At 42.4% G+C, this 243,793-nt stretch overlaps 1 protein-coding gene across 2 annotated transcripts; it reads right to left on the reverse strand.

The window, feature by feature from the left end:
- Positions 1 to 103,296: 103,296 nt before the first annotated feature.
- On the reverse strand, positions 103,297 to 242,291 carry wdr11 (WD repeat domain 11). Of its 2 annotated transcripts, none has more exons than XM_055901674.1 (29): positions 242,067 to 242,291; positions 231,907 to 232,018; positions 220,132 to 220,285; positions 217,661 to 217,834; positions 204,346 to 204,547; positions 198,432 to 198,600; positions 193,453 to 193,552; positions 192,853 to 193,060; positions 192,638 to 192,738; positions 184,400 to 184,576; positions 168,752 to 168,836; positions 151,867 to 151,973; positions 149,176 to 149,251; positions 148,615 to 148,723; positions 146,686 to 146,810; positions 145,124 to 145,274; positions 135,903 to 136,009; positions 135,704 to 135,818; positions 134,475 to 134,646; positions 133,970 to 134,078; positions 132,063 to 132,125; positions 131,532 to 131,597; positions 127,130 to 127,319; positions 118,700 to 118,795; positions 110,026 to 110,191; positions 109,333 to 109,430; positions 108,946 to 109,091; positions 108,286 to 108,368; positions 103,297 to 107,572 (listed from the first exon to the last, which is right to left on the reverse strand). In XM_055901674.1, the coding sequence occupies exons 1-29, from the start codon at positions 242,150 to 242,152 to the stop codon at positions 107,394 to 107,396; spliced, it is 3,726 nt and encodes a 1,241-aa protein (XP_055757649.1). In that variant the 5' UTR covers positions 242,153 to 242,291; the 3' UTR covers positions 103,297 to 107,393. The 2 variants fall into 2 exon arrangements, with proteins under 2 accessions (XP_055757649.1, XP_055757648.1); XM_055901673.1 differs by having other exon boundaries at positions 192,853 to 193,063.
- Between the last annotated feature and the right edge of the window lie 1,502 nt (positions 242,292 to 243,793).

Consider the following 243,793-nt stretch of genomic DNA (forward strand, 5'->3'; position numbering starts at 1 on the left):
AGAACAATTAACCCTAATTAATTAAGCAATTAACAATACAAACCTACATTTTCCATTAACTAAACATACTAAAGGATATACATTGCAACACGGTTTTAAACAATATCACAACATAACATTTACAACATTACATCACTACTGACAGTATCTTTCAATATGCCCATATGCATTAATGAGCCATTTGGGACAGGCACTATAAAGTCAGCCCAATTCCCTTAGCTCGGGTCCTTTTCCAGCATACCCGGAAGCTACAGAGATGGAGAGAAAGAGGAACAGAACAAACAAACAAAGCGCTCATCCACAACATTGATAAGTATAATTTATATTGTATATCTCAAATATGAACATTGACATAAGTGTGAAATGTATGCACTAAGACAGAAGTTAATTTGTGTGTCGACCCACATTGTTAACTTATCTTATAATGGCGCAGGGAGGAGTGATGAATGCGTGTGTGCGTTGAAGAACCAAATGCTGCCCGCGGCCAGTGACGGACTTCTACGTCACACTGATCTTCGTCAGAATGTACTCCCAGGACTCCCACAAGAAATGTTTGTTTTGTTCGGTAATTACCATCATTTATGTCCAAGTAGCTACTTTTGTTAGCGCGTTTGGTACACAAACGCTCATGTAGGTCCAGCCGAACGTCGGACGATAACTTCAAAAAGTTAAATTACAGGTCGAAGAAACTTGTCAAACTAAGTATAGAATCAATCTTTAGGATGTTGTTATCATAAATATTCAATAACGTTCCAACCGGAGAATTCCTTTGTGTCTATAGAAGTAATGGAACGCAAGTCGATATCATGTGGAATGCGCATGACCAGGACCTGGCTCTCTGCCAGACCACTGACTCATTCCCCTCTCATTCAGCGCCACATCACAGTAGAAGCTTCATTCAAGGTTCTACAGACTGTTGACATCTAGTTGAGGCCGTAGGAAGTGCAAACAGATCCATATCCTACTGTGTTTTCAATAGGCGATGAGTTGAAAATCGACCAACCTCAGATTTCTCACTTCCTGGTTGGATTTCTTCTCAGGTTTTTGCCTGCCATATGAGTTCTGTTATACTCACAGACATAATTCAAACAGTTTTAGAAACGTCAGAGTGTTTTCCATCCAATACTAATAATAATATGCATATATTAGCAACTATGACTGAGGAGCAGGCCGTTTACTCTGGGCACCTCTGTGCACCTTTCATCCAAGCTACTCCATACCGCCCCTGCAGCCATAAGAAGTTAAATGTTCTACACCAGCTTGGTAGAGTAGGCAGTTGAGGACTTACCTTTAGGAAAAAAGGTTGTGTCCCAAATGACATCATTTTGCCCAGTGGTATTCAAACTTTTTCAGTGGGGACACCATCTTTTTCGCCAGAATTTCTGGGGACCCCATTTTTTCCCCAAGAATTTCACATAACCCCACCCCAAATCTAATGACACAACCTTAAAAACTGTAAATTGGTATATTTACATCAACAAATAAACTTCAAATCATTGCACTTTCATATAAATTTAAGAAAACAAGAAATACATTTACTCAATTTTTTTTTTTTTTCAAATGATCTTTCTCAAAAACGTTTTTTAAAATGTAATATTTAAAAACGTTTTTTGGGGCGTTCCCCTAGTTCCACTTGAATACCACTGCCCTATACAGTGCACTACTTTTGACCAGGGCCTTGTTTCCCAAAAGCATCTGGCTAAGTTCATCATTAGACTATGGTTCTAACGATGAAAGGAGCGTTAAGATGCGTTTGGGAAATCGGGACCAGAGCTCTATGGGCCCTTGTCAAAAGTAGTGCATTATATTGTGAATAGGTTGCCATTTGGGACACACAAAAAGGGTTGTTTTTGTCCTGTTCCTGTCTCTTCTCAGTCTTTATTTAGCAACTGTTTAATTGCTCTCTCACTCTCTGGCTTGCAAACCTGATGACCTGTAGCAGTACTTGGCTGGCCTAGTTCACTCAGCAATGGTTCTGATTCAACCACTGTTGACGGTTTACAATCAAGAAAGAGAAGGGAACAGGAGAGAAAAAAAGGGAACAACAGAGAGAAAGAGAGCGAATGATTGCCTAAAGGTGTGAGGGCTTCCAAAAAAAACAACTGTCACTCCTTCTCACGGTGTCACACTGTGGGAAAATAACATAGGGGGGGGACAGACAGACAGACAGACAGACACTCTCTCAGCCCTCATCACCAGACCAATCCTGGATTCAGAGCAATTATGTGTCCATGATTCAGACCAGTCAAGAAGGCTGCGAGGGACGACAAGAGAAAAAGAGGGGGTGAGAAGAGACAGACCCCCCCCCACTCCCCGCACCTGCACCTGCACCCAGCACACCTCCACTTTAAGACGTTCCTGTTGAGAAACGTTCTGTCCCATCCTGCCCCTGATCTCTACTAACAGGGTGGGTGTTGTTCTCCCCCTTTACCCCCTCTACCTGTATAGAGTGCATGTCACTCATATCCAACACACCAAGATGGAGGGGGAGCGAGAGAGAGAATGATGGCGGGAGAGAAGAATAAGGGAGAGCATTGAAACCGAGAAAGAGAGAGGGAGAAAGAGAAAAGTAAATAGAGTGAGATGGAGATTCCCCACCAGTTGTAATAACTGTTGTCAATCTCCCCACTGACCTCTCTCTCACATTACTCGTATCTTTGCTTACTAGCTTTTTTTTCTGTTTAGCACTGCCTGGCTGGGGCTGCATGTCGAGCTGTGTGTTGTTGTACAGGCTATAAGCTGCTCAGAAGACCACATGCAACCGTTTGACTGGCGGAGGGGGAACAGAGGTAGCTCTGTACGTGGACAGTATGTGTTACTACATTACACAACCTTACATTTTGACCACATTGATTTGAGGTTAATTACACATCCTTTTTTTCCTTAGATTAGTGATATTAGCATAAACATTTATAGTAATCACAATGACACAAAATCAATTGCTTAAACAGATCAATATCATTGGTTTTGTCATATGCGCCTGTCACATTCTGCCGAAGTCGGTTCCTCTCCTTGTTCGGGCGGTGTTCGGCGGTCGACGTCACCGGTCTTCTAGCCATCACCGATCCATTTTTCATTTTCCATTTGTTTTGTCTTTTTTCCCCACACACCTGGCTTTCATTCCCTCATTACATATTGTGTATTTAACCCTCTGTTCCCCCCCATGTCGTTGTGCAGAATTGTTTGTTGGAAGTGCACATTGTTGTCTGGTGCGCGACTAGTTTTGTACCCATACGTTGTTATTCTGTATGCCGGTGGTTTTGTATATTTAAACTTCTTATGGCTGAGATCCCGCTAACGGGCCATTGAAAGTGCAGGGCGCCAAATTCAAACAACAGAAATCTCATTAAAATTCCTCAAATATACAAGTATTTTAACCTGTCTAGGATCAGCGTGCCGCTAGCGGCACACCCCCCCCCCCCCCCCACTGAAAAACCAGTGCCGCGAAATTCAAAAAAAATATTTTTTTTAAATATTTAACTTTCACACATTAAAGTCCAATACAGCTAATGAAAGACACAGATCTTGTGAATCCAGTCAACATGTCCGATTTTTAAAATGTTTTACAGGGAAGACACAATATGTAAAGATGTACATCTATTACCTAAAAACACATTAGCATAATCCACCATCTTTTATTTGTCCACCAACACCAGTAGCCATCACCAATTCGGCTAAACTAAGATATTTATAGCCCCTAACCAACAAAAAAACTCATTAGATGACAGTCTGATAACATATTTATGGTATGGGATAGGTTTTGTTAGAAAAAAGTGCATATTTCAGGTAGATGGCATAGGTTACAATTGCACCCACCGTCACAAATGGACTAGAAAAACTACATTGAGCAACGTGTTTACCTACTTACTAATCATCAAACATTTCGTAAAACTACACAGCATACACGAATCGAAAGACACAGATCCTGTGAATACAGACAATATTTCAGATTTTCTAAGTGTCTTACAGCGAAAACACAATAAATCGTTATATTAGCATAGCACATAGCACATAGCAACCCAGCATTGATTCTAGCCAAAGTGGGCGATAACGTCAACATCGCCAAAAATATATTAATTTTTTCACTAACCTTCTCAGAATTCTTCAGATGACACTCCTGTAACATCATATTACACAATCCATATAGAGTTTGATCGAAAATGTTTATATTTAGCCACCAAAATCATGGTTAGACAATGTGAAATGTAGCTCAGCTGGTCAGAAAATGTCCTTGCGCCACTTAGACAGTGATCTACTCTTATACATAAATACTCATAAACGTGACTAAAAAATATAGGGTGGACAGGGATTGATAGACAATTTAATTCTTAATACAATTGCGGAATTACATTTTTTAATTTATCCTTACTTTTCAATACAGTTTGCGCCAAGCGAAGCTACGTCAAAAAACATGGCGTCCTAAGCCACTAAAATGTTTCGACAGAAACACGATTTATCATAATAAAAATGTCCTACTTTGAGCTGTTCTTCCATCAGTATCTTGGGCAAAGGATCCTTTCTTGGGAGTAATCGTCTTTTGGTGGAAAGCTGTCCTCTTGCCATGTGGAAATGCCAACTGCGTTCGGGATGAACTGAAAGCGTGCCCAGCTATTCACAGCGTTAAAGAAATAAATGTCCCAAAATCGCACTAAACGGATATAAATTGCTATAAAACGCTTTAAATTAACTACCTTATGATGTTTTTAACTCCCATAACGAGTAGAAACATGACCCGAGTAATATTACTCCCTCCACTAACGCTTGGAACAGGTGCGGGCCGGTGTCCTCTAGGCGCATGACGCAGCTCCAAAAGAATGACTAGCCTCAGGGTTTTTTCATTTGTAGTGCCTGTGAACGCGCAATCGACCCCATTGAAATCGTCATCACGTAAAGGCATCCAGGGGAAGACGTAAGCAGTGTCCGTATAGTCATAGCAATAACAGTGCCCTTTTAACTGACTTCAGAACAGTGGCCAACATTTCTGAAATCTGACTCCATGTCAGGGAAATTGCTGTAGAATGGGCTCTGTTCCACTTAGAGACAAAATTTCAACTCCTATAGAAACTATAGACTGTTTTCTATCCAATAATAATAATAATATGCATATTGTACGATCAAGGATTTTGTGGGAAGCCGTTTCAAAAATTACCCGATTAGCATAAATAGTCTAAACAGCGCCCCCATCCTCAACAGGTTTAAACCATTTTAAAGATACACTTCTTGTTAATCCCACCACATCCCACCAATCCCACTTTCAAATAGGCTTTACGACGAAAGCACCACAAACGATTATGTTAGGTCAGCGCCAAGCCAAAGAGAGGAGTCACAAAAAGCAGAAATAGAGATCAAATTAATCACTAACCTTTGATGCTCTTCATCAGATGACACTCATAGGACTTCATGTTACACAATACATGTATGTTTTGTTCGATAGAGTTCATTTTTATATCAAAAAATCGCAGTATACATTGGCGCATTATGTTCAGTAGTTCCAAAAACATCCGGTGATTTTGCAGAGCCACATCAATTTACAGAAATACTCATCATAAATGTTGATGAAAATACAAGTGGTATACATGGAACTTTAGATAAACTTCTCCTTAATGCAACCACTGTGTCAGATTTCAAAAAAGCTTTACCGAAAAAGCACACCATGCAATAATCTGAGTACAGCGCTCAGAGACCAAAACAAGCCAAACAGATATCCGCCATGCTGTGTAGTCAACAGAAGTCAGAAATATCATTATAAATATTCACTTACCTTTGATGATCTTCATCAGAATGCACTCCCAGGAATCCCAGTTCCACAAAAAATGTTTGATTTGTTCGATAAAGTCCATAATTTATGTCCAAATACCTCCTTTTTGTTTGCGCGTTTAGTACACAATCCAAATTCACGAGGCGCGGGCAAGTCCAGGCGAAGGTTCAGACGAAAAGTCATATTACAGTTCGTAGAAACATGTCAAACGAAGTATAGAATCAATCTTTAGGATGTTTTTATCATAAATCTTCAGTAATGTTCCAACCAGAGAATTCCTTTGTCTGTAGAAATGCAATGGAACGCAGGCTAACTCTCACGTGAGCACGTGTAATCAGCTCATGCCACTCTGGCAGACCTCTGACTCATTCAGCTCCCATTCCCTCCTCCTTCACAGTAGAAGCATCAAACAAGGTTCAAAATACTGTTGACATCTAGTGGAAGCCTTAGGAAGTGCAATATGACCCCATAGACACTGTATCTTCGATAGGCAATGAGTTGAAAACCTACAAACCTCAGATTTCCCACTTCCTGGTAGGATCTTTCTCACGTTTTTGCCTGGCATGAGTTCTGTTATGCTCATAGACCTCATTCAAGCAGTTTTCAGAGTGTTTTCTATCCAAATCTACTAATTATATGCATATTCTAGCTTTTATGGCTGAGTAGCAGGCAGTTTAATTTGGGCATGCTTTTCATCCAAAATTCCGAATGCTGCCCCCACCCTAGTGAAGTGAAACACATTCAAACATCTCATATTCAACATTGCATCACATTGTATTAATAAAACATTCCATAATTCTTTCAAACATTTAAGTCACCATCCACCACTAGAGATTACACTGTGTCTCTGCCAGGGATTGAGGTGTATAGTTGGCTAACTACAACGCAATAAAGTAAAAAGAAAAGGAATGCTATGGCGGTAGCACAGTATAAGGATTATAATGGTTTTGACTGATTGACTCATACTATCAAACATCTTGGCCGGGTCCTAGCCATCCTACACACCACAGGAAAGTACACTTTTGTGGACGCCCAGAACAAAGCTATATTTTCTTTTTCTTTTTCCTTGCAGTGGAAGCTCAGGATTTAGAGCACAGAGAGAGAGAAAGTTCACGACACGCTTCCGAACTCTGTGGACAGATTGACTGATGCCTGCCCTTCAATAAAAGCCTGGCAGAAGTTTGATTTCAGTGCATGAAAGTGTTTCTGGTGTGGTGGGATAGGGAGGGAGGAAGTGGTGGCGAGGAGAAAGAGGATACTGTAAAGGAGAGTGGGTAGAGGAGAGTTAAGGTGTTATAAACCAGGGCCCTACACAAAGGGGCCCACTGTGCTGGGGAGGAGAGATTATGTCCTAACCTCTACAATCCTTTGCTGAAGTTGTATTCAGACAAGAGCGCAAAAGATAAAAGCTGGAGGGAGATATCACGAAGGTTGAACACCGATACCGATATCAAAGGAAAATGGAGAACCATTTGGGACTGGTGTGTTCGCAATCTGAAAAAGGTGAATGAGACGAGGAGTGGGGCTGCTGCCGCCGGTGTGTGTGTCGGACCTATTGTCCGAGAACTGGGTTGGCTTCGTGTTTATGTGAAACATCGTCAGACAGACACCAACATGCTAGATACAGTATATACTCTGGCAAACAGCTGAGTCCTTTTGTACAGTGTGTGTGTGTTTGTGATCTTATGTTTAGCAGACCTGGATGGGAGAAATTGTGAGAAATATGATGTTATGATAATGATTAGCAGTCCAAGTTCAAACATCTGAAAACAGACCCTGTGTGTGTGTGTGTGTGTGTGTGTGTGTGTGTGTGTGTGTGTGTGTGTGTGTACTAGTTATATTGAGATGCATTTTAACTCAAATGGAGCCCATGGAGATGCTTTAAGATTACTTGCAATGTATTCTAAAGTATTCGCCATTTGCTTGTTGGAGGGGGATGGCATTGTGGACAGCCCTGCGACAGAGCTGGGACCCGAGGGCCCACCAACAGGGGATTTCAAAACAACTGGGAACTCTGAAAAAAAGGTCAAATCATGACGTCAGTCATCTTCAGGTCGGAGCTCTAGAAGAATCCCGAGCTTCCTACTTGGAATTCCGAGTTGGATAACCGTTGGATAATCGTGTCCACTCCATCCGCTTTTGAGTGAGATAGACCCTTCCATCTACCCAAAAAACTGCGGATGTGTGCTAAATACATTTGTACAGATATTGGTTAACATGTTTTCTTTAACTTTTGTCTTTATTTTTTATTCACACATTAGGGCGGTGGGTAATGTATCGGGGGATGTCAAGGTAACTGGGTAGTTTACTGTTTTTGCTTTTGTGGTTCCCCCTTTAATCACACCTTTGAGAGTACAGCCTTCTTAATGCACCTTTTGTTTGGCATTGCACAATGGTCTTCTTATTGGCACGCTGTGTTTTACGTTGCACAGTTTTCCTCTTGTGATATTTCCTTCTCATCGTCACCTGGGAAGAACAAAAATGTATATTTAGCAAAAGGTCTGCAAATTTCTTTGTCTGGTTATTAAGGCTTGTGGCAGAACATGTCACTGTTCTGAATCAGTCACTCAATACACTTGTAATGCTTTGAGCCATGTAGAGGAGGTTCATTTATTGTGGGTCTATCCTTAAAAACTACAGCTAGACAGCCCTTCTCACCTATGTACCTTAGCAGGAAAGTCCTCATTGAAATGTTGAAAGGTGCAGCAGGTAGCCCAGTGATTAGAGTGTTGGGCCAGTAACCGAAAGGTTGCTAGATTGAATACCCGAGCTGACAAGGTAAAAATCTGTCGTTCTGCCCCTGAACAAGGCGGCTGTTCCCCGGTAGGCCGTCATTGTAAATAAGAATTTGTTCTTAACTGACTTGCCTAGTTAAATAAAGGTACAAAAAACAATCATTGTGCGCTGCCCTACGTCTTGTGGATCTAGCCAAACTAAAACGACACAAGGATGAAATGACTGTCTTTATTGTGATTTGTAAAGCAGTTAAATTGTAAAAAAGCTAAGCTTAAACGGCGCAGAACATGACATATAAACAATCATCACCCAGAGGAAGAGAACAGAGAACATACACTATATGGCCAAAAGTATGTGTTCACGCCTTCAAATGAGTGGATACGGCTATTTCAGCCGCACCCTTTGCTGACAGGTGTATAAAATCGAGCACACAGCCATGTAAACTTTACTGGCCTACACAGAACCCTGACCTCAACCCCATCAAACGCCTTCGGGATGAATTGGAATTGCGACTACGAGCCAGGCCTAATCGCCCAACATCAGTGCCTGTTCTCACTGATGCTCTTGTGGCTGAATGGAAGCAAGTCCTCGCAGCAATGTTCCAACATCTAGTGGAAAGCCCTCCCGGAAGAGTGGAGGCTGTTACAGATGCAAAGGGGGGACCAACTCCATATTAATGCCCATGATTTTGGAATGTGATGTTCGATGAGCAGGTGTCAACCACACTAGTTGTGCACTCATTCTCCGAGAGTCATTTTTTGTTTGTTTGGGAGATGTATGCAGACACGGCAGGAGTCGCGGGACGGTTTTAAAATCAAGTTTTGTCCGGCATCTGTTAAGCACACTGTCAGCAATTTCTCTTGTTGCCTAATTGAACCAACTGCGAGTTGGGGTAGTTCGGTTCACGTCTCAGACCATCGGCCTGTGCAGTGAAAGGGCGGAGTAAGCCGTTTGAGATTGGTGAATGTGCTGCTAAAAAGGCAAATCCGGGAGGCAAATCCAGGGGATGCAGGCAAACATATTGAACAAATTACTGTTGATGATTCCACTTGTTCGCAAAGACGCTGGTGTGATTAGAACTCAGTCAGTTCAAGAATAAAAGCGTTATGAGATTTGTTCAATGTGTACAAAATGTATATTATTATTTAAAATTAGAAAAAAATTATAGAGGTTCGGACCTCGGTGTCCTCATACAGCTGAAGTCGGAAGTTTACATACACCTTAGCCAAATACATTTAAACTCAGTTTTTGACATTTCCTGACATTTAATCCACGTAAAAATTCCATGTCTTACGTCAGTTAACCTGTCTAGGATGAGAGTGCCGCTAGCGGCACTCCCCCCCCCCCCCCCACTGAAAAACCAGTGCCGCGAAATTCAAAAAAAATATTTTTTTTAAATATTTAACTTTCACACATTAAAGTCCAATACAGCTAATGAAAGACACAGATCTTGTGAATCCAGCCAACATGTCCGATTTTTAAAATGTTTTACAGGGAAGACACAATATGTAAAGATGTACATCTATTACCTAAAAACACATTAGCATAATCCACCATCTTTTATTTGTCCACCAACACCAGTAGCTATCACCAATTCGGCTAAACTAAGATATTTATAGCCCCTAACCAAGAAAAAAACTCATCAGATGACAGTCTGATAACATATTTATGGTATGGTATAGGTTTTGTTAGAAAAAAGTGCATATTTCAGGTAGATGGCATAGGTTACAATTGCACCCACCGTCACAAATGGACTAGAATAATTACTATGAGCAACGTGTTTACCTACTTACTAATCATCAAACATTTCGTAAAAATACACAGCATACACTAATCGGAAGACACAGATCCTGTGAATACAGACAATATTTCAGATTTTCTAAGTGTCTTACAGCGAAAACACAATAAATCGTTATATTAGCATAGCACATAGCACATAGCAGCCCAGCATTGATTCTAGCCAAAGTGGGCGATAACGTCAACATCGCCAAAAATATATTAATTTTTTCACTAACCTTCTCAGAATTCTTCAGATGACACTCCTGTAACATCATATTACACAATCCATATAGAGTTTGATCGAAAATGTTTATATTTAGCCACCAAAATCATGGTTAGACAATGTGAAATGTAGCCAAGCTGGTGAGAAAATGTCCTTGCGCCACTTAGACAGTGATCTACTCTTATACATAAATACTCATAAACGTGACTAAAAAATATAGGGTGGACAGGGATTGATAGACAATTTAATTCTTAATACAATCGCGGAATTACATTTTTTAATTTATCCTTACTTTTCAATACAGTTTGCGCCAAGCGAAGCTACGTCAAAAAACATGGCGTCCTAAGCCACTAACATTTTTCGACAGAAACACGATTTATCATAATAAAAATGTCCTACTTTGAGCTGTTCTTCCATCAGTATCTTGGGCAAAGGATCCTTTCTTGGGAGTAATCGTCTTTTGGTGGAAAGCTGTCCTCTTGCCATGTGGAAATGCCAACTGCGTTCGGGATGAACTGGAAGCGTGCCCAGCAATTCACAGCGTTTCAGCAATAAATGTCCCAAAATCGCACTAAACGGATATAAATTGCTATAAAACGCTTTAAATTAACTACCTTATGATGTTTTTAACTCCCATAACGAGTAGAAACATGACCCGAGTAATATTACTCCCTCCACTAATGCTTGGAACAGGTGCGGCTCGGTGTCCTCTAGGCGCATGACGCAGCTCCAAAAGAGTGACTAGCCTCAGGGTTTTTTCATTTGTAGTGCCTGTGAACGCGCAATAGACCCCATTCAAATCGTCATCACGTAAAGGCATCCAGGGGAAGACGTAAGCAGTGTCCGTATACTCATAGCAATAACAGTGCCCTTTTAACTGACTCCAGATCAGGGGCCAAAATTTCTGAAATCTGACTCCATGTCAGGGAAATTGCTGTAGAATGGGCTCTGTTCCACTTAGAGACAAAATTTCAACTCCTATAGAAACTATAGACTGTTTTCTATCCAATAATAATAATAATATGCATATTGTACGATCAAGGATTTTGTGGAAAGCCGTTTCAAAAATTACACGATTAGCATAAATAGTCACAACAGCGCCCCCATTCTCAACAGGTTTTAAGATCACCGCTTTATTTTAAGAATGTGAAATGTCAGAATAATAGTAGAGAGAATTATTTATTTTAGCTTTTATTTCTTTCATCACATTCCCAGTGGGTCAGAAGTTTACATACACTCAAGTAGAATTTGGTAGCATTGCCTTTCAATTGTTTAACTTGGGTCAAACGTATCGGGTAGCCTTCCACAAGCTTCCCACAATAAATTTGGTGCATTTTGGCACATTCCTTCTGACAGAGCTGGTGTAACTGAGTCAGGTTTATAGGCCTCCTTGCTCACACACGTTTTTTCAGTTCTGCCCACAAATCTTCTACAGGATTGAGTTCAGGGCTTTGTGATGGCCACTCCAATACCTTGACTTTGTTGTCCTTAAGCCAATTTGCCACAACTTGGAAGTATGCTTGGGGTCATTGTCCATTTGGAAGACCCATTTGTGACCAAGCTTTGACTTCCTGACATGTTGCTTCAATATATCCACATCATTTTCCATCCTCATGATGCCATCTATTTTGTGAAGTGCACCAGTCCTTCCTGCAGCAAAGCACCCCCACAACAAGATGCTGCCACCTCCGTGCATCACGGTTGGGATGGTGTTCTTCGGCTTGCAAGCCTCCCCCTCTTTCCTCCAAACATAACAATGGTCATTTTGGCCAAACAGTTCTATTTTTGTTTCATCAGACCAGAGGACATTTCTCCAAAAGTACGATATTTGTCCCCATGTGCAGTTGCAAACCGTAGTCTGGCTTCTATTATGGCAGTTTTGGAGCAGTGGCTTCTTCCTTGCTGAGCGGCATTTCAGGTTATGTTGATATAGGTCTCGTTTTACTGTGCATATAGTTACTTTAGTACCTGTTTCTTCCAGCATCTTCACAAGGTACTTTGCTGTCGTTCTGAGATTGATTTGCACTTTTCGCACCAAAGTACGTTCATCTCTAGGAGACCGAACTCGTCTCCTTCCTGAGCGGTATGACGGCTGTGTTGTCCCATGGTGTTCATACTTGCGTACTATTGTTTGTACAGTTGAATGTGGTACCTTCAGGCGTTTGGAAATTGCTCCCAAGGATGAACCAGACTTGTGGAGGTCTACAATTTTTTTTCTGAGGTCTTGGCTGATTTCTTTTGATTTTCCCATGATGTCAAGCAAAGAGGCACTGAGTTTGAAGGTAGGACTTGAAATATATCCACAGGTACACATCCAAATGACTCAAATGATGTCAATTAGCCTATCAGAAGCTTCTAAAGCCATGTCATCATTTTCTGGAATTTTCCAAGTTGTTTAACTTCTCTGGCGCAGGCAATCCGCTAGCGAACCACCTCAACAACATCCGGTGAAATTGCAGAGCTCCAAATTCAAAATACAAAAATAGTCATAATAAACATTCATAAGAAATAAAAATGTTATACATCAGTTTAAAGATTAAGTTATTGATAAATCCAGACACTTTGTCAGATTTTAAAAAGGCTTTACAGCAAAAGCATACTATGCGATTATCTGAGGACAGCGCCCCGCTTACAAAGCATACAAACATTTTACAACCATGTAAAGGAATTACAAAAGTCATAAATAGCAATAAAATTAATCACTTACCTTTGAAGATCTTCATTTGGTTGCAGTCACAAGAGTCCCAGCTACACAATAAATGTTTGTTTTGTTCGATAAAGTCCCTCTTTATATCCCCAAAACGTTTTTTGTTGGCGTGTTTTGTTCAGTAATCCACTGGCTCAAAGGCGGTCAAAACATGCAGATGAATACATCCTAATAGTATCGGTAAAGTTCGTCGAAACTTGTCAAACGATGTTTATAATTAATTCTCAGGTTGTCAATTGTCTAAATAATCGATAATATTTAAACCGGACAATAGCGTATTCAATAGAAAGGAAAAACAACGAAGGTGCTCACTCGGTCACGCACGTAAACCAGCTCTGCATTCTTTCTCAGTCCACTGACAAAAAGGTCTCATTCTACTTCATTTTTCGGAAAACAAGCCTGAAACAATGTCTAAAGACTGTTGACATCTTGCGGAAGCCATAGGAACTGCATTCTGGGCCCAAAACCATTAGATACTCTATAGGCATTCAATTGAAAAGTACCCACATCAACAAAATCCCACTTCCTGGATGGATTTTCCTTCTGTTGCACTCACAGCCATTATCTTAACAGTTATGGAAACATTAGAGTGTTTCCTATCCAAATCTACCAATTATATGCATATCCTAGCTTCTGGGGCTCAGTAACAGGCAGTTTACTTTGGGCACGCTACTCATCCAGATGTCAAAATACTGCCCCCAAGCCATAAGAAGTTTTAAAGGCACATACAACTTAGTGTTTGTAAACTTCTGACCCACTGGAATTGTGGTACAGTGAATTATAAGATAAATAATCTGTCTGTAAATAATTGTTGGGAAAATGATTTGCGTCATGCACAAAGTAGATGTCCTAACCGACTTGCCAAAACTATAGCTATGTTAACAAGAAATTTGTGGAGTGGTTGAAAAACTAGTTTAATGACTCCAACCTAAGTGTATGTAAACTTCCGACTTAAACTGTATGTATAGTCACAATCATTTAACCTGTGGTACCTGGATATGCTTTCATCAGGTTTGCTCTCAGAGGGAATGCCTCATCTCCCACAAAGACATATGGGCTCTGTGTTTGTGTCCCCTACAAGCAATCTGGCCTTGGTAGTGGCAGCTGGGCTATAATGAGTTGATTCGCGAGAAGATTCCTGCATCTCCCTCCCGGTCACATGCGACCCCGTCGATCATGGTGAAGCGACACCTTGCACCGTGTATTGCAGACTTACATCAGGGCCAATGAGAAAAAACCTTTCTAGTTTTAATACTCGCTGCCCGAGTTAGCCGGAGCTCGGATCGGAATATGTTTTCTGTCGACAGCTCGGATAATTCCAAAGATCCCAAAACTCTGGCGATTTCGGCCCATTTTGCCACAAAGGGATAAGCTAGAAAATCCTCCTTCAGGACATGCCAGATAGCCTGGCACAATTCCGTGATGATGGCACAAACTGTCGAGATTTCTAGCTTGTAACTCGCTGCGATACTTTACTGTGTGCTGCCACTCACCAAAAACCGAGAGGTCACAGCCAGCCTTTCTGCAGCAATAATGGGCAAGCTGTGAGTTCTCTCATGAGAGATGTGAGGGGCAAACCGCTAAAGAAAGTCGTCAAATCTGGCAGCCGACATCTGAATGTATTGAAAATGTCTTTCCTCTTCAATGCTTTGCAAAGTATTCTCCATCGTCCCCTCTTGTAGTGTTCAGTGGATGAACATGCCATTTTCTCCCTTGTTATTTTTATTTATCCTCCTGAGAAGTAAGAGCAATCCAAGCTCTTCCTATGCGTAGTGAGACATGTTTGCTTCTGCAGCTAATTAAATCCTTAAAAAGTAGCGTTGAAAAGCCTACAACACCATATTTACAAGCTTTAACCATAGATTTTTTCTGGCCACTCTTCCGTAAAGGCCAGCTCTGTGGAGTGTACGACTTAATGTGGTCCCACGGACAGATACTCCTATCTCTGCTGTGGAGCTTTGCAGCTCCTTCAGGGTTATCTTTAGTCTCTTTGTTGCATCTCTGATTAATGCCCTCCATACCTGTTCCGTGAGTTTTGGTGGGCGGTCCTCTCTTGACAGGTTTGTTGTGGTGCCATATTCTTTCCATTTTTTTAATAATTGATTTAATGGTGCTCTGTGGGATGTTCAAAGTTTCAGATATTTTTTTATAACTCAACCCTGATCTGTACTTCTCCAAAACTTTGTCCCTGACCTGTTTGGAGATCTCATTGGTCTTCATGGTGCCGCTTGCTTGGTGGTGCCCCTTGCATAGTGGTGTTGCAGACTCTGGGGCCTTTCAGATCAGGTGTATATATACTGAGATCATGTGACACTTAGATAAAGTCCACCTGTGTGCAATGTAACTAATTATGTGACTTCTGAAGGTAATTGGTTGCACCACATCTTTTTTAGGGGCTTCATAGCAAAGGGGGTGAATCCATATGCCCGCATCACTTTTCCGTATTTTGAAACAAGTTCTTTTTTTATTCCACTTCACCAATTTGGACTATTTTGTTTATGTCCATTACATGAAATCCAAATAAAAATCAATTTAAATGACAGGTTGTAATGCAACAAAATAGGAAAAACACCAAGGGGGATGAATACTTTTGCAAGGCACTGTATGTAGAGACCTTTAGTCTTACATACACTACTGGCTAGTAGCTCATGGGCTCCAGACACAGTCTTGTACAGTACACGGACGGACATGCACGCAAACAGATACACAGCCATGCACACACACTCATGCTCACACATACAGACATCCTCCAGGGGCCCCTCCATTCTAAAATAGCCCTGCATGAATATGTGTTCATTTAAGAACACAAGGATTTTCTCTTTTCTGGTGACAATGACCTATTGTTCAGAGTCAAAGCAAGCAGGGGAAAAACAGTGGATTCGTGGAATGTAAGAGTCTTATTCATTACTCTCTATTTCCCCTACTTTTAACAACATACATACATAGTGGGGTCTGAAATGATTTAGACCCTTACCAACATACATACATAGTGGGGTCTGAAATGATTTAGACCCTTAACAAAGATGAGCAATAATGACTGTATAAAATAAATAATTCAAATATTGAGATATATTGTATGCAATGTTTTTGGTTATTATATCTTGTTTGGGATGGGGGCAGTATTTTGACCTCCGGATGAAAAGCGTGCCCAAAGTAAACTGCCTGTTACTCAGGCCCAGAAGCTAGGATATGCATATACTTGGTATATTTGGATAGAAAACACTCTAAAGTTTCTAAAACTGTTAATATAATGTCTGTGAGTATAACTTTTATAACAAAAAAACGCCATTTGGGTTGCGCGTTATGTTCAGAAAACCAAAGCCTCGTTCCGTTCGACGAAAATTCCAAAAAGTATCCGTAATGGTCGTAGAAACATGTCAAATGTTTTTTTATAATCAATCCTCAGGTTGTTTTTAACAAACATAATCAATAATATTTCAACCGGACCGTAACCTACTCAATTAGAGAGAAAAAGAAAATGGGGAGCTACCCTCTCGCGCTCAGGAACTAATCTGAGGACACCTGACTACTTTTGAAAAATCTCGCTCATATTTCAAAATAAAAGCCTGAAACTATGTCTAAAGCCTGGTCACAGCCTGAGGAAGCCATTGGAAAAGGAATCTGGTTGATACCCCTTTAAATAGAAGAAAGACGGGCCAGGAAACACAGATAAAAAAAAAAAATCACTTCCGGGTTAGATTTTCTCAGGTTTTCGCCTGCAGAATCAGTTTTGTTATACTCACAGACAATATTTTGACAGTTTTGGAAACTGTGGAGTGTTTTCTATCCTAATCTGTAAATTATATGCATATTCTACGATCTGGACCTGAGAAATAGTCTGTTTACCTTGGGAACGTTATTTTAAGAAAATAAAAAAAATCTGACCCCTAGCGTCAAGAGGTTAAAACTTCTTCAGGATCGGTGGGTCCCCTGCGGGTCATTGAGCTTGTCACACCCTGGCCTTAGTATTCTTTGTTTTCTTTATTATTTTAGTTAGGTCAGGGTGTGACATGGGGAATGTTTGTGTTTTGTTGGTTTTGGGTGATTATATGGTAAAGGGGGTGTTGGGTGTATTGTATGGGTTTGTGTGTAGTGCATGTGTCTAGTGTTGTCTATGTATGTTTAGTTGTCTAGGAGAGTCTATGGTTACCTGAATGAGTTCCCAATTAGAGACAGCTGATTTCGGTTGTCTCTGATTGGGAGCCTTATTTAGGGTAGCCATAGGCTCTCATTGGTTGTGAGTAATTGTCTATGTAGAACGTTTGTAGCCTGTATGTATGTGCACAACGTTTGTAGCTTCACGGTCGTTTTGTTGTTTTGTTAGTTTGTATAGAGTTTTGTGTCGTGTTCATCTTCGTGGTGTTAATAAAAGAAGATGGCTTATTTTCCAACTGCTGCGTTTTGGTCCGTCAATCCAATTCGTCCTCCCAACTCCAGAAATCCTGTGTAGGTAGGTCCTGTTGCCGCCTTCCATGCCGCTTGGTCCTATGGTGAGTAATTCTGTCACGATTGTGTGGCGGATTGACGGACCAAAACGCAGCAGTTGGAAAATAAGCCATCTTCTTTTATTAACACCACGAAGATGAACACGACACAAAACTCTATACAAACTAACAAAACAACAAAACGACCGTGAAGCTACAAACGTTGTGCACATACATACAGGCTACAAACGTTCTACATAGACAATTACTCACAACCAATGAGAGCCTATGGCTACCCTAAATAAGGCTCCCAATCAGAGACAACCGAAATCAGCTGTCTCTAATTGGGAACTCATTCAGGTAACCATAGACTCTCCTAGACAACTAAACATACATAGACAACACTAGACACATGCACTACACACAAACCCATACAATACACCCAACACCCCCTTTACCATATAATCACCCAAAACCAACAAAACACAAACATTCCCCATGTCACACCCTGACCTAACTAAAATAATAAAGAAAACAAAGAATACTAAGGCCAGGGTGTGACAGAGCTAATGTAGGCTAATACAATTAGCATGAAGTTGTAAGTAACAAGAACATTTCCCGGGACATAGACATATCTGAAAATGGTAGAAAGCTTAAATTCTTGTTAGTCTAACTGCTCTGTCCAATTTACAGTAGCTATTACAGTGAAAGAATACCATGCTATTGTTTGAGGAGAGTGCTCATTTTTGAAAATGAAAAGTTATTAACAAACCAATTAGGCACATTTGGGCAGTCTTGATTACATTTACATTACATTTAAGTCATTTAGCAGACGCTCTTATCCAGAGCGACTTACAAATTGGTGCATTCACCTTATGATATCCAGTGGAACAACCACTTAACAATAGTGCATCTAACTCTTTTAAGGGGGGGGGGGGGGGGTTAGAAGGATTACTTTATCCTATCCTAGGTATTCCTTAAAGAGGTGGGGTTTCAGGTGTCTCCGGAAGGTGGTGATTGACTCCGCTGACCTGGCGTCGTGAGGGAGTTTGTTCCACCATTGGGGTGCCAGAGCAGCGAACAGTTTTGACTGGGCTGAACGGGAACTGTACTTCCTCAGAGGTAGGGAGGCGAGCAGGCCAGAGGTGGATGAACGCAGTGCCCTTGTTTGGGTGTAGGGCCTGATCAGAGCCTGAAGGTACGGAGGTGCCGTTCCCCTCACAGCTCCGTAGGCAAGCACCATGGTCTTGTAGCGGATGCGAGCTTCAACTGGAAGCCAGTGGAGAGAGCGGAGGAGCGGGGTGACGTGAGAGAACTTGGGAAAGTTGAACACCAGACGGGCTGCGGCGTTCTGGATGAGTTGTAGGGGTTTAATGGCACAGGCAGGGAACCCAGCCAACAGCGAGTTGCAGTAATCCAGACGGGAGATGACAAGTGCTTAGATTAGGACCTGCGCCGCTTCCTGCGTGAGGCAGGGTCGTACTCTGCGAATGTTGTAGAGCATGAACCTACAGGAACGGGTCACCGCCTTGATGTTAGTTGAGAACGACAGGGTGTTGTCCAGGATCACGCCAAGGTTCTTAGCACTCTGGGAGGAGGACACAATGGAGTTGTCAACCGTGATGGCGAGATCATGGAACGGGCAGTCCTTCCCCGGGAGGAAAAGCAGCTCCGTCTTGCCGAGGTTCAGTTTGAGGTGGTGATCCGTCATCCACACTGATATGTCTGCCAGACATGCAGAGATGCGATTCACCACCTGGTTATCAGAGGGGGGAAAGGAGAAGATTAATTGTGTGTCGTCTGCATAGCAATGATAGGAGAGACCATGTGAGGATATGACAGAACCAAGTGACTTGGTGTATAGCGAGAATAGGAGAGGGCCTAGAACAGAGCCCTGGGGGACACCAGTGGTGAGAGCACGTGGTGCGGAGACAGATTCTCGCCACGCCACCTGGTAGGAGCGACCTGTCAGGTAGGACACAATCCAAGCATGGGCCGCGCCGGAGATGCCCAGCTCGGAGAGGGTGGAGAGGAGGATCTGATGGTTCACAGTATCAAAGGCAGCCGATAGGTCTAGAAGGATGAGAGCAGAGGAGAGAGAGTTAGCTTTAGCAGTGCGGAGCGCCTCCGTGACACAGAGAAGAGCAGTCTCAGTTGAATGACTAGTCTTGAAACCTGACTGATTTGGATCAAGAAGGTCATTCTGAGAGAGATAGCAGGAGAGCTGGCCAAGGACGGCACGTTCAAGAGTTTTAGAGAGAAAAGAAAGAAGGGATACTGGTCTGTAGTTGTTGACATCGGAGGGATCGAGTGTAGGTTTTTTCAGAAGGGGTGCAACTCTCGCTCTCTTGAAGACGGAAGGGACGTAGCCAGCGGTCAAGGATGAGTTGATGAGCGAGGTGAGGTAAGGGAGAAGGTCTCCGGAAATGGTCTGGAGAAGAGAGGAGGGGATAGGGTCAAGCGGGCAGGTTGTTGGGCGGCCGGCCGTCACAAGACGCGAGATTTCATCTGGAGAGAGAGGGGAGAAAGAGGTCAAAGCACAGGGTAGGGCAGTGTGAGCAGAACCAGCGGAGTCGTTTGACTTAGCAAACGAGGATCGGATGTCGTCGACCTTCTTTTCAAAATGGTTGACGAAGTCATCAGCAGAGAGGGAGGAGGGGGGAGGAGGGGGAGGAGGATTCAGGAGGGAGGAGAAGGTGGCAAAGAGCTTCCTAGGGTTAGAGGCAGATGCTTGGAATTTAGAGTGGTAGAAATTGGCTTTAGCAGCAGAGACAGAAGAGGAGAATGTAGAGAGGAGGGAGTGAAAGGATGCCAGGTCCGCAGGGAGGCGAGTTTTCCTCCATTTCCGCTCGGCTGCCCGGAGCCCTGTTCTGTGAGCTCGCAATGAGTCTTCGAGCCACGGAGCAGGAGGGGAGGACCGAGCCGGCCTGGAGGATAGAGAGAGTCAAAGGATGCAGAAAGGGAGGAGAGGAGGGTTGAGGAGGCAGAATCAGGAGATAGGTTGGAGAAGGTTTGAGCAGAGGGAAGAGATGATAGGATGGAAGAGGAGAGAGTAGCGGGGGAGAGAGAGCGAAGGTTGGGACGGCGCGATACCATCCGAGTAGGGGCAGTGTGGGAAGTGTTGGATGAGAGCGAGAGGGAAAAGGATACAAGGTAGTGGTCGGAGACTTGGAGGGGAGTTGCAATGAGATTAGTGGAAGAACAGCATCTAGTAAAGATGAGGTCAAGCGTATTGCCTGCCTTGTGAGTAGGGGGGGAAGGTGAGAGGGTGAGGTCAAAAGAGGAGAGGAGTGGAAAGAAGGAGGCAGAGAGGAATGAGTCAAAGGTAGACGTGGGGAGGTTAAAGTCACCCAGAACTGTGAGAGGTGAGCCATCCTCAGGAAAGGAACTTATCAGGGCGTCAAGCTCATTGATGAACTCTCCAAGGGAACCTGGAGGGCGATAAATGATAAGGATGTTAAGCTTGAAAGGGCTGGTAACTGTGACAGCATGGAATTCAAAGGAGGCGATAGACAGATGGGTCAGGGGAGAAAGAGAGAATGTCCACTTGGGAGAGATGAGGATCCCAGTGCCACCACCCCGCTGACCAGAAGCTCTCGGGGTGTGCGAGAACACGTGGGCAGACGAGGAGAGAGCAGTAGGAGTAGCAGTGTTATCAGTGGTAATCCATGTTTCCGTCAGTGCCAAGAAGTCGAGGGACTGGAGGGAAGCATAGGCTGAGATGAACTCTGCCTTGTTGGCCGCAGATCGGCAGTTCCAGAGGCTGCCTGAGACCTGGAACTCCACGTGGGTCGTGCGCGCTGGGACCACCAGGTTAGAGTAGCAGCGGCCACGCGGTGTGAAGCGTTTGTATGATCTGTGCAGAGAGGAGAGAACAGGGATAGACAGACACATAGTTGACAGGCTACAGAAGAGACTACGCTAATGCAAAGGAGATTGGAATGACAAGTGGACTACACGTCTCGAATGTTCAGAAAGTTAAGCTTACGTTGCAAAAAATCTTATTGACTAAAATGTTAAAATGAATTTTATTGACTAAAATTGACTAAAATGATATAGTACTGCTGGCTGGTGAAATAGGCTAGCCAGCAGTGGCTGCGTTGTTGACTTTGTTTGAAAGTGTAGCTGGCTAGGTAACCTCTAACTGGCTAGGTAACCTCGACAATTACTCTAGACTACACAATTATCTTGGATACAAAGACGGCTATGTAGCCAGCTAAGATCAAACAAATCAAACTGTTGTACTGTAATGAAATGAAATGTAATACCACCTGTGGAGCAAAGCGGAATGCAACTACTCGCTCCAACCCGGAAGTGCGTATCGTAGAGGGAGAGGCAATAGAAGTGTTGTTTCTTGTATTATTGTCTTTTGTGTCTTTAGAGGACTGCTTCACCTTAATGTCCCCTTTCCCCCCTTTCCCTTTTTCTTCTGTCCTTATTTTGTCCCACTTTGTCCCTTCTTTGTCCCTTCTTCTCTTCTGCCAACTAGACACTCCTTGTTAGCTAGCTAGCTTCTTCCAGGAATGTCCCTAGCAACTGCCTAGCAACAGGTAAACAACTTAGCTAGCTAAGAAAACGGTATAATTTTATGAAAAAATTGTTACGTTTTCAAAAGCCTTTCTTCTTTGTTTGCTGCTTGTTTGGTCTCCTATTCAGTTTGCAGTTTTCTTTTGATTTTTTTTCGATGTACTTTACTCTAAAAAAAACATTTAAATTTCAATATTTGTAGGAGCTCATCTTTTCAGCTGCTGCTGCTTAATTTGGAACTCCGGAACAATAGGCATTGATACAATTGATACAACATTTGGAACAGAAATGCAATGGTTAATTAGATCAGTCTAAAACTTTGCACATACACTGCTTCCATCTAGTGGCCAAATTTCAAAGTGTTTCCTTTCAAATGGTATGAATATGCATATCCTTGCTTTAGGGCCTGAGTTACAGGCAGTTAGATTTGGGTATGTCATTTTAGGCAAACATTTAAAAAAAGGTCTGATCCTTTTAGGAATTAACAATGTATATAAATATAATTATCTGCAACCACCACAGCTTTTCAAAACTGCAAAGTAAGTCAGTTGGTTGGATGGTTGGTTTGGCTCGCTAGATAACTAGCTGGATGTTTTGATTTGAATGTGAGGTTGAGGTTGAGGAGAGAAGCCTGAAGCAAGAGACGGCAACTGAGATGACAGAGGACGTGTGCAGATGCTCGGGAGTACTACAAGGCTACTTTGGACTATTGCCAATGTAATGATTTAGACCCTTAACAAAGATGAGCAATAATGACTGTATAAAATAAATAATTCAAATATTGAGATATATTGTATGCAATGTTTTTGGTTATTATATCTTGTTTGGGATGGGGGCAGTATTTTGACCTCCGGATGAAAAGCGTGCCCAAAGTAAACTGCCTGTTACTCAGGCCCAGAAGCTAGGATATGCATATACTTGGTATATTTGGATAGAAAACACTCTAAAGTTTCTAAAACTGTTAATATAATGTCTGTGAGTATAACTTTTATAACAAAAAAACGCCATTTGGGTTGCGCGTTATGTTCAGAAAACCAAAGCCTCGTTCCGTTCGACGAAAATTCCAAAAAGTATCCGTAATGGTCGTAGAAACATGTCAAATGTTTTTTTATAATCAATCCTCAGGTTGTTTTTAACAAACATAATCAATAATATTTCAACCGGACCGTAACCTACTCAATTAGAGAGAAAAAGAAAATGGGGAGCTACCCTCTCGCGCTCAGGAACTAATCTGAGGACACCTGACTACTTTTGAAAAATCTCGCTCATATTTCAAAATAAAAGCATGAAAATATGTCTAAAGCCTGGTCACAGCCTGAGGAAGCCATTGGAAAAGGAATCTGGTTGATACCCCTTTAAATAGAAGAAAGACGGGCCAGGAAACACAGATAAAAAAAAAAAAATCACTTCCGGGTTAGATTTTCTCAGGTTTTCGCCTGCAGAATCAGTTTTGTTATACTCACAGACAATATTTTGACAGTTTTGGAAACTGTGGAGTGTTTTCTATCCTAATCTGTAAATTATATGCATATTCTACGATCTGGACCTGAGAAATAGTCTGTTTACCTTGGGAACGTTATTTTAAGAAAAGAAAAAAAATCTGACCCCTAGCGTCAAGAGGTTAAAACTTCTTCAGGATCGGTGGGTCCCCTGCGGGTCATTGAGCTAATGTAGGCTAATACAATTAGCATGAAGTTGTAAGTAACAAGAACATTTCCCAGGACATAGACATATCTGAAAATGGTAAAAAGCTTAAATTCTTGTTAGTCTAACTGCTCTGTCCAATTTACAGTAGCTATTACAGTGAAAGAATACCATGCTATTGTTTGAGGAGAGTGCTCATTTTTGAAAATGAAAAGTTATTAACAAACCAATTAGGCACATTTGGGCAGTCTTGATTACATTTACATTACATTTAAGTCATTTAGCAGACGCTCTTATCCAGAGCGACTTACAAATTGGTGCATTCACCTTATGATATCCAGTGGAACAACCACTTAACAATAGTGCATCTAACTCTTTTAAGGGGGGGGGGGGGGGGGTTAGAAGGATTACTTTATCCTATCCTAGGTATTCCTTAAAGAGGTGGGGTTTCAGGTGTCTCCGGAAGGTGGTGATTGACTCCGCTGACCTGGCGTCGTGAGGGAGTTTGTTCCACCATTGGGGTGCCAGAGCAGCGAAGAGTTTTGACTGGGCTGAACGGGAACTGTACTTCCTCAGAGGTAGGGAGGCGAGCAGGCCAGAGGTGGATGAACGCAGTGCCCTTGTTTGGGTGTAGGGCCTGATCAGAGCCTGAAGGTACGGAGGTGCCGTTCCCCTCACAGCTCCGTAGGCAAGCACCATGGTCTTGTAGCGGATGCGAGCTTCAACTGGAAGCCAGTGGAGAGAGCGGAGGAGCGGGGTGACGTGAGAGAACTTGGGAAAGTTGAACACCAGACGGGCTGCGGCGTTCTGGATGAGTTGTAGGGGTTTAATGGCACAGGCAGGGAACCCAGCCAACAGCGAGTTGCAGTAATCCAGACGGGAGATGACAAGTGCTTGGATTAGGACCTGCGCCGCTTCCTGCGTGAGGCAGGGTCGTACTCTGCGAATGTTGTAGAGCATGAACCTACAGGAACGGGTCACCGCCTTGATGTTAGTTGAGAACGACAGGGTGTTGTCCAGGATCACGCCAAGGTTCTTAGCACTCTGGGAGGAGGACACAATGGAGTTGTCAACCGTGATGGCGAGATCATGGAACGGGCAGTCCTTCCCCGGGAGGAAGAGCAGCTCCGTCTTGCCGAGGTTCAGTTTGAGGTGGTGATCCGTCATCCACACTGATATGTCTGCCAGACATGCAGAGATGCGATTCACCACCTGGTTATCAGAGGGGGGAAAGGAGAAGATTAATTGTGTGTCGTCTGCATAGCAATGATAGGAGAGACCATGTGAGGATATGACAGAACCAAGTGACTTGGTGTATAGCGAGAATAGGAGAGGGCCTAGAACAGAGCCCTGGGGGACACCAGTGGTGAGAGCACGTGGTGCGGAGACAGATTCTCGCCACGCCACCTGGTAGGAGCGACCTGTCAGGTAGGACACAATCCAAGCATGGGCCGCGCCGGAGATGCCCAGCTCGGAGAGGGTGGAGAGGAGGATCTGATGGTTCACAGTATCAAAGGCAGCCGATAGGTCTAGAAGGATGAGAGCAGAGGAGAGAGAGTTAGCTTTAGCAGTGCGGAGCGCCTCCGTGACACAGAGAAGAGCAGTCTCAGTTGAATGACTAGTCTTGAAACCTGACTGATTTGGATCAAGAAGGTCATTCTGAGAGAGATAGCAGGAGAGCTGGCCAAGGACGGCACGTTCAAGAGTTTTAGAGAGAAAAGAAAGAAGGGATACTGGTCTGTAGTTGTTGACATCGGAGGGATCGAGTGTAGGTTTTTTCAGAATGGGTGCAACTCTCGCTCTCTTGAAGACGGAAGGGACGTAGCCAGCGGTCAAGGATGAGTTGATGAGCGAGGTGAGGTAAGGGAGAAGGTCTCCGGAAATGGTCTGGAGAAGAGAGGAGGGGATAGGGTCAAGCGGGCAGGTTGTTGGGCGGCCGGCCGTCACAAGACGCAAGATTTCATCTGGAGAGAGAGGGGAGAAAGAGGTCAAAGCACAGGGTAGGGCAGTGTGAGCAGAACCAGCGGAGTCGTTTGACTTAGCAAACGAGGATCGGATGTCGTCGACCTTATTTTCAAAATGGTTGACGAAGTCATCAGCAGAGAGGGAGGAGGGGGGAGGAGGGGGAGGAGGATTCAGGAGGGAGGAGAAGGTGGCAAAGAGCTTCCTAGGGTTAGAGGCAGATGCTTGGAATTTAGAGTGGTAGAAATTGGCTTTAGCAGCAGAGACAGAAGAGGAGAATGTAGAGAGGAGGGAGTGAAAGGATGCCAGGTCCGCAGGGAGGCGAGTTTTCCTCCATTTCCGCTCGGCTGCCCGGAGCCCTGTTCTGTGAGCTCGCAATGAGTCTTCGAGCCACGGAGCAGGAGGGGAGGACCGAGCCGGCCTGGAGGATAGAGAGAGTCAAAGGATGCAGAAAGGGAGGAGAGGAGGGTTGAGGAGGCAGAATCAGGAGATAGGTTGGAGAAGGTTTGAGCAGAGGGAAGAGATGATAGGATGGAAGAGGAGAGAGTAGCGGGGGAGAGAGAGCGAAGGTTGGGACGGCGCGATACCATCCGAGTAGGGGCAGTGTGGGAAGTGTTGGATGAGAGCGAGAGGGAAAAGGATACAAGGTAGTGGTCGGAGACTTGGAGGGGAGTTGCAATGAGATTAGTGGAAGAACAGCATCTAGTAAAGATGAGGTCAAGCGTATTGCCTGCCTTGTGAGTAGGGGGGGAAGGTGAGAGGGTGAGGTCAAAAGAGGAGAGGAGTGGAAAGAAGGAGGCAGAGAGGAATGAGTCAAAGGTAGACGTGGGGAGGTTAAAGTCACCCAGAACTGTGAGAGGTGAGCCATCCTCAGGAAAGGAACTTATCAGGGCGTCAAGCTCATTGATGAACTCTCCAAGGGAACCTGGAGGGCGATAAATGATAAGGATGTTAAGCTTGAAAGGGCTGGTAACTGTGACAGCATGGAATTCAAAGGAGGCGATAGACAGATGGGTCAGGGGAGAAAGAGAGAATGTCCACTTGGGAGAGATGAGGATCCCAGTGCCACCACCCCGCTGACCAGAAGCTCTCGGGGTGTGCGAGAACACGTGGGCAGACGAGGAGAGAGCAGTAGGAGTAGCAGTGTTATCAGTGGTAATCCATGTTTCCGTCAGTGCCAAGAAGTCGAGGGACTGGAGGGAAGCATAGGCTGAGATGAACTCTGCCTTGTTGGCCGCAGATCGGCAGTTCCAGAGGCTGCCTGAGACCTGGAACTCCACGTGGGTCGTGCGCGCTGGGACCACCAGGTTAGAGTAGCAGCGGCCACGCGGTGTGAAGCGTTTGTATGGTCTGTGCAAAGAGGAGAGAACAGGGATAGACAGACACATAGTTGACAGGCTACAGAAGAGACTACGCTAATGCAAAGGAGATTGGAATGACAAGTGGACTACACGTCTCGAATGTTCAGAAAGTTAAGCTTACGTTGCAAAAAATCTTATTGACTAAAATGTTAAAATGAATTTTATTGACTAAAATTGACTAAAATGATATAGTACTGCTGGCTGGTGAAATAGGCTAGCCAGCAGTGGCTGCGTTGTTGACTTTGTTTGAAAGTGTAGCTGGCTAGGTAACCTCTAACTGGCTAGGTAACCTCGACAATTACTCTAGACTACACAATTATCTTGGATACAAAGACGGCTATGTAGCCAGCTAAGATCAAACAAATCAAACTGTTGTACTGTAATGAAATGAAATGTAATACCACCTGTGGAGCAAAGCGGAATGCAACTACTCGCTCCAACCCGGAAGTGCGTATCGTAGAGGGAGAGGCAATAGAAGTGTTGTTTCTTGTATTATTGTCTTTTGTGTCTTTAGAGGACTGCTTCACCTTAATGTCCCCTTTCCCCCCTTTCCCTTTTTCTTCTGTCCTTATTTTGTCCCACTTTGTCCCTTCTTTGTCCCTTCTTCTCTTCTGCCAACTAGACACTCCTTGTTAGCTAGCTAGCTTCTTCCAGGAATGTCCCTAGCAACTGCCTAGCAACAGGTAAACAACTTAGCTAGCTAAGAAAACGGTATAATTTTATGAAAAAATTGTTACTTTTTCAAAAGCCTTTCTTCTTTGTTTGCTGCTTGTTTGGTCTCCTATTCAGTTTGCAGTTTTCTTTTGATTTTTTTTCGATGTACTTTACTCTAAAAAAAACATTTAAATTTCAATATTTGTAGGAGCTCATCTTTTCAGCTGCTGCTGCTTAATTTGGAACTCCGGAACAATAGGCATTGATACAATTGATACAACATTTGGAACAGAAATGCAATGGTTAATTAGATCAGTCTAAAACTTTACACATACACTGCTTCCATCTAGTGGCCAAATTTCAAAGTGTTTCCTTTCAAATGGTATGAATATGCATATCCTTGCTTTAGGGCCTGAGTTACAGGCAGTTAGATTTGGGTATGTCATTTTAGGCAAACATTTAAAAAAAGGTCTGATCCTTTTAGGAATTAACAATGTATATAAATATAATTATCTGCAACCACCACAGCTTTTCAAAACTGCAAAGTAAGTCAGTTGGTTGGATGGTTGGTTTGGCTCGCTAGATAACTAGCTGGATGTTTTGATTTGAATGTGAGGTTGAGGTTGAGGAGAGAAGCCTGAAGCAAGAGACGGCAACTGAGATGACAGAGGACGTGTGCAGATGCTCGGGAGTACTACAAGGCTACTTTGGACTATTGCCAATGTGCAATGAGCTTTCAGGCGTCCCAACAGCTGCCAGGGTATCGCCTAGGTGGGTGCTGCATGTTGGTGGTGGTCAAGGAGTAGCTGGCTAGCTACCGGCAACAGAGATAGACCAGTTGCGTTGTTGACTACAGTCATCATGTCTCTGAGTCCAGACCTGTCTGACCCTGTCCCTGACCAAGACTCCTGAGGTTTTCACCTGGCTGTGACTAACCGTGCCGCTCCCTCCTCACAAAGATATTAATCACACAGTTTCACATTATTGATTTGTTTATTTAATTATTTGTTTTTTTATTTAGATGGACTCTTAGCTGTCATAGTTGTATATCTAAGAAACAAAACCTTACTATAAGGTCTGTGTACGGCCCTGGTGTGTTGACTGAGGTCGTCCACCCTGTTTCCACACCACTTCCCCTCTGACAGTGGGCTGCATGGAGATGGTCCGGAACCACTGCCAGGACCAGAGAACCCAAGGCTGTGTTTCAAATGGCACTCTACTTCCTATATAGTGCACTACTTTTGACCAGTGGTGAAATAATTACCCAATTGTCATACTTGAGTAAAAGTAAAGATACCTTAATAGAAAATGAAAGTGAAAGTCATTCCAGTAAAATACTACTTGAGTAAATATACTTAACTTCTTTGGGGTAGGGGGCAGTATTTTCACGTCCGGATGAAAAACATGCCCAGAGTAAACTGCCTTCTACTCAGGCCCAGATGCTAGGATATGCATATTATTAGTAGATTTGATAGAAATAGATAGATAGAAAACACTCTGAAGTTTCTAAAACTGTTTGACTGATGTCTGTGAGTATAATAGAACTCATATGGCAGGCAGAAACATGAGAAAAAATCAAACCAGGAAGTGGGAAATCTGAGGTTTTTAGTTTTTCAACTCTTTGCTTATCCAAGATGCAATGGAAATGGGGTCATGTTGCACTTCCTACGGCTTCCACAAGATGTCAACAGTCTTTAGAACCTTGTTTGATGCTTCTACTGTGAAGTGGGGCCGGATGAGAGGGGATTGAGTAAGGTCTGCCATGAGCTGAACATGCGCTGACCATGCTCGTTCACGTGAGAGTCTTCCATCGCATTTCTGAAGACAAAGGAATTCTCCGGTTGGAACATTATTGAAGATTTATGTTAAAAACATCCTAAAGATTGATTCTAAACTTTGTTTGACATGTTACTACGGCCTGTAATATGACTTCTCGTCTGAACTTTTGCCTGGACCTGCCCGCGCGTCGTGAGTGTAGATTGTGTACTGAACGCACGAACAACAAGGAGGAATTTGGACATAAATGATGGACATTATCGAACAAAACAAACATTTATTGTGGAACTGGGATTCCTGGGAGTGCATTCTGATGAAGATCATCAAAGGTAAGGGAATATTTATAACTCTATTTCTGACTTCTGTTGACTCCAACATGGCGGATATGTCTTTGGGTTGATTTGTCGTCTGAGTGCCGTACTCAGATTATTGCATGGTTTGCTTTTTCCGTAAAGTTTTTTTGAAATCTGACACAGCGGTTGCATTAAGGAGAAGTGGATCTAAAATTCCATGTATAACACTTGTATTTTCATCAACATATATGATGACTATTTCTGTAAATTGATGTGGCTCTCTGCAAAATCACCGGATGTTTTGGAACGACTCAACATAACGGGCCAATTTAAACTGAGATTTTTGGATATAAATATTAACTTTACCGAACAAAACATACATGTATTGTGTAACATGAAGTCCTATGAGTGTCATCTGATGAAGATCTTCAAAGGTTAGTGATTCATTTTATCTATATTTCTGCTTTTTCTCACTACTCTCTTTGGCTGGAAAAATGGCTGGGTTTTTCTGTGACTTGGCTCTGACCTAACATAATCGTTTGGTTTGCTTTCATCGTAAAGCCTTTTTGAAATTGGACATTGTGGCTGGGTTTACAACAAGTGTATCTTTAAAATGGTGTAAAGTACATGTATGTTTGAGGAATTTTAATTATAGGATTTCTGTTGTTTTGAATTTGGCGCCCTGCAGTTTCACTGGCTGTTGACGAGGTGAGACGCTACCGTCCCACATACCCTAGAGAGGTTAAAGTAAGTATCAGCAGTAAATGTAATTGTTAAAATATACTTAAGAATCAAAATCCTTATATTAAGCAAACCAGACAGCACGATTTTCTGATTTTTTTTTTACTGATAGCTAGGGGCGCACAGACATATTTTTTAAAAACTAAGCATTTGTGTTTAGTGAGACTGCCATATCAGAGGCAGTAGGGATGATCAGAGATGTTCTCTTGATAAGTGCTAAGCACTAAAATGTAACGAGTACTTTTGGGTGTCAGGGAAAACATATGGAGTAAAAAGTACTTTTTTTTGTTATGTACTGGAGTAAAAATAAAAGTTATTAAAAATATAAATAGCAAAGTAAAGTATAGATACACAAAAAAGGTACTTAAGTAGTACTCTAAAGTACGGGCTGGTCAAAAGTAACGCACTATGTAGAGAGTAGGATACCATTTTGGACGCAGACAGAGACAAGAGCCAGAGCCTCTACTGTCACATCAGAGACAGGCTCCATGACACACAGTGACAGAGGGATTCCACTCAGTAAAACCCCAGGAACATGTACGCTGACAGTGTTTAGTTTAGACAACTCTTAAACGACATGTCATTTCCTGTCTATAACTCACTTCATCCCGCCATCCCCTTCCTCTAACTATTCTTCACCTCCAATACCACCATGAGTTGTGTGTGTGTGTGTGTGTGTGTGTGTGTGTGTGTGTGTGTGTGTGTGTGTGTGTGTGTGTGTGTGTGTGTGTGTGTGTGTGTGTTGAGTTGAGTTGAGTACTGGAAACAGGGCTTTTTATCAATTAGATTTGCAACCTCCTGCATCCTCGATGGACATCACCTGAATGAAAGGTGCCTATCGAGGAGGGGAGGACACTCTTCCGTTTGTCTACCAACGAATTGACACACTCCTCGACCATTTATCGCTTTCCAGGTCACGGAGGACAGAGGATGGAGGAGAGAGGACAGAGGACAGACTTTTGCCCAAACGAGAAAAGACCAGGGAGACAAACAGAGCCACACAGATACAGCACCACAGACATAAGGAACACCCAATGGGCTCTGTCGCTAGGTGGTGCTAAGAGGTACAATTCATAGAAAGAGAATTAGAATAGAATGGCTTCTTCTATTTCTATGGTGCAGTAGGCTAAGGAGCGAAAAACAGCAATGATGAATACCGCCTCGAGTTTTTCCAGACTTTTGCATCTGACTTGGAAAAACTCTCCACACCTTCTTACAAACAACTGTTTTTATTATGCAGAGGTTGTTGACTCTTCTCTTTGTTATTGTTTTGTTGATGAAACTGAGAAGAGGAGCACCCAGCATCTCGTAAAAAAAAAAGTTGCAGTACATATTCTGCTGTTCTACTCGCACGTGCAATGATGTCCGAGCGGGAAAAAAATGTCTTTGTTGTTGTACAGTAGGTGGGGTTCAGGGGCATAGGTATCAGTTCTGAACAGAGATATGAAACTTTCCCACACTGGTGCAAGTTAACCAATGTATCTCTTAGATTAAGGCTGATATGAAAAAAGGAAGTATTTCATTTTTTCATTTAAAATTGATGTGGCAAGCAAACATTCGAAATAAATGATTGATCTTGTTTACCGCAACTAAACAAACATATTCCCTGATATGATCCGTCTCGCAGTGACTATAACCTAAAGTGCCCTTAAGTTTCATGTGAGTGAGACACATCCAAATAGCTCTAAGTTAACCCAAAAAAAAGGAAAAAGAGAAAAGAAATAACAAAGCTTGAGCTAACATGCGCCTAATTCCAAGAATGGACTGTTCGTTGCCGTGAGGTTCCGGGCTTGGATCCAAGCGATAAGCTTGATAAGATATGAGCTACGTTCCCTATCAGTGCAGTGCTGTGACCCCACTGAGTGAGAGCAGAAATAACAATGCTTGCTCTCCAGTAGGGCCCCTGGGTGCATTTACTCAGTGGCATAATGTTTGTGCTCTCAGGCCCTTGCAGCTGCCTTGAAGGCTCCCCTTATCTGGGGCCCCAGCTTGGCTTGGTCTGGGCCAACATAGCACAGTCCTAACTCGGAGTTCCAGCTATGCTGATATTGAATATGCCACACTGTGTACACTACCACTACAAACAAGCCTCACACAAAGGAAAAAGATGTGGAGAGAGAGAAAAGAGAAAGGAAGGGAGAGAGAGAGAGAGAGAGAGTGTGTGAGAAAGAGAGAGAGAGAGAGAGAGAGAGCGTGTGTGTGAGAAAGAGAGCAAGAGAGAGAGAGGAGGTGAAAAGGAGGGAAAAAAACAAGAAGACAAGAAGCCAAAAAGGCTAAAGAACGGCTAGGGTTTTTTGTTGATTTCCATGAGGGGCTCCCATGGTGGGGAGAGTAGGGTGGGGGTTCATTCCTAACTTTGTGCCCGGAAGGGAAGCGGGCTTTTGCTGCTTTGGCTGCAGCCGGGGAATGGAGGCAGGCCTAAGCCCCCGCAGGCACGCATGCCTTGGCTGGCTACGGCTCCTCAAGACTGTCAGCAGGACCCGGGGCCGCCTCCATCTGCAGCGGATGTGGCTGCAGAGCCCCCGACTGACTCCTGCCTAAGTGGCTACCTGGGGGGTTACTGTCTATTTTCTCTGATTCCTGATCCATCTTAGTATACCGGAAACAGCAAGACATAACCATAACACCAATTGGAAGCATGAGACAATTGCCATAATCTGACTGTATAAAGAGAAAAGGAAGTGTAAGAGAGAGAGGGAGATGGAGAGAGAGAGGGGGGAGGGGGTAGTAAGAAAGAGAAAGTGAGAGGGTATGTGTAGTGTAAGAGAACGTGTAATAAGAGAGCGGGGGAGAGGGAGTAAAGAGACATTCGGCACCCCAAAAGTCATACAACTGAAGTAGTTGCAGACGCTGGTGAGTCGCAGTGGAAGTCCATCCAAGAAGAGAAGGAACGGTCCACGTTTCCCATCCTTTTTTCTCCTGCCCTTTATGTTCTCCTCTCACTGGACTTGCACAGAGGCACCGGGCTGGCATTGACATGGTGATTTCCAGCCCCCCTGTTCTTTCTCGAAACACTCCTGAGAATAGTCCTTAATGTCATGAAGCTCTGAGGCCCGTTACGGCTAATTGGAAATATCAAATCTAAAAATACACTGAGACCACCGCACAGCAGTCATTTTGATGCATCTAATCAGGCATCTTGCAATAAACTTAAATAGTCTCAAACTGATATATGTAAATTGATGAACTTCACAACCTCCAACAATTGTTGCAATTGGATGCAAAATTGCAATTAGTTGTTATATGCTGAAAAATATCCCTCATCCTCCAACCACACGCAAACATATTCCAGCCTTTGGATCCCAGACAGTGCCAAAAGAAGACAGCCTTTTGTGTCACAAACCCATACGACTGTCAGAATACACCATCCAACCACTCTAACTCCCTCTCAAAACCAAAATCAAGACATAGTCACAAATCAAAGTGTATTTGTAACGTGCACAGTATACAGCAGGTGTAAACAGTACAGTGGATCCTTACTTGCACTCTCCTCAACAATGCACTAACACTAATACCAAGTCATATAAAATAAATACACACAAGAAATAAATGAGAATAGAAGAAATACAAACAAGAATATACACAAGGTCAAAACCAGTACCAATATCAATATCAGGGTACTGGTGACATTTGAGGTAAGCTATTCAAGCAATAAGGCACGGGGGGGGGGGGGGGGGGGGGTAAATGGCCAATATACCATGGCTAAGGTCTGTTCTTAGGTGCTTTATTGGCTGGATGTGTTTTGGGTGGTGGACCATTCTGGATACACACGGGAAACTGTTGAGTGTGAAAAACCCAGCAGCGTTGCAGTTGTTGACACAAACCGGTGCGCCTGGTATCTACTACCATGCCCCGTTCAAAGGCACTTACATTTTTTGTCTTGCCTGTTCACCCTCTGAATGGCAAACATACACAATCCATGTTTCAATTCTATGGAGATTGTGTGTGTCCGTAATGTGTGAGTCTGTGCGTGCATGTAGTGTGTGGAAGCCTCAGTGTATGAGTGTGTGTGTGTGTGTGTGTGTGTGTGTGTGTGTGTGGGGGGGGGGGGGGGGTGTAAGTGTGTGGTGTGTGGATAGAGTCGTATGAGTGTGTGTAGGTATAGTCAGTGCAAATAGTCCATGAGTGATTAGCTTGGTATAAGGAGGTAGAAGCTGTCTCGGCGCCTGGGACATCCACACCACTCTCTATAGAGCCTTACGGTTGAGGGCGGTGATGCAGCAAGACAGAATGCTCTCAATAGTGCATCTGTAGAAGTTCCTGAGGATCGGAGGGGCCATGCCAAATCTCTTCAGCCGCCTGCTTCATGACTGTGCCGGTGTGATGGGTCCATGTGCCGGTGTGATGGGTCCATGGAGAGGGTCAAGAACTTCAAGTTCTTGACCCTCTCCACTGCATCCCTGTCGATGTGGATGGGGACGTGCTCCCCATCTGCTTCCTTTAGTCCACGATCACCTCTTTGGTTTTACTGACATTGAGGGAGAGGGAGAGGTTGTTGACCTGGCACCACATTACCAGGTTTCAACCTCACTGTAAGCTGTCTCATTGTTGCTGTTGATCAGGCCCTGCCACCATGGCCTCAAAACTGGAAACTGTTTTATATTAGACCCTGAAAGCGAGAGATCTTTTCTTTCTTTCTTTGGGTCCCCAAATGTGGACTATAGGAATTTTAAGCTTAACCCTAAGAAGATTAGGCGGCTCTTCAATACAGCAAACGGCCCTGGCAGATCAAAGACTGATGTCTGATTTATTGGTCATTAGCTGTGGCTTATCCCAAAATGCCTTCAACCCCCAATACTGATCCCCTCCCTCTATATCCCCTAGCCCAGCACAGTGCACCAGAACTGCGTTCAAGTACTAATAGATATCTTTCAAATACATTTAGCGTTTGCTAAAATACTTGGCTGCAGTGCTGGATGGACAGGGTCTGGATTTTGTGAATATTCTATTGGTTCCATTGCGCCAGGCAAGCTCAATCAAACCCAGCTAAAGTATTGGAAATTATTTCAAATGGTATTGGAACCCACGTCTTAAGTGCACCCCTCACTTCGGAAAGAGTTTGGAAACAGTGTGCAGAGCTCTGGAGCAGGATAGGGATATTATCCCCCCGAATGGAAGGCCTCTTCTCTTACTTTCTCTCTGTTATCGAAAATCTTGAAAAAATGTACACTTCCTCAATCACTCTAATGTGGAGTGTGGACTGCAAAGTGCAAGCACACACACATGCACATACACTCCTCTATTTTACAGACTGTTTGTACAGTTTTCCTCCGTTCATGCTTTTCCCACACTTTGATAGTAGTCACTCTGCTCTCTGTAGAACGCAATCTCCAAATGAATCATTTCTTTTACATCAGTAGGTACAGTTGAAGTCAGAAGTTTACATACACCTTAGACAAGAACATTTAAACTCAATTTTTCACAATACCAGACATTTAATCCTGTTATAGATCAGTTCGGATCAACCAATTTATTTCAAGAATGTGAAATGTCAAAATAATTGTAGAGAGAATGATTTATTTCAGATTTTTTTTCTTTCATCACATTCCCAGTGGGTCAGAAGTTTACATACACTTAATTAGTATTTGGTAGCATTGCCTTTAAATTGTTTAACTTGGGTTAAATGTTTTGTGTAGCCTTCCACAAGCTTCCCACATTAAGTTGGGTCAATTTTGGCCTTGCCTCCTGACAGAGCTGGTGAAACTGAGTCAGGTTTGTAGGCCTCCTTGCTCGCACACGCGTTTTCAGTTCTGCCCACACATTTTCTATAGGATTGAGGTCAGGGCTTTGTGATGGCCACTCCAATACCTTGACTTTGTTGTCCTTAAGCTATTTTGCCACAACTTTGGAAGTATGCTTGGGGTCATTGTCCATTTGGAAGACCCATTTGCAACCAAGCTTTAACTTCCTGACTCTTAAGCATTTCACTGTAAGTATTCGGCGCACGTGACAAATACACCTTGATTTGATGTCTTGAGATGTTTCTTCAATATATCCACATCATTTTCCTCCCTCATGATGCCATCTATTTTGTGAAGTGCACCAGTCCCTCCTGCAGCAAAGCACTCCCACATGATGATGCTACCACCCACGTGCTTCAGGGTTGGGATGGTGTTCTTCGGCTTGCAAGCCTCCCCCTTTTTACTCCAAACATAATGATGGTCATTATGGCTAAACAGTTCTATTTTTGTTTCATCAGACAAGAGAACATTACTCCAAAAAGTACGATCTTTGTCCCCATGTGCAGTTGCAAACCGTAGTCTCTCTTTTTTAAGGCGGCGTCTTCCTTGCTGAGTGGCCTTTCAGCTTATGTCGATATAGGACTCGTTTTACTGTGGGTGTAGATCATTTTGTACCTGTTTCCTCCAGCATCTTCACAAGGTCCCTTTGCTGTTGTTCTGGGATTGATCTGAACCTTTCACACCAAAGTACGTTCATCACTAGGAGACAGAACGCGTCTCCTTCCTGAGCGGGAGGACGGCTGCGTTGTCCCATAGTGATTATATTTGCGTACTATTGTTTGCACAGGTGAACGTGGTACCTTCAGGCGTTTGGAAATTGCTCCCAAGGATGAAGCAGACTTGTGGAGGTCCACAATTTTTTTCTGAGGTCTTGACTGATTTATTTTGATTTTCCCATGATGTCAAGCAAAGAGGCACTGAGTTTGAAGGTAGGCTTTGAAATACATCCACAGGTAGACCTCCGATTGACTCAAATTATGTCAATTTACCTACCAGAAGCTTCAAAAGCCATGACATCATTTTCTGGATTTTTCCAAGCTGTTTAAAGGCAAAGTCAACTTAGTGTACGTAAACTTCTGACCCACTGGAATTGTGATACAGTGAGTTATAAGGGAAACAATCTGTCTGTAAACAATTGTTGGAAAAATGACTTGTGTCATGCAACTAACCGACTTGCCAAAACTATAGTTTGTTAACAAGAAATTGAGTGGTTGAAAAACGAGTTTTAATGACTCCAACCTAAGTGTATGTAAACTTCCGTCTTCAACTGTACTTAAGCTTTAGATTCATTGAAAATACATTATTAAGTGGTAGAACAAAGAAGTCAAAAGGGAAAGTAATACAAAGAGTAAAAATAATGAATGTAAGCAATACTTTCTTTCTCTGCTCATGCTGTTTTTGATCATTCTGCTTTTTCTTTTCCGTATTTTCCCTGACTTTGTTTACAATGCTAAATGTGAATTTGTTGGTCCTCTGCTTTCTGGAAAGTATTTATTCGAGTGGCTCCTTGCCAAGAGGGTTATAGGCATATTTATACCCGTTCTTTATCAAAACAAAGGGGCCATCTAGATCCTAACATTTACAGTATATATTGTTTGTGAAATATAAATAATTGCCTCAGATATGTGGCGGGCTGCAGGGGTTGTGCAATTAGTATCCAGCACAGTCTCTGGGGGAAGGCAAGGCTGTTAGCCATCCGCCGTATTGTGATTTAACCAAACAACCTCCCTATTAGCAGAGAACAGTATATGCACCCCATTATCTCACCAACAACAAACTAACTCCATCCACCACCAGCCTCAATGGAGCAATGCCAGCCTACATTGCACTACTAGTTCAAGTGTTCTAAGTTGGCACAGTTAACCTTTTCACGTGTGAGTCCTAAATATCTCCAACGTTTCCCCCCAACATGAGTTTTTTTTATGCTTGAGATGTCAGAATGAACTCACTCATCACATTTCTATCCACAGTTTTTATGCGAGTAAAGTCATACCCCGTATAAAAAAAATAGTGACAGCTGTGATGGAAAAAGGTAGTTTCGGTACAATTTTATAAATGCAGACAGATAATTTGCTCTTCAACATGGTGGGATCTTTTTGTGTCGGTAAAATTCGTTGCGCAAGAAACAGTGGTGGAAACGCCTTCATACGCAAATATTGATTTAATAACCATCATATCGAGTCACCCAATGATATGGTGCATGGTCCTCCCAGTATGACTCTGGAAACCATGCACTTTATTAGGCTACAGATGAAATAAGTGCTGATGAACTTTACAGGGTGGTAGACGTGCACAGTGATCTTGATGATCCTTTACAATAAATATCAAGGGTGTTATTCTGGTGACATGATCGAGACTTGACAAATAAAACATTCTCACTCTCATCAATAATACTCTCATAGTGTAGACAAGCATTCTTGCACAATATCTGCAAGCTGTTGGCTAGAGAACACGTGCCAAGACCAGAGTAGGCTCATTTGCTATTTAACGCAACAGTTATTGTGACAAACAATCAGTAGAGTTGAAAATGTGATGGAAACATTGATTTAAAAAAAACGTATTTGGTAAATATTTTTTGGGGTGAAAAAGTACATTTTGTGTGCACTACTTCATCATGCCCTGACTTTTACCTGCAACAAGTCCGTTTGGTGGAAACACGCCTGTCATGATCGTCGTAATGTAGAAGAGAGGAGGACCAAGGCGCAGCGTGAAGTGAATACATTCTTCTATTTAACCTGTTTGGGCTGCAGGGGCAGTATTGAGTAGCCGGATAAAAGGTGCCCATTTCAAACGGCCTCGTACTCAATTCTTGCTCGTACAATATGCATATTATTATTACTATTGGATAGAAAACACTCTCTAGTTTCTAAAACCGTTTGAATTATATCTGTGAGTAAAACAGAACTGCTTTTGCAGCAAACTTCCTGACAGGAAGTGGAAAATCTGAAATCGATGTTCTCTTCTAGGGCCTGCCTATTAAAGTCCTTGATATTTATTCGTTTAGATGCACTTCATACGTCTTCCACTAGATGTCGACAAGCAGTGAGAGAAGAAATTGAGTGTGTAACTTGATCTGGGCTCGAATAAATGCTCTTTGTATGACGTGTCACCAGTTTCCTGTTTTCTGGAGAGCGAGTGAAGGGACCTGGATTTGCCTTCTGTACAGCTGTCGTTATGGACGACTAATATCTCCGGCTTTGATTTTATTTGATACATGTGACAATATCATCGTAAAGTGTGTTTTTTCAATATAGTTTAATCAGATTATTGAAATTTTTTCGGGACTTTTGCCGTGTTCCGTTCTCTGAGTTTGTTGACAATGGAGAGATTTGCGCCACTTGACAAGTGTGCTTGCTAAATCGAGAGGGAAAAAGGCCGTTCTAAATCCAAACAACGATTGTTCCCGACAAAGGACCCCTTGTACAACATTCTGATGAAAGATCATCAAAAGTAGGACCCATTGTATGATGCTATTTCATATATCTGTCGTACATGTGAACTAGTAGTTTGCGGCCAGGTTTTGGGCACGCTCTCACCATAACGTAAACTGCATATCGTAATGAAGTTATTTTTAGAATTCTAACACGGCGATTGCATTAAGAACTAGTGTATCTATCATTTCCTATACAACATGTATTTTTTTGTTCTGTTTATGAATAGTTATTTGGTCAGAATATGTGTGTCAGAAAAAGTGTCATAAAAATATCCGCACAGTCTGGGAAAAAGATTATACGTTAGCACAATGTATAACCACTGATTTCAGCTCTAAATATGCACATTTTCGAACAAAACATAAGTGTATGTATAACCTGATGTTATAGGACTGTCATCTGATGAAGGTTTATGAAGGTTAGTGAAAATTAATATCTTTTGCTGGTTTATTCCCTATCGCTAACGTGCCTATTGCTATCGCTAACGTGCCTTGATGAATGAATGCGGTAGTGTGGTAGGCTATTGTAGTAAGCTAATATAATGCTATATTGTGTTTTCGCTGTAAAACACTTAAAAAATCTGAAATATTGGCTGGATTCACAAGATGTTTGTCTTTAATTTGCTGTACACCTTCGATTTTTCAGAAATGTTTTATGATGAGTATTTAGGTATTTGACGTTGGTGTCTGTAATTACTCTGGCTGCTTCGGTTCTATTTCTGACGGTAGCTGTGATGGTAGCTGCATTGTAAAACTGATTTATACCTCAAATATGCACATTTTTCAAACAAAACATAGATTTATTGTATAACATGTTATAAGACTGTCATCTGATGAAGTTGTTTCTTGGTTAGTTTGGTTGGTTCTTGGTTAGTTAGGTTGGCTTTGTGCATGCTACCTGTGCTGTGAAAAATGTCTGTACTTTTTTGTATTTGGTGGTGAGCTAACATAAATATATGTGGTGTTTTCGCTGTAAAACATTTAAAAAAATCGGACATGTTGACTGGATTCACAAGATGTGTATCTTTCATTTGCTGTATTGGACTTGTTAATGTGTGAAAGTTAAATATTTAAAAAAAAAATATTTTGAATTTCGCGCTCTGGCCTTTCAGTGGAATGTGGGAGGAGTTCCGCTAGCGGAACGCCGGAGCCAGACAGGTTAAAGCATTCATTAAAGCTACATTCCGAGATTTCAGCAAAATGACAGGCCCGCCCGCCTCTTGATTTTGTACTCCCATATCCAAGATTGTAGCTTCAATGCAGTCCCCTACAGATACACTCCACCAACTGACAAAAAAAGAGCTGACCACAGAAAGACAAATTGCTTCCTCAGGTATATAAAAGCATAAGGAAGCATAAAGAGTACATCCATCCAGCCATCCAGGCGTTTAGTGTGTTTGCTAAGGGCTAGGCGATGCCAGCCGTGAGGTGGAGTGGGCCGTAGGTTTATGTCATGAGAAGTACATACACCTGGGTAAAGGAGAGAGATTAAAAGCGTTTGAGCAACTACTCTCTGTTAGGTCAATATTGCAATCTTTCTCCTGGCTGCCCCATGCAGAATGCTATCGCTATCCAATCTCAGGAACAATCCAGCTCTTATCGCTTACTGGTTCGGATTTCACCCATTTGGGCCAATTAGGAGATCTCTCCCTCTCAGAGTGAGCGGTTCTTGCCTGGCAGCAGCGGGCCACCGTACGGTTGCTCTGGTTACTGTGCTGTTCAGGCAGGGAGGCCATCAGGGGAGTTAAGAGTTTAGCAATAATCACAAAACCGCTGTGCAGTGTGCTCATTCCCAGATGTGTGATGTGTGTGTGTGTGTGTGTGTGTGTGTGTGTGTGTGTGTGTGTGTGTGTGTGTGTGTGTGTGTGTGTGTGTGTGTGTGTGTGTGTGTGTGTGTGTGTGTGTGTGTGTGTGTGTGTGTGTGTGTGTGTGTGTGTGTGTGTGTGTGTGTGTGTGTGTGTGTGTGTGTGTGTGTGTGTGTGTTGGGGAGGGAGGGAGGGAGGGAGAGAGAGGAGTGGTATTAATGGACATGTCACAATATGACAAACTATTTTTAAAAGTCCAATGTTGATAGATACTGTATTACAATACATACCTGTGACATGAGGTTAGTCAATACGGAAATTGTCACTATGACTGCAGTGCCATGACTGTGACTGCAGAAAACAGATATTGACCAAATATTTTCATACAGTATGTTGTCACAGTTTTATAGGAATCCTGTGCACTGCCTACATCACCAATACCCATAATCTGTGAAACAGTCTCTCAGAGGTGAGGCAGCCTGGCCCACCGCTGGAAACGTTGACACAAACCTGAACACGACCCATCATGGGCTACCTAAACACACACACCACACTCCATCTGAAACCTTCACTTTTTTTTTTACATTTCTCTAAAAGTATTTTTAATCTATTCTAGTCATTGCTACACTCTTACAAAAAAAGTTGCTATCTAGAACCAAAAGGGTTCTTCGGCTGTACCCATAGGAGAACCCTTTGAAGAATCCCCTTTGGGTTCCAAGTAAAACCGTGATGGGTTCTATGTAGAACCCTTTCAACAGACGGTTCTACATGCAACCCAAAAGAGTTCTACCTGGAACCAAAATTGGTTCTCCTATGGGGACAGCCGCAGAACCCTTTTGTAACCTGTATTTTTTAGTCAAGTTAATGATTAGTTATTGATTAGATTAGGTGCCTCTCCCAAGATTTCTCCTGACATTTTCTTTGCAGCTTGGCTACTATTCTCATTGCATAACCACGATTTGTGCCGCTAAATATGCAAATTTTCGAACAAACAATATATGTATTGTGTAATATGATGTTATAGGACTGTCATCTGATGAAGTTTTGAGAAGGTTAGTGAAAAATGTAATATCTTTTGCTGGTTTATTCGCTATCGCTAACGTGCATGAATCAATGCTGCTGTGTGGTTGGCTATTGTAGTAAGCAATAGTAAGCTATTGTAGTAAGCTGTATTTTTCATAAATGTTTTAAGATGATTATTTAGGTAATTCACGTTGCTCTCTGTAGTTATTCTAGTTGCTTTGGGGAGAGTTGTGATGGTGGCTGCAATGTAAAACTATGATTTATACCTGAAATATGCAAATTTTTCTAACAAAACATATGCTATACAATAAATATGTTATCAGACTGTCATCTGATGAAGTTGTTTCTTGGTTAGTGACTTTTTATATCTTTATTTAGTCGAAATTGTGATAGCTACCTATGCAGGAAAAAAATGGTGGAAAACAAAAGTTGTGTCTTTTGCTATGGTGGTTAGCTAACAGATTTACATATTGTGTCTTCCCTGTAAAACATTTTAAAAATCAGAAATTATGTCTGGATTCACAAGATGTGTATCTTTCATCTGGTGTCTTGGACTTGTGATTTAATGATATTTAGATGCTTGTATTTACTTGTGACGCTATGCTAGGCTATGCTAGTCAGCTTTTTTACTGATGGGGGTGCTCTTGGATTGTGATGAAGTAGAAGTTAACAAGAAATTTGTGGAGTGGTTGAAAAACGAGTTTTAATGACTCCAACCTACGTGTATGTAAACTTCCGACTTCAGCTGTAACTGTTTTACCCTATCATATCCCAAATATAAGGTTTGTGTTACTCAATTGTATATAACAGGAGCATGAACCATGTATAGCTTCAAAATATGTTCAAAAGCTGTCAACTACCATGTCCATTTTCCATCTGAGTAGGCCTATTGCCGCGTTCACTTGCTAGACGGAAATAAGAAACTTTGACATTTACGACTTACTAAATGGTTATACATGGCATGTTCCCTACTAACTACAATCAGCTAGGAAGTCTGAGATTTCAGAGTTTCCTTGTTCCAACTAGCACGTGAACGCAACACATGTATTAGGCTAGGTCACCTTTAGGATTAAGGAGAGGTTTCACGGATACAGATTACACCAGGTCCTTCAACAATTTTCGATTGTTCCTGCTTTTTCTGTGTCTTGGAAAACGTCCCCATACTGTTAAAAGGCCCAGTGCTGTCAAAAATGCGATTACCAGTGTTTTTATATATATTTCCACATATATTTCCACAATAATACTGTAAAATTGTGAAAATTATGATGATGCCCTATTTGTCACGTTCCTGACCTATTTTCTGTTGTTTGGTATGTGTTTAATTGGTCAGGGCGTGAGTTGGGGTGGGTAGTCTATGTTATGTGTTTTCTATGTTGGGTTAATGGTTTGCCTGGTATGGTTCTCAATTAGAGGTCAGGTGTTTGACGTTTCCCCTGATTGAGAGCCATATTAAGGTAGGTTGTTCTCACTGTTTGTTTGTGGGTGATTGTTCCTGTGTCAGTGTATACCACATGGGACTGTTTCGTTTGTTCGTTCGTTTTAGGTAGTCTGTTCCTGTTCGTGCGTTCTTCATCTATATGTAAGTTTGTTTGTTTCAGGTCTGTTGCCTTCGTTTATTGTTTTGTAGTTTGTTCTAGTGTTTTCGTGTTTCGTCTGTCATTTAAATAAATTCAGTATGTATTCATCACCCGCTGCGCCTTGGTCCGTTCATGCACCACAAGACGAGCGTTACACTATTAGTGTAAGAGCTTTTTGAAAAGAGTTCCTGAATATTTAGCCTGTATTGTTGGGATATAGTTTTGGCCTGCCTGGTGACATCACAAGGCAACAAGTGAGTTGATAGACCAAAAAGAAACAGTTTCAAACCTCTCTGCCATTAGCAAATAGTTTTCTGTTTCCCGCTACATACTCAGACCACTCCTAGACAGTCCTAGCTAAAATCTTGCTTGAGGAAATGCTCTCCAACAGCCTTGAAGGAGTTCCCACACATGCTGAGCACGTTGGCTGCTTTTTCTTCACTCTGCGGTCCGACTCATCCCAAACCATCTCAATTTGGTTGAGGTCGAGGAATTGTGGATGCCAGGTCATCTGATGCAGCACTCCATCACTCTCCTTGTACAGATAGCCCTTACACAGCCTGGTGGTGTGTCTGGTCATTGTCCTTTTGAAAAACAAATGATAGTTCCACTAAGCCCAAAACAGATGGGATGGCGTATCGCTGCAGAATGCTGTGGTAGCCATGCTGGTTAAGTGTGGCGAACTGCAATAGACTCGAAGAGTCCCCGCGATATGCAACTGTTCAGGGAAGTCAGGAACCAATACACGCAGTCAGTCAGGAAAGCAAAGGCCAGCTTTTTCAAGCAGAAATTTGCATCCTGTAGCTCTAACTCCAAAAGGTTCTGGGATACTGTAAAGCCCATGGAAAACAAGAGCACCTCCTCCCACCTGCCCACTGCACTGAGGCTAGATAACACGGTCACCACTGATAAGTCCGTGATAATCGAAAACTTCAACAAACATTTCTCAATGGCTGGCCATGCCTTCCTCCTGGCAACTCCAACCTTGGCCAACAGCCCCGCCCCCCCCCCCGCTGCTACTCGCCCAAGCCTCCCCAGCTTCTCCTTTACCCATATCCAGATAGCAGATGTTCTGAAAGAGCTGGAAAACCTGGACCCATACAAATCAGCTGGGCTTGACAATCTGGACCCCCTATTTCTGAAACTGTCCGCCGCCATTGTCGCACCCCCTATTACCAGCCTGTTCAACCTCTCCTTCGTATCATCTGAGATCCCCAAGGATTGGAAAGCTACCGCTGTCATCCCCCTCTTCAAAGGGGGAGACACCCTGGACCCAAACTGTTACAGACCTATATCCATCCGGCCCTGCCTAGCTAAGGTCTTCGAAAGCCAAGTCAACAAACAGATCACTGACCATCTCGAATCCCACCGTACCTTCTCCGCTGTGCAATCCGGTTTCCGAGCCGGTCACGGGTGCACCTCAGCCACGCTCAAGGTACTAAACGATATCATAACCGCCATCGATAAAAGACATTACTGTGCAGCCGTCTTCATTGACCTGGCCAAGGCTTTCGACTCTGTCAATCACCATATTCTTATCGGCAGACTCAATAGCCTCGGTTTTTCTAATGACTGCCTTGCTTGGTTCACCAACTACTTTGCAGACAGAGTTCAGTGTGTCAAATCGGAGGGCATGTTGTCCGGTCCTCTGGCAGTCTCTATGGGGGTACCACAGGGTTCAATTCTCGGGCCGACTCTTTTCTCTGTATACATCAATGATGTTGCTCTTGCTGCGGGCGATTCCCTGATCCACCTCTACGCAGACGACACCATTCTGTATACTTCCAGCCCTTCCCTGGACACTGTGCTATCTAACCTCCAAACGAGCTTCAATGCCATACAACACTCCTTCCGTGGCCTCCAACTGCTCTTAAACGCTAGTAAAACCAAATGCATGCTTTTCAACCGTTCACTGCCTGCACCCGCACGCCCGACTAGCATCACCACCCTGGACGGTTCCGACCTAGAATATGTGGACATCTATAAGTACCTAGGTGTCTGGCTAGACTGCAAACTCTCCTTCCAGACTCATATCAAACATCTCCAATCCAAAATCAAATCTAGAGTCGGCTTTCTATTCCGCAACAAAGCCCCCTTCACTCACGCCGCCAAACTTACCCTAGTAAAACTGACTATCCTACCGATCCTTCGGCGATGTCATCTACAAAATAGCTTCCAATACTCTACTCAGCAAACTGGATGCAGTTTATCACAGTGCCATCCGTTTTGTTACTAAAGCACCTTATACGACCCACCACTGCGACCTGTATGCCCTAGTCGGCTGGCCCTCGCTACATGTTCGTCGTCAGACCCACTGGCTCCAGGTGATCTACAAGGCTATGCTAGGTAAAGTGCCGCCTTATCTCAGTTCACTGGTCACGATGGCTACACCCACCCGTAGCACGCGCTCCAGCAGGTGTATCTCACTGATCATCCCTAAAGCCAAAACCTCATTTGGACGCCTTTCCTTCCAGTTCTCTGCTGCCTGCGACTGGAACGAATTGCAAAAATCTCTGAAGTTGGAGACTTTTATCTCCCTCAACAACTTTAAAAATCTGTTATCCGAGCAGCTAACCGATCGCTGCAGCTGTACATAGTCCATCTGTAAACTACCCACCCAATTTACCTACCTCACCCCCATACTGCTTTTATTTATTTACTTTTCTGCTCTTTTGCACACCAGTATCTCTTCTTGCACATGATCATCTGATGATTTATCACTCCAGTGTTAATCTGGTAAATTGTAATTATTCGATTTATTGCCTACCTCATGCCTTTTGCACACATTGTATATAGATTCTCTTTTTTCTACCATGTTATTGACTTGTTTATTGTTTACTCCATGTGTAACTCTGTGTTGTTGTCTGTTCACACTGCTATGCTTTATCTTGGCCAGGTCGCAGTTGCAAATGAGAACTTGTTCTCAACTAGCCTACCTGGTTAAATAAAGGTGAAATAAAAAAATAAAATAAATAAATAAGTGTGCCTTGAATTCTAAATAAATCACAGATTGTGTAACCAGCAAAGCAACCCCACACCATAACACCTCCTCCTCCATGCTTTACGGTGGGAAATAAACATGCAGAGATCATCCGTTCACCCATACCGCGTCTCAGAAAGACACAACGGTTGGAACCAAAAATCTACAATTTGGGCTAAAGACTAGAGGACAAATGTCTACCAGTCTAATGTCCCTTGCTCGTGTTTCTTGGCCCAAGCAAGTCTCTTCTTCTTATTGGTGTCCTTTAGTAGTGGTTTCTTTTCAGCAAATTGACCGTGAAGGCCTGATTCACATATCTCATATCTCTACATATTCACGTCTCCTCTGAACAGTTGATGTTGAGATGTGTCTTACTTGAACTCAGTGAAGCATTTATTTGGGCTGCAATTTCTGAGGCTGGTAACTCTAATGAACTAATCCTCTGCAGCAGAGGTAACTCTGGGTCTTCCATTCCTGTGGCGGTCGTCATGAGAGCCAGTTTCATCATAGTGCTTGATGGTTTTTGCAACTGCACTTGAAGAAACTTTCAAAGTTCTTGAAATGTTCCGTATTGACTGCCCTTCATGTCATAAAGTAAGTATGGACTGTCGTTTCTCTTTGCTTATTTGAGCTGTTCTTGCCACAATATGGGCTTGGTATTTTACCAAATAGGGCTATCTTCTGTATACCCCACCTACCTTGCCACAACAATTAAATGGCTCGAACGCAGTAAGAAGGAAAGAAATTCCACATTAACTTTTAAGAAGGCACACCTGTTAATTGAAATGCATTCCATGTGACTATCATTATGAAGTTGGTTGAGAGAATTCCAAGAGTGTGCAAAGCTGTCATCAAGGCATAGGGTGGCTATTTGAAGAATCAACAATATAAAATATATTTTGATTTGTTTAACACTTTTTTGGTTATTACATGATTCCATGTGTTATTTCATAGTTTTGATGTCTTCACTATTATTCTACAACATAGAAAATATAAAAAATAAAGAAAAACCCTTGAATGAGTAGGTGTTCTAAAACTTTTGACCGGTAGTGTATGTTCATACCCTGCGTGTTTTGATAGTCCCACACACTGATAGTCCCAATTTGCATGTTGACTGCAGGAATGTCCATCAGAGCTTTTGCCAGATAATTGAATGTTCATTTCTCTACCATAAGCTGCCTCCAACATAATTTTAAAGAATTTGGCAGTACTTCCAACCGGCCTCACAGCTCAGGAAGAAGACGCGTTCTGTCTCCTAGAAATGAACGTACTTTGGTGCGAAAAGTGCAAATCAATCCCAGAACAACAGCAAAGGACCTTGTGAAGATTTTGGAGGGAACAGGTACAAAAGTATCTATATCCACAGTAAAATGAGTCCTATATCGACATAACCTGACGCTCAGCAAGGAAGAAGCCACTGCTCCAAAACCGCCATAAAAAAGCCAGACTACGGTTTGCAACTGCACATGGGGACAAAGATCGTACTTTTTGGAGAAATGCCCTCTGGTCTAATGAAGCAAAAATATAACTGTTTGGCCATAATGGCTATCGTTATGTTTGAAGAAAAAAGGGGAATGTTTTCAAGCCAAAGAACACCATCCCAACCGTGATGCACGGGGGTGGCACCATTAAGTTGTGGGGGTGCTTTGCTGCAGGAGGGACTGGGGCACTTCACAAAATAGATGGCATCACGAGGAATGAAAATTATGTGGATAAATTGAAGCAACATCAGTCAGGAACTTAAAGCTTGGTCACAAATGGACAATGACCCCAACCATACTTCCAAAGTTGTGGCAAAATGGCTTAAGGACAACAAAGTCAAGGTATTGGAGTGGCCATCACAAAGCCCTGACCTCAATCATATAGAAAATGTGTGGGCAGAACTGATAAAGCATGTGCGAGCAAGGAGGCCTACAAACCTGACTCAGTTACACCAGCTCTGTCAGGAGGAATGGGCCAAAATTCACCCAACTTATTGTGGGAAGCTTGTGGAAGGCTACCCGAAACGTTAAACAATTGAAAGGCAATGCTACAAAATACTAAGTGAGTGTATGTAAACTTCTGACCCACTTGGAATGTGATGAAAGAATTCTCTCTGCTATTATTCTGACATTTCAGGTGATACTAACTGACCTAAGACAGGGAATTCTTACTAGGATTAAATGTCAGGAATTGTGAAACTGAGTTGAAATGTATTTGGCTAAGGTGTATGTAAACTTCCGACTTCAACTGTATCTAAACATGTGGCAAATCAGAATGTGAACAAGATCAGTATCAAGGACGCATTGTAAAACCTGGTGTAAACGGGGCTTCTTCAGACAGACATACAGATTTTGTAAAAGCAGCTATTCATTAAAGTAGGTATTAGTAATAACAGGGCCGATCACATATCAGTAAACCCTCTGTTATCAGTTGTGCTGCTTTTAATCTTAGATTGCAAGTCAGACAATGTACATCACAGTCATTGAAGTGCATACTATACATCTAAAGTATGATATAACCGAGCCAAGTCTTTTTGGGCCCTGTACTGTACCCCACTCTTTTATGCTCTCTCTTTTCTTCTCGCTCTCCCTTTTTTCTCTCTCGCTCTCCATCCCCCTCTCTCTCCCTCCCTTCCTCCCCTCATATAAAGTTGTCCTCTGGGTTGTGTAAGTTCTGTGGTTTGGCATGGCAGTGCAGAAAACCCAGAAGTTCCTGTTGTGGTAAGCACTACTATTACTTCGCCTCACTGCTGGGTGAAAGAAGATGGTGGGAGAGAGAAGAGAAGGAAGGGATAAAGACGAGAGAGAGAGAGAGAGAGAGAGAGAGAGAGAGAGAGAGAGAGAGAGAGAGAGAGAGAGAGAGAGAGAGAGAGAGAGAGAGAGAGAGAGAGAGAGAGAGAGAGAGAGAGAGAGAGCAGATATGAAAACCGATAGACATCTCGGTCTCTTTCTCCATATTTATCACCAATTTTTTTTGCCTAGAATGCAATGTATTGCCTTATGCATCATGTCACGTGATCAATATAACTTTCTGCTAAAGTGTCAGACTGATTGTTGAGACATCATCTTCCCGATGCATTTCTCCTGGCATCCATAGTGTGACACTAATCACCCCCCCCCCCCCCCCGGATGCAATTTATTCACTTATAAAGCATGTCCATAAAGCCTTTCTCTAGGCCTCAATAGTGAGACACTAATCTCCTCCCTCCCTCGTGAATGTAATGTGTTCACTTAGGGATCATGTCCGTGAAGCCTTTCTCGAGGCGTTCATAGTGTGATGCTAATCTTCCCCCTCATTGGATGCAATTCGTTCACATAAGCTTCATGTTCCTTGAAGCCAATCTTTTTGCATAATCATACCAGATTGATGCTTATCAATGATATCATGTTGGAGCTTAGGGCAGGTGCTGAAACTTCCCGAGAGAAACTTCCCTCTGTTTTGACTCAACTCCAACTCTCTCATTGTTGGTCTACAGTTAGGTTTCTGTGATAACTTATATTGCATTTTTTCCTATAAAATGCTATCAAAACCTTACATTGTACAGTTACATTTCTATAACTTACTTGACATGTTTTCCAATATAAATTATATCAAGTAGTTACATATTACAGTTATGTTTCTATGACTTAATAATTAATAACACAGTCCCGGCAAAGTGAACATCCACTACTGGTGGAGTTACATAAAATGAGGCTAGGAACTGTAGAACTATCATGTTTCCTCCATATATTTTTTATCTTTCCCACTCTTTCTGTTTCTCTCTTTGTCTTGCACACACACACACACACACATTTTAATGTTAAGAAAATGAAAACAACTTCGACAAGAGCAACCTGGTCTCAATTTACCCACTTCATTTAAGTACCTAATGGTTCTTGAACATCTGAATCATCTCAGTTCTGGATGATACATTTATATTTTACTCACATACTGGGCCCAGCCTCTCAAATTCCATTCAATTGTTATGGTCAAATGTAATTTAGCCACCCCAAATGAATCCAGGCCACGTTGTTGTATTGACAGTTCAGCAACACAAGAATGACAAATCACAAACACTGTATCGTCAAGGGATGTGTGTGTGTGAGTGTGTGTGTGCATGCATACGTGGCTGTGTCTGGGGGGAGACAGGGCCAGTGATGAACATGAGATGGGGGCCCCAGGGGTCGGCTCCTGGTCTGAATGCATGGAATCTACCCGCTCGGGGTGAACTTTAACCTAGTGCCCCCAATCCTCACCTTACCCAGGTGTGCTCCCCTCGGGACAGCAGTGAACCTGTGTGTGGATGGCCCCCGGGGTTCATCCCAGCGCAGTCACCCAGCTCTATGAGCACCAATCTAGGCCTCTCCCCACCTCTCCTCTCTATCTCTCCCCTCACCCCCCCCCCCTCTTCTCCAGACATCCATGTAATGAACCCTTAATGAGCCTGTTACTCCAACTGTCACTTATTCTAGCTCATCTGGGAAAATAGGGAAGGAAGGGGAGGTGGAGCAGTACTAAGCGATAGGGAGAGAGAGATAGTAAAGGTCAGACTGACATACTGTACATACATACATACTGTATAGCCAGATAACAACAATCAAATACAATTGTATTGGTCACGTACACAGATTTGCAGATATTATTGCAGGTGTAGCAAGATTATTTTGTTTCTTGCTCCAACAGTGCAGTAATACCTAGCAATAAAAATAAAACATTCTGGTGGCAGAATCATGCTATGGGGATGCTTTTCAACAGCAAAGACTGAGAAGCTGGTAAGGATAAAGGGAACAATGAATGGAGCCAAATACAGGCAAATCCTTGATGAGAACCTGATTCAGAGTGTAAGTGGTACGTTCCAACAGGACAATGACCCCAAGCATACAGCCAAAGCAATGCTGGAATGGCTTCAGAACAAGGATGTGAATCACCTTGAGTGGCCTAGCCAAAGCCAAGACTTGAATCCCACTGAAAGCTGTGGAAAGATTTTAAGATTGCTGTTCACCGCCACACCCCATCTAACTTAACAGAGCTTGAGAAAATCTGCAAGGAAGAATGGGAGAAAATCCCAAAATCCAAATGTGCAACGCTGATACAGACATACCCAAGATGACTCAAAGCTGTAATCGCAGCCAAAGGTGCTTCTACAAAGTATTGACTTAGGGGTGTGAATACTTAAGCAAATTAGATATTTCAGTTTTTCATTTTCAATAAATTTGCTAAAACTTCTAAAAACATGTTTTCACTTTGTCATTAAGGGTAGTGTGTGTAGGTGGGTTTTGAATTCAGGCTGAATCACAACAAAATGTGGAATAAGTAGAGGAATATGAATACTTTTTTAAAGCACTGTAGGTATTTATCTTGTCCAGGGGGGATAGGGCAGTGTAATGATGATTGCGTTGTCCGTAGATCTATTGGGGGGATATGCGAATTGTAGTGGGTCTAGGGTTTTAGGTAAGGTGGAGGTGATATGGTCGTTAACTAGCATCTCAAAGGACTTTATGATGACAGAAGTGAGTGCTACAGGGTGATAGTCATTTAGTTCAGTTACTTTTGCTTCATTGCGTACAGGAACAATGGTGGGCATCTTGAAGCAAGTGGGGACAACTGACTGGGATATGGAGAGATTGAATATATCCATAAACACTCCAGCCAGCTGGTCTGCACATGCTCTGAGGATGTGGCTAGGGACGCTGTCTGGGCCGGCAGCCTTCCATGAGGTTAGCACGCTTAAATGACGTACGTCGGCCACGGAGAACAAGAGCACACAGTCCTTGAAGCAATAAGGGGGCCGATTTGGTGCTCAGTGTTTTCCTCGACGCGGGCGAATACGTGTCCGTGTCCGCGACGTGGCTGACTTTCCCTTTATAATCCGTGATTGTCTGGAGTCCCTGCCACGTACGTCTCATGTATGAGCCGTTGAATTGCGACTCCACTTTGTCTCAGTACTGTCGTTGTTCCTCTTTTATTGCATTACAGCGGTCGTAGCTGGTCTGTTTGTACATGTCCAAGTTTCCAGTCACCTTGCCATGGTTAAATGCGATGGTTCGCGCTTTCAGTTCTGCGCGAATGCTGCCATCTATCCGCGGTTTTTGGTTTGAATAAGTTCTAATTGTCACAGTGGGAACAACATCCTCTATGCACTTCTCGATGAACCCCGTCACCGAGTGAGTGTATACAGTACTAGTCAAAAGTTTGGACACACCTACTCTAGTGGTTAGAGCCAGAAGGTTGCTGGATCAAATCCCCGAGCTGACAAGGTAAACATTTGTCGTTCTGGTCCTGAGCAAGGAGAACTATGTTATTTCATAGTTTTGATGTCTTCACTATTACTCTACACCGTAGAAACTAGTACAAATAAGGAAAAACCCTTGAATGAGTAGGTGTACACCAAACTTTTGACTGATACTGTACATTGACACTATTCTCAGAGGTGACATGGAACATTTCCCAGTCCGAGTGATCAAAACAATCTTGTAATATAGATTCTGATTAGTCAGACCAACGTTGAACAGTCCTTACCACGGGAACTTCCTGTTTAAGTTTCTGCCTATAGATGGGGAGGAGCAGAAGGGAGTTATGAGGATGGGGGAGGGCCTTGTTGTCGTCCCAGAAGGGAGAGTAGCAATGATCCAGGTTCTGTGCTGCACGTGTAGCACAGGAGATGTGTTGATAGAATTTCAGTAGCGGTTTCCTCAGATTTCCCTCATGAAAGGCCCCAACTACAATAAATGCGGTCTCAAGATGTGTGGTTTCCAGTTTGCACATAGTCCAGTGTAGTTTCTTGAGAGGAGTCACAGTGTCTGCTTGGGGGGGAATATACACTGCAGTGACAATGACCGAAGGAGGTAATGCAGTTGGCATTTGGTGGTGAGGTATTCAAGATCGGGAAACCAACAAAAGTTCTTGAGTTCCTGTATGTTACCTCAATCACACCATGAGTTGTTAATCATGAAACAAACCCCTCCGGGAGAGACATAATGAACAGTGACTATGGCCGGGATTCAAACAAACTGCATTGCGCTAACAACGCACTGCAGTAGTAGAATGCTGTGGGACAGTAAAAAACAGTAGGATATACAGAGAAAAAATATATACAGAGAATTATATGTATATAGGCTTTCACACGTTTACGTGGTATGAAGTCCCCATCACTATGGGGAGCTAGTCTTCACTTGCTCCTTAGTGCAACAGGTGAAGGAGATAGAAGGGAAATGTTTTGATAGAGAGGCAGAGAAAGGGAGAGGGGGAGAGTTGTGATCAATGCTCCGTTTGGATCTCATAGGATCGCGGTGCAACTTCTCTCTGCACACACCCTTGCGGCATCCAGGTTCCTGTAGTGATGTCTCGGAGTCGTACATGATCTCCAGGTTTCAGTTCAGGTAAGTGTCTTGCACTTTTGTCGTGTCGCTGTTTTTGTTTGTCTTTCTGTTTTTCCTTCGCAAGTTTGACTTTGTGAGCACCTCTGGGTGTTAACAAGTCCTCATAGATTAGTAGGTTGGTTCTGATGCGACGTCCCATCAACATTTGTGCAGGTGAGCGGTGCACTGCGGTTGATCATCAGATTTTTTAGGGAATCCTCCTTTCCATTGTATGCCTTTATCATCAGACCTTTGAGAATTTTGACTGAACTCTCTGCTAAGCCGTTGGACCTTGGGTAGTTGGGGCTGGAGGTGTTGTGTCGGAATCCCCAGTCGTTAGCGAACAATCGGAATTTGGAACTTGAGAACTGCGGGCCATTGTCCAAGTACAGTTCAGACGCAACCACATGTCTTGCAAAGACTGATTTCAGGTAGGTGATTACAGCTGGAGGTAGTTGGCAGTGTTGCTACTTCAGGGTAGTTTGAGTAGTAGTCGGTAACAACAATGTGACTTTTGCCATTGCAGTCAAAAAGGTAAACTCCAACTTTGTAGTAGGGTCTGTTGGGTACTGGATGCGGCATTAGCGGCTTTGCTTGCTGCTTTGGCCTGTAGGTCAAACACAGTTCACATGAAGCAGTGGTCTGGCTGATTTCCTGGTTCATTCTTGGCCAGTACATTACTTCTCGTGCTCGTCGTTTGCATTTTTCCTCACCCAAGTGGCCCACGTGTATTTTCTGTAGCATTTGTTTGCGTAGTGTCATGGGAATGACAATCTTGTTGCCTTTGAACACTAAGTCATCAACAATAGTGAGCTCTGCTCTGCAAATCCAGTAATCCTGTATTCTCCTTGGACTCAGACCATCCTATCAGTGTTTTTTCTTTCATCTCTGTCATTGTTTGTTCAGCTGCGGTCTCTTTTTTGATCTGCTCCATTCTCTCAGAAGACACAGGAAGTGATGCTACGATCATGTCGACGTAGGCCTGAATCTCAGTGTTTTTCTGTGTGTCGAAGCTCTCTTTCTTGTCGACTGCTCGAGAAAGAGTGTCGGCGGCGAACATGAACTTTCCAGGGGTATAGATCATCTTCACATCATACTTTTACAGTCTGATTAACATTATCTGGATTCTCATTGGACAATCATTCAGTGGCTTAGACATGATTGACACCAATGGTTTGTGGTCTGTTTCTACTTCGAAGTCTCGTCCGTAGACGTATTGGTGAAACCCTTCCCAAGCGTATGTTCTCGCCGGTAGTTCTTTCTCTATTTGTGCATACCTTGTCTCTGCGCCTTTCAAGGCTCTGGATGCATAAGCGACGGGTTGCCATGTGTCGTCATGCTGTTGCAGAAGAACTTCTCCCAGGCCAAACTGTGACGCATCTGCAGAAATCCTTGTGCTTTTCTCTGGATCATAGAACCTGAGCACTGGCTCTTCTGTGATTGTCTTCTTTAGGTTTTTGAAGCAGTTTTCCTATTCGTGGGTCCATTCCCATTCATTCTTCTGTTCCAGAAGACATCTGAGTGGAGCGGACTGTGCTGACAGTTGAGGTATGAACTTTGCAAGGTAGGTGATCATGTCCATGAAGCGTCTCACGGCGTCCTTGTTCTTCGGGCGTTCCATGTTGTTGATGGCTGATGTTTTCCTCTAGTCTGGTTTGACACCGTCCTCTGAAAGTACGTCTCCCACGAAGGTAAGTGTTTTTACACCAAACTCGCATTTATCCTTGTTTAGTTTTAGGTTGACTTTCCGTGTCAGGTCCAGCACTTGTCTCACTCTCGCGTCGTGTTCTTCTTTTGTGGACCCCCAGACGATGATGTCATCCATCATGGTCTCCACTCCTGGAATGTGCTCGAAGATCATGTGGATTGTCTTGTGGTAGACCTCTGGCGCTGAGAGAATCCCACCATGTTATGTTTGTTCCTTATATAATGACAAACCTAGGCGTAGGTTTAACAACTTTTAATGAACATATACTTCAGCTTGAAAACTCCTTGTTTAGCCATGGAAGGCATTGTTCAACCACCTAACCATCTAAATGTTATTAACACATAACAACACAAGGACTAGGATTGAATCGTACTACACCGGCTCCGACGCTGGTCAGATGTGGCAATTTACAAAGGGAAGCACAGCCGAGAGATGCCCAGTAACACGAGCTTACCAGACGAGCTAAAACACTTCTATGCTCGCTTCGAGACAAGTAACACTGAAATATGCATCAGCATATCGGCTGTTCCGGACGACTGTGTGATCACGCTCTCCGCAGCCGATGTGAGTAAGACCTTAAAACAGGTCAACATTCACAAGCTGAAGCTGGAGTCTTATACTATATCTTATATCTCCCTCACTAACTTTAAGCATCAGCTGTCAGAGCAGGTTACCGATCATTGCACCTGTACACAGCCCATCTGTAAATAGCCCACCCAACTACCTCATCCCAATATTGTTATTGTTTTTGCTCCTTTGCACCCCAGTATCTGTACTTGCACATTCATCTTCTGCATCTATCACTCCAGTGTTAATGCTAAATTGTAACTATTTCGCCACTATGGCCTATTTATTGTCTTACCTCCCTAATCTTACAACATTTGCACACACTGTATATAGATTTTTCTATTGTGTTATTGACTGTACGTTTGTTTATCCCATGTGTAACTTTGTGTTTGTGTCACACTGCTTTGCTTTATCTTGGCCAGGTTGCAGTTGTAAATGAGAACTTGTTCCCAACTGGCCTGCATGGTTAAATAAAGGTGAAATAAAAAATAAAAAACATGGCCACTGGACCAGACGGAATACCAGGACGTGTACTCCGAGCATGAAGTGACCAACTGGCAAGTATCTTCACTTCACATTTTCAACCTCTCCCTGTCTGAGTCTGTAATACCAACATTTTTCAAGCAGACCACAATAGTCCTTGTGCCCAAGAACACTAAGGTAATGTGCATAAAATACTACCGACCCGTAGCACTCACGTCTGAAGCCATGAAATGCTTAGAAAGGGCTCACATCAACAACATTATCCCAGAAACCCTAGCCCACTCACATTTGCATACGGCCCCAACAGATCCACTAATGATGCAATCTCTATGGCACTCCACACTGCCCTTTCACACCTGGACAAAAGGAACACCTATGTGAGAATGCAATTAATTGACTACTGCTCAGCATTCAACACCATAGTGCCCTCAAAGCTCACCACTAAGCTAAGGACCCTGGGACTAAACACCTCCCTCTGTAACTGGATCCTGGACTTCCTGACACGCCGCAACCAGGTAGTAAGGGTAGGTAACAACACATCTGCCACGCTGATCCTCAACACGGGTGCGTGCTCAGTCCCCTCCTGTATTCCCTGTTCACTCACGACTGCACGACCAGGCACGACTCAAACTTCATTAAATTCGCCGATAACACAACAACGATGAAACAGCTCATAGAGAAGAGGTCAGAGACCTGACCGTGTGGTGCAAGGGCAACAACCTCTCCCGCAACGTGATCAAGACAAAGGAGATGATTGTGGACTACAGGAAAAGGAGGACCGAGCATGCCCCCATTCTCATTGACAGGGCTGTAGTGGAGCAGGTTGAGAGCTTCAAGTTCCTTGGCGTCCACATCACCTACAAATTAACATGGTCCAAGCACACCAAGACAGTCGTGAAGAGGGCACGACAAAAAACATATTCCCCCTCAGGAGACTGAAAATATTTGGCATGGGTCCTCAGATTCGCAAAAGCTCCATCAGCTGCACCATCGAGAGCATCCTGACTGGTTTCATCACTGCCTGGTATGGAAACCGTTCTACAGAGGGTAGTGCGTACGGCCCAGTACATCACCAGGGCCAAGTTTCCAGCCATCCAGGACCTCTATACCAGGCGGTGTCTGAGGAAGGCCCTAAAAAGTGTCAAAGACTGAAGCCACCCTAGTCATTGACTGTTTTCTTTGCTACCACACAGCAAGCGGTACCGGAAAACCAAGTCTGGGTCCAAGAGGCTTCTAAACAGCTTCTACCCCCAAACCACAACTCCTGAACAGCTAATCAAATGGCTACTCAGACTATTTGCATTGCCACCCCCCCCCCCTCCCCTCTACGCTGCTGCTACTCTCTGTTATCATCTATGCATAGTCACTTTAATACCTCTACATACATGTACATATTACCTCAATTACCTCAACACCAGTGCCCCTGCACAATGACTCTGTACCGGCACCCCCTGAATATAGCCCCACTATTGTTATTTACTGCTGCTCTTCAATGTTTGGGATAGGGGGCAGCATTTTCACTTTTGCATGAATTGGTGCCCATAGTGAACTCCCTCCTACTCTGTCCCAGATGATAATATATGCATATTATTATTACTATTGGATAGAAAACACTCTGAAGTTTCTAAAACTGTTTGAATTATGTCTGTGAGTATAACATAACTCATATGGCAGACAAACTTCCAAACAGGAAGTGAGAATTCTGAGAAGGGTCGATGTGAAAGTCATCGCCTATTCAATTCCCTGTAATATATGGATATGTTTGCACTTCCTACGCCTTCCACTAGATGACAACAGTCAGAACGTGGAATGAAGCCTCTAGTGTGATGTGGGGCCGGATGGGAGCTATTTGAGTCAGTGGTCTGTCAGAATGCTACTTCCTGGTCACGCGCGCTAGTCATGGAATGGCCATGTGTGCCATTACTTATACAGACATGAAGAAATGCTCCAGTTGGAACGTTATTGGATATATATGATAACAACATCCTGAAGATTGATTCTCTACTAAGTTTGACCAGTTTATTCGACTTGTAATATAACTTTTTGAAGTTTTCGTCCGACGTTTGCCTGCATCTGCGCCAGCGTTTGGACATGTGTACTACACATGCTAGCTAAAGTTGCTAATTGGACATAAGTAATGGACATTATCAAACAAAACAACAATTTATTGTGTAACTAGGATTCCTGGCATTGCATTCTGATGTAGATAATCAAAGGTAAGGGAATATTTATGATGTAATTTTGTATTTCTGTTGACTCCAACATGGCGGAGAAATTTTGTTAAATCTGGGCGCCGTTTCAGATTATTGCATGGTGTGCTTTTTACTAAAGTTTTTCAAAAATCTGACACAGCGGTTGCATTAAGAACAAGTGTATCTTTAATTATATGTAAAACATGTATCTTTCATCAAAGTTTATGATGAGTATTTCTGTTATTTGACGTGGCTTTCTGTAATTACTCCGGATATTTTGGAGGAATTTCTGAATTTGGCGCCAATGTAAACCGAGATTTGTGGATCAAAATGCACATTATCGAACAAAACATAAATGTATTGTGTAACATGATGTCCTATGAGTGTCATCTGATGAAGATTATCAAAGGTTAGTGATTCATTTAATCTCTATTTCTGCTTTTGTGTGACTATCTTTGGGCTGGGAAAAATGGCTGTGTGTTTTTTGGATTTGGTGGTGATCTAACATAAATATATGTTGTGTTTTCACTGTAAAACATTTAAAAAATCGGACACGATGGGTAGATTAACAAGATGTTTATCTTTCATTTGCTGTATTGGACTTGTTAATGTGTGTAAGTTACATATTTCGGAAAAATATTTTTGATTTTCGCTCGCTGCCTTTTCAGCGGAATGTGGGAGGAGTTCCGCTAGCGGAACCCCGGTGCCAGACAGGTTAAGGACAACAAAGTCAAGGTATAGGAGTGTCCATCACAAAGCCCTGACCTCAACCCTATAGAAAATGTGTGGGCAGGCCTGAAAAAGTGTGTGCGAGCAAGGAGGCCTACAAACTTGACTCAGTTACACGAGCTCTGTCAGGAGGAATGGGCCAAAATTCACCCAACCTTTTGTGGGAAGCTTGTGGAAGGCTACCCGAAACGTTTGACACAAGTTAAAACCTCTCTGGGATATGTGGGACGCTAGCGTCCCAACTGGCCAACATCCAGTGAAAATGCAGAGGGCCAAATTCAAATAAATTACTATAATAATTAAACTTTGATGAAATCACGCATTCAATATACCAAATTAAAGCTACACTTGTTGTGAATCAGGCCAATGTGTCAGATTTCAAAAATGCTTTACGGCGAAAGCAAACAATGCTATTATCTGAGGATAGCACCAAAGTAAACAAACACAGACCATCATATTTCAACCCTCCAGGCGCGACACAAAACGTAGAAATAAAGATATAATTAATGTCTTAACTTTGAAGAGCTTCTTCTGTTGGCACTCCAATATGTCCCATAAACATCACAATGGGAAGCTTGTGGAAGGCTACCTGAAACGTTTGACCCAAGTTAAACAATTGAAAGGCAATGCTACCAAATACTAATTGAGTGTATGTAAACTTCTGAACCACTGGGAATGTGATGAAAAAAACTAAAGCTGAAATAAATCATTCTCTCCATTATTTTTCTGACATTTCACATTCCTAAAATAAAGTGGTGATCCTAACTGACCTAAGACAGGAAATGTTTACTCGGATTAAATGTCAGGAATTGTGAAAAACTGAGTTTAAATGTATTTGGCTAAGGTGTATGTAAACTTCCCGACTTCAACTGTATGTGTTACCTAAAACAGCTGTATCGTTAGATTGGTAGAATATATTTTTGATCTGATTTCAGAAAAGTAGAGGAAGATTTTATATATGCGCAAACGTCTTGTCTAACTTGTTGGAAAAGTGGTTAAAGTAGCTGATTTCAGCCTCCCGAGTGGCGCAGTGGTCTAAGACACTACATCGCTTGAGGCGTCACTACAGACCCAGGTTCGATCCCAGGCAGTGTCTCAGCCGGCCGTGACCGGGAGACCCATGAGGCGGCACATAATTGGCCCTGCTTCATCTGGGTTAGGGGAGGGTTTGTCCCATCATTGTCCCGTCACACTCTAGCAACACCTTGTGGGGGGCCGGGCGCCTGCAAGCTGAAAATAAAAAAGTGGATGGAGGACAAAAAGAGGAGTGTAGAATGCTAAATATTAGGAAGGTGCTCCTAATGTTTTGTACACTCAGTGAACATTAGGCAGGCCTTTCTCTTTTAGAATAATAATATCTCTACAAACAGAGAATTTTGCGGCAAATTCAGCTGTAGAGGCTGGTAGAGGACAACGTGCAACCCTACTACTCTCTTTCTTCTCCTCTCTTTCTTCTTCTTTGTGGTTGAAGTGCCAGGTCTGATGCCTACAGCTGACGAATCCAAAGAATGAACACAAAAAAAATCATGACTTTTAAATAAATATACATTTCCTGATTTAGACTTTGCCTTGATTTATTTTTCCTCAGCCTTGGTTTTGGTGTGGCCTGGCTTGATAATAACAACTATTTATCCATTCCTCGGAGCTGATCACTCACTCTCTTACTGGTGTGGGTTTCGAATACACACACCACGCTGACGTGCGGAGCTGGAGCGAACGCAACCATTTTTTGTTGTTGCTCTGTACAAAAACACATTAATCTAACCATGTCAGCAGTGCTTTGACACAATGGGGATTTCAAAGTGATAGAAAGCATTAGTCACCACACGTCTCCACCACCACCAGTCTCCCCACTGATAAGGAAGAAGGGCGGCAGGCCTTTCTAGCAGTGAGTCCATGGGATGTGGTCATGACCAAGGTTCCAGTGGGTCTTTGTCTGAGCGTGGCTCCGTGTGTGTGTGTGTGTGTGTGTGTGTGTGTGTGTGTGTGTGTGTGTGTGTGTGTGTGTGTGTGTGTGTGTGTGTGTGTGTGTGTGTGTGTGTGTGTGTGTGTGTGTGTGTGTGTGTGTGTGTGTGCTTGCGCCCATCCACATGAAAAAATACTACAGTTTATTATAGAATACTACAGTACTTACTATAGAATTCTGTAGTAAAATGTAGTATAATACTAAACTACACACTGTATCCCTCAATCATGTGTAGTAGTTACTATAGAATGTTGTAGTATACTGTAGAATACTATAGTATATACTACAGTATTATCCACAAAAAACACACTGTAGTAAATACTACATTAACTTCTACTTGGTCACAATCCCGGATCCGGGAGCATCCTCATCAGTAAAAAAGCTGTCTAGCATAGCCTAGCATAGCGCCACAAGTAAATACTAGCATATAAATATCATGAAATCACAAGTCCAAGACACCAAATGAAAGATACACATCTTGTGAATCCAGCCATCGTTTACGATTTTTAAAATGTTTTACAGCGAAAACACAATATGTATTTCTATTAGCTAACCACGATAGCAAAAGACTCAACCGCATATTTTCACATTTTTTTTACCGCATAGGTAGCTATCACAAATTCGACCAAATAAAGATATAATTAGTCACTAACCAAGAAACAACTTCATCAGATGACAGTCCTATAACATGTTATACAATAAATCTATGTTTTGTTTGAAAAATGTGCATATTTCAGTTATAAATCATAGTTTTACATTGTAGCTGCAATCTCAAATATCACCAAAGCAGCTAGAATTACTACAGAGAGCAACGTGAAATACCTAAATACTCATCATAAAACATTTAAGAAAAATACATGGTGTACAGCAAATGAAAGACAAACATCTTGTGAATCCAGCCAATATTTCAGATTTTTTAAGTGTTTTACAGCGAAAACACAATATAGCATTATATTAGCTTACTACAATAGCCAACCACACAACAGCATTAATTCACCACAAAGGTAGCGATAGCGAAAAAAACAGCAAAATATATACATTTATTCACTAACCTTGACAAACTTCATCAGATGACAGTCCTATAACATCATATTACACGATACATATATGTTTTGTTAGAAAATGTGCATATTTAGCGGTACAAATCGTGGTTTTACAATGTGAATACGTAGTCAAAATGCACAAAATTGTCCGGAGAAATCTTGGAGAGTCACCTAATCTAATCAAATAACTCATCATAAACTTTACTAAAAAATACATGTTGTACACCAAATGAAAGATACACTAGTTCTTAATGCAACCGCTGTGTTAGATTTTTAAAAATAACTTTAGTACGACATACACGTTATACACGTTACGTTATAGCGAGACAGCGCCCAAAATCAGGGCGGAAAATATGACTAAACATTTTCAACAGAAATACAAAATAACATCATAAATGGTTCCTAATTTTGATGAGCTTCCATCAGAATGTTGTACAAGTTGTCCTTTGTCCAGAATAATCGTTGTTTGGTTGTAGAATATCCTCTTCTCCTGTCGAATTAGCAACCAAAGCTAGCCATGTGGCGCAAACGTGCCCAACTTCACATAACGCAAAGAAAAGAAAATGCCTGAAAATCGCATTAAACGTTCAATGAACTGATACAACTAAAAAATAACTACTTTATGATGTTTTTGTCACATATATCAAATAAAATCAGAGCCGGATATATCTAACATCTATACCGAAAGCTTTTCAGAATGCAACCTGGGGTTCCTTCTTGCCCCTTCCAAGACAATGAAAATTCCAGACACGTCATTCCAAAAGCTCTTGTTCGGCCGCAGATCAAAACCTCATGAGGACAGGGGGTGCTGTTGTCACTTTTTATGGAAAACGTGTCCTTTTTAAACGGCTTCCTACTCAATTCTTGCTCGTACAATATACATATTATTATTATTATTGGATAGAAAACACTCTCTAGTTTCTATAGCCGTTGGAATTTTGTCTCTGAGTGGAACAGAACTCATTCTACAGCACTTTCCCTGACATGGAGTCAGATTTCAGACATCTTGGCCCCTGATCTGGAGTCAGTTGTAAAGTCCCTGTAAATGCTATGAGGATACAAACACTGCTTACGTTTTCCCCTGGATGTCATTACGTGGTGACGCTTTGAATGGAGTCGATTGCGCAATCAGGGCCTGTATAAAACAGCACAAGGTGGAAGTAGCGTCCCTTTCCTGCTGCCCCTGACGCACGGTGGACACGGACCTGCTCTTTTTCCAAGCTTTAGTTTAGCCAGTAATATTTCTCCGGTCATGTTTTTACTCGTTATAGGTGTTAAAAACATCATAAGGTAGTTAATTTAAACCGTTTTATAGCAATTTATATCCGTTTAGTGCGATTTTGAGGCATTTCTTTCTGAGACACTTTGAACCTCTGGGCACGTTTCCAGTTCATGCCGAACGTTAGTGGGCATTTCCACATGGCAAGAGGACAGCTTTCGACCAAAAGACGATTAGACCCAAGAAAGGATTCATTGCCCAAGATTCTGATGGAAGAACAGCTCATAGTAAGAACAATTTATTATGATAAATCGTGTTTCTGTCGAAAAATGTTAATCGCTTATGCCGCCCTTTTGTTAGATGTAGCTTCGCTTGGCGCAACCTGTATTGAAAAGTAAGGATAATTTAAAAAATGTAATTCAGCGATTGTATTAAGAATTAAATTGTCTATCAATCGCTGTCCACCCTATATTTTTTAGTCAAGTTTATGAGTATTTATGTATAAGACTAGATCACTGTCTAATATGGCGCACAACATTTTCTGACCAGCTGGGCTACTTTTGTCAATGTCTAACCATGATTTTGGTGGCTAAATATGCACATTTTCGAACAAACTCTATATGTATGTTGTAATATGATGTTACAGGAGTGTCATCTGAAGAATTCTGAGAAGGTTAGTGAAAAAATTTATATATTTTGGCAATATTTACGTTATCGCTCTCTTTGGCTAGAATCAATGCTCTGGTAATGTTTGCACGTGGTATGCTAATATAACGATTTATTGTGTTTTCACTGTAAGACACTTAGAAAATCTGAAATATTGTCTGTATTCACAGGATCTGTGTCTTTCAATTAGTGTATGCTGTGTATTTTTACGAAATGTTTTATGATTAGTAATTAGGTAATACACGTTGCTCTGTGTATTTATTCTAGTCGAGTTGTGATGGTGGGTGCAATTGTAAACTATGATTTATACCTGAAATATGCACATTTTTCTAACAAAACCTATCCTATACCATAAATATGTTATCAGACTGTCATCTGATGAGGTTTTTTCTTGGTTAGTGGCTATCAATATCTTTATTTGGCCGAATTGGTGATAGCTAGTGGTGTTGGTGGACAAAGAAAAAATGGTGTCTTTTGCTAAGGTGTTTAGCTAATAGATTTACATATTGTGTCTTCCCTGTAAAACATTTTAAAAATCGGACATGTTGGCTGGATTCACACGATCTGTATCTTTCATTAGCTGTATTGGACTTGTTAATGTGTGAAAGTTAAATATTAAAAAATAAAATAATAATGTATTTCGTGCTCTGCCTTTTCAGTGGAATGTGGGAGGAGTTCCGCTAGCGGAACCCCCGTCCTAAACAGGCTAGACACCCCATTCCACCTCTCACTGCCTGTTGACATCTAGTGGAAGGCGTATGCAGTGCATGTAGATCCATAGATTTCAGGCAAATTAATAGGAAGGCCCTGGAACAGAGCCTCGATTTCAGATTTTTCACTTCCTAACAGGAAGTTTGCTGCAAAATGAGTTCTGTTTTACTCACAGATATAATTCAAACGGTTTTAGAAACTAGAGAGTGTTTTCTATCCAATAGTAATAATAATATGCATATTGTACGAGCAAGAATTGAGTACGAGGCAGTTTAATTTGGGCACGATTTTTTACAAAGTGAAAATAGCGCCCCCCTATTGAGAAAAGGTTTTAGTGTTCGCAAAAAACACTAGAGTGCAATAATTTTTTTTTTAATAGTAAATACTACAGTATTTAGGTTACTACAGTACTACAATTACTACAGTAACCTACCCATTCCCCTCCCCCATTTCCCAATTTGTGCCATCCATAAGTCAGAAACCTATATGCCAAGTATTATCCTGTATTGTGTTCCCTACAAGTTAAAGAAAAGAGCAGGTTCTCTGAACTATCTGTTCAGACCCCAGTTCTACCTACCTACAGGTTTTGGATAATGTGTTTTTTCTCCAGTAGGTTTCCTCAAGAAGAAAGCCTACAGTTCTATGTAAAAGATAATAAAACAAAAACACTATACTAAGTACTACAGCATACTACAGTCTGCAGAACACTACAGTAAATACTACATTATAAACTGAGTGACTAGAGCCCTGAATGCTGATTGGCTGATAGCTGTGGTATATCAGACTGTATACCACGGGTATGACAAAGCATTTCTTTTCACTGCTCTAATTATGTTGGTAACTGGTTTGTTGTATATGGCCAATATACGGCTAAGAGCTATATCCAGAACAGCCCTTAGCCGTGGAATATTGGCCATATACCACACCCCCCCCGAGCCTTATTGCTTAAGTATACTATTCCAAAAATACTACAGTATACTATAATCGGCAAAACTACATGAATTACTGTAGTATATACTACAGTTTCATTTAGCTGCAGTAATTATACTATAGCTAACTGTAAATACTACATTCACTACAGTGAAGTCCGTAAAAACACTAAAGTGAATACTATACTATTTACCATAGTATTTTTTAATGTGGGTATTCATGCATGCATCTTTGTGTGTGTGTGTTTGTGTTTCTCCCTAATATCATCTTTATCTCACACACAGACTGACTGAGCCTTATACCAGGGTATATGGAGAGTATTGCACTGCCCCTTTCATGTCCTATTTACTTCATCTTTGATTAATAGGCTGTGTATTTAAGAAGTCTACAGATCAGTCTGATTTGATTATTTTCAAGAAATTGAGAAATGAGGTGAGCAAATGATTAATGAGACAAAGTGGTCATACTTTTGACAAAAGTGTAAGAACACAGGAGCAATCCAAATAAAATGTGTCACTCTCTGAAAGAGCTGGGCTACAGCAAATGGCTCAAAACCAAAGCAAGTAATGTCAGTCTGAGCAAAAATCTAGAGATTTTATTGATGATGAGGGCATTTGTTTTGTCAGAGTGGTTAGAGGGACAATAGAGCCCTGAGTACCAGGACATTAGGACCTGATGGTTGTTAGCGAGCTGGGTACTACCAACGCATGTCCAGAGAGCAGAAGAGGAGATTATCGTGACACAACGGTCACGTGGAATTTTACTGCGGTCATGACTCCTGACTGCGGTAACACGGTCACTGCAACAACCCTGGGTGTTCCTAATTGTTTTGTACACGCCGTGTCTATCAATGACATGAAATCCGCTTTTTCCCGTCAACTTCTTTTTATTTGCAGACGTTTCAGTTCTTTTGGTCTCTCACTAAGACGGCTGAGAGCCAACTTAGTGCACAACTACCAAGTATCAGTAACTGGCTGTCAAGACAACAAGCAATTTATTAATTTGGGAAAAACAGAGTACATATTATTTGCCTCTAAGATTAGGCTAGGTAGATCACCAGGCTTTAAAGTCACGGTTGGTGACACAGCAGTTACAGCCAAGAACTGTGTTGAATACTTGGCCTCTGTACTAGACAGGTTCCTGAGAGGCGAGAGCATATGCCATTGTAAATGCCATTGTCAACCAGAAAGTAATGTTTCTGTCCAGAAAAGCCACATTTCTAGATAAAGGGACCTTGAAAACACTTGCAGCCTCACTTTGACTACGCATGCACTACCTGGTACAGTAAATAATCAAGAACTAGCTACAGACAGCTCAGAATGAAATGTCAAGGGCCATTGAATCGTAGCCTTTGGGTTCATATTGGGCCTTCTCAGCTCAGTGAACTAGAGTGGTTATCAGTTGATGAAAGGGTCATTCAGCTGAAGTTGGAATTGGCCCATAATATCGGGTATGGCACAGTCCCCCAGTATTTAAAGAACTATCTTACTACTGTTAGGGACTCTCATTCCTATGCCACGTGAGGCAGTGCCACAGATTTTGTGCCATGTCGATTCAAGAGCGGTACTGGCCATAAAACGTTTATATATGCGGTAGTGGTAGAGTGGAACAAACTCCCGGGCCAGATGAAAACAGTTTATGCCAGTCGCAGGTTCAAACACTCCTGCAAGGTTTGGTTAATGATGAGATAGCCTCCTAGCCAAGTGTAAAGCCCTGGAGTGATTTGTTACATGTGTATATTTGCTTTTTTCTTGTATACAGTGGCAAGAAAAAGTATGTGAACCCTTTGGAAATACCTGGATTTCTGCATAAATTGGTCATAAAACTTGATCTGATCTTCATCTAGGTCACAACAATAGATGAGAAACACAGTCTGCTTAAACTAATAACACACAAACAATTATACGTTTTCATTCACATTCACAGTGCATGGTGGAAAAGTATGTGAACCGTTGGATTTAACAACTGGTTGACCCGCTTTGACAGCAATACCCTCAACCAAACGTTTTCTGTAGTTGCGGATCAGACCTGCACAACGGTCAGGAGGAATTTCGGACCATTCCTCTTCACAAAGCTATTTCAGTTCAGCAATATTCTTGGGATGTCTGGTGTGAACTTCTCTCTTGAGGTCATGACACAGCATCTCAATCGGGTTGAGGTCAGGAATCTGACTGGGTCACTCCAGAAGGCGTATTTTCTTCTGTTGAAGCCATTCTGTTGTTGATTTACTTCTGTGTTTTGGGTCGTTGTCCTGTTGCATCACCCAACTTCTGTTGAGCTTCAATTGGCGGACAGATAGCCTAACATTCTCCTGCAAAATGTTTTGATAAACTTGGGAATTCATTTTTCCATCGATGATAGCAAGCTGTCCAGGCCCTGATGCAGCAAAGCAGCCTCAAACCATGATGCTCCCTCCACGAATGTTTTTTTTTTTGTCAGCAGTGGCTTCTTCCGTGGTGTCCTCCCATGAACACCATTCTTGTTTAGTGTTTTACGCATCGTAGACTCGTCAACAGAGATGTTAGCATGTTCCAGAGATTTCTGTAAGTCTTTAGTTGACACTCTAGGATTCTTCTTAAACTCATTGAGCATTCTGCGCTGTGCTCTTGCAGTCATCTTTGCGGGACGGCCACTCCTAGGGAGAGTAGCAACAGTGCTGAACTTTCTCCATTTATAGACAATTTGAATAACCGTGGACTGATCAAGGCTTTTAGAGATACTTTTGTCACCCTTTCCAGCTTTATGCAAGTAAATAATTCTTAGTCTTAGGTCTTATGAGATCTCTTTTGCTTGAGGCATGGTTCACATCAGGCAATGCTTCTTGTGAATAGCGAACTCAGGGCAAGGAAGCTCTAACCAACATCTCCAACCTTGTCTCATTGATTGGACTCCAGGTTAGCTGACTGCTGACTCCAATTAGCTTTTGGAGAAGTCATTAGCCTAGGGGTTCAACCTACACTGTGAATGTTTAAATGATGTATTCAATATAGACAAGAAAAATACAATAATGTGTGTGTGTTATTAGTTTAAGCATACTATGTTTGTCTATTGTTGTGACTTAGATGAAGATCAGATCAAATTTGAATATCAATTTATGTTGAAATCCATGTAATTCCAAAGGTTTCACTTGTTCTGTATATCTAAATAAGTGGACATTGTGTATGATTGAATATGTGGCACAGAGTGCCCATGTCATTTTATTTCGCCTTTCAGCCACTTTCCTACCAATAGAAGACCACAATGGAAACAAGTCTGACTTTTTGTGTATGTAAACCTCTGCAATTTTGGTAAATGTACTGGTTGCCTGGTGTGGCTTCTTTATGTATTTTAAATTGTCCCCCCCCCAAAAATGAATGACGACTGAATTGCGCATCGCAAATATTCATCCAAGACATTTTTTTTTTCCATATCTGGTTTGCATACCCATTCTTACCCTAGATATAATGTACTAGTAGATATCAGAAGTTGAAACGTCTTTCCCGGCTACCGATGACATTCAATTCTGTGAGCTGCTCCATGCCACAGCCAGTTGAGAGCTGTGCGCTTTTGCAGCCTGATATTCTGCTGAATCTAGCTATGTGTGCAGCGAGTATGTAAATATAAACTCAGCAAAAAAAGAAATGTCCTCTCACTGTCAAATGCGTTTATTTTCAGAAAACTTAACATGTGTAAATATTTGTAAGAACATAACAAGATTCAACAACTGAGACATAAACTGAACAAGTTCCACAGACATGTGACTAACAGAAATGGAATGATGTGTCCCTGAACAACAACATTTCTGGGGGGAATGGCCATAGCCCTCACCCTCCGATCCAACAGGTCGCAGACATGCTCAATGGGATTGAGATCCGGACTCTTCACTGGCCATGGCAGAACAATGACATTCCTGTCTTGCAGGAAATCACGCACAGAACGAGCAGTATGGCTGGTGGCATTGTCATGCTGGACGGTCGTGTCAGGATGAGCCTGTAGGAAGGGTACCACATGAGGGAGGAGGATGTCTTCCCAGTAACGCACAGCGTTGAGATTACCTGCAATGATAACAAGCTCAGTCCGATGATGCTGAGACACCGCCCCAGACCATGACGGACCCTCCACCTCCAAATCGATCCCGCTCCAGAGTACAGGCCTTGGTGTAACGCTCATTCCATCGACGATAAACGCGAATCCGACCATCACCCCTGGTGAGACAAAACCGCCACTCGTCAGTGAAGATCACTTTTTGACAGTGCTCTCTGGTCCAGCGATGGTGGGTTTGTGCCCATAGGTGACGTTGTTGCCGGTGATGTCTGGTGATGACCTGCCTTTACAACAGGCCTACAAGCCCTCAGTCCAGCCTCTCTCAGCCTATTGTGGACCGTCTGAGCACTGATGGAGGGATTGTGCATTCCTGGTGTTACTCGGGCAGTTTATGTTGCCATCCTGTACCTGTCTCGCAGGTGTGATGTTTGGATGTACCGAACCTGTGCAGGTGTTGTTACACGTGGTCTGCCACTGCGAGGACGATCCGCTGTCCGTCCTGTCTTCCTGTAGCGCTGTCTTAGGCATCTCACAGTACGGACATTGCAATTTATTGCCCTGGCCACATCTGCAGTCCTCATGCCTACTTGCAGCATGCCTAAGGCACGTGCACGCAGTTGAGCAGGGACCCTGGACATCTTTCTTTTGGTGTTTTTCAGAGTCAGTAGAAAGACCTCTCTAGTGTCCTAAGTTTTCATAACTGTGACCTTAATTGCCTACCGTCTGTAAGCTGTTAGTGTCTTAACGACCGTTCCACAGGTGCATGTTCATTAATTGTTTATGGTTCATTGAACAAGCATGGGAAACAGTGTTTAAACCCTTTACAATGCAGATCTGTGAAGTTATTTGGATTTTTATGAATTATCTTTGAAAGGCAGGGTCCTGAAAAAGGGACGTTTCTTTTTTTGCTGAGTTTATTTAATGTGCTCTGTGATTGTGTAGGCTACTTTGTGCATGATTTCTCTATTGTACTACATAATTAATACAGCTTATTTCTACTTTGATACACATCAGTGAGGATTAAGAAGTGAGAATATGCAATGTCCACTGAAAAAAGTGTGTATAAGGCACCTGCATATAGCCCCCACTACACCACTGATGGACAGACCTCAGTCTTTTCATATTCTCACGTCTCTGTGCACTGTGCACACACACAAACACACACATACTCACTCAACCATACACGTGATAAACACTCACATGCACACATACACAAGTCACACGTACACACTCACTCGCAAATGTACACAGTTGTCAAAAAGTCTATCTCTTGCGCAATGGAGGTTTTCGTAAATATACAAACAGAATGGGAACGTTCCTCCTCATAGGTCCACGCCTCTATAAGGCTAGGATTAGAGCCACAGCATCAAACAAAGTGGGACATCAATTACCTCCTAAAGCAGACGGATCACTTCCAAGAGACCTTTCATTTTTTTCAAGGAGCCTTGCGCAACTCCTTGTGTAAACGTTGCACTATGCAAGACAAGCACATGTCACTGTAATGGATGGGTGTCCTGGTCTCAGCTTGAAGAGTTGCTCTTGGGTTGCTATAAATAAGACAGCAACACATTGTGTTACCAAGGGTTTACATCAGTAAGCATTTAATAATACACGTTTATTTCAGTGTAGATTCTCTATGGAGATATGTCACATCACACTTAGTTATTCTTTACATGCTAGATCATGGTACAGGTCCAAGTGTAACCTAGTTCAATTGGTAACCTCACCCACAGCTTCGAGTTGCTTGCTATTAGGTGGTGTGGCTGGCTATTGTTGTCAAGGTTTGTAAAGATTAGGCTATGGCGGTCAGTGCAGCTGTGCGCACACCAGGCTGCTTCTCATTACAGGTAATCCTTCATTCCCCGCAGTGAAATGTGTTATTTTCCATTATAGTGCACACCTCCTCCTCCATCCCTCCTTTTTCCTGACGGGGGATCTGGGGGCATGATAGATGGTGTTTCTCCCTGTGTTTAGCTCACCATGCTTAGGCCTTGGCCTCTGTTAACCAGCATGAGGCTGCCATTGCTCGCTGGCACATCCCATGTGGGGGTGCTGGGGGGTGGGATGTGTAGGGGGTCTGGGGTGGTTGATTTGGTAGGTGGAGTCTGATATGTTGGCTGAAGTAACTAGCTATATAACTCTAGTCCAAGGCATGAGATGTGGCTTCGGGGTCAGGGCGCTGGGCTATTAGAGGGATGGGGTGCTGGGGAGGGAGAGGTTATTTTTGTGCTGGGATTTCAGCATTGTTATACAGTGATGAGCATAACATGTATTTTTTGTGCATAAAAAGCAATTGTGTAAAGAGCCTTCTCAACGTGAATCAGAAAATACATTTAAATGAGACCACAAGGTGAATGAAAATATCATCTACTGTAGTATTGTACCTGCAACCCTAACTGAAAAATGACCACATTCTTTCCTAAGAAGCACCTTTTCTAATCGAATAGTATGAGGACAGCATTTGCTGTACCCTTGCTCTCTTTGCTGACCTCAGCCTGGCCTAAAGGTATGCAGTACTGGACATCTTTGATAACCCCATGGTCATAGACACACACAGACTCAGTAGGACTGGCCCCTGAAGGCCCGATAACGCATTGGCGCCACAGGACCGCTGGTTTCACGTGGTGGAGCTAGGGGGAGAGAGAGTGACTGTCAAACATTCTCAGACTAAACAAATGACTCCATCTCCCTCCCCCTCAACCCCTATCATTCATTCTGACTATCTCATTACATCTCTCTCTCCCTCACACTCTCTCTTTCTCTGTCTCGCACTCTCTCTCTCTTTCACACATACACCCCCCTCCCTCCTCCGTGCCCTCCTGTTGCCCCAGTCTGGGCTGATGGAGTGGGGTTATCAGGCCAAACACCTCCCTGCTCTCCTGGGGTCCAGCCTGGGAGTTTGGAGGAGTGGAGCTGTCACAGTAGTGTGAACAAACCGGGGCTGTTAGTGCGCTGGAGAATAGACTGCTTCTTTATCCGTTTTTCTTTATGAATGCCAATTTATCTGACTGGCTAGGAGAGAGAGTGGAAGTGAGACTGGGGGTGACATGATCATCAGACAAGCCCATACTGTACTGGAATGTACATGCATGCCCATACACAGACACAAAATACAAAATGACAAAAAAAATACATAATGTATTTCTGACTTTTGCATATAAAATGAATTCTATATGGTACACTGTAAAAAATAATCCTGTTGTTTTTACAGTAACTTACAGTAAGGCAGGCCTTTCTTCTGGGGGTATTTCATAACAACAACACAATCATTTTGGGAGAAAGTAAATATCTGACACGACCAAAGCACCAGAATCTGTTGGCTCTTTGATATTGTTGATGTGACGAGTCTGCAATATTGACATTGGAAAGTGCTAGCTAATAGGTAGAACCTTCGTAAGTAAGCTTCTTTTCATATTTCAGTTCAGAAGTGCGTCAACAATGAATTGATCAGAGATGGTGGCGGGAGCCTCTCCCCGTGCAAATATGTATACACCACGAACCAGGGTTTTACCTTATAAATTTGAAATGGGTAATAAGCATGCAGGACCGTTCATGGAAAATAACTGTTCAGCAAACAAGTAGTGCTGTTGCGCTTGGAAAATACTGACTATGGGTCAGTGAACACAGGTCAACCCATACAGACCAACGGCTCTCCCCTTTTTTACATGTGTTATTAGGGAGGACCTAAATCCATCTTGATTGTTTGTGTTTTGATTATTGTGGAGGAATGAATGGTTATGCGACCAGTTTGTGTATATCACAGATCTGTGGATTAGCCAGGCTATAAACTATTAAAAAAAAGGGCAGGCCAGTCCACGGCCTAGTGGTTGGGAATCCCTTGCTTTCACCAATCATCCTTTGGCTGACATTAGCCTGAATGTTCCCTTTGTTTCTCTCTTTACTGTAGGACAAGGGGGTCAGACTCTCTCGCTAGGACCAAGTCCTGCCTCTTCTGTCGGTAAGTTTATTTGCATTGTTTAATGGCATCTTTAAAGTTTTTTAGGAAGGGACAGAGAACTTTCACATACAATAAGAGTGAGATGGCGTACTGAACACACCGGTGCAAAATAAATACGTAATATTCAATATCAGCATGTTAGACTAAATATTAGCACTTCGTATACTCGTGGGGAATTCCATTCCATCTGGATAACGACACAAAACAAATCATAAGGCTAGAGAATTGCATTGACAACATTACAACAACAAGCAACACTCAAACATGACGGAGAGTTAACGTGGAGAATGAATCTCCAGAAGAAAATGTGACTCCTCCACAGATACAAACGAGTCATGCTTTTCACCACTGGGACTGGTAAGTGTGTGAAAGCGATCTGTTAAAGTTGATGAATTACATACTTGAATTAGTCAGTAAGGAAATAAAGGAGTTGAAGGTGAGCCTTGAAATAAGTGACGAAGAGCTGCGATAATGGAGAAAGAAACAAACAAGCTAAAAGGCACAGTCAATAAGATAGAAATGGACATTAATGAACTTAAAAAGGAGAACGTCTTTCTGAGAAGCCTTACTAGACATACAGGCTAGATCTATGAGGGAAAATCCAGTACTTACAGGTATCCAAGAAAGAGAAGGAGAAGTTCCCGAAAACACTTCAAATCCCACTCGATGGCTGTCAATAAAATCCAACCCAAATGTGTAACGTAAACTCACGTAAACTCGTACATCGCCTTGGTCCATACAATTGCCCTTATTTTAGTGACCCAAAAACGTAGTACTTCCAGATCAACTGTATTGTCAATACCATTGTAAAGCACAATTTCTCCCCTTTCCAACAAAATCAATTACATGACCTAAACACTGCCCGTTTCTGCATAATTCAAGCAGGCAATGAGCCCCGTCGGGTCTTTTAAAAAATGGCGGGTGGGGAAGCGAAACTAATGCGTGATAGTGAGGAGGACAGATGTCGTGTGGTAAAATTGTTTTTGTTCACTCGATCTGTCCAACTTATCACCTTATCGCCTCTAAAATGTAAATAAAACACTATAAAGAGTTTATATAATGTGTCATTACATACCTATTTGAAGGTTTGCGAATTTGAATCGGGTTTTGAGGGCGGTGCTAAAGTGATCTTAGAAGTAAACAGCGGCTTTGAGAATGATGATCGCATGCAATGATGACGAAAAAATTGACTAGGTATCCCCCCTTACCCCCGTCACTGTCCATTTCTTGTTTTTAAACAATGAGAGAAGTGCTACACCTAGTGTAGAGAGATTGTAAGACAGAAATAGTTGCTTTATGCGTGCTGTACATTACGACATGACACGTCAAGATGTAACGGATGGTCAGTTTTTTCAACTTTTCTCCAATACTATAGAGCCATTACCATGTCGATCAACGCTTGAATAGAAACCTAGTTCACACCCCCGATTTTTGAAATCAACACAGTCGCTACAGTCCCATTAGTTTTCTTTGTAGCCTCGTTTGAATGTCGCGGTTACGCACATTTGTACGGAATGGGGTGAGTTTACATTACACCGTTTTGGACTAAGAGGACAGAGATATGAGCGTCCAATCATTGCTTTATCCTTAAAGAAAGCAAATTTGGCAATGGTTTAAAGCTTGGGTAAAAGACTCGCTGGCACGAAAATAGGCATGAATGATCAGTTCCTGAAGGAAATTGCAGAACGGTGCAAAGTTCTGTATCCAATCTTCAAGGAAAATAGATGAAAAGGGAATCGTGTAGCTCTCGTAGTCTACAAACTGTATATTGACAACCAAATGTTCCGAGACACAAAGACTACTCCATGGCTATTCTAAAAATTACAAAGTTCCCATAGAGCAGTCAAATAATGGAACACCTAATACAAGCCATGGTAAGGATTGTAATAATACATTAAAAAAAGATAGAAAAGCAATAAAATAATTGTTTATTAATGAATAAAGTACGACTACACTGTACCTTTCAAAATAGGGAATGTTGTCAAATAATTAGTATTACATTTTCCATTTATATTATTTTATAAATGAATAAGACAGCATTAGAAGGATAACTACAAAAATAACACCCCTTCAAAAATAGCTAATTGGAACACAAAAGTACTAATTCAGCATGGTGGAAGTAAAAACAGTAAACAGAAGACATAGAAGGCACAGTATGTGGTATGTGTGGATGTATTGTGATGGAAGGTGTGGTGTGTTTTTGCTGTCGGAAAAAATGTGGCATTAAGTGAGGGAGAAAGGAAATGGCTGCATATCCCAGAACCAATGTGTGTCTGTAAGCAGGGGTTGTGAGAAAGAGCTTTCATCTTTTTGCAGATGAGGGATGTACATTTAAAATAAATGACACATCTAATTTCTTTATTTATTGTCCTATCATGATGGAACTACATTTTAAAATAAATGATATACCAAATGTATTTATTTATTGTCCTATCATGATGGAACGGTCCACAGCCCTGTAGCCTAGACACCCTCCTGAACAGCCCATACACTAAAGAGAAGTCCCTATCTGTTTTATGGGCCTGCTGTACGCTGCCTATATGCAGCCAAAACAGGAAGATAAATGTGGTCAGAGACCTACTAGAGCAGCACCATCCCCTCAAGATGCCGAGCCCGCCTGGCAGGGTTGGTCCTACAAAGTCAGAGCCCCCTGATGGGAGAGCATAATATACAAGGAAATTCTCAAAGCTGCTAATGAGAACCTTGATGACCTTGTACCTAGCCGGTGGGGATTCCGGTGGGGTGCCCCCACACAGGCAGTGGCAGTGCTGGCAACACTGGCTGCAGTAACCCATGGGGAGGGGGTCACACTCAGACAATCAGAGAGGGGGCATACTATTGTGGCCCTTATGGTTGATTGTGGAGGAAAGGGGTTGAGTGTGTAAGAGTGTGTGTGTGTGTGTGTGTGTGTGTGTCTGTGTGTGTATGTGTGTGTGTATCCCACATCTGTTGCAAGGGGGTAAGGATGTTAGGGATAATATAGGAGGAATCACAATTGTTTGCTAAAATAATAATTGCTTGACAAAAATGTCATGTAATGCAATGGCAATCCTGGCCATAGGTAACAATCCTTTGCACAAACTGCCGACCTCATTACGCATATTCATTTTGAATAATGGAAATAAAGGTAAGCAAGATATTTGAATATACATTTTTAATAGCTATATATAAAGCAAACTGAGGTGAGAGCATTCTAAATACTTTCAGCGGTTGATCTGCTTCTGTTCTGTTCTCTGTGATCTTTTCGAAGGATGAGCCTTTCGGGGGGCCTAGGGAATCGGGGGGACATGGGTGGTCTGCCAGTCACTGGGATGACAACCCAACTTTGGAGGGGCTTTGGCGGGTTGAGTTGTGGAGAACAATTGGAGGATTACTTAGTAGCAATGCAAATATCATGTTACAGCTATAATTGTCATTGTAATGGCTAAGCAGATAATAAGAAAAGACGATCAGTATTTACCTGGCTCAAAGAGAAAGAATATAATATCTATTGTTTACAGGAAACTCATTCAACAATTTTAGATGAAGTCGTGTGGAAAATGTATTGAGGGGGTGAAATATACTTCTCCCATGGGCAAAACAACTCAAAAGGGGTGATGATATTAATTAACAGAAATTTTGATCCGAAAATGCAAATTGTCCAAACAGATCCGCAAGGTTAATGGATGATTTTAGATGTTATTGGACCATAAACCTTTACGAACCAAATAATGATGATCCACGCTTCTTTGAAAATATATATAATAAATTATCAATCCTTCAAGCAATACTCTATTATTACGGAGGGAGAATATAATAATGTTTTAAATACCTCTATGGACCGTAAAGGAAATCACACTACAAACTATCACCTTCATGTCATGGATATATTGGATCTAGTGGATATATGGAGGTTTAAATATCCTGACCTAGTGAGATATACATGGCGGAGACTCAATCAAGCTAGTCATCTTGACAGCTTTCTTATGTCATTCACGTTGGCACCAAAAGTGCAAAAAGTGTTGATAGGGGATAGAATCCGGTCTGACCATCAGATAATTGGCATATACAGTGGTTCTTCCTTTAAAAGTTCATGAGCTAATGCAGCAACCATTAAAATGCCACCATCTACCACTGGTAGATGGTGGCATTTTGTCATTGCACCACACTATCACAAGGGGGAGTTAGAAGGCTGATCTATCGGTAGTCTAAACTGTTGCACAAATTGACTGTCTTTTTGTAAATTAATGGAGGTGTTTTCAGTCTGAGAGTCTCTCTTCTCTGGCACTAGAGTCCTGCATCAGGCAACAACAACAAAAAAATGTTGGTGGTCCTGGAGTTAAGAGAGCACTTGGGTAAATACAATGGGGGAATTACACTTGGCATGTGGACAGACGATTGACGAAAAAAATAGGCATGGTGAGCTTTTGGTTTCTCTCCATCTAAAAACAGAAGCAAATAATTCTAAACAACAAACTGCCTTTATTTACCACGGTGTGAAAGAGTGATAGCCCCTCTATATAAAGTGAGTTTCTGAAACACGGAGTCCTTCTTTGCTGATGTGAAGAAGATATTATTTTTTAAAGAAGCCATATAAAGTTGGTTGCAATTTCAGTTGAATCCACCAGCAAAGACAATATAAAAATAATACAGCAAATAGTGGTTAAACTCAAATATACTAATTGATTAAAAAACTTTATCATTTGGAACCTTTATCAAGTGGAAGGGGGGAAAAGTAAAGAACTTGTCTGTCGGCCATGCAATAAAGATCATAATTGGTTAAAGAAAATTGTGGTGAATAAAAAAGTATACCAGTTTCATTTCAGAACCAAAACAATTTACAGCCGTGCCATCTCTTCGGAAGAGATTTTTGACGTACCTAATCAAAACGACGCCGGATTCAAAACTTCTACTTTTTTATATTTGTTATACAGAATTATTTCAACCAACAGAATGTTACATATATGGGGGACACAACCTCCCCAGTTCTGCAGATATTTCAGTGAAGAGACAGAATCATTAGATCATTTGTTTTGGTACTGTCCATATGTAGCTTGTTTTTGTTCACAGGTCCAGGAATGGCCGAAGAATAGCAATATTTACCTGGAGCTAACCCAGCAGATAGAAGTACTGGGAGATCTGAAAAGTCATAGTCAAATGATCAATAATATAATACTTTTAGCAAAACATTTTATTTTCAATTTACAATCTGTAGAAACCATGAAAATAGGAAGGTTCAGAACTTTTGTGAATCATCACAGCACAGTTGAAAAATATATGGCAAATAGAAATCCAATATGGATGGTGTTAATTAGGAGATAGATGGGAGGGGTTGAATGGAGCTGAAGGTTGGGATTACTAACACCTAATAACAACAAGATAACTAACGTAAAACACACTGTGCCCGTAAAACGTAAACAGGTTAAGAACTTTTTTGAAAACACAGTTTGAAAGATATGGCAAATAGAAATCAAACCGGGTGGACATCATAAATATGGGACAGGTTGAGGGTAGAGGAAGGACAAGAGTTTAAATAACAAACAAAATACAACTTTTGTAAAATACAATGTGTCCATAAAAAGTATACAGTATGTATAAGCTGGAAATACAGCCTGAAGCATTGTTGTTCACTAGTTTGCTCCAATTGGGGGAGGGGTGGTGGGGTTGGAGGGTAATAAAGGAAATATATATATTTTTTAAAGATGTGTATTTATATGTGTATGTATATTCTGTATATACATGTATATACAGTATATACATGTATGTACATGTACATGTATATACATGTATGTATATACTGTATATACATATATATTTAATTATTTGCAAAACAAATATTTGGAGGATTGGAAGTGATGCAGACAATTACATTGATGGAAGCTACAATCTATCTGCAATAATAAAGCTGATCCACCCCCTATAGAAAGTGATAATACAGCGGAAAGTATTCAGACCCCTTGACTTTTTTCACATTTTGTTAGGTTCCAGCCGTATTCAAAAACGTATTAAATCGTTTTTTCACTCATCACACAACACCCTATAAACAATTGGAATATGATATTTACATACAGTTGAAGTCGGAAGTTTAAATACACCTTAGCCAAAGACATTTAAACTCAGTTTTTCACAATTCCTGACATGTAATCCTAGTAAAATTCACAATGTGTTTCACTTTACATTAAGTTGCTTGTTCCTTCAATACTTTCTTTTATAACAACATTTGAATATCTGAAATTGTGATATCCCCTGCCAAATGTTTAATACTATTGAAAGTAAATAGTAATTACACTTAAAAGTCCTCTAACAACATTCTTTCTAGATTGCCATTGATCACAACTAAAAGCACTGTACTTGGTGTTTACCATCATTGTAATATAGTAACTACATAGTACTGTAATTACATGAGGCCTTTATGATATGTTTCACTTTACATTAAGTTACTTGTTCCGGTGTAGAAACACTGTAATTACAATACTTTTCTCTAGAACGGCATTGTAATAACTGACATGTTGATATATCCTGTAAATGTGTAATTGCATTGAACGTGCATTAAAGTTACACTTATAGGTGCTGTAGCCACCGTCATTCTACATTGAAGTGTATTTCCCCAATGATTGTAATAAAAAGGTTTGCCCTACTGTCTTTCACTTTACTTGAAGCTGCAATAACATGATATTATTTTGAACAAGATTTCACTTACAATACACCTTTGAAGCCAGAGAAATAAACCATTCAATCCCTTTTCAAAGGCAGGTACATTGTATTTACAAAGGATACACCATTATGTGTTTCACTTTACATTACGTTGCTTGCTCCTGGGTAGGTGCATTACAGTTAAATGCATATCCAATGTAGATACATTGCTCTTACATTTGATTCAGTATATCCTTTCAGTACATCCCAAAAATATGCAAATAAGATAACTGAAGCTGTACTTAATGATAGGGTTTTGCATTGTTACAACAGCTGACGGAGTCCTGGCCTAGCTTATTTTGGTGGTAGTGACTTATGTAGTTACATGTAACACGTTTACATAATAGGATGCATTGTTCACATGGTGCTCCACAGTGTAATTACAGAACATGTTAGTTACATTTGGAACAAGACATCTTGTAATGCATAAATCACGAGTAATTACACATGTGGAATAACCTCCAAGCTGGTTTGTAATTATATATCCTTATTCCACTTGTCATAACCTATTGCTAAACCCTTTTTACGTTGTAAATATATCAAACTGTCACGTTCCTGACCTTATTTCCTTTGTTTAGCCTTGTTTAGTTGGTCAGGACGTAAGCTGGGTGGGCATTCTATGTTATGTGTTTCTATGTTGGGTTCATTGTATTAGCCTGATATGGTTCTCAAGCAGGGGCAGGTGTTTTACGTTTCCTCTGATTGAGAACCATATTAAGGTAGGCTGTTCTCACTGTTTGTTTGTGGGTGATTGTTGCTGTGTCTGTGTTTGTTTCACCACACGGTACTGTTTCGTTTCGTTTGTTCTTTTGTTCCTACCTGTTCGTGCGTTCATGTTTTATGTTCTCAAGTTCAGGTCTGTTCACGTCGTTTTGTTATTTTGTATTTTGTCAGTGTTCTGTTTTGTTGGATATCATTAAAATTATGAAAAGGTTTAACTAAAGGTAACGTGTTACCAAATATTATATAAATGTCATTAAGCAAATTATATAGACAAATATAATACATTATCTGATGAAATTGCTTTAGAAAGGGGCACAAGACAGGGGTGCCCCATCTCCGCCCTCCAGTGTGCACTGGCAATTGAACTGATTGCAGAAGGAATTAGACAGGACCCAAACATAACAGGTATCATTGTTGGCAAAAATGAATATAAACTAAACGTACTTGCAGATGATCTCCTGATATACCTGATATACCTGATCAATATTGAAAACTCAATGTCCCCTTTGCTAAAAAAAACAAAAAAAACGTAATATTCTAAAATTTGAGGATATAAAATTAACGGGGAAAAATAATGGCAATTGCAAAAATAAAAATAAAAACATGATCCTGATACAGCAATCCTTTAAGTGGACCACAACAATATTACATACTTAGGATGCTTAATAAGTGACAAAAACAACAAATATATAAAGATAACTGTATTCAGCTACACAACAATATGAAAGGAGATCTAACTAAATTGAACAATCTTCCCATAAATCTTACAGGTAGAATAAACCTTTTCATAATGGCATGGCTGCCAAAGTTTTATTTGTATAATTGGTAATACCAATTACCCCACAGAAGACATTCTTTAAAAAAGTAGACTTCATATGGGCAAATAAAATTAATATAATAAAAATGTAAGTTTTACATCTTCCAGACTTGTATTTGCAACAATGCATACCGAAGGCTTTTACTTGCAACCTATTCTGCCCTACCAAGCGAAAAGGAAGTAACTGCTCATAGCGTGGAACTGATAAAAATGTCTTCAAATATTTGAATTGTCCAGCCAAATTAATTCTAAGGAGATCATTGGAGGTGTAGTGATCTGTTGGATTACTATGAGTAAATTTTTTATTCATGTTGACCGTGACCTCTGACATGACCTTCGAACCTTAAACTGCAGTTGCTGCCTGTTTCCTTGGCATGATATGTTACATGTTATGTTGTTCAATATTTTTCAATATATTTTTTCATAAAAAAAAAAAAAATGAATTATTGATTATTTTTCTAATGACACTATGTAAGTGTCATTAGAAAAATAATCAATAATTCATTGAAAAAATATTTTCATATAAGAGCACACAAATTACTTTTAGCTACAATTGATAAAATGCTGAATAGTTACATTTCATTTTAAGTACAACTTCGGTGATGGTGAATTCAGGTGCTGCATGGACGTTGTCTTGGCAGGCTTTGGTTTCCATGGCATCATTCTACATCTTCAGATGATGACCCTGCACCAAGCGGAGATCGCACTCCTCCTCTCCAAGCTTCACAAAGCTGATGTTCCTTCCCTTTACTGCCTTGCGGGTTTCGTACATTTGGTCAGTGGTTGTGTGGTCAATAGTTGTGTTTTTGTGGTCAGTAGTTGTTAACAGTAATTATTGTCTGTAGTTGTATTGCTTTGGTCAATAGTTGTGGTCAATAGTTGTGTGGGTGTTTGTGGTTAGTAATTGTGGTAAGTAGTTGTGTGGTTGTGGTCAGTAGTTGTGGTCAGTGATTGTGGTCAGTACATTTGGTCAGTGGTTGTAGTGGTCAGTAGTTACAATCGCCCCAGTCAACAAGCGGTAAGTTAACGGTTGCAAAGCACGATACATCAAAAGTGATTTTTATACTCCTATGTGCAGATCGGAATGTACAATTTCAATTATCAATTTGTTTGTAAATATTGCCGGAATATTGTACATGTTGCCTTTGTGGATATTTTCTGGTGCATTTTGTTGAACATAATTCCCGCTAATGCTTTCTGAAAAACAAAATAAATGCACATTCAGAGGCATAGGTCCTCGTGGCCGGTGATTTTAATGCAGGGGAAACAAATCCGTTTTACCAAAGTTTTACCTGTGCAACTAGAGGTGACAAAACACAGAAACGCATACAAGGCCAAGCATTTGGAAAATCAGACCATAACTCTATCCTCCTGCTTCCTTCTTACAAGAAAAAACTCAAACAGGAAGTACTAGTGATGGAATAGATATGTAAGAATGCTGTTCATTGACTATAGCTCAGCATTCAACACCATAGTCCCCTTCAATCTCATACCCAAGCTCAGGACACTGGAACTGACCACCTCCCTCTCCAACTGGATCCTGGACTTCCTGACGGGCCACCCCCAGGCGGTGAGTATAGGCAACAACACATCGGCCATGATGACCAACACGGGGGCCTCTCGGATATGATTCCCCCTTAGTCCTTTGTTGTACTCTCTGTTCACCCATGACCGTGTGGCCACGCACGACTCCAACACCATCATCAAGTTTGCTCAACACACGATGGTGGTAGGACTGATCACAGACAATGATGAGGCAGCCTATAGTGAGGAGGTCAGAGACCTGGCAGTGTGGTGCCAGGAAAATAACCTATCCCTCAATGTCAGGATCTGATTGTTGTCTACAGGAAATAGAGAGGTGAGCACGCCCCCATCCACATCGATGGGGCTGTAGTGGAGCGGGTTGAGAGCTTCAAGTTCCTCGTTGTCCACATCACTAAGGAATTAACATGGTCTACACACAGAGTGTGAGCTACTGCTCATTCTATTATCTATCCTGTTGCCTAGTCACATTACCCCATTATGTACATAGCTACCTCTATTACCTCATACCCCTGCACATCAACTCGGTACTGGTACTCCCTGCATAATACCATGTTATTTTTACTTTTTATTGTTATTCACTGTGTATTTATCCCTCATGTCACTATTTATATTTTAACTTTTTTTCCATCTTTAACTCTACCTTGTTGGTAAATGACCCGTAAGTAAGCATTTCACTGTTAGCCTACACAAGTATGTGACCAATAAAATTGGATTTGTGAATTTCACATCAGATTTAGACAGTTTAGAGAAGTGCTCATCTAGTCATATACACACGCACTGCTCTGCATGATACTGTCATGAAACTTCCCTTACTGCATGATAATGCCCTGAACACAATTTTGCCATGTCTCGACTCTTTTGGGGGACTGGGGGTGCTACTGAGGTTCCTGTCTAAATAGGGGGGATCATCCCGGGGATCCAGCATTACACGTTGCATGGCATTCTCAAAATAACAACATAGACAGTAGAAATGGGGGGAGTACAGGGTGACAAGAAGAGACGGAGAAGAAAGGGAGAAAGTGACGGGGAGACAGAGAAAACAACCATAGTCCTGGACAGTGGCTTGTTCAAATCAAATCCGAGTTGCTGTTGGAGTTATGTAGATGTAATCTTCACTGATAGGCAGTACATGCTTCTGGTCTGTCTATTTGTTGTGTGTCAGAGAGAGGGAAGACTTTGCAGCTATGCAGCTAATAGGCACAGAACAGACCAGTAAGAGCGTGTGGGTGTGTATGTGGGTTTACGCGAGTATGTATGTACGTGCGTGTGCACGAGCGTGTGTGTAAGTGTCCATACGTTTGTGGATTTGAGCCCCTTGTCGAAATCCTGCATGATTCATGAAAGGGGAACAAAGGAAAGTTTTTTCCTTTGCTCTAGCTGCAAGGGCCTGCAAAGACGGATGGATCTTCTCCAAATGCCACCGTGAGTGCACTAAGGCCTGCTTTGTTTGTCCAAGGCTAATTCTATTATGGTAATCGAGGATGAATCCAAGCTTCTTTCCCTTCTCGCTACTTATTCCCAAATAAAGTCTCCAGTTATCCCTGTTGCTCAGTGCTTCCGGCAGGTGATGTCACAACACGGCAATGGGCTGTGGCCCCTAGGGGCTTCTGGGAGAATATCAATAGAGCAGAGAGCTCTAGCTCAACTCTGGGTGTGTTTACATCAGGAACCTTTTTCAGTTCACCTACCCAGGGCAATTGATCAGTTTAGTCAGGTCCACTCACACACACACAATGATTTATTTTATTATAATAATACAATTATATTTAGTGACTTCAGAAGGTATTCACCCCCCTTCACTTTTCCCCCAAAATGTGTTTACAAAGTTGGGTTACAATATACTGTCATTTTTCTCAACAAAATACATAAAATAATCTGTTTCATTTCAGGAAACTAGGCGTATGTCGAGTGTCACTACATCACAGGAGAGACATTTGAACATAAACTTTAAAAAAACATCTAAATGCTTTTTTTGGCTGAAGTGCCTTCTGGAATATGTCAACTTTCATGAACCTTAAAAACCAACTTCTATGCCATCTGTACGAATAAAATTGTTAAATTACAAGCCTAGTAGGTTTAGCCACAGAAAAAGTCGGAACCTTCCTACTACCCATGATTGGCTGAGATAATGGGCGGGCTGGACATGCTGAGAGATGACTTCGGATTGGTCTGCCACCTAGCACGCTTCTGTCAAAAACATGAGCTGGTCAGTATGTGTAGGTAATCATATCTAACTCGTCTTTTTTGAAAGAGATCACGTAGTAAAACTGCAAAAATGTTGCTCTCCACTTTCTGGAAGACCGAGTTTTGAAATTAGTGGAATGCACAGTGGAATTAGAGTATGACAGCTAAGGAGATGGAGAAAATTCTGGCGTTTGATTGCAAATATGCAGACAGAGTTGAAAAGAGAACACACAGAAGACTGTTGTATAAAACACCCATCTCCGGATTACATCTTCAAATTTATATGCAGACCACACCGCTCACGTTGCGTGCATGAGCATTGCAAAATAAATGTACACATAGATGTTGAACGCTGAACACGGTGCAAGTCCTGCCTCTCCCATCTCCTCATTGGTTTATAGAAGCATACACCCACGTGCCATCTCCTCATTGGTTATTATACCCATGTGGGTGATTGAAAGATGAACTGAGGTCGGTTGGTCAGTGGTGGTAATGCACCTTATTATGAAAGTTAGATGCCAATCGCCATATAAAGTCCAAAGAAGAGGGGGAGGAGGAGAGATGACTAGAAACGATTTGGCTGACCGTTGTATGTGTGGATTAATTGTTGGAGTAGAGGACCTTGTGCATTTCAGGTAAAATAACAACTCAACGTTTATATCCCAGGACAAATGAGCTAAATAGGACAAATTAGCTAGCAACTGCAATGTTTAATGCTTTTCGACCTGTCCTCAAATGAATATAATTGGTTCAGAGTTTGTTTTGATATTTCAATCTGTGTGTCCTGATCGCGTTTGGTGTGGGGGTACAAAATCAATTTGCGCACGCGTTCGGTTTGGGCATGGTGCAAGGAAACCATGGCATCCGTGACAGAAAGGGAGAAGAGATCACCCATGTATACGGGAAAGATAGTCTAGCTAGATACATTTTCCAATATTACACATTTCAAATTTAGTCAGAAAGTCGTTTTCATTGCAAGTTAAAGCATGCTGTTAGTTAGCTAGCTAACATTATCTGGCTGGCTCGTTAGCTAAGGTTCCATGAATGATCTGTGTCATAATATTATTTCTTATCTCAGAGCTTTTTGCATTGCTAGTTATATCCTAATGTTAGCTAGCTAACATTGAACCTGGTTGGTTAGCTACCTGCAGATTCATGCAGGGTAGTAACGTTATGAGTTGGGATTATGGTTCATTGTTTAGCTAGCTAGCTACATGTCTAAACAAAAGACTCCACTATGCAAGTAACCATTTCAAAAAATGTTCATGATGTCACTGCGAAAACTGTCGATAGACGTAGCTGGTGAATTTGCTCTGGCTAACTACTTCGATTTCAGAGCACTCTAGCCTGAGTGAACCAGAGCGCAGAATAACTGACAAATTTACGAACGCTCAACACCCGTTGAATATGGCCGGTGTCAGTAAAAGTTGGCAAAAAAGTGTCATTAAATTGTTGCCAGCTGCACAGTTGCAGTCACCAATGCTCTGGATTACATAAAAACAGCCTAACCAGCACATCAAGAGCAAGTAAAATGGTTCCCTCATTTGTGTCTGGAAGTAGCTAGCATGCTAGCCAGTTAAGTCAAAACTGTAACTAGGCCACTCAGGAACGTTCAATGTCGTTGTTGGAAGCAACTAAAGTGGAGATTTGGCCTTGTGTTTAAGGCTATTGTCCTGCTGAAAGGTGGATTTGTCTTCCAATGTCTGTTGGAAAGCAGACCGAACCAGGTTTTCCTCTACCATTTTGCCTGTGCTTAGCTCTATTCCATTTCTTTTTATCATAAACTCCCTTGCTGATGACAAGCATACCCATAACATGATGCCTGAAAATATGAAGAGTAGTACTCAGTGATGTGTTGGATTTCCCAAACATAATACTTTCTATTCAGGACATAAACAAAAATAAATGTTTTTTTGTAGGGAGAGATAAGGGATGACAAATATAAATAATTAAATTGGATCAGATTACATTACCTTTATTGTCCACTTACATGGAAATTGATTTTGTTCAGGTCAGCAAATCACAATTATAAAAACAATTTATTCTTGTGATCACTTTGACCATTGTTTCCTCTCCTCCATTTGCAGGCCTGGCATTGCAGAAATGAAAATCTTCCCTTTGTTTCCCATTGGTTGGTCAGTCTTGTGCAGTGGCAGTCTGAGGGGTTGGCGGAGGTACCAGTCTACCAGTCTGGATGAGTGCCAGCCAGCATTGGGCAGCTGAACACTGCAACCCTGGGTGACTGTGCGTTGGTCAAACCCTGCCGTTTCCTCTCCTGGGACTGACCATCCGTCTCCTGTTGGCTGGTGCCCCATGTCACTACCCGAACTGCCCCATAGCTTCAAGGTCTGGGAACAACTCCAAAATGGAATAACTCAGTGTCACCAAGTCACAGTTAGTTGCATGATTGTATGCCATGAATTACACTAAAGGTATATGAAAGAGAAAACAGGCTAACGGACCAGTGATAAATCTGAAATAATGAAACAAAGCCCTAAGTGGAACCAGGAGGTGATTCTTGACCCAGGCTAGGTCCCAAATGGCCTCCTATTCCCTACACTGTAAAAGAAAACAGTAAATTATACAGTCATTTTGTTATTGTTAACAGTAAAATACTCAAATGTTTTACTGCAGCATACTATAAATGCTGGTGCATTGTGGGAAAAGTTTGTGGGCAGGGAAAGAATTCCTGTGTTTAGAATGGTACTGTAATTCCACCCCTCAGAATACAGTTCTTAGTAGTGCCAAAAACCCTTTGACCACGAGTGCGTGCATGGTATTGTTGTTTCTGGCTCATTAACACATTTTGAGGTGTGTCTTGTAAGAGGCTATATTTGTTGCACCTTTGAGTGGAATGCTGTGCCAATTTAATTCCTATGTGGTTATAGTGCCTCATTAATTTGTAGAGGAGACAGATTGGAGTGGCAGCAGGTCTTGAACCTTAGATGGTTGAGGATTTTGCCATGTCCTTTTGTTGTGTTTTGCCCTGTAGTCGCTGCCAGTTTGTAAGCCTAGCATTTGTACCTAGCAGTCAACCTGCTTGCACCAAACCTTGTAATTTCAGTAAAATACAATCCCATCCCTTAAATGAATTTAATTAATCCATTCATTAGTTCATTTGGATTACAGTACCATGTACATTCTTACAGTATAATACAGTCAATGTTATGGTATGGTACTGCATGTTATTACACAGTACTTGCTTTGATACCATATTTATATTACAATGGGTGTACTGTAATATGAAATACAGAATTTTACTTTCCACCGAGCTGCCTGTAAACTACTGTCAAATTCACAGTAACCTCTTTACAGGGTGCACTAGAGTTGGCTATTGGGTGTGGATAATATAATACACTAATCTAAACATTATATACTAATCTAAACATTATATAACATCGACACACCTTATGGAACGGCGAGGACTGTGAAGCAACACTAGCATTGGCACAGACACATGCACACACACACACGATAACATACGCACTATACATACACATGGATTTAGTACTGTAGATAGGTGGTAGTGGTGGAGTAGGGGCCTGAGGGCATACAGTGTGTTGTGAAATATGTGAATGTATTGTAATGTTTTTAAAATTGTGTAAACTGCCTTAATTTTGCTGGACCCCAGGAAGAGTAGCTAACGAGTAATAATAATAATAATAAATACAAATACTGACAAAAGCACAATGCATTTGATTTTTTTTACCTTCATAATAAAGCATTGCATGAATCTATCATTGCATTTGTGTAGCAGCATAGAGTATTAACGACCTTTTCCGTGGTGCTTAACTAACAGTACTATTTCCCCCTTACGGCAATTATCCTAACGACTATAGGCTAGGTGAGCACACCCAATAATACAAATTATCTTGAGACCGGGGGCTATGTGTGTCTGTTGTTCATTTGTTTTCTGTAAAATAACTTAACCATTAAAGTACGCTCTGCTATGCTTGGGTAGTGGAATGACCTTTGCCTCCCTCCATGTCTAAGGGCACACACTGTCTTCTTGGCTTATATTGAAGATGTGACAAACAGGAGTCACAATATATTTCGCTACCAACCTCAGCAATTTACCATCCAGGTTTTGTGTTATTTCATAGTTTTGATATCTTTAATATTATTCTACAATGTAGAAAATAGTAAAAATGAAGAAAAACCCTTGAATGAGTAGTGTCCAAACTTTTAACCGGTACTGTATGTCACAACAGGTGTAAATGCGTCACGACAGTGTTCTGACCATATTATGACAGATTATGACAAGTTATGTCTGCTGTTATGACATGGTTATCACTGTGTCATAATGTGTTAGGATGCTGGGTGTTAAGTAAAGTGTTACCAAAAAAATAAATAACTTGAAAACGGCAAAAATCTCAGCTACACCGATAAAACCCACCCTAGTTATATAATATATATATTAGAATTGTAAATAAACAAATACAATGTGGATTACATTACTTATCAGTGAAGTTAAAGTCCCAATGAATGTAGAAAGTGTCTCAATAGCAAAAATCATCAAAACACTTCAGTAGTGAGACAAATTAGACACTGGTGACCTCCTGGGGCGAAATGAGGTACAGGTCAAAGTGCACTAGCAAACTGTTATCTGATTCTCCAATGGAAACCACGGCAAACTTCTGGAATGGAAGCCCAGCGAAGGATGATCCAGAAGAACGGTCACAGCACCACTGTAACAGTACTCTTCTTGCGTTGTGAACAATCATCAACAAAGAGTCCAGCATGTAGCAAAAGTTATGGATGTATTATCTGATAAGAACCAGCACATCGTGCAATAGACACCACATGTCATCATCCTACTCTCTGCATACGTGCTGGTTTGGCAATGTTGACTGGGACGATTCAATGGTTTCCAAAAAGAATACAAGTTTACAATAACAGGAATACAGGAAAATTACAATGCACAATATAATTATAATTTCAACAATGTATCTGATAAGAAACAGCACGAATAGCATGTTATGCAATGCAGCCTACCCAGAGCATCATCTTACTCTCTGCACAACTGTACAAAATAAATGCTGTACAGAAATAGTGCCAGCGTCAGGCTGTGGTGGTAAATAGATAGCTACAAAAAATATAGATAAACTATTGGTAAATAGTATGGTCTGCAGCTTATCATGAGGTATTCTAGCGCAGGTGAGCAAAAACTCGAGACTTCCTTAACCTGTTTGGGCTGCAGGGAAAGTATTGAGTAGCCGGATAAAAGGTGCCCATTTCAAACGGCCTCGTACTCAATTCTTGCTCGTACAATATGCATATTATTATTACTATTGGATAGAAAACCCTCTCTAGTTTCTAAAACCGTTTGAATTATATCTGTGAGTAAAACAGAACTCATTTTGCAGCAAACTTCCTGACAGGAAGTGGAAAATCTGAAATCGATGCTCTGTTCTACGGCCTGCCTATTAATGTCCTTGATATTTATTAGAATACATGCACTTCATACGTCTTCCACTAGATGTCGACAGGCAGTGAGAGAAGAAATGGAGTGTGTAACTTGATCTGGGGTCGAATAATAGCTCTCGGCATGACGTGTCACCAGTTTCCTGTTTTCTGGAGAGCGCGTGAAGGGACCTGGATTTGCCTTCTGATAAGCTGTCGTTATGGACGACTACTATCTCCGGCTTTGATTTTATTTGATACATGTGATAATATCATCGTAAAGTGTGTTTTTTCAATATAGTTTTATTAGATTATTGAAATTTATTCGGGACGTTAGGCGTGTTGCGTTGTGTGCCTTTGTTCAGGAAGGAGAGCTTAGCGCCACTTTGCTAGCTTTGAATGCGAATTGACTGGAGAAGAGGACATTCTAAATCCAAACAACGATTGTTCCCGACAAAGGACCCCTTGTACAACATTCTGATGAAAGATCATCAAAAGTAGGACCCATTTTATGATGCTATTTCATTTATCTGTCGAACATGTGAAATAGTCGTTTGCGCCCAGATTTTGGGTACTCTCTCGCTATACCTAAGCTGGATGTCGTAATGAAGTTATTTTTAGAATTCTAACACGACGATTGCATTAAGAACTAGTGTATCTATCATTTCCTATACAACATGTATTTTTTAGTAACGTTTATGTATAGTTATTTGGTCAGAATAGTTGAGTGCCTTAAAAATATCCGCACATTCTGGGAAAAAGATGCTACGTTAGCACAATGTATAACCACTGATTTCAGCTCCAAATATGCACATTTTCGAACAAAACATAAGTGTATGTATAACCTGATGTTATAGGACTGTCATCTGATGAAGCTTATCAAGGTTAGTCAAAAATTATATATCTTTTGCTGGTTTATTCGCTATCGCTAACGTGCCTTTTGCTATCGCTAACGTGCCTTGATGAATGAATGCGGTAGTGTGGTAGGCTATTGTAGTAAGCTAATATAATGCTATATTGTGTTTTCGCTGTAAAACACTTAAAAACATCGGAAATATTGTCTGGATTCACAAGATGTTTGTCTTTAATTTGCTATACACCATCGATTTTTCAGAAATGTTTTATGATGAGTATTTAGGTATTTGACGTTGGTGTCTGTAATTACTCTGGCTGCTTCGGTCCTTTTTGTGACGGTAGCTGTGATGGTAGCTGCAATGTAAAACTGATTTATACCTCAAATATGCACATTTTTCGAACAAAACATAGATTTATTGTATAACATGTTATAAGACTGTCATCTGATGAAGTTGTTTCTTGGTTAGTTTGGTTGGTTCTTGGTTAGTTAGGTTGGCTTTGTGCATGCTACCTGTGCTGTGAAAAATGTCTGTCCTTTTTGTATTTGGTGGCGAGCTAACATAAATATATATGGTGTTTTCGCTGTAAAACATTTTAAAAATCGGACATGTTGGCTGGATTCACAAGATGTTTATCTTTCATATGCTGTATTGGACTTGTTAATGTGTCAAAGTTAAATATTTCCAAAAAATATATTTTGAATTTCGCGCCCTGCACTTGAAGTGGCTGTTGTCCTATTGAGCCCGACACCGCCCTGCAGTCATAAGAAGTTAACATTAGAGATTGCGCACTAGCTGTTGTTAACAAAGGGACACATACCCCTCCTCCTTCGACTTACCCGAGTCTGCTGTCCGGTCTTGACGATGCGTAGAAAAACCAGCGCGATATATATCCAGCCACGACTTTGGAAAAACATAGGATATTACAGTTTTTCAAGTCCCGTTGACAGGATACCCCAGAACAGAGCTCATCTAGTTTGTTCTCCAGTGACTGCACGTTCGCCAATATAACAGAGGGCAATGATGGACTACTTGCTCGACAACGTAGTCTCGCCAGGGTGCCAGCTCGCTTGCCTGTCTTTTGCCGCCGCTGCCTCTTTCGAGACCCGGGGATTAGGGTCTGGTACGGAGTATGCAGAATGTCCGGAGCAGTAAGAGAAGTAAAAAAAAGTTGTCTAATTCGAGGTTAGCGATCCCTGTTCTGATGTCCAGAAGCTGTTTCTGGTCATAGGAAATGATGGCAGACACATTATGTACAGAAAAAAAGTAAAGATCAGTGTGAAATATTAGCAGAGTTGGTCAGGAGCCCATAAGATGGCTGCTATCCAGTGCAGTGCCATCACAGAAGGTGGGACTGGTGGGGTTGGGCAAATAATTTTTAGTTTTTTTTAATAATCTCACGTGTATGTGATGCAGCTGTTCTTAGTAACAAGAGTGGAATCCAGCGTGAGGAATATGTTTGTCATTCAAATTATTATTTTTTGTTTACAATAAAGAATACGGTTGAACTATTGAGAATTTAAAGTAGAGAGAATTACAGGACTGAGCATGTGCATGAACAGTGAATGAACCTTAGAAGATGACCTCATACTCAGACTGAATTCTCCCTCACAACACTTACATTGCCACATAGCCAGTCCTATGCTGCCCCCTAGTCGAGATAATAACCATTTTAATTTCAGAAAGGACAACACAAGACTCCATAGCCATAACTTTTCCAACCAAAACCTAAAAGGACAAACAGTTACAGTTTGACTTGGGTCTGATTGATTACCATCATAACATTATAGCAGTTAAGATGCTTTCCTATGAAAGCCACCAGAGAATGGCAACCAGGGTCTGGTTGCGTTTGGCAGAGTAACACACGCTAACCCGCAGGAGCGTGAGCCTGCCCTGGGCGACAGACGCTGTGTGTGTGTGTATGTGTGTGTGCATGTACACAGACAGCGGAACAGACCAGCCCAACACTCCTGTGCCTCCACCGTCCCTTACGTCCCCTCTCCACACAGCGCTGATGTGTCCGGCTTGCTGCACAGAGAGGAAACGTACTCCGCTTGAATAGAAACATAAACACACTACTCCTCTAGAGTCCCCCCTAACTGCAGAACTACTCGGCACTAACACCGAAAAGAAGCCAATGTAATGAGAATAGGGTTCAGATACATACACACACACACACATTGTGCATTGCTTGCACATACACAACCCATCGTGGAAATTCTAACCGATAATGAGGAGAGACAAGGTCAATCACCAATCAGGATATTACTTTATTCAAAACAATTAATTATTGCAATAATGAAGCTGGTCGACGACCCACCTGTAGGTGATTCGTTGAGAGCCCAACGAGGGGACTTGAGCCACAGCATTTCATAACAAAGTGCTATAAATGTTCATGACAAATGTTCATGACAAACAACAGATGTATGGAATGGGTCACAAGGTTAGGATTTAGGATTTGTATTAAAGAAACTGCTGTAAAGTGTGTTCTCATTGGGTAGAAACCAGGGTCTAGCCCCCAAAACAAAGTTACTCTCATCGTTATCCATACCGGAGCCATCTCCACCCCAGTACCTCCTGGCACCTCCAGGCACACAAACACCAACTCATTCTATGGAATGTGGGCTCCGAGAAAGGACAAGACCATCATAAATCAGTTGCTAGTTAAATCTCAGAAACTCCTCACTTCACACAGACACAAGAGTTCTAAGAACCCTATTTTGTTGCATAAAACAACCACTTGATGCAATAACAGTATTATCAACATAATCTTGTCATTTCTCCACGACACACTCCCCCTTGTTTGCAGACTTTTTGTACAGCTTTAACAGTGCTACTGGCTACCGATGGTAGTGGTGGCGCTTGGCTTGCACGTGAAAATTGAGAACACAACATTCTATAATAGAATTGTGTTATTTGACATGTCAAATTAAAAGCTTATTTAACGCGTCAAACACTGTTATTTGACGTGTATCTTTTTTGACAGACAAAGACCCAAACGGCGTTCCATAGTATGTCGTTAAGCTAATAGCAGTGATGCTATTACTGTGTATCTCCGGTAGAGCAACATCTGAAAAATAGCGTACTTGGTAGTGTGTACCGGTGCTCGAGATCACCAGCGACAGAGAACGGTTGATTGTCAAGGGCAATGAATTCCATTATCTTGGCGTTAATGGGTTTCGCCTTTGAGTTGTCTTGCTGAAATGTTCTTACTCTTTCAAATGACTGCTCGATCCACACAGCAGACATTGTGGCTAGGTATGGAATGCTGTGTTGCATGTGTAGCGCAACATTTTACGTGGTGTCATTACGTTATGTACCTACGTTATATAGGTACACACATCAGCTTTGACATCGCCGTTAAACTAGACATCAGGCCCATACCGATGTTGGCATTTTTAGCTAATATCGTCCGATTCCGATATGTTCATCGATATATCGTGCATCCCTAATTCCCAATACCCTTAATTCTCCGGCTGTATGCCCAGCTCAGGTTACTAACAGAGTCCATGAGAGGCCATTTCCTTCATAATCATCCATGTTCTCCCCTCCTCTAATCTCCCCAAGGACTGTGGAAATTGGCTCTGGGGGTTTTCCTCTCTACCAGGAGTATCCGAGGCATCTCTGTTACCTAGTCCGCGTCCCAAATGGCACCCTATGCCCTACCCAATGCATTACTTTTGACCAGGGCCCCTATGGCTCATATCCCCTCCCTAAGGCCCTCCTAAAAGTCAAGGAAAACAACATTTAGCAGCCTTTTCTCTTTCCACCGCCCTACGCGCTTACAACCTCTTTTGTTTAATTGTCTGTCCATATTTAGGTCTCTCTCTCTTTCCTCCCGCTCTTCCTGTCTTTCTACCTTTCTGTCTGTAATTCACTTTATAGTGCTTAATGGGATCTCGCTGTTGTGTTGTGTACACAACTAAACGTGCATGCATGCACGCACACAGTAAAAGTGAGTGTGTGTACTGTGTGTGTATGAGAGAGAGAGAGCGTCTTCGGGTCTGGCAGTGATGTGTAGCTCAGTGAGTTATAAACAAATGATTATGTACAGCGACGGCCTACGCCACAATCACATGGAGAATATGAAACACTCAAAAGAACATGTTACACTGCAAACCTACCATTCAGTAACAGTAAAGACAAGACAATAAAGGCTTACCGTCTCCTTTTTTGTCTGGTTCACTTTCCAGTAGTGATTCCAGTCCAAGAGCCTGTAGTCTGCTCTTTTCGTTCTGTATTCTCTTGTTAGCTACTGTGTCAACTCCACACACAGACTATTCTCAGGGGATTAACACTGTAGAAACAGGTAAGAGCCCTGTACTGGAGCCAGAGACTGTATGCTACAGTAATTGACGGGAGGCAGTACCACACTCCCACTATAATGTCCCCATTGATTCCCGGTGCTTTTGTAAATAACGGTCTCCACCGCAGTATGCAGGCGTGGCTCTGGCGTGGCAGCCACAAAAGAGCCGTTTTAAAGACTGCGCAAGCAATTTAAAGATTATTCTGTCCACAAGTCATTACAGGGAGTTGATAACAGCATGTCATCACATGGTAATGTTCCAGAAATCCTGTTGCTTGCTCCCCTATGCTTTGCCATTCTTTTTTCCTCAAATCCCCCCTTTTCCCAAGCAAGTCTTGAAGGAGGGTAGTGTATTGCTGTGGTAAGGTGAGGCCACGGTTCACCGAGCACTGTGACATTCTGAATCTAAATGGCATCAGATAAGATTGAGGCATGAATAGCTCCAACATAAACATCACCTGCAGCCCCCAGCCCTGCCAACCACCGGCCCGGCCCCACAGCCAACCAGAGAAGAGGAATAGAGGGGGCAGCTGTGGGTCAGCCAATAAGAGGTGGAGAAAGGTCTCCGTTTTGACCAATCAGAAGTGGCGAGCAGTGCAGGTGTATCAGATCGGGGCTGGTTTCCTGCCATGCCAGAAGATACCCCCAGATGTGGTTGAGGGAGGAGTGTGATAAACGGATATGACCATGCCACATGTATCAGGTTCCCTGTAGTGGCCTAGAAGGAAAGTAAGGAAATGTTAATAGAGTAGACAAAACTAAGCACAGGAGAATAATCATCTTGATTTATGGTGTATGTATGGAGGTGGATGTTCCAAAAACAAGGGGAAGAGAAAGGGTTGTAAAAACGTTAAATAGCAGGGGTGACGACAGAACAATTACACCCTGTGCTGTGGAAGGAAAGATGATGAAAAAAGCAAGAAATAGGAATTATTCATTTTCTGCAGGTGGAGCAGGCTTAGACCTGCCTTACCGAGATGAAGCTATCTGTCAACACCAGTAGTGAGAGAATCTCCTCCTACGAGAGGGTCCAACTATGTTTTACTGCAGCCCAGAGTACGCCTCAGTTGCACAGTGCTATATGCTTTCGCAAGCCACCTTCTAAAGGGGCCTATTGGATCGATCACCACTTGTATGGAGGGTTGAACATGCTTTAACGCTAGGCTGTCATAAATGATTGTTGATGAACAATATCAGTCTCGAGACCCCAGCAAAAATCTGTTTTTAATTTATCTGACTTTCATTTCTCTACATGTCCAGCCCTTATATTTAGCCTCACAAAGAAGTGTTTTTACAATTTTCTTTTCAGGACATCAAGGGCCACAAAACAATTTGACAAACAGTTGCATTCATGAGTTTTATTGACAAATTAAGTCTTCCAAAGCAACTGTTTCAAAGCAACATCATGCATATGAACGCTGTAAGTACAGAGATTGTCTGCTCAGTGAGAAATTAATATGTGTAACGGATGTGAAATGGCTAGCTAGTTAGCGGGTACGCGCTAGTAGCATTTCAATCAGTTACGTCACTTGCTCTGAGACTTAAGTAGTGTTGCCCCTTGCTCTGCAAGGGCCGCGGCTTTTGTGGAGCGATGGGTAACGACTGTGCTTCGTGGGTGACTGTTGTCGATGTGTGCAGAGGGTCCCTGGTTCGCGCCCGTGTCGGGGCGAGGGGACGGTCTAAAGTTATACTGTTACATTAATGTAACAGTATAACTTTAGACCGTCCCCTCGCCCCGACACGGGCGCGAACCAGGGACCCTCTGCACACATCAACAACAGTCACCCACGAAGCACGGTCGCAACTATGTGAGCTTATTACAGTATTATAGACAGTATGTCCTTGGATTTCCTATAATCTTCTACGTAGACAAAACCCTTACCTTCTAACAAGTTGCGTAGCTTGTGAGCGTCATAGAGCAACTCATGTTACGCGTGTGTCTGTGAGTCTCAGCTTTTCATAGACAGCTTTTAATAGTTAGTAACTCAAACCATTCGGACTCTACAGATGTTTTTGGAAAAAGACCGGCCCCGGGTCCCTTCGGGATCCGCCCTTGTCTCACAAACACAGCTCTTGCTCAGCTCCCGTTAATCACACAGACTAATGGTTGGTACCAACAGATGCAGGATAAATAGACATATCCAATGGTACAACCCTGAAACAAAAGTGGTTCAAGTCCAAATCACGCCAACGTCGCAGTGGGACTCATTGGGTAAATTATCTTTGTAACAATGTATTCACCATGGTGTCATGACTTTACTTTCATTAATCTGATGACTGCTATTTATTTAATCCCCTAACTATGTTTAATTGTTACCCGATTAAATGAATCATGTAACAATGAACTCATTAGGATTTGGGGCACCACGGAATTAGTTGTTATAAAGAGTTACTATCTCCCGAAATAACTTCCATAAAACAGTCCAAATATTAATCATAACCTCTTATCATATCATTATTCTAAACAGTCATTACCTTCTTGGATCTGCAAAATAATCCAGCCTTACTCATGATTCAGTACTACACAAAATTGTTTAATTATTTATTTACTAGTTAACTAAATAATAACACAGAATAAACATACATTCCAGCCAAAGAGAGGAGTCACAAACAGCACAAAGAGATTAAATGAATCACTAACCTTTGATGATCTTCATCAGATGACACTCATAGGACTTCATATTACACAATACATATATGTCTTGTTCGGTTAAGTTCATATTTATATCCAAAAACATCCGTTTACATTGGCGCCATGTTCAGAAATGCCTCCAAAATATTGCAGAGAGCGACGTCATATAACAGAAATACTCATCATAAACTTTGATGAAAGATACATGTTTTACATAGAATTAAAGATACACTTGTTCTTAATGCAACCGCTGTGTCAGATTTCAAAAAGCTTTACGGCAAAACACAATATTCAATAATCTGAAAACAGCGTTCAGCCACAAAAGCAAGCCATACAGTTAACCGCCCAAATTGTGCAGTCAACTAAACTCATAAAAAGCATTATAAATCTTCACTTACCTTTGCTGATCTTCGTCGGAATGCACTCCCAGGACTCCCACAAGAAATGTTCGTTTTTTTCGGTAATGTCAATCATTTATGTCCAAATAGCTATTTTTGTCGCGTGTTTGGTATACAAATCCAATGTCAGGGAAGCACGTTCACTAAAACCTGACGATATGTCCAAAAGTTCCGTAACAGTCCGTAGAAACATGTCAAACGATATATTGAATCAATCTTTAGAATGTTGTTAACATAAATCTTGAATAACGTTCCAACCGGAGAATTACATTGACTTCAGATGAGCGATGGAACGGAGCTCCCTCATGTGAACGCGCATGGTCAAAGAATGGTCACCTCATGGCAGATCTGACTAATTCTCCTCTCATCTGGCCCCCCTTCACAGTGGTCATCAGACAAAGTTCTACAGACTGTTGACATCTAGTGGAAGCCGTAGGAAGTTAAAACTCATCCATATCTCGCTGTGATTTCAATGAGAGCTTGGTTGAAAATCTACCAGCCTCAGAGTTTCCACTTCCTGTTTGCATTTTTTCTCAGGTTTTTGCCTGCCATATGAGTTCTGTTATACTCACAGACATAAAACAGTTTTAGAAACTTCAGAGTGTTTTCTATCCAATATTAATATGCATATATTAGCAACTATGACTGAGGAGCAGGCCGTTTACTCTGGGCACCTCTGTGCACCTTTCATCCAAGCTACTCAATACTGCCCCTGCAGCCATAAGAAATTAATTTACAACAGAGTGTGAGCTGTCAACCCGGCAGTTCCTCCCCCCCTTTTTTGGGTGGGAGAGGGTCTGGTTATTGTCAACCATTGCCAAGCTGATCTGAGCCATGTTATCCTCACAGAACAGTCATGGAAGACCATGGTCATGGAAGACCATAGTCATGATTGAGCGAGTATTGAATAAATACTATAAATACACGATGCAACAGTGTCTGGAACAATGACTGTATACAGCTAAGCAAATTAGACTTGAACTGTTGTATCTGCTAGCCTTTGTAGAAAGGCAGAGGCATGAAGAGGTGAAAGAGGAGAGAAGGAAGAGAGGAAGGGAGTGATGTACTTTCTTTCAATCTCTGGAACTAAACAAGTCATCCAGGAAACCAACTAAGAAAAACACAAAACCAATTCAATGTGTTGTGTGGTGCAGAAGCGAGTGTTGGCTCTATGCTTTAGAGCTGAGGGAGAGCGAGAGAAGGGGAGAGAAAGCAAGAGAGAAAGAGAGAGTGTGAGATAAAGCGACAAAGAAAGAGAAAGAAGGGCCACATCCAGGGTGGTAGAGGGATGGTAGATGGATCTGAGCAGTTCTGAGAAGCGGCGGATGGGAGGGTGTACCGGGGATGTCAGGGTGAATACAGGACCAATCTGGCTGGCTTGAGGTACAGAGGAACAGTGGGGAGAATAGGTTAGCTGTGGCTCAGGCCCAGCCCTGTTAGGCCCTACAGCATACTGATGTTCCAGGGGTGCGTCCAAAATGATACCATATTCCCTACATAATGCACTACATTTGACCAGAGCTCTATGGGCCCTGGTCAAAAGTAGTGCACTATAGGGAATAGCTTGCCATTCGGGACTAAAGCCCAGGTCTAACGGATGGGACCCATACCCAGCCACTTTCTTTAAAGCACTAAACAGCAGCACACAATCAGGCTGTTTGTGTGGCCGAAAGACCTTTTGTTTCAGCCTGTTTTTCCTCTTTCTTAGTTCCATTTCGCAGTAAAGAGAAGCAACAGAATGCGCATGACTGAATAAATTGAGGTGAGAGAGAGCTAGAGAGAAGGCAAGGGCACAAACTTGACATCGGATTGGATGCAACAGCTCAGCACTTGCCAGGAAAGAGGAACAAAAATGCATTCTAAACGTGGGGGGTGGGGTTCGATCAACCCCAGCAAGGCCACTGAAACCACCTTACACCTCATCACACCGACAGCGTCATTGCATTTCGGTACACCAGTAGCACATTCATTTCCAACAGAATGTTGCGTTTGCCTTGCAGCGTTGCGACGCAGAGGCAGTTGCAGTTTGCGGTCTGTGTGGTGCATAAATTGGATTTATCAAACTTACTCGTCAAACTGTATGCGTAGATGGCTTGACAGAAATGGTAGCAGAAGGTGAATTTCACTTTTTGCTGCACACATATCCAGATGATGCTTCGTACCATCTTGCGCAATGACGTTGTAGGTGTGATCAAGGAATTAGAGTCCGTGCGTCAATCTAAGTAACATTAAAACAAATCCCTATCAAAATCTGTCAGTTTATTCTAGAGATATGTTTTTTTAGAATGGGCTGCGTCTCAATCCACCTCATCCGCTTATGTCACCATCCGGCATCTGCAGTGGAAAGTAGCAGAGCTACAGAACCGTCTGTCAAGCCAGGAGACATCCCAAAAATTGGTCTTCCCACGAAATCATCTGCAGCATCCAAACAGTTTGGCCTACTAACTACTATGACCACTCTAGAAAAGGAAGACTCTTCTGTTTTGCTCTACAACCCCTACAACTGTCATGGGGACTCAGCCAAATGTAACCCATACAAATGAATGTTAGTTTCGTACCAACAAAAATAAGGGGTTAAATGTGTGTAAAAAATATATCTATTTCCAGATCGCCTAGGTATTTTTTAGTTAATTAACCTTTATTTAAGCAGGAAAGTCTGTTAAGAACAAATTCTTATTTACAATGACGTCCTACCAAAAGGCAAAAGATATAGGACATACACTCAAAACCTTATTCCTTTTTTGCCATTTATGAAGGTGTTATTGAATGCATTTCTATGAGCTAGTAAAGGACAAATAAAACATTTAATCTAACAATTTAAATTTATATTTTTATACATAAAGGGGTCCTAAAATCCAAAATCAAATACCTAAACAATCCATGGTATGAACTCCTGAAAACAATTCCATGTCAGCTTAGAACCCCTCCCCCCACCCCCACGGCTTAGATGTTTTAAATTACTTAACATTTGATTTAATGTACTAATGGGATTTCCCAAAAGTATTCCAGTCTTTCCATGGCTGTTTGATACACTTTTTTAACTCACTTTGTCTCTCTCATAGTACAACAGTGCCCTCATGTGGTCAGATAGACACCATACAGGTAGATACTTTAAATGCTTTTATTGCTATCCATTTGATTTTTTTTTCTTCCAGAACAAGATTTATAAAGCTCAAAGCGGACGTGAGGGTCACTCAGTGTAAACATTATGAGACGACAAGAAAAAAAGGCTAAGCTTTTCCAATTTTTGACACCGTCAAAATGATACATTTTCTTCAAATCAAAACAAAATAAAAAAAAGGCTGATTTTTTTCTATATGTAGTTAACGTCTAAGTCACATACAATAACCCCTTAAAAAAGGCAGACAGTTGTTCTGTAAAGTTTAACAACAAAATGAAACAAAGCAGCAGTTGTTAATACAAATCTACTTTAAAAGACACCAGAAGGGGTACAGTAGCCTGATTCCAGGTCTGTTTGTGCTGTCATGCCAACTCCTATGGGCAGCATTGGCAAGACAGCATAAATAGATTTGGGACCAGGCTAGGGGTACAATATTACTTTGACAATACTGTAGGACATGATTAGATCAACATAAACAGTATCATATCAACTGATTGGATCTTTTAGACCATAGAAATAGTAAACCATAGATTCTATTTCTATGGTTTGGACTCTAGTCCATTTCAGGCATAATGGAAACTAAAACTCCAAACACACTGAAACTACATGACGGATATGTGGGAACTAAGCCCTGTGTAATCCCCAAAATAAGCGTGGGTTACCATAGTGACATTGCCTAGGGTGGTCAACAACATCCCAGACTAGAACAGCACTCACGTGTTTCGGCAACAGAACGACACACGGATTTAGTTACAATATCATTTCTGAACAAGAAAACATAATACAAGTGCTACTAAACACAGAATTACTTTTCATGTACATCATTCACATATTTTTAAGTATATCTATTTTTTTTTTTAAATAATTCATTTCTTTAATAGTTTTGACTTTTAACAAGACAGACGAGGCAGGGGGAAAAAAAACAATATTTTACCCGCTCTCCTAATACGGAAGAGTTGACAAGGGATTGGTCGTTTTTGGTGAGTGGTTTAAGAGCTATACAGTTTTTGGTATGTGGGTGTGAGTCACTGGTTAGAATGGTTTAGCCTACTGATACAGTTGAAGTCGGAAGTTTACATACACTTAGGTTGGAGTCATTAAAACTCGTTTCTCAACCACTCCACACATTTCTTGTTAACAAACTATACTTTTGGCAAGTTGGTTAGGACATCTACTTTGTGCATGACACAAGTCATTTTTACAGACAGATTATTTCATTTATAATTCACTGTATCACAATTCCAGTGGGTCAGAAGTTTACATACACTAAGTTGACTGTGCCTTTAAACAGCTTGGAAAATTCCAGAAAATTATGTCATGGCTTTAGAAGCCTCTGATATGCTAATTGACATAATTTGAGTCAATTGGAGGTGTACCTGCGGAAGTCTTTCAAGGCCTACCTTCAAACTCAGTGCCTCTTTGCTTGACATCATGGGAAAATCAAAAGAAATCAGCCAAGACCTCAGAAAAAAAATGTAGACCTCCACAAGTCTGGTTCATCTTGGGAGCAATTTCCAAACACCTGAAGGTACCACGTTCATCTGTACAAACAATAGTATGCAAGTATAAATACCACGGCACCACACAGCCGTCATACCATTCAGGAAGGAGACGCGTTCTGTCTCCTAGAGATGAACGTACTTTGGTGCGAAAAGTGCAAATAAATCCCAGAACAACAGCAAAGTACCTTGTGAAGATGCTGGAGGAAACAGGTACAAAGTATCTATATCCACAGTAAAATGAGTCTTATATCGACATAACCATTCAAAGGCCGCTCAGCAAGGAAGAAGCCACTGCTCCAAAACCGCCATAAAAAAGCCAGTCTACGATTTGCAACTGCACATGGGGACAAAGGTCTTACTTTTTGGAGAAATATCCTCCGTCTGATGAATCAAAAATAGAACTGTTTGGCCACAATGACCATCGTTATGTTCGGAGGAAAAAGGAGGATGCTTGCAAGCCGAAGAACACCATCCCAACCGTGAAGCACGGGGTGGCAGCATCATGTTGTGGGGGTGCTTTGCTGCAGGAGGGACTGGTGCACTACACAAAATAGATGGCAGCATGAGGCAGGAAATTTATGTGGATATATTGAAGCAACATCAGTCAGGAAGTTAAAGCTTGGTTGCAAATGGGTCTTCCATATGGACAATGACCCCAAGCATACGTCCAAAGATGTGGCAAAATGGCTTAAGGACAACAAAGTCAAGGTATTGGAGTGGCCATCAAAGCCCTGACCTCAATCCCATAGAATATTTGTAGGCAGAACTGAAAAACCTTGTGCGAGCAAGGATGCCTACAAACCTGACTCAGTTACACCAGCTCTGTCAGGGGGAATTGGCCAAAATTCAACCAACTTATTGTGGGAAGCTTGTGGAAGGCTACCCGAAACATTTGACCCAAGTTAAACAATTGAAAGGCAATGCTACAAAATACTAATTGAGTGTATGTAAACTTCTGACGCACTGGGAATGTGATGAAAGAAAAAAAAGCTGAAATAAATCACTCTCTCTGCTATTATTCTGACATTTCACATTCTTAAAATAAAGTGGTGATCCTAACTGACCTTTTACCAGGATTAGTTGTCAGGAATTGTGAAAAACTGAGTTGAAATGTATTTGGCTAAGGTGTATGTAAACTTCTGACTTCAACTGTACTTAGATACAGATTGTGTAATGCAGTTTGTGGATCCTTCAGAATGCAACCCTACAGTGTGCGACAGGAAGTACTTGCTGATTGGCTCATTTTAGTCCTGAGCCTGGTACCAGCCAATGCAATGACTTTTAGTGATCTTGACAGAACAGCAGTCAACTTCATGCTGATTCTGTCTTTTCTGGTCCACTAGAATGATTTGCTAAACATGATATTTTAATGAGACATCCTCATACTTCACACATCAGAAAACACACAATAAAACAGACATCTTATGTCCTTATAGGAAACAGCTGGAGATCAATCTGCAATCCAACTGTTGAATACTTCATGCCCACATTTGATATATTAACCAAGAAGCCCTTATAGCTAGCAGTGGTCAAATCCTCTCTTCTGTGTAGGGGTATAATATACTGTGTCTGTAAGCGCAAACAATCCTGGCTAACTAGACTAGAGGAAGAGACTCATCAGTGTCCCATCTGTAATGCAGGGACAAGTTGATGAATGCAGTCCCCTGTGCTAACTATGCCTGGCTTTGGTCAGTCTTAATAGAGCTGCTCTATACCACCTACTCTCAGTCACTACACAGCAGACCGGGGCTCAAATACTACAACACGTGCTTGACTGAGCTTGCCTGTTGCAATATAACCAATAGATACGTCTCAAAAGGGCAAACCACGCCCATCTGACACTCCAAGCAGGCTAAAGCAAACACTCAAAGTATTTGAAAGATTTGAAATAGTATTTGAAGCCAGGTCAGGTACACTGTGTGGGACATTGGTCTGCTTCATGTCTGAGATACAGGGAATGGACACTCACTTGACCTTAATGTCATTCATTCAAACATTTAAACATTAATTTAAATTTACACTGACACCATCGTTAAATAAAAGGGAGTGTATAATACAGAATGTTGAAGGATAAAAGGTTGTGCCACTTTGAACTGCTTTAAACGGTAATAGCAGTACGTCGACAGTCAGCAAACTTTGATCGAATCTTCCGCAGAAGAGTCAGATTATTAAAAAGAACTCAAAATAAAGCTAACAGATCATTCAAAACCTCAAATCAATCATCAAAAACGGATTAGAATCTCTTAATCTGTTTTTAATAACCATGAATGTATGCATTTGCTGTGCGAGTGAGTGTGTGGTTCCATTTGGTCTGCCACTGGGGGAGAAATCAACATGCATACACATACACTGATCACGTGACGAATCAGAACACACACAAACATATTCACAGACATGGCAATCTCCAGTGACAAACACTTCCTCTCCTCTCCCCCTAAATTGCCCCTAGAACACTGATCCAAGATCAGTTTAGCATTTTCACCTGTAATAGTTACGATTAGGAGGGGGTGAGAGCGTTAGCTGATCATAGATCTTTGCTTATGGGAAACTCCTCCCCTCTCCTCTCCTCCACACTCAGGGATCACTCGGTGTTCTCCGGGCCCTCCGTTTCCTCGGGCACTGCCCCCTCTCCCTGGAAGAGTTCTTCCAGCAGCTGCTCTCCGGCGCCCCCTGCCCGCGATGCCCAGAACGCGGCGCTCTCCCTCAGGCCCAGGGTGCGCAGCAGTCGGGCGTAGTCCACGAACGCAGCCCCGATCAGCTTATGTGGCGACACACAGGTCAAGGAGAAAACACTGGGGAATGGTTTCAAATAAAACCCCTCAATGGGCCCGAAACCCAGGACCTTCTGCACAACAACACTTTCGATTCCTCTCAATCAAAATTACTCATGGAACAGACACACAGCAGACTACTCTCTTGGGCTAACATAGCAGGGTATGTCCCTCCAGGATAACAATCAGAGTTTTTGTTCTCTGTGTCCGAGTTCTCTGATATCTTAAGACAGAAGGTAGCCAAAGCTAGCTATTTAAAGAGGGGCAGTGAATTTAAGTTGCTCAAAGTGTGGTAAAAACAAGAAACAGACAAACCCCAATGCACAGTAAGATGTGGTTGGATAAAGGATATGAAGTGTTCAGCCTGTAGTTGAGTGTTAACACTTCTGCCTCTGCACATACTGTGTACCACAACCCCGGAGACTGGGGTTCAATCCCCGCCTCAACCCTTCATACTGTTTCACCTATTCATCAATCTCCCTCTCTTCTGTCTGAATAAAACATCAAGGTACAAAAGGTAGTGCGGTGTTCACTCTTCAGGTGAAGAAAATAAAGCATGTGAATGGTCCTATAAAAGGTACAGTACGTCCATTCTGTTCCAGACTGCTGTGGTATTAGACCAGACACACTTTATGTGAGAAAAACTGAGAATAACCTGATTAGCACAGCCGCAGACTGTATGATGTCTTGACTTTGAAAGGATATTGGTGGAATCGTTGGCCTCCATCACTCCGTACTTCAGACAGGCTTCAATGAAGAGCGCCGCACGGTCAAAGTACCTCATGCTGTCACAGTTGAGATTGATGGATGGGAGAAAGAGGTAGAGAGACAGGGGAGAGAGAGAGAGGGGGGGGGGGGGGGGGAGAGATCAGAGAGAGGAGGGGGGGTGGGAGAGAGAGAGAGAGAGAGAGAGGAGGGGGGGTGGGAGAGAGGAGGGGGGGTGGGAGAGACAGAGAGAGGAGGGGGGTGAGAGAGAGAGGGGGGGTGGGGGGCGAGGGGGAGAGACATCAGAGAGAGGCGTGCATCATCACAACGTTCACATCTCTGTTCTTGAAGCTTCACGTCAGCCTGCCAGCCACACGCCTTTCTAATTTCATTTGAGATGTGTCATGGGGAGAGGCATATTAAAATGCAGGCTGCCACTGAGACAGCAGGTCCACTTACACAGAGCAGATCAATATTGAACGTGGCGAGAGAAGCAAGGTAGGAGGGCACCACCGCACCTTTGTAAATGCTCAAAGTTAGACAACGAGGACCAATTTGGAGACAGAGTGATGGATAACACAGAGCTGAGCAAAAAGCAGAATAAAGTCCCAGAGGAGCTGATAATGGGGAAGATGAGAGAGAGGCTGTTACTGTTACCTTTGGAGCATCTCTCCTACTTTATGGAAGCAGCCCAAGGATAGCAGCACTAGGATGGCCTTAGACTTCTGGTTGACCTGGGGGGAGCAGAGGTGCTCTGCCCAACGCTTTAGCACGTCTGAGCTCTCTGCCGGGTTCAGGCGCACCTGGCACACAGTCGCAGGCACACGCGCATACAGAGGCAGACATACGCGATCAAGTTAGAATTTCAACTAGGTTTCATAGGCTTTATCTTAACTACCATGACATTTTACATGACGGTACACTCTTGATTTGCAACGAACCATCTCCTTGACTCCGGCCCAGCAATATGATCTGAGAGTTTCTCCGGGCCTAGTACTTTAAATGGGATACTGATGATGGACAGATGAGTGAAAGATAAGTTACCTTAGCCAGCCAGGCAGCGCGGTTCCACTCCCCATAGGTCTGCAGGTATCGGCATGCGTCTGCAGCCTTGTCAATCAAACACAGCAGTTGCACTCCCTCTGACAGACAGAGAAAAAAGAGAGTGGGAGAGAGAGCGAGACAGAGAGAGTGATGGAGTGTGTGAGATGAGGGTGGTTTGAGGATTGATTACTAAGGGAAGCTATAACTGCGCTAAAAGGCCTTTTTTTTAATGGGCTGTGGAGTTAAACTACCTGTTATGTGAGCTGCTGTGCTGCAGAAGGGGACCGTGGTAATAATACACTGCATAATAATACACTCAACACACAACCTACTCCATAGAACAAGAGGTGGGGGCGTGCAATGGCAGAGGCTCTGCCTAGGCTGTTCTGGGTATTAGAGCCCATGGCATACACCACAATGGTACCACAGTTGAAACAATAGTCTCTTTGTAGCCACCTGCGTAGATATACAGTATAATACTAGAGTGACTCACATCATCAAACTTAACGGAACTAGTGTTCTATTGAGCTTTATGGCCACCAGTACATGCCAGATTGCCTTTGGAGATCATGATTGTGGCCACCAGTTTGATGGTGCTCTGGGAAGGCAGCTTAGAAATAAAATACTAGAGTGGCAGATGTCATAAACCTTCCATAAACTAGAGTTATATTTAATTATATGGCTTCCAGTTACCTGCCAGTTTGCCGTTGGCGATCATGTTGGTGGCCACTAGTTTGATGGTGCTCTGGGAGGGCCCTGAGGAGGTGATGGTGGTCACCAGACACGCCTTCAGCGAGTCACAGTAGTAACTGGGGTTGTCAGCACTAGTCTCCAACAGCAACTGCACCGCTCGGTCCGTCTGAGGGAGAGAAGACAGGAGAAGAGAAATGTTTTAAGATCATTTGTTATTTTAAAGGAGGCAGTCCCACAGCTCGCAACTGTTTTCTTTTCTTTATTGGGGATAAAGACCGTGAGAGAGAGACAGGGAAGTTGAAAGAGGTTGTGTGTCAAAAGTATTGTGTTCTCTCGTCTCGCTGTTCTTTATTCAATGTCTGTGATGTCTACCATTGTCCAAATTGACAGTGTTTTTCATATGTTTTTGGGGCATCTCTGTTATGTTTGCAATGTCTTTCTTTTGTGGACTCCAGGAAGACTAGCGGTCGCTAGGGCCAAGGCGTCAGCTAATGGGGATCCAAATAAAGAACAAAGGAAAGAGGTCCAGAGAGTGAATGAGAGGGAAAAACACAATCATTATTTATACCTTTAATCAGGTAAATGGTGGCAATACACTATGGACCAGTGAGTAATTGACCAGTAGTTAACAAACATGTTTAGGATCTCCAGACTTCCAAGCATAAAGTGCATTTGGAAAATGCCCACATTTTGATAAGTTACAGCCTTATTCAAAAATGGATTCAATAGTTTTTTTTCTTTCTCGTAAATCTCCAGACAATAGCCCATAATGACAAAGCAAAAACAGGTTTTTAGAAATTGGAGCAAATGTATATAAACTCAGCAAAGAAAGAAATGTCCCTTTTTCAGGACCCTGTCTTTCGAAGATAATTCGTAAAAATCCAAATAACTTCACAGATCTTCATTGTAAAGGCTTTAAACACTGTTTCCCATGCTTGTTCAATGAACCATAAACAATTAATGAACATGCACCTGTGGAACGGTCGTTAAGACACTAACAGCTTACAGACGGTAGGCAATTAAGGTCACAGTTATGAAAACTTAGGACACTAAATAGGCCTTTCTACCGACTCTGAAAAACATTAAAAAAAAGATATCCAGGGTCCCTGCTCATCTGTCTGAATGTGCCATAGGCATGCTGCAAGGAGGCATGAGGACTGTAGATGTGTCCAGGGCAATAAATTGCAATGTCCGTACTGTGAGACGCCTAAGACAGCGCTACAGGGAGACAAGATGGACACCTGATTGTCCCCGCAGTGGCAGACCACGTGGAACAACAGGATCAGGACACAGGATCAGGACATCCAAACATCACACCTGCGGGACAGGTACACCGGCAACAAAGTCACCTATGGGCACAAACCCACCGTCGCTGGACCAGACAGGACTGGCAAAAAGTGCTCTTCACTGACAAGTTGCGGTTTTGTCTCACCAGTGGTGATGGTCAGATTCGTGTTTATCGTCGAAGGAATGAGCGTTACACTGAGGCCTGTACTCTGGAGCGGGATTGATTTGGAGGTGGAGGATCCGTCATTGTCTGGGGCGGTGTGTCACAGCATCATCGGACTGAGCTTGTTGTCATTGCAGGCAATCTCAATGCTGTGCGTTACAGGAAAGACATCCCCCTTCCTCATGTGGTACCCTTCCTGCAGGCTCATCCTGACATGACCCTCCAGAATGACAATGCCACCAGCCATACTGCTCGTTCTGTGCGTGATTTCCTGCAAGACAGGAATATCAGTGTTCTGCCATGGCCAGCGTAGAACCCGGATCTCAATCCCTTTGAGCATGTCTGGGACCTGTTGGATCGGAAGGTGAGGGCTAGGGCCATTCAACCCAAAAATGTCCGGGAACTTGCAGGTCCCTTGGTGGAAGAGTGGGGAAACATCTCACAGCAAGAACTGGCAACTCTGGTGCAGTCCACGAGGACGAGATGCACTGCAGTACTTCATGCAGCTGGTGGCCACACCAGATACTGTCTGTTACTTTTGATTTTTGATTTGACTCCCCCCCTTTGTTCAGGGACACATTATTCAATTTCTGTTATGTCTGAGGAACTTGTTCAGTTTGTCTCAGTTGTTGAATATTATGGTCATACAAATATTTACAAATGTTAAGTTTGCTGTGAGGACGTTTCTTTTTTTGCTGAGAGGTGTATGTGTGTGTGTGTGTGTCTATATAAAAACTGAAACATTTACATAAGTATTCAGACTCCTTACTCAGTACTTTGTTTTAGTATGTTTGGCAGCGATTACAGCATCGAGTCTTCTTGGGTATGATGCTACAAGCTTGGCACACATGTGCAGATCCTATCAAGCTCTGTCAGGTTGGATGGGGAGCGTCGCTGCACAGCTAATTTCAGGTCTCTCCAGAGATGTTCAATTCCGGGCTCTGGCTGGGCCATTCAAGGACATTCAGAGACTTGTCCCGAAGCCACTCCTGCGCTGTCTTGGCTGTGTGATTAGGGTCGTTGTCCTGTTGGAAGGTGAACCTTCACCCCAGTCTGAGGTCCTGAGCGCTCTGGAGCAGGTTTTCATCAAGGATCTCTCTGTACTTTGCTCTGTTCATCTTTCCCTCGATCGTGACTAGTCTCCTTGTCCCTGCCGCTGAAAAACATCCCCACAGCATGATGCTTCCACCACCATGCTTTACTTTAGGGATGGTGCCAGGTTTCCTCCAGACGTGAAACTTGGCATTCAGGCCAAAGAGTTTAATATTGGTTTCATCAGACCAGAGAATCTTGTTTCTCATGGTCTGAGAGTCCTTTGGGTGCCTTTTGGAAAGTCCAAGCGTTGTCATTATGGGGTATTGTGTGTAGATTAGGGCTGTTGTGGTGACCGTATTACTGCCACACCGGTGGTCACGAGTCACGAAGGCAGTCAAATTCCACATGACCATTTAGTCACAGTAATTAGGCTTCTCCAAGCTCTGATGCTGCTAATGGTCATTAGTAGCCAACCAAATTTGCTAACTGCCTGGTACTCAGCACTCTATTGTCCCTCTAATCACTATGACGTCAATGCAAATGCCATCGAAAATCTAAATCAAACACTTCATGAGCTCATGTTGCACAACATTTCTATAGGCTATGCAATTGTGCGAGAAAACAGATTGATGGCCTCTCTTAAAAAGAGAAGGATCCCATCAGCTTTCTATAGGCTAAGCCTACTATATTTATTTCTCAACTTTCCTAATATTAAGCAAATATAAAGCACATTGCTTATCTTTACAACAGGAGTATAGCCTACCTGGCTGGCATGAAAATGAACCACAGGAAAAGTGTCCTCGATTCGCTATTTAAGTGCAGAGATGACATGTATTTTTTCCCCTGCTCCTGTTTCGAGTCAGGTGCATGTTAATGGTCCATTCTAAATCAAAACGAACTTCACACATATATTATTTAGTATATGTAAAGCCAAGATTAAATCAAGAATAGTCTGATGGGTGACACTATTAGCCTATCACTTACGAATTATATGTTATCACTTGTGAATGATGATCAGGTTAAGGCAAGAAACAATATATATATTTTTTTACTTTGTTGAATAATAGTCGCACACCTCATGTTTTGATAAGGTTTGTATCACAACTAAAGTGGCCAAATAACTTCTTAAAAAGAAGCACATTAATCCACTTTACAATACTGTATGCAGCACAAGTTTCAAGTTTAGGGAAAATCATTTTCACCATAAAAATGTACCTTTATAATAAATGCATAACATGCATAATCACATTTGTGGTCAATTTTGATAATGGTGTTTTCCCGCTAATGGAACATTCGCGCTTATAGCCTACTGCCATGTGTGCAACGCTGCTCTTATGTGAAGAAATAGTGTAATAGTTGATCAACATTTTTAGCTAAACGTTCTGATCTGTTGCGACAGCCTCATTCCCGCAAAAACGTTTAATTTTTTATTTATTATAGTGGTTGTGTTAATTTGGGATCTATCGCATCCCACAACTGTCCCAGATTATGTTTGGAATATTTATTTCTCGCACAGAATAGCTCAACTTTTGTACTATGGGGGATAGTAGATTGACATAGGCTAGTGCTTTTGCTGCTCTTCAGGCCTTCTCATCTCTGTGTCTGTCTTCACTTGTAGCCTGTGAGAAAGACCAGATGACGTGAAGGAGAGCTGTGTGAGTGAGGTGAGTGGTGCTTCGGAGCAGGCAGCACACAGGGAGAAGGGCTGCAAAAGGCATGGATTTTTTTAGGGTGCATTATGGCCAGACAAAGGGGATGCCGCTGGGAAATTCGAGGCATTATCAAGTGTAAATGAGAGACTGACGAAGTGTGTACAGCCTGCGCAAAAAACAAAGCAGAGTTCATTAGTCACATCATGCAGCCTTACAATGTATTAAAAATCAAAACATATAGCCCAACGTTTGTAGAACAACTAACGTGTCATTAACCTCTCTTGGGTACGTGAGACGTTAGCGTCCCACCTCTTCAACAGCCAGTGAAACTGCTGGGCGCCAAATTCAAATACAGAAATACTCATTATAAAAATTCAGAAAACAAAACATATTTTACATAGGTTTAAAGATGAACTTCTTGTGAATCCAACCACGGTGTCAGATTCTTTTAAATGCTTTACGGCGAAAGCATACCTTATGATTATTTGAGAACATAGCCCAGCAGACAAATCATTACAAACAGTAACCAGCCAAGTAGAAGAGTTTACCAAAGTGAGAAATAGAGATAAAATTAATCCCTTACCTTTGATGATCGTCATATGGTTGCACTCAGCAGACATTCATTTACTCAATAAATGTTCCTTTTGTTTGATAAAGTCTCTTTATATCCAAAAACCTCAGTTTTGTTCACGCGTTTTCTTCAGTAATCCACAGGCTCAAACGCAGTCAAAATAGGCAGACAGAAAATCCAAATTGTATCCGTAAAGTTCATAGAAACATGTCAAACGATGTTTATATTCAATCCTCAGGTTGTTTTTAGCCTAAATAACTGATAATATTTCAGCCGGACAATAACGTTGTCAATATAAAGGTAAACAAGGCACTCTCTCGGTCGCGCGCATGAAAAAGCTCTGTGACACTTTAGGGTCCACTCATTCAGACTGCTCTTAGTTCCTCATTTTTCAGAATACAAGCCTGAAACAATTTCTAAAGACTGTTGACATCTAGTGGAAGGCATAGGAACTGCAATTTGAGTTCTAAGTCAATGGATACTATAATGGCATTGAATAGAAATAGGCTGTAACAATGTAACACAACAAAATGTGGAAAAGTTCAAGGGGTGTGAATACTTTCTGAAGGCACTACTGTACACTATGGGCTGCATGACGCGACTATTGATCATTTCAAAAAGTCAGAGGAAAAATGCATGCGTTCGGTTTCTTGCCTTAGCAGACTGTACATGCTGGGCATCAGTCTCTCATTCACGAGTGATAACGTGTGAAATTAGTTTCGATTTTCAATTTAGAATGACTCATTATCATGCACCTGTCAGAACAGGGGAAGGAAAAAAAACATCATCCATTAACACTTAAATAGCGAATGGATGGGGGTTTGTGAATCATTCATTTTCATTAAAGCCAGGTAGGCTACTCCAGTTGTATTGCGAAGCAATGTGCTTAATATTAGGAGTTGAGAAATAAATATAGTAGCCTAGCAATAGAAATCTGGGATCCTGCTCTTTTTAATAGAGGCCATAAAGAAATGCAAAGCCTACACTGTAAAGAGGTTGCCATGAATTTGACAGTACCTTACAGGCAGCTCAGTGGCATGTAAAATTCGGTATTTCATATTACAGTAGGCCTACTCCTACTGTAATATAAAAATGGTATCAACGCAAGTACTGTACACACAGTACCGTAAAATCGACTATATTATACTGTAAAAACAAATGCCACTGTAATCAGAATGAATGGATGAAATTAATTGAGGGGAGATGTTTGTATTTCACAATATTTTACTGTAATTACAAGGGATTGGTAAAAGCAAGTGTTTACACATTACAGCATATTAATTGCTGGTGTTTTATTTCACTTGCATTTCTAGAGGCCTTAACAAAGGCTTCCAAAACTGGCAGTGACTACAGACCAAAAAAACATGGCAAAACACTCAACAATTTAAGGTTTAAGACTTGCTGCCACTCCAATCTGTACCCTATACAGTGCCTTCAGAAAAGTATTGGTACACCTTGACTTGTTCCACATTCTGTTGCGTTAAAGCCTGAATTAAACATGGATTAAATTGAGATGTTGAGTCACTGGTCTACACACAATAACACCCCATAATGTAAAGTGGAGTTGTTAAAATTTTTTTTTTTTTTTTTTTTTTTTTTACAAATTCATAAAAAATGTAAAGCTTAAATGTCTTGAGTCAATAAGTATTCAACCCCTCTGTTATGGAAAATCTAAATAAGTTCAGGAGTAAAAATGTGCTTAACAAGTCACAAAATAAATTGCATGGACTCACTTCGGTGTGCAATAACAATGTTTAACAGGATTTTTGAATGACTACCTCATCTCTGTACCCCACACACACAATTATCTATAAGGTCCCTCAGTTGAGCACTGAATTTCAAACACAGATTCAACCACAAAGACCAGGGAGGTTTTCCAATGCGGGTATGCTTGTAATAATTATGGACTGATGAGTTTTTACGGATAAAAAAATTAATGGAATAGAGCTAAGGACAGGCAAAATCCTTGAAGAAAAACTGGTTCAGTCTGCTTTCCACCAGACACTGGGAGATTAATTCCCCTTTCAGCAGGACAATAACCTAAAATGCAAGGCCAAATCCTTGCTTACCAAGAAGAAACTGAATGTTCCTGAGTATCCGAGTTACAGTTTTGAATTAAATTTAAAATCTACGGCAATACCTGGAAATGTCTGTCTAGCGATGATCAACAACCAATATGACAGAGCTTGAATAATATTGAAAAGAATAAGGAGCATGTTGTACAATCGAGGTGTAGAAAGCTCTTAGAGACTTACCCAGAAAGACTCACAGCTGTAATTGCTGCCAAAGGTGCTTCTACAAAGTATTGACTCTGGGTTTGAAGTGCAGAAGAAATATTTCCACATTTAATTTTCAATACATTTGCAAAAAAAAAAAAAGACATGTCTTCACTTTGTCATTATAGGGTATTATGTGTACATGGGTGAGAAAAAAATATATTTTATACATTTTGAATTTAGGCTGTAACACAACAAAATGGGTATGAATACTTTCTGAAGGAACTGTACATTTTAAATTGATGGGGCATTTAGCCTAGTGGTTAGAGCGTTAGGCCAGTAACCGAAAGGTTGCTAGATCGAATCCCCGAGCTGCCAAGGTAAAAGTCTGTCGTTCTGCCCCTGAACAAGCCAGTTAACCCACTGTTCCTAGTCATTGTAAATAAGAATTTGTTCTCAACTGAATTGCCTAGTTAAATAAAAAATGTATTTAAATGAATTCTCTCACAGGTGCAACAAATATAGCCTCTTACAAGGCATGCATCAAAACATGTTAATACGACAGAAACAATACCATGCGCTCACTAGTGGTAAAAAGGTTTTTGACACTCCAAAGATACTGTATTCTGTGGGGTGGAATTACAGTACCATTAGAAATTCAATACTTCTATCAGCCACAAAATGTACCATAATTTACAGTATGCTGCAGTAAAACTGCTTTGTAACTGTATTTTACTGTTGACAATACCCAACATTACTGTATAAATTACAAATCAAATCACATTTTATTTGATATAGTGTATAGAAATGTTGCGCTTATAAGAACACATTTCATTCCACGCATCAATAAGCTATTTTAGGAGCTGGCTCTCGCTGCGCGACATGTGATATACTGCTGAAACTCTGAATTAATTTCTCCAACCCTGTTCCTTGAGAGCTAACCCTCCTGAAGGTTTTCGCTCCAACCTCAGACGTTACTAACCTGTTTCAGCTTATCAACCAGCTAACTATCAGCCTCACATTCCAAAATGTGTTCCAATGGCATGAAGTGTTTGATTAGATTTTTGATTCTATTTGCATTGATGTCAGAGTGATTAGAGGGACATTAGAGCGCCGAGTACGAGGCCATTAGCAACTTGAGGTACTTTAGCAAGTTTGGTAGGCTACTAATGACCATCAGTGGTACGAATGGCGGCATTCAAACGGAGCGCAGTTTTGGAGTAGCCTTGTTACCGTAACTCAGCGGTCACGTAGAATTTGACTGCGGTCATAACTGGTGACCACCGGTGTGGCTGTAATACGGTCACCTTAACAGCCCTATTGGCGCGTCTTCATCCTCCACTGACAGGTGTGTTGGAGGGAAAGAGAGCAACAACACTCATCCCTGTTCATCAGGCTACACTCAGAGTGGCGGCTGGGAAAGAGGGGGTGAGAGAAAGAGGGAGCGAGGGAAGGAGCAGAAAAGAACAGTGTGTGCGTTGTAAATATTTTGTCTGTGAAAGAGAGTAATATTCGTATGAAAGAAAACCTTGTTACTTCTGCAGGTGTGCTCAGGCGTGTGTGTGTGTGTGTGCGTGTGTACAAAATAGAGATTTAGTCTGAAAGAAAGAATACAGTATATTGTATTTGTGTGTGTGTGTGTGCACACGTATGTGTGTGCACACGTATGTGTGTGCACACGTATGTGTGTGCACACGTATGTGTGTGCATATGACAACTTCTACAGAAGTGTAAAGACAGTAGTACTGACCTGTCCCAGCAGGAGGAGCTGGTCAGCACACTTCTTGGTGTGTTCATAACTGGACCTCTTCACCTCCTGTAGATGGACTCGCTCCAACTGGAACCTCTGTTACAACACACAGAGAGAAAGAGGTGAAGAGATGGAGAGATTATTATTTAACCTTCACTTATCCAGATTCGTATCATTGAAATAAAAATCTATTATTTCACAAGAGAGACCTGTTTCAAGATGGCAGCCATCAACAGTTACTAAAGTTATAGTTACACACATACAGTAAAGGTACATTCAATTACGTCACAAACAAAACATAGCAAACGCAATCCTCAAGTCACGTGGTACGAGTGGCAATCACAATCGTCATCTACATATTTAAATCGACCAACCTCTTAAACTCCCGAAATATAATATTTGTTTTGGCCTGGTGAGATTGTGCATGAGATCATTACGTGAGTAGAGATGGTGAAGAAGAGAAAGGAGATGGAGAGTAAGAAGGTAAAGGGATAGAGACGAGGTAAAGAGCAGACCATGTCTTTACATTGTTGTTTAAATGTTCAAGAATATTTATTCTATTGCACTGCCACGCTTCACCAGACATTGATATTCCGCACCAACCCATCACAATGATTGCATTTAATGTTCACTGCAGGATAATTGACGGAACTCAGACAAATGCACGAAAGTGTTTTCAGAGCAAAGAAGAAAATAATTCTAGAATTACATTGTGTAGTGGATAGACTCGAGGAGAAGAGGAGACCGAGGAGAAGATACTGGGCAGAAGTGCTGTGTACCACCCATTACCTAGTTAAATAAAGGTTAAATAAAAATAAATGAAATACCAAAATTCTCTATGACAACTAAGGGGATAGTGCTAAACACACATGTTCACTGCAGGTAAATGTAGTGTTCAGAACATGTTGGTGCAACAGTTGAAGATGGACAGAGGAAGAGAGGCTGTTTTGGTGCCATCATCACCTTCCCCATCTGCTACGCCATCTCAGTTAACCTGCTAAAGCTAAAGAAGAGAGCAAAAGTGTGGAGGCGAGCTGAGCCTGTTGAAGCGAACCTGAACTGAGAGACAATTTTGACAGAGATTGAAAAGTGTCTTGTTACTTGAAGTTGACCTTTGCTTATTGTCTAATGTTCAGGGGGGGTTCTGTTTTAACAAGTTCTGACCACAATCCTGCCATGACTCTCCTGTGATGATCCAAAGGATCAGGTTACAGTGGATCAGCTCTACAGAGCTCTCTCTCTCCCGCAGAGGGAGAGAGGGATGGATGTGGGGGGGGGGGTTTATGACACCTCGATCATAAACCATGGGCAGCAGACGATTCCTTTTGAGGCCTAATTTGGGCAAATGGAATGTCTCTGTGTTACAGAAGATTTTACCGCCCAAGAACTTCAACATCAAACCATGGATACTGGGACTGATGAGAGATGGAATATGGAAAATTAACATCTATTTTGGCATTTCATTAAAAGTTGCATGAAGACGTTATAACGAAAACATTGTAACTTGAAGAATTTTCATACGGTGCATGTCATGTTTACATGCTTTGCGTTGTGTGGAAAATATACAGGAGAAGAGAATGTTTTATGACGATAAGATTGTGATTTTATTTCTCTAGATCATAGTAAATTGTGATACCTTGCCTCTTAACTAGCTACACCCCAGGGAACCCAGAGAGCGTGTCAGCAAGACGTAAACACCCCCTTGCTACCCGAGGGTATAAAGCATTTTAGTTAAGAATTTACATATCAGACTGGAAGGGGCCCAAGCTGCAGCTGAGGTCTACAATTAGTCACGACCCCGAAATGCAACACGAGTTTGAAGAAGACAAAGGAACCTCATAACAATCAATGATACAGTTGAGTACTGAGTACTGTATCTAAGAAGGTCAATTTCAGCAGGACCATACGGTTCTTCTCTTCAAATCATTGTTTGTCTACACGGCTTTTATCACCACTCTGGGATCATCGACACGGCTGATTAGCTGTCCTCAGGAGACCACTCTTCCAGAACGAGTGCAAGTAAACAGACAACTAAGAAGGACAATATGACATCTTGTGGACAATCAGAGACTTACACCCGAGAACAAAGGAGAAAGAACAAGGCCTCGGTCGAACCCTTATCACCACATATCACTGAACCTGGTCCACGAAGGCCTGGGCCCAACAGAGATACACCAACTAAGACCTTCAACGCGTAAAAAAATAAAAAGTCCCCTTTTCAGGACCCTGTCTTTCAAAGATAATTCGTCAAATCCAAATGACTTCACAGATCTTCCTTATAAAGGTTTTAAACACTGTTTCCCATGCTTGTTCAATTAACCATAAACAATTAATGAACACGCACCTGTGGAACGGTCGTTAAGACACTAACAGTTTACAGTCGGTAGGCAATTAAGGTCACAGTTATGAAAACTTAAGACACTAAAGAGTCCTTTCTACTGACTCTGAAAAAAACAAAAGAAAGATACCCAGGGTCCCTGCTCATCTGCGTCAATTTGTGTGGTACGGAATGATCAGTGAGACCCGGGTTTGTGCAGATTCACGGAGTTCAGAATGAGACTGATATGAGGAAATTATTAATTGATGACTGGTGTGATATCTATATATTCTTGAGTTAATTCGGGAAATGGTAAATCATTAAACAAACCTTTCCCATGGTGCCCCAAATTCCTAATGAGTTAATTGTTACATGATTAATTTAATCGAGTAATAAACATAGTAGGTAGTTATTCGATGAATAGCAGTCATCACATTAATGATAATGGACTGTCGTGACGTGACTGTTTTAAAATGAGTGAAGTCGATGGAGGTTTGTTTGGTGTTATATCTACACTCTATTACTTTCAATTTAGTGAAGACAATGGAGTGTGTTAAGTCTTATATTCACACTCAATCACTTCGAAAAACGTGGAGACGGTGGAGTGTGGCTAGCACTGAAGGGTGTTTCCAGAGGAGGGGGCCCAATTTCATTATAAAAGGGAGAAGTAGGATGATATTCATTCTTCTTCTACTTTTGGATGTTGCGGGCGGTGGAGGCTGGTGGGGCGGACCTGTGGGAGAGCGGGCTCATTGTGGTGGTTGGAGTGGAGTGAACTGTCAAACGTGGTTTCCATGTTTGGTACCGTTCTGTTTGTTCCGGCCAATGCGGTGGGCCCGTCGTCTTATGGCTCCTCTCACCAGCCTCCACTGCTTGCGAGTATTCTTTGGCAGTTTTACTTCCAACGCTGGGGAGCTAGTTACGCATGTCTGTCTTTACTTTTTGAGGGAAAATGTACTTGATACGATTGTGATGCCCTGGATAAAAGCATCTGCTAAATGACTAAAATGTCAAATGTAACTAGAGCTTTTATTCAATTCAGTGATTAATTCTGTGTCAACCACCTGCTTTGGACATAAATCCACATACAAAGAACAATATTTGTCTTATTGTTCAGTATGTTCAAAGGCCTTCCATAGGCATAGACTGTCAGTGTACTCTCATTAGGCTTATGTTATGGTGATTTTGGAATAGTCTGACAAATGTATTTTTGACTGAAAGCTAATCACATCTTATCTAATATTGCAGATCATTTTTCTTCACGTTGATATTGGTGGGCAATGGGCATGTAGCTGAAGTGTCTCAGAGTAGGAGTGCCGATCTAGGATCAGTTTTGCCTTTTAGATAACAAGGAATAACATTGTGGGGGTCCTGATCCTAGATCCTATTGTTATGCTATTGTTAAGCATTGAAGTGATTATTCTAGTGAAACTGTTCTTTCCCATTCAAATTGTCAGCAATAAAATACAACTGTGTTCGTTGTCCATAGCTTAAGACTGCCCATACCATAACTTCCCCCCCACCACTTGGCACTCTGTTCACAATGTTGACATCAGCAAAACGCTCGCCCACACGACACCATACACGTGGTCTGCGGTTGTGAGGCCAGTTCGACGTATTGCCAAATTATCCAAAACAACGTTAGAGGCGGCTTATGGTAGAGAAATGAACCTTAAATTCTCTGGCAACCGCTCTGGTGGACATCCCTGCAGTCAGCATGCCAATTACACGCTCCCTCAAATCTTGAGACATCTGTGGCATTGTGTTGTGTGACAAAACTGCACATTTTAGAGCTGCCTTTTATTGTCCCCAGCACAAGGTGCATCAGTGTAATGATCATGCTATTTAATCAGCTTCTTAATATGCCACACCTGTCAGGTGGATGGATTATCTTGGCAAAGGAGAAATGCTCATTTACAGGGATGTAAACACATGTGTAGGCACAACATTTTTTCTGTGCAGATGTAACATTTCTGGGATCTTTTATTTGGTCTCATGAAACATGGGGCCTACACTTTACATGTTGCTTTTATATTTTTGTTTAGTGTACAATCCAAGATTGATATTTTCCAGGCCCTAAAAAAAGTATGTTGTTCGAAATCTCCATTAGACAGACCGACAGAAGAACGTGACGCTCATGAAGGCCCAAATGCACCATCTCTGATTAAAAAGTATTCTCCATCAACTTGGCAACTGACAAGCGGATAGATCACAGCTGAGTCTGGTTGTCACGTGGTTGCCATGCCAACCAGTCACGCAATAGACATAACAGAGACAGGCCAATCAATGAACACCGATTTAGCACACCTCTTGAATCCTAACCCTCCTGTGTCCAAAATGGTAGCTAATTCCCTATATAGTGCCAGTGCAGTAAATTTGACTAGGTCCCATACAGCTCTGGTACAAAAGTAGTACATTATTATTCCGGCGCCGAACAGGATGGCTGCCTCGCTTCGCGTTCCTTGGAAAATATGCAGTATTTTGTTTTTCTATGTGTTATTTCTTACATTGGTACCCCGGGTGATCTTAAGTTTCATTACATACAGCCGGGAGGAACTACTGAATATACGATTAACGTCAACTAACCACCCTTCCTACCAGGAATATGACTTTCCCGAAACGGATCCAGTGTCTTGCCTTCCACCCAATACAATGGACCTGATCCCAGCCGGCGAAGCTACACGACGCCGAAAAAGGGGCAAACGTAGCGGTCTCCTGGTCAGGCTTCGGAGACGAGCACATCGCGCTCCACTCCCTAGCATACTACTCGCCAATGTCCAGTCTCTTGGGAATAAGGTCGATGAAATCCGAGCACGGGTAACATTCGAGAGAGACATCAGGGATTGCAACGTGCTCTGCTTCACGGAAACATGGCTAACTGAAAAGACGCTAACGGAGTCGGTGCAGCCAGCTGGTTTCTTCACGCATCGCGCAGACAGAAACATACATCTTTCTGGTAAGAAGAGGGGCGGGGGGGTATGCCTCATGATTAACGAGACGTGGTGTGACCATAACAACACTCAGGAACTAAAGTCATTCTGTTCACCTGATCTAGAACTCCTCACAATCAAATGTAGACCGCATTATCTACCAAGGGAATTCACTTCGGTCATAATCACAGCCGTATATATTCCCCCCCAAGCAGACACATCGATGGCCCTGAACGAACTCTATCTGACTCTCTGTAAACTGGAAACCACACACCCTGAGGCTGCATTCATCGTAGCTGGGGATTTTAACAAGGCTAATCTAAAAACAAAACTCCCTAAATTCTATCAGCACATCGATTGTCCGACCAGGGCTGGCAGAACTCTGGACCATTGTTATACTAACTTCCGCGACGCATATAAGGCCCTCCCCCGCCCTCCTTTCGGAAAAGCTGACCACGACTCCATTTTGTTAATTCCAGCCTACAAACAGAAATTAAAACTACAAGCTCCCGCGCTCAGGTCTGTTCAACGCTGGTCCGACCAATCTGAATCCACGCTTCAAGACTGCTTTGATCACGCGGATTGGAATATGTTCCGCACGGCGTCCAACAACAACAATGATGAATATGCAGATTCGGTGAGCGAGTTCATTAGGAAGTGCATTGACGATGTCGTACCCAGAGCAACGATTAAAACATTCCCAAACCAGAAACCGTGGATTAACGGCAGCATTCGCGTGAAACTGAAAGCGCGAACCACTGCTTTTAACCAGGGCAAGGTGACAGGAAACATGACCGAATACACACAGTGTAGCTATTCTCTCCGCAAGGCTATCAAACAGGCTAAGTCCCAGTACAGAGACAAAATTGAATCGCAATTCAACAGCTCAGACACAAGGGGTATGTGGCAGGGTCTACAGTCTATCACGGATTACAAAAAGAAAAGCAGCCCCGTCGCGGATCAGGATGTCTTGCTCCCAGACAGGCTAAATACCTTTTTTGCCCGCTTTGAGGATAATACAGTGCCACTGACACGGCCCACTACCAAAACCTGCGGGCTCTCCTTCACTGCAGCCGAGGTGAGTAAAACATTTAAACGTGTTAACCCTCGCAAGGCTGCAGGCCCAGACGGCATTCCCAGCCGCGTCCTCAGAGCATGCGCAGACCAGCTGGCTGGTGTGTTTACGGACATATTCAATCAATCCTTAGCCCAGTCTGCTGTTCCCACATGCTTCAAGAGGGCCACCATTGTTCCTGTTCCCAAGAAAGCTAAGGTAACTGAGCTAAACGACTACCGCCCCGTAGCACTCACTTCCGTCATCATGAAGTGCTTTGAGAGACTAGTCAAGGACCATATCACCTCCACCCTACCGGACACCCTAGACCCACTCCAATTTGCTTACCGACCCAATAGGTCCACAGACGACGCAATCGCAACCACACTGCACACTGCCCTAACCCATCTGGACAAGAGGAATACCTATGTGAGAATGCTGTTCATCGACTACAGCTCAGCATTTAACACCATAGTACCCTCCAAACTCGTCATCAAGCTCGAGACCCTGGGCCTCGATCCCGCCCTGTGCAACTGGGTCCTGGACTTCCTGACGGGCCGCCCCCAGGTGGTGAGGGTAGGTAACAACATCTCCACCCCGCTGATCCTCAACACTGGGGCCCCACAAGGGTGCGTTCTGAGCCCTCTCCTGTACTCCCTGTTCACCCACGACTGCGTGGCCATGCACGCCTCCAACTCAATCATCAAGTTTGCGGACGACACTACAGTGGTAGGCTTGATTACCAACAACGACGAGACGGCCTACAGGGAGGAGGTGAGGGCCCTCGGAGTGTGGTGTCAGGAAAATAACCTCACACTCAACGTCAACAAAACAAAGGAGATGATTGTGGACTTCAGGAAACAGCAGAGGGAGCTCCCCCCTATCCACATCGACGGGTCAGTAGTGGAGAAGGTGGAAAGTTTTAAGTTCCTCGGTGTACACATCACGGACAAACTGAATTGGTCCACCCACACAGACAGCGTTGTGAAGAAGGCGCAGCAGCGCCTCTTCAACCTCAGGAGGCTGAAGAAATTCGGCTTGTCATCAAAAGCACTCACAAACTTCTACAGATGCACAATCGAGAGCATCCTGTCGGGCTGTATCACCGCCTGGTACGGCAACTGCTCCGCACACAACCGTAAGGCTCTCCAGAGGGTAGTGAGGTCGGCAGAACGCATCACCCGGGGCAAACTACCTGCCCTCCAGGACACCTACACCACCCGATGTCACAGGAAGGCCATAAAGATCATCAAGGACAACAACCACCCAAGCCACTACCTGTTCACCCCGCTATCATCCAGAAGGCGAGGTCAGTACAGGTGCATCCAAGCAGGGACCGAGAGACTGAAAAACAGCTTCTATCTCAAGGCCATCAGACTGTTAAACAGCCACCACTAACATTTAGCGGCCGCTGCTAACAAACTGACTCAGCTCCAGCCACCTTAAAAATGGGAATTGATGGAAATTATGTAAAAATGTACCACCAGCCACTTTAAACATTGCCACCTAATATAATGTTTACATACCCTACATTACACATCTCTTATGTATATGTATATACTGTACTCTATATCATCTACTGCATCTTTATGTAATACATGTACCACTAGCCACTTTAAACTATGCCACTTTATGTTTACATACCCTACAGTACTCATCTCATAGGTATATACCGTACTCTATACCATCTACTGCACCTTGCCTATGCCGTCTGTACCATCACTCATTCATATATCTTTATGTACATATTCTTTATCCCTTTACACTTGCGTGTATAAGGTAGTAGTTGCGGAATTGTTAGGTTAGATTACTTGTTGGTTAATACTGCATTGTCGGAACTAGAAGCACAAGCATTTCGCTACACTCGCATTAACATCTGCTAACCATGTGTATGTGACTAATAAATTTGATTTGATTTGTTAGACCAGTGGATGCTGGTGTCACTTTAAAAATTGGAGGACGGGCCGATTGCAATGGCTGGAATGGAATGGTATCCGCATTAATTTCATCCCAGCCTTCAATGAGCCTGTTCTCCAATTTCTCCCTCAACCAGCTTCCAGTGTGTTAGACAAGGCACACTGCCTAATAAAAAAACGTCCTAACGTCCATTTGTCCTTTCTTTCGCTCACCTGGAAGTAGAAGCTCTCACACAGGGTGTCGTGGTAGATGTCCAGGTGGCCCTGTGGGGTGGCCTGGGTCCCCTCGGCTGGGCTCTGGCCCTCGGGGACGGGCACACTGAGGTGGCGAGCCTGGGCGAACGACTGGAGGTAGTGAGCCGCCACCGTCCAGAACTGCAGGTCCGACTCGTCCCCAAACAGCCTGCATTGGGACACAACCAGGCCAGTGTTCATTAGGCAGCAAACGAAATAAAACGAACTGAAACAGGAAAGGATTACCTGTGCGTGTCCATTAAGGAACCCCTTGATTTGTTTTACATTGCACATTGTTTTTTTTGATAGGGTGTGCCGACGAAAATAGGCCGAAACAGGGATGCACTAACTGGGGCTCCGATAAGAAACGCTCGTTTTTGTTTGCAAAACGTTCTGGTACAGTGTGTCCTAATGAAGACCCTGATTGCACTTGGTTTTGAAACGTTCGCTGTGATAGCAATAACGGATCAACCACTAATGACCGCACCACATGACCAGTTCTGCATGAAACCATTCCCACATCAATTCGTCGTTCATCTCCATCTTTCTGATAAATACTTTTTAAACATTTTCACAGTGCAATATCTAACCGTTGCTAGGCTACCCCCCTCTTCACTAGCAAAGGGGTACAAGAACATAAAACCACTATTGTTAAGTTTAATGTGAGTGTAAGAACCTTCTGAACATCGGAAGAAAAGACACCTTAATGTGCATTCTTCTTCTGAAAAGGAGAGTCCTCTGGGATTCTCGGGCTTGGTGGGTTTAGAACAGTCAAAATGGGTTACAAAAACATTAATCATAGCTCAGAGCAGATTGTTTCTGCAGGTTTATGTAAGCTTGAGTGTGTAAAGTTAAGTTCAGACAAAGCTAGATCTCCTGACTTGGCACTAACGGTTGTAGCTCAATGTTAAATTCAAATCTCCCTGCCATCCTATTTCAGCCAATATGACACCAATGTCGTAGGCTATTAATTTAAACAAGGATATACCTGATGATATCAAGCCATAGACATTAAAGCTGTGTCACGACATGCCCTTGGGGGGAGGATCATAGGCACCCCCTCTCTCCAGTTTTATGATGGTCATAAATACCTGCAGGAAAACTCTCCCCCCCACTCTCAGAAATGGAAGTTAAATCCCTTTGTTACCACAGAGAGAGACGTTGCAGTACGGTGACATCAAAAGGTTGAATAATTAAACAGTATTTCTGTATTTCAAACATTTGGAATGGTCTGTGTGTATTTAAAGAACAATCCTGTCAATAATCCTGATAATAATTTGTGATGTAACTAAAGACGGTAGGACAACATAACTATTTCTGGATGGGTATAATTGTCAGTGATCAGGTCCACATTCAAATGTGGGAGAACGTATATGATTAAATATGAAACTATTTGTGAGAATATATAATGTGGTGTTAGCCTTCTAAATGAGAGAATTGTTTTTCATATTAAGTCTTAACCAAGTCAGTGGCCACGCCCCCATGAGCACAGACATTGCATCGGCGTCATGACAATTCCGGACAAAATTTACATTAGTCAAGAAAACGCAGGGACGGGGTCCCCACGTTGAAATGGCCAACGAGACCGACAGCGTGAGCTGAGAGTGACGTAATGGCTAGAATTCTACTTTCAACAGAGAAGAAGGAAATCTACAAAACTGACGACTACACAGGAACATTCAGTCTGTAGCTGTTTAAGTACTTTAGTCTAGCAAACTCGACCGAGAACCACCAGGTAGTACTCTGAAAGATCCATTCTGGAGAACATTTCCCTATCGAACGGCCATTGGTACGCCTGACGTAATCATTATAACAAGCTACAACAATAAAAGACTGATCTCTGGTGGACAAACCAGAGACTTTCTGTTGACTGACTCTCCAGCAGACGGACCGGCAATCACAGAGAGAGACAACAAAGGCCTACACTCGTAAATATGTACATTTAAATTTCTTTTCGAATGAGCGGCTGTTCATGTGCAAAGTATTAGCATTTCCATGAGCCTAGTTATCAGCTGTGTGTACGATAGTGTCGTCCTTTGTCTGTTCTCCTGCTCTTTCTCACCTGCTCCTCCCTTTTCATTTGGTGAAACAAGCTGTCATATCGGTTTAGTCCACTAGGGACTTTTCATTGTATCATATCAGTCCACTTTTCATTGTATCATATTAGTAACCAATGTATAACCTATCCTGTGTGTGTTCATGTACTTCTGTGTGATTATTTAGTTAGTAAATACATAAATAAGCCAATTGGTATATCGCTGATTCATCATTAATGCTAGGGTTCGTGCAGGTATCCAAGAGTTTGCGACATTCACAATGAGACTGATAGAAGGTAAACAATTAATTAATGACTGAAATTTAAGAGATATATTTAAGAGTTAATTTGGAAAATGGTAATAATTTTTTTACATGGTGCCCTAAGATTGCTGATGAGTTAATTGTTACATAAGTAATTTAATCGTAATAATCAAACATAGTTAATCGATTTCCTAAAACAGTCGTCATCACATTAATGATAGTTCAAAGACATGATAGCTGCAATATGTAATGTTTTGGCCAACCTGACCACATTCACATATACTTGTAAAGTGCTGGTCCCACGTTTCATGAGCTGAAATAAAAGATCCCAGAAATGTTCCATACACACAATAAGTTCGCAAAAATTGAGAACAAATTTATTTCAATCCCTGTTAATGAGCATTTCTCGTTTTCCAAGATAATATGCCACACCTGTCAGGTGGATGGATTAAGAAGCTGATTAAAGAGCATGATCATTACACAGTGGTACCCTGGGCTGTGGACAATAAAAGGCCACTCTAAAATGTGCAGTTTTGTCACACAACACAATGCCAGAGAAGTCTCAAGATTTGAGGGGAGTGGGCAATTGGCTTGCTGACTGCAGGAATGTCCACCAGAGCTGTTGCCAGAGAATTGTTCAATTCTCTACCATAAGCCGCCTCCAACGTCATTTTAGAGAATTTGGCAGCACGTTCAACCGGAGACCACATGTGACCACGACAGCCCAGGACCTCCAAATACGGTTTCTTCACCTGCGGGATAGTCTGAGACTAGCCACCGGGCCAGCTGATTAATCTGTGGGTTTGCACAACCAAAAAATGTCCTGACAAACTGTCAGAAACCATCTTAGGGAAGCTCATCTGCGTGCTTGTCATCCAGCATCTTCACAAGGTCCTTTGCTGTTGTTCTGGGATTGATTTGCACTTTTCGCACCAAAGTTCGTTCATCTCTAGGAGACAGAATGCGTCTCCTTCCTGAGAGGTATGACGGCTGTGTGGTCCCATGGTGTTTATACTTGCGTACTATTGTTTGTACAGATGAACGTTGTACCTTCAGGCGTTTGGAAATTGCTCCCAAGGATGAACCAGACTTGTGGAGGTCTACAATTTCTTTTCTGAGGTCTTGGCTGATTTCTTTTGATTTTCCCATGATGTCAAGCAAAGAGGCACTGAGGTTGATGGTATGCCTTGAAATACATCCACAGGTACACCTCCAATTGACTCAAATGATGTCAATTAGCCTATCAGAAGCTTCTAAAGCCATGACATCCTTTTTTGGAATTTTCCAAGCTGTTTAAAAGGCACAGTCAACTTAGTGCATGTAAACTTCTGACCCACACTTAATGTGTTGTGAAAAGTTTTAAGAAATGTAATGTAATATTTTAAACTGTATATAACTGCATTAATGTCACTGGAATAACTGCATTAATGTCACTGGACCCCAGGAAAAGTGGCATTGGCAGCAGCTAATGGGGATCCTTAATAAATAGAAAAATACACAGGTAAACTAACGGTTACAGAAATCAGGAATGCAGCTCTATAGACCTCTGTGTGTGTCAAATAAGCACTAAAGTCAAGGTTGATCACCTGTCTTTTCTAGTGTGTGGATTTTACTCTTGTTTTTGACTACTAATATAATTTTCCTTGTCATATCTCTGGAGGCATAAGACTCACAGTTCAATGCCCAATTATAATAACCTGCAGAGGGACAAATAAAAAAAGTGCCAACCAACGCTGACGGATATAAGGTAAAGTTGCCCCTAAATGCTGAACTTGGGTCAGTTTTGAATTTCCCCAACTAATGGTTAAGGTTAGGATTAGGGGAAGGCATGCTGTTCCTAGATCTGTACCTAGAAAAAACTTCACCCCAGAGCACAAGGAGGGGTGTGGGGTGTGTTTTGAGGCGACAGCAAGGCTACTTACAATGTCCATACTAGCCCACCACTTAGAATACAAGCTGTGTGCCCAATAAATTGCTTCATACTAAGTGGTATGATAGTGTGGATATGTAGACAGGGACAGGAGGATGGGAGAACAGGACAAGTTTTGTGCAGTGATGCCCGCTCCCTCCCTCACTCACTCACCGAGACACCAGGAGGCAGCGTTGCAGCAGGTTGAGCTCGGGATCCAGCAAGACGCTCTTCATGTCACTGGGGAGCAAATCAAGGATCACGGAATCACAACACAACACAGAAACACGCAGACAGACAGACACAGACTAGGCTTCTCAGGCTCTTAACTAACAGCAGGCACAGTCTGGCACTGACACACACACACGTGCGCATGCACACACACACACACACCAAGATACAATCACACACAACTCTGCAGGACATCTAGACAAAAAGAAAACCAGGAAACCTGTCTTCCACTGCTGCGCAATCTGGATATCTACATTTGCTTCTCACACAGACAATGTGAGTGCATGCGTGTGTGACAGACATGCCGATAAATAGACCCCCCATCACCAAATGTTGCTGTCACTTCGTGACGTGTGACAAAAATAAGGGTGTCGTTATTTATGACAAATGCTTTAAATAGTAGCATTGACATGTGTGTGTCTGTGTGTGTGTGAGCGAGCGCATGTGTGAGTTTGTTGAAGAGCAATCACTCACTTGGACATGGAGTTGAGCTGTTCCTGGATCAGGCCCTTAATCTCGTGTTTTTCAGTGTAATCCCTACAGAGAAAGAGACAACAAGGCCCATATTTACAACATGTCTCAGAAAAGAAGTGCTGATCAAGGATCAGATCCACATCTTATGATCTAAAAGGCAATACTTAGATCAGCATGGTCCCAGACCAGCCACAATTAGGATGGCTGTACCATTGAATTAGGTATTAGAATACCAGAATATTACAGTTCAAATAATGAGTATCATATTAAAACTGTCCTGGGGTCAGATTGATATAGCACCTCAAACCTGTACACCCAGACTGAATGTGAAGTGAAATAATCATTGCTACTATGCAAGTAACCGATGGTCTACAAGAGCTGTTGGCAGATGATTGAAATACTAATTTCTCTTCCATAAGTCGATTCCAATGTCGTTTTAGAGAATTTGGCAGCATGTCCAACTGGCCTCACAACCGCAGACCACATGTAACCACACCAGCCCAGGACCACCACATCGGTCTTCTTCACCTGCGGGATCGTCTGAGACCAGCCACCCGGACAGCTGATGAAACTGAGGAGTACTTCTGACTAATCAAGCCCATTTTAGGGAAAAACCCAGTCGTGTACATTAGCAGGAAGCTGTTGACGAGGGAACAAATGACACTGTGGAGAAAGAACGTCTAGTGATCAAGTGGGCGTTGGAGACGATGAAATATGAATTATTGGGACGGCACTTCCCCCTCGTAACGGACCATGCAGCACTGGTTTGGATATCACGGATTAAGGACAGTAACGCCCGGTCACCCGCTGGTTCCTATCCTTACAGCCCTTTGCTTTCTCCGTGATCCACAGATCAGGTGCAGCCCATGGAAATGCCGATGCCTTCTCCAGGAGAGATGCTGGACCACCCCTCCCTCCCGGTCGGCGCTGAGGAGGGGGGGATGTGGCAGATGGCAGAGAGAGGTAAGGGGAGTGGTGATTGAAGGAAGATATCTTGCAGCCCGCTGGCTCGCCTCGCATGTCCTCAACTGGCAGCTTCATTACATAGTACCCACAAAACACCAGTCTCAACGTCAACAGTGAAGAGGCAACTCCGGGATGCTGGCCTTCTCGGCAGAGTTCCTATGTCCAGTGTCTGTGTTCTTTTGCCCATCTCAATCTTTTATTTTATTGGCCAGTCCAGTAATGTACTTGTCCTCTTGCTCAGTTGTGCACAGGGGCCTCCCACTCCTCTTTCTATTCTGGTTATTGCCAGTTTGCGCTGTTCTGTGAAGGGAGAAGTACACAGCGTTGTACGAGATCTTCAGTTTCTTGGCAATTTCTTGCATGGAATAGCCTTAATTTCTCAGACCAAGAATAGACTGACGAGTTTCAGAATAAAGTTCTTTGTTTCTGGCCATTTTGAGCCTGTAATCGAACCCACAAATGCTGATGCTCCAGATACTCAACTAGTCTAAAGGCGGCTAGTTTTATTGCTTCTTTAATCAGAACAGTTTTCAGCTGTGCTAAAATAATTTCAAAAGAGTTTGCTAATGATCAATTAACCATTTAAAATTATAAACTTGGATTAGTTAACACAAGTTGCCATTGGAACACAGGAGTGATGGTTGCTGATAATGGGCCTCCGTACGCCTATGTAGATATTCAATAAAAAATATCTGCCGTTTCCAGCTACAAAAGTCATTTACAACATTAACAATGTCTAAACTGTATTTCTGATCAATTTGATGGTATTTTAATGGACCAAAATAGTTGTTATTCTAAGAGACCCCAAACTTTTGAAAGGTAGTGTACGTGTTTATGAGAGACCTTCCCATAGAGGCCAGACCGTTCAGACACTACAGACGTTTCTGTGAGAAGACCGACTTTCAGGGTTAATGTGGGACCCATTTAGAGCGCGTACGTACACTTGTGTGATGTCCATGGTGAATGTGCCAGACCAGGGCTGCAGCAGGAGGAAGGCCTTCAGGGTGAGGGCAGCACGGGGGAGCAGCAGGTATGGACACCACACAGGATCTGAGGGGGTTAGAGGTCAAAGGTTACAGGTCAAAAGAGCATTAGGAAGTGGGGCAATTGCTAGTGTCAGTTAACTACCCCTAATACTGTAAATGGCCAGTGTTCATCACTCAACTATTTATATCAGTAGTTTGAACTACAATTTGACAATAAACAATGAAATATGGTAACTAATGTCTTACTCCACTGTACTCAGAGACTGTGGCAGGCTGCATCCTGATTCTACGATGGATTTAACAATGCTGAAAAGTCCCTTTAGCTGTTTATTTCACCAATCCAATGATCGGAAATTCATGACTGGACTTCGGGAGATGTGTGGAGAATCCAGGCGCAGCTCTACTTCCACTAAGCCTACATGCCCTTTCTCTTCGCTTCCCTCTCTCTCCCATCTCTCACCGGTCAGGTCTTGTTCATCCATCCTGTAGCTGGCAGACTTCATGGCCATCTCCAGCACACGGATGCAGCCGTCCTCAGAGGCTAACACCACCTTGTCAGAGGTGCACCAGTCGATATCCAGGATACGATAGTTCACGTTCCGACCAATCCGCAGGCTGCTTACCATGTTCACCTACAGGGATCAGAGGTCACGGGGAGGAGCATGGATACACAATAGAAACTCTGATTGGTCAGGGGAAGGTGAATTGTTATATGATTGGTTTAGAAATGATGTGCTCCAATTGACTTGAAATTGGATGTTAATTGGATAATATTTAGGATTAGATTGACAAGTGATAGGAAATAAAAAGTTTACATAGTTCTCAAACCAACCTGTCAAACTGTCAAAATGAAACTTAAAATTGTCCAGACAGATGTCTGTGTTTGAGTGTATGCGCGTGCGTGCGAGTAGGAGTCTGAGACAGCAGTCAAGAGAGCACTGGTGCGTTTGAGATCTCTCCTATATTTTTCCCTCTTCTTCATCCTTTCTCGCTCTCAAGCCATATGTTGCCTGCCACTGTGCGCGAAAGCTTCTCCAGCATCGCTCTCTGTTGGTGCACATGCAATCCCCCATAGGAGATCCATCTCTCTTTACGTGCAGCACTGGGGACTCACAATTCAGGTAAACAGAGTTCCTCTGTCCAGTGTTTGTGTACTTTTGCCCATCATGAATCTTTTATTTTTTAACAATGCCGACACCGCATTTCTGATCAATTTGATGTTATTTTAATGGACAAAAACATTTCTTTCCAAAACAAGGACATTTCTAACACCTTACAGTTGTACATGGCTTTCTTGTACTAACACTTTTCTTTTTTGCTAGCACGGATTTTACTGATAGCTGCTTTATTGAGGAAAGTGTTTTACTTGCAATATGTGGTTTCTCACCTTAGTGAAATGCACTGACTAAGAGCGCCTGCTACAGTAAATTACAGAAATGCATACGATGCCTAAGGCAAATCATTCTGGGGAGGACCTTTGATGAAGGAGGGTCAATCAAATTGCAGATCTTCAGTCTATCATTTAGTGTGGCACCCTATTTTGAATGCATACAAAGTCTAGCTTTTAGCTAGTGGGACAATCTGTTGGCCGATAGGTTATTCTTGAAGTTTTGAACCTTGATAAAATTTACACGGAATGTCTCTAGTTGCTATTACGACAGGAAGGACAAATAGAGACAAATAACTCACCTCTTTGGTGTCCCAGACTTCTGCACCATCTGTGTACATGACCAGTAGCTTCTGGTTCCCTTTCCCAGGTGCGAAACGGATCTTCTTCACCCAACCACGGTGAGTAGGGATCCCCCTGGAACAAACATTGAGGTACTACACACACTCACGCATGCACGGATGAATGAACACACATGCACACACACACGTGACTTGTTACCTGGAGAGACGGGCCTTGAGGTCCCAGAAGTTGAGGTTCCCGTCCACATCACCGAGAACCAGAGTGTCTCCCTTCCAGGCGATGCACGCAATGCTACCCATACTGCCCTGAAACATACATAGGAAGAGAGGGTGATGGTTCTACGAGGTGAGGAGAGCAGACAGCGCAAACAACTTTAACCAAATCACTCTCACTCAGAAATCCCTACAATCACTCCATAATAATCCTCTGGTAATCAACTTAAAGAGGATCTGACAGCGTTTTAGCAACATTAAATCTTATTAAAATCTTTTCATATTCACCCCCAGGAAGAATATGACACTTTTTTATTAATTTTGTGAAGACAGACATCTTAGATATGGTCATTTTCACGTTTTCATAAATTCATAGATTTCACATGTTCATAAATTCATAGAATGTTTGGGAATTAAGTATAGTAAGGCATTTGGGACATTTCTATACCAATATAGCATGGTAAAGTGGCCATGCATTTGGACAATTAATAGATAGAAACTGCAGTAAATAAAACGTAATAAATACATCTGTCTTACATCAGTGACAATGGCGCCGAAAGAAGAAGGCTGACGTTTTGTGTGTCCCCAACCAATTGTGTTTTTTGTTAGTTTATTTGCGTTGATTTTTAAACAGATTTTTTACATAATGTTGCCTCTACAATCTCTTATGACCGAAAATAACTTCTGGACATCAGGACTGCGATTACTCACCAAGGACTGGCAGAATCCTTTTTTTCCCTTTAACGAGTCTGACGAGCCAGACGCGAATGATACACTGCTTTCTCGTGAACAGGCCAAGATCCCCGTGTTTTGCAGGAAGGGGAGGTGGAGAAAAAGGGTCCAGAGGACGGGCTGCCTTCTGAGAATTCGTAGGCAATCGAACAAACCCTCACTTCCTTCCATTCTACTAGCAAACGTGCAATCTTTGGAGAATAAAAATCGATGACCTACGCGGAAGATTAAACTACCAACGGGACATTCAAAACTGTAATATCTTATGCTTCACTGAGTCGTGGCTGAACGACGACACTATCAACATACAGCTGGCTGGTTATACGCTGTACCGGCAGGATAGAACAGCGGCGTCTGGTAAGACAAGGGGTGGCGGGCTATGTATTTTTGTAAATAAGAGCTGGTGCACGATTTCTAAGGAAGTCTCGAGCTATTGCTCGCCTGAGGTAGAGTATCTCATTATAAGCAGTAGACCACACTATCTACCTAGAGAGTTTTTAACTGTATTTTTCATAGCTGTTTACATACTGCCAACCTCAGTCTGTGGTGGTAAGACAGCAATGAATGAGCTGTATTCCGCCATAAGCAAACAAGAAAACGCTCACCGAGAGGCGGCACTCCTAGTAGCCGGAGACTTTAATACAGAGAAACTTAAATCTGTTTTACCAAATTTCTATTAGCATGTTAAATGTGCAACCAGAGGGAAAAAAACCGGACCACTTTTACTCCACACAGAGACGCATACAAAGCTCTCCCTCGCCCTCCATTTGGCAAATCTGACCATAATTCTATCCTCCAGATTCTTGCTTACAAGCAAAAATTAAATCAGGAAGCATCAGTGACTAGATCAATAAAAAAAGTGGTCAGATGAAGCAGATGCTAAGCTACAGGACTGTTTTTCTACCACAGACTGGAATATGTTCCGAGACTCCTTCCGATGCCATTGAGGAGTACACCACATCAGTCATTGGCTTCATCAATAAGTCCATTACAGGCAACATCTGCACTGAGCTAAAGGCGAGAGCTGCAGCTTTCAAGGAGCGGGACTCTAACCCGGAAGCTTATAAGAAATCCCAATATGCCCTCCGACGAACCATCAAACAGGAAAAGAGTCAATACAGGACTAAGATCGAATCGTACTACACCGGCTCTGACGCTCGTGGGATGTGGCAGGGCTTGCAAACCATTACAGACTACAAAGGGAAGCACAGCAGAGAACTGTCCAGTGACACGAGCAAGGTGTCTAAAAACTACTTCTATGCTCGCTTCGAGGCAATTAACACTGAAAAATGCATGAGAGGACCAGCTGTTCCGGAAGACTGTGTGATCACGCTCTCCGCAGCCGATGTGAGTAAAACCTTTAAACAGGTCAACATTCACAAGCCGCAGCACCAGACGGATTGCCAGGACGTATACTGCGAGCATGCACTGACTAGTGTCTTCATTGACATTTTCAACCTCTCCCTGTTCTAGTCTGTAATATCAACATGTTTTAAGCAGAACACCATAGTGCCTGTGCCCAATAATACTAAGGTAACCTTCCTAAATGACTACCGACCCATAGCACTCACGTCTGTAGCCATGAAGTGCTTTGAAAGGCTGGTCATGGCTCACATCATCCCAGAAACCCTAGACCCACTACAATTTGCACACCACCCCTACAGATCCACAGAAGATGCAACCTCTATTGCACTCTACACTGCCCTTTCCCACCTGAACAAAAGGAACACCTATGTGAGAATACTATTCATTGACTACAGTTCAGCGTTCAACACCATAATGCTCTCAAAGTTCATCAATAAGCTTCGGACCCTTGGACTAAACACCTCCCTCTGCAACTGGATCCTGGACTTCCTGACGGGCCGCCCCCCTGGTGGTAAGGGTAGGTAACAACACATCCGCCACACTGATCCTCAACACAGGGGCTCCTCAGGGGTGCGTGCTCAGTCCCCTCTTGTACTCTCTGTTCACTCATTACTGCACGGCCAGGCACGACTCCAACACCATCATTGAGGTTGCAGATGACAACAGTGGTAGGCCTGATCACCGACAATGACGAGACAGCCTACAGGGAGAAGGTCAGAGACCTGGTTGTGTGGTGCCAGGCCAACATCTCCCTCATCGTGATCAAGACAAAGGAGATGATTGTGGACTACAGGAAAAAGAGGACTGAGCACGCCCCCAATCTCATCGACGGGGCTGCAGTGGAGCAGGTTAAGAACTTCAAGTTCCTTGGTGTCCACAAACTAACATGGTCCAAGCAGACCAAGACAGTCGTGAAGAGGGCACAACAAAATCTATTCTCCCTCAGGAGACTGAAAAGATTTGGCATGGGTCCCCAGATCTTGAAAAGGTTCTACAGCTGCACCATCGAGAGCATCCTGACTGGTTGCATCACTACCTGGTATGGCAACTGCTCGGCCTCCGACCGCAAGGCACTACAGACGGTAGTGCGAACGGCCCAGTACATCACCGGTGCCAAGCTTCCTGCCATCCAGGACCTCTATACCAGGCGGTGTCAGAGGAAGGCCCTAGTCATAGGGCCACCCAGCCACCCTAGTCATAGACTGTTCTCTCTGCTACCGCACAGCAAGCGGTACCAGAGCGCCAAGTCTAAGTCAAAGAGGCTTCTAAAACAACTTCTACCCCCAAGCCATAAGACTCCTGAACATCTAATCAAATGGCTACCCAGACTATTTTCATTAATCTTACATTTGGGAACTTCACAGTACTATTCATCAAACAACCATTTAAAGGTAAGCTCTCTCCCTCAGTTGCCTATGCATATCAACAAGATCAACAACTAATGCTAGCCAGAGCGAGATGAGCTAAAATCTAACAAGGGAACACTAGATAAACCCTCTCAAACTTTTTCAGCTAGTTGGCTGTGAAATTTGCACTGATAAACGATGGAGAATAATAGCCTGCTCGTCCTTCTGCAGCTTGCCTGATAATGCATTCTTGTCCCAACCTACTTTTTGACAACCGAATCAACAGTGTGCAACTGCAGCCTTTGACATGTGCGCTAGCCTATTAGCCACATTATGACGGACTTGTGATCATTGCCCTTGCTAGTTTGATCGTATTGACATTGCCAGCCTTAGTTACAGTTGTCCATTTTTGTTAAAAATATTGAGTCATTTAAACTGAAACAGTACATCCTGAATGGGTGGAGGCAGCAAACAATGTAACAGGCCATCTGTGATTTACAACCTGACAGCAGCATTTTTGGGACTACCAAGAAATGGATTGGTGAATTATATTAGTCATGCATTTAACTGTATCCAGGCATTCCGTGAAAAATGCTTTACTGTACGTCAGGGAATTTTAAGTTAAATATAACCTATTTTTAAAACGTCTTATGAAGTTGGTTTTGAAGCATAAAACTGGGACTTTTATATTTTTGACTAATATTGTGATTGTTTCATCTCTGCAAAGTAGTTTAAATGCTGTCACTTCCACTTTAGGTGCTAACAAATACAGAGTTTCCACTGAAGGACTAACAATGTTTCCACTGACATTTTGGCTTTGTCTCATATCAAGTGTTGATATAGTGCAGACGAACGCTCAAGTGCTTTAACTAAGTGTTCCCATAACAGAACTTCAGACAGTGGGTGAGTGAGTTGACTAATAGTGTGTTTATTACATGTGGTACAAAAAAAAATTGTTTTCATCAAAGCTCCTTTACTAAATTATGAAGTTCCTTTATCAGTGATAAGGGTATAAGAAGTATGGGGCTATGCAAATTCTTGAATCGCTAAATACATTTCAAATCTCTAAATAGAGAATGGGTCAGAGCAGTCTGACAGATCAAATGTAAATCTCTGGATACAGCATCTCAGCAATCTGCCATTCACAGACGAAAGCATGCCGGAGGTGAACAAGCAGAAACATTTTGTCACTAGCCTATATGGACGGATCCCAGCCTCTGCACCATTTTACACGATATGAACGGATCCCAGCCTCTGCCTGGCAGAGCATGAACAAATGAAATATCTACTTCTTTACAGTTACATAGTTGATTGCAAACTCAACTTGCTGTTTTTTCTAAAGAGAATGAACTGAACGTTGCTATGGATAAGAGAATCTGCATTTATTTTTTTACTAAAACCTAAATGTGATGTTGAAAACAATAACAAGACGAGGCAAAGTGTCGATGATGGTGAACGAGTTATAACCAACACCCTGAGTCCTGCATGCAACACCTAGCCTGACTGTTTTTGCATAGAACCACATCATTGCCTTCAAATCAACTTGGTTTAAAGCAGACAGGCTCTCAGGCTCCCCCTGGGCCCGAGTAGTTTGAAACCAGCCCACCAGAGGGAGAACCAACACAAGACAAAACTACGACATTGTCTAAACAAAGGCGCGCTTAAAGAGCAATAAACAGAAGTGCACAGACACACGCACAACAAACAAAGACACAACGATGACATGCTACGAGAGACAGACTGACAGGCGACAAATTAGGACACTGGGAATCGCACAAAAACTGCGCTGGGTGGCTTATGCTGTACAGATATGAGAGAATGAAAGCTGTCTAAAAACAAAGTCTCCCATCATTACAAAGTAGGGTAAAGATATGACAGACTGTCATTTGATGGCCCGCCTGCACAGGATCCCAATTATTGTGTTGTGAGGCTGGTTCGATGTGTTGATGTGGTGTGGTGCAAAATAGCCAGCAGCCCAATGCACCACATCAAAAGACCAGAGAGGAAACAGGATGCTCAAATTGGTGCAGAGACAGAGCGATTGGAGCGCCTCGCTTTGTGGAGGAGGAACATAACGGGGATACTCACCTACATGACGTTCGGGAAAGGATTGCTTATCTCACACCACATAATGAGAAACAAAATACCCACATAGATAACAAGTGTCTCCGCGAGCAGGCAATTGAGAAATGGAGGAGAACATGACATGATTTTGTCGTTGCCTCTCAACTTTTGAATGGAGATGAAAGTGTGCCGTCATAGAGAACAGACTTTTACAGAGACTGTGGTGTAGAGAGAAACAGGAAGTAAGAGATAGATTTCCAAAAAGCCTTTGATTCAAATTGACATGAAGGCATTTTTATCAAATTAAATGAATGCGGTGTGGGTGGAAATACATGTCATCAAATCATGTATACAAATGACCATAGTGTAATAAACATTCACATTTATTTTCTCACGGTTGCAGAGTCAAGAAGGGGAACAACTTGTGCTCAAATCTATTCAATATTTACACTATGCGTCAAAAAGAAAAAAAAGAACACCTACTCATTCAAGGGCTTTTCTTTATTTGTACTATTTTCTACATTGTAGAATAATAGTGAAGACATCAGAACTTTGAAATAACACATACGGAATCATGTAGTAACCAAAAGAAAGTGTTTAACATATCAAAATATATTTGAGATTTGAGATTCTTCAAATAGCCACCCTTTGCCTTGATGACAGCTTAGCACACTCTTGGTCAAACGTTTCGGGTAGCCTTCCACAAGCTTCCCACAATAAGTTGGGTGAATTTTGGCCCATTCCTCCTGACAGAGCTGGTGTAACTGAGTCAGGTTTGTAGGCCTCCTTGCTAGCACACATTTGTTTCAGTTCTGCCCACAAATGTTCTATAGGATTGAGGTCAGGGCTTTGTGACGGCAACTACAATACCTTGACTTTGTTGTCCTTAAGCCATTTTGACACAACTTTGGAAGTATGCTTGGGTTCATTGTCCATTTGGAAGACCCATTTGCAACCAAGCTTTAACTTCCTGACTGATGTCTTGAGATGTTGCTTCAAAATATTCACATAACTTTCTCTCATGATGCCATCTATTTTGTGAAGTGCACCAGTCCCTCCTGCAGCAAAGCAGCTCCACAACATAATGCTGCCACTCCCGTGCTTCAAGGTTGGGACGGTGTTCTTCGGGCTTGCAAGCCTCCCCCTTTTTCCTCCAAACATAACGATAGCCATTATGAGCAAACAGTTCTATTTTTGTTTCATTAGACCAGAGGACACTTCTCTACGATCTTTGTCCCATATGCAGTTGCAAACCGTAGTCTGGCTTTTTTATGGCGGTTTTGGAGCAGTGGCTTCTTCCTTGCTGAGCAGCCGTTTAGGTTATGTCGATATAGGTTGTTCAACATGGTTGTAAATGAACTGAAACACAAAACAAGGAGGGCTTTCTATTTTATTAAAATATCTATCAAATTAGACACACCGATTAGGATCTGGCAAAAAATATTCAAGTAAAAAATAGAACCAATTGCACTATATATGGCAGCGAATTGTAGGGTTACAAAACAACAATTTGCCAAATGGGACTAAAACCCTGCATGCAGAATTCTTTAAGAGCAAAAACGCAGAACACCACATGCAGAACAGAAATAGGCCTAATCCCTCTTGATTAATATCCCCCCAAAACTATAATCATTTAAAAACAGGCTGTGCTCATTCTGCCCCCCAGTAAGAGATCGAGACAGTGCTGCATTTTCTGTCATCCATCTAATGGCTGCTTGCACCATCCATCCTAAACTAAATATACCTCCAGCCATCTTTTTTTTTTTTACCCCAAGTTTGTGTTAAACACCTGGAATAGATTCAGCGTGAGTAGGCATAAAAGAAACACCAGCAATTTGGCGAAGTCAGTTCCGAAGGGAAAACGAAACGACATGAGGAGACGCAGTCCCTCGCCACATAAGGCGTCGACGATGGCGATGCGCGCCCACATGTGTCACAGGCAAGCAAAGTGAGCACAATTCTAACACAATGCAGAAAATTCCGACAGGAGATGAACAAAAGCCTGAGTAAGATGACAAGCTCCCATACCTAAGCTGGAACAATCTGTTAAGGGACTCGGTGAAAGAGTGACTGAGGCAGAGAATCAAGTTAGAACAGTGGAGGATGGACGCATTCGCACTGACCGCCTCCTCTCATACCTGCTACGGAGGGACAGACGGCTCTAGGACAGGTGTGAGGCACTCAAGAAGTTTATGAGGTGCAGCTTGAGACTCTACGGGGGTCGCATAACATTTATAGTGTGCAGTGGGTTGAAAACTAACTCAGAGACATACTGAAACTACCACCAAACGTCCCTCTCTTACTGGATGGTTTCAAATGTCATCTCATCGGCTTATAAAACATTAGGGACCAATTAAGGTAATAAGCTATAGGGCGATTAAGAAAAAGAAAAGTACTCTTATCAGTTGAAACAACTTGGATGTAGGATTGCATTTTTGCAAGAAACACATTTATCGGATAACGAGCATGAGCAACTGAATAGGACATGGGCTAATAGAATATTCTATGCATCTCATATATCAGAACGGAAAAGGGGGATAGCAAGTCTAGTGCACAGGTCAGTCAATTTCAATGCCAGCTCCTCTCATAGGGATACAGAGTTTAGGTTCATATTAGTAAATGGAACTATAGATGGAGTGAATGTATCATTGCTAAAAGTGTATGATCCAAATCTAAAAGATTTAACCTTATCTTGGAGAATAGCTCTGACTTACTCCTAATGGGGGTGGAGATGTCAATTGTGTTATGTCTCCGACTGTAGACTGATCACCTTTACCATCAACTCCACCCTCTAGGACGAGGGAGTCACTGATTAGCCACTGTCTAGAAGTGGGATTGGTTGAAGTATAGAGACACCTTTATCCAAGTGAGAGAGACTTCACATTTTATTCAAACCGCTACTTACTCTATTTACGCATTGACTACTTCTTTACCACTAAGTCTGAAGCCTATAGGATAATGGATCGTGAGACACTTCCAAGAACTTTGTTGGGACCATTCACCATTGATGGCGACGTGGGATTTAGGACAGAAGTCTATCTCACGAAGGTGAAGACTAGACGCGTCCTTAAATGAAACAAAATGTGTGGACTTTGTTAGAAAAGAGCTGCAGTTCTATCTTGATCTTAACATGAGGTCTCGCCCACTTACGCTCTGGGAGTGTGCATAACCCTTTAAGAGTTCGCATTATATCATTAGCCCCAAAAAAAGTGCACTGAATTGGAAAACAAAATAAACCATTTAGAACAGCACAAACAAAAACCAACCACAGCTCTGATGACAGCTTGCTCTCTGAAAAAATAGAGTGCTGTTAAAAGGTTTGCTAAGCAGAGATATTCAATTTGAGGGGAGGAAATCAATGAAATGGACTGAAAAAGAGACACGGAAGAGATGAGGGAGATAAAGTATGTACAGAGAGTGGAGATCAGCGGGGGAGGAGAGAGAAGGGCGTGGAGAAGAGGTGAAGAATGAGGTAGAGAATATGTACGGAACGTAAAGATACGAGGGTCTTATAGAAAAGGGCAGGGAGAGGAAGAAGAGAAGCAGCAGTGAGAAGAGAGGAGGTAGAGAAATAGAGTATACAGTATGTCTGAAGAGTAAAGATGAGTATGTAGAGTAGACTTAGCATGTACAATTACAGTAGCATTAGATCAGCATCCATGAAGGAGAAGGTAGGAGGGGAGGTAGAATTAAGACTCACGTCTGGGGGGATGCGGGCACCGTCTTTGACGGTATTCCCCTCGACAGTGATGTGGTACACCTGTCCGTCTGTGTCTGTGAACACAAAGTGTTCCCTCGCTGAGATGGCCTGGCCTCCTCCCTCCGATTTACTCTCTGCATCCTGCAGAAGACTGGAGACGCATACAAACCCGTTTTACTAATAGTGAGGACCACTGATAATGCGAGGGCTAGATCAGGGGTTAGCAACACGCGGGGCAAAACCGGACCGCATAGTGTTATCCTTTTTAGATTGGAGTCTGTCAAAAAAAAGACCAGGAAGTCTGCAAAAAATGTGTTTAATTTAGGAAATCTGTTCCCAAGTACTCCCACAAATAAAAAAAAAGCGACGTGATTGTGTCTGAATGTAATCAAGGTATGAAATTATTGTTATTTTCAAATACAATTTATTTTGGGCTTAGTTGTGGTCAATTTGCAGTGTACAATACATTCCGGCCACCCGACCCTCCGCTCATGACTAGATACACTACTGTTCAAAATGTTGGGGTCACTTAGAAATGTCCTTGTTTTTGAAAGAAAAGCACATTTCTTGTCCATTAAAATAACATCAAATGGATCAGAAACACAGTGTAGACGTTGTTAATGTTGTAAATGACTATTGTAGCTGGAAACGGCTGATTTTTAATGGAATGTCCACATAGGCGTACAGAGGCCCATTATCAGCAACCATTACTCCTGTGTTCCAATGGGACGTTGTGCTGGCTAATCCAAGTGTATCATTTTAAAAGGCTAATTGATCAAAGAACACCAGTCTCAACATCAACAGCGAAGAGGCGACTGGGACGCTGGCCTTGTAGGCAGAGTTGCAAAGAAAAAGCCATATCTCAGACTGGCCAATAAAAATAAAAGATTAAGATGGGCAAAAGAACACAGACACTGGACAGAGGAACTCTGCCTAGAAGGCCAGCATCCTGGAGTCACCTCTTCACTGTTGATGTTGAGACTGGTGTTCTTTGATCAATTAGCCTTTTAAAATGATACACTTGGATTAGCCAGCACAACGTCCCATTGGAACACAGGAGTAATGGTTGCTGATAATGGGCCTCTGTACGCCTATGTGGGTATTCCATTAAAAATCTAGTTTTATTGCTTCTTTAATCAGGACAACAGTTTTCAGCTGTGCTAACATAATTGCAAAAGGGTTTTCTAATGATCAATTTGCCTTTTGAAATTATACATTTGGATTAGCTAACATGGCATTGGAACACAGGAGTGATGGTTGCTGATAATTGGCCTCTATACACCTATGTAGTTATTCCATTAAAATTGTTCTTTCAAAAACAAGGACATTTCTAAGTGACTCCAAACCTTTGAATGGTAGTGTACATACTGACGCCACGTCTCACCCCGAGAAACACACACACACACACACACACACACACAATATTAAGAAAGACACATTGAGCATATACAACGAATTTATGATGAGTAGGGCCAGCAGGTTTTTTCTGACCATGTGGCAAAACTCTAGGTCTTAGTGCCGAGGTGCGACCCACCCCCCCTTCATGCCCCCTGCTCTCTGACCTGATAACGGAGGACTCCACGCTGCTCTGCTCGCTGTCAGACAGAGTGGTATATCTGGCCATGGCCTCCCGGGCTAACATCTGTTTCTTCTTCAGACTCTTCAGGTTGTGGGAAGGGGACCACTCCTGCACACACAATCGCAAAAAAATGCATGACACACACACACACACACACACAGTTCATAGAGATTTCTTCAGTTGCCTGACATCTTGAAGAACACGATTGTTGGTGGACAAACATTGAGATAAAAAAAAATATATAATACGTTTTCCTTGGAACCACACCCACAAAAATTCACAAAATAGCTCCACTGTTTCCCACTCTTTCCCATACCCTGTTTCATCATTCAGGATTGCGGCCAAAACAACTGCCACATTTTGCCCGGAAGGTGCAATCAATGTGGAAATGAGTAGGCAGTAAGGGGCTGGGGAGAGAATGTATTATTAATGTTACTGTGGCTGCTATTTGCACAGTGTCTCAGACTTTCCTGCCCACATCACTCTCCATTTATCCGTTTTTCTTGGGACTAACGTAGCGACGTCCTTGCTGAGAGAGGACACATTTCCCAACTAATCTTCCAAATTGCAACTATTAAAAAATGTGTACACGGGAGCACGGTGCATTCAGAAAGTATCCAGACCCTTTGACTTTTCCACATTTTGCTACGTTACAGCCTTATTAGAACATTTCTAAAATGAAATGTTCCCCTTATCAATCTACACACAATACCCCATAATGACAAACTGGTTTTTAGATTTTTTTGCAAATGTATAAAAAAAAAAAAAAACGGAGATATTACATTTACATTAATATTCGGACCCTTTAGTCAGTACTTTGTTGAAGCACCTTTGGCAGCGATTACAGACTTGAGTTTTCTTGGATATGACGCTACAAGCTTGGCACACCTGTATTTGTGGAGTTTCTCCCATTCTTCTCTGCAAATCCTCTCAACCTCTGTCAGGTTGGATGGGGAGCGTTGCTGCACAGCTATTTTCAGGTCTCTCCAGAGGTGTTCGCTCAGGTTCAAGTCTGGGCTCTCGCTGGGCCACTCAAGGACATTCAGAGACTTGTCCCAAAGCCACTCCTGCGTTGTTTTGGCTGTGTGCTTAGGGTCATTGTCATGTTGTAAGGTGAACCTTTCGCCACAGTCTGAGGTCCTGAGCAGGTTTTCATCAATGATCTCTACGTACTTTGCTCCGTTCATCTTTCCCTTGATCCTGACTAATGTTCCAGTCCCTACCGTTGAAAAACATCCCCACAGCATGATGCTGCCACTACCATGCTTCACCGTAGGGATGGTGCCAGGTTTCCTCCTGACGTGTCGCTTGGCATTTAGGCCAAAGAGTTCAATCTTGTCAATTTTCACACCAGAGAATCTTGTTTCTCACGGTCTGAGAGTCCTTTAGGTACCTTTTGGCAAACTCCAAGTGGGCTGTCATGTGCCTTTTACTGAGGATTGGCTTCCATCTGACCACTCTACCATAAATGCCTGATTGGTAGAGTACTGCAGAGACGGCTGTCTTTCTGGAAGTTTCTCCCATCTCTAGAGAAGAACGTTGGAGTTCTTTCAGAGTGACCATCGGATTCTTGGTCACCTGATTGACCAATTCCCATTCTACCCCGATTGCTCAGTTTGTCCAGGCGGCCAGCTCTAGCAAGAGTATTGGTGGTTCCTACCTGTTTTTCGTTTTGTCATCATTATGTAGAATTGTGTGTAGATTGATGATAATTAAAAATCTATATATTTTAGAAAAAGGCTGTAATGTAACAAAATGTGTAAAAAGTAAAGGGGTCTGAATACTTTCCGAATGCACTGTATAGACACAGAATAATCAACACAAAGACTCTTGGAGAGTTCTGCCTCAGTTTACAATGCCTAGGTGCATATGCATGTATGCTATGGTGTTTCTGTGTGTTTGTGTTCAGTACCAGTGCAGTGACAGTGGGAAAGTTCTTAGCCATCTCTCGTAGCAGGGTGCCGGTCCTGACGTCCCACAGCTCCAGAGGCTTGTCTCTGAACACCACCACCAGGTACTGCCTGTAGGGTGCAACACACACACAAGTACAGGAACATCACAGCCTGTACCATCAACATCATCCCCATGTGCTCTACGGGCCACTTTCTCAAAGACACACACATCCCGACACACACGAGCGTGCACACGCAAGCACACACAGATTTCAAACATCCACTCTTTGTGTGAAGGGTGCCCTGTGCTGTCCTGGAGTTCATGCTGTTCTGGGGAGAGAACAAATAGCATCAGAATATAAATTAGCTCGCAGGGAAAAGAGACAAAGAACAGAATGAGAGAGTATGCCCTGGACAATTAAAGGAAATGGATTATCCTTGACAGCACATAGGCTTAATAAAAAAAACACCCGGTGGGGAAACGAGAAAGAAAGAGGCGACAGTGGCAATTAAGGTGAAGGGTGTGTGTGCGTACGTGAGTGTGGCAGGTGTAAAGAGGTGGCTGTGTGTAGGGGACTCACTTCAGATGAGACACTTTCATCATCTCAATGGCAGGCTCGTCATTCCCCTGTTCGCCTCGGAATGCAAAGCACCTGCCTGGGAGAGGAGACGAAGGAGAGAGAGGAAGGAGAGAGCGAGAGAAAAATAGAGCATGAAATCATTCAACACCATGAAACACGTAAGTATGGTCATTTATATACTATCTAAAGAGTGTAGGGCCTAAGATGGATCCCTGTGGAACCCCTGCATTACAGTTGTAAGACGTGGTGGTAATAAGTTAGAATTGACGCCAGCTAAGATAATGTGCCACTTTAGATCTGCTGCAGCAATCTCATTTTACTCACAAAAAAAATACAATATTCTCATGAATCAAGTGTCCTTTATCTACTCAAAATGCCAGAAGGCAAAAACAAGAATACACCTCAGTTGTACTCTAGTACACCAAAAAATGCTGATGCACTTTGCAGAAGACATTAAAGGAGGTGGCATGTAAAATGCACGCGTGAGAGAGCACAGCAACCCAAACTGAGCACAAGTAGGAGAGGTGGGAACTGCCAACAATTGCCTAAGATGTTTGAGGCAGGGGCAAATCGGACGCAGATGAAGTGACACGAGGCAAGATTGCAGGTGAAGAGACCGGGGAGTAGTGCAGGTGAGGCATCCAGGCCGGATGCCTCACCTGCACTACTCCCCGGTGTGTGTGTGTGTGTGTGTGTGTGTGTGTGTGTGTGTGTGTGTGTGTGTGTGTGTGTGTGTATGTATATATGTGTGGTACAGTCGCTGTAATGAGTCTGGGATGGGTGTCTGATTCTAATGACACCCTCAATCATCTCCTCTTGTGTTTATTTACTCCCTGTGTGTGTGTGTGCGTGTGCGTGTGCGTGTGCGCGCGCGTCACCCACAGCTTCTGATCACTGTCTCAATTACTGTTCTCACCAAATCATCAACCCAGACTTACTCAGAGTTGCAGTAATAACTGGGTCTGTATCAGACATGTCTCAAGTTCTTCAACACACACACACAAACACAGATTGTTGGGAAGATTTTTCAAATAGCTTACTGTGAGGAAGTATAGTCCTAATATATTTTTTATTCGCAATGGATGTTAAAACAAACAACTCCCCAACATTTCCACGCGGCAGGCCAGGTACTTTTACGCGTGCTCAGACGTGCTCGATGCCTCAACATTATCAGGACAGAGAAACAGGACACATGCTCATTACTCACGCGGAGAATTCCAAACAAAAGAAAATGATAACATTGACAAATCTTGGAAATGACGGTTATGAAATAGACTAAAAATAGCTTCTCACACGTGTAGCAGGTTACGAACTCTGCGAACAACGTTTCCACTCGGAGAATGAGAGCGGTAAATGACTGTAATGAATACATGCATTAACATAAATGAATGTAACCAAATGACAGGGATTGACTGCACATTTACTACTGGAGAGAAACTCAACTATATCTTCGCCACACAGCCCTCCCCAACATATTTTACATGCCTTTCACTGACAGCCGCAACTCAATAATCAGCTAGGTCTATTGCCATTGCGTGCTGCCCAAATTGCGGGGTACCCAAATAGGCATAGGCCTATGAGCTTGTGATTTGAAACAATCCACAGCTATTTTTTTTAAAGAAGCTAATGATCCTCGATTCCTCTGGGGCCAGGTCATGATTTCTGGTGAAGTATTTTATTCATGATTAGACAGGAGTAATTATATAATTTCGGCAAATTTATTTCCATTTACTTCCCTATTGGACCCACCTCTATGCCATTTTTCGCCTGTTCTATTGGTTTTCATTTCAATTTTATTGTCCAGAAGCCAAAGGCATAATCCTAGTCATATTAGCAGCCCATCCTAGTTTTTGCATCTTTAGACTCCCCCTCATTCTAAGTTGCTAACAGAGACTTTCATCTCTGTCACATATGGAACCGCTATAAGGTGCACTGTTTAGAATGGTGTTCAGAAGGCAAATGTTTGAAAATGACGTTTTACTGGCTTCTTCATCACGAGTTACATGTTCTGTTAAGATGCACTACAATAATCAAGATGTGATTTCTGTCATTCTGAGCACCGTGGGAAGACGCTATAATGGGTTATGCACCCAATGCATATGGGTCAGGTAAATTTCTCAAATAGCCGGTAAATTTAAATTCTTCACGATGTCCGGCGCCACAAGGGTTGTCAGCAGAAAAAACCTTGTTGTAAGTCCTTTGAATTCTAAATGTGGCTGGGCCAAACACCAAACCTAATGCTCTGACCTGTTCAATTTTATTCATCCAGCCTGGGTGTCGTGAGTGAGTGGCTCGCCCTTCAACTGAACTGTAAAAAAGGCTTGGCTGAAACAAGAACTTACAACCCCAAATGAATTGTGTCTTCCCTGTCTCCTGAGCTCTCCATCTCTTGCATACTATATGGCCATCCCTGGCCATCCCCGCAAAACTGGCCCAGCGTCATCCGGGTTTGGCCGGGGTAGGCGGCCGGGGTTTGCCATCATTGTAAATAAGAATCTGTTCTTAACTGACATGCCTAGTTAAATAAAGGTTCAATAAAAAATAAATAAAAATAAAAAGTGCCTTAGAGTAACACAGAAAGCATTGTGCATGTTTGTGTGCGTTATGGCATGCGTGCATGTGTGTGTGTACACCTTGAGAGTTTAGATGTGCGTGCAAGTGAGTGCCTACGTGCCCATGTGCGCAACTCACCAGTGGGAAGGTCGACGTGCTGAAGCTCATTCCTCACCAGTCCAGCGTTGTTGGGGGTTGAAGTGGCAAAGGAGAGGAAGCTGGTGAGACTGACCCATTCTATGCCTCTGCAGAACACACATTAAAAGGCCCAATAAAAAATAATTAATTAACATGCCTCATCAGCCTTTGTCTGATGAGTTAGTTTTCCATCTACATTTCACTCAAACCTTTATATAAATGAAAACAAACTACATTTGCAAGCACTAAAGCTAGGAGGCGATAGAGCATTCCATTGCATACCTTTTCCCGACATTCCCCTAAGCTAACAAATACATTTTAAAGAATACATTTTCAAGAGTAGTTCCTACAACTGTAGAATATCGATAACAGAACAGTTGGCAACACCACTAAAACGTTCCATGGAATCAAAGTGACAACAATCCAACAGAGAGCCCTTTGAGTGGTTTGACAGGCACAGAAAGGGAGCGGCTACAGTTTTTTTTTTTTTTTTTTACCGTTATTTTACCAGGTAAGTTGACTGAGAACACGTTCTCATTTGCAGCAACGACCTGGGGAATAGTTACAGGGGAGAGGAGGGGGATGAATGAGCCAATTGTAAACTGGGGATTATTAGGTGACCATGATGGTTTGAGGGCCAGATTGGGAATTTAGCCAGGACACCGGGGTTAACACCCCTACTCTTACGATAAGTGCCATGGGATCTTTAATGACCTCAGAGAGTCAGGACACCCGTTTAACGTCCCATCCGAAAGACGGCACCCTATACAGGACAGTGTCCCCAATCACTGCCCTGGGGCATTGGGATATTTTTTAGACCAGAGGAAAGAGTGCCTCCTACTGGTCCTCCAACACCACTTCCAGCAGCATCTGGTCTCCCATCCAGGGACTGACCAGGACCAACCCTGCTTAGCTTCAGAAGCAAGCCAGCAGTGGTATGCAGGGTGGTATGCTGCTGGCTAAGCACCATGCTGTAATGAGATCCTAAATAGCCACATGATTCATTTCTACATTTTCTCCCTAAAATTAAAATTGGAAGCAAAATAGCCTGACGTCCTTTGCCGTTCCAGGGCTGAACTGGCCTGATTTCCACCCTAACGACACACACCTCTCATATTATACATCTCACCACTGGCCCTCTGTCAGCAGGGAGAAGACTCACTGGGGCAGAGAGCATTGCTAACTGAGATGAGAAGTAATACATATGTTGTGATTCAAATATTGCATTTTGGGTAGACAATTATGATATTGCTGTTATATTTTACTGTTAAAATAGGGCTCTAGATAAAACATTTTGTTCAATGAAAATGGAATTGCCTGTAACTTTATGTGCTCTAATATCATAGGCTAATTTATTTGGGGATAACTCACCACCTCAGTAAGTGGAAACTCAAAACACAGCTAGATTACAAACTAAAGACAATACCCACACTTTTAGTAGCTATGTATTAATCAAAAACTATATTTAATGTCCAAAACATTGCAGTTGTAGCCTACCGCCCCAATGAGGCCTATGCACTCGCAATGCTTAATGCGCATTTCGCAGGCTCCATATCTCAAAGCCATATAAACTATATTGTTAGAAAAATTGTTGCTAGTGAGCTCAAAATTCAGACTTGAGAAATACAACAGGATAGCTGTGCTTTCCCCACAATTGGATTTTAAAATGTTATTACAATCAAAACACTTTCTCCAGGAGCTTTTTTTCCCCCCCAGGAAAGAAGAGAGTGGCTTGCTTGACACAGCAGCAGGCCCGAGTGAAACAGGGTTAGGCAGGCAGACACTTTCATTACAGGAATCATAAATATGACGTACTTTATACTCTTTGACCAAATCATGGTTTTAGCCTCCTAACAAATATGAAGTTTTGAGTGAGGTAAATGAATGTGACCAACACATTTTTTTACTCGCAGAGCCAACATTTCTGCAATATTGAAGGTCCTCAAAAACCCAGTGGCCTCCATCATTCTTAAATGGAAAAAGTTTAGAACGAACAAGACTCTTCCTAGAACTGGCCACCCGGCCAAACTGAGCAATCGGGGGAGAAGGGCCTTGGTCAGGAAAGCTACAGAATTCCACTGTGGAGATGAGAGAACCTTCCAGAAGGGCAACCATCTCTGCAGCACTCCACCAGACCAAGCCTTTATGGTAGAGTTGCCAGACGGAAGCCACTCCTCAGTAAAAGGCACATGACAGCCCGCTTGGAGTCTGAAGGAAACCTGACACCATCCCTACGGTGAAGCATGGTGGTGGCAGCATCGTGCTTTGGAGATGTTTTTCACCGGGAGTGACTAATCAGGTGACCGGGAGACTAATCAGGATCGAGGGAAAGATAATGTGAACAAAGTACAGAGATATCCTTGATGAAAACCTGCTTCAGAGCACTCAGGACCTCAGACTGGGGTGAAGGTTCACCTTCCAACAGGACAACGACCATAAACACACAGCCAAGACAACGTAGGAGTGGCTTCGGGACAAGTCTCTGAATGTCCTTGAGTGGCTCAGTAGGAACCCAGACTTGAACCCGATCTAACATCTCCGAAAAAAGCTGTGCAGCGATGCTCCCCATCCAAAACTAACAGAGCTTGAGAGGATCTGCAGAGAAGAATGGGAGAAGCTCCCCAAATACAGGTGTGCCAAGCGTCATACCAAAGAAGACTCGAGGCTATAACCTGCCAAAGGTGCTTCAACAAAGTACTGAGTAAAGGGTCTGAATACTTACACTACCGTTCAAAAGTTTGGGGTAGTGTAAAGAAAGAAAAACATTTTGTAACATCAAATTGATCAGAAATACAGTGTAGACATTGTTATTTTTGCAAATTACTATTGTAGCTGGAAACGGCTGATTTTTAATGAAATATCTACATAGGCGTACAGAGGCCCATTATCAGCAACCATCACTCCTGTGTTCCAATGGCACATTGTGGTAGGTAACCCAAGTTTGTCATTTTAAAAGACTAATGGATCATTAGAAAACCCTTTTTTAATTATGTTAGAACAGCTGAAAACTGTTGTCCTGATTAAAGAAGCAATACAACTGGCCTTCTTTAGACTAGTTCAGTATCTGGAGCATCAGCATCGGTGTGTTCAATTACAGGCTCAAAATTGCCAGAAACAAATGACTTTCTGCTGAATTTCGTCAGTCTATTATTGTTCTGAGAAATGAAGGCTATTCCATGCGAGATATTGCCAAGAAACTGAAGATCTCGTACAATGCTGTGTACTACTCCCTTCACAGAATAGAGCAAACTGGGTCTAACCAGAATAGAGTGAAGAGGTGAAGAGGCGACTCCGGGATCCTGGACCTCTAGGTAGAGTTCCTCTGTCCAGTGTTTGTGTTCTGTTGCCCATCTTCATCTTTTATATTTATTGGCCATTCTGAGATATGGCTTTTTCACTCTGCCGAGAAGGCCAGCATTCCGATGTCGCCTCTTCACTGTTCTCATTTGACCGCGTGTCTTTTGACCGTACTAGGTGGATGGGGTATTTTTTATTTGTCGTTATAAAAGTAAGCTGTTACCATGTTCCATCACATATGCTTTCTGATTCATAGTTGTAACAAAGGCACTCCTCTAATAAAATTGATTGTTTTTACATATTTTTTTTAATTATTTTTTTATTTCACCTTTATTTAACCAGGTAGGCTAGTTGAGAACAAGTTCTCATTTGCAACTGCGACCTGGTCAAGATAAAGCATAGCAGTGTGAACAGACAACAACACAGAGTTACACATGGAGTAAACAATAAACAAGTCAATAACATCGTAGAAAAAAAGAGAATCTATATACAATGTGTGCAAAAGGCATGAGGTAGGCAATAAATCGAATAATTACAATTTAGCAGATTAACACTGGAGTGATAAATCATCAGATGATCATGTGCAAGAAGAGATACTGGTGTGCAAAAGAGCAGAAAAGTAAATAAATAAAAGCAGTATGGGGATGAGGTAGGTAAATTGGGTGGGTAGTTTACAGATGGACTATGTACAGCTGCAGCGATCGGTTAGCTGCTCGGATAGCAGATTTTTAAAGTTGTTGAGGGAGATAAAAGTCTCCAACTTCAGAGATTTTTGCAATTCGTTCCAGTCGCAGGCAGCAGAGAACTGGAAGGAAAGGCGTCCAAATGAGGTTTTGGCTTTAGGGATGATCAGTGAGATACACCTGCTGGAGCGCGTGCTACGGGTGGGTGTAGCCATCGTGACCAGTGAACTGAGATAATGCGGCACTTTACCTAGCATACCCTTGTAGATGACCTGGAGCCAGTGGGTCTGACGACGAACATGTAGCGAGGGCCAGCCGACTAGGGCATACAGGTCGCAGTGGTGGGTCGTATAAGGTGCTTTAGTAACAAAACGGATGGCACTGTGATAAACTGCATCCAGTTTGCTGAGTAGAGTATTGGAAGCTATTTTGTAGATGACATCGCCGAAGTCGAGGATCGGTAGGATAGTCAGTTTTACTAGGGTAAGTTTGGCGGCGTGAGTGAAGGAGGCTTTGTTCCGGAATAGAAAGCCGACTCTAGATTTGATTTTGGATTGGAGATGTTTGATATGAGTCTGGAAGGAGAGTTTGCAGTCTAGCCAGACACCTAGGTACTTATAGATGTCCACATATTCTAGGTCGGAACCGTCCAGGGCGGTGATGCTAGTCGGGCGTGCGGGTGCAGGCAGCGAACGGTTGAAAAGCATGCATTTGGTTTTACTAGCGTTTAAGAGCAGTTGGAGGCCACGGAAGGAGTGTTGTATGGCATTGAAGCTCGTTTGGAGGTTAGATAGCACAGTGTCCAGGGAAGGGCCGGAAGTATACAGAATGGTGTCGTCTGCGTAGAGGTGGATCAGGGAATCGCCCGCAGCAAGAGCAACATCATTGATCTATACAGAGAAAAGAGTCGGCCCGAGAATTGAACCCTGTGGTACCCCCATAGAGACTGCCAGAGGACCGGACAACATGCTCTCCGATTTGACACACTGAACTCTGTCTGCAAAGTAGTTGGTGAACCAGGCAAGGCAGTCATTAGAAAAACCGAGGCTATTGAGTCTGCCGATAAGAATATGGTGATTGACAGAGTCGAAAGCCTTGGCCAGGTCGATGAAGACGGCTGCACAGTAATGTCTTTTATCGATGGCGGTTATGATATCGTTTAGTACCTTGAGCGTGGCTGAGGTGCACCCGTGACCGGCTCGGAAACCGGATTGCACAGCGGAGAAGGTACGGTGGGATTCGAGATGGTCAGTGATCTGTTTGTTGACTTGGCTTTCGAAGACCTTAGCTAGGCAGGGCAGGATGGATATAAGTCTGTAACAGTTTGGGTCCAGGGTGTCTCCCCCTTTGAAGAGGGGGATGACAGCGGCAGCTTTCCAATCCTTGGGGATCTCAGATGATACGAAGGAGAGGTTGAACAGGCTGGTAATAGGGGGTGCGACAATGGCGGCAGACAGTTTCAGAAATAGGGGGTCCAGATTGTCAAGCCCAGCTGATTTGTATGGGTCCAGGTTTTCCAGCTCTTTCAGAACATCTGCAATCTGGATATGGGTAAAGGAGAAGCTGGGGAGGCTTGGGCGAGTAGCAGCTTGTTGGCCAAGGTTGGAGTCGCCAGGTGGAAGGCATGGCCAGCCATTGAGAAATGTTTGTTGAAGTTTTCGATTATCACGGACTTATCAGTGGTGACCGTGTTATCTAGCCTCAGTGCAGTGGGCAGCTGGGAGGAGGTGCTCTTGTTTTCCATGGACTTTACAGTATCCCAGAACTTTTTGGAGTTAGAGCTACAGGATGCAAATTTCTGCTTGAAAAAGCTGGCCTTTGCTTTCCTGACTGACTGCGTGTATTGGTTCCTGACTTCCCTGAACAGTTGCATATCGCGGGGGCTCTTCGATGCTATTGCAGTTCGCCACAGGATGTTTTTGTGCTGGTCGATGGCAGTCAGGTCTGGAGTGAACCAAGGGCTATATCTGTTCTTGGTTCTGCATTTTTTGAACGGAGCATGCTTGTCTAATATGGTGATGAAGTAACTTTTAAAGAATGACCAGGCATCCTCAACTGACGGGATGAGGTCAATATCCTTCCAGGGTACCCGGGCCAGGTCGATTAGAAAGGCCTGCTCGCAGAAGTGTTTTAGGGAGCGTTTGACAGTGATGAGGGGGGGGGGGGGTCGTTTGACCGTGGACCCGTGGCGGATACAGGCAATGAGGCAGTGATCGCTGAGATCTTGATTGAAGACAGCAGAGGTGTATTTGGAGGGCAAGTTGGTCAGGATAATGTCTATTAGGGTGCCCATGTTTACGGATTTAGGGTTGTACCTGGTGGGTTCCTTGATGATTTGTGTGAGATTGAGGGCATCAAGCTTAGATTGTAGGACTGCCGGGGTGTTAAGCATATCCCAGTTTAGGTCACCTAACAGAACAAACTCTGAAGCTAGATGGGGAGCGATCAATTCACAGATGGTGTCCAGGGCACAGCTGGGAGCTGAGGGGGGTCGGTAGCAGGCGGCAACAGTGAGAGACTTATTTCTGGAGAGATTAATTTTTAAAATTAGAAGTTCGAACTGTTTGGGCATAGACTTGGAAAGTATGACAGAACTTTGCAGGCTATCTCTGCAGTAGATTGCAACTCCTCCCCCTTTGGCAGTTCTATCTTGACGGAAAGTGTTATAGTTGGGTATGGAAATCTCAGAGTTTTTGGTGGCCTTCCTAAGCCAGGATTCAGACACGGCAAGGACATCAGGGTTGGCAGAGTGTGCTAAAGCGGTGAGTAAGGCAAACTTAGGGAGGAGGCTTCTGATGTTGACATGCATGAGGCCAAGGCTTTTTCGATCATATAGCCAACAGTAACAAAAACGAATGAAAATGCTAGTGTGTTATTTGAAATAAGATACAAATCGTATTCTAATGTTACCCAAGGCCTTCATAAACACAACCAAATAATTATTTTTGCTATAGCATAAGTGACCTGATTCAGGAAACTAGGCGTATATCGCAAGTCACGACTTCACAGGAGAGCCGTTTGAAAGTTATTTTATTTTATTAAAATGCTTTTTATTTGGCAGAAATGCCTTCTCAAACGTGAACTTTAATGTGTCTTAATTACAAACTTGTATGCCATCTGTAAATAGGAATACAATTGTTCAATTACGAGCCTAGTTGGCTTAGCCACAGAAAAAGAGAGAGCAACCTTCACGCTAGCCATAATTGGCTGAGATAATGAGTGGGCTGGACATGCCGAGAGATTGGGTTGTTCTGCGGTGTTGCATCTTGTGTCTATGAAATGAGCTTCTCGTTATGTGTAGACAATCCATTCTACTGAAGTTCTCTCTAAATATATAACGTTAGCCATGGAGAACTGCAAATGTGGTTAGTGCTCTCAAAAACATTGCTGCCCTGAATTTATCAGGCGCTATCGACAAAGGTCAGTGGGAAAAAGTTGTGATGGACTTCTTTCTGGAGGACGATGATAACATGCTGACTCTGACTGAACATTTTATAAAAAGGGGTTGCAGTCTGCCGTGAAGTTTTCATCCGTGTACACGGGTAAGGATCTAGCTTGTTGATCCAAGGTGGCTTAGCAGTTCAGACGTCTTTTTCTGTTCCGTATTGTTCGTGTCCTGTATATATATATATTTACACCTTTCTTCGCATATCTTTTATCTATTTTATTATCCAAGAACTCAACTACAAAAGCTTTCCTGCAAAAGCTTTCCTGCAACCCGCTTCACCAATTACAAAAGTATTACTTACCTCAATCTGAAAATCCATCGTGGAAGCTAGCCAGGGGCTAATTCAGAAGATAGCCTGAAAGCTTAACCAGAAGCTACTCCGATAGCTAGCCAGAAGCTAATCTGTAGCTGCCCCGAAATTAGCCGGTTTGCTGGCTAGCGTTGGTGTTTCAGCTGCCCACGTTTAGTGGTCATCAGCTATTCCTTTAGCTCGATAATCTACCGGCACTTTTGTGCAACGCGACTAGGACCGGAGCATTCCGGGACTCTTTTTTTTTTTTTTTTTTCTCTCAGTTTCCCCGGATTCCAGCCGCAGGCTCTGGACACTTGTACCTTGATTTCGCAGCTAGCTAGCTGCAAACCGTGTGACTATTGGTTTACGTCGACCCCGGAGCAAACTCTAATCATTCTGGAGCTAGCCAGCTGAGGAGTTCCATCACCACCCGGACCCGTTTCTTTTGTTGCTGCTGCAGATACGGAACCCCACCGGGCCTTCACGACTGACTGCCGCGACTGACTGCCGACGTTATCTGCCCGAGGGATTTATCCAACTGGCACCTCCGTCCCGACGTTACCTGAACGCTCATCTGAGGCCCGCTAATCGTTAGCTGTCTTATCGGCTGCTATTTGAACAAGTATATTGGACAACTATTATTATTATTATTATTTATTTATTTTATTTTTTCCTTGGGTCACTATATCTATTTTGCCAATTTGGATTGATCCCCTCTACCACACGGAACCCCACTACACGGAACCCCACTAACCTACCGACGGAAACGCACGAGGTATCTACAAACAGACCTCCATCCTATGCTGCTACCGATAGCCATATACCCGGCCAGCTGTCTGGATCGCCACGACCCCAACCAACCTCTACTCACTGGACCCTTATTGATCACTCGATTAGCATGCCTCTCCTTAATGTAAATATGCCTTGTCCATTGCTGTTCTGGTTAGTGTTTATTGGCTTATTTCACTGTAGAGACTCTAGCCCTGCTCTCTATACCATATCCAACCTCTCAGTTCCACCACCCACATATGCGATGACATCACCTGGTTTCAATGATGTTTCTAGAGACAATATCTCTCTCATCATCACTCAATACCTAGGTTTACCTCCACTGTATTCACATCCTACCATACCTTTGTCTGTACATTATTCCTTTAAACTATTTTATCGCCCCCAGAAACCTCCTTTTACTCTCTGCTCTAGTAGCTCTAGGCGACCAATTCTCATAGCTTTTAGCCGTACCCTTATCCTACTCCTCCTCTGTTCCTCTGGTGATGTAGAGGTGAATCCAGGCCCTGCAGTACCTGGCTCCACTCCTATTCCCCAGGCGCTCTCTTTTGATGACTTCTGTAACCGTAATAGCCTTGGCTTCATGCATGTTAACATTAGAAGCCTCCTCCCTAAGTTTGTTTTGTTCACTGCTTTAGCACACTCTGCCAACCCGGATGTTTTAGCCGTGTCTGAATCCTGGCTTAGAAAGACCACCAAAAATTCAGACATTTTCATCCCCAATTACAAGATTTTCAGACAAGATAGAACGGCCAAAGGGGGCGGTGTTGCAATCTACTGCAAAGACTGCCTGCAGAGTTCTGTTATACTATCCAGGTCTGTTCCCAAACAATTTGAACTTCTACTTTTAAAAATCCACCTCTCTAAAAACAAGTCTCTCACCGTTGCCGCCTGCTATAGACCACCCTCTGCCCCCAGCTGTGCTCTGGACACTATATGTGAACTGATTGCCCCCCATCTATCTTCAGAGCTCGTGCTGCTAGGCGACCTAAATTTGAACATGCTCAACACCCCAGCCACCCTACAATCTAAGCTTGATGCCCTCAATCTCACACAAATTATAAATGAACCTACCAGGTACCACCCCAATTCCGTAAACACGGGTACCCTCATAGATATCATCCTAACAAACTTGCCCTCCAAATACACCTCTGCTGTTTTCAACCAAGATCTCAGCGATCACTGCCTCATTGCCTGCATCCGTAATGGGTCAGCGGTCAAACGACCTCCACTCATCACTGTCAAACGCTCCCTGAAACACTTCAGCGAGCAGGCCTTTCTAATCGACCTGGCCGGGGTATCCTGGAAGGATATTGATCTCATCCCGTCAGTAGAGGATGCCTGGTCATTTTTTAAAAATGCCTTCCTCACCATCTTGAATAAGCATGCCCCATTCAAGAAATTTAGAACCAGGAACAGATATAGCCCTTGGTTCTCTCCTGACCTGACTGCCCTTAACCAACAGAAAAACATCCTATGGCGTTCTGCATTAGCATCGAACAGCCCCCGTGATATGCAACTTTTCAGGGAAGCCAGAAACCAATATACACAGGCAGTTAGAACAGCCAAGGCTAGCTATTTCAAGCAGAAATTTGCTTCCTGCAACACAAATTCAAAAAAGTTCTGGGACACCGTAAAGTCCATGGAGAATAAGAACACCTCCTCCCAGCTTCCAACCGCTCTGAAGATAGGAAACACTGTCACCACCGACAAATCCACTATAATCGAGAATTTCAATAAGCATTTTTCTACGGCTGGCCATGCTTTCCACCTGGCTACCCCCACCCCGGACAACAGCACTGCCCTCCCCTCTGCTACTCGCCCAAGCCTTCCCCATTTCTCTTTCTCCCAAATACAGTCAGCTGATGTTCTAAATGAGCTGCAAAATCTGGACCCTTACAAATCAGCCGGGCTAGATAATCTGGACCCTTTCTTTCTAAAACTATCTGCTGAAATTGTTGCCACCCCTATTACTAGCCTCTTCAACCTCTCTTTCGTGTCGTCTGAGATCCCCAAAGATTGGAAAGCAGCTGCGGTTATCCCCCTCTTCAAAGGGGGGGACACCCTTGACCCTAACTGCTACAGACCTATATCTATCCTACCCTGCCTTTCTAAGGTCTTCGAAAGCCAAGTCAACAAACAGATTACCGACCATTTCGAATCCCACCACACCTTCTCCGCAATGCAATCTGGTTTCAGAGCTGGTCATGGGTGCACCTCAGCCACGCTCAAGGTCATAAACGATATCGTAACCGCCATCGATAGGAAACAATACTGTGCAGCCGTATTCATTGACCTGGCCAAGGCCTTTGACTCTGTCAATCACCACATCCTCATTGGCAGACTCGACAGCCTTGGTTTCTCTAATGATTGCCTCGCCTGGTTCACCAACTACTTCTCTGATCGAGTTCAGTGTGTCAAATCGGAGGGTCTGTTGTCCGGGCCTCTGGCAGTCTCTATGGGGGTGCCACAGGGTTCAATTCTTGGACCGACTCTCTTCTCTGTTTACATCAATGATGTCGCTCTTGCTGCTGGTGATTCTCTGATCCACCTCTACGCAGACGACACTATTCTGTATACTTCTGGCCCTTCTTTTGACACTGTGTTAACAACCCTCCAGGCGAGCTTCAATGCCATACAACTCTCCTTCCGTGGCCTCCAACTGCTCTTAAATACAAGTAAAACCAAATGCATGCTCTTCAACCGATCGCTGCCTGCTCCTGCCCGCCTGTCCAACATCACTACTTTGGACGGCTCTGACTTAGAATATGTGGACACCTACAAATACCTAGGTGTCTGGTTAGACTGCAAACTCTCCTTCCAGACTCACATCAAACATCTCCAATCCAAAGTCAAATCTAGAATTGGCTTCCTATTCCGCAACAAAGCATCCTTTACTCATGCTGCCAAACATACCCTTGTAAAACTGACCATCCTACCAATCCTCGACTTCGGTGATGTCATTTACAAAATAGCCTCCAAAACCCTACTCAATAAATTGGATGCAGTCTATCACAGTGCCATCCGTTTTGTCACCAAAGCCCCATATACTACCCACCACTGCGACCTGTACACTCTCGTTGGCTGGCCCTCGCTTCATACTCGTCGCCAAACCCACTGGTTCCAGGTCATCTACAAGACCCTGCTAGGTAAAGTCCCCCCTTATCTCAGCTCGCTGGTCACCATAGCAGCACCTACCTGTAGCACGCGCTCCAGCAGGTATATCTCTCTAGTCACCCCCAAAACCAATTCTTCCTTTGGACGCCTCTCCTTCCAGTTCTCTGCTGCCAATGACTGGAACGAACTACAAAAATCTCTGAAACTGGAAACACCTATCTCCCTCACTAGCTTTAAGCACCAGCTGTCAGAGCAGCTCATAGATTACTGCACCTGTATATAACCCATCTACAATTTAGCCCAAACAACTACCTCTTTACCTACTGTATTTATTTATTAATTTATTTTGCTCCTTTGCACCCCTTTATTTCTGTCTCTACTTTGCACTTTCTTCCACTGCAAACCAACCATTCCATTGTTTTTTTAGTTTTATTTTACGTGCTGTGTTGTACTCACTTCGCCTCCATGGCCTTTTATATTTTTTATTTATTTATACATATATTTGTTTGCCTTCACCTCCCTTATCTCACCTCACTTGCTCACATTGTATATAGACTTATTTTTATTTTTTTTCACTGTATTATTGACTATATGTTGTTTTACTCCATGTGTAACTATGTGTTGTTGTATGTGTCGAACTGCTTTGCTTTATCTTGGCCAGGTCGCAATTGTAAATGAGAACGTGTTCTCAATTTGCCTACCTGGTTAAATAAAGGTTAAATAAAATAAAAATAAAAAAAATATACTTTTATAATTTTGTCAGAAAGTTGTTTTCATTGCAAGTCAAAGCTTGCTGTTAGCTAGCCAGCTGGAGTGTGATGACTGGCTTGCTAGCTAACATTGAACCTATTTGGTTAACTTTAGCAAGCTATGACAAACGGTTTGTAATGCTCGTAACATTACTCTATGGATTGGGATTTTAGTTCATTTTTTATCGAGCTAGCTAACGTCAACGTTACATGTCTAAACAAAAGTCACCAAGTTAAAGCTTGCAGTTAGCTAGCTAACGTTAGCGGAGGTTAGATGGCTGGCTTGCTAGCTAACATTAACTTACATGCATGAAGTGTGTGTAATGCTAGTGATGTTCTCAGAATGTCATTTCACAGAATGTCATTGCTAGTTATAGCCTAATGTTAGCTAGCTAACATTGAACATATTTGGTTAATTTTAGCTAGTTATGACAATCGGTTTCTATTGCTAGTTAAAGCTTGCTGTTAGCTAGTCAGCTAACGTTAGATGGCTGGATAGCAAGCTAACATTACGTGTAATAACTGTGTGTAATGATGTTCTCAGAATTCCATTTCACATCTATTGTATAATAATGCTACAGACCTATATCTATCCTACCCTGCCTTTCTAAGGTCTTCGAAAGCCAAGTCAACAAACATATTACCGACCATTTCGAATCCCACCGCATCTTCTCCGCTATGCAATCTGGTTTCAGAGCTGGTCATGGGTGCACCTCAGCCACGCTCAAGGTCCTAAACAATATCTTAACCGCCATCGACAAGAAACAATACTGTGGAGCCGTATTCATCGACCTGGCCAAGGCTTTCAACTCTGTCAATCACCACATCCTCATCGGCAGACTCGATAGCCTTGGTTTCTCAAATGATTGCCTCGCCTGGTTCAACAACTACTTATCTGATAGAGTTCCGTGTGTCAAATCGGAGGGCCTGTTGTCCGGGCCTCTGGCGGTCTCTATGTGGGTGCCACAGGGTTCAATCCTCGGGCCGACTATTTTCTCTGTATACATCAATAATGTCGCTCTTGCTGCTGGTGAGTCTCTGATCCACCTCTACGCAGACGACACCATTCTGTATACCTCAGGTCCTTCTTTGGACACTGTGTTAACAACCCTCCTGACGAGCTTCAATGCCATACAGCTCTCCTTCCGTGGCCTCCAACTGCTCTTAAATGCAAGTAAAACTAAATGCATGCTCTTCAACTGATCACTGCCCGCACATCCAGCATCACTACTCTGGACGGTTCTGACTAAGAATATGTGGACAACTACAAATACCTACAAATACCTGTCTGGTTAGACTGTAAACTCTCCTACCAGACTCACATCAAACACCTCTAATCCAAAGTTAAATCTAGAATTGGCTTCCTATTTCGCAACAAAGCATCCTTCACTCATGCTGCCAAACATACCCTCGTAAAACTGACCATCCTACCGATCCTCGACTTCGGCGATGTCATTTACAAAATAGCCTCCAATACCCTCCTCAATAAATTGGATGCAGTCTATCACAGTGCCATCCGTTTTGTCACCAAAGCCCCATATACTATCCACCACTGCGACCTGTACGCTCTCGTTGGCTGGCCCTCGCTTCATACTCGTCGCCAAACCCACTGGCTCCAGGTCATCTACAAGACCCTGCTAGGTAAAGTCCCCCCTTATCTCAGCTCGCTGGTCACCATAGCAGCACCCACCTGTAGCACGCGCTCCAGCAGATATATCTCTGGTCACCCCCAAAGCCAATTCCTCCTTTGGCCGCCTCTCCTTCCAGTTCTCTGCTGCCAATGACTGGAACGAACTACCTACAAAAATCTCTGAAACTGGAAACACTTATCTCCCCCACTAGCTTTAAGCACCAGCTGTCAGAGCAGCTCACAGATTACTGCACCTGTACATAGCCCATCTATAATTTAGCCTAAACAACTACCTCTTCCCCTACTGTATTTATTTATTTTGCTCCTTTGCACAATTATTTATATTTCTACTTTACACATTCTTCCACAGCGAATCTAAAATTCCAGTGTTTTACTTGCTATATTGTATATACTTCGCCACCATGGCCTTGTTTTGCCTTTACCTCCCTTATCTCACCTCATTTGCTCACATTGTATATAGACTTAGTTTTCTACTGTATTATTGACTGTATGTTTGTTTTACTCCATGTGTAACTGTGTTGCTGTATGTGTCGAACTGCTTTGCTTTATCTTGGCCAGGTCACAATTGTAAATGACAACTTGTTCTCAACTTACCTACCTGGTTAAATAAAGGTTAAATAAAAAATTTAATAAAAAAAAAACTTAACCAAGTTAAATTCCTCCCAGATGGTCGATACAGACGATCGACATTTCACACAAGCACTGATATTTAACCCTTTCTCCTAGGCTGAGTCTCCTCCTCCACAACTGAACAGCCAATGCATCTCTGTTGCTAGACAGAACCTTAGTGATAACTGTTCTTCCTCACTTCGTCTGTCCTGACCTCTACCCCAAAGTGCTCACTCCTCCCCAACTCAAGGCTGTCATGGTCATTGATACCAGACAGTGTCTCTTCTCCTCCCAGAGGATCCCCGATGGCTAACAATAACATATCCTGGCATAATGTAAACGTTATACATGACCCTCTCTCCCTCAGTGACATTGTTAGTTTCGAAGATCGCCACCTGTCTCCCCGTATCAATGCCTGCCACATGTAAATCGCTTCCCTGCACTCAACACATTCCAAGTTTAGTTGCACACACTATATACCTTCCTCCTATAACCCTTAACTTCTGGTGTAGACCCTCTACACCTTAGCACTCCATCGGTGACATGAATAAGTATATTTTCATATTCTCAGAACCCAGCAGCACCTCACTCAGGTTTCAACTCAGGTTGCATGGCCTTATCACATAGTATTCCATACATAAGTTAAGTGCGTGTGTAACAGTATATCAAATATGCTAATGTACTGGTGTGAAGGCATCTGGGCAGCGGAGTAAAGTACTACTTAAGTCTTTTTTGGGGGTATCTGTACATTACTTCACTATTTATATTTGTTGGCTACTTTTACTTCACCACATTCCGAAAGAAAATAATGTACCGTTTACTCCATACATTTTCCCTGACACCCAAAATATATAAAATTGGCCCGTCTGGTTTAATATAAGGAATTTGAAATTATTAACACTTTCACTTTTGATACTTAAGTACATTTTAGCAGTTCCATTTACTTTTGATACTTTTTAAAAACCAAAAGCTTTTAGACTTTTACTCAAGTAGTATTTTACTTGGTGACTTCAGTAATTTTCTATTAAGGTATCTTTACATTACATCTTTACACTCAATTATGACTATTTAGCATTTCTTTCACATGACCCATCAATATAGACAAGTGTTTCTGGGTAAGTGTTATCTAATATTTATAAAATATTTTCTTCTGGAAACTTTCTGGTTACCTGGATTTTTTTCGTATTGTAGGCTACTACCACTTTTAGTCTTAATCTTTACTACACTACTCACTGTTTATCACATGACCTCACATTTGAATCCTTAAAGAGATGGGTGGGGCTGGCTTAAGAGGGTGTGAACAATGCTGAATGGTGTAGACAAAGGAGAACTCTCCAGTAGGTACCAAAATTATTCAAAGGCCCTTTTCTCAAAAGTGAGTTTACAAGTTTATCAACTTTCAAAGCAGAATTACTTTCCCACTGTTCCTCAAAAATGCAGTGTATTATATGTAAGACCGAATCTAGGTGGTAAGTCACATATATAGGGGGGAGGTCCATTGACACCCAGCGGTTCTAGTGTTAAGAAGTGTCTGGCCATCTGAGGATGAATGGCTGTTTGTTCCCAATCAATTTCTGAATGACATAATATATTCAATCTTGCACTTAATAAATCACAGGAATTAGTTTGAGCTCATTAGAGACTGGTAATTGGTGACGCAAAGTTTGCTCTTTGTTGATATTCGCTCCCTGACAGTTAAACTGACCTTTTTGCAGAGTTGTGACTTTTTAGCACAGTTAACCTACACAATAGATGGACAGGGACTGAGGGTAAAGGAGCCAAAGAGTGGTCCAAGACACTATTTCAGCTTCCTTAGAAGCTAATTCTAACTTCCACCTAATTTTCACTTAGTTATGCAGTGATGTCAATGGGAGACAAACTGAAAATTCGACTTAAGTGGACGTTGGGATTCAGCCATTATTGAATGGAATGAGGGGATTTCTATGTCATCAGTCCTATATATGTTGATGGTGGAGGTCAATGGAATGGAATGTTTGGAGAGCCTATTGAGTTTGAGCACCCTAGACTTAAATAGCCTGTCTAATGCCAACACCGCATTAAATCTGCACCAAAGTAGTTGGGAGGAGACGCAAATCACGGCTAAATGAATGGTGGCTTTTGTGATGAAAGTGAGTAGGTGATTATCAAATGGCTCAGTGGGTGTCTTGGGCAGAGCCATGAGTGGACAATGATGAGTGGACAGTCCTTGTTTTGAGACACCACACTAGGGAAGTGGGTGATGTTACTCACTTGACTTCACAGGAGTGGACACTCAGGTCCTTGTGCAGAAGACCACTGGTGAGGTTATAGACCAGAACTGACCCATTACTCGTACCTGTGGACAGACAAAGAGAGACGTATACAGTTATAATAGGAGCAAATCCTAACTTACCTGAAGTCAGATTTCTACATCTAAGTCTCCCATCAATTTCTGAATTTACCCCCCAATAAAAGAGTTACTGATGGAGGCACATTAACATTACTAATACAATTACTAAATGTATATAAATTGGAGCAATAGTGTGCGGCAGGCCTAGAATTCACCGGCGGTATCGACGGCCCCCTTGTGTGGCCGTAATACCCACTAAAGAAAAGCCATGCCTTGCGGTCAGTTAGAATTCCCTTCTCCTGGCTGCCAATAGCCATGCTCCGAAGCACCTTTCATTCACATTGCTCTCTCAGGTATTTCAATACTTATTAGCCAATGCACGTCATGTGATCAGTACTTTTCACAGGCATCGCAGCTCCGAAGTACAAGTGAAGACAGACATATTGGGGATGTAACGGTGCGCCTCCTTATCGAACTCCGAGGTGCACATTGAAGATATTACGAAACTAACAGCAAAATCACTAGCCTTCAGTTTGTTCGGAAAGTATTTAGACCCCTTGACTTTTCACATATTGTTAGGCTACAACCTTATAAAATTGGTTAAATTGTATATTTTTCCTCATCAATCTACACAGAAGACCCCATAATGACAAAGCAAAAACTGTTTTTTAGAAATTGTTGCAAATTTATTCAAAATAAAACACTGAAATATCACATTTACGTAAGTATGCAGACCCTTTACTCTGTTGAAGTACCTTTGGCAGGGATTACAGACTCGACTCTTCTTGGGGATGATGCTACAAGCTGGGCACAACTGTACTTCGGGAGTTTCTCCCATTCTTCTCTGCAGATCCTCTCAAGCTCTGTCAGGTTGGATGGGGAGCGTTGCTGCACAGCTATTTTCAGGTATCTTCAGAGGTGTTAGATCGGGTTCAAGTCCGGCCACTTAAGAACATTCAGAGGCTTGTCCCAAAGCCAAACCTGCGTTGTTTTGGCTGTGTGCTTAAGGTCGTTGTCCTGTTGGAAGGTGAACCTTTGCCCCAGTCTGAGGTCCTGTGCGCTCTAGAACAGGTTTTCTTCAAGGATCTCTCTGTACTTTGCTCGGTTCATCTTTCCATCGATCCTGACTAGTCACCCAGTCCCTGCCGCTGATCCCCACAGCCTGATGCTGCCACCACCATGCTTCACCTGTCGTCTGTAGCTTGTGAGGTATGGAAACACTTTGTTGCTTTTATGGATTTTGTCTTGTTGGTTTTGTGCTATTTTGCTCTGTCTGCATGCTACGTCTTGCGTGTCCGATGTTGCTCTGCGTGTGCTCACTGCTCACTGATTGTCTGTATTGTTACTGTAATTGTTTTTAAAAACCTGCCAGGGACTGTGGTTGAAAATTAGCCTGCTGGCTAAAACCGGCACTTTTACTGAAACGTTGATTAATGTGCACTGTCCCTGTAAAAATAAAAACAAACATCTTAGGTTTCCTCCAGACGTGAAGTTCTCTCATTCAGGCCAAAAAGTTCAATCTTGGTTTCATCAGACCAGAGAATGATGTTTCACATGGTGTGAGAGTCATTTAGGTGCCTTTTGGCTAACTCCGTGCGGGCTGTAATGTTCCTTACACTGAGGAGTGGCTTCCATTTGGCCACTCTACCATAAAGGCCTGATTGGTGGAGTGCTGCAGAGATGGTTGTCCTTCTGGAACTTCTGGAACTATAGCTCTGTCAGAGTGAACATCGGGTTCTTGGTCACCCCTTCTCCCCCGATTGCTCAGTTTGGACGGGCGGCCAGCTCTAGGAAGAGTCTTGGTGGTTCCAAACTTCATTCATTTAAGAATGGAGGCCACTGTGTTCTTGGGGACCTTCAATACTGCAGAAATGTTTTGGTACCCTTCCCCAGATCTGTGCCTCGACACAATCCTGTCTCTTAGCTCTACAGACAATTCATTCTATCTCACGGCTTGGTTTTTGCTCTGACATGCACTGTCAACTGTGGGACTTTATATAGACAGGTGTGTGCCTTTCCAAATTATGTCCAGTCAATTTAATTTCCCACAGGTGGACTCCAATCAAGTTGAAGAAACATCAAGGACAATCAATGGAAACAGCTACATTTCAAGTCTCATAGCAAAGGGTCTGAATACTTACGTAAATAAGGTATTTCTGTTTTGTATTTTTAATACATTATTTATTTAACACATTTTATAGCACGGCTGTATTTGTATTTATAATGGATCCCCATTAGCTGCTGCCAACTCTTCCCGGGGTCCGGCAAAATTAAGGCAGTTATAAAAATACATTCATTACATAATTCACAACACACTAAGTATGTGCCCTCGGCCCATACCCCACTACCACATACACTCCCGTTCAAAAGTTTGGGGTCACTTAGAAATATCCTTGTTTTTGAAAGAAAAGCCATTTTTTTACCCATTAAAAATAACAGCAAATTGATCAGAAATACAGTGTAGACATTGTTATTGTTGCAAATGACTATTGTAGCTGGAAACGGCTGATTTTTAATGGAATATCTACATAGGCGTACAGAGGCCCATTATCAGCAACCATCACTCCTGTGTTCCAATGGCACATTGTGGTAGGTAATCCAAGTTTGTCATTTTAAAAGACTAATTGATCATTAGAAAACCTTTTTGCATTTATGTTAGCACAGCTGACACAGGTAGTGTATCTACAACACAAAATCCATGTTTACGTGTGTGTGTGTGTGTATGTGTGTGCGTGTGCGTGTGTTATCATGTGTGTGTATGCATGTGTGTGTTGCTTCACAGTCCCCGCTGTTCCATAAGGTGCATTTTCATCTGTTTTTTAAATCTGATTCTACTGCTTGCATCAGTTACCTGTAACGTAACAAAATGTGGAAGGGAAGGGTTCTGAATACTTTTAGACTAACCTTTAGTTTTCCACAGTAGAGATTTGTATACATTTTGCCGTCTGTCTCTGACATTTGCAGCATTGTTTCAATATTCAAATTTGATCTCCAGCTGTCTAATAGTAATGAGCGTGTCGGGACTACCGAGATCCTGTCGGGCTGTATCACCGCCTGGTACGGCAACTGCTCCGCCCATAACCGTAAGGCTCTCCAGAGGGTGGTGTGGTCTGCACAACGCATCACCAGGGGCAAACTACCTGCCCTCCAGGACACCTACACCACCCGATGTCACAGGAAGGCCAAAAAGATCATCAAGGACAACAACCACCCGAGCCACTGCCTGTTCACCCCGCTATCATCCAGAAGGCGAGGTCAGTACAGGTGCATCAAAGCAGGGACCGAGAGACTGAAAAACAGCTTATCTCAAGGCCATCAGACTGTTAAATAGCCATCACTAGCCGGCTTCCACCCGGTTACGCAACCCTGCACCTTAGAGGATGCTGCCCTATATACATAGACTTGGAATCACTAGCCACTTTAATAATGGAACACACTAGTTACTTTAATAATGCCTACACATACTGCTTTACTCATCTCATATGTATATATTGTATTCTATTCTACTGTATTTTAGTCAATGCCATTCTGACATGGCTCGATCTAATATTTATATATTTCTTAATTTCATTATTTTACTTTTAGATGTGTGTATTGCTGTGAATTGTTAGATACTACTGCACTGTTGGAGCTAGGAACACAAGCATTACGCTACACCCGCAAAAAAAATATATACTTTATATATACTACAAAATATAAAGTATATACCGAGTTTCCATGAAACAGAGTATGTTACAATCCCTGAAGTCTCTCTGGAAGGAGATCCTGGCCTGTGTTCGATGATCAATCCTGGACACAAGGGCCGGGATGATATCAGTATCAAAATAGTATTGTGGCAAAGAAACCAAACACCAAGTTGATTCAACTTATTTAGGAAAACAGCCCTAATGTTGGAAACAAACATTATCTTGTCATCCAAGGTTAAATGTAGTTATTTTCAAGCTATAGCACACAATATGTTACATAAGTCTGTATTTTACAGGACCAAAGACTTGCGTCTGCTTCGTGTTTAAATGTTTGCCATGGAAGAAATATTGTGTTACTGGTATAGTCACAGCCCTACTGTACACCCAGTCTGGACTGATTGATTGGTGCGGCAGTAACTGTCGCAGCCAACACGAGCATGATTGAATTAGATCACTCAGGGGAAAACAATTATCCCCCACTGTCACCAATCATCCTTCTCTCATACCGGGATATACTGTATTAACACCTTAATACACAAGGGGGTGCAAAAAACAACATTGGGTGTCTATTACCAGAATGCTAACAAAATTAGCACAAGTAATAGCGAATTTAAAGAGTCTGCTAGCTAAAAATGCTAACGAGCGCAAAGGACAATAAACAAGTTGCAAAGACAGACAATCCAGCTTATGAAGTTATACTTAAACTCAGCAAAAAAATAAACATCCCTTTTTCAGGACCCTATCTTTCAAAGATAATTCCTAAAAATCCAAATAACTTCACAGATCTTCATTGTAAAGGGTTTATACACGGTTTCCCATGCTTGTTCAATGAACCATAAACAACTGTGGAATGGTCGTTAAGACACTAACAGCTTACAGACGGTAGGCAATTAAGGTCACAGTTATGAAAACATTAAAGAGGCCTTTCTACTGAAAAACACCAAAAGAAAGATGCCCAGGGTCCCTGCTCATCTGCGTCAATGTACCTTAGGCATGCTTCAAGGAGGCATAAGTACTGCAGATGTGGCCAGGGCAATAAATTGCAATGTCCGTACTGTGAGACGCCTAAGACAGCGCTACAGGGAGACGGGACGGATAGCTGATCTTCCTCGCAGTGGCAGACCACGTGTAACACCACCTGCACAGGATCGGTACATCCGAACATCACACCTGCGGGACAGGTAAAGGATGGCAACAACTGCCCGAGTTACACCAGGAACGCACAATCCCTCCATCAGTGCTCAGACTGTCCGTAATAGGCTGAGAGAGGCTGGAGTGAGGGCTTGTAGGCCTGTTGTAAGGCAGATCCTCACCAGACATCACCGGCAACAACGTCACCTATTGGCACAAACCCACCGTCACTGGACCAGACAGGACTAGCAAAAAGTGCTCTTCACTGACAAATCGCGGTTTTGGTCTAACCAGGGGTGATGTTTGGATTTGCGTTTATTGTCGAAGGAATGAGCGTAACGAGGCCTGTACTCTGGAGCAGGATCGATTTGGAGGGTCCGTCACGGTCTGGGGCGGTGTGTCACAGCATCAACGGACTGAGCGTGTTGTCATTGCAGGAAATCTCAAAGCTGTGCGTTACAGGGAAGACATCCTCCTCCCTCATGTGGTACCCTTCCTGCAGGCTCATCCTGACATGACCCTCCAGCATGACAATGCCACCAGCCATACTGCTCGTTCTGTGCGTGATTTCCTGCAAGACAGGAATGTCAGTGTTCTGCCATGGCCAGCGAAGAGCCCGGATCTCAATCCCATTGAGCACGTCTGGGACCTGTTGGATCGGAGGGTGAGGGCTAGGGCCATTCCACCCAGAAATGTCCGGGAACTTGCAGGTGCCTTGGTGGAAGAGTGGGGTAACATCTCACAGCAAGAACTGGCAACTCTGGTGCAGTCCACGAGGAGGAGATGCACTGCAGTACTTCATGCAGCTGGTGGCCACACCAGATACCGACTGTAACTTTTGATTTTGACCACCCCTTTGTTCAGGGACACATTAAATTTCTGTTCGTCACATGTCTGTAGTACTTGTTCAGTTTATGTCTCAGTTGTTGAAACTTATGTTCAAACAAATGTTTGCTGAAAATAAAACGCAGTTGACAGTGAGGAAATTCTTTTTTTGCTGAGTTTATATCAGCAAGAGCTACCGAACGTCATTTTTGGTGAGTTTGGACATATACAAGCGAATGTGAGAGAGACATTGATCAAATAAACGAGGTTTTGATGCATGCTTGTCTGAAGGAAGCAGCATGTGTAGGCTACACACTGTGTCTGTGTGGAGTATGGGGCAATGGGCCTACCCTGCTCTGCTCAGAAGAGGGGAGGGAATAAGACAGACCATAACGGAGAAGAGAAAATACGCAAGGAAATCAAGATAGCGGCAGCTGTACAAATAACTTTGACTTCTCAAACACGGCAGAAAGCTAACACAATATGACGCCCCATCACCTTGTCCGTTCAGCCACTAATTCTGCAAACCCCATTCGGTTAAACTTAGGGGCTGCGTTAATGTAGAATTCTGCATTTTTCACACAGGAAAAAAAGAGAAAACAAGAAATATCTTCATGCGTTCTGTAAACGCAGATGTAAACTGCTTCTTATTGCAATTTCTGCTCAGCATCAAACTAATTTTGTGCTTCAGTTGCACTTCACTCAGATGAGAATAAACAAACGGGCATTCTATCAGCAGACAGCACTGACTGATGTGTAGCTACTTCTCTCAGGTACTTTTCAGTTTGCTAGCCTACTTTTCTCTGATAAAACGCAAGATTTACTTTAAGAAAAACAGAAATATTATGGCCGTGCATTGTTTTTTGCAAAAAATACCTTGCTTTTTTTATTGCAAGCCCATTTACTTGCGTGACTGCCAGCCAAATAGCGTTGCACTTCTGTTGTCAACTGATGAAAATGAAACTATTTACTGCCAGTGTTGCACTAATTAATTTTCTGTGAAGGAAAACTATAGTTGAATATCCCTGATTACTCTATTGATGCAAAAAAAAACACAACCCGTCAATACACAACAGGACACAGCTGCTCCCGCTTCTCCAGTTGTGCCATTTACAGTTGTGACTGACTCAACTGTTGTGGGGAAATATAGTAAGCTTCATAATGTTAAAGTAATGAGACAAGTGAAATAAAAACGGGATCTGCTTCATCTCCTAAGGTATTGCACAAGTTGACTGCAGGTATTTACTTTAAAGTAGCTATGAATATTAAAATGTGTTATTAAACTTCAAAAGGGATAGTTTATTAAAACTACCTGATGGTTTAGAACCTAAGGAAAAAATGGCAAACAGATGTACATGAAGAAATAGAAGAGAACCATTGGTCACAGATATGTGAAAATGTTCATACCTGCTCCTACAACCTAATATAGTGACTGGACCGGGGCACGCGCGTATGTCCGCATGCGCCATCGTGCGCATGTTGATATTGTAGATCCACACCAGACGCGATCAGGATACGCAGGTTGAAATATCAAAACAAACTTTGGGACAGGTTCGGAACACATGAAACATTCATGCTAGCTAACTTGCTGTTGCTAGGTAATGTGTCCTGGGACATAAACATTAGGTTGTTATTTTACCTGAAATGCACAACGTCCTTTTTTTCTGGATGTTTGTAGAATTTTGACCCATTTTGAGTTACACAAAATTGTGTGTTCTCTACCACAGATTAAAGGGGAAACCTAGTTAGTTTCTAGTAATCTCTCCTCCTTCAGTCTTCTTCCACTGTGGACTTTATATGATGGTTGGCAACCAACTTTAAGGTGCATTACAACTACCCACTGGAATGGAGGGTGGACCTCAGTCCATCTTTCAATCACCCACATGGGTATATTCTCCTAAAAAACAAATGAGGAGGTGGGAGAAGTGGGACTTGCAGAGAGTCAAGGGTGAAAAATAAAACAAAGTTATATTTCAGCGCCTGGCTACGCATTCAGCCAGTTGGTCTGCGCATGCTCTGAGGACACGGCTAGGGATGCCGTCTGGGCCGGCAGCCTTGCGAGGGTTAACACTTTTAAATGTTTTACTCACATTGGCTGCGGTGAAGGAGAGCCCGCAGGCATTGGTAGCGGGCCGTGTCAGTAGCACTGTATTGTCCTCAAAGCGAGCAAAGAAGTTGTTTAGTTTGTCTGGGAGCAAGACATTGGGGTCAGCAACGGGGCTGGTTTTCTTTTTGTAGTCCGTGATTGACTGTAGATCCTGTCACATACCTCTCGTGTCTGAGCCGTTGAATTGCGACTCTACTTTGTCTCTATACTGACGTGTAGCTTGTTTGATTGCCTTGCGGAGGGAATAGCTACACTGTTTGTATTCGGTCATGTTTCCGGTCACCTTGCCCTGATTAAAAGCAGTGGTTTGCACTCTGTTTTGCGCGAATGCTACCATCAATCCACGGTTTCTGGTTGGGGAAGGTTTTAATATTTGCCGTGGGTACATCACCGATGCACTTGCTAATAAACTCGCTCACCGAATCAGCGTATACATCAATGTTGTTGTTCAACGCTATCAGGAACATATCCCAGTCCACGTGATCGAAGCAATCTTGAAGCGTGGAATCAGATTGATCGGACCAGTGTTGAACAGACCTGAGCACGGGCGTTTTCTGTTTTAGTTTCTGTCTATAGGCTGATTTGCCGAAAGGAGGGCGAGGGAGGGCTTTGTATGCGTCGTGGAAGTTAGAGTAACAACAATCCAGGATTTTGCAGGCCTGGGTCGCGCATTCGATATGCTGATAAAATTTAGGGAGCCTTGCTTTTAGATTAGCCTTGTTAAAATCCCCAGCTGCAATAAATGCAGCCTCAGGATGTGGTTTCCAGTTTACAGAGTCCAATGAAGTTCATTCAGGGCCGTTGAGGTGTCTGCTTGGGGGGGGGGGGGGGGGGGGGTATACACGACTGATTATAATCTAAGAGAATTCTCTTGGTAGATAATGCGGTCGGCATTTGATTTTAAGGAATTCTAGGTCAGGTGAACAAAGGACTTGGGTTCCTGTATGTTATGATCATACCACGACTCGTTAATCATAAGGCATACACCCCCGCCCTTCTTCTTACCAGAGAGATGTTTGTTTGTCGGCACGATGCGTGAAGAAACCAGGTGGCTGTACGGACTCTGATAACGTATCCCGAGTGAGCCATGTTTTCGTGAAACAGAGAACGTTACAATCTCTGATGTCTCTCTGAAAGGCAACCCTTGCTCGGATTTCGTCTACCTTGTTTTCAAGAGACTGGATATTGGCAAGTAGTATACTCGGGAGCGGTGGGCGATGTGCCCGTCTACGGAGCCTGGCCAGAAGACTGGGATCCGCTGGGATCCGATCCATTGTCCTGGGTGGTGGACCAAACAGAGGAACTGCTTAGGGAAAGTCATATTCCTGGTCATAATGTTGGTAAGTTGACGTTGCTCTTAAACCCAATAGTTCCTCCCGGCTGTATGTAATAAGACTTAAGATTTCCTGGAGTAACAGTGCAAGAAAAAATACATTAAAAAAACAAAATACTACATAGTTTCCTAAGAACGCAAAATGAGGAGACCATCTCTGTCGGCGCCAGAAGTGTAGTCTGTATGTAGTCAATACGAAGTTCAAAACTGCCTCTGGAAGAAACATCAGCACAATAACTGTTCGTCAGGAGCTTCATTAAATGGGTTTCAATGGCCAAGCAGCCACACACAAACCTAAAATCACCATGTGCAATGCCAAGCGTTGGCTGGCTCGCCACCATTGGACCATTGGAGTGATGAATCACGCTTCACCATCTGTCAGTCTGATGGACGTATCTGGGTTTGGTGGATGCCAGGAGAACGCTACTTACCCCAATACATAGTGCCAACTGTAACATTTGGAGGAGGAGGAATAATGGTCTGGTGCTGTTTTTCATGGGTCGGGCTAGGCCCCTTAGCTCCAGTGAAGGGAAATCTTAACGCTACAGTATACAATGACATTCTAGGTCTGTGCTTCTAACTTTGTGGTAACAGTTTGGGGAAGGCCCTTTCTTATTTCAGAATGACAATGCCCCTGTGCACAAAGCGAGGTCAATACAGACATGGTTTGTCGAGATCGTTGTGGAAGAACTTGACTGGCCTGCACAGAGCCCTGACCTCAACCCCATCAAACACCTTTAGGATGAATTGGATCGCCGACTGCAAGCCAGGCCTAATTGCCCAACATCACTAATGCTCTTGTGGCTGAATGGAAGCAAGTCCATTGTGTCTAGGAATTTATATACATCCATCTCCAAGATTATGTTTTTGGGAATTGTAAATATTGGTGATCAAATTGCTGTATAGCTAAAAATGTATAGCCATCAGTTGGAAAGCCTTACATCCACCCTCAATAACAACCTGGAGGACTGAACTGTGTAGCTACATCCAATTAGACTCTGTACATTACAAAACCAAAGATGAACCAGACACATTCCACAGTTTGGAAACAGTATGCTGACTATCTTAGAGGATGTTTTGTATAGTTGCTGTTTTTGTGATGTATGTGAAGAAGAAAAAAAAACACTGTCAATTGAACACCGAAATTCCCGAAAGGTCCAACCAAAATTTGACTTCCGGTTTACCAACCCCTCCGAAAGACACACATGCATTTACAGGTTGGAGATGTTAGAGCAGCGGGCTGCCAAACTGGCCACTTGTGGAGCAGTTGTTGGGGAGGTTAAGTGCCTTGCTCAAGGGCACAACGGCGGGCAACGGCATTAAGGATTTCGATACCAGCAACCCTGGCATGCCAGCTCACTTTCAGACAGATTTTCCCCTTCAGACCCGGGATTCGAACTGGCAACCCTCTGTGGGGAAAAAATGCTAGATGCTACTTGCTGCTCCTAACTAAACTAAACATAAAGCACTGTTGTGGCGGAAAAAGATAACTGAACCGAAATAGCACCGTAACAGCAAGTGTGCACACCAGATAACACTCAAGAATACGCAACTTCTCCAAACCGTGATGTATGCAAACCTGCATCCATTTTAGTCATTTAGCAGACAATCTTATCCAGAGCGACTTACAGGAGCAATTAGGGATAAGTATCTTCCTCAAGGGCACAGACAGATGTTTCACATAGTCGTCTCTGTGATTCGCCCTTTCGTTTACTGGCCCACAAAGCTCTTAACCGCCAGGTTACCTGCTGCATGCACATAAACAAATATAGGCCTTTACCGAATTATTCCTAATTGTGTCTAGCTTCAACTAGCTACCTTCTGACTTTGATGCTGTATGTAATACATAATCATGATTTTTGACAACGTAGGGGCAATGCTCTCTTCTCATATGTCCAGTGTAATTCTACAAACAACCAAAGACTACCTCATCTCTCTCTCCCTCCCACCCTCCCTCTCTTCTCCTGCTTTATCTGTATTAACGCAATCTATTCGCCAGGCTGTGTGCCAGTCGTCTCAGGGGTGTTCATAATAGAAGAAAATGAACTTTCAGATGAAGAGATCCATCTTGCGCGTCATTTGGAGAGATCACAGCCAACTGAGATGAGCCGTCATCTCCTTACAGTAGGCCTACATCATAATCCTGCTTTATGTTACACAATCCTTACTGAATCAATAATGCCCGAGGGGTTTTGGTATATGGCCAATATACCTTGCTAACGGATATTCTTTATGCACGACACAGCCCTTAGGGTTAGGGTTATATTGGCTGTATACCACAAACCCCAGAGGTGCCTTATTGCTATTATAAACCTGTTAGCAACATAATTAGACCAGTAAAATGAAATGTTTGTCATTCCTGTGGCATACGGTCTGATATCAGCATTCAGGGCTCAAACCACCCAACTTAAACAAATCCTTTTAGCACTCAGACATGCTGACATTGTACAGTTTTACATCATAACATGCCTCAAGTAGTCATTTTGTAATTGTGTCTTCTGTGATAAAAACGCATTTAGATTGAAACTGCTGGGGGGGAAGTTAGCTAATGTTACCAAACTTCCACCATCAGTCTGAGTTCACCATCTCAGCTAGCTACATTTCAGATGGAGTTAGATCACTAAAAAGCAGCACGCAGACAGACCAGGGATGGAATTTACAAAGCATCTCAGCAGTCGTTTCACCCCAGGACCCAAGAGGTATTACAGTCAATGCTTATGAATTTACATAACTCAATGACACTAACAATAGTTGAATTGTTCAGCAACATGTGCAGTGCATGCTAGCAAGGCTTTGGTGATAAATGGTACATAATGTAATGCATACTGTGACATGGGCCCGGATGGTGACACAGATCTTCTTCAAGCTGCCTGAATGAATACTGGGTCCTTCAGTAGTTCCGGAAGCAAGGGCCTTACCTGGGAGTACAGCAACAGTCTCTCTCTCCATTCTGTCAACATGTATTGTATGTATTACCACTCAAATTCATTTGAACTGCTACAGATGTAAGCACTGACTTACATTCACGTTGTCTACTTGTCCCATTCTTTAATCTTGTCTGGAAAAGGGATATATATATATTTTAGTTGACACCTGTGTGATTTGCCTGATATACATTAATAAAATTCAAATCACTCTGGACATGACTTGCATTTATTTTAGACCTTTTGAATCAAAAGCTCTCAGTATTTGTCTTTAATGTTTAACTTACCACAGAAGTCAGTAAAAACGTGAAGACCAAAGTGACAAACATGCTATGAAAAAGTTAGTTTTGTAATCTTACAACAACAAAAGTGTTTATACAAAACTTATTTTGTCATGCCAAAATGAGGCCATTGAACAACTTGAGTCCTTCCTCAGGGAATAGTCTGCGGATAGCTGAAAACAGGGTGGCAGGTTTTTTTTTTTTTTATGTACTGCTCTAGAGCTCCACAGCCCAGCTCACTCAACTGGGGATGGACATGTTAGGTTAAATTAAAGTCTGGGAGACATTTACAGGGAGAGAGCATGAGTTTTGGAGTGAGTAGAGTAAATCCAATCCAACCACTGGCCCTGGATAATACGCTATGTCATCACACAGGCAGACTGCCACAGTGAAGAAGGTTTACAAAGTGTATCGGGAATACTATTATGAGTGGAGCCTATCTCTCTGTGCTCTGGAGAGATCACATGTATTTGGTCACAATCTCTTTGACAGGGAGTTACTCCAGGAGTAGACCGGTGTATTGTGCATAGGGCTTCTCCACTCCTTACACTGGATGAGTGGAGTATTAGCTCTTGTAACGGTATCATGCAACGTAAAGAAAAAATAAGTGGAGTGCTCCATGTTCCTGCTGGTAGCATCTCATTCACATACTCATAATGGTTTACCACCACCACAGCTCCGCCCCTTTCATTTTTATTTAACTAGACAAGTCTCTGAGTCAGAATTCTTAACCATTATGCACTATCAAAGTGGAATATATATATATTTTTTTTAAACATCCAATGCTTGTCTCTGTTCTTTAGGGAGATTATTACTCTTCCCGTTTCTTACTCAAAATCTGTGACAACTTTTTCCACCAATCTGAAATATGTTTTCTAGGGAGGGATCTCGGTTTCTGGGCGGACTAAAGGTGGATTTGGCTCGAAAAGGGGTATACATTCTGTGGAAAATGTAATTCTCTATTTTGTCATTGTCTGAACACTCGTCTCACACATACTTCGACACATCCACATTTGGACTCATCATTTATGGGACAAAAGAACTCCCTAAATCTCAATGTACGAAAGAATTTCTGAAACTCTATTGTGGTGTCAAAGTCATTACATGATGCAGTGGGGACGAAAGATAAACCTTTACTCAAGGCCAACTCACATGAAGTGGTGAAGGGACGTGAAGAAAGGTTAATTGCATTGACTGCGTGTCCAATAGCAGCCTTGCTCCTCTGTTCTTCTTGACCCTCCAACACTTCTTCCACGTTCGCGGTGCTGCCGACCCGTGTTGGCCCATTCAGGTTATCCTCTTCCCCCTCACTCGCCGGGGATTCCCTCTCCACAGATACACCTCATTCTGTTCATAGTCATTGGAGTGCCGCTCAAACTTCTAATCTTCCTCGCTCTGATGTCCTGCTCCAGGTCAGTCTTGAATTTCAACAGTGTGCTCTCCATATTTCGGAGTTTCTCCGAGTGAGTTATTGCTGCGCAGTTGTGATCTCCCGCTTGTATCTTCTCACGTATTCCACCCAGTCGCTCAGTTATTTCCTGGATAATGAGAGCCATGAGATCAAATGAGCATTTGTTCGTAATTTGGCACCACTGGTCACAGAAATTCTCATTGTCTCCGCCGATTGTGGGTGCCCTCTGGATTCGTAGGCCTCGTGGGATCCATTTCTTGCGCAAAAAGTCGCTCAAAGTGACGGTGTGAAGACGCATACGTGTCTCTGTCATACAGGTGTTTCAGTCTCTTTTGGTCGTGATTCCGTTGTTTCAACTGGATCAACATGATTGTCAAACAAATAGTCTCATCATAATACGGCCATAATCTTCTGTTGTGAATTCAAATGTGTCACGGAGGTTGAAATGCTCTTCGATTTGATTTTCCATCTCAGGTCCACAACCAAATGGCGGTGCGTAATGGAGTCTTGCAGTTTGGAGTGCCGTATGAAAAGGACGTAGCGCCTATAGAAAGGTTTGTGGTCATACGCACATCCTTAAAAACATAGGCGCTGGGCTAATAAAGAATACTAGTATAGAAGAAGGCCCCCATTTCCCCCCATCTCCCAACAGTAGGGCCTGATCCGCTCCTTATTCCAAAAGTTGAAAGTGCCAAGCTGATAATCACCCCGACAAAATGCCACAAAACTGAACCTAAACTATACCGAAACAAATTTCACACATAACAGATGAAATAGATGTAAGTAAAGTGATGACGGTGAGAAAGGGGGAGAACTGGTGAGTTGATGAGCGAGCGGAAGTGAACAATGCATAATTACGTCATCACCAATTGTGAAAAAAGAACAGGGTGGCCCATTCTATTTTACTGATCAATTCTAATTCTAATCTTAAAATGGTATGTATCCTATATTAGTCTACCGAATCAAAGTGGTCTCATAAGTCTACTCTGGCCTACTGGAAGTAGGCTACACAGTGAGAGCGTGCGTAATTGTACATGCTGACCGACTTTCAACGTCTGGGAAAATATCCACGTCGGGCAGCAAGTGAGCAAGTGTTGTAGAATGTGGTGATAGGGTTCGTAGAATCTTACCATGGCAAGGGGAGAAATGTCACCATGGACAGTTTCTTCACTTCACTGGCAAACAATTTGCTTGCATAGAACACAAGTTTGGCTGGCACCATGAACAAAGAGAGACAGGAGCTTCCTCCCTCTGCACAAAATAAGGCATCTGCTCAGCCGTTGTACTCCACAACAGTGCTGAAGAATAACAAGACAACGGGAAGACAATGAAGAGACAACTGGAGACTACACACTACAACCAAACAACGGTATCTCAAAGTGTGTCAAGCAAGTGAGTTACGAAAATTGTATCAACAGCTAAATGAAATCCAACTGATGCCATTGCGTGAAGATGCACACAATAAGCACGAGCTGACAATAGGACTATTTTTGACTGCTGTCATATCAACTTATATTCATTATAATGCCATTATTGCTTTTGTGCCGAGTTTAACAATTTATCAAGGCCACTTGACGCTTATAATGATGTTTAGGCTACTGATGTTTTATAATTTCACCATGCGTCTTGGTGGTTGGGGTATTTTTATTTTGTCGTTATAAAAAGAAGCTGTTACCGTGTTCCAACACAGACTTTCTGTTTCATAGTTGTAAGAATGGCTGCTCATTAGCTTGAAAAGGGGTCCATTCAAGTGTTAAAGGGAGATTTGAGGTATGAGCAAGCATCTATCCAGTCGTGTGTGTGTGTGTGTGTGTGTGTAGTGTATTTAAATCCATCCCAAGTACAGGGTCACACTGATCTGCAGTACTCACCCACAGCCAGTAGAGGCTGGTAGTGGTTGATGTTCTTGGTGGTCAGTGGGGGGCACATCCTCAGGGCGAAGGGGGGCAGGGGAAGCCCCGACAGTAGCCCCGTCAATAGGAACTTCAGCTGTACCTCCTGCTGCAGTGAGGGGGGCGGTGGGTCTGCTCCTGAAACCAAACTCTGACCTGGATATACACCAACACACAGGATGGAAAGGGTTAACAGAGATCTCACCGTTTTAGAAGGAGCAGGACTCAATCTCTCTTGGAGCTCATTACAGAAATAATAAATAATTCAGTTCTATTTCCCAAGCCACAGTTTACACCCACCATTGCTAGGGGTTGTGTTCAATGGTTGTTGATCATTAGTAGACAACCATTTTCAGGTCTTGCCATATATTTTCAAGTAGGTTTAAGTTAAAACTAACTCGGCCACTCGAGAACATTCACTGTCTTCTTGGTAAACAACTCCAGTGTAGATTTGGTATTGCGTTTTAGTTTATTGTCTTGCTGAATTCATGTAAATTCATATAGTGTGCCTTGTTGTAAAAAGGATGTAAGTTTTGGAATAGTTGTAATCTGTACAGGCTTCCTTCTTTTCACCGTGTCAATTAGTTTAGTATTGTGGAGTAACTATAATGTTGTTGATCCATACTCCGTTTTCTCCTATCAAAGCCATCAAACTCTGTACATGTTTTAAAGTCACCATTGGCCTCATGGTGAAACCCTGAGCGGTTTCCTTCCTCTCGGCCAAGTGAGTTAGGATCTTTGTATCTTTGTAGTAACTGGGTGTATTGATACACCATCCAAAGTGTAATTAATAACTTCACCATACTCAAAGGGATATTCAATGTCTGCTTTTTTTCTAACTTTTTTTTAACCCATTGGTAAGTATTGAAAACCCTCCCTGGTCTTTGTGGTTGAATCTGGGTTTGAAATTCACTGCTCGTCTGAGGGACCTTACAGATAATTGTTTGTGTGTAAATTCATATATTGTGCCTTGTTATTGCTGATAGACAACAATACTTTTTTCATCTCTTCCACATTCACTTTACAGAATTCAAAATTACAATGCTTGTCTTGTATCCTTGGATGTGTAGGGTCAGTGTTTGTTGCTGGCATTTCATGCCTAAGTTTGTTCATTTTGCCAAAGAAAAAATCATTAAAGTCGTAGGCAATATCGGTTGGTTTTATGATTAATGAGCCATCTGATTCAATGAATGATGGAGCTGAAATTGCTTTTCCCCCCCAAATTTCACTTAAGGTGCTCCAAAGCTTTTCAAAATCATTCCGTATGTCATTTATCTTTGTTTCATATTGTAGTTTCTTATTTTTATTCAGTTTAGTCACGATTTCTCAATTTGCAATATGTTTGCAAATCGGTTGTGCAGGCAAACTTTTTTGCCATTCCTTTTGCCTCATCCCTCTTCAACCACACAATTTTTCAATTGATCATCAATCCATGGGGATTTAACAGTTTTTAAAGTCATTTTCTTAATAGGTGAATGCTTATTAGTAACTGGAATAAGCAATTTCATAAATGTGTCAAGTGCAGTGGCTGGTTGCTCCTCATTACACACCACTGACCAACTAATATTCTTTACCTCAACAACATAGGAATCACTACAAAACGTATTGTATGACCTCTTATACACTATATTAGGCCCAGCCTTTGGAACTTTGGTTTTCCTAGATATGGCTACTATATTGTGATCACTACATCCGATGGATCTGGATACTGCTTTCAAGCTAATTTCTGCAGCATAAGATGTCATCAATACATGTTGATGATTTGCTTTCTGCGCTGTTTGTAACTACCCTGGTAGGTTGATAGATAACATGAACCAGGTTGCAGGGATTGGTTACAGTTTGAAGATGTTTCTTGAGTGGGCAGCTTGATGAAATCCAGTCAATATTTAAAATGACCCAGAAAATATACCTCTGTTGATATCACACAGATGATCAAACATGTCACACGTTATCCAGATACTGACTGTTAGCACTTGGTCAATAGCAGCTTCCCACCAGAATGGGCTTTAGGTGAGGCAGATGAACCTGTCGCCATACAACTTCAACAGTTTTTAACATGAGATCCTCTCTAATCTTTACAGGAATGTGGTTCTGAATATAAACAGCAAAACCACCATTGGCATTTGAATTTTTTCTGTAAATGTTATAACATTGTATTGCTACCACTGTATCAAAGGTATTATCTAAGTGAGTTTGAGATGGAATATGAATGTAATCTGTTACTAGCAAATTAATGATTTCATGAATATTGTTTATAAAGCCACATTTGTTAACATGGGCTATTTTGAGCACTTTTCTTCTGCGATGAATACTTATTTTTATTACTTTACTGGAAAGCTTAGCAGAAGTAGATATGTTAGTATAGGGTGAGCACACAGTGGACTTCCTAGGGCACACGTGCTCAATGCTAATAGTATTCTATTTCTGTAATCTGAATTTGGCACTCTGCAATTTCACCGGATGTTGTCGAGGTGGGTTGCTAGCGGCACGCCTGCGCCAAACAGGTTATCCCTTTCATGCCCTGCCTCCAGTTCACTTACCGATATCTGAACAAGAGAGCCTCATCGAAATTGCAACAAGATGTTCCGGTTCCGTGAAAATTTAATTGAATCAGAAGCCACTGCCAGATTTCTGGACAGGGATGCGCTCAGAGTATCCTGCCTTTGCAAATCGCGCTGTTAAGACACTGATGCCCTTTGCAACCACGTACCTGAAATTTCCATCCCTAACTATAACATTTTCTGACAAGATAGAACTACCAAAGGTGGCGGTGTTGCAATCTACTGCAGAGATAGCCTGCAGAGTTCTGTCTTACTATCCAGGTCTGTACTATCCAGGTCTGTACTGTTAAAAATCCATCTTTCCAGAAACAAGCCTTTTACTGTTGCCGCTTGCTTTTGACCACCCTCTGCCCCCAGCTGTGCCCTGGACACCATATGTGAATTGCTTGCCCCCCATCTTCAGAACTCGTGCTGCTAGGTGACCTAAACTGTGACATGCTTAACACCCCGGCCATCCTTCAATCTAAGCTTGATGCCCTTAATCTCACACAAATTATCAATAAACCCACCAGGTACAACCCCAAATCCGTAAACACGGGCACCCTCTTAGATATCATCCTAACCAACTTGCCCTCCAAATACACCTCTGCTGTTTTCAACCAAGATCTCAGCGATCACTGCCTCATTGCCTGCATCCGCAATGGATCTGCGGTCAAACAACAACCCCTCATCACGGTCAAACGCTCCTTAAAACACTTCAGCGAACAGGCCTTTCTAATCGACCTGGCCCGGGTATCCTGGAAGGATATTGACCTCCTCCCGTCAGTAGAGGATGCCTGGTTATTCATTAAAAGTGCCTTCCTCAACATATTAAACAAGCATGCAGCATTAAAAAAAAATAGAACCAGGAACAGATATAGCCCTTGGTTCTCTCCAGACCTTACAGCCCTTGACCAGCACAAAAACATCCTGTGGCGTTCTGCATTAGCGGCTAACAGCCCCCGTGATATGCAACTTTTCAGGGAAGTTAGGAACAAATATACGCAGGCAGTTAGGAGAGCTAAGGCTAGCTTTTTCAAGCAGAAATTTGCATCCTGTAGCAATAACTCCAAAAAGTTCTGGGACACTGTAAAGTCCATGGAGAATAAAAGCACCTCCTCCCAGCAGCTCACTGAACTGAGGCTAGGAAACACTGTCACCACCGATAAATCCACAATAATTGAGAATTTCAACAAGCATTTTTCTACAGCTGGCCATGCTTTCCACCTGGCTACCCCTACCCTGGTCAACTGCCCTGAACCCCCCACAGCAACTTGACCAAGCCTCCCCCCATTTCCCCTTCACCCAAATCCAGTCAGCTGATGTTCTGAAAGAGCTGCAAAATCTGGACCCCCACAAATCAGCCGGGCTAGACAATCTGGACTCTTTCTTTCTAAAATTATCTGCTGAAATTTTTGCAACCCCTATTACTAGCCTGTTCAACCTCTCTTTCATATCGTCTGAGATTCCCATTGATTGGAAAGCTACCGCGGTCATCCCCCTCTTCAAAGGGAGAGATCCAAACTGCTACAGACCTATATCTATTCTACCTTGCCTTTCTAAGGTCTTCGATAGCCAAGTTAACAAACAGATCACCGACCATTTCGAATCCCACCGTACCTTCTTCGCTATGCAATCGGGTTTCAGAGCTGGTCATGGGTGCACCTCAGCCATGCTCAAGGTCCTAAGCGATATCATAACCGCCATCAATAAGCGACATTACTGTGCAGCCGTATTCATCAACCTGGCTAAGGCTTTCAACTGTCAATCACAACATTCTTATTGGCAGACTCAACAGCCTTGGTTTCTCAAATGATTGCCTCGTCTGGTTCACCAACTACTTCTCTGATAGAGTTCAGTGTGTCAAATCGGAGGACCTGTTGTCCGGACCTCTGCCAGTCTCTATGGGGGTGCCACAGGGTTCAATTCTCAGGCCAAATCTCTTCTCTGTATATATCAATGATGTCGCTCTTGCTGCTGGTGAGTCTCTGATCCACCTCAACGCAGACGACACCATTCTGTATACCTCTGGCCCTTCTTTGGACACTGTGTTAACTAACCTCCAGATGAGCTTCAATGCCATACAACTCTCCTTCCGTGGCCTCCAACTGCTCTTAAATGCAAGTAAAACGAAATGCATGCTCTTCAACCGATCGCTGCCTGCACCTGCCCGCCCGCCCATCCAGCATCACTACTCTGGACGGTTCTGACTTAGAATATGTGGACAACTACAAATACCTAGGTGTCTGGTAGACTGTAAACTCTCCTACCAGACTCACATCAAACATCTCTAATCCAAAGTTAAATCTAGAATCGGCTTCCTATTTCGCAACAAAGCATCCTTCACTCATGCTGCCAAACATACCCTCGTAAAACTGACCATCCTACCGATCCTCGACTTCGGCGATGTCATTGCCAAAATAGCCTCCAACACTCTACTCAACAAATTGGATGCAGTCTATCCCAGTGCCATCCGTTTTGTCACCAAAGCCCCATATACTACCCACCACTGCGACCTGTATGCTCTCATTGGCTGGCCCTCGCTTCCTACTCGTCGCCAAACCCACTGGCTCCAGGTCATCTACAAGTCTCTGCTAGGTAAAGCCCCGCCTTATCTCAGCTCACTGGTCACCATAGCAGCACCCACCCGTAGCACGCGCTCCAGCAGGTATATCTCACTGGTCACCCCCAAAGCCAATTCTTCCTTTGGCCGCCTCTCCTTCCAGTTCTCTGCTGCCAATGACCGGATCGAACTGCAAAAATCACTAAAGCTGGAGACTCTTACCTCTCTCACTAGCTTTAAGCACCAGCTGTCAGAGCAGCTCACTGATCCCTGTACATAGCTCATCTGTAAATAGACCATCCAATCTACCTCATCCCCATACTGTATATATTTATTTACCTTGCTCCTTTGCACCCCAGTATCTCTACTGGCACATTCATCTTCTGCACATTCTACCATTCCAGTGTTAAACTGCTATATTGTAATTACTTCGCCACCATGGCCTATTTATTGCCTTACCTCTTTTATCCTACCTCATTTGCACATGCTGTATATATATTTTTTCTACTGTATTATTGATTGTATGTTTGTTTATTCCATGTGTAACTGTGTTGTTGTATGTGTCGAACTGCTTTGCTTTATCTTGGCCAGGTCGCAGTTGCAAATGAGAACTTGTTCTCAACTAGCCTACCTGGTTAAATAAAGGTGAAATTTACATTTTACATTTTACATTTACGTCATTTAGCAGACGCTCTTATCCAGAGCGACTTACAAATTGGAAAGTTCATACATATTCATCCTGGTCCCCCCGTGGGAAATGAACCCACAACCCTGGCGTTGCAAGCGCCATGCTCTACCAACTGAGCCACACGGGACGAAATAAAATAAACCTATGTGAGAGTGGATTTTTGGCCCTCACTAGCATGAAAACTAAATACAGGCAGACCGTGTGTGTAAAATGATTTAAGACTGAGACTATCTCCAATACAGCCCAACATTGCAGAGTTATGTGCATCCTTTCAAGCACACCCTTCATTAACCTGTGGTGAGTTATTCACAATTTATGATGAAAAAAATAAGGTTTTAAATGTAAGAAGGCTAAACAAAGAGCAAAATGATTGATTATTTTTAATATAATATTATTTGTGCCCTGGTCCTATAAGAGCTCTTTGTCACTTCCCACGAGCCGGGTTGTGACAAAAACTCACACTCATTCTTATGTTTAATAAAGTGTGTGTGTGGCAGTCTTACAATGATGGCAAAAAAACACAGCTGGAGGTTGAATGTTTGAAGGGGTACAGGACTATAAAACGTTTGGGAACCACTGATCTAGAAGATAGGAGCTATGTGTTGTTTCTGGAATCTCCCTGGTAATACAAGGCCAGTTGAATATAACCTGGAGAGACAGTGCAGGGGTTTAGTCCTTACATAGCTTCCCCTTTGTCTGACTGTACTTTTAGGCTTAGCCCATGTTGTCATTTCCTTCATATGGAGTGCTTTAGTCTCTGTCCCAAATGGCACCCTATCCCCTACATAGCACACTACATTTGACCAGAGCAATATGAGCCCTGGTCAAAAGTAGTGCACTATATAGGGAATAGCCACACCCCGAGTGAGGTCAGAGAGTGTCAACCTGACTAAACCGCCCTCTCTCTGAGTGCATTAAAGGTCTGGTAAAGAAATTAACATGAGAAGCGTTTCTTCACGAGGTGAAGAAAATTAACTCACCTCAGGGACCAGAACATCGCCAGGCTGCAGCGGCGCGTGTAAAGTGGTTCGAACTCTGACTATCAACACGAGGTGGAGAGAGAAGAAAACTCCCCTCTCCGACAATCACTGGTACGGCTGATTAGCTGTCCTAAGTCAAATGTCTAGAAAAGTGAATTTAAGGGGGACAATCCGACTACTCTTCAAACCATCCTATTGTACTACTCTTCTCAAATCACCGTAGTACGCTACTCGCATCACCCAATGGGAACCGTCGACACGGCTGGCTAGCCTATCTTCCAAGGACCTTGTGAAGACTTACAGAAAACGTTTCACCTCTGTCATTGCCAACAAAGGGTATATAACAAAGTATTGAGAAACTTTTGTTATTGACCAAATACTTACTTTCCACCATAATTTACAAATAAATTCATAAAAAATCCTACAATGTGATTTTCTGGATTTTTGTTTCTCATTTTGTCTGTCATAGTTGAAGTGTACCTATGATGAAAATTACAGGCCTCTCTCATCTTTTTTAAGTGGGAGAACTTGCACAATTGGTGGCTGACTAAATACTTTTTTGCCCCACTGTACAGTGTATACTCCAGACCACAAAACAAAACCAATGGCTCTCATACGCAACACTAACTGACGCACATTGAATCTCCCACCGCCCATCCACATGTACACACTAGTATTCTTTATTAGCTGCTTCCTTCTGTCTCAAATCTAAAGAGCACAACACAATGTCAGCATTTAGATGTCTACAGCCATAGCTAGTTAGAGGTAGGGAGAACGCGAGAGAGGGAGGGGAGTAAGAGAGAGGAGAGAGCAACAGATAGAGATAAAGCAAGACATATAGTAAGAAAGACAGATGGATAGAAAGAGAGAGATAAAAGTAACATCCACCCACAAGATCTCTTTTGCTGGGGTTTTCAGTGCGAGGAGCAGTCAGCGAGTCAGGGTTGATGAGAAACAAGAAATGACAGAAGGGGGAGAGCTAATGGTCGCCTCGGGGCTAAGAGTGCACACGGCTCAGACAAACTGCAATAAAGGATGTCTAAAGGGCCCTGGCACACCGCCGGTGTTTGGATTCTTTATTGTCGGTCTTCTGAAAAGATTCTAAGACTTGCCTCATCTCGAATGATTCGTTTTTCAAGAGAATTGAGGACGGTGATTGCTGCCTTGAACACACTACTGTACTGTGTACGCGATAAGATGATTTATAAGTCGTAGATTAGAAGCATGACCTGGATGTATTGATTACTGTGTTGAGTGAATACAAAAGAGCCCAGTCATGTGTTGTGATCATTAGGCACAAAAAAGAAAGGAAACGGTCCAAAACAGGGAGAGTCTATCTGAACTTGTCCAATAAGAAATGCTCATTTTCAAATGCAAAATGTTTTTCTATGGTTTCTCCTAATGAACATGCCACAGGTGTGTCTAGTTGAGATGAGATATGCGTACCGATCATGGTGTTAAGAGACAGGTCCTGAATCTTCTTCTGGTTCTGACCCAGTGGTGAACCACAGAATGCCACAGGAGCGTAGAGGGGGGACAAACCCGAGCTGAGGCAGGGAGGAAATTATTATAACTAAACAAAACATGTTCAAAGTGTATGTATGCATGTATGTATGTATGTATGTATGTATGCATGTATGTATGTATGTATGTATACACACTTGGGGTTGACCGTGGGCTTGGACACGTGGGCTTTGAGCTCCCACAGCATAACACGGCCGTCGCTGACCGTCAGGGCGGCGTTGTTCTCATTGACCGGGCAGATGACCATGCGGTAAGGTCGCACGGTCTTGGTGACCCTGATGGCATCACACTGGGAACGCAGGTCATACACCAGCTCCTGGACACTCTGCTCTGGGTCTGACGCTGCTACTACACACACACACACACACACACATTATGAGATGGAGAGTGAGGAGGGAGAACGAGAGAGAAAGAAAGAAATTGGCGGGGAGAAAGATAACGCAATTGACTCCCCGCTTTCAGGGTCATCAGCACTTCTCACTAACAGAGAATAATGAGAATGTGAAAATATACAGTCCATTGACGTGCAAGAGTTATGGGTTATTTATTGCAGTCTAGGCTGCTAGATGGCTGAATGGAGGACTGATTGACAGCTGGACAGAGTGTGAGAGTAGATTAGTTCTTTTCGAGAGAGGATGGATGAATGGAACGAGTGAGTGACAGATGTAGAGTAGAGGAGTTCTTGTTTTTGAGAGAAGATTGACTGACTGTGTGAGTGACAGTAGAGGGGTGCTTGCCTGATTCGTCGGGTGCAGTGGTGGAGCGACACACCCTCAGAGTGATGCAACCGTTCTCGTGGAGACAGAAGAGGGCGTCTCTTTGGGCACAGGGGATCACCTGGATAAAGGAAGTAGAACAGGAGAACGATGTGATTGGGTGAAAATATCCCCCAATCCCAAACTAGCCCATATCCTCAAGCAACTCACTTGGAAGTCCCTCTGTTATCCCTATCAGAGGGTGACTACAAGAGCGGTGAACGGATAATATAATACGCCACCGAGCAGATACTTTTAAACCAAAGCGACTTAGTCATGTGTGCATGATTGTTTTTATATGGGTGCTCCCAGCGGTAATCGAACCCACACTCATGACGTTGCAAGTTGCATGCTCTACCAACTTAGCCACAGAGGGATCAATAAGCGTGGTCGAAGTGGCTATCAGAGGGTCTCCTTATCCCCTACGTACTAGATGATTTCACCCCCTTAACTTTGGAACATCACTACATATGGAAGAGGCGTGTGTTAATGCACAAACGGAGGGCCGAGGGGAAGTGGAAGAGAAAGGGACTGGCTGGGGATTCAGCATATTGTGTCTTTCTAGGAGTGTGACTGGGTATTGTGAATGTGTAACTATCTCTAATGACAGTGTGGTTGTGCATCTGTGTGTGTGTGTGTCTTAGTGTGTGTCCCTGGCTCCCTATCCTCTACCACAGTCCAGGCTGGACTCAGAGCCTTCTTCGCTGCAGCAGTATCATCACTCATGCAAATTAGCTGTGACAAGCACTTTACAACACTTAGCGAAAACCCTGCAACTGATGGACAGAACCTCAAAGGCTGAGTAATGCTGCTCCTCTACTACTTCCCTGTGACTTGGGCTGGGCTGCTGTACTGAAACGTGTACAGTGTTTGCTACACACTTGTGAACCCAAACAGACGGACATACAGTACCAGTCAGAAGTTTGGACACACTTACTAATTCAAGGGTTTTTCTTTATTTTTACTATTTTCTACATTCTAGAAAAATGGTGAAGAAAACTAAACTATGAAAAAACACATGGAATCATGTAGTAACCAAAAAAAAGTGTTAAATCAAAAGATGTTTTACATTTTAGTTTCTTCGAAGTAGCCACCCTTTGCCTTGATGACAGCTTTGCATACTCTTGGCATTCTCTCAACTAGCTTAACCTAGAATGCTTTTCCAACAGTTTTAAAGGAGTTCCCTCATATGCTGAGCACTTGTCAGCTGCTTTCCTTCATTCTGCAGTCCAACTCATCCCATACCATTTCAAATGGCCAGGTAATCTGATGCAGCACTCAATCACTCCCCTTCTTGGTCAAATAGCCCTTAGACAGCCTGGAGGTGTGTTGGGTCATTGTCCTGTTAAAAAACAAATGATAGTCCCACTAAGCCTAATGGGATGACGTATCACTGCAGAATGCTGTGGTAGCCATGCTGGTCAAGCAGGCCTTGAACTATAAATAAATCACAGCAAGTGACACCAGAAAAGCAGCCCACACTTCTTCCTCCATGCTTCACAGTGGGAACCACACAAGTAAAGATCATCCGTTCACCTAATCTGCGTCTGCGTCTCACAAAGACACAGCGATTGGAACCAAAAATCGGACTCATCAGACCAAAGGACAGATTTCTACCAGTCTAATGTCCATTGCTCGTGTTTCTTGGTCTAAGCAAGTCTTATGTGTCATTTAGTAGTAGTTTCTTTGTATTAATGAAGGCCTGATTCACACAGTCTCCTCTGAAAAGCTGATGTTGATATGTGTCTGTTACTTGAACTCTGAAGCAATTATTTGGGCTGCAATTTCTGAGGCTGGTAACTCTAATGAACTTATCCTCTGCAGCAGAGGTAACTCTGGGTCTTCCTTTCCTGTGGCTGTCCTCATGAGAGCCAGGTTCATCATAGCGTTTGATGGTTTTTGCGACTGCACTTGAAGAAACTTTCAAAGTTCTTCAAATTTTCCGGATTGACTGACCTTCATGTCTTAAAGTAAGGATGGAGTGTTGTTTCTCTTTGCTTATTTGAGCTATTCTTACCATAATATGGACTTTGTATTTAAAAAAATAAGGCCATCTTCTGTATACCATCTCTATCTTGTCACAACACAACTGATCGGCTCAAACGCATTAAAACTTCTTCAGGATCGTCTGCGAGACGGTTGAGCTAACATATGCTAATCGCATTAGCCTGAGGTTGTAACTAACAAGAAGATTTCCCACGACATAGACATATCTGATATTGTCAGAAAGCTTAAATTTGTGTTAATCTAACTGCACTGTTCAATTTACAGTAGCTATTACAGTGAAAAAATACCATGCTAACGTTTGAGGAGAGTGCAGTTTTTTACATGAAAAGTTATTAATAAACAAATTAGACACATTTGGGCAGTATTGATACAACATTTTGAACAGAAATGCTATGGTTCATTGGATCAGTCTAAAACTTTGCACATACACTGCTGCCACCTAGTGGCCAAAATCTAAATTGCAACGGGGCTTCAATAATACATTATTGATACATCTTGCATTTCAAAGATGGTAAAAAAAAATACACATTTTTTTTTTTTGTATTATCTTTTACCAGATCTAATGTGCTATATTCTCCTAAATTCCTTTCACATTTCCACAAAGTCTGTTGTAGAGACTGTTGTCCTTCTATTAGGTTCTCCCATCTCAGCCAAGGAACTTTGTAGTTCTGTCAGAGCGGTCCTTTAGTTCTTGGTCACCTCCCAGAACAAGGCCCTTCTTGCCCGGTTGCTCAATTTGGTCAGACTACCAGCTCTAGGCAGAGTCTAGGTAATTACATATCTTTTCAATTTCCTAATTATGGAGACTACTGTGCTCTTGGAAACTGTCAACACTAGAAATTGTTTTATACACTCCCCCAGAGATATGCCGTATATCACGATTATATATTGGAGATATACGGACAGGTCCTTGCACTATATGGTATAGTTTCTGCTCTGAGATGCACTGTCAACTGTGGGACCTTAAATAGACAGGTGTCTTATTTCTAAATCATGTCCAAACAATTGAATTGACCACAGGTGGACTCCAACCAAATTGTAGTGACTTCTAGGATGATTAAATTAAATTGGATGCACCTGAACTCAATTTGGAGTGTCACGGCAAAGGGGTGTGAATACTTATGTAAATTTATATTTCTGTATTTCATTTTTAATACATTTGCAAAAAACCTGTTTCACTTTGTCATCATGGGGTATTGCGTGAAATTGGTCAATCTTTTGAATTTCAGGCTCAACAACAAAATGTGGAATAAGTCAAAGGGCATGAATACTTTCTGAAGGCACTGTATCTGTTGTTTCAAGTAAAAAACTTGATCGTGCAAAGAGGAAAATTGTTTTTGCAGCAGAACTGACAATATTTCAACAATGAACCTAAAATAAAGCTGAAGTCGGAAGTTTAAATACACTTAGGTTGGAGTCATTAAAACACGGTTTTCAACCACTCCACAAATTTCTAGGACATCTACTTTGTGCTTGACAAGTCATTTTTCCAGCAATGGTTGACAGACAGATGATTTCACGTATAACTTACTGTATCACAATTCCAGTGGGAAAGAAGTTTAGATACACTAAATTGACTGTGCCTTTACACAGCTTGGAAAATTCCAGAAAATAATGCCATGGCTTTAGAAGCTTCTGATAGGCTAATTGACATAATGTGAGTCAATTGAACGTGTACCTGTGGATGTATTTCAAAGCCTACCTTCAAACTCAGTGCCTCTTTGCTTGACATCATGGGAAAATGAAAAGAATTCAGCCAAGAACTCCGAAACAAATTGTAGACCTCCACAAATCTGGTTCAAAAGTATCTATATCCAAAGTAAAACGAGTGCTAGATCGACATAACCTGAAAGGCCAGTGAGGAAGGAAGAAGCCACCTCCAAAACTGCCATAAAAAAGCGAGACACCAATTTTGCAACTGCACAAGGGGACAAAGATCGTACTTTAGGAGAAATGTCCTCTGGTCTGATGAAACAAAAATAGAACTGTTTGGCCATAATGATTATCGTTATGTTTGGAGGAAAAAGGGGGAGGCTTGCAAGCCGAAGAACACCATCCCAACTGTGAAGCACGGGGTGGCAGCATCATGTTATGTGGGTGCTTTGCTGCAGGAGGTACTGGTACACTTCACAAACTAGATGACATCATGAGGGGGGACAATTATGTGGATATATTGAAGCAACATCTCAAGACATCAGGCAGGAAGTTAAAGCTTGGTCGCAAATGGGTCTTCCAAACGGACAATGACCCCAAGCATACTTCCAAAGATGTGGCAAAATGGCGTAAGGACAACAAACTCAAGGTATTGGAGTGGCCATCACAAAGCCCTGACGTCAAACCTATAGAACATTTGTGGGCAGAACTGAAAGCTAGGAGGCCTACACACCTGACTCAGTTACACCAGCTCTGTCAGGAGAAATGGGACAAAATTCAACCAACTTATTGTGGGAAGCTTGTGGAAGGCTACCCGAAACGTTTGACCCAAGTTAAAAAAATTAAAGGCAATGCTACCAAATAATAATTGAGTGTTTGTAAACTTCTGACCGACTGGGAATGTGATGAAAGAAATAAAATATGAAATAAATCATTCTCTACTATTATTCAGACATTTCACATTCTTAAAATAAAGTGGTGATCCTAACTGACCTAAGACAGGGAATTTTCACTAGGAATACATGTCAGGAACTGTGAAAAACTGAGTTCAAATGTATTTGGCTAAGGTGTATGTAAACTTCCGACTTCAACTGTATATTTGTAAAGTATATAAACTATAAAACACTGATTGCACAGGGGTTTAATTGAGTTGAGGGTAGGTTGACGTGAGACTGAAGAGAGAGTGTGTGTGTGTGTGTGTGTGTGTGTGTGTGTGTGTGTGTGTGTGTGTGTGTGTGTGTGTGTGTGTGTGTGTGTGTGTGTGTGTGTGTGTGTGTGTGTGTGTGTGTGTTGCGTCCCACCTGAATGAAGGGCACCCCGGAGCGTTCAATGGCCACCACACCCACGGTCTGGCTGAGCTCAAGGTCCAGGATGAGGATCTCTCTGGGGTAGAGCAGCAGCATGTGGTTCCTCTTGGAGGGCAGGTAGGACAGCTGCAGGCAGTCTGCATTCAGGGTCACAGCCTCCGCTCTGACGAGAGGAACACACCCATAGAATTATAATTAACTTCCTGATTTTAATTCCTGGAATGGGTACATTCAATATGGCTGCCTATCCGCTCATCTTGGAACAGTGACTCGAATAGGAATGGCCCTTCCATTAATTCTGTTTTCATGAAACACATCAGTCATTATCTTTGACTGACTAACTGTAAACCAGCAGGTATTACGTTGTATAATGATGCAGTTTTTGACCAACTCAGTGGCATTGTGATTAGAGTGTCCGCCCTGTGATAGGAAGGTCGGGGGTTTGATCCCTGGTCGAGACATTTGAATTAAAAAAATAATTGAAAATAAAAATCTGATGAATTGGGGGTAAGGCCCTGCAATAGGATGTTCAATGTCCAGGGGGTGTGCTTGCCTTATGGCCCGTTCTGGCTCGGGAAAAGGTACTTACTTACTGGTGGAGTATTGCCAGAATTTTTATGGACATGTTATCCTTTAGTTATAGCATCTTTGCTTCATCTCACAATGACACGCTGAATTTACCTGCTAATTATATTCATCCACTGAAAAATACATACAATACTAGTCAAAAGTTGACACACCTACTCAAGGGTTCTTCTTTATTTGTACTATTTTCCACATAATAGTTAAGACATCAAAATTATGAAATAACACATATTGAATCACGTTGTAACCAAAAAATAATAATCAAAATATATTTTATATTTGAGATTCAAAGTTGCCACCCTTTGCCTTGATGACAGCTTTGAACAGTCTTGGCATTCTCTCAACCAGCTTCACCTGGAATGCTTTTCCAGCAGTCTTGAGTTCCCACATATGCTGAGAACTTCTTGGCTGCTTTTCCTTCAATCTGCAAAATGATAGTCCCACCAAGCTCAAACCAGACGGGATGGCGTATTGCTGCAGAATGCTGTGGTAGCCATGCTGGTTAAGTGTGCCTTGAATTCTAAATAAATCACAGACAGTGTCACCCACACCACCTCCTCAATGCTTTATGGTGGGAAACGCATGCGGAGATCATCCGTTCGCCTACTCTACGTCTCCGTCCAACGGCGGTTGGAAGCAAAAGTCTCAAATTTGGACCAGGACAGATTTCCACCGGTCTAATGTCCATGTTTCTTGTCCCAAGCAAGTCTCTTCTTATTATTGGTGTCCTTTAGTACCGGTTTCTTTGCAGCAATTCAACCACGAGGGCCTGATTCACACAGTCTCCTATGAACAGTTGATGAGGAGATGCATCTGTTTCTTGAACTCTGTGAAGCATTTATTTGGGCTGCCATTTCTGAGGCTGGTAACTCTAATGGGTAAGGGTTTGGCTGGGTTAGACCATCATTGTAAATAAGAATTGTTCTTAATTAACTGACTTGCATAGTTAAATAAAGATTAAATATTTTTTATTAACTTATCCTCTGCAGTTTCATCATAGCACTTGATGGTTTTTCAAATCAAACTATGTCACATGCGCCGAACACAACAAGTGTAGACCTTACCGTGAAATGCCTACTTAACCAACAGTGCAGTTCAAGAAGAGTTAAGAAAATATTTGCCAAATAAACAAAAGTAAAAAATTATAAAAAGTAACGCTATTTACAGAGGGTAGTGTGCGGGTAATTTGTACATGTAGTGAAGTGACTATGCATACATAATAAACAAAGTGCTTGATCTTTTACCAAATAGGGCTATCTTCTGTATTCCAACCCTACCTTGTCACAACACAACTGATTGGCTCAAACGCATTAAGGAAAGGAATTACACAAATTAACTTAAGGCAGCACACCTGTTAATTGAAATGCATTCCAGGTGACTAACGCATGAAGCTGGTTGAGAGAATGCCAAGAGTGTGCAAAGTGTCATCAAGACAAAGGGTGGCTACTTTGAATATCCTAAAATATAAAATATCTTTGATTTGTTAAACACTTTTTGTGTCGTCCAAACTTTTGACTGGTACTGCATATCAATGAATTGGCGAGGGCACTACAACAGTCTGCAGCACCCGGCCTCACCCTTCTAGAATCTGAAGTGAAATGTCTACTGATGATCTCGTGGTTCTGTCCACAACCAAGGAGGGCCTAACGCAGCACCTGAATATTCTGCACAGGTTCTGTCAGACCTGGGCCTTGACAGTGAATCTCAGTAAGACAAAAATAATGGTGTTCCAAAAAAGGTCCAGATGCCAGGACCCCAAATACAAATTCCATCTAGACACTGTTGTCCTAGAGCACACAAAACAATTTAACTTCCACAAAGCTTTGAACGATCTGAGACATGACAATAAGGACATTCTATGCCATCAAAAGGAACATAAAATTTGACATCCCAATTAGGATCTGGCAAAAAATACTTAAATCAGTTATAGAAACCACTGCCCTCTACGGTTGTGAGGTTTGGGGTCCGCTAACCAAACAAGAATTAATCAAATGAGACAAACACTAAATTGAGAATATGCATGCAGAATTCTGCAAAACATCTCCTGTGAACAATGTAAAACACTAAATAATGCATGCAAAGCAGAATAAGGATGATACCTTCTAATTAACAAGATCCATTAAAAAATGTTTTTAATTCATCAGCAATTCCCAAACCTCACATCACCTATAGAGAGATGAACTGAGAGAAGAGTCCCCTCAGCAAGCTGGTCCTGGGGCTCTGTTCACAAACACAAAGAAATGCCACTGAGCCCCACGAAAACAACACAATTCGACCCAACCAAATCATGAGAAAACAAAAAGAAGGATTACTTGGCACAAAAGAACTAAACAAAAAAACTAAGCTATTTAGCCCTAAACAGAGAGTACACAGTGGCAGAATACCTGACCATTGTGATTTACCCAAAATTAAGGTGAGCATAGTCTTGCTATTGAGAGGCCGCCGTAGCCAGACCTGGTTCTTGAGAGAACACTGGCTGCCCACAAATGTGCCCACTGCCCACATTTGGTGGAAACTGACCCGACCATATTAAAAAGACACATATTCCCCTCTTATTACACAGACCCAAAGAATTTGAAAACAAATCAAATTGTGATAAACTCCCATAAATATTAGGTGAAATACCAGTGTGCAATCCCAGCAGCAATATTTGTGACTTGTTGCCACAAGGGCAACCAGTGAAGCAAACACCATCGTGAATACAAATTATATTTATACTGAACAAAAATATAAAACGCAACAATTTCATCAATTTTATTGCGTTACAGTTCATAGAAGGAAAAAGTAAATGGAAATAATTCATTAGGCCCTAATCTAACGATTTCACATGACTGGGCAGGGGCGCAGACATGGGTGGGCCTTGGGGGGAGCATAGGCCCAACTACTGGGGAGCCAGGCCCAGCCAATCAGAATACGTTTTTTCCCCACATAAGGGCTTTACAGACACATACATATATATATATATATATATATATATATATATATATATATATATATATATTATATACTAGATTACAGACTGAAATACAGCGCATTCAGAAAGTATTTAGACCCCTTGACTTTTTCCACATTTTGATACATTAGAGCCTTATTATAAAATTGACTTAAAAAACAATTCACTCATTTAACTAGACATTATACCCCATAATGACAAAGCAAAGAGAGGTTGACATTTTTGCACAAGTATAAAAAAAAATGTTTTTTTACTGACGAGTTTCAGAAGAAAGTTCTTTGTTTCTGGCCATTTTGAGCCTGTAATCGAACCCACAAATGCTGATGCTACAGATACTCAACTAGTCTAACGTTTTTTAGCTGTGCCAACAATTGCAAAAGGGTTTTCTAATGATCAATCAATTTAGATATTCAATAAAACACGTTTTTTATTATATATATTTATTTTTTTATCAGCCGTTTCCAGCTACAATAGTCATTTACAACATTAACAATATCTACACTATTTCTGATGAATTTGATGTTATTTTAATGGACAAATAAATGAATTTTTTCTAAGTGACCCCAAACCTTTGAACGGTAGTGTATGTAAATAAGGTATTACTGTTTTTTGCAGGCAGCATTTGGCACTTTAACGCAGGCACATATTCATCACTCCTCCCTGCTCCGTTATAAGATAAGTTAACAATGTGGGTCGACACACAAATTAACTTCTGTCTTAGTACATACATTTCACACTTGTCAGTGTTCATATTTAAGATATGCAATATTTATTATACTTGTCAATGTTGTGGATGAGCGCTTTGTTTGTTCTGTTCCTCTCTCTCTCTCCATCTCGGTAGCTTCCGGGTATGCTGGAAAAGGACCCGAGCTAAGGGAATTGGGCGGACTTTATAGTGCCTGTCCCAAATGGCTCATTAATGTAAATGGGCATATTGAAAGATACTGTCAGTAGTGATGTAATGTTGTGATATTGTTTAAAAATGTGTTGCAATGTATATCCTTTAGTATGTTTAGTTAATGGAAAATGTAGGTTTGACTAGGTAATTGCTTAATTAATTAGGGTAGTAATTGTTCTGAGGGGAGGGGCTAGCCCTACAAAAGGAGCCTCTCTCAGTTCATGAGGAAGGCATTTTGGATCGAGCTGTGGATGGGGCAGCATTGTTTTAAGCTGTCCCATACGGTAGACGTTTGATGGCAGTACTGTTGTTCTTACTGAAGAACTTTTGCGGCTCCGCCATCTTTTTATTTTGATTGAGGTTAGGTTTTCCAGTTTAGCCTTCAGGCCTACTCTACTTGACAGTCACAAACATTTCAAAAACCTGTTTTCACTTTGTTATTATGGGGTATTGTGTGGAGACTGACATTTCAATTTAATCCATTTTAAAATAAGGCTGTAACGTAACATGTGGAAAAGGTCAAGGGGTCTGAATACTTTCCGAATGCACTGTACTACTCAGTTTCATCATCTGTCCGGGTGGCTGGTCTCAGACGATCACACAGGTGAAGAAGCCAGATGTGGAGTGGCCTTTTATTGTCCCTAGCACAAGGTGCACCTGTGTAATGATCATGCTGTTTAATCAGCTTCTTGATATGCCACACCTGTCAGGAGGATGGAATATCTTGGCAAAGGATAAATGCTCACTAACAGAGATGTAAACAAATGACAGTGACGACCATTCTCGCTCTCTCAACTGTCCTCTGTCACAGACAGGCCTTGTGTTATGATTAGCACATAAAATGTAGGACGATGGCAATTAGGCCTAATCATTTTCCTGTATGTAGCGTTGAGTGATTTCTTGAACTCAACCAAAATAAAATATTAGTATTACAAGACTAAATAATAAACCAATTACAGACATGAAGGTGGGCAGCTGTGTTTAGAGGGTGGTTATTACAGCAACGGTAGCCTATGCCTTACTGCAACAGTCAAACAAATATTGCATAGGGGCAATTCCATACAGGTTAGCCCAAATATGTTATTGATCTTCCTGAAATAAAATCCATAGAAATGTCATTTGGGGGAAGGATGTTCAGCATACCTTTGAAGTCTATTTCCAAAATGATAATTGAGAAATAATTCATTCACATTGGAAAAATTGGTGGCATTTCGCCTTACCCAGGCCTTCTTTAAGACACTACAACAATGAGTCTGTAGATGCTACAAAGCGAGTCATGCTCTCATTTGAAACCTTAATGTGGGCTCTGAAATATGAGTAATGTTTTGTCATTCATTTCTGAATAATACAAATATATACTTACATATCTCAAAAGTACCCATTTTGATAAAGTACAATATAATATGGAATGTGTAATAAGAATCATGCATCTAATATAGATCATGCGGTGTTTAGCTATGGGGTTTTCTTACGTTGGCTTCTCGTTGGTGATGAGCACTTTGACCTTGTTCAGGGCCTTCTTGGCACCGGTGGGAGCAGGGAGGGCAGCAGGCACAGGCTTAGTGTGGGCAGGGCTGGCATGGGGGCTGGCGATATAGACCTTCTTACCCCCGCTGCCCGGGGGTTTGGAGTGAGAGAAGTCAGAGATGAAGACAATGCCTTCGCTGGTCAGCACTGAGCATGAAAGAAGAGAGAGCAAAGGGAAGAGATTATGACAGGTTTGAAATCTATTTAAAAGTAAATGTTTTTGTTTCTTCTTATTATTATTAACTGGACTGAAATGACTGCTCTAGGATCAACAGGTCTGGGATCTGTTCAACGGAATGTTGTTCAGGAGCATCACGCATCCCAAAAATCTAAGGTGGTACAAAGTTTGTGATGGCAAATTTGCCATCCGTAAATTCAAGAATGTTGCATTTTTTAAACCCCTGAAATAACTTTTTTTCTGTAATCTAAAGACATCAATCATTATGCTTAATTATATTAATCCCCAAAACTTAGTTAAGTGAATAATTAGCTTTTTTCTAAAGCCGAAGAAGACAGAAAATTCAAACGCTAATTTTACCTACAGCGGCAAGGACAAGTATGTGAACCCTTTGGAATTACCAGGATTTATGAATAAATCAGTCATAAAATTTGATCTGATCTTCATCTTAGTCACAACAATAGACAAACAATGTGCTTAAACTAATAACACAAATGTGAATACATCATTTAAACATTCAGTGTAGGTTGGGAAAAGGATGTGAACCCCTAGGCTAATGACTTCTCCAAAAGCTAATTGGAGTCAGGAGTCAGCTGACCTGGAGTCCAATCAATGAGACCAAATTGGAGATGTTGGTTAGAGCTGCCTTGCCCTATCAATTTTTTTTTTTTTTTTTTTTTTGAGTTCGCTATTCACAAGAAGCATTGCCTGATATGAACCATGCCTCGAACAAAAGAGATCTCAGAAGACCTAAGAATTGTTGACTTGCATAAAGCTGGAAAGGGTTACAAAAGGATCTCTAAAAGCCTTGATGTTCATCAGTTCTCAGTAAGAAAAAATGTCTTTTAACGGAGAAAGTCCTGCAAAGACGACTGCAAGAACACAGTGCAGAATGCTCAAGAAGAATCCTAGAGTGTCAGCTAAAGACTTACAGAAATCTTTGGAACATGCTAACATCTCTGTTAACGAGTTTACGATACGTAAAACACTAAACAAGAATGGTGTTCATGGGAGGACACCACGGAGGAAGCCACTGCTGTTCAAAAAAAAAAACATTGCTGCACATCTGAAGTTTTCAAAAGTGCACCTGGCTGTTCCACAGCGCTACTGGCAAAATATTCTGTGGACAGATGAAACTACATTTGAGTTGTTTGGAAGGAACACACAACACTGTGTGGAAAAAAAGGGGCACAGCACACCAACATCAAAACCTCATCAACTGTAAAGTATGGTGGAGGGAGCATCATGGTTTGGAGCTGCTTTGCTGCCTCAGGGACAGGACAGCTTGCTATCATCTACAGAAAAATAATTCAAGTTTATCAAGACATTTTGCAGTAGAATGTAAGGCTATCTGTTCACCAATTGAAACTCAACAGAAGTTGGGAGATGCAACAGGACAACCACCCAAAACACAGAAGTAAATTAACAACAGAAGAAAATACACCTTCTGGAGAGGCCCAGTCAGAGTCCCGACCTCAAACCGTTTTAAAATGCTGTGGCATGATCTTGAGAGCCGTTCACACCAGACATCCTAAGAATATTGCTGAACAGAAACAGTTTTGTAAAGAGGAACGGTCCAAAATTCCTCCTGACCGTTGTGCAGGTCTGATCCGCAACTACAGAAAACTTTTGGTTGAGTTTATTGCTGCCAAAGGAGGGTCAACCAGTTATCAAATCCAAGGGTTCACATACTTTTTACACCCTACACTGTGAATGTTTACACAGTGTGTTCAATTAAGACATGAAAACGTATAATTGTTTGTGTGATATTAGTTTAATCAGACTGTTTGTCTATTATGACTAAGTTGAAGATCAGATCAAATTTTATGACCAATTTATGCAGAAATCCAGGTAAATCCAAAGGGTTCACTTACTTTTTCTTGCCACTGTATGCACCAACAAGGCTTTTAAATCAATATGCAGCGTTTATTAATCTACTGTACTTCAACAACAGATGTACTCACAATGGATTTTGGCTGGATATTTTCCATTGATCTTGCTTTTTAGTCCTGGATAACCTCCCCATAATGTTTGAATTAGTGGAACGGGATGATTTTTTTTACATGTAAAAACATGTTTACATTAATGGGGTAAACCTTCTCTAAAAGGATGTATTAGGCTGTTAGATAGGTCTAAATCCTAATCAATCCATCCAATGTGAGTACATATGTTGTTTAAGTAGATCAATAAAGCTACGGTACTCAAGCTGCTTATGCTGAAAAGTCTTGTTCGTGCATAGGTCAAATTAGCTTTTGAATTTCCTGTCTCTTTCAATGTCAGTCAAAAGCTAATATTTTAACTTGTAAAAATATCTTAACTAATTTATATAATGATTTAAAATGTGCATACATTTGCATAAGAGGAACACATTTACCACAGTACCCAACTTCCCCGATGACGGATGTTCTGAATACAGTCACAGGTAAATATGACTTCCTTGCTTTTATAAAATGTAACCAACATATTTTCAACAAAACGTTGTTTTGATCAGTATGTTTAAGCTAATTCATACAAGTTAATTCTTCCACCAGTCCAGACAAAAATATGGTTGTTAGTACTTTTGGTCATGTTGCTAGACGGACAGTTTTTTTTAGCAACAAAAACCGATGTGTGAGCAACTACAGGGCAAAACAGACAGGTTTGGCTTAGACTGTTGACAACATATAAACTATATTTAGTCTTCAAATGTTTATTGAAAGCATTGTTAGTTAGCTACAGTGCCTTCAGAAAGCATTCATACCCCTTGACATATTTGACATGTGTTACAGCCTGATTTCTAAATGTATTAAAATTGATTTGTGTCTCACCCAGCTACACACGATACCCCTAAAAACATGTTTTTAGACATTTTAGCAAATGTATTGAAAATGAAAAACAGAAATATAGAGAAGTATTCACACCCAAGTCAATATTTTGTAGAAGAACCGTTGGCGGCGATTACAGCTGTGAGTCATTTGGGAAAGTATAAGAACTTTGCACACCTGGATTATACAATATTTGCCCATTACACATTTCCAAATTCTTCAAACTCTGTCAAGTTGTTTGCTGATCATTGCTCGTCTTGCCATAGATTTTCAAGCCAATTTAAGTCCAAACTGTAACTAGGCCACTCAGGAACATTCAATGTCGTCTTGGTAAGCACCTCCAGTGTAGATTTGTCCTTGTGTTGTAGGTTTTTCTCCTGCTGAAAGCTGAATTCATGTCCCAGTGTCTGTTTGAAAGCAAAACTGTACGAGTTTTTCCTCTAGGGATTGAACCCCAGGCTGTAGTGACGCCGCAACACAGTGATATAATGCCTTAGACCGCTGCGCCACTCAGCAGGACCTATTCCGTTCCGTTTTACACAACAAAAAACTCACAATTTCTTGCCGATGACAAGCATACCCAAAACATGATGCAGCCACCACCATGCATTGAAAATATGAAGAGTGGTACTCAGTGATGTGTTGTGGCATTTTTTGCGGTATTAAGTGCCTTGTTGCAAACAAGATGCATGTTTTGGAATATTTGTATTCTGTACAGGCTTCCTTCTCACTCTGTCAATTAGGTTAGTATTGTGCAGTAACTTCAATGTTGTTGGTCCATCCTCAGTTCTATCACAAGCATTAAATGGTGTACCTGTGTTAGTCACCACTGGCGATTTCCATCCTCTCCGACAACTGAGTTAGGAATGTCACCTGTATCTTTGTAGTAACTGGGTGTATTTGATACACCAGCCAAAATGTAATTAATAACTTCACCATGCTCAAAGGCATATTCAGCGTCTGTTGTATTATTTTTACCCATCTTCCAATAGGCCCTTCTTTGTAATGCAATACCTCCCTGGTATTCCAATGAGTGTGTTTGAAATTCACTGCTCGACTAAAGGACCTTACAGATAATTGCATGTGTGGACTACAGAGATGAGGTAGTCATTCAAAAACCATGTTAAACGTTATTATTGTGTATATAGAGTGTCCATGAGTTGTTAAGCAAATGTTTCCTCCCAAACGTATTTAGGCTTGCTATAACAAAGGGGTTCAACACTTAACATTTTAGCTTTTCATTTTTTATTCATTTGTAAAACATTAATTCTAAAAACATAATTCCACTTTGACATTATGGGGTAGTGTGTGTAGGCCAGTGACACAAAATCTCAATTTACTCCATTTTAAATTGAGGCTGTAAAACAACAAAATGTGGAAAAAGTCAAGTGGTGTGAATACTTTCCAAAAGGTCGGAACTCCAAAAAGGTCAGATTAGGAATAGCAGGTAGCCTAGTGGTTAGAGCGTTGGGGCAGTAACCAAAAGGTTGTTCGATCGAATCCCCGAGCTGACAAGGTAAAAATGTCGCTCTGCCCCTGAACAAGGCAGTTAACACACTGTTCCCTGGTAGGCCGTCATTGTAAATAAGAATTTGTTATTAACTGGCTTACCTAGTTAAATAAAGATTAAATAAAATAAAAAAGAACAAAGAGGTGGTGCTTGCTCAGTTGCGTCTAGGAAATTATACATTGAACTCATCACTACATCTGGTTGGCAAGCATATGAGTGGTTTGTGTGCGGATGTGTATGGTTAATTAAACAATGAAGCATGTTGTTATTAAGTACCGTTATGTTGAAAAGAAGGAAAGATTAATGTGTAGGGTTATTGAGATTGGTCACTCTGACAGAGCTCCAGAGGTCCACTGTGGAGATGGGAGAACCTTCCAGAAAGACAACGATCTCTGCAGCACTCCACCAATCAGGCATTTATGGATGAGTAGCCAGACAGAAGCCACTCCTCAGTAAAAAGGCACACGACAGCCCGCTTGGAGTTTTCCAAAAAGCACCTTAGACCTTGACAGAAAGATTCTCTGGTCTGATGAAACCAGGATTGAAAGCTTTGGCCTGAATGCCAAGTTTCACATCTGGAGGAAACCTGGCAACTTGCAAAAAGGCAAAAAACTGGCACCCGCCTTCAACAATAGACATATATATATGATCCATAGATGGCAGTTCCCATTCAAGACTGGCAGCCAATTGCTAGTGTAGCCATGAGTTTAAAACAGTCATATTGTCAGGGTTAGAGATTCCAAACCTCTTCTATGTCTACGGCCACAAAGCAACAAGCTGTTCCTCAAGGAGCGGGGAAAAAGGTGCTTGTGCAATGATAAGCACGCCAAAGACGGCATGAACAATAATTCATAATATAAAAGGCATTTATAAAAGCTTTTCACACACCATATCCTGCTGAACTCGCAAAATAACTTATTCATTTTGATTTCGGCACAAATTAAAATGTGGCATTGACTCACGTTTCAGCATTGTCTCAATGAAGAGTTTGGCGTTCGACTAGCCATGTGTGACATGCATGCGCAGTTGGCGGGCTAGCGAGCCTTATATAATGTCGTATTACGGATGAAGCCTGACCTGGAATCTGAAGCTAACTGAAGCTGGCTAGCTTCAGGGTAGCCTAGTGGCGGCAGGCTAGCCTAGTGGCGGCAGGCTAGCCTAGTGGTTAGAGCGTTGGGCTAGTAACCGAAAGGTTGCAAGTTCGATTCCCGAGCTGACAAGGTACAAATCTGTCGTTCTGCCCCTGAACAAGGGGCAGAACCCACTGTTCCTAGGCCGTCATTGAAAATAAGAATTTGTTCTTAACTGACTTGCCTAGTTAAATAAAGATAAAAAAAATAAAAGCCTGAGTAGATCTAGCTTACTTCGTGGTATACCATGCTAGTAAGAGACACACGGTGACACACACGAAGCACCATCGCTCTCTGTTAGTCTAATGCCTGGGATGCCAGTGAGATGTTCAACTAGGAAACAACTCGGCTTCCAAATATGGCTTCCTCTCCATGTACAAGTATCGTCCCCTCAGCTTCTAAATCTATTTTTAGAAGGTCTAGCAATGCATTATTTGCCTCAACAAGCACTCCATTTTAAACCTGAATACCTGTATTCATATTCTCATTTACATTTACATTTTACATTTAAGTCATTTAGCAGACGCTCTTATCCAGAGCGACTTACAAATTGGTGCATTCACCTAATGACATCCAGTGGAACAGCCACTTTACAATAGTGCATCTAGATCTTTTAAGGGGGGGGGGCAGAAGGATTGCTTTATCCTCTCTCCCCCCTCAGCGTTCCTCTGGAGAGGCCTGCCTAGGATGAATGAGACCGGGAGCAACCACCTAATACAACCAAGTCTCACTGAAGAATCATTAAGGCAAGACTGAGGAGTACAATACTATGGTCTAAGAGAGAGCGGTGACATGAATGAGTAGTGCCGAGGGCAGGTGGGTCACAAGAGGAAGAGGCATACACCAATATATGCTCACATACAAACGTGTAACAGGGTAAAGAACGTGCCGTAATCTCACTCCACAGCTAGCTTGAAATGTCGCGGATGGAGCCATCCAATTGGTATCTTTAGGATGGCTCAAACCCTTTGTATGTTTTCAAGGAGGGCGATCACATGTGTTTGCTTGCTGAGGATCACTGGTTCGAGCCCAGTGTGGGACATGGAGAGTGGAGGAAGATAAACTTTTGAGCTTTAGCACTACACACCTGATTCAAATCATCAACACTGAATGATAAGTTGATCATTTGATTCAGCTAGGGCAAAACAAAATGTGCAACCCTTTGGGTCCCCAGGACCAGAATTAAGAAATGCTGTTCCATCTAGACTAATCACATTTCGCCACCTCACCTCTCCCTGGCTACCGTATGGAGACATGATCCAACTGTGTGAACACATTGACTATACTTCAACGATTGTTTGTTACGTGTACCTGTATTCATTCTTTACCAACCACAAGCATGTAGCTTAGATATGAGAGCATTGCTTGCTTTTAAAGAAGTTTGCTAGTTTGCAAACAAAGTAATTGTGACACTATTTATGTTTTTCATGTGATCATGGTGACAGTCTTATCATAGAGATGGGCAACTCTCCGAAATGCAATTAGTTTAAATCAGTTACGTTTGCTGGGTCTGGGGGAAAAGTGTGACACCAAAATCAGGCCCCGAGGGCTGGAGTACTACGATGAGGATGACCAGATCGAGATGGAATCAACAGACTTGATGCAGGATCCAGCATGATCTGATACAGGGCTCTCCTAGAGAGTTTCAGTCGTGTAAGTGTTCTCCAACCCCTTAATTTAGTGCACCTGACTCTAATAACTAGGGGGTTGATAAGCTACAGGAGGGAAAATCTCCAGGAGCCCTGAACCTCCACCTTGTCCCCCCACCCTATAATTTTATAACCTCTCTCTACTATAGACTCATCACATGCTGCTTGCATTTCGATAGGCAAGGTTTAAATGAATTACACAATTGTCAGAAAGTCAGGATAAAAATCAGACAAAGAGGCTGCAAAATCAGTCAACAGCCATCTTAGTGCAGGACAACGTTACCTGGACAAATACAGTATGTATCATTTGGGGTGAGTATCAAAATAATATTGCCGATATGGGCAAAGAGTAGCAAATACCAACAATCAAGGTAAGAATAAACATAACTATAACATTCTACTTCCGTTCGATGAAACTGTCATGGCATTACGCTATTGTATGTAATTTGAGCATTGGTTTGATTAGCGAACGTAGCTAACTAGCTAGCTACGGTGGAGGGGTTGATTTGATGCAACAAAATGTACATTTGTAGCTGATCTGAGCGTATGGATATTAAATAGTTTATCTAACTTGAATTTAGTTCTGAATATGGCTGAGATAACTTCAGAAAATAAGAATGTTGAGGGTCAATGTTGTCAAGGTACAACGAGATAGCTTTAGTTTATTTTTTTGACTAGCAGAAGTTACTTTTCGTAGCACAGGCCTGGGAAATTATTTTCCATGGAGGGCCACATTAGAATATATTTTTGCCATTGCGGGCCAGAATCATATTACGGGATTATACATCATGTTCACAGATATATCTACTGTAAATGCCGTCCAGATATGCAACTTTTTTTAAATACACAGAAATAAACCACATCCATGTTCTCCTTTTGGTAGATATTTTTAAACATGCAATGAACTACATGGAGGGATAGTACACTGTGCATTCAGTACCACGGACAGAACTCTTGTTAACGGGTATGCACAAAAACACAAGAAAGAGAGAGCTCAACATTACATTTAAACTACTCAATCAGTGTGAGAAGTGAAGTCTCTGATGGGCATTGACTAGAGCAGTGAAGTCAGGTGTAGTTTCTGGCGTCAAGTTGCAGGCCAGTGTGAGCGTTATCCACATTGAAGTTGAAAGGAGAGGAAACCAATAGCATGTCATTTTGCAACACATTGAAATCCTCAAAACGACGAGAAAACCCACTGTTCAAAGCACGCAGCAGTGATGTATACTTCTCCCGCTGGTCATCTGATAGGGAACAGACTAGTAGTGTCGGAAGGTGGGTGAGATTGTTGGCTTCTACTTGGCGGGTCAGGAGGAGTAATTTTCCCTTGAAGGCTTTGACAAGGCTGTAAAACTGATGTGCAAAAAGGCACATGTAGTTTGGAATTCAGTTATTTTATGAGGGAACATCATGTTAACGTGAAGGCAAAATCAGCCAACCATTCTTTATCTTGCAGTTGAGGAAAAACCACATATTTTCCTTTCATTTGCAAAAACTCAGCAATCTCCGAATTCAGGTCCCACACCCTTTTAAGCACCTTCCCCAAACTCAGCCATCTCACGTTTGTGTGGTAGAGGAGATCTGCACAACCTGACTCACTTCCAACAGTAAGACAAACTGCCTGTGGTTTAAAGATTTTGCTCCTATGAAGTTCACCACTTTAGTGACTGTATCCACAACATGGCTCATTTTCAGAACACATTTACAGAGCACTGCCTGATGAATAATGCAATGCAGAAAAGTAATTTCTGATCTGGGTTCAGCTCAGCTACTTGAGCTTGCATCCTTTTTTCCTGTCAAGTTTGGGCAGCCATCACTGGTCACACTGGATAACTTTTCAAAACTCAGTCCCAGCTTTGCCACACACTTATTAACCTCCACCAATAAATATTTCCCTGTGGTTGTGCTCTTCATTGACTGCACTGAAGCAAGCTCCTCTGTAATTTCAAAGTCTGGGGTAATGCCTCGTAAGAATATCAACAACAGCGCAGTGTCACGTGCATCACTGCTCTCATCCAGGGCCAAGGAGAAATCCTTTACCTTGTCTTCCAACTGTTGTTCCATATTTTCCGCGATGTCCTCAACACGCCGTGTCACTGTTCGTCTTGACAGGGAAACATTTCAAACAGATCTTTCTTGTCGGGGCAAAGTATTGCTGCAGAGTCAATTAAACTTTCTTTAATGAATTCGCCCTCAGCGAATGGCTTGCTATGTTTAGCAATTTTGTGGCTAGCTCTCGCAATTCTGTCGTTTGCTGAATGCAGTTTTGTGAAAAGACCTTGCTGCTTTTGCAACTGAGAAAGCAACTCTTTCGATGCACTTGCCTACTGCACTTGCCTACTGCTCAGAAGACATATTCCTATATTTATCTACAAGTGTCAGGACAAGTTGTAGTCTTTCAAGACAGCGATGCTCTCTTCGCAGACTAAGCACACAGCTTTCCCTGCCACCTCAGTAAAGACATTTTTCAATGTCCACTCTTGCTGGAACACTCTATATTCATTGTCTACCTTTTCTTAGAAAAACTCATTTTTGCGCAATTTCTAGCCAGCTACTATCTCTAACGGTGATGTGTGTCGGCCTGTCAGTCACTGTCTGTCCTCATGCAGTTGTTATTTATACGTGCCTTCAAAATAAATGTCCCACAAGCAGTGGGAGTTAAATCATTACACAAAGGCGAGTATTCATTGGGCTTTTAATTTAAACAAATACGTTTCTTCAAAACTTTTCAAAAATTATTTGTGATCTGAGCATGATTCCGCAGGCCGTATTGAATCATGTTGCGGGCCGCATATGGCCCCCGGGCCGGCCTTTGCCCAGGCCTGGGTTAGGAGAACTTAAGCAGCAGGTTAGGAAAAGCGATAACTAAAATGCTACAATTGTCCCCAATGCGACTCAAACATATGTAGCTACAACCAGGCCTGCCCTGAGAACAGTCTTGGTTTCCACTAATGCGATGCTGCGAACCCGTGAGGTAGCAACTAACATGCTGACCAGACTGGACACGTCGCGTGCACGAGTGCCGCAATAAATTTAGGAATCCATGTTATTCAATTATTGCACACACTGCTCACGCACGCCAACCAGCGTCTGCGTTGCCAAGGGCTAAAATAGAAGTTATTCCTATTTCTGACGCAGATCGAGCAGCAAGTCCTGCCTCTCCCATCTCCTCATTGGTTTATAGAACCAGGTACCCACGTGCCATCTCCTCATTGGTTATACCCACGTGGGTGATTGAAAGACGAAATGTTTTGCCGGTTGTCGTGGTAATACTATGAAAGTGTAGATGCCAATCACCATATTTCAAAGATGAAAAAGCCTGGAAGGAGGAGAGATAACTAGAAACGATTTGGTTGGCCGTTTTGTGTGTGGATTAATTGTTGGAGTAGAGGACCTTGTGCATTTCAGGTAAAATAACTCAATTTTTATATCCCAGGACAAATTAGCTAGCAAGTGCAAGCTAACTAGCTAAATTGCCATACATGTTTAATGCTTTTCGACATGTCCCAAAATGAATGTCATTGGTTGAGAGTTTGTTTTGATATTGTAACCTGCGTGTCGTGATCGCGTTTGGTATAGGGGGACAAAATAAATGTATGCACGATAGCACACGATGGCGCATGCACGCAGCCGGTTTGGGTTCCGTGTAACGGTACAAAGTCCACTAATGAAACGGATACAATTCCAATAAAGGCTATCTGGCTTGAAATCAATTTTGAATTTTTTCAATTTGTTATCGGAATGTAACGTAAGCTAGCTAGATAAAAACTGTTGCTAAGATACGAGAGTGGCTAGGTATAAGTTGTGTCACATGCTGCATTTCTAACTTTGAATGAGACTGTAGGATCTGTAATCGTAATTCTGTCCATCTTCTTCTGTTTCTCCTTCAACAAAAATGAAATATTAGCCTGTTTAGCTCCCATGTAATTAGTTAGCTTTCCATCATTGTTTGCTATAAAAGATAGCAAAGAAAATATTTGTTTTGATTAAATCAACACCTTTCTCAAATATTCTAAAGTGGTCATAATTAATCTTTCTCTGTGGCTCGACTGTCACTTGACAACTTTGTGGAATTTCTTAGGGGTCCCTTCAAAAAGTGCCTTTGTGATAATGCTAATAACAGTAAAAATTGTTTTAACAAGACAACTAGTGAATCAATCGCAGCGTCATCTAGTGACCATTTAGGGAATTGAGTTCTCAGCTGTGGCGGCAAATTTCGTTCAGCAATACAGAGAATTGACGGAGAACAGAAGAGGTGAAAAAACTGACTTTAACATGTGTTGGCAAATCAAAATTGAATACAGACATATCTCCACCTATATAACGTAAAAATGTATATTTTTCTGCATATCTAAGCATCTTCTTCTGTTTCTGTCTATGTGGATATTTTTTGAAAGAAACTAAATATGCTTCTCTGCATCTCTGCTATAATCTGGGTAAAAGATTGAAAGGAATGTGAATCAGTACATTTAGTTATTGCTTGCTTTTCAAAGGTCTATCAACCTTGCCAGCAGGCATGCCAGCTAAGATAGTTAGCCAAGCTAGCTACTCTTACTTGATTGATAGCCTGAAGTTGCTTCTTGGTAGCTACTTAAGACATTGGGAACCTATCTGGGCTAGCTAAAGCCAACTTCATAAAATGTCTATGTGCCAGTATTACAGAAAAAAAAAAAATCGGACAAATCTGAGACTTTATACCTGTTTTTTACATTATTAAATGGACTGTAAATATCTAACACATAATTAACTTCTTCGGGGTAGGGAGCAGCATATTCACTTTGGATAAATAGCGTGCCCAATTTCAACTTCCTTCTACTCACCCCCAGAATATAAGATATGCATATTATTAGTAGATTTGGATAGAAAACACTCAGAAGTTTCTAAAACAGTTTGAATCATGTCTGTGAGCATAACAGAACTTATGTAGCAGGCAAAACCCCGAGGACAAACCATTCCGAATTGTTATTTTTTTGAGGTCACTGTCTTTTCAATGCGTTTTCATTGGGACACCAGATTTCTAAGGGACTTGTTTGCAGTTCCTACCGCTTCCACTGGATGTCACCAGTCTTTGGAAATTGGTTGAGGTTATTCCTTTGTGTAATGAAGAAGTCCGGCCATCGTAAAGGAGGGTCACTTGAAGTAAGTTGTTTGAGAGAGGCACATTACCAAAAAAGTTGCGTCAGTTTGTTTTCTTTTTGTATTGAACACAGATCATCCCGTCTTCCAATTGATCAATTATTAACGTTTAAAAATACCTAACGTTGTATTACAAAAGTAGTTTGAAATGTTTTGGTAAAGTTTACATGTAACTTTTGATATATTTTGTAGTGACGTTGCGCAAATTGGAAGCTGTGTTTTTCTGGATGAAACGCGCCAAATAAATTGACATTTTGGATAAATATCGACGGAATTAATCGAACAAAAGGCCCATTTGTGATGTTTATGGGACATATTGGAGTGCCAACAAATTAATTTCTTCAAAGGCATGAATTATATTTTTATTTTGGCGTTTTGTGTCGTGCCTGCAGTGTTGAAATATGCTACTCTCTTTGTTTACTGTTGTGCTATCATCAGATAATAGCATCTTATGCTTTCGCCGAAAAGCCTTTTTGAAATCTGACATGTTGGCTGGATTCACAACGAGTGTAGCTTTAATTTGGTATCTTACATGTGTGATTTAATGAAAGTTTGATTTTTATATCATTTTATTTGAATATGGCGCTCTGTATTTTCCCTGGCTATTGGCCAGGTGGGACGATTGCGTCCCACCTACCCCAGAGAGGTTAACAAAGATTGACTTCCAACTGAAAGATAAGCTTTCTACAAGCAGGCAGGGAATCTGCTACAAATAACATTTAACCTGTGAGATTAAGGAGTTGGAGTGATTGAGATAACAGAGATTGACATAGTATGAAAGAGTGAGAGAAAGCAAGACCAGAGAAAAGAGATCTATAGAACACGGCACAGTAGGTGGGTGATTGCTGCTTACATGCTAGGTTGGATGGATCGAAGGGGTCAAAAGAGAAGGAGAGGATGTTCTCTGCATAGCTCTTCTTCCACAGCTTGGTCCCTGTGTCTCCGTTCCACAGGACTATGTAGTTAGGTGGATGGATGGCCAGGAGAAGATCACGTGAAGCGTCCTGAGTCCACAACCAGTCCATATCTGAGAGGAAGATTAAAAAGAGCATATAAGATATATTTGAAATAATTCTTGTGGATGAATTTACTTCTTCCAGATAGTCAAAAATTAGATTTTCCTGTGTTTTATATATACAGCGCATTCAGAAAATAATCAGACCCCTTGACTTTTCCCACTTTGGTACGTTACAGCCTTATTCTAAAATAGATTAAGCAAAACATTTTCCTCATCAATCTACACACAAAAGCCCATGATGACAATATGCAAACAGGTTCAGAAATGTTTGCAAATGTATTAATTGTCCTTGAGTGGCCCAGCCAGAGCCCGTACTTGAACCTGATCAAACATCTTCGGCGACGTAGAACATTGTAAAAATAAAGAAAAACCCTTCAAATGAGTATGGGTCCAAACTTTTCACTGCTAATGTATACAACACACAGACACCAGTATTTGGGGAGTTTCTCTCATTCTTCTCTGCTGATCCTCTCAAGCTCTATCAGGTTGGATCGGGAGTGTCGCTACACAGCTAATTTCAGGTCTCTCCAGAGATGTTCGATAGAATTCAAGTCCAGGCTCTGGCTGGACCACTAAAGGACATTCAGAGACTTGTCCTGCAGCCACTCCTGCGTTGTCTTGGCTGTCTGCTTAGGGTCATTGTCCTGTTGGAAGGTGACCCTTAGCCCTCAAACTGTGGCGGAGTGCTCTGGAGCAGTATCTCCTTGTACTTTGCTCCATTTATCTTTCACTCAATCCTGACTTGCCTCCCAGTCCCTGCCACTGACAAACATCCCCCCAGCATGACGCTGCCACCTCCATGCTTCACCGTAGGGATGGTGCCAGGTTTCCTCCAGATGTGACACTTGGCATTCAGGCCAAAGAGTTCAATCTGTGTTTCATCAGACCAGAGAATCTTGTTTCTCATGGTCTGGGAGTCTTTAGGTGCCTTTCGGCTAACTCCAAGCAGGCTGTCATGTGCCTTTTACCGAGGAGTGGCTTCTGTCTGGCATGACTGGTGGAGTGCTACAGAGATGGCTGTCCTTTTGGAAGGTTCTCTCATCTCCACAGAGAAACTCTGGAGCTCTGTCAGAGTGAAAAGCAGGTTCTTTGTCACCTCCATGACCAATGCGCTTCTCCCCACGATATCTCAAGCTGGCCGGGCGGCCAGTTCAAAGCAAACTATTTGTCACATGAGCCGAATACAAGTGTAGACCTTACCATGAATAACTTACTTACAAGCCCTTAACCAACAGTGCAGTTCAAGAAGAGTTAAGAAAATATTTACCAAATAAACTGAAGTAAAAAAAAATGATAAAAAGTAACACAATAACGAGGCTATATACAGGGGGTACCGGTACCGAGTTAGTGTGCATGGGTACAGGTTAGAGATCATTTGTGGCCATTTGATACATTTTTCAGCAGTCTTACGGCTTGGGGGTAAAAGCTGTTGAGGAGCCTTTTGGTCCTAGACTTGGTGCTCCGGTATCGCTTGCTGTGTCGTCGCTGAAAAAACAGTCTATGACTTGGTTGACTGGAGTCTGACAGTTTTATGGGGTTTCCTCTGACACCGCCTATTATATTGGTCCTGGATTGCAGGAAGCTTGGCCCCAGTGATGTACTGGGCCGTAAGCACTACCCTCTGCAGCGCCTTACAGTCAGATGCCGAGCAGTTGCAACACCAGGCGGTGAAACAACCGGTCAGGATGCTCTCCATGGTGCAGCTGTTGAACTTTATGCGGATCTGGGGACCCATGCCAAATCTTTTCAGTCTCCTAAGGGGGAAAAGGTTTTGTCGTGCCCTCTTCACAACGGTCTTAGTGATAGGAAGTGTTAGTGGTTCAAAACTGCTTCCGTTTAAGAATGATGGACGCCACTGTTCTTGGGAACCTTTAATGCTGCAGACATTTTTGGATACCCTTACCCAGAGCTGTGCCTCAACACAATCCTGTCTCGGAACTCTACGGACAATTTCTTCGACCTCATAGCTTGGTTTTTGCTCGGACATGCACTGTCAACTGTGGCACGTTATATAGAAAGGTGTGTAACTTTTTTTCATTGTTTAAATAGCTTAGTACCTGATTTCGGGGACTAGGATATTTGTCAGCTCAAAAGGATAATAAACTTGCTGAAAAATAAAAAACTATCCCAGGGTTTGTGATATCTAATTTTCATTTATTCATTATTCAAAATTTATGTCAGGGAGGTTTGGCTTAATGTACTTGAAAGGAAATCATTGATACAGGTTGTAATTTCTTGGTCTCTCGCTTTCTCAAAGTTAATGTAATAAATGCAGCAGTAGTCCTTTTCCAAGGTTCGGCTCTCACCCTGGATAGGTTTGGAGTGCTCCTGGATCTCACAGTGGGCCGTGCCACTCACCACATCCCACACGATAATCTTCCCTGCTGAATCGGCAGAGGCCAGCCTCAGAGAGTAGGGCGAGCTCAGGCTGTGGTGGTAGTTCTCCCTGGACCATTTCACCTGCAGGCAGAGAGAGAGAAGGAGAGAGTGGGAGCAGGTGAGATGGTTTAGCCTATTTGAACAGTCTCTAAAACCAAACAAATGTGCAAGAAAAACTCAGCTCTCTAGAACACACAATTAAAAACAACCAGAACCCAATTGACTACCAAATTACACACGCTGAAGATTCAAATACAATTTAACCTGGAACGGCATGTGGCCCTGACAGCATCAGGAATTAAATGCTAAAACACAGTACTCCTGAGCTGCAGTATGCCTTATTCAAACCTGGTTTTGAAGAGTGGCAGCATCCCTGATACAAAGGGTATGTGGGGGTTATATAGGGTATGTTTGGACCATGATAGTTAGCTGGTGATGTGGAAACCAAGGAACTTGAAACTCTCGACCCGCTCCACTACATCCCCGTCGATGTTAATGGGGGCCTGTTCGGCCCGCCTTTTCCTGTAGTTCACGATTAGCTCCTTTGTCTTGCTCACATTGAGGGAGAGGTTGTTGTCCTGAGACCACACTGCCAGTTGACTAACCACCTCCCTATAGGCCGTCTCATCGTTGTCTGTGATCAGGCCTATTACTGTTGTGTCGTCAGCAAACTCGATGATGGTGTTGGAGTCGTGTTTGGTCACGCAGTCGTGGGTGAACAGGGAATACAGGAGGGACTAACTACACACCCCTGAGGGGCCCCAGCGTTAAGGATCAGCGTGGCAAACGTGTTGTTGCCTACTCTTTCCACCTGGGGGTGGCCCGTCAGGAATTCCAGGATCCAGATGCAGAGGGAGGTGCTTAGTCCCAGAGTCCTTAGCTTAGTGATGAGCTTAGTGGGCACTATGGTGTTGAACGCTGAACAGTAGTCGATGAACAGCATTCTCACATAGGTGTTCCTTTGTCCAGTTGAGAAAGGGCAGTTTGGAGTGCGATTGAGATTGCGTCATCTGTGGATCTGTTGGGGCGGTATGCAAATTGGAGTGGGTCTAGGGTGTCCGGGAGGATGCTGATGTGAGCCATGACCAGCCTTTCAAAGCACTTCATGGCTACCGACATGACTGCCACGGGCGGTAATCATTTAGGCAGGTTACCTTTGTTTCCTTGGGCACAAGGACTATGGTGGTCTGCTTGAAACATGTTGGTATTACACACTCGGTCAGGGAGAGGTTGAAAATGTCAGTGAAGACACTTGACAGTTGGTCCGCGCATGCTTTGAGTACACGTCCTGGTAATCCATATGGCCCAGAGGCTGTGGGAATGTTGACCTGTTGAAAAGGTTTTGTTCACATCGGCTACCGAGAGCATTCACACACAGCCATCCAGAACAGCTGGTGCTCTCGTGCATGCTTCAGTGTTGCTTGCCTCGAAGCGAGCGTAAAAGGCATTTAGCTTGTCTGGTAGGCTCGAGTCACTGGACAGCTCGTGTCCGGGTTTCCCTTTGTAGTCTGTAATAGTTTTCAAGCCCTGCAATATCCAACGAGCGTCAGAGCCGGTGTAGTAAGATTCAATCGTAGTAATCCTGTATTGACGCATTGCCCGTTTGATTATCCGTCTGAGGGTAGAGCGGGATTTCTTATAAGCGTCCGGATTGGTCTCCCGCTCCTTGAAAGCGCAGCTCTAGCCTTTAGCTCGATGCAGATGTTGCCTGTAATCCATGGCTTCTGGTTGGGATATGTACGTACAGTCATTGTGGGGATGACATCATCGATGAACTTATTGATGAAGCCGATGACTGAGGTGGTGGTGTATTCCTCAATGCCATTGGATGAATACCGGAACATATTCCAGTCTGTGCTAGCAAAACAGTTCTGTAGTGTAGCATCCGAGTCATCTGACCACTTCCGTATTGAGCGAGTCACTGGGACGTCCTGCTTTAGTTTTTCCTTGTAAGCAGGAATCAGGAGGATATAATTGCCAACTTCTGTGCATTTATAAATGACATCCTCAATTTAAATGACATAAAACTGGGAATTATTCTGTGCAAGGGAGAAACCGCAAATATTACTGCCAGATACAGTGCATGTATGTATTCACATCCCTTGACTATTTCCACATTTTGTTTGGTGTTTTACAAAGTGTGCCTTTCCAAATCATGTCCAATCAATTGAATTTACCACATGTGGACTCCAATCAAGTTGTAGAAACATCAAGGATGATCAATGGAAACAGGATGCACCGGAGCTCATTTGAGTATCATAACAAAGGATCTGAATACTTATGTAAATAAGGTAGTGTTTTTTTTTAATCTTTAAAACATTTGCCAAAATGTCTAAAAACCTGTTTTCACTTTGTCATTATGGGGTAGTGTGTATAGATTGTTTTCCTCAATTTATTTAATCAATTTTAGAATAAGGTTGTAACGTAACAAAATATTGCAAAAGTCCAGGGGTCTGAATACTTTTTGAATGCACTGTAGATACTGACTTGAGCACTTGGTGGCCTATTGATTGAATTAATACATCTCGATGCTCCTGGACACATCAGTGAGGTAACTTGGGGTCATAGGGTTTTTCCGAGTCTTACATCAGACAACCTTGTCCAAGCGACCCAGCTGAGGTTGATCAGACCCCGACTTGTGACCAGGGAGAGAATTATGCTGCTCACCATGGATCTCCTCTCTTGATCCAGAACCATCTTGAGGCTTTTTCAGCTGCCTTGATGGTTTTGCTAATGGACCTCCTCTTCGCGCTATTGATGCAGAATGTGCTGTAGGCTCTGTAGAGGGATTGCCCAACAAAACCCCTGCCGCTTACCTCGATAAGCATGCACCTTTGAACCCTGCTTCCGACAGTCGACGTCCAGTCTCTGGTATTGGCCATTTCTCTCGTACGCCTCTTCAAGATGATCTTCGCAAGGGACTGTCAAGCTCCAGAATAATGATGATGGTCTACGTGGACTTTGAGACCCCAGTTATGTCTGGTCTCAGAGTTGTCTTGACAATGTGCTGCGGGAACATGCGCTGCTTATACAGGTCTGCTGTCAACTCCCAGTCCTGAGCAGTAAGTTAGGATCCCTGCTGGTGGTTGGATTTTGAGCCTGGCTGCGCTCCAGCTCGAACGAAAGTCATCTTCTTATAGTTGGGCCTATCTCGCTTACTCTTGCGGATTCCTGTGCAGATTGCTTCTGCGATGGTCATGAGAACCTGGTCATGGTGCCAGTGACAACAGCCCCCTCCCAGAGCTTTAGGACAGTGGCTTAGGATGTGCTCCAGTGTCCCTCTCAGAGCATAGCAGGCATGCAGGAGTACCCACTTTGCTCCAGCAGAACAGGTTTGATGGGCTGGGTAGAACATCACGCTGCCTGGATCAGGAACTTCTTGCGGTGTGGTCAATCCACAAGACTTTCCTGTCTATCGCCTCCTCCCACCTCATCTGGGGGCGGGGGCCCAAGATCAGCTCTTCACCGGGTCACTGCTCCCACCAGGATACTGTGGCGCAGCTGAGAGACAGCCTGCAGTACGGCCTCCTCTGCTCTTCATTTCCTCCCGGTCTTGACCACTATCCCTGCTTGGACCAGTTTTGGGTCCCTTGGATCCCTGTATTGGATAACTTCCCTCACCGAAGTTAACTGAACTCCTTCCAGGGACTTCAGGGGCAGACTCAGCTTGTTGCTTTTCCCATCGAGGGCAATGCTGCTCAGGCTCCTGGGCAACCCCAGCTACGTTCGGAGATGGCTTCTGAACTTCACCTCCAAGTTCGACAGTGGAGATGAGCAGAGGCCAGAATATCCTCAGGAGGATGCCATGCTGATACATCCACACCGTGAACTTGCCGGGCAGTCCTGAACAATCAATCAACCTCAGCCAACTCCTGACAGTTGGCCTGGATTGATGGGTCTTTCAGGCTACTGTGAAACACATTGCCAAGGCTCTTCTGAGACGGTGGGGATCGGATTTGCTGCGGAATCGGTCTACGACCTTGACCCTTCAACACCATCGACCTCGATTTTGTTGGCTTGAAGCTCATTCTCGTCCATTCAATCAGCTTTTCCAACCCTTGCAGAATCAACCTGCTTCCTGGCACTGAGTTTGAGGTGACTGTCAGGTCGTCTATAAAGGCTATGATTGGTGGTTGTTGCACCCCAAATTTGGTTCGGAGCCCCAGCACTCAGCAGACTTCAGAATCATGTTCAGCACCAGGGCAAACAGGATCACGGACATAGCGCAGCCAGTGACGATTTCCACCTCCAGCCTGACCCTGATGAGAATCATGCTGAACTTGTCATAATAGTCGAGGATGAGGTCTGCCACTTTGTCTGGGACATGGTGGTCTCCTCATTGTAGTCTGCACCAGCTTGTGAAGGATCCTTAGGCATTGGCAAGGTCAAGCAATAGCACTGCCAAGTCCCCCTTGTTCTCTCGCGCTTCTCTGATGAGCTGGGTCACAACACCTATGTGCTCCAGACACCCAGTTACTTTTGGAATGCATCCATTTTGGGCTAATGTTGCCATTCTTAGAGAGGAAGTCTGCCAGCCGCCTGGCCACAATACTTGACACTTAGCAAGGACAGGATCCTTAATTGGTCGATTCTCTTGTAATCTTCTTCCTTCGGGATCCAAACTCCTTCATAGAATCTCCACTGCTGTGCAACCTTGCCTCTCCTCCAGATGACCTTAAGGATCTTCCAGAGCCACTTGGGTAACAGAGGGCAGTACTTGTAGACCTTATACTGCTACTGCTGTATCAAAGGAATTATCCAAGTGAGTCTCAGAAATGGCTAATATATTAATGTTATCTGATGTTAGCAAGTTATTGACTTCCTGAACCTTATTTCTAAGGCTACATATATTAATAAAGGGCTATTTTCAGACCTTTCCTGGGAAGCTTATCAAGCGATAGACATATGGAAAACAAACAACTTTTTTTTTTGCAGTTCATTAAATCAATTGGTGTGTGCGTGTGTGTGTGTGTTATTGAAGTTACAAACCCATAGGCTTGGCTCTCTCATCCCTTCCAGGATATGGAGGGAGGGTGGACAATGAGCCTGTCATGCAAGCAACATCGCCCATGCGCACTGGCAGCTTTAAATGGCTGGGAAAAGTTATTTTCTCGTTTACCGCAGAGGAAGATATACGTTTCTCTCAAGTCTTTGGCTCTTTCCAGAACAGCTACCTTGTCCTTGAACCTCAGGAACTTGATCACTATCGGCCTGGGCCGGTGGTGTGTTTTCCAGTCCTGTGGGTGCACTCCACCCAAATCTTCCTGTGGTCAATCTTCAGTTTCTCCTCACTTTATCCTCAGACTACATCCGGGTCTCAATTGGAGATCCTGCAATTCCGTCAACAACGTTGCTACGCCTTTATTGTCCCTCGAGAAAATCTGATTTCTCCGTCATTGTTATCATGGATTCCCATACAGAACTGATCTCAATGACTTACAGATTGCTGTCATCTTGCAGTTCTCCTGTTTAAATTTCATCGAGCTGACCCTGGTAGAACTGAAAACTGTTCTTCAGCTCTTGGACCTCTCTGGTCAGGTCTTCCATTATTTTATTAGTTGACACCAGTATTTGGACACAACACTTGAAGCTATTTTCTTGTTGTAACAACTGCTTGTAGATCTCTTTTTGTTTGTTTAAAATATCCTTTAACTGTGATAGAGAGACACCACTGTCCTCAACGGTACTCCCACCGGCTTTGGCATTTGTCATGGTAGCAACATAGGCTAAATCCACAGGTGAGATGGAAATAGCAAGAAACAGCAGGGATCTAGACTAGAGGTCGACCGATTAAATCGGAATGGCCGATTAATTAGGGCCGATTTCAAGTTTTCATAACAATCGGAAATCTGTATTTTTGGACACAGATTTGGCCGATTTATTTCTTCTCACCTTTATTTAAACAAGGCAAGTCAGTTAAGAACACATTCTTATTTTCAATGACAGCCTAGGAATGGTAGGTTAACTGCCTTGTTCAGGGGCAGAACGACAGATTTTTACCTTGTCAGCTCAGGGATTCAATCTTGCAACCTTACGGTTAACTAGTCCAACGATCTAACCACCTGATTTACATTGCACTCCATGAGGAGTCTGCCTGTTACGCAAATGCGGTAAGAAGCCAAGGTAAGTTGCTAGCTAGCATTAAACGTATCTTATAAAAATCAATCAATCATAATCACTAGTTAACTACACATGGTTGATATTACTAGTTTATCTAGCATGTCCTGCGTTATATATAATCGATGCGGTGCGCATTCGCGAAACAGGACTGTCGTTGCTCCAATGTGTACCTAACCATAAACATCAACGCCTTTCTTAAAATCAATACACAGAAGTATATATTTTTAAACCTGCATATTTAGCTAAAAGAAATCCAGATTAGCAGGCAATATTAACCAGGTGAAATTATATCACTTCTCTTGCGTTCATTGCACGCAGAGTCAGGGTATATGCAGTTTGGGCCGCCTGGCTTGTTGCGAACTAATTTGCCAGAATTTTACGTAATTATGACATAACATTGAAGGTTGTGCAATGTAACAGGAATATTTAGACTTATGGATGCCACCCGTTAGATAAAATACGGAACGGTTCCGTATTTCACTGAAAGAATAAACGTTTTGTTTTCGAGATGATAGTTTCCGGACTCGACCATATTAATGACCTACGGCTCGTTTTTCTGTGTGTTATTATGTTATAATTAAGTCTATGATTTGATAGAGCAGTCTGACTGAGCGATGGTAGGCACCAGCAGGCTCGTAAGCATTCATTCAAACAGCACTTTCGTGCGTTTTGCCAGCAGCTCGTCGCAATGCTTCAAGCATTGTACTGTTTATGACTTCAAGCCTATCAACTCCCGAGATTAGGCTGGTGTAACCGATGTGAAATGGCTAGCTAGTTAGCGGGGTGCGCGCTAATAGCGTTTCAAACGTCACTCGCTCTGAGACTAGTTGTTCCCCTTGCTCTGCAAGGGCCGCGGCTTTTGTGGAGCGATGGGTAACACTGCTTCGAGGGTGGCTGTTGTCGATGTGTTCCTGGTTCGAGCCCAGGTAGGAGCGAGGAGAGGGACGGAAGCTTTACTGTTACACTGGCAATACTAAAGTGCCTTTAAGAACATCCAATAGTCAAAGGTATATGAAATACAAATCGTATAGAGAGAAAGTGTCCTATAATTCCTATAATAACTACAACCTAACACTTCTTACCTGGGAATATTGAAGACTCATGATAAAAAAGGAACCACCAGCTTTCATATGTTCTCATGTTCTGAGCAAGGAACTTAAACGTTAGCTTTCTTACATGGCACATATTGCACTTTTACTTTCTTCTCCAACACTGTGTTTTTGCATTATTTAAACCAAATTGAACATCTTTCATTATTTATTTGAGGCTAAATTGATTTTATTGATGTATTATATTAAGTTAAAATTACTGTTCATTCAGTATTGTTGTAATTGTCATTATTACAACAACAAAAACAAAAAATATATATAATATAAAAAAATATATATTTAAATAAGCCGATTAAATCGGGTTCGGCTTTTTTTGGTCCTCCAATAATCGGTACCGGCGTTGAAAAATCATAAATCGGTCGACCTCTAATCTAGACAGTCACAAGCCCGGGAAAACCCGTGGTCCTAGCCACAAGGTCTAACATCGTCGTGAGCTGCATTCAAGCCCTCAAGGAAACCCCGCGAGGCATCTAAGATATTGGAATATTTTTATTCTATACAGGCTTCATTCTTTTCACTCTGTCAATTAGGTTAGTATTGTGTAGTAACTACAATGTGGTGAAATCCATTAGTGTTTTTTCTCCCATCTACAGCAACTGAGTTAGGAAGGACACCTGTATATTTGTAGTGAATGAGTGCATTGATAAACCATACAAAGTGTAATTAATAACTTCACCATGCTCAAAGGGATATTTCATGTCTGCGTTTTGAAAAATGTTACCCATCTACCAATAGGTGCCCTTCTTTGCGAGGCATTGGAAAACCTCCCTGGTCTTTGTGGTTGAATCTCTGTTTGAAATGCACTGCTCGACCTTACAGATAATGGTATGTGTGAGGTACAGAGATGAGGTAGTAATTCAAAAATCTAGTTAAAACACTATTATTGCACAGAGTGAGCCCATGCCATTACAAATGGGTTGAACATTTTCTGAAAGGTACTTTAGATCTTTGCTTTTGGTTAAAAAAAAACTTGGTTGTAGAATTTATTTATTAATAAATACCTTAATTACGTAATGATATTGAATCTGTCTGGATCAAGTGCCCTTCTGACTTTGGCCAATACGCCTTTTCTTGCTGTGGTATCGTTTGGTTGAATATTTTGATGGTATTGAGTATCGTGATTAGGGATGTTAACGGTTAACAGTTAGTCATCGAAAATACATTTGACCGGTCATGTTTATCGGTCTATAGGTTTATTTGCATAATTTTGTGGAATGAAAGTGTATGTGTATGTGTGTGTCTTCGGTGTGAAAACGAATTTGAACTGTAGAGGGCGCTATACAACCAAGAATGTGCTTGGAAGCTTTCACATCCCCTAGAGGCATTGCTAACGTTAGCTTGGCAACTGAGGAAAAATGAAGCGTGCCAAACGTAGCTCTGTGTGGGACCCTTCGTTCAAAAGGGTGATGAAGTTCCCTGCAAGCTTTGCGAAAATTCAGCAGCAGGGGCCTCCCGAGTGGCAGATCCTTACAGATCAGGGTATCGCACAATTTATCCAGCTTCGTCCGGGTTAGGGGAAGGTTTGGCTGGCCGGGATGTCCTTTGTCCCATCGCGCTCCAGCAACCTGGTCGCCAGGTGTCGGCTCGCTTACGGATCAAGCGAGCAGTGTGTCAAGAAGCAGTGCGGCTCGGTAGGGTTGTTTCGGAGGACTCGGGAGTTGCAGCGATGGGACAAGACTAACGACTAATTGGATAACAAAAACCTTTTTTTATTTTTTATAAATTCAGCAGCAGTACCAGCACGATGATGTATCACATCAAGAACAAAACACCCGGGTGCCATCACTTTGATGCTAGCGGGGAGACTGATGCGTGCCGTCTGAGGTGATCACACAGTTGGCGTGTAGAATGATTGAGCGTGATATGATGCCAATCAGTGTGGCCGAGGGCTTGAGGGGAGTTAATTCGTTACCTTGAGCCAGAGTACTGCATGCCATCACGAGGTACAATAACAAATAGAAATCAAAAAGCACTACCAGGAGAGAAAAAATAAGTGCTGAAAGTGAAGCTAGCCACAGCCGTCAAGTTCGCTCTCACAACTGACTGTAGTACTGTGCTGACCACCGAGATCTAAATTACCATGACATGCCACTTCAGCGACGTTGACTGGGTGATGGAATCAACAGTCCTCCTGACCAACAGAGTCTATCCGTCAGACACACAGCTGACAACCTCGGGGAGAAGCTGACCAGTGATGTTGAGATGTGGGACATATTGACTGTGTTGGCATGCATCCACGACAACGCACGCAACATTGTGGCTGCCAATTCCCCTGCTTGCGTCCCCTGGGACTCGGTGCCATGCTATGCACACAGACTTCAACTAGGCATCAACGATGGCTTCAATATGTATGTGTCGTGTGATTGTTGCTGCTGAGAGACTGGTTAGGCACTTTAACCATAGCCAACTCAGCCACCAAGGCACTAGCAGCCAAGCAAGTCCAAATGCAGCTGCCGCAGCATCACCTGATCCGGTCTTGTGAAGACAGACCGAGTTCCAGCGTGTGGCATGTTTGAGAGGTTGGTGGAGCAGAGACAGCCGTGCTGTTCAACTGGACCGTCACCAACCTGCAAGACGCAGAACTCTCGAGCTCCCAGATGATCCCGTCTTGCCAACCCTGACATGCGCAACCACCGTCATGTCATCCAAAAGGTGTCCATCTCCATCACATTCAGCCCACTGCAAACATCTCTTCCCGCGGAGCGGATAAAAGCAGGAGAGTGTTAGAGTTCAGGAGTCCCTCTGAAAAACGCATGCAGGAATTAATCTACATTGTATATAGGCTATTAGTGTTGTTAATCTATGTAGGTAAATAGCAGCCAATTGCTGTTATTGTCATTGTCTTATTGAAAGTATAAGGAGAATCAAAGCCATACATTGCACATTTATGAAAAAATATATTTTTGAAGGATAGGATATGCAAAATCGTATAATACTTATATTATTCTTTTCACAGGTGGATGCCAAAAATCTGACCACCTCCTGTCACATTGATGTTGGACCATCGCCACAAGCATCTGCGATTTCTCTGGCCAGCTGAGAGTGACCGCAAAAACAAAGCTGCTCAAGTTGGCGGACTTGGCATCCACTGACACAGATGCGACTGGGTCAAATGGAGAGGCCGCAGCAGCAGCCGAGAGAGAGTGCCCCGCTGCTACTGACAGAGAGGGTGACTGATCGAGCCAGGAAGCTTTGGGTCTTCAGCACCTATTTGGGAGCGCCAACAATGCCATGCTGTTACTCCTTGGGTGTGACTACAACCCAGCACTTGAGAGAGAGAGGCAGAAAACAAGGTGGACAACTAGCTGAGACATTCCCCCCATCACTCAATGTGAAGCCACGTCACTGGTGGAATGTCAACAGTGCAAGATTCCTAAGGATCGCCACTTTAGCGAGACGCTACAATTTGCTGACAATAGTCCACAATGGGCCTACTGTTAACTGATAGAAAATGTTAACGGTTTTGAAAATGAAATGGAAAAGCAAAATATATTGTGGTTTTTGGTACTGTTTTGTTGTTTATTTGCAAGAATATGTTGTACAATGTAGCCTACATTTTTCCGGCGATATGTTCTACTTCGACAAGGCTTTAATATCTAATTGAAATTAGATATTTTAAAAAAATTGGGAAAGGTTTTACATTTGGCTGCTTCATTTTAATGAAGCTCTTAATGAAAACAGCCGTTCCTTGTACACATGCAATTCACACAGGAGTCAGAAGTTGTCAGCAGAACCATTATTTGATTGAGTCAAGTTTAATCTGTTATGGTTGCTAAAAAGGAATAAAAATGTGCAACAAAAAGACTCATTACAACTAAATTATCTGTTGATAAATCAAATGTATAAAAATAATATTGTCCATAAATCAAAACCATAACCTAAAATAAAATGTAGGCCCTATTAAAACTTCTAAATACAGTATTTAAATAAAAATAACCTTTATTTAACTAGGCAAGTCAGTTAAGAACAAATTCTTATTTACAATGACAGCCTACCCCGGCCAAACCCGGACGACGCTGGGTCAATTGTGCACCGCCCTACGGGACTCCAAATCACGGCCGGATGTAACACAGCCTGTATTCGAACCGGGGACTGGAGTGAAGACTCTTGCACTGAGACCGCTGCGCCACTCGGGAGCCGAAGCAAACCTTATCAATGTGGCTTTTTTGGCCCAAACACAGTGAAATGTGGCCGAATCTTGCTGACAAAGAGGAAAAGCTTACTCTGACCAAGGTCATAGAGAACGCACTTTCTTACTTTGGATGATAAATATCACTTCTGCTAGAGAACAGACTTTTTACTTAGAACCAGACATGAATATAGTTTACTCCTGAGATAGGTTACATTCACTTTTGCTAACGTAATCTAGGCTACATGCTATGAATTCAATCAAACAAAATATTCAAAAAAAGGCAGAGGCTACTTCCTGGGATTCTCCCATTATGATATTGAGAAACCCTGACTGGAACTTACCTTGACCACATTGGCTTTGTGTCTCTCCAGAACCTGGATGGTCTGGGAAGTCTTTGGGTCGATGATGAGGATGCTGGAGTGACATCCCTGGGCTATCAGCCCCTGCCAACCCCTAGAAGAGAACAGATTTTAAATCTGGGGTCATTACAGCAGAGGCATGTTCTAGGGTGAGGCGGTATCCAGATTTTCATATCGTCATCATATACCAGGAAATGTGTATTACCGGCATAGTACACAAGGTGGCGCCAAAGAAATGCAAAAAAAGCCCATTGGGTGTCTATTAAAAGACTGCTAACAAAATTTGCAGTGAGTCCGCAAGCTAAACATAATAACAAGCGCAAACCAATTTTTTTTGTTGCAAAAACAGGGAATCCAGCTCATGAACATGCATAACTAGGCAAAAGAAGACACCCTCTGCGTTTATTTTCACCAAACTTAACATGTGTAAATATTTGTATGAACATGAGATTCAACAACTGAGAAACTGAACAAGTTCCGCAGACATGTGACTAACAGAAATGGAAGAAAGGGGAGGGTCAAATTCTTAAGTAACAGTCAGTATCTGGTGTGGCCACCAGCTGCATTAAGTACTGCAGTGCATCTCCTCCTCATGGACTGCACCAGATTTGCCAGTCCTTGTGAGATGTTACACCACTCTTCCACCAAGGCACCTGTAAGTTCCCGGACATTTCTGGGGGGGAAATGGCCCTAGCCCTCCCCCTCCTATCCCAGACGTGCTCAATGGGATTGAGATAAGGGCTCTTCACTCGCCATGGCAGAACACTGACATTCCTGTCTTGAAGGAAATCACGCACAGAATGAGCAGTATGGCTGGTGGCATTGTCATGCTGGAGGGTCATGTCAGGATGAGCCTGCAGGAAGGGTACCACATGAAGGAGGAGGATGTCTTCCCTGTAACGCACAGCATTGAGATTGCCTGCAATGACAACAAGCTCAGTCCGATGATGCTGTGACACACCGCCCCAGACAATGACAGATCCTCCACCTCCAAATCGATCCCGCTCCAGAGTACAGGCCTCGGTGTAACGCTCATTCCTTCGACGATGAACGTGAATGCGACCTCGGTGTAACGCTCATTCCTTCAGTGATGTCTGGTGAGGACCGGTCTTACAACAGGCCTACAAGCCCTCAGTCCAGCCTCTCTCAGCCTATTGCGGACAGTCTGAGTACTGATGGAAGGATTGTACGTTCCTGGTGCATCTCGGGCAGTTTTGTTGCCATCCGGTACCTGTCCCGCAGGTGTGATGTTCGGATGTACCGATCCTGTGCAGGCGTTGTTTCACGTGGTCTGGCACTGCGAGGACGGTCAGCTGTCCGTCCTGTCACCCCTTTAGTGCTGTCTTAAGTAGAGGTCGACCGATTAATCGGAATGACTGATTAATTAGGGCTGATTTCAAGTTTTCATAATAATCGGTAATCGGCATATTTGGACACCGATTGTGGCCGATTACATTGCACTCCACGAGGAGACTGCGTGGCAGGCTGACCACCTGTTACGCGAGTGCAGCAAGGAGCCAAGGTAAGGTGCAAGCTAGCATATAATCGATGCAGTGCCTGTTAATTTCTCATCGAATCACAGCCTACTTCGCCAAACGGGTGATTTAACAAGCGCATTCGCAAAAAAAGCACTGTCGTTGCACCAATGTGTACCTAACCATAAACATCAATGCCTTTCTTTAAAATCAATACACAATTATATATTTTTAAACCTGCATATTTAGTTAATATTGCCTGCTAACATGAAAATAAAACAACTTATTACAAAACGCGACCCCTGTCAATACACAGCTGGACTCACCTGCACCCGCTTTCTCCTGTTGTGCGATTGGCAGACACACAAGTGACTGGCTAAACTGTTTTAGGGAACTTCTGTAAGCTGTATAATACAAAATGTGACAGGTGAAATGAAGAACACAAATCGGTTTTATCTCCTAATGTACTGCAGAAGTTGACTGCAGATATTTACTTAACTACAAATATTAAAATGTATTGAAAAAGTTAAGAAATAGTTTGCACGGTATTGAAAAACCATCCCGTTGCTATTTCCAAATAGCCCGGTATACCACCCAAGCCTAGCGTGTTCAGCAGGACAGATAGAAATATGCTATTGTTATGTAGAACAAACATGCCTCTGACAATAAACCATAGTTATCTCCAAGCGTCCTATAGTAAGAAGTTGAGTATGGAATTTTTTTACTTTTATACTGTGTAATTTAGAGTATACTTTAAATGCCCGGATGTAATACTTATTTAGGATTTTCATGTAGCTGAATTCGCTGCACAACATTCAGCAAGAGAATCGTCTCTTCACACCCACGTCTCTTCACACCCACGTGTTTGACAACAGCTGATAAATCAGAATAGAGGACATTCGATGATGCCTACTCAGAATGGATTTTATATACACTACATGACCAACAGTATGTGGACACCTGCTCATCGAACAGCTCATTCCAAAATCATGGAATTAGTCCCCCTTTCCTGCTATAACAGCCTCCACCCTTCCAGGATAGCCTTCCACTAGATGCTGGAACATTGCTGCGGAGACTTGCTTCCAATCAGCCACAAGAGCTTTAGTGTAGGTTGGGCACTGATGTTAGGCGATTAGGCCTGGCTCGCAGTCGGCTTTCTAATTCATCCCAAAGGCGTTTGATGGGGTTGAGGTCAGGACTCTGTGCAGGCCAGTCAAGTTCTTCCACACCGATCTCAACAAACCATTTCTGTATGGACCTCGCTTCGAGCATTGTCATGCTGAAACAGGAAAGGGCCTACCCCAAACTGTTGCCACAAAGTTGGAAGCACAGAATCGTCTGGAATGTCATTGCTTGCTGTAGCATTGACTGGAGCTAAGGGGCCTAGCCCGAAAAATGAAAAACAGCCCCAGACCATTATTCCTTCTCCACCACCAAACTTTACAGTTGGCACTATGCATTGGGGAAGGTAGCGTTCTCCTGGCATCCGCCAAACCCAGATTTGTCCGTGGGACCAACAGATGGTGAAGCATGATTCAGAGAACGCGTTTCCATTGCTCCAGAGTCGAATGGTAGAAAACTTTACATCACTCCAGCCGACACCTGGCATTGCCAAGCATTAGGCTTGCGTTTGTTTATTTGCGTTGTTTGTAACTTATTTTAACTTATTTTGAACATAATGTTGCCGCTACTGTCTCTTATGACCGAAAATAATTTCTGGACATCAGGACTGCGATTACTCACCACGGACTGGCAGAATCCTTTTTTTCCCTTTAACGACTGACGAGCCCGACGCAAATCATTTATTGCTTTCTCGGGAACAGGCCCAGATCCCCGTTATTTGCGTAAAGAGGTGGAGAAAAAGGGTCCAGAGGACGGGCTGCCTTCTGAGAATTCATAAGCAATCGCATAAACCCCCACTTCCTTCCATTCCACGATCAAACGTGCAATCTTTGGGGTAATAAAATCGATGACCTACGCGGAAGATTAAACTACCAACAGAACATTCAAAACTGTAAAATCTTATGCTTCATGGAGTTGTGGCTGAACGACGACATTATCAACATACAGCTGGCTGGTTATACGCTGTACTGGCAGGATAGAACAGCGGCGTCTGGTAATACAAGGGGTGGCGGACTATGAATTTTTGTAAATAACAGCTGGTGCACGATATCTAAGGAAGTCTCGAGCTATTGCATCTCATGATAAGCTGTAGACCACACCATCTACCTAGTTCTCATCTGTATTTTCATAGCTGTTTACATACCAGCACAGTCAGAGGCTGGCACTAAGACAGCATTGAATGAGCTGTATTCTGCCAAATAAGCAAACAAGAAAACGCTCACCCAGAGGTGGCGCTTCTAGTAGCCGGGGACTTTAATGCAGGGAAACTTAAACCCGCTTTACCAAATTCCTATCAACATGTTAAATGTGCAACGAGAGGGGGGGGGGGGGGGGGGGGGACTCCGGACCACTTTTACCTCAGAGGCGCAAACAAAGCTCTCCCTTGCCCTCTATTTGGCAAATCTGACCATAATTATATCCTCCTGCTTACAAGCTAAAATTAAAGCAGAAAGCACCAGTGACTAGATCAATAAAAAAGTGGTCAGATGAAGCAGATGCTAAGCTATAGGACTGTTTTTCTTGCAAAGACTGGAATATGTTCCAAGATTCCTCTGATGGCATTGAGGACCACATCAGTCATTTGCTTCATCAATAAGTGCATTGATGATGTCGTCCCCACAGTGACTGTACGTACATACCCCAACCAGAAGCCATGGTAACATCCGCGCTGCGCTAAAGGCTAGAGCTGCCGCTTCAAGGAGCGGGACACTAACCCGGAAGCTTATAAGAAATACCGCTATGCTCTCCAACGAATAATCAAACAGGCAAAGGGAAGCACAGCCGAGAGCCGCACAGTGACACCAGCCTACCAGACGAGCTAAACTACCTCTATGCTCACTTTGAGGCAAATAACACTAAAACATGCATGAGAGCACCAGCTGTTCCGAAAGACTGATCACGCTCTTCGTAGCCGATGTGAGTAAGACCTTCAAACAGGTCAACATTCACAAGGCCACAAGGCCAGATGGATTACCAGGACATGTACTGTTTAGGTACAGTGCCTTCAGAAAGTATTCAAAGCGTTTGATTTATTCCACATTTGGTTGTGTTACAACCTGAATTCAAGATATATTCAATCTATGGTTTCACACATCTACACATAATTACCCAAAATGACGAAGTGAAAACATGTTTAGGGATTATTGAAAATTAAATACAGAAATCTCTCATGTCCATTAGTATTCACACCCGATACAGTCAATACTTTGTAAATGGACCTTTGGCAGCAATTACATCCATGAGTTTTTCTGGGTAAAGTCTAAGAGCTTTCCGTACTTGGATTGTGCAACATTTGCCCATTACTCTTTTTTAAATTCTTTAAGCTCTGTCAAATTGGTTGTGGTTCATTGCTAGACAACCATTATCAGGTTTTGCCATAGATTTTCAAGTAGATTTAGGTCAAAACTGTAAAAACTCAGCCACTCAGGAACATTCACTGTCTCGGTAAGCAACTCCAGTGTAGATATGGCCTTGCGTTTTACGTTATTTTCCAGTTGAAAAGTGAATTCCTCTCCCAGCGTCTGGTGGAAAGCAAACTGAACCATTTTTTTCCTCTAGGATTTTGCCTGTGCTTAAAGCCATTCCATTTATGTTTTTTATCCTGAAAAAATCCAGTACTTAATTACTAGCATGCCCATAACATGATGCAGCCACCACTATACTTCAAAATATGGAGAGTGGTACTCAGTAATGTGTTGTATTTGGCCCAAACCTAACACTTTGTATTCAAGACAAAAAGTGAATTGCTTTGCCACATTTTCTGCAGTATTACTTTAGTGCCTTGTTGCAAACAGGATGTGTCTTTTAGAAAATGTGTATTCTGTACAGGCTTCCTTCTTTTCACGTCTGTCAATAATGTTAGTATTGTGGAGTAACTACAATGTTGTTGATTCTTCCTCAGGTTTCTCCTATGACAGCCATTAAAACGCTGAAATTGATTTCAGAAGGAACAAAACTCCACTACGAAGAACAATGGGGAATCAGTCGATAGAGTGACCACATATAAGTACCTGGGAAACGAAACAAAATGAAATTCAATGACTGTACCTTTGCAAAGATAAAGAAATTGTAACAGATGTTTTTTTTAAGCAAACTGAACCCTTTTAATGTCGACCGCCATATCTTACAAATGTTCTATGAATCTGTCCTGCAAAGTATGCTGTCCTTTTGTCTGATATGCGTGTTCAGAAACATGAGTGTGCAAGACCGAGTCAAGCTTCAGTGCATGATTAAGACAGCGGGAAGGATAATTTGTATAGATCAAGAATCAGTCACCAATCTGTACACAAAACTCATCCTCCTAAACTTGAAAGCATTTTACAGTACAGTACTCATCCCCTTCACTCAAAATTCAGTCAAAGCAGCAGCCGGACAAGGGGAAAGAGACTTCTTCAAAAGAAAATCAAAACAGATAGCTATGGGGACTCTTTTATTCCAACAGCCTGCATAATAAATAGTCTGTTGGTCCCTCGAGTACATAGCATATTGCACTTTCACTTTAAATGTGTAGCTATAGCAATTTCAATAAATTATTTGTGTGTAGTTTGTGTTATGTACTCTCTTTTTAAGCACATGACCAAATTTAATTTCCCCCTGGTGGGATAATAAAGTTGATCTGAATCTGGTCTTCGTGGTTGAATTCACTGCTCGACTGAGGGACCTTACAGATAATTGTATGTGTAGTCATTCAAAAATCAAGTTAAACACTATTATTGCACACAGAGTGAGCCCATGCAACTTGTTATGTGACTTGTTAAGCACATTTTTACTCCTGAACTAATTTAGGCTTGCCATAACAATGGGGTTGAATACTTATTGACTAAAGCTTTTCAGCTTTACATTTAACTAATTTGTAAAAAATTCTAAAAACATAATTCCACTTTAACATTATGGGATATTGTGTGTAGGCAAATGACAAATAAAATCAATTTCAACCATTTTTAATTCAGGTTGTAACACAACAAAATGTGGAAAAAGTCAATGGGTGTGAATACTTTGACGGCACTGTAGAAGCAAGACAGATTTCGGACACGGCCATTAGCTCTATTCATGCAATTTCTATCTGCAACGTTGGACAATGTTTGGCTACTGAACGTGGGACCTGGTTCAAGTAGCTATGTTGGAGGGGGGGGGGGGGTGTATCGCTCTGCCACGGTGATCTTGGAGCAGGTAGTAGCGGGTAGACTTAGCTAGCTGGAGAGAGGGTCTTGATAGGAAAGGAGACAAGTAGCCTTGCCCACGTCATAGCATTGCATCTGAGCCATGCATTCTTCTTTACTGCAACTCAACAGTCAGGAAAGGGCTGTAGCTATAGACTGAGAGTTAGCACATTAGTCCATGGGCCGGAGGTCAGTCTGGCTCACTTGGGGTGATGATGTCTCAGTGATTTTCTTGAAGGTCTATTTCTATTTCCCTAGAGTTGGAAAATGTGTGATAGAAAAAGCTGCCATTGCTACACTTGTGTTATAACTGTTTCATCCCTCTATCCCATATATTTCTCCCCATAGAGATTTTACCCTATGACAAACAATGTCAGTATACAGTAGGCCGTCATTGTAAATAAGAATTTGTTCTGAACCGACTTGCCTAGTTAAATAAATAAAAATACAAGTTATTGCTCACATGTACCTTTTAATCAAATATTATTGGAAAACTTAGATTCACAGCTATCCATTGTACACATTCAACTGAAGTCCCTGTGCCCAAGAACACCAAGGTAACCTGTCTAAATGACTAGCACTCACAACTGTAGCCATGAAATGCTTTGAAAGGCTGGTCATTGCGTACATCAACACCATCATCCTGGACCAGTGAAGGCTGCTGAGGAGAGGACAGCCCTTAATAAGGACTGAAACAGAGCAAATGTCATGGCTAACACAAGGAAACCATGTCTGATGTACGTGATACCATTCCACTCATTACCACGAGCCTGTTCTCCCCAATTAAGGTGCCACCAACCTCCTGTGTCGAAGACACACTCCAATTCATATACCGCCCCAAAAGTTCCACATATGACACAAACTCTATTGCACTCCACACTGCCATTTCCCACCTGTACATGAGGAACACCTACGTGAGAATGCTGTTCATTGACAATAGCTCAGCGTTCAACACCATAGTGCCCTCCAAGCTCATCACTAAGCTCAGGACCCTGGGACTGTACACCTCCCTCTGCAACTCAATAGAGATTGTGAGGGTCTTGATAGGGAAAGGAGACAACCTTGCACAAAACAAAAGAGTCGTGGACTAAAGGAAACGGAGGGCCGAGCACACCCCCATCCAGTCAAGATCTTTAAGTTCCTCGGTGTCCACATCACTAAAGGAATTCTCATTGTCCACACACACCAACACAGTCGTGAAGAAGGCACGACAATGCCTCTTTCCCCTCAGGAGGCTGAAAAGTGTTGGTATGGGCCCTTAGATCCTCAAAAAGTTCTACAGCTGCACTGGTTGCACCACGAGCTCGCTTGCTGCCTACCACCGCTCAGTCAGACTGCGCTATCAAATCATAGACTTAATTATAATAACACACAGAAATACGAGCCTTAGGTTAATATGGTCAAATCCGGAAACTATCAATATGGTCAAATCCGGAAACTATCCATATTTTATCTAACGGGTGGCATCCATAAGTCTAAATATTGCTGTTACATTGCACAACCTTCAATGTTGTCATAATTATGTAAAATTCTGGCAAATTAGTTCGCAATGAGCCAGGCGGCCCAAACTGATGCATATACCCTGACTCTGCATGCAATGAACGCAAGAGAAGTGACACAATTTGCCTAGTTAATATTGCCTGCTAACATTAATTTATTTTAACTAAATATGCAGGTTTAAAAAAATATACTTCTGTGTATTGATTTTAAGAAAGGCATTGATGTTTATGATTTGGTACACATTGGTGCAACGACAGTGCTTTTTTCGCAAATGCGCTTGTTAAATCACCCGTTTGGCGAAGTTGGCTGTGATTCAATGATAAATTAACAGGCACCACATCGATTGTATGCAACGCAGGACAAGCTTGATAAACTAGTAATATCAACCATGTGTAGTTAACTAGTGATTATGTTAAGATTGATTGTTTTTTATAAGATACGTTTAATGCTAGCTAGCACCTTACCTTGGCTCCTTGCTGCACTCGCATAACAGGTAGTCACAGCCTGCCACGCAGTCTCCTCGTGGAGTGCAATGTAATCGGCCATAATCAGTGTCCAAAAATGCCGATTACTGATTGTTATGAAAACTTGAAATTGGCCCTAATTAAATCGACCTCTAGTAGTGAGTACAGCCCAGTACATCACTGGGGCCAATCCAGGACCTCAACAGGCAGCGTCAGAGGAAGGCCCTAAAAACTGCCAAAGACTCCAGCCACCCTCTCTGAAGGACTCTGAAATCGCATGGCAAGCGGTACTGATGTACCATCCCTGAAAATAAATAAATGGCCCTGACCAGCTTCTACCCCCAAGCCATTAAATAATTAACCAATAGCTACCCAGACGATCTGCATTGACCCTTTTTGCATTAACTTTTTTGAGTTGTCACATACGCCGTTGCTACAGTTCATCTATCCTGTTGCCTAGTCATTTTATCCCTACCTGTATACATCTACCTAAATTACCTCTTAACGCTAAACCTGAACTTGGTAGTGGTACCTTGTGTATATAGCCAACATAATTCTCAATGTATATTTATCCTTGTGTTATTAATTCTCTATTATTTCCTCTCTGCATTGTTGGGAAGGGCCCATAAGTAAGCATTTCACTCTTAGACTACTCTACACCTGTTGTTTACGAAACATGTACCAAATACAATTTGATATTGGATTGGGGGATGAAAGAGACCGATAACACAGAGAACGCTGTTATTGCTGCACTATCACACATTTTCCACCTATGGCCCAAATGTGGGGGTCTAGCCCATTAACTAATCTTACAAGCACACTTTATTTGCTTTGTAAAACTACAGCTAACTACTAGCAATACGGCATCCATCAGTCACATACATTTATCCTCAACCAATGACACTAAACAGTGGCATCGTTATTGGTTGTCAACTTTAACACAAAAACACAACTGCAATGTCAAATCAATAACTAGCTAACGTTACGTTAGACAATTCCCTCATTAGCGAGCAAGCTAACGTTAGCTTCGTCCCACAACTGGCCATTTATGTTAGCTAACATTTATATTAACAATTTGAACTTGACTTTTAATGTCTACAGACGGCAACGTAAAGTCAACATGGTTAATCCAAACGCTAACTAACATAAATGGCTAAGCAAATTGCGGGACGAAGCTATTTTACATTAGCTAAGCTAGCTTGCTGAAACTTGTAGCAAGAACACCACTTGCCAACTGTGAAGCGAAGTACTCAAATTCTTGACTTTATCCAAAGACTAAACAATATGATATTGTAATATCTAATACATATCTGCTCATCTTAATTTTCTGTAGAAGAAACCATCTCAGCTGAGTGAGTTAACGTAAATATCTAACATACATTTCAGCTAGCTAGGCCAATGCGCAGGGCTCCAGAACTCACCAGTCAACAGCCGTTTTGTTCTGCAAATTGAGCGTGCCAGTCAATGTCCGCGCCGCGAGTTTAATATTGACAGAGTAAGGAATCATTGTTACTATGAATTGAGTTAACTAGCTACATCCAAATAAATGGACAAAATCTCGCATAGAACATGTATTTTGGTTTGTTGACAGGGACAAAAAAATAAGCAGGAAGTGTCAATTCCAGGATGCGTTATAATATAACTGTGAAGTCGGCAATAACAACGAAGTACTTCCGGGTAAAAGTCCTGTCCTGTGTGCTTTGTAAATTAAAAATGAGAACGAAAATAATAGTATCTAAAGATTTTATACTAGTTATGAATCAAAAATAATTAAAAGTATTTATATAAGATATTATGTAATTTTGTCTTTATCTTCTTTTCTTTCAAGCCTAAAAGGTCAACAATGTTTTTTTGTGTGTGTACGCCTATCACTTATTGCACCATACAATACTATCTGTACGTTGTGCAGTAAAAGGGGGTCCATTCTACTCAGGAGCAAATCCGCAGTTTACACTCCCTTCAGTGTCACTGCTCACTCATTTGCCAGCCCTTATAGAGTGGCCCATCAACTTAAACCCAATAGTTTTTTCATACTGGACATACATATTGCATCGTACAAAATTATCTGTACGTTGTGTCGCTGTAAAAGGACAGTCCATTCTACTCAGAAGCATTTTAACTTTCCAAATCCACAGTTTCCGAATCCATAATCAGTGTCGCTTCTAATTTTACAACCATATTTCATATCGGACATACATATTGCACCATACAACATTTTCTGGTCATTGTGTTGCAGGAAAAGGGGGGGTCCCTTTAACACAGGAGCAGCTGTAGTTTCCAAATCCACGACCCCCAAGGTCGTCATTGCTGTTATTGTGGCCCTTTAAGAGTGGAAATCAGCTTACATCCAGCTATTTGCATGTTTGATAGTTAGGTTTAATTAACACAAATACATGTGCCACAGTGGAGCACTTTGGCAGATTACGATAAAACTGAATTGCAGTGCAGTTTACATAAGATATATACAAATATGTTTGACTTGGAGGTAGCCTACCCACACTGTATCTGCAAGCTGTTTTGCTACACCCGCAATAGCATCTGCTAAATATACAGTATATATGCGACCAATAACATTTTATTTCATTTTATTTGGCTAGAGTGCACATGCCAAGACCAGAGTGGGCGCATTTGCGACATAACTCAAGGACCGCCAAATGAGCAGTGACACTCCTCTGGGTGTAAACTCTGTGGATTTGGAAACTAGAAGTGCTCCTGATTTGAATGGATCCCCATTTAGATGTGACACAATGTAGAGATAATTTTGTAAATGCAATATGTATGTCCGATATGAAAGAAAACTACTGGATTTAAGTTGAAGGGCCATTTTATAAGGGCCACCAAATGATCAGTGACGCTTCTTTGGATGTAAACTCTGTAGATATGGAGACTAGAAGTGCTCCCTTTCATTTCGTCCTGCATAATTCTAAACTCTTATTTTATTTCTATCAGAATCATCTTGTAGACAGGAAGTGATTTTTATTCGCTCTGGCCAACAGTATCTTGTATGCTAACGTTAGCTTTTTGGTTCGAGCCGGTTGCAACCCCAGTGAACATTGGGCCTTTTTAGCTAGCTGCTCACTGTTATTAATTATGTAAAAAAAACAATCAATAATATCAATCGTGTAAGCACATGGAAATACTTTTTAGG

This window comes from Salvelinus fontinalis, chromosome 37 (genome assembly GCF_029448725.1).
Source record: "Salvelinus fontinalis isolate EN_2023a chromosome 37, ASM2944872v1, whole genome shotgun sequence".
Taxonomy (NCBI): Eukaryota; Metazoa; Chordata; class Actinopteri; order Salmoniformes; family Salmonidae; genus Salvelinus; species Salvelinus fontinalis.

Bases quoted from the DNA above. Each gene is read 5' to 3' on its own strand.
- wdr11 (XM_055901673.1), bottom strand. From the start codon at position 242,152: ATGATTCCTTACTCTGTCAATATTAAACTCGCGGCGCGGACATTGACT. The intron at 149,252-151,866 runs GTGAGTTGCGCA...CTCCTCTCCCAG, and splicing joins GCACGTCGACCTTCCCACTG to GCAGGTGCTTTGCATTCCGA. The intron at 131,598-132,062 runs GTGAGTGATTGC...TTTGCTCCCCAG, and splicing joins CAGCTCAACTCCATGTCCAA to TGACATGAAGAGCGTCTTGC.